The sequence below is a fragment of the Misgurnus anguillicaudatus genome, chromosome 14 (genome assembly GCF_027580225.2).
Source record: "Misgurnus anguillicaudatus chromosome 14, ASM2758022v2, whole genome shotgun sequence".
NCBI lineage: Eukaryota > Metazoa > Chordata > Actinopteri > Cypriniformes > Cobitidae > Misgurnus > Misgurnus anguillicaudatus.
The window spans coordinates 34,280,822-34,526,447 of NC_073350.2; the positions used below are offsets into that span (position 1 = coordinate 34,280,822).

General features: G+C 37.3%; 21 protein-coding genes across 34 annotated transcripts; 14 read left to right on the forward strand and 7 right to left on the reverse strand.

Annotated features, from left to right (window-relative positions):
- Positions 1 to 5,772: 5,772 nt before the first annotated feature.
- On the reverse strand, positions 5,773 to 11,443 carry LOC129428246 (myeloid-associated differentiation marker-like protein 2). The gene has a single exon (XM_073876392.1). It carries the CDS (start codon positions 7,873 to 7,875, stop codon positions 6,961 to 6,963), a length of 915 nt encoding a protein of 304 aa, XP_073732493.1. The 5' UTR covers positions 7,876 to 11,443; the 3' UTR covers positions 5,773 to 6,960.
- A 5,879-nt stretch (positions 11,444 to 17,322) lies between these two features.
- Positions 17,323 to 31,628, reverse strand: aspscr1 (ASPSCR1 tether for SLC2A4, UBX domain containing). The gene is made up of 16 exons (XM_073876394.1): positions 31,484 to 31,628; positions 31,009 to 31,064; positions 30,768 to 30,882; positions 27,773 to 27,873; positions 27,269 to 27,326; positions 26,881 to 26,954; positions 26,317 to 26,809; positions 25,696 to 25,848; positions 24,550 to 24,627; positions 24,386 to 24,452; positions 24,246 to 24,308; positions 24,080 to 24,132; positions 21,116 to 21,167; positions 20,855 to 20,924; positions 17,717 to 17,916; positions 17,323 to 17,473 (listed from the first exon to the last, which is right to left on the reverse strand). The coding sequence occupies exons 1-16, from the start codon at positions 31,571 to 31,573 to the stop codon at positions 17,463 to 17,465; spliced, it is 1,734 nt and encodes a 577-aa protein (XP_073732495.1). The 5' UTR covers positions 31,574 to 31,628; the 3' UTR covers positions 17,323 to 17,462.
- Positions 31,629 to 38,905: 7,277 nt separating this feature from the next.
- notum1b (notum, palmitoleoyl-protein carboxylesterase b) lies at positions 38,906 to 49,573 on the forward strand. Its single transcript, XM_055184121.2, has 11 exons — positions 38,906 to 39,536; positions 42,924 to 42,976; positions 43,047 to 43,142; positions 43,368 to 43,428; positions 43,799 to 43,857; positions 43,995 to 44,097; positions 45,877 to 46,068; positions 46,178 to 46,275; positions 46,363 to 46,510; positions 46,596 to 46,643; positions 47,557 to 49,573. Exons 1-11 carry the CDS (start codon positions 39,262 to 39,264, stop codon positions 47,882 to 47,884), a joined length of 1,461 nt encoding a protein of 486 aa, XP_055040096.2. The 5' UTR covers positions 38,906 to 39,261; the 3' UTR covers positions 47,885 to 49,573.
- Positions 49,574 to 49,624: 51 nt separating this feature from the next.
- tmc6b (transmembrane channel-like 6b) lies at positions 49,625 to 68,624 on the reverse strand. 3 transcript variants are annotated; one of them, XM_073876395.1, is made up of 21 exons: positions 68,472 to 68,624; positions 66,091 to 66,219; positions 65,534 to 65,649; positions 65,151 to 65,294; positions 64,902 to 65,060; positions 63,884 to 63,992; positions 63,707 to 63,791; positions 63,151 to 63,414; positions 62,837 to 63,015; positions 61,187 to 61,331; positions 60,946 to 61,101; positions 60,619 to 60,797; positions 56,878 to 56,968; positions 56,694 to 56,791; positions 53,951 to 54,046; positions 53,463 to 53,538; positions 50,962 to 51,095; positions 50,597 to 50,773; positions 50,440 to 50,518; positions 50,250 to 50,343; positions 49,625 to 50,111 (listed from the first exon to the last, which is right to left on the reverse strand). In XM_073876395.1, the coding sequence occupies exons 2-20, from the start codon at positions 66,135 to 66,137 to the stop codon at positions 50,251 to 50,253; spliced, it is 2,427 nt and encodes an 808-aa protein (XP_073732496.1). In that variant the 5' UTR covers positions 66,138 to 66,219; positions 68,472 to 68,624; the 3' UTR covers positions 49,625 to 50,111; position 50,250. The 3 variants fall into 3 exon arrangements, with proteins under 3 accessions (XP_073732496.1, XP_055040083.2, XP_055040084.2); XM_055184108.2 differs by having other exon boundaries at positions 64,899 to 65,060; XM_055184109.2 differs by lacking the exon at positions 68,472 to 68,624 and adding an exon at positions 68,356 to 68,380 and having other exon boundaries at positions 64,899 to 65,060.
- Positions 68,625 to 68,841: 217 nt separating this feature from the next.
- Positions 68,842 to 74,188, forward strand: LOC141369535 (transmembrane channel-like protein 7). The gene is made up of 6 exons (XM_073876438.1): positions 68,842 to 69,081; positions 69,351 to 69,637; positions 72,323 to 72,427; positions 73,453 to 73,663; positions 73,820 to 73,965; positions 74,040 to 74,188. Exons 2-6 carry the CDS (start codon positions 69,592 to 69,594, stop codon positions 74,186 to 74,188), a joined length of 657 nt encoding a protein of 218 aa, XP_073732539.1. The 5' UTR covers positions 68,842 to 69,081; positions 69,351 to 69,591.
- A 50-nt stretch (positions 74,189 to 74,238) lies between these two features.
- LOC129427561 (transmembrane channel-like protein 7) lies at positions 74,239 to 77,725 on the forward strand. Its single transcript, XM_073876397.1, has 11 exons — positions 74,239 to 74,301; positions 74,402 to 74,541; positions 75,217 to 75,529; positions 75,615 to 75,751; positions 75,835 to 75,913; positions 76,094 to 76,191; positions 76,331 to 76,517; positions 76,609 to 76,760; positions 76,882 to 77,034; positions 77,154 to 77,232; positions 77,388 to 77,725. Exons 2-11 carry the CDS (start codon positions 74,414 to 74,416, stop codon positions 77,457 to 77,459), a joined length of 1,398 nt encoding a protein of 465 aa, XP_073732498.1. The 5' UTR covers positions 74,239 to 74,301; positions 74,402 to 74,413; the 3' UTR covers positions 77,460 to 77,725.
- Positions 77,726 to 82,018: 4,293 nt separating this feature from the next.
- LOC129427559 (transmembrane channel-like protein 7) lies at positions 82,019 to 92,958 on the forward strand. The gene is made up of 15 exons (XM_055184111.2): positions 82,019 to 82,300; positions 85,271 to 85,481; positions 85,634 to 85,779; positions 85,854 to 85,982; positions 86,732 to 86,778; positions 86,885 to 87,024; positions 87,115 to 87,427; positions 88,299 to 88,474; positions 88,558 to 88,636; positions 88,812 to 88,909; positions 89,466 to 89,652; positions 89,743 to 89,873; positions 91,161 to 91,313; positions 91,418 to 91,496; positions 91,670 to 92,958. The coding sequence occupies exons 1-15, from the start codon at positions 82,105 to 82,107 to the stop codon at positions 91,739 to 91,741; spliced, it is 2,157 nt and encodes a 718-aa protein (XP_055040086.2). The 5' UTR covers positions 82,019 to 82,104; the 3' UTR covers positions 91,742 to 92,958.
- Positions 92,959 to 92,990: 32 nt separating this feature from the next.
- LOC129427564 (Fc receptor-like protein 5) lies at positions 92,991 to 99,029 on the forward strand. 3 transcript variants are annotated; one of them, XM_055184124.2, is made up of 10 exons: positions 92,991 to 93,173; positions 93,275 to 93,301; positions 95,001 to 95,255; positions 95,845 to 96,138; positions 96,344 to 96,613; positions 97,757 to 98,059; positions 98,312 to 98,440; positions 98,526 to 98,550; positions 98,638 to 98,724; positions 98,816 to 99,029. In XM_055184124.2, exons 1-10 carry the CDS (start codon positions 93,134 to 93,136, stop codon positions 98,829 to 98,831), a joined length of 1,446 nt encoding a protein of 481 aa, XP_055040099.2. In that variant the 5' UTR covers positions 92,991 to 93,133; the 3' UTR covers positions 98,832 to 99,029. The 3 variants fall into 3 exon arrangements, with proteins under 3 accessions (XP_055040099.2, XP_055040098.2, XP_073732497.1); XM_055184123.2 differs by having other exon boundaries at positions 98,638 to 98,716; XM_073876396.1 differs by having other exon boundaries at positions 95,001 to 95,251; positions 95,856 to 96,138.
- Positions 99,030 to 99,456: 427 nt separating this feature from the next.
- On the forward strand, positions 99,457 to 112,376 carry syngr2b (synaptogyrin 2b). Of its 3 annotated transcripts, none has more exons than XM_055184117.2 (12): positions 99,457 to 100,186; positions 100,260 to 100,286; positions 101,208 to 101,519; positions 101,646 to 101,915; positions 101,992 to 102,261; positions 103,332 to 103,622; positions 104,948 to 105,049; positions 105,182 to 105,206; positions 105,289 to 105,382; positions 105,585 to 105,641; positions 105,777 to 107,058; positions 109,960 to 110,174. In XM_055184117.2, the coding sequence occupies exons 1-11, from the start codon at positions 100,159 to 100,161 to the stop codon at positions 105,846 to 105,848; spliced, it is 1,548 nt and encodes a 515-aa protein (XP_055040092.2). In that variant the 5' UTR covers positions 99,457 to 100,158; the 3' UTR covers positions 105,849 to 107,058; positions 109,960 to 110,174. The 3 variants fall into 3 exon arrangements, with proteins under 3 accessions (XP_055040092.2, XP_055040091.2, XP_073732499.1); XM_055184116.2 differs by having other exon boundaries at positions 99,459 to 100,186; positions 100,257 to 100,286; XM_073876398.1 differs by lacking the exons at positions 99,457 to 100,186; positions 100,260 to 100,286; positions 101,208 to 101,519; ... (5 more) ...; positions 105,289 to 105,382; positions 105,585 to 105,641 and adding exons at positions 111,511 to 111,646; positions 111,727 to 112,376 and having other exon boundaries at positions 106,870 to 107,058; positions 109,960 to 110,197.
- Positions 112,377 to 113,916: 1,540 nt separating this feature from the next.
- tk1 (thymidine kinase 1, soluble) lies at positions 113,917 to 117,935 on the reverse strand. The gene is made up of 7 exons (XM_055184132.2): positions 117,783 to 117,935; positions 117,522 to 117,553; positions 116,827 to 116,940; positions 116,647 to 116,740; positions 115,607 to 115,696; positions 114,676 to 114,795; positions 113,917 to 114,522 (listed from the first exon to the last, which is right to left on the reverse strand). Exons 1-7 carry the CDS (start codon positions 117,846 to 117,848, stop codon positions 114,346 to 114,348), a joined length of 693 nt encoding a protein of 230 aa, XP_055040107.1. The 5' UTR covers positions 117,849 to 117,935; the 3' UTR covers positions 113,917 to 114,345.
- A 298-nt stretch (positions 117,936 to 118,233) lies between these two features.
- afmid (arylformamidase) lies at positions 118,234 to 126,033 on the forward strand. The gene is made up of 11 exons (XM_073876399.1): positions 118,234 to 118,434; positions 119,293 to 119,383; positions 119,469 to 119,570; positions 121,335 to 121,386; positions 121,753 to 121,838; positions 122,830 to 122,902; positions 122,980 to 123,077; positions 123,752 to 123,826; positions 124,939 to 125,072; positions 125,337 to 125,441; positions 125,709 to 126,033. The coding sequence occupies exons 1-11, from the start codon at positions 118,405 to 118,407 to the stop codon at positions 125,736 to 125,738; spliced, it is 876 nt and encodes a 291-aa protein (XP_073732500.1). The 5' UTR covers positions 118,234 to 118,404; the 3' UTR covers positions 125,739 to 126,033.
- A 360-nt stretch (positions 126,034 to 126,393) lies between these two features.
- cant1b (calcium activated nucleotidase 1b) lies at positions 126,394 to 136,291 on the forward strand. Of its 3 annotated transcripts, none has more exons than XM_055184128.2 (4): positions 126,394 to 126,552; positions 132,542 to 133,177; positions 133,497 to 133,700; positions 135,379 to 136,291. In XM_055184128.2, the coding sequence occupies exons 2-4, from the start codon at positions 132,592 to 132,594 to the stop codon at positions 135,747 to 135,749; spliced, it is 1,161 nt and encodes a 386-aa protein (XP_055040103.2). In that variant the 5' UTR covers positions 126,394 to 126,552; positions 132,542 to 132,591; the 3' UTR covers positions 135,750 to 136,291. The 3 variants fall into 3 exon arrangements, with proteins under 3 accessions (XP_055040103.2, XP_055040102.2, XP_055040101.2); XM_055184127.2 differs by lacking the exon at positions 126,394 to 126,552 and adding an exon at positions 129,031 to 129,190; XM_055184126.2 differs by lacking the exon at positions 126,394 to 126,552 and adding an exon at positions 130,324 to 130,465.
- Positions 136,292 to 136,415: 124 nt separating this feature from the next.
- On the reverse strand, positions 136,416 to 145,598 carry ogal (O-GlcNAcase like). Of its 2 annotated transcripts, XM_055184113.2 has the most exons (16): positions 145,379 to 145,597; positions 145,127 to 145,178; positions 144,916 to 145,013; positions 144,489 to 144,619; positions 144,229 to 144,400; positions 144,033 to 144,131; positions 142,673 to 142,951; positions 141,237 to 141,335; positions 140,715 to 140,980; positions 140,399 to 140,573; positions 140,226 to 140,311; positions 140,052 to 140,144; positions 138,705 to 138,775; positions 138,023 to 138,143; positions 137,824 to 137,947; positions 136,416 to 136,636 (listed from the first exon to the last, which is right to left on the reverse strand). In XM_055184113.2, the coding sequence occupies exons 1-16, from the start codon at positions 145,419 to 145,421 to the stop codon at positions 136,500 to 136,502; spliced, it is 2,046 nt and encodes a 681-aa protein (XP_055040088.2). In that variant the 5' UTR covers positions 145,422 to 145,597; the 3' UTR covers positions 136,416 to 136,499. The 2 variants fall into 2 exon arrangements, with proteins under 2 accessions (XP_055040088.2, XP_055040089.2); XM_055184114.2 differs by lacking the exon at positions 142,673 to 142,951 and having other exon boundaries at positions 145,379 to 145,598.
- Positions 145,599 to 147,254: 1,656 nt separating this feature from the next.
- On the reverse strand, positions 147,255 to 156,012 carry LOC129427204 (uncharacterized). Of its 2 annotated transcripts, none has more exons than XM_055183514.2 (13): positions 155,777 to 156,012; positions 154,092 to 154,217; positions 153,849 to 153,998; positions 153,206 to 153,280; positions 151,741 to 152,944; positions 151,614 to 151,664; positions 149,517 to 149,612; positions 148,897 to 149,413; positions 148,606 to 148,779; positions 148,405 to 148,471; positions 148,205 to 148,326; positions 147,943 to 148,094; positions 147,255 to 147,793 (listed from the first exon to the last, which is right to left on the reverse strand). In XM_055183514.2, exons 1-13 carry the CDS (start codon positions 155,861 to 155,863, stop codon positions 147,705 to 147,707), a joined length of 2,910 nt encoding a protein of 969 aa, XP_055039489.2. In that variant the 5' UTR covers positions 155,864 to 156,012; the 3' UTR covers positions 147,255 to 147,704. The 2 variants fall into 2 exon arrangements, with proteins under 2 accessions (XP_055039489.2, XP_055039488.2); XM_055183513.2 differs by having other exon boundaries at positions 148,897 to 149,416.
- Positions 156,013 to 156,109: 97 nt separating this feature from the next.
- On the forward strand, positions 156,110 to 187,603 carry ldb1b (LIM-domain binding 1b). Of its 4 annotated transcripts, XM_073876400.1 has the most exons (14): positions 156,110 to 156,128; positions 157,378 to 157,486; positions 161,075 to 161,182; positions 161,728 to 161,861; positions 178,989 to 179,091; positions 180,815 to 180,859; positions 180,964 to 181,039; positions 181,196 to 181,294; positions 183,059 to 183,235; positions 183,319 to 183,438; positions 183,523 to 183,609; positions 183,697 to 183,820; positions 184,187 to 184,335; positions 185,774 to 187,603. In XM_073876400.1, the coding sequence occupies exons 4-14, from the start codon at positions 161,834 to 161,836 to the stop codon at positions 186,002 to 186,004; spliced, it is 1,239 nt and encodes a 412-aa protein (XP_073732501.1). In that variant the 5' UTR covers positions 156,110 to 156,128; positions 157,378 to 157,486; positions 161,075 to 161,182; positions 161,728 to 161,833; the 3' UTR covers positions 186,005 to 187,603. The 4 variants fall into 4 exon arrangements, with proteins under 4 accessions (XP_073732501.1, XP_073732502.1, XP_073732503.1 ...); XM_073876401.1 differs by lacking the exons at positions 156,110 to 156,128; positions 157,378 to 157,486; positions 161,075 to 161,182; positions 161,728 to 161,861 and adding an exon at positions 169,007 to 169,157; XM_073876402.1 differs by lacking the exons at positions 156,110 to 156,128; positions 157,378 to 157,486; positions 161,075 to 161,182; positions 161,728 to 161,861 and adding an exon at positions 172,076 to 172,376.
- Positions 187,604 to 189,528: 1,925 nt separating this feature from the next.
- On the forward strand, positions 189,529 to 199,688 carry orc2 (origin recognition complex, subunit 2). The gene is made up of 16 exons (XM_055183847.2): positions 189,529 to 189,779; positions 189,969 to 190,118; positions 190,583 to 190,669; positions 190,804 to 190,899; positions 191,095 to 191,126; positions 191,204 to 191,261; positions 192,417 to 192,598; positions 192,699 to 192,797; positions 192,885 to 192,994; positions 193,074 to 193,206; positions 193,312 to 193,408; positions 195,947 to 196,093; positions 196,226 to 196,397; positions 196,632 to 196,693; positions 199,111 to 199,229; positions 199,416 to 199,688. Exons 1-16 carry the CDS (start codon positions 189,701 to 189,703, stop codon positions 199,497 to 199,499), a joined length of 1,707 nt encoding a protein of 568 aa, XP_055039822.2. The 5' UTR covers positions 189,529 to 189,700; the 3' UTR covers positions 199,500 to 199,688.
- On the reverse strand, positions 199,677 to 202,133 carry cfap410 (cilia and flagella associated protein 410). The gene is made up of 7 exons (XM_055183848.2): positions 201,954 to 202,133; positions 201,788 to 201,806; positions 201,353 to 201,399; positions 201,039 to 201,268; positions 200,801 to 200,948; positions 200,618 to 200,714; positions 199,677 to 200,225 (listed from the first exon to the last, which is right to left on the reverse strand). Exons 1-7 carry the CDS (start codon positions 202,094 to 202,096, stop codon positions 200,085 to 200,087), a joined length of 825 nt encoding a protein of 274 aa, XP_055039823.2. The 5' UTR covers positions 202,097 to 202,133; the 3' UTR covers positions 199,677 to 200,084.
- Positions 202,134 to 202,850: 717 nt separating this feature from the next.
- On the forward strand, positions 202,851 to 216,846 carry pfklb (phosphofructokinase, liver b). Its single transcript, XM_073876404.1, has 22 exons — positions 202,851 to 203,065; positions 203,859 to 203,937; positions 204,016 to 204,093; positions 205,359 to 205,548; positions 206,061 to 206,226; positions 206,406 to 206,450; positions 206,546 to 206,654; positions 206,766 to 206,861; positions 206,939 to 207,031; positions 208,553 to 208,678; positions 208,786 to 208,850; positions 208,930 to 208,993; positions 209,095 to 209,241; positions 209,324 to 209,394; positions 212,058 to 212,145; positions 212,228 to 212,380; positions 212,458 to 212,622; positions 212,792 to 212,853; positions 212,957 to 213,068; positions 214,807 to 214,906; positions 215,309 to 215,414; positions 215,958 to 216,846. Exons 1-22 carry the CDS (start codon positions 202,989 to 202,991, stop codon positions 216,103 to 216,105), a joined length of 2,340 nt encoding a protein of 779 aa, XP_073732505.1. The 5' UTR covers positions 202,851 to 202,988; the 3' UTR covers positions 216,106 to 216,846.
- A 908-nt stretch (positions 216,847 to 217,754) lies between these two features.
- rpl37a (ribosomal protein L37a) lies at positions 217,755 to 219,536 on the forward strand. The gene is made up of 4 exons (XM_055184906.2): positions 217,755 to 217,876; positions 218,545 to 218,673; positions 219,195 to 219,277; positions 219,377 to 219,536. The coding sequence occupies exons 1-4, from the start codon at positions 217,874 to 217,876 to the stop codon at positions 219,438 to 219,440; spliced, it is 279 nt and encodes a 92-aa protein (XP_055040881.1). The 5' UTR covers positions 217,755 to 217,873; the 3' UTR covers positions 219,441 to 219,536.
- Positions 219,537 to 222,700: 3,164 nt separating this feature from the next.
- eif4a3 (eukaryotic translation initiation factor 4A3) lies at positions 222,701 to 227,192 on the forward strand. Its single transcript, XM_073876405.1, has 12 exons — positions 222,701 to 222,975; positions 223,241 to 223,313; positions 223,422 to 223,488; positions 223,565 to 223,627; positions 223,716 to 223,848; positions 224,469 to 224,549; positions 224,761 to 224,901; positions 225,157 to 225,296; positions 226,318 to 226,433; positions 226,523 to 226,630; positions 226,718 to 226,845; positions 226,979 to 227,192. The coding sequence occupies exons 1-12, from the start codon at positions 222,822 to 222,824 to the stop codon at positions 226,993 to 226,995; spliced, it is 1,221 nt and encodes a 406-aa protein (XP_073732506.1). The 5' UTR covers positions 222,701 to 222,821; the 3' UTR covers positions 226,996 to 227,192.
- A 6,117-nt stretch (positions 227,193 to 233,309) lies between these two features.
- Positions 233,310 to 241,433, forward strand: opn6a (opsin 6, group member a). Its single transcript, XM_055183245.2, has 6 exons — positions 233,310 to 234,151; positions 235,823 to 236,028; positions 238,032 to 238,131; positions 238,211 to 238,315; positions 239,321 to 239,544; positions 240,453 to 241,433. The coding sequence occupies exons 1-6, from the start codon at positions 233,893 to 233,895 to the stop codon at positions 240,912 to 240,914; spliced, it is 1,356 nt and encodes a 451-aa protein (XP_055039220.2). The 5' UTR covers positions 233,310 to 233,892; the 3' UTR covers positions 240,915 to 241,433.
- The last annotated feature ends 4,193 nt before the right edge of the window (positions 241,434 to 245,626 follow it).

A 245,626-nucleotide genomic window follows, 5' to 3' on the forward strand; every position in this document is an offset into this window, starting at 1 on the left:
ACTGAACCTTTCTAAAAACGTTTTGAATAACGTTCTTAAAACCAAACAATAATGTTCATACATTGTCTAAAAAAACTTCTAAGAACGTTAAAACAATATGATATAAACGTTAGGAAAACGTTTTTAGAACATTAATATAATGGTGAATGGAACGTTTTAAATAACATTCTAATAACCAAACAATAACGTTCATACAATATCTAGAAAACTAGATGTTTTTAACATTTAAAAACGTTTAAACAATGTTTGTCTATATCTGTACAAACGCTAGGAAAATGTTCTTCGAACATTAATATAATAACAGACCGAACCGTTCTAAAACGTTCTGAATAATGTTCTAATAACCAAACAATAACGTTCATACAATGTCTAAAAAAACTGGATGTTTCTAACGTTTAAATTTTTTAAAAAATCTTTGTCTATCTGTATAAACGTTAAAAAATGTTTTTCGAACATTAATATAACAACAGACTGAACCGTTTTAAAACGTTTTGAATAACGTTCTTAAAACCAAACAATAATGTTTATACAACGTCTAAAAAACTGGACGTTTTTACGTTCTAAAAACGTTTAAACAATGTGTTATAAACGTTAGGAAACCATTCTTAGAACATTGATATAATGGCAAATTAAATGTTTTAATAACATTTTTAAAAAACATTCTTAGAACATTAATATAACAACAGACCGGACCGTTCTAAAACGTTTTGAATAACGTTCTAATAACCAAACAATAACGTTCATACAATGTCTAAAAAAACTGGATGTTTTTAACGTTTAAAACGCGTTTAAACAGTCTTTGTCTATCTGTAGTTAGGAAAACGTTCTTCGAACATTAATATAACAACAGACCAAACCGTTTTAAAACATTTGAAAAACGTTCTTAAAACCAAACAATAATGTTTATACAACGTCTAAAAAACTGGACGTTTTAACGTTCTAAAAACGTTTAAACAATGTGTTATAAACGTTAGGAAACCATTCTTAGAACAGTGATATAATGGCAAATGAAATGTTTTAATAACATTTTTAAAAAACCTTCTTAGAACATTAATATAACAACAGACCGGACTGTTCTAAAACGTTTTGAATAACGCTCTAATAACCAAACAATAACGTTCATACAATATCTAAAAAACTGGATGTTTTTAACGTTTAAAAAACGTTTAAACAATGTTTGTCTATCTGTAGTTAGGAAAACGTTCTTCGAACAGTAATATAACAACAGACCGAACCGTTCTAAAACGTTTTGAATAATGTTCTTATAACTAAACAATAATATTTATACAATGTCTAAAAAACTGGATGTTTTTAACGTTTAAAAAACGTTTAAACAATGTTTGTCTATCTGTAGTTAGGAAAACCTTCTTCGAACAGTAATATTACAGACTGAACCGTTTTAAAACATTTGAAAAACTTCTTAAAACCAAACAATAATGTTTATACAACGTCTAAAAAAACTGGATGTTATTAACGTTTAAAAAAACGTTTAAACAATGTTTGTCTATCTGTAGTTACGAAAACGTTTTTCGAACATTGATATGACAGACTGAACCATTTTAAAACATTTGAAAAACGTTCTTAAAACCAAACAATAATGTTTATGCAACGTCTAAAAAACTGGATGTTTTAACGTTCTAAAAACATTTAAACAATGTGATATAAATGTTAGGAAAACGTTCTTAGAACATTGATATAAGCCCTGCTAAAAAACAATAGACACCATCACAGAAATTCTATTGGTTTTATTGGGAATTTTATTGGTTCTAATTTCTTTTGTGTCTTTGTTGGTCTCTAATGGTATGTATTGGTTCTATGTATTGGTTCTAATGGAATATGGCCAAAAACACACTACAGTGTAGTGATTTTAATGGTAAAAGCTAATGGTTCCTATTGGAATTTTAATGGAAACCATTAGAATTTTCTTTAATGGTTTTATTGTTTTTTCAGCTGTGAGTTCTAAAACGTTTAAATAACGTTCTTATTACCAAACAATAACGTTCATACTATTTAAAAAAAAACTGGACGTTTTTAACATTATGTTAAGTTTACAAAACTTAAGTGAAACGTTACGGGAACGTTTTTATTAGCTGGTTCTCGGCTCCTCAGGCTCATTTCTATTTCCTGACAGAAAGTTGAGGCCCTGTCTGCCTCTTTAAATAAGTTCATTAAAGTCCCGCGAGTGGGCCTGCGCGTGCCCGCCGGAGCGTACCGACAGTCAATCGCTTTCTCCCTCAAATCCCCTCAGATTTATTAAAAATACCCAAATACATGAATCACTTCTGTCTGAAAAAGAATCGAGGCAAAGCGTGGACGATTTCTGTCACAGTGATTACACACAGACCCGAGTGTCGAGAGGGACAAATCCACAGATTGACAGCTTTTCTTGCGAGGCTCATTTGGTTCGGAGGAAGCGAGTGTGCGTGTGCGCGCGGGAGAGCGCGCGCGTGTGTGTTTAGCTCATATCTCCTGTAAACCGCCGGATTAAACGCAACGACACAAAGAAGCTAAAGAGCTTGTGACATGTTTTTCTTACAGGTAATGTGGGTCTTAACTCGTTATAGTCAAGGAGGGGTCAAAGGTGCAAACTTGCGTTTGTGCTAAAAATCGAGATGCGTGTGTATTGGATCAACAACGCAACTACTTTATTTAAAGATGAATGCATAATGAGGTTTAAATTAATAATGATTTATTTAACTTGACTGCCATAATTAAAAATACGCATGCTTCATCATAAAACCTGTAACAATTTTTAAACATTTTTTTTTATAAAGAAAAACTGATGGGTTTATTGACTGCATCTCTGCACATCATCTAGTGATCTTGCATGACAGTCTGAATGTTTGAGTGCTCAAGCAAGCGCCTACAGCCGTGTGTCTTGGGCCTTTGATTGACAGCTGTCACTGCTGATCTCACTCACACAGTGACGTTTTCCTGCTGTGAAGACGCAAGCACCAACCATAACATCATCTACACGGCGGTCAGATGAGATGCAGAAAATCTCCACTGATTCTGAAGGAGAATGGAAAGCCCTGAGGGACAGCACATGCGCGCGCACACACACAGCTATGTGGCCTTCAGGGATGATGGGAAATAAAGAACGCCCTGTGGCTTTGTACTGGTTCAGCTCACTGATGGTTTGATCAGTACTGGGCAGGTTTTGTTTTCCCTGTCTTATAAAGTGATTGAATTATGTTTTGATTAACATCTTAACATGCACAAGTTCCTCTATTAATCTAGTATCTGTCGAAAAATATTATCAATTTCACACAGTGCCATGTTGTTATTTTGTGCAAAACTAATTGAATAATTTAGGTCGACTAATGATCTATTTTGATCCACCGTGAATCTCTGGTTGTTAAAGTCTGAATTACTGGACAGATATTTTATGAGCTCAGTATGAAAACCAGAGAATTCAATGGAAAGACAAACAAACAGAGGCAGACCATCACCTGAGACACACGCTAACCTCAGGCAGTCCAAACACTTGTCATCCTGCCATCTGTCTGACAGTTTCACTGAGAACAAAGTGAGAAAAGATTTGAGAGAGAGAAACAGAGAGAGAGAGGGCGAGCGAGCAAGAGAGTGCTGAGCGAAGCAGAAAAATCAACGACAGCCTTAAAAAAATGAGTGTGATTATGTACATCATGGAGTCAGCACTCTGCTTGTGTTATCAGTAAGCACCTTTACAAGAAAACGTGCTGCAGGACGACCACACACACACACACACACACACACACACACACACACACAAAACACACACACAAACACACACACACACACACACACACACACACACACACACACACACTCATGTACGCACACACAGATGTGCACATACACATACATGCACAAACACACAGATTTACACACACACACACACACACACACACAAACACACACAGATTTACACATACACACATTCATGCACGCCCACACAGATTTACACATACACATGCACGCCCAAACAGATTTACACATACACACACATGCACGCCCAAACTGATTTACACATACACACATGCACAAACACACAGATTTACACACACTCATGCACACCCACACAGATTTACACACACTCATGCACGCCCACACAGATTTACACATACACATGCACGCCCAAACAGATTTACACATACACACACATGCACGCCCACACAGATTTACACACACTCATGCACGCGCAGACAGATTTACACATACACACACACACACACACACAGATTTACACATACACACCCTCATGCATGTGCACACACACACACACACGCACGCACGCACGCACACACACACACACACACACACACACACACACACACACACACACACACACACACACACACACACAGATTTACAAATACACAGACAGAGAGACACACACCATCAGTGTAAATCTGATTTCTGGTCTCATTTCGCACGAAATTAAAAAAATAAAATGATATTTTACATAAAGAAGATGAAATCTGTTTCAGGAGCAGTTGTATTGTGCAGTAACTCATAATAAGCTGTTATCAGATTCACATCATCAAACATCTCTATAAAGCACACATGAGAGTGAGTTTTATTTTATTTCATAAAACATTTTTAAAAATATTAAAATTTTACCATGTTTTATGAAAGATTGATGTTTTGATGTTCTGTAACTTAAAGAGACGAATAAGCGCAGTAAACTAAGTGAAACAGCTGGTGAAGATCTGATTCATCTGTTCAGCCCACAGAAGAAATGAAATGAACAGCAGACAGATCGAGCAGAAGAAATAAAAGCTGCCTGGATGATAAACGCTGGAAGAAACACACAAGAAGAGCATCAGATCCTGAAGATGTGCGGATGAAATGCTGAGTTTGCAGCTTTGAGCTTCACTCCTGCAGGAGACTTGAATCTGCTGACGGAGAAGAGCTTCAGATCACAACTGCAGCAGGAGACCTGAACATCACCGCACGTCACCACTTCATTACAAACTCATCACGAGGTAAAGTCTGTGAAGACCTTAGACTATAAATAATCATCATGTGTCCGTCAATTTACAAAAAAACGTATTTAACAAAAATCCACTGTACTGTGATATTACTTCTCCCATCATACAAGTAGACCACAATTAAAGATTAAGATATAAAAATTACAAATATATTAAAATATAATTCACATAAAAACATATACATTTAAAAACATAGGGGCGGTTTTCTAGACAGGGTTTAGGTTAATCCAGGACTAGGCCTTATTCATATTAGGTCATTTAAGACTTTTTTAAACATGCCTTACAAAAAACACCACAGGTGTGCAACTTGAGACAAAACAATGTCACCAATAAATGTTAAAATTAGTCAGGACAAGGTGCTTTAAAATTAAAGCAGCTCAAACTTCCATTTTAGTCTGGGCCCAGAATAATCCCTGGGTGTTTTTTAATGTCAAGGATACTAACAAAGGCTAAACGTAAATGGAACAGGCTAGCAAGTGCATGTCATTGCGTCATTACGTCAAGTAAAAAGGTGTGCTTTCGGCGCTGCACCCATAGGATTGTGGGTGATTTGAGAGCGCGAAGAGCGCAAAGGATACACAAATGCATCCTTTCCTGTATACGGGATATTTTTTTCGAACGAAGGACTCAGTCCTTGGTTGAAATTCCGAGGACCCTCGACATTGGAACAGACCTTCGAAGGATGTCGATGATGTAGCATCCTAAAAATTCTGGCTTTCGAGGATCCATCCTTGACATTGAGAAACACCTCCTGTCTGGGAAAACCACCCCTTAAAGGCACAGTATGTATTTTTCGCCACCAAAGTTAAATAAACATTAACAAAGGTCAAGCTTGATTATGGAGCATGTAATGATGTTAATGAATGAAATAATAAAGTTTTATAACTGTTATGTTATAACATAAGCCAACAGAGTGGCTCGATAGAAACGACAACATACTAACATGCTAGCCCTACTGAAAAAACAAGCTGAAACCAGCCGAAACTGGTTGGCTGGTTTTAGCTGGTTAGGCTGATGTAGCAGGCTGTTTTTTTTTAAGTTTTGGACACTTTTTAGCTTGGCTAAGCTGATTGGCTGGTGTAAGCTGGTTTGAACTGGTCCTCCCAGCCTGGTCAACCCTACTGAAAAATCCAGCCAAAACCAGCATAAGCTGGTAGCTGGTTTTAGCTGGTTTAAGGTGGTTTATGCTGGTCCTCCCAGCCTGACAAAGCTGGTCATGCTGGTGGGCCAGCTGGTATTCCAGCATGACCAGCTAAGTCCAGCTAGACCAGCTTAAAATGTGACCAAAACACACCTAGACCAGCTTGCTACACCAGCAAAACCAGCTTCCTACACCAGCAAAACCAGCTAAAACCAAGCTGGGGACCAGCCAAAACCAGCTCACCAGCCCATGCTGGTCTTAGCTGGATTTTTCAGTAGGGAAGGTGATGGGTCAGCTGGTTTTTGCTGGATATCCCAGTCTTACCAGCTAAAAAAGTGGCAAAAACCCCTCTAAAACCAGCCTGCTACACCTTATGCTGGTTTTAGCTGGTCTTTTCAGTTGGGAGATGCTACAAATAATACTTTGCGTTTTTATAGAGATGCGCTGTTTTGCAATGAGGTGTTTTGGACTGAATGCAGTGCTTTCAAATCATTCTCGTGGTATTTTTTGTCTTGTGCTGATTGGTTTATGCAGCGCTGCATGAATTCAAACACATCTATGATTTCTACAGTAGTAAAAGTGAAAACCAAGCATAACGGGGACATGACATCATTGACAGGCAATAACATTATTGAACATTATTGAAACGTTTTAGTAGAAATGTAAACAAAGTATATAACACAGTCCTAATGACTTCTGGATATAGGTAAAATCACACATTGTGCCTTGAATGGCTTTACCATCATTAAACCAAGTAACCACCAAAATATTGGAGTGAGCTGTCTCATTTCTTACTGGATGAACTGTCAGCCGAGTTATATTTATAAATGAATAATGTTCACCCTACACTCTTGGGTAATGCCGCACAGATCGCATTTTCTGGGACCAGACCAGATCTGCGATGTACAGTGCAAGGTTGATAAAGCACAGGACAGTCACACCGAGCTTGATGTCCCATGAGCACTTGCCCCTGGGGCAGCCCTGGGGTCGGAAAGGTTTTCCATACTTTTTGTCAAAGGAGAAGATGGGCCAAATCACGGCCGCGCTGAGGTACAGCAACACCGCTGCGAATGTGTACACCACCACAAACCGGTCGAAGGGCAGCCGAAGAACGGCGGTACGTCCGGTAACGGTCAGGGCCACCACGAGTACAGTCACGCTGAAGCATACCGCAAACACTGCCACGCAGTAGATGGTCGCCGCATGCCCTGAAAATTCACTCCCGTTGGCGAGCAACCCAAAAATGAGACAACCCGTGAAACTCTGGACCACCTTCAGGATCCCAGACGGTGTCGCCATGTAGCCCACGACATGACCCGGTTTGGCACGTGACAGGAATACCTCCACTCCGTACGCAACGCACGACGCCCAAGAGCACGTGGTCACGGCGATCCGGAAGTTCCTTATCTCACAGTTGTTGTAAGGGCACTCCGGGCTTAGAAAGTAGATGGGATAGATGGTAGATGCCGTGAGGGTGAGCAGGACCGCCAAAGCTGCAAAGGTCACAGTCAGGTTCTCCCAGGACACAGGAAGACAAACGTGAAGACGTGTCACATCCAAAACAAAAATGGCTACCGTAACGGCGAAGCAGGAACACCAGACTGCCATACAGAAAGTCCCATAGGTGGCGCTGTAGCCGGCGCTATGGATCACTAATGAGATGACGGAACAGCCCAGGGTCAGCTGACACAATCGGGCAGCACCTATTGGAGACAGCACTGCAGCCCTGTTTAAGTAAAGTCCACCCGAATTATTCATATCTTGTCGTCTTCCACTTTGTTAAATCAGAAATTGATTTATGAATAAGTTGATCAAAACGCTTGACAGTTGACTTTGTTGCGAACTCATACAACCTTGAGTACTTTCAGAATCACCATATCCGACCGTTTGGGTTATTTTGCCTAAATTCATGCAGATCTACAGGTTTACTCTCACTTGACAACAAAGTGTTTTGAAATGACCATTAACGTTGAAATATGGTTGAAATAATATCAGTTCTTGTTTTAAACAACGTTGATACAACAGTTAATGCTAAACGGTTGCATAAGATGCTTAAAAATCTATGTTGAAATTTGGTTGAAATAATGTCAGTTCTTGTTTCAACGTTGATTCAATTTGCAAAATCAAAAGGTAATTCAACGTTGATTCAACCTTGTCCTTGATGTTGATTCAATGGTGTATCAACGTTGAAATGGCGTCTGGGAAGTCTTTATTTATTACTCGGCCGTTGACTTGAATCTTGAATCTGCTGCTGTTTTTTAATTCGTGGTTCACAATTCTCCTCGGGCTGCTAGGAGTATTTCTGTCTCTAATCGGAGTGCGTGACTCACAATCTGTCACAAACCAAAAATGTCAAAATCACCAGAGAGTCCTCGTCCAATCACAGATGAGTCGGCCCAAAAAAGTGCTCAAGGATGCATTGATAATAGACTAGTTTACTGAAATAACATCCGTTACTTACTCATCCGGTCTCGGATACTTGTAAGATCCAGTCTTAACCAACGATAAACTCCCAGGCTGAATATTGAAGACCAACAATAGTGTCAGAAACATCCAAATGAGCTCGATCTCATGAAACTTAAATCTTAGCGTTGCGCTTCACCTCATCGTTTTCAAGACCATGTGGCCTGATAGCCGAAAGCCGAATGACTTTCTCCTGTCGTGGGGGGCGAGAGTATTTCATGTGGGGTGTGGTAGGAGAGATTCTCAGGGTGGAATGCGTCTCGGGTATGAGCAGATGTCACCTAGACGAGCCTTTGTGAAAATGATGGATACTTGTTTTATATATAGACATACCACACATTCATTCAGGGTTTTTGCTGTGTGGAGTTAAAGAAAGACGTTGACGGTATATATCATCAATAAAATTACTCATAAAACATAACAATAACTTTTCCTCTCTATCGCCATCTCTGTTTGAAACATAAACTGCAGGTTACTTTTACGCTTGTTAAACGCAACTGACATTTCCCGCAAAATCTGACCCAACATCTTTATCAATTTATTAATCATTGTAATAAACGTAATGTTGTAAATTGTGGTAAGAGACAAATTTCAACACTGACTATGTAGTTTTTTTTAACTTTATTTTTAAAGCAACACTATGTAGTTTTTTACCTTTAAATAATGTCTCTAAAATTATTTCAGTGATAGAACAACTTTTAACTGGACAAATTGTACTGTTGCTGCAACCTGAGCAGCCTCCTAGCTGCTACAAGCACAATCTGAAAGTGGCGGTGGAGGGTAGGAAACACAGCCCCGCCCCTCCCCCTGCCTGCAGAAGAGTATCTGATACCAGGCACTGTTGCACTTTTCAACCACATGGGGGAGCTGTAAGTCATTTTTACATGGAAACTACATAGTGTTGCTTTAACCAAAAATTAACGAATGCAGCTTTAAATGATGTCTGACAGAGATTTTAAAGAACATTCTGACTTCAGTTACTTGTCAATCACTGTCAAATCTTTTGAATATTTCTGATTTTGTGTTTACTTACAAATGACAAAACAAGTATTTAATACGAGAGACTGCACAGACAGTGCATTCAGTATCTGTATGTTGCCTGTGAATCAAACTCATGACGTTTGTGCTCCTGACACAATGCTAAACCAGTTGCTACAGGAATATAACTAAACATTAAAGAAAATATATTCACATTGCTTACTAACTTCATCATTTCAGTGTCGTTCATAATCATAGACTTCTATTGTAAAAAAAATGCACTTTTGGATGTGTCTTTGTTTGTTTTTTATAAACTGAGAGATGAGTTATTTCAATTATTGTCTCTAATCATTGTAAGCACAGCTGAAGTCGTATTCAAAAATTAGCAATTCTTAAAAATGCACCAAACAATGGCATGTGTGTGAGTCTGATCAACTTTATGATTGCAAGTGTGTCTTGATTTAAAGTCGCAATGAAATTGAAATGAAAACTGTAATTTGTTTTGTAATATTGTGTTTCTCCGCCCCTCCTCGAAATGATCACTCTTTACTTTCGGTCATATGGTATGACAGGTGGTCAGGGTCTGGATAAAGATTACAGCGATTAGCAACATGACCTAACTTTAAACAATCCAATCAGTTCTCGATGGACGAATTTAAACCTAGCCCTGCCTTTTATTCATTTTAGAAAACATTTCACTTGGATATACATCACCATGGGGAAAATAAGATAATTAATACTTCTGTTTCATGGCGACTTTAAATATCATCATCTTATATAATATGCATGAAACGATTCTATGCAAACTAAGTTATCATCTTAGTGATAGCTCAGATGTCAAAATTTTTGTAGTTTTATATACCCAAGCATTTTGTATTGATTTAAGCATGATTTTTCAGTCAGGTTATTGCTGCTTTGAGTTTTATCTCATTCATTAAGATCTAGGCTATATTTCTTATAAATGGGCAAAAGAATATTAAAGAGCACCTATTGTCCAATTCACGTTTTTACATTTCCTTGGGTGTGTAAGTGTGTATAATACATGTTAACGATATGCAAAATATACAAACCCCAAAGTAAACAATGACGCGCGTTATCATCTCCAAGGAAAATCTCTGTTCTTGGACTAACAAACACGCAGATTGTAGGCAATAGTTTACACAATGGGATTGGTTATGTAATGAAGACCGACATTATCATAATTCCTCCCGCTTGGACTCTGTAATGGTGCTTTTCCATTGCATAGTACCCCACGGTTTGGGTCAGCTTACTTTTGGGAGTTTTTCCATTGGGTGCAGTACGTAGTACACAATATTTTCTTCGTACCACCTCGGTTGGGGTTCCAAGCGACCCGAGCTGATACCAAACGTGGCGCGAAAACACTGTAAAACCGATTGGTCTGAGAGAATCGTCACTACCAGTGTCATCGCTATAATGTAAAAGATTAGCTTTACCTTTATGCTAGCTTGTACTGTCTCAAGCAAAAATGTTGTCATCTGTGCTCTGCTATAAGTTCCCAAACTCCCTTTTAGTGTTAAAAACATCCAAAGGTTGTGAATCAGGAACACCATAACAGTTTTTTTTTCAAACTTGCAGTTTGTGGCGGCACATTCGCGATGAGCACGTCAGCATTATATATGTTTAAATCATAGACTGTAAAAAAGATGGACGACGCCTGTTCGATCTCTTCCATTGGTGAAAAGTGAAGCCGCCAGTGTCCCGATATGGCGCTGACATCTTGGGTCTTGAGTCTGCGCAATAGCGATTTCGGGACCAGTCATGCGCATTAGTGAGCAGGAAGGGAAGGCGCGAAGTCAAAACCCCGCCCTCGCTCTCGTAGAATGCGCATATCACACTATATCACAGCTGTCAATCATGACGTGACACCACCGTTTTTATATCATTAAACACAAACCTATTTAAAAAACAAACATTTGAATTTACATCAGCGTGATAAAAACTACAGTAAATGACAGAAACCAGCTTTGGAAAAAAGATCATTGAAGTGTAATTAATTTTTTTTGTTGGTCTCAAGTCCCATTGAATAACATGGGGAGGCGGGCTTTATGACCTATAATGTCTGGGACCGGTCACTGGGGGGCGATCGAGACGTTTTGGCTTCACTTTTCAGGGCTTGTGCGGCACGCTTGGTTTAAATGCTACTTAAATGACGCTCAGCGGAGCGCGTCGACCGACGCCACGGGCGTTTGTACAGAAACTGTCATGTGAGGTAGTGATAAACGCGATGTGCAAACATCTATTTGTGGTGGTCAATTTTTATTTTGTGGTGGACTGAGAAATAAATGAATGTATGGGAATGTAAAACGACGCTCTCCTCTCACTTGTATGATGTCACAGCAGTAAGCAGCGCAAATATAATGACACGCCTATAATCCCTCCCACTCCGAAGTGATACTAAACTCGATGGAAAAGCTAGACAAGCCAAAGTGAGGTGAGCTGACCTGACCCAAACCAAACTATGGGGTACTAGTGATGGTCGTTTTCGAAGCACTGCTTCATGAGGCTTCGAAACATTTACGAATCTTTTGTTTCGAATCAGTGGTTCGGAGCTTGTTTCAAACTGGCCCAAGTCGAAAATCCGATGGTTCACCACTAGGGGGAGTTGATCACATGACCAGTGTCTAATATGTTTAGGTGAACTCGGGTCAGTTTTACTATGAAAGTTCACAAAACATTTATTCTTCTGACTAATAACACTGCCATTTTGTCTACTTTTTTGTTTATAGACAGATTTAATGACAAAAATGTGCATAATTAAAAGGGTAGTTAGTTTTAATAATTTGTTTGCCCTAAATAAAACTAAAAACACATAATACACTTTTAACTATGTCTTAATTAAGTTAAATAATTTTTTGTAACATATTTTAATAAAAATATGGCTATTATTTTGTACGCCAGCATGTGTGGGTTTCGAACTGCTTCGAAAAACTGAATCAATTTTCGAAGCAATTGGTTCAATTGATTCGAAGGGGGTACTATGCAATGGAAAAGCACCATAAGTTAACTCATGTTTGCATTGTGAGCGAATCTTTCAAACATGGTAAGGAGCGTCAAGTTTCCGGCTGACGTCAGATGTATTCAGACCAATCACAACGTACAGATTTGCTGACCAATCTCAGGGACACAGATTTCAGATTGATTGATTTGGGTATTATTGCTTCTGGTTTTGCATTTAAAGTATGTTGTCCCTAAAAAATGTATATTCTCATAATGAATGTATATTTCCCTCATTTTAAATGATCACCAGGGGTTTAGGAAAATATAAACAGATAATACCTTCTCTGAGAGTTTATATTTTAAGTTTCGCAAATGTCACATCCATTGCTCATTTACATGTCACAAGCCCGTGTGTGGACTGATGTTTCTCAGTTTCATCTCGGTGATTTTTGTGTCTGCACTGCCATCTGGAGAAAATACAAAACCTCAAAAAGAAAATAAAAAATGCATGATCACCACAAGACCACTAGAGGGACCTAAAACCCAATTTATTTATAAACCCAGCACAGTTAAGCCAGTAAAACAAGCATGAGATATCCTTAATAATTATTTTTACTATATAAAAAAGTATAATTGCAATCTGATCTCAATATTTTCTGTTTTAGTGATACAACAATCTTTTTTCTTTCCATGAATTTATGTCTTCTTAAAAATCTATAATAAAAAAATAGTTGAGGTTTTAAACAGTTTGAGGTTTATGAGAAAGTAAAGTTCAAGCTGATCTATATGGGAAGCATGTGCTATAGTTAACATCAGGTCAGGTGGAGGATTCACACATGAACAAAACATTAATAAACATTCATGTGCATGTTACTTTATTTCTTATGATGACGACAAATATTACATAGACTATATTAAAATTATATTTACTATACTATAATCTTAAAAGTCAACATGAAACAGCATTCACAACCTATTTGTATTGTCACTCATTCCTAATAAAACAAGTTAAACAAACAGCAGCACTTTTGGTTTAAATCAGTTTTCAGTTCATTGCCTACAACAGCAGACTACAGCAAACAGAGATCAACATTAATAAACATCACACACGGCCTGTGTGATAAATCAAATCTGTGTCATATGATTAGATATTTGCATCAGTTAACCTTAAGAAAGGTGTTTTGAGTTAATTGTGGTTTCATGATGCCCGTCATAAACTGCTGAAGTCTCTGTCAGACATCTGTGTGAAGGCTAAACAGTCCAGAGTACTTTGGCATGACGATAAATAACAGTATTAACTAGGTTAAACTGTGAACACACAAGCATTAGTTTTCCCAAACCCAGCGCTGTCACCTGTGCAGGGTCCTCTAAACCCTCAGCAGGTGCACCCAGTGTGTGTCCTTCATCAAACAGCCCGCTTCACCTTCAAAGAAACACCACAGCTGGAGGTAATTAGGTCGAATGGGGCTGCCGGGGCAGTTAGTTACGAACTGAAAAATGCCAGCGCTGCCCCCCTCCCTTTGGACACTTTGATGTTGTGTCAGATGGGCAGCAGTGTGTTAGTGTGTGTTTGTGAAATCAAAGCAAAAACTCAACCGAACAGATGCAGGCTCTGACACTAACAGAAAACTTTTACTTTCTTGAATGATAACTAAAACTTCATGTTGAAATCTGGGAACCCTGAACATTAAAGAACAAACCATTAGCAGCAAACGTCTGGTCAAAGACCAAGAATGAATGACGTTCATTTAATCAAACCCTGAAGACTGAGGCCCTGTTTACACTAAAACAGGGTTTTAAAGGGACAGTTCACCTAAAAATGACAATTCTGTCGTCATTTACTTTACTCTTGTTTACATTTCTTTGTTTTGATGGAACATGGAGGAAAAAAATAGAGGAACATTTGTAATCAAACCAATCAGAGGCCCCATTGACTTCCATAGTATTCTTTTTTCCTACTATGGAAGTCAATTAGGCATCTGATCTGTTTGTTAACAAACATCCCTCAAAATAAAGGGCTCGTTATAGTCATGCGTAGGTTCCGCGTCGGTTTTCATTTATACTTTTGCGTCGTCGTCCGCGTCGACGTGCAAACACACGCGCAAACCGCTGGTAGGCAGTATCCACGCTTGTAACCACAGTAGCAGCGCGACCGTCAGAGAAGAAGAAGCCTGGCAAGTTAACCCACAAATGAAGAAAAAACAGCAACTTGTGTATGATTTGAGAAGACCAGCAATGATGGAAGTAAATAAACAGCGACTTTTGTTTCAGTTTGAGTTAAATCACTCCTCAACTTGGCTCATCTTTGTTTTCAACGTCGCAAATGGAAATACCCATGACCAGTTTTTTTTACCTGACGGGAGGGGTTCTGGTGGACCAATCACAGCGCTTGCGGTCCGAGTAGAACTGACGCGTTGTTAAAATGTTTGCAAGGTGCACGTCAGGCTACACAGAGCTACGCACAGGCTACGGATAGCCTACGCCATAGCTACAGCGTAGAACCTACGCACGACTATAAATCAGGTTTAACTTCCTCCATGTTCATCGAAAAAGAAATGTATACAGGCTTGTAACAACATGACAAACAAGTGTCAAGAATAACTCATTGAAGAACAATAGGGTCTTTGCAAGTTTCAGAATGTTTTATCAAACATGGGTACCCGTTACGCATCAGTGACCCCATATTCCTTTTATGGGCACTTTCCCGGAAAAGCACGCCCACACGTCAATCAAAGTGAGAACAAGGACGCTCATTAGCATTGTTTCTTCAAGTAGAAGTCACAGGTATCACTTTACGCGACAGCTTTGTTTTATATCAAGACTCAACAATGGCACAAATGCAAAAGTGTGTTTTTTCATGTAAGTCGAAGAAAGTCTTGTTCAGCTTTCTAAGTAAGCCAGCCAGACTTATGGAAACAATAGATATAGTTGTTTATCTGGGGTAGCGGCAGAGTTTTGGGTCACAGGCAGCAAGTAAAACTGCATCATATGCCTGTTTTATGTTGGTAATCGGGGTGTTTAGGGCCGTTTACTTTATAACTATAACGATAACTATATTTGCGTCCACAACACCGAACGATAACAGTAAATTTATGCTAATTCGCTCACACCCACGGGCAAATAAATTGCCTTTAATATTGCATTTTTCTTCCAATAAAAACTTTTGCAATTGTTTACATGTCACTGAATATGTAAATACGCTGTTCGTGTTGCATTTACACAGTGGTTAACCAGCAGATGTCCTTCGTGGCTTCACACCAGCCGTGTTTGAGGCGTCAAAATCGTGCTTTACTCGCTCCATTCGCGTGTGAAATTCTAGTCATCGAGACATTCACGCGGAAATTGTGTCATGGGAGGGAGGGGCTTCTGCGACTCCGCTCGCGTTCTGTAATCATGAGCAAGCTCCTAATTGGTTAACACGACGCGTTTTTCCGGCAACGTTCAAATTTTTCAACTCGCGCGTTTGCCGCGTCAACGCTCAATTCGCGTAATTTGCATGAACGAGGCGGAATCGCGTCTACCGCGCCACGCTAAACGCCTCATTCTTGCCGCGAGACCTCCAGGGGCACGTAAACGTGGGTTCACACCAGCCGTGTTTGAAGCGTCAAATTCGCGTCTACCGCATCTAGTTTGCTGCTTGAACATCTTGACTTTACTCGCTCCATTCGCGTGTGAAATTCTAGTCATCGAGACATTCACGCGGAAATTGTGTCATGGGAGGGAGGGGCTTCTGCGACTCCGCTCGCGTTCTGTAATCATGAGCAAGCTCCTAATTGGTTAACACAACGTGTTTTTCCGCCAACGTTCAAATTTTTCAACTTGCGCGTTTGCCGCGTCAACGCTCAATTCGCGACATTCGCATGAACAAGACGGAATCGCGTCTACCACACCACGCTAAACGCCTCCTTCGTGCCACGAGACCTCCAGACGCACGTAACCATGGGTTCACACCAGCCGCGTTTGAAGCGTCAAATTCCGCATCTAGTTTGCCGCTTGAACATATTGAGTTTACTCGCTTCATTCGCACGTGAAATTCTAGTCATTGAGACATTCACGTGGAAATTTGTGGCATGGAAGGGGCTTCTGCAACTCCGCTCTCCTGTAATCACGTCACTGCTAGAGCAAGCTCCTGATTGGTTAACGTGGCGCGTTTTTCCACCGAAGTTGAAAATTTTCAACTCTCGCGTTTCCCGCGGCAATGATCAATTCGCGCTGTGAGATGAGGCGGAATCGCATCTACCGCGCCGCGCTAAACACCTCATTCGTGCCGCAAGACCTCCAGATGCGTGTCAATGCGTCTTCACATAGACTTAACATTTAAATCACTCGCGCTTGACGCCTCTATTGCGGCTGGTCTGAATGCAGCATAACTCTAAACAGTGAATCCTTATAGTTAGGGATCCTATTACCTAATAGTTTAGGTAATCTCTTACCTTTTGGCATAGTTAATGTAGTAGAATAGTCAATTTCACAGCAACTGTATCAGCGCTGGATACCTGAGGTAATTTAATGTTATTTTAATGTAATTTTACCTCACCAATGAGCTCCTTCTGCTGGACGCCTGCAGGATTTCATGCTTTTTCAGAAACATTCGCTAGAGCTGATCTGTTTTTTATAAATATGATAAAACTAAAGACCATTCAGAGATATAAAGGATGTAATAAGGCTCTATAGGTACTCAAGATTAACATGAGATGAGCAGAAACAGCATGTTTAATGGGAGCTTTATCAAGCACCAGGTTATACAAAATACGCATCCGACCTTTGTGGAAATGGTTGATTTCTCAAAAAATAAGAAACACTCAATTGGCAATTGACAACATGATTTTAATTGAATGAATTATGGCGAAACCATCAATCTACATCTGTGATGGCACAGTTGTGTCACTACGGTCATCAGCCGGATAATTCCTGCTCTTCTACTGGTTTCCAGATCTGCTTCAGATTTATTTCTTACCTGCATAAAAACATGAAATAGAGATTGAAGTTTAATGTGAAACAGGCCTTAACACATCTGCATGTCAAAAACACATGAACGTAAAGATGGCTAATGAATGAACGAAACCAGATTTTGTGGCCGACATTCACCATAACTAAAAAAGCCATACTGAAGATGTTTACGGTGGAGCAGGTGTTCTCATCAAACCCAGAACAGCTTGTCTGTCTCTCAGCACGTGACCAAAGAGAGAAAAAAACACACCTGATAATTTAAGCCACTTGGGCACTTTGCTGGGGTCGGTTTTTATGGGTTTGGATGCTGAGCTTTGAGAGCCGGAGTCGCCCTCCATCGCCCTCTGCTGGCCGGAGGAACCAGACGATTCAGCTGTTAACACTTCATCTTCAAGAGCATCTTCAGATGAGACGGATGAAGTGACGGGAAGTGGAGAGCGCGGCATACAGCTGTCAGACAGACAGACAGATCAGGTCATGTGTTTGTGTGTGATGGATTGAGAGGAACAGTAAAATCTGTCCATCATTCCTCATATGTACCGTTTAGGAAGTGCATTTGTTTAGCTCCGCTCTCTGACCCCTTTCATGTGACTTCTACAGGTCAAAGGTCATGACAGCAGTTATTAGTGAGTTCATGTGGAGAGTCAGACTTTAATCTTTCAGCAGAGACTTCCTGTACGGCTTTAATCTCGTACGAATTTATCTCCGTCAGGATGGCTGACAAGTCATCCGTCAACAAACTAGCCGGTTAATGAGGACAAGCGGTGAGTTTATTTATTGTGACTGACTGTTGGTCTCATGCTATAGAGATCAAGATAAAAATAGTTTGAAGTTGTGTCTGATGTCTGGTGTCATAACACAAAGCGGTGTAGTTATACAGACACAGACACAACTAGACAAGTGGAAAAATATACACATCTGTAGAGTGTGTGTACCTTCAACTGTTTAGACATCAAACCCAAAAGGAAACAACATCTGCTTTTATGTGTGTGTGTGTGTGTGTGTGTGTGTGCATGCGTGTGTGTGTGTCTGCGCTGGAGGGGTTTCTAGGAAAGCAGTCACTATCTTTAGAGCGGATGTTAAAGGAAACAGCCATCGGAATGTCGCATTGGGACGGAACCTCAAAGGAATTCCAGTGGGGAGAACAACGACTCTCCCAGAAATACACAAATGTGTGTGTGTGTGTGTGTGTGTGTGTGTGCTTTATACTGGAGCAAATGTTAATCATTTCTTTTAAACAGACATTTGTAGCTGTTATATAACATAAGTCATGATGATATATCACACATGATTACCAGTGACAGCACAACCTTTGCATTCTGTGCTAATGCTACTAAACATTAAAAAAAAATTAAAGCCACAATATGTAACATCCAAAAACCACTTGCACAGTGTGATATCTTTATGATGCCGATATACACTAATAATATGTGGCTGATAACTATTCTGAATCGCACAGCCAATATTATTCACAGCTATTTTGTGTATTATCGATCTGAAATCACTGTTAGTTTGAATCGTTTATAACATGCATTTGAAAAAGCAACACTAGTCAAACATAATCATTATAAATATTCTTTATTATCATGAAAATACATAAAAAGGTTTGAAGAACAGCAATATAAATATATCCTTAAGCCATTTCCTGGAGCTGCGTGTTTTTGGTTCTTGGATGTAGCGGCATTTCATCGTAATTCGTAATTCATTGTGAAGCATAGCAAGCATCATCGCCCGATATATCGGTGCATCCCTATATTTAATGCGTTATCCCAAAAGTTCCCAAGGATTATTTTTTTTAATAAATAATCCTTTTCCTCTCTTGTAATTAGCTGTTGTCATTGCAGATTTGCACAAAACTTTAGCGATATAAACGACAAAAGACTTGCAAAAAACACCTAATATGAGCGTAAAACCTTTTTGTTATATATTGGAGTTCTATGCGAAATTGCAGTATTTCCAATGGCCGTATTTTCAATTCACGATGTCAATTTGCGCAATTTAAAGGCGGAGTCCACGATGTTTGAAAAACGCGTTGGAAAAGGAGACGGGCCGACTACCAAAACACACTTTTAGCCAATCAAATCAAATCAAATGCCGGGTTGTGTATGTGTGGGGCGGGTCTATCAACAGAAGGTCCAGATTCTATTGGGGTAGGGGCGTGTTTGTTTAGGTGATTTCAAATACCAACATTGGCTTTCAAACATCATGGACTCCGCCTTTAAAGGGTAATGGAAACATAGCTATTGTAACCCTTTTAGTGACATTGGGCTCTATCATACACCCGGCGCAATGTAGCGCAATGCGCAACTCAAGTGTCTTTTGCTAGTTTCAACGCGGCACAATGATCATTTTCACGTTTAGCCCCACGTTGTTCAAATAGCAAATGCATCTGTGCCTAATTTTGCACCCATGGGCGTTCTGGTCTGAAAACGAGGTGTGTTCAGGCGCATTGTTGGCGCGTTGCAATTTTGAGGCAACTAAAATAGATTACGCAATTGACAAACAAAAACCTGCTCTAAAGTCAATGGTGCAATATTGTTTTTGTTATTTAATGAGCGTGTTAGTAATATGTGCCTATAAACGGGACGACAATGCGGGTTTGCTTAACACACATGGATGCACAGCAGCACAAAACACTTTTAAATATGAAAAATTAAAGGATTAAAATGTAAAAGATTATTATTAAGTCTCTGGGAAATAAATGAGGACCGTAAGGCCATGCGCTTAGATCGTTAAAATAGAGCCCTTAAAGTGTAAAATCTGACTTTTTCCATGTTTAAGTGCTATAATTGGGTCCCCAGTGCTTCTAACAACCTTGATAATGTAAAAAAAGATAACCAGTAACTTAGTTTTTGTAAACCATTCTCTGCAAGCATGTGAAAAAATGATGTCAGAAGGAGATCTTATTAAAATAATACCGCCCCTTAATCTGTACTATCCAAACACGACACTGACATTCATTTGACATTTTTAAAAAAGTCTTGTGAAATGTCCCCTTTAATATCCACGCTATCCTCGGTTTCCAGTTATAGCAACACATGTGGACTAAGCGGAGGTGAGGGTTGTACAGCATCTTACACGCAGCTGTTGTGCCTTGCAGCTAATTCATTACGTCATTTAAACATACAAGTAATAAAACATAAATTCATGACCTCATCCGTGAACATGATAAGTGAATTACATGCGTCTCTGGATGGTGAAAACAACATCTCCAATCATTCCACTCTCCTTCATAACGGCATTAAGCTTCGCCTTTGTTATTGTGTAATAGTGACCTCTAGTGGTGAAAATCCTACATATTGTGGCTTTAACTTTATTCTCCGATTAGCGGGTAACATCAGAAATGCATTGAAATAAGGATGAATAAAAGATGGTAAGATATATTTACCCTGTGATGATCTGGTCTGCCTGTAGGGCGGAGACGCTGTGATCCAGATGATCAGTGTGCAGATAACAGTCTGAACACAATTAAAGGTCACTATCGCCGTGAGCATCAGCCTTCATACCACAACATCATAAAACTACTACTGCTGTCAGATGAATGAGAGTTCACTCTCTCTGTTACCCAGAATGCACTCTGTGCTTCCAGTAAATGAGATTAAGTTGATGTCATTGTTTTGGATAGCAGATGAAAGAGATGGTAACAAACCTGTTCTCACATCTGAGCCAAAGTACACGACAGCAGCAGGGAAAAGACTCGCCTGAGAGAGAGAGAGAGAGAGAGAGAGAGAGAGAGAGAGAGAGAGAGAGAGAAAGACATAAGAGAGGTGTTGGGGGGTTTACTGTAAGTTTGCAATTCACGAGTGCTTCACAATAATTTGTATGATATCAGCCAGGTTTGTGTGGACCTATGTGTTGTAAACCGATATCACCAAATAATAAATCATTGTGCATTTTTATATTTATATACTGATTAATTTTTCTTATAATACCTAGCACCTCATTTTATTCTAATCTTACTGTTTGTGGTTGTTGTGATATTGTAAAATTATTTTCATTAGTTGTTTTAATGGTTGATAAGGAAGAGTGCACAGATAAAGATATTGAATAATGATAATAATGTGTTAATAACATGATCACTTTTACTTCATGGTCACATCACACGTTTTAAACACTGTATGTGTGTCAGTACATATAGGTCAGTTGTATGTCAGGTGTGTTTCTCTCTCTCTGTACTGGATTATAATGGCCAGCTCTGTCCAGATTTCTATTATTAGGACTCTTTGAACAGGAAACAATGTTTTTGAAGGAGCCGAGGGGAGTTTGTCCTTTGAGACCCCTGGTTTAAGACAGAAGAGCACTCGTGTGTGTATGTGGAAAACATTCCTTCCATTACATGATGGAAAGCAACGACACATTCTGATTGTGCTTCTAAAACTCTGTAAAGCCCTGACACACACACACGCACGCACACACGCATTTACACACAGAAGCATGCATGCGCACACATACAGCGGGGAAAACAAGTATGACACATCAGCATTTTCATCAGCAAGGGGATTTCCAAGAGGGCCATTTCCACAAGATGCAACCATCAAGCCAAACACTGAATTCACACAAAGAAACCAGAACACCCAAGCACACAAGCCGAGTCACAACAAGTGAAATGACACAGGGAAGAAGCATTGAACACAAGAAGAGAACAAGGAGCAAAATGGCATAGACAGCCAGGAGATCACCTTAAATCTGTCAGTATTGAAAGAGAAACCCTGACCCCTATCAGTATTAATTAATATCAGCTGCTTTAGTCCTAATTGATGGCCTATAAAGGCTTCTCATTACCCAGGAGGCACACAGGAAAGACTTCATGATGGGTAAAAGCAAAGATCTTTCTTAAGACATTCGTAATCTTATCGTTGAATGGGGGAATGGTTAAAGGCGCATTTCCAGAATGCTGAATGTTCCTGTGAGCACTGTGGGGGTCATCATACAGAAATGGAAAGAGCATCACTTCACCATAAACCAACCACGATCAGGTGCTCCAGGTAAGATCCCTGTCCGAGGACTCCAAAGAATAATCAGGAGAGCCAAGAACCACTCGGGCAGAACTTCAGGAAGACCTTGTATCAGCAGGTACTGTTGTTTCAAAGAAAATTATAAGAAATGCACTGAACCGCCATGGCATCAATGCATGCTCACCACGCAAGACTCCATTGCTGAACAAAAACCATGTTGAGACTTGGTTAAAGTTTGCGAGAGAGCATTTGGAGAAGCCTGTGGATTATTGGGAGACTATAGTATGGTCAGATGAAAGCAAAATTTTACTTTTTGGCAGTCATTCTACACACCATGTTTGGAGAAGAAATGGCACTGCCCACGACCCCTAAGAAAAACATACTAACAGTTAAGTTTGGGTGGAAGCATCATGGTTTGGCGCTGCTTTTCAGCAAGGGGTACTGGCAGACTCCATATAATTGAAGGCAGGATGAATGGATAAATGTACCGGGACATTCTGTATAAAAATCTGCTGCCATCTACCATAAAGCTGAAAATGAAAAGAGGGTGGACAAGACAGCAAGACAATGATCCCAAACACAAGGCCAAGAAAACAATGAAGTGGTTTCAAAGAAAGAAAATCAATTTGTTCAAGAAAATCTATGGACAGAACTAAACATCAAAGTCTTTAGCTTTAAAGATTTGAAGAACATTTGTGTGGAAGAATGGGCCAGAATCACTACTGAGCAATGCAGACAACTGGTCTCTCCATACAAGAGGCGTCTAGAAGCTGTTATCACCAACAAAGGCTTTTCTATGAAGTATTAAATAAAGTGTGTTCAATACTTATTCCCGGTGTCATTTCACTTTATTTATTATGACTCAACTTGTATACTTAAAGAGTAACTTAACCCTAAACCAACTTTTTTTAGTTAATGATCTGTAAGAATGATGCTTTATTGGTGCTGTTCATTCATTTTAGTAAGTTTTTTGACATTTGGATATATAAAGTGTTTCAATACTATAATACATGGTGTAAAACATCTGAGAGCTGCCCTCTTCAGGTTGAACGGTGGGTACTGCAGTTGAATTTTCCTATTGGATGTTGGGTCCAAAAAGTAACTCGTGACGTAAGCAGGTTCAAGCTCACCACGCCCCCGTGTTACGATCTCACCACACACTTGGTACGAGCTTAGTTCATCCCCTCTATCTCTGTTGGGATCTGCCCACTTTTCTTGCCTTTTTCAAATATTGCCAGTGGGTGGAGTCAGGCTCTGACCAGGGGTTAAGTTACGCTTTAAATGTTCTGATTTCTTTGTATGAATTCAATATTTGGCTTGATGGCTACATCTTGTGGAAATGTTGTGTCAATAGCCCACTTAGAAATCCCCTGATAGAACAAAAATAATTTCTAATCACATCTTTCATGTGTTTTGGCATGCGCTCAGTTTTTTACATTGCTGTTGGGTGACTTTATATCACTCCTGAGGTTTGTCATACACAATATATGTAAAAATGGCAATTAAATTAAAAACCGGAGTGGTCTCTTAATTTTTTCTGCGGCTGTATATTGTTTGTCAAACATTTAGGGGAACTTATATACATACAGACAACCACTTACATAAGCCCTTATCACACAGAGATTACGGAAAATACACGGAAAATGTGTGACACAAACCTGGAAGAGTGTGACACTGGGATCATCTAGGATGGTTTTAGGTGGAGCAACAACTAGAAGCAAATACAGACACACACATTATTAAAGTAAATATCTGCATATGTGTGTGTGTGTGTGTGTGTGTGTGTGTGTGTGTGTGTGTGTGTGTGTGTGTGTGTGTACTCACACAGGTAAAACTGCACTTGTGGATCCTGCAGATGAGATTTGATGAAATCTCTCACATCACCAACTGAAGAAAATCACATCAAAATGTTACTAAATATTTTAAATCTAAGTATAAATCTTCATACTGAGCTTGTATCTGACCTGTTTCTAGAGGTCTGAAGAAGCCCTGCAGAACATGGCGGTCTGGAAACTGGATTCTCAACACCACCTGAAGAGACGGCAACAAAACAATCACACCAGAATATCTGAGCAGATCCAATGATAACATATGATGCTCCTGTGCAGAAGATCAGCAGGTGTCTCACCGTTGGATACCTGTCTAACTTCTCCTCCATCTGATTCTCTCGGAGAGATTTAGTCATGAGAGGAGCTTCTTCAAGAGCTCTCCTAACACACATAGAGATAGAAACAGAGAGACAGACACTTAGGTAAGAAACATGCACAACATTTTGTCAATTTGACTGAATTTAATCCGATTGAACTTTATGACAATACAGTTTACATGCACCCTAAACAATTAACAATGCGTGTTGCCATTGCCTGTTTCTGTGACATAAATCATGTGATACATACAGGGTTCCCACCTTAGTTAACTTTAAATTCAAGGACCTTTCAAGGACTTTCCAGGTCCAATACCCTCAAATTCAAGGACTAAATGTGGGGACACATTTCAAGTGAGATCAAGGTTACATCGTGTTTCCTTTTAAGATACATTGTTACAGTTCTCTTTCTAGGGAACTCGCGCTGCGTCACTGCGGTGACACTTTGGGGACGCCTCCAGGGGTACGTACGACTGAATGTGTATATCAAATTCAACCAATGGTGAGGCTTAACGAAAAAACATGGTGACACGGGAGCCAGGAAGTATATCGCTATCTGAAATATTGCCAAAGACGGCGTTACAGGGACGCAGGAAGTATGGCAAGGGAGACGTACCGTCTCATTCCCTTCTCAATGAACAACAGTTACGTACGTAACCCGAGACGTTTTCATGTTTCAAACACAACTATGCATAAAAGCATTTTGGTATGAATCAACATTCACTTACAGAATATATAAGCATTTAAAGCCAACAGTGTAGCACGTGTGCTTAAAATGTTTAGAATTATGATGATATTATCCTACACTGAACAGGGAATAATATGGATTTTTTTCCCAGAAAACTTACATAAAATAGATTCAAGCACTTTCAATGACCTGTATATCTATGTATGTATATTTTCAAAAACTTCCCAGGCCTTGAATTTTTTCCCCAGATTCACAAACTTTCAAGGATTTCGAGGACCCGTGGGAACCCTGGCCATCAATACGAAACAGATTATTTGGTTGCATGTAAACATACTGACTTAAAATGTTTTAAGGTTTTGATTTTAAGTGAAACCTCGAACGAGTTTTAGGATTTAAGAAAAGATCAGGGTAACACTAAATGTGTGTCTCTTGTGTTGTGTTATTCTCCTCTCACTCTTCAGTTGTGCGAATCTCTTCCTCACATCATCCACCGTCACCTCAAAAAACTCATCAGGTAAATCTCCATCATCATGGTGTCGAGCTCCTCCTGAGTCCAGATGAAAGACCAGCGGCTCTCTGTCGACAGGCTGCACAGACTGAATGAACCAGATCAGTTTCAATCATTCATAACAAATATTGTGCATGTGTAAAAGTTGTTAGAGATTTGAAATGAAGTAAGGAGCCCTCAAATCGCCAAATAATATTTTACTTTAAAATGTATTATCATCCATGGGTTAGATAACAGCTGATGTGTGTGCGCGTGCAAGTGTGTGTGTAGAAAAACAGAGCAAACAGAAGACGACTGGTTAATGGATCCGATACGGAGAAAACCACAGTGTGTGTTTGTGTGACGGGATTTTAAAAGTGATGCGTGATTGAATTCAGACACAATAAAAACACACTGTCTGTCTCTGAAAACAAATCAACAGCAGATGCCTCGAGCGAACGAGAAAGAGAGAGACTCTCCAACAGACAGATGCATGAAAGGACAAGAAAGCACAATAAAAAAAACGACAAGAGGAGATGAAAACAAAATATACCACAACAGAAAACCACAAACTTACTTTGACGTCAAGGTTTGGTTTGGGTTTCTTAGCTTTGGGTGGGCTGGCGGATACAGAAGACGTCCATGATGTTGAAGTCTTCATTCCACTCGACCCAGGACCTCCCAGACGATGACCACCTCCAGAAAATGGCACAACTTTACAAGGCGTGGCCGAGTGGGCGGAGCTCTGTTGTTGTTGGGATGTACTCGGTCGCTCATCGTCTGTATGTGTCATTAGTTTGGAATCAGCAGCTGGTTTAGTTTTAGGTCGCACACTTTGCTCTTTGTCAGGCTCCTCGAGTGTCTGCTTCACCTGGGGAATGACCTCAGCAGGTGGAGCTGGGGTTTCGACAGGTACAGGAACAGGTGTGGCCTGCTCAGGCTGATCAGGGAGGGTCAATGGTTCTGATGGAGGAGGAGGTTGTGATTCGGTTGCCTTGGCGACCGCCTCCGGTGGAGTAGCAACAGCATCCTTAAGCTCAGCTGGATCAGGGGTGGCTTTAAGTACATATCTACCGACAAAGACAAAATCTTGGTTAGCATCGTCGTGATCACGTGACATTTATATGACATCACAGCTCACCTTATGATGGCACTTCCTCCTGTGAGACCCAGAGATTTTAGAGTGGTTTTCTTAAGCGCCGCCTCACCACTGATCTGATACGAAAGAAAAGACACTAAATACTCTTTTACATTGTATACATTTTATATACATCATTGATGGACAGAAAGTATCCTCTTTAAATCTGATCACAGAAGACAGACGTGAAACCACATGTGAATGATAATGTGTCTCCTTTGAGCAGTTGTGATTGGATCGACTGACACTGCTTAATTCCAGGTGAGTTTGCAGTGGATTGTGGGGGATTTTCTGTCCACCAGCACACACACACATAAGGAGGGACCAGGAACAGCAAACAGGGTAAATGTTTGGAATAAAACAACATGACGAGAGAGTGAAGGTATCTGACCTCATCCCTCATGTAAACACACACTGGTGTGGGTCCAGACGCCTCCTGTTCAACCATCCTGTCAAGAACAAACACATCTAAATATCTGTCACATTCATAAACAAAAACATGCACCGGACTCACATCTGTAAGCAACAAAACACGTGCGCATAACATTTTACATGTGTGCCTTCTATATACAAAACCAGTATATATTCTGTCTCTACATGCATGCTGTCCATTAGAAATATGGGCGGAGTCTGTGGGCCAGGGGAGGAGTCTCTGGAAACAGTGGGAGTGGTCTGAGTAAATGGGGGGGTGGGAAAAGTTTAAGAACTTGGCAGTGATGTTACAGATCGTAAAAAAGCCAGAAGTGTTCACACGAGCTGGACACATTTTAAAACCACAACGGGGGAGAAGAGGATTTAGTTTGAGAGGAATGTGCCGACACATATTTGTGTACCTACTGCACCAATTCAAATCTACATAAAAGAAAATTAACAGCAACACATGTCCACAACACACCTGGTCTCAGGAAAATTGCTCAGTAGATCCCATAAGGTCTTCCCATTGGAGAAATTTCCCTGAAGACGCGAGCCGTCCTCCAACTGCAGGGCGATTCGGACCTGAATCAGAACACGCACAAAACACAAAATGTTACAACATTCATGAAAACCACTTACACCATGATAAAGAGTTGTATTTATATTAAATTTATAGCAGATGCTTTTATCCAAGGTATACAGTTTTAATAATGTGTGTGTTTTCTGGGTTCGAACCCATGAGCTTTTGCGCCGCTAAAGCAAAAGTTAATGCCCACTATCTAGTTATTATTAATATGAATACATTTTATTTATTGATAATAAGCTAATGTTTAGGAAACTAGTACTCTTATGTAATGGCTTGAAAGTAAATTCTTTAATATATTTCAAACATTCGCTGAACTTTACGACCCTCCAATCTTCAGTAAAGGCAGAATTATTTGATAAAACCCTCCAGTTTGAAATCAGACTTGTAAAAGCATATAAGGGAAGCTGAAGATTAGCCTGTTTCATGTTTGCGTACGATCAAAACCACAAACACACCGCCAACACTTGGACACCAGTCAGAATTTATCCTAATCTGCATGCCTGAAACATGAGCGAGAACGGCCGTTAAATGCTGGCAGGAAGGATGGTGGTTACCCATCATTCTTTACGACCGATCTGGTCATTAATCGCTTTGCGAGAAAACAAGAAGGTTTTCTTTCATCCGCTGTTCCAACTACACAATACATTCCTTTTCTCTTATATTTCAGCGCTATAAACACATTCTTGAGAATCAATAAAATGGTGCAGATGGGAACAAAGCTTCGTCCGCACGTCCTATATGAGCGCCACAGGCCTGATGCGTACAGACAAATGTGTGTCGAGCGTTTAGCAGCGGGTGACCCAGGCGGCACGTGTTGATGACAACAGGCGGCAGAAATCACTGAGTACTGATGAGGAAGTAAATATCACACATTCTTAAGAAGTGTGTTAGATTATTCATCTCCAATGTAAACAACTCTGTGTGTGTGGGGGGGGGGGGGGTTTGAGAGCTAAAGTAAAGCAAAGTTTAATACAGCAAAGCTACTGGTGTGTTTCAGTGACATGATGGACCTCAGATAGGAAGTTTCAGCTTTAAAGCTGTGCCTAAGGTTGGCCCAAGATATTTTTAAAAGCATCTGAATTGACAGATATAACACAAATGTAACCACATTAAATAAGAAACAAATAGAAAATTGGTGAAACCACATAAATATAACATTTTTAAATATACCCTTTCAAAGTACCTAAAATATTTACGTAAGGAATAATTGACGACGGGCCATTGAATTATAAGAAAATAATGCACACCAAGGTGGTAATGCGGCACGACGCGAAGCGGAGTGCCGTTACACCGCAGGTGTGCATTATTTTCAAATAATTCGGAGGACCGGAGTCAACTATTCCGCTTATACCACGGTTACCACAAACATTGCTCTGGTGCCTATTTTTAAGACATTTGAAAAGTTAGGTGTGCGGTTTACAGAAAAATAATCAACACCCATAGAACATTTCTCAGCCAATCAGAATGCAGCATTCAACAGACCCGTGGTATAAATAATTAATAATTTACATAATAATACATAATTAATGTGAATCTGACTCATGGCACTGTTTGAATAAGTTTGTTGAACCAGTGTTAATAATAATAATATTAATAATATATAAAGTTAATAATGATTGGTCATTTTACTGTCTTTGCATTAGCCACTTTTGCACTATCGGGCCTGTGCGAGCCAGGGCTTCAAAGGTGCCTCACGGAGCCAAAAGCCTCCAACCTGATTTGTAAAATCACACGTCAACACATTCCATTATTCCAGATACAAAAATCTGTTGATTTTGCAAAGATTCTAGATGGCCAGATGATGCCAGAGGCGCCAGAAATAAATTAATTTATCATAAATTCAGTGTAGGATTAGTCAATTTTCTTATTTAAACAATCCAGATAATTTACTCACCACCATGTCATCCAAAATATTGATGTCTTTCTTTGTTCAGTCAAGAAGAAATTGTGTTTTTTGAGGGAAAAATTCCAGGATTTTTCTCATATTAATGGACTTTAATGGACCCCAATACTTAACAGTTTTAATGCAGTTTAAATTAGCAATTTTAACGCAGCTTCGAAGGTCGATTCAAAACGAGGCATAAGGGTCTTATCTAGCGAAACGATTGTCATTTTTGGTAAGAAAAATAAAAAATATGCACTTTTAACCCACAACTTATCATCTTCCTCCGTTCGTGTGACGAGCAAGCGCGACCTCACGTAATTGCGTAATGACGTCGAAAGGTCACATGATGTTACATATATGTAATGCATATTTGCGGACCATTTTAAACAATTAACTGACACAAAGACATTAATTAGTATCATCCGACATACAACAACGCCGGAACGGTCCTCTTTTTCCACACTGGGGCGTAGTTTCGCATACGTCTGCCGTGACCTCTTGACGTCATTACGCAATTATGTGAGGTCGCACTGGCTCATCACACAGCTGGAGGAAGAAGAGAAGTTGTGGGTTAAAAGTGCATATTTTCTTGCCAAAAAAAGACAACTGTTTCGCTAGATAAGACCCAAATGCCTCGTTTGTGATCGTTAAGAGTCCTTTGAAGCTGCAATTTTAAACTGCATTAAAACTGTTAGGTATTGGGGTCCATTTAAAGTCCATTAAAATGAAAAAAATCCTGGAATGTTTACTCAAAAAACATAATTTCTTCTCGATTGAACAAAGAAAGACATCAACATTTTGGATTTTTTTTTTTTAAGAAAATGGACTAATCCTTTAAGAAAAATACTGCTACCAACCAACATAATTATGTTTTATAACTTAAAATTTTAAGTTTGAGATTATAAGTCATGAATTTTCTTTGGGGGGCTACACAAGAGTGGGTTTACGTACCACTGTTACTACATTACTCCAAAATATAAACCAACTGGTATAATGATAACATACCAGACTCTCTGTTGCCATCTGATGGCGTGAACATGGCACAATCTCCAATTTGGCATTGTTTGGCAGACTGGCAAACCTCCACTGCAGAGTCAAATCTAGAACAGTCCTCTGAAACCTGTAAACAAACAGACACAATCAACTGTAATGCACACTTTCACAGAAACAATAGTGGTTTATTTCTCTCTGAATATTAATTTATTCGTGTCAATAGATCTATATGTGATAAATATGTTATACTTACTTGAGTCCATATTCATCAGGATTAAAGCCATGTTTCTTGCACACATCCTCAAGAACCTGAAGATTAATACATTCATTTTATTTTTAACTAAACTGATTCATGGTAAACAGTAATGTCTCAGACATCAAAGCTTTGAGGTAATACACAAAACTAATGTACAACTCACACAAACACACACTGAGCCCTATTATAAGCTGAAGCTCAGGAAAGCGCAGTTAATAAGCCGAATGTTGTTTTACGTATCAGCGATGACACTTCACAGAGATATGAATTATGCAATGACATTTAGAAGATTCTCGTAACATGTCTATTTAAAGCAGGTATGGTTATAATGAACATGAAAGCTGTGGTAAGTAATCACTTCTGTTGACTCATCGTGTGTAGTGAAACGCTAAAGCTGTTGTCATGTTAAACACATGCATGTTAGATGTCACTAATACATATGTATGTGTGTGCTAAATAAATTCACCCTCACCTGTAATAACGGTGTGTTTGGAGACACTTTTACTGTTTGTCTTCTGCCGTTTGGAGTTAATACTGACACTGCTGAACCGCTCGCCGCCATGACACTGTGACGTCACGATGTTTATTTGACAAAACTTTATGCATAACGCAGTCTCGACATGACGTCACATGTCAGCGAGATTTTTCTTTATATAAATATAATCATATATTAATATAATATCATATAAAATAAAATAACACATTGTTATACAGTATTTGGATATGTGAGTGATTATTGTTTTGTTTATTTGCTGGCAACGACGAAAAGGGTGTTTTTGAGTTCATTTTTAGCAGAAGTTTATATTACAGTCTATATTTCTCTATGGTTTTTTCTACGTGAAATTTTCAAAACCGTTTAATGTTAACATCGTCACTTTGTGCACATCATAAAAGCAATGTCTTACTTTTTTGACCCATTTATGACGTCCTTGAAGGCCTATATTTTTTATATTGAACTGAAGATTGAAATCAATGTGAAGTCAAACTTTTATGCTCCAAGTCTCATCACAATTATAAGACTTTACTCTGGTTTTCAGATTATCAGTAATTAATTGCTTCATATGTTGATATGTTGATCATACATAATATAATGGTTCTCTGTTAAAGGTGCAGTGTATAAATTTTAGAAGGATATGTTAACAGAAATACAATATAATATGCATAACTATATTTTCAGTGGTGTACACGATGAACGCTATGGGGGTTTTTTTTACTGTAGAATGAGCCATTTCTATCTACATACACCGTGGGTCCCCTTATATAGAATTCGCCATTTTGCACCGCCATGTTTCTACGGTAGCCTTAATTGGACAAACTGCTGTACAGAGTGTGTTTCGTTACTGTTGTCTTTGTGTTTCGTTAATGTTTTTCCTATAGCGGTTACCGTAGCTTCTCTATTCGATTTGAAAGGGAGGGGTGAGCTGCAGACTGAGCCGTTGGATGCAATTCAACTAGACACAACTAGATGCAGCTAAAATCTATACAATCAATGCATATTTAAATATTCTTAAAGGACAATATGTAGTTTTTAAAGTATTTTATTAGTCAGAATCAATGTCATTATTCATAAATATTTCCTCATTGTTGTCAAATGACCTCTGCCAATGATCTGGGCCGGGTTTCCCAAAAGCATCGTAAGGCTAAGTAGATCGTAAAAACGATCGTACGAATCATCTTAGAATCACGGGCCGTTTCCCAAAAGCTTCCTAGCTTAAGTTGCACTTAAAAATCATCATAGATCTACGAGTGGTCTGGAGTAATCGTTAATTCATAAGTGCATCGTAAGACAACAGTGTTACAAGGTCACCTGCAGGACAACCAGCAAATTACACTCCTGCAATGACGATAATGTAATGTTTTAAATGTAGGCTTTATTTATTTATTGGGTTTTCTTTGTTTATTTGTTTAAATTACTTTAATATAATATATTTAAAATTCAAATGAAAAATAAAATTTAAATGACTAAACATAAATGAACAAAGAAGGAAAACGTATTTGGTACAATTTTGGTAATAGTTGGTACTAGCAAATTGATAATTGTTCCTACCAATTTCTGCTATAATTCATCTGGCTACAGTAAAAAAAATTTTTTTGAAAGGTTGGCATCTGATTAAAGAAACCAAATAAATATTTACGGTACAATGCAATAATCCACAATAATAAATAAACATAGATAATAAACAACAAATAATAATATTAATCTAAACTATAATATAAAATGCTGAAAGCATTTTGCAGTGGGACAAGTCCTAACTAAATAAGGAAAAGAATATTTTATTATGAACAATTTTAAAACATTTAAAAAGTCATTGAACAATAATAAAAAATATTATAAAAAATATTAGTGCACATCGGCTAAAGATCATTAGCCTAAACAAGCTTCTGCTACAAATTCGAGTCATTCCATAGGTGACATTTCAGCACAAACGGATAGCGACTCGTAAGTAGCACTTAAAACCCAGCTGCGAGCGATCGTTTCACGTGCATCTTTGGGAAACGCACGTAAATGAACAACGAATGTTCGTTAAGTAGCTTGTAGAAAGCGCTCTTAAGTGCTAAGTTCAATCGTTATCGGGAAACCCAGCCCAGATTTTTCTTTGTAAGCTAGAATTTCTTCTCTTTATTTACATTGAACAGGTAAGCCCAAGAAGGCGTCCATGACGTTTTGCCAAATTAAAAAACTATAATAGCAGAGAAGGACAAACTAGCCTACCGCAATGCGTTTCCACAACACGTTTTCGTTCAGAACACGTGAAGCTGCTGAGACGGACAAGGAGATCAGTGATTACATAACGGCTACCGTAGTTGCAACACGCATTTGGAAAAGCGAGACGCTAGAGAGCACTATTCGTTTGAATGCAAAATACAATTTCTCCACTAGATGGGGGAAAATCCTACTTATTGTCCCTTTAACTCCAAAATATCTTTGCATTATTGACATAAATATTTACTTTTGGGAGGTGAATGAAGGATTTTGAGCACGTTTTTAGATAGTTTATTTTGTAGTGTATTTTGTATGAATTGTTTTTAGAAGAGCACACACTGGTTTGTAAATGTTAAGAATTATTTGAGAAATTTACCAAAGCATCTGTGATAAACAGAACGATTGTGTCTATCAAAGCTTCTGCTCACCACAATATAACCTCAAAACACTTGAGGCATTTTAAACGGTGACATCTGAAAACACTGATCCACATTTAACTCACAATCGAAATTTTTGCAGGACATAAAAATGTGGAAGCTTAATGATCTGCAACTGTTTATAAAGAAAAAGAGTCTTTCAACTCAGACAGACAGACGATGGACAGATGGACAGATATATAAACTCTTCTCAGTGTGTGTAGTTCAACTGAAATCTGACCATCTCTCTACTGAAGATTATAACTGGCACCGTTTGGTCTGATTGGAAAGGGATGCCACTTTGAAATGGCAAAAAACTGAGTTTTAAACAAATGCATGCCAGATCATTCAGATTTGAGCTCTTTTACCCAAGGTGAGTTGTCCACCTGTAGCTGATGATGGTGTCTGTAGTGAAAGCGATCTCTCTCTGGATCTCTTTGATGTCAGAGGATCAAAAGAATCTAAATAAGTGAAGTAGAGGCAACAAGAGGGGATCATGGGGGCGTAGCGGTGGGTGAACGGGATGTTTTGGGTGTCAGAGTAAGAGATGATAAAACCGACTACGTGAACTAATTTCAGATTGCAGATTGAAGAAACACTACACAACAAAATAAACACAGCTCTGGTGTTTCCCAGGGAAAGATTCAGCTGAAGTTTAAGAGTTGTACAGACACAATGAAGAGGTTGTGGTTGTGAATGGTGACCCGGATTTGAATTAAGTGAAGTGTGAGATTTGAAGACAGATCTTTAAAGCTTCTTCTGAATCTTTCTAATCATTGTCCTGATGTTGTAGCCCTCGGGCACCCGGTGTCACGCTGCCATGAGTGCGTCCATCTGTGAGTAATTTAAGTGCATGTTTCTGATAGAACAGGAGGTGTATGTCAAAGAGACTCAATCAGGGACAGATCCTCTGGAGGTGTGTGTCCATTTGTGTGTGTGTGTGTGTGTGTGTGTGTGTGTGTGTGTGTGTGTGTGTGTGTGTGTGTGTGTGTGTGTGTGTGTGTGTGTGTGTGTGTGTGTGTGTGTGTGTGTGTGTGTGTGTGTGTGTGTGTGTGTGTGTGTGTGTGTGTGTGTGTGTGTGTGTGTGTGTGTGTGTGTGTGTGTGTGTGTAGGAGGTGCGGCATCTCTTTGAAGCCCTGTGGAATGAATTCCACCCGACCGGGTGTGACTCCCTCTGTTCGGGCGTCACACAAACTGCAAAGATTGAATTGACAAATGTAACCATTACAAACCAACTAGTGTTAAAACAATTGTGTGTGTGTGATATTGTGTTCATTCTCAATATCATTGAGTGTTGTGAATAAAGATTGTCCAAAGTGCTCATAAAAGGTCACTGTCATATTACACAGACATTATTATTTCTTTTTTGATTTTTAGTTGATTTTTTAGTTTGTGAGAAATATTTATATTGTCTTTTTTGTGTTAAGGATTTGTGTTGTTGTTTATGTGATGGGATGTGTTGTTGTTTTTGTTATTTTTGGGGCATGGGTTGTGTTGTTGTTTGTGTGATGGGTTGTGTGGTTGTTTGTATTATGGGTTGGGTTGTTGTTTGTGTTTTGGTTGTGTGATGGGTTGTGTTGTTGTTTTGTTATTTTTGGGGCATGGGTTGTGTTGTTGTTTGTGTGATGGGTTGTGTTGTTGTTTTTGTTGTTTGTTGTTTGTTTGATGGGTTGTGTTGTTGTTACTGTGATGGGTTGTGTTGTTGTATGTGTCATTGGTTCTTTTTTGGATGTGTGATGGGTTGTGTTGTTGTTGTTTTTGATTGTGTGATGGGTTGTGTTTTTGTTATTTGTTGTTTGATGGGTTGTGTTGTCATTGGTTGTGTTGTTGGATGTGTGATTGGCTGTGTTGTTGTTTGTGTCATTGGTTCTTTTGTTGTTTGTGTGACAGGTTGTGTTGTTGTTTGTGTTATTGGATGCGTGATGGGTTGTGATGTTGTTTTTGTTAGTTGTTGTGTGATGGGTTGTGTTGTTTTTGTGTGATGGGTTGTGTTGTTCTTTGTGTTATTGGTTGTGTTGTTGGATGTGTCATGGGTTGTGTTGTTGTTTGTGTTATTAGATGCGTGATGGGTTGTGATGTTGTTTTTGTTAGTTGTTGTGTGATGGGTTGTGTTGTTTTTGTGTGAGGGGTTGTGTTGTTCTTTGTGTTATTGGTTGTGTTGTTGGATGTGTGATGGGTTGTGTTGTTGTTTGTGTTATTGGATGTGTGATGGGTTGTGTTGTTGTTTGTGTTATTGGTTTGTGTTATTGGATGTGTGATGGGTTGTGTTGTTGTTTGTGTCATTGGTTGTGTTGTTTGATGTGTGATGGGTTGTGTTGTTGTTTGTGTTATTGGTTGTGTTGTTGGATGTGTGATGGGTTGTGTTGTTGTTTGTGTTATTGGTTTGTGTTATTGGATGTGTGATGGGTTGTGTTGTTGTTTGTGTCATTGGTTGTGTTGTTGGATGTGTGATGGGTTGTGTTGTTGTTTGTGTTATTGGTTGTGTTGTTGGATGTGTGATGGGTTGTGTTGTTGTTTGTGTCATTGGTTCTTTTGTTGGATGGGTTGTGTTGTTGTTTGTGTTGTTGGATGTGTGATGAGTTGTGTTGTTGTTTGTGTTATTGGATGCATGATGGGCTGTGGTGTTGTTTTTGTGACAGGTTGTGTGATGAGTTGTGTTGTTGTTTGTGTTATTGGATGCATGATGGGTTGTGATGTTGTTTGTGTGACAGGTTGTGCGATGAGTTGGGTTGTTGTTTGTGTTATTGGTTGTGTGATGAGTTGGGATGTTGTTTTTGTGACAGGTTGTGCAATGAGTTGTGTTGTTGTTTATGTTATTGAATGTGTGATGGGTTGTGATGTTGTTTGTGTGACAGGTTGTGCGATGAGTTGTGTTGTTGTTTATGTTATTGAATGTGTGATGGGTTGTGATGTTGTTTTTGTGACAGGTTGTGCAATGAGTTGTGTTGTTGTTTATGTTATTGAATGTGTGATGGGTTGTGATGTTGTTTGTGTGACAGGTTGTGCGATGAGTTGTGTTGTTGTTTATGTTATTGAATGTGTGATGGGTTGTGATGTTGTTTGTGTGACAGGTTGTGCGATGAGTTGTGTTGTTGTTTGTGTAATTGGATGCGTGATGGGTTGTGTGATGTTGTTTGTGTGACAGGTTGTGCAATGAGTTGTGTTGTTGTTAATGTCATTGGATGCGTGATGGGTTGTGATGATGTTTGTGTGACAGGTTGTGCGATGAGTTGGGTTGTTGTTTGTGTGACAGGTTGTGTGATGAGTTGTGTTGTTGTTTATGTTATTGAATGTGTGATGGGATGTGATGTTGTTTGTGTGACAGGTTGTGCGATGAGTTGTGTTGTTGTTTGTGTAATTGGATGCGTGATGGGTTGTGATGTTGTTTGTGTGACAGGTTGTGTTATGAGTTGTGTTGTTGTTTTTGTTACTGGATGCGTGATGGATTGCAATATTGTTTGTGTGACAGGTTATGTTGTTGTTTGTGTTATTGGATGCGTGATGGGTTGTGATGTTGTTTGTGTTATTGGATGCGTGATGGGTTGTGATGTTGTTTGTGTTATTGGATGCGTGATGGGTTGTGATGTTGTTTTTGTTAGATGTTGTGTGATGGGTTGTGTTGTTTTTGTATGACGGGTTTTGTTGTTCTTTGTGTTATTGGTTGTGTTGTTGGATGTGTCATGGGTTGTGATATTGTTTTTGTTATTTGTTGTGTGATGGGTTGTGTTGTTGATTGTGTGATGGGTTGTGTTGTTGTTGTTTGTGTTATTGGTTGTGTTGTTGGATCGTGTGATTGGTGAAATAACAGCACAAAGTCACAGTTGTGTTCTTATCCGCAGAGGAAATCATATTTCAGACGTGTGTTGTGTTGTGTTGTGTTGTGTTGTGTTGTGTTTGACCTCTCAGAGTAAAGTGAGTTCACTGGCAAACAGAAATCAATCCCATCGATGTTTTCCCACCTTTAAAACGATCCAGTAAGTTTTGTGTTATTTAGGAATCTTCTACACACCACAAACTGCACAACTGTTGATGCATTGAATCATGATCTGATATAAATGCATTTATTTATTTTAATACAGATGTATTCTCACACAGAGATCTTTGTCTATGACATTAATGTCTGCGTGTCAATCTATATTCTTAGCACTTTTCTTTAACTTTTAATCTCGTGGTGTCAGTGTGATTTTAATAGATGAATGAAGTTCATACAGGTGTTTTATAACAGTTATATTTATTCACTCCCTTCACCTTAAACTCATGATCACCACATTAACTATAAATATTTTACTAGCGTCTGACAAACTGTATTTATCTCCAACACCATGTGTTTTATCATTTCTTTTGGTGAAATGTTTAGTCTTTTAAATTTAAACAATAACAGATCTTAATCAACTTTCTTCAAGTTTTATTTATATATAATAAAATATCAATATGCACATTGTTTCATAACAGCTCTATTGCAGTACAATGTCTTCATTGAATCGTTTCCTTTACTAAATCACTAAATGATGTTTTAATAGATGTCTGTAAACATTCAGTGAGCAGCCAAAGGCGACTGTGTGGAAATCAACCAAAAACTTCAGAAGCTGTTAGTAACTTCTCCTCTGTCTATACACCAACACGTTTTAGTTTAATAAAATATATATCTAATAAAACTATATGAATGAAACTGTAACACGATGAAGTTTCTATAATATCCGTCTTGTTTTCCTTTTCTGAGATTTCTACATAAGTTAAAAAATACAATACCAAGATCACAAGTATTAAATCTCAGTACTGACATTAAAACTACATGGAATGAGACTCTGGAGATCAAAGGGACACGCGTGTCACTGAGTCAAGCCCCCTTAGACCAGCCCTCGCTTCTGATTGGCGGACAGGAATTGACCACTCCCCCATCACCAGCCTCCCTTGCTGATTGGCTGACAGGATAGCAATAAAACACCCAAAAAATAAACCCACTAAGAACAGAGACGCTTACAGGCATCTGGACACAGGAGGGGTTTAGACTGAGCTCTTCTTCTGTACCGCTTTGAATCTTTCAGGATTAAAGTTCTCCAGTTTGTGTTCATGAACCTCAGTTGTGGATTTAAAGACTAAACAGAGAGGTTTGTCTAAGATACATTGGAGATGATCAGCAGGGCTCTCCTGGTTCTTCTGCTCTTCGGGTCTGTGGATGGCAGGAGGGTTCGAGGGCACCGGGCTCAGACGCGCCGGCCGGAGACACCCGAGAGTTTTCCTCTGGATTTCACAGCTGTGGAGGGAAACATGGACAGTTTCATGACTCAGGTGAAGAACTTGGCCCAATCTCTCTATCCATGCTCATCTCAGAAACTGGACCAGGAGATGAAGCTTCAGTTCTTGGTGAACTCATCCGTCACCTGTAATGATGGTTCACCCGCTGGGTAAGTGATGGTGTGTTTTAGGTGATCATGGGTGCAGGTCTGTGCTGGTAACTGAAGGGTTGTGGGTTTAAATCTCAGTGTGTTGTGGATGGACACATAAACCTCAGTTTAATATAGAAGACTAAATGAATTCAATTAAAATGTTTTCAATAAATGAAATAAATAAATCTGGGACATTAAAATCCAAATCAAATACACTTTATTGAAGCTGAAGTTGAATCTATTTTTACAACACAATGTATTTGACTTTTTGATGGGAAATTATGTTTGATGGTTCAAATTGTCTGCGTTTCAGATATGCTCATTGATATTATTAAATTACTTTATTGTAAAAAAAATCCCCTTAAAACATCTGTGGAGGTACCGTGCACTGTAAAAAAATATGCATCATTTTTGTCAAACCAACATATATTTTTTATGTTACTTTAACTTAAAAAATGAAGTTAAACCATTTCAACTCAATTTTATAAGTTATGTCTTACTTAAAAATAATTGGTTGAATTTATTTGCAAAACCATGCATTTTCTTTACACCGAGAATGAGATATTATACCATATTCATCATAATATTACTATAGTATTTTTTTATTAGTGTCACTAGGTTTTGTAACAGGTGTCTGCTGTAAAAAAAAATTTACTTAATCACATTTGAACCTGAAGCATGTGCTGATTTATCTTAGTGTCTGAATATGATTTGAACATCCTCTAAAGACTTTGAAGTTTTATAAAGATCTTTATCAATATGAGAAAAAATAGAGATAATTGAGTAAAATCAAGGCAAACAGACACTATTATTGCTCTGAGCCGAGATCACAGTCAGATATTAATTCCTCACATTCCCAGACAAACGGAACAGATATGAATTATCCGTCTGGTGGAGCGCAGCAGAATCCTTGCGGTTACGTTTATCTTGGCATCTTTTAAAACACTTCAGTAAAAACATCAGGTAGGGACGGCACGAGCCGCAGGTGAGATGAATGATGATTAGTTAAATCATCTGTTAGTTAAACAGTTAGTTAAAAGACATGATACATTACAATGACTGTTAAGTTATATATTGATGACATCAGTGATCTGCTTAATCTAAACCTGCTTTCATTATGCATGACTTTTTATGTATAATAAACTATTAACTGTGTTGATGAAATATAGTGAGACATATCAAACAATTCTGAGCAGTCAGATTTTCTCTTATTCAAATTTAACCTCTTAAACATGTTCGTTGTTGACTCTCTATTTATAAGCATCTACTACATTAAATGACAGAGATCCAGAAACGCTGCTAGAGTTTGTTCACATCAAAGGAATTCCAGTGCATTACACACACACACACACACACACACACACACACACACACACACACACACACACACACACACACACACAAATACACACTTGACCGCACAAAAACAAACATAGGACAACCACATATACCCTCATATAGACTTCTGCCCACATCTAAACACCCTCAAACATACACGCACACACAAACATATACACAAACACACACACACATGATCAATGGTCAGAAAATAGTTGTATAAAGATCATGTGTCTGTATTTATAGATGCTCGTCTATAACATTTATTTGTGTTCTCTCAAACTCATGTCTGAATCGATCTGTGTCTGACGCCTGTATTCTGGATCTTTTCTCGATCCGCCTTGATTGGATCTGTGATAAGATGAGAGGACGAGCGTGAGATCTGTATGTTCTCTCTCTTTAGTAGTTAAGTGTACAGACAGCAGTAATATGAACAAATTATAACTTTCTCTAATGGGTCAAAACTACTTCAATTTAAGTGTTTAACTTCTAAAATGCAGCCTGAGGTAATTTAAGGCCGGTTTCCCAGACAGGGGTTAAGCCTAGTCCTAGACTAACTTAAATGTTAGTGTTGTTTTGATGGAAAACCACTTGCTCTGATCTTAAAATATGTCAGTGCAAGTGTTGTGTCTCAAGATGCACACCAGTAGTGTTTATTTATATATAAATTATGCTTTTAAAAATGACGTATTCTAATATAACTAAGACCTAGTCCTTGCTTAAGATAATGCCTGTCCGAGATGTTTTGCAGTTATTAATATAAATATAAAATAAACAACTAAATGTCACCATGCTACAAAACCTGTAAATTACAGCACTGCTCTTTAGTATCCAAAAATACAAAATACAAATAATCTACAAAAATTGGTAAAAAACAATTCAACATCAAAGACAGAGGACAATGCTCCTTTACTGCACCATTTCAACTCAAATAAAGGAAGATCATCTGCAACTTTTTACAAAAACTTAAAACACACGTGACATTTTTTTCTGCTATGTTTTCTAGTTTTGAACGACTTTTCTGTGTGTATTTTAGACACCTAATCCGAAGGTCTCCAGAGAAAATACAATGAAGATTTCTCAAAATAATCTTTAGGTTTTAACCTAAAACAAATTTTAGGAATTCTTTATTCATTTATTCTTTACACCAATCCAGTATTTATGGCTATATTCATGGCGAAAAACCAGTTAATGTTAATCCATACACAGGTAGGTATCTCCAATTCATCTTACAGTACTTGCATGTTTTTGGTCTGTGGGAGGAAACCGGAGTACCCCGGAGAAAACCTGACGCAGGGAGAAAAACCAAACTCTGAAAAACTAATCAATCCAAGACACTTGAATGAACTGAAAAATATTAAAAGATGAAGGCTTGGGTGAAATGCATCGGTGTGCTATTGCCTGATTGCTTTGATTTAATAAAGGCTTTTATATTTTTCAATACATTCAATGTACATTCATCTAAAACGTGTCTGGAAAGCGGTCTGGGTCTTCATTGTTAGGAGCTTTGTACAATAATCTGTTAACAAAAGTCTCTCTTCCGCTCTTAAAGCAGATTGACACTTTACCAGTCATTGAGCAACTACAGTAAATGGGTAAAAGAAATCCTAAAACTAGATCCAACCACATCAGACAGAAGTCCCAAGGTGGTGATCTTAGATTTGCAAAATATATTTTTTAGTCCAGAAAAATTTGAGTAAACATTATGTCCAGCCGAGCGCCTTCAACAACCTGTAAGGTGAATCCATCCACTGTGTTCTTGGATGATTTAAAAGGCTCAATACTTTTAAAGGTTATCATAAAAAAACTGGCATCACCTCAGTGTCCAACTCAATGAGGTCTAACAAGAAAAAAGATCGGTCCATCTGTATAAGACCACATTCATGAGCAGTCGTCTGATTTGCAGGTTGTCATCAGTTGTTGACCATCATCCTCTTTAGACAGATAAGTCAATGACATGACACATATATATTGTGTCCTCACTGTGATGTTCAATGTGATACTTGTTGCTCATTTATCTTATTGTAATTTATAAATCTTCTGTCTTATACTGTATGTGTTCTTCAGTTATTATATAAAAGAGTCACGGGGCAGCCGCAGATGGTTGATATTCTTGGAAGGTGAGTAAATCATCAACATGAGCTCTCTTGAAGATGTTCATGAAGTCTGATAGTGTTTGATGATTTTCAGGGGGATGGTACTGCTTCAGCAAACAAACATGTGACACCAGATATGAGACCATGAGACGTCTAATGAGCTCCAGTAAATGGCCCACGACCAGGACAGGTGAGGCTGAAACTTTAAATATGTAGTTTCTGTAATACACCTTCAAAATATCATACAGATGTCTGGAGTCTGATAAGCAACAACTGTACTTTGCAGCCAAGAGCATGCGGTCATACTAAACCTCAATGTAGTAAACCACTGTGTTTGTGTGTGTGTGCGTGTGTGCGTGTGTGTGTGTGTGTGTGTGTGTGTGTGTGTGTGTGTGTGTGTGTGTGTGTGTTTCAGGTACAGGTATTCTGTCCCCACAGCCTGAGGAGAACCCACACTGGTGGAATGCAAACAGAGTGTAAGATGATACACACAAACATACACAAACGCACACCCTGCTGAAAAAACAGCATACCAGCAAGACCAGCATATGTTGTGTTTTGGTGCTGGTTTGCTAGTGAACACCAGCTAAACCAGCACCAAACCAGCATTAGCACCAGCTAAACCAGCATTAGCACCAGCATCCCATGCTGGTCATATCAGCATATGTTGTGTTTTGGTGCTTGTATGCTGGTGACCACCAGCTAAACCGGCATAGACCAGCATAATTCCCATGCTGGTCCATGCTGGTTTGATGCTGTTTTTTTCAGCAGGGCACATACATACATATGGATGATGTTTGTGTGTTTATGTTTGTCTGTTTCTTTATGTTTGTGTTGTGTCTGCAGGTTTGTACCATACTGCTCCAGTGATGTGTGGAGCGGTGCAACAATGAATACAGAACAGAGTAAAAACCACACAAAGACACGCACACACATCAATATTAAATCTAAAATCTGTGTGTGTGGATAACACGGGTCTCTCTCTCTCTCTCTCTCTCTCTCTCTCTCTCTCTCTCTCTCTCTCTCTCTCTCTCTCGTTCAGATGATTATGTGTTCATGGGGTCTCTGATCATTCAGGAGGTTATAAAAGAGCTTCTAACTAAAGGACTGGAAAATGCCAAAGTTCTTCTGCTGGCAGGGAGCAGGTCTGTGTCTGTCTGTGTGTGCCTGTAAAAAAAACCCCAAATTTACTTATAAATTTCTTTTATGAGGTTAAATCATGTTTTTTTAATGATAGTAATACTGCACTTACTGAAATTTTGTACTGACCAATCAGAATCCAGGACCAGAACAATCATTATTAAATATATATATATATATATATATATATATATATATATATATATATATATATATATATATATATATATATATATATATATATTTAAATATTTTTATTTATGAAAACAAATGATAAACTACCAGCTTCTACTGATTATGCAGGCTAATATTTCTTGTAACTGTTGAAATAAAACATCTGTCGCTACAGCACTTCTTAAGGTCAGCAAGTAGGTTTACTTTTACAGCTCTCACTGACTAGCTGGCCTCCGTTACAGAAACTTAATAAAACAATTATGGAACCTAACCTGTACATGCAAGAATGCATTTCTTCTTTATGCTTTGCACCAGACATGCAAAAATACTTGTTTATAATCATAATATTTAATAGAAAAAATGCAATGCACAATGTACTATCAATAAATAGGCTATATACACTCATCTAAAGGATTATTAGGAACACCATACTAATACTGTGTTTGACCCCCTTTCGCCTTCAGAACTGCCTTAATTCTACATGGCATTGATTCAACAAGCTGCTGAAAGCATTCTTTAGAAATTTTGGCTTATATTGATAAGATAGCATCTTGCAGTTGATGGAGATTTGTGGGATGCACATCCAGGACACGAACCTCCCATTCCACCACATCCCAAAGATGGTTCTCAAACTTTTCCAGCGTGCGTCCCCCCTTGTGTACGGTGAATTCTTTCCCGGCCTCCCCCGAAATAAAATTTATGACAAAAACAGTTCTAAAATGTAATATTTCAATTAAACAAAACATATTAAATTATACCTAGTAGTGCTGTTGGTTAGTTGGCTTATTATTTTTTTGATTTAATTACACAGAATTCATGATAATTTAAAGTATTTTATAAAATGTCATAAAACTGGGGCCCCCTGGCACCATCTCGCAGCCCCCCGTTTGAGAACCACTGCTCTATTGAGTTGAGATCTGGTAACTGTAGGGACCATTTTAGTACAGTGAACTCATTGTCATAAGAAACCAATTTGAAATGATTCAAGCTTTGTGACATGGTGCTTTATCCTGCTGGAAGTAGACATCAGAGGATGAGTACATGGTGGTCATAAAGGGATGGACATGGTCAGAAACAATGCTCAGGTAGGCCGTGGCATTTAAATAATGCCCAATTGGCACTAAGGGGCCTAAAGTGTGCCAAGAAAATATCCCCCACACCATTACACCATGGCATTAATGAGAAATTAATCAGGTGTTCCTAATAATCCTTTAGGTTGATGTATGCCTACTTCAGAATAAGAAAATATGACAGATGTTTGACCTCGTTTTTGCTTTCCTGTGTCATCTTGCGGTGACTATTGGTGCTTGCCGGCATTTAAAAAAATCGGGGCATGGATTAAAAAGGACCGTGACACAACCTAGCGGTGTTGTTATAGGAGCAGAAGCGCTGACAGTAATACTCCATTCCTAATATTACGTTTGTTTGCACTATTGCACCGCAGAGTTTTTAATTATAGATTAAACTATCTTTATTTTAGGACGTTGATGATCATTAATTCAACAACGTCCAACAAAATTAATATTAATACTGGGGGGATAATCCTCCCAGTCCCCCCAGCAAATCGCACCCTGCTGACGTGTATATTTATATCTGTGTATGTGTGACAGTGCTGGTGGTACAGGTGTTTTGTTAAATGTGGACCGTGTAGCAGAGCAGCTGAAGGATCTGGGTCACGGTTCGGTTCAGGTGCGAGGACTGTCAGACTCAGGCTGGTTTCTGGATAATAAACAGTATCGTAACACTGACTGTATTGATACAGTGAGCTGCGCTCCCACAGAAGCCATTCGGAGAGGAATCAGGTGAGACAGACAGAGGAGCCGGGTACACATGATGTATACCTGTGAGATAAAAATTTAAGATTAACAGCATATATATATAAATTGTAAGACTTTATTTTGTGTCATTCAGATACTGGGACAGCGTAGTACCAGAACAATGTCGTCAACTTCATGAAGGTGAAGAGTGGAAGTGTTTCTTCGGCTATAAAGTTTATCCAACTCTGAAGAGTAAGAGATGTCCCAATATATTAACAACCATTATTATATGCATAGGGTGACATAATGACAAGCATGTATATTAATTCTCTTTCTCAGGGCCGGTGTTTGTGGTCCAGTGGTTATTTGATGAAGCTCAGATGATGGTTGATAACATTCATCTGACCGGTCAGCCCGTGCAGGAGGGGCAGTGGAGATACATCCAAAACTTAGGCACTGAACTCAGAAACACTATGAAAAACGTCCCGTAAGTCAATTTAACTCTTAAAGACATGGATTTGCCTTTCATTTCAAATAATTGCTGATTTGTTCCTTAATGTTTTGATTGACAGGGCTATGTTTGCCCCATCATGTTTGTCCCATGAGCTCATCACTAGAAGGTGAGTATGTAAAACAGCATGCAATATGCAATGACCAACATTTATAAACTGTTACGTGACTTCATGCAAATAAAAATGTTTTAAAGGAGAAGTGTGAACTGTGTGAAGATTTTTAAAAATATGTACTGAAAACAAGACAAAAATTCGAAGCAAGAAAGTCCTTTTTTGGGGTGTGCATAGGAAACATTTTTAATATTTAAGTTTTAACTAACATTTAGGCCTATATTTAGTTTAATTTCAATTAACACACTGCCAAAAATAATTTAAAAAAAAATTCTTAGTATTTTTGTGTTGTTTTCAGTAAAAATATCAAAAAATTCTTAAATTAAGATGCTTTTTCTTGATGAACAAAACAATAAGTCTAGTGTTTAGACCAAAAATATCAAATTTAAGTGATTTTTTGCATAAAACAAGCAAAAAAAATCTGCCAGTGGGGTAAGCAAAAAATTTTTTTAAAAACATTTTTCTCAAACACTACATTCAAGATTTTTTTTGCTTGTTTTATGCACAAAATCACTTAAATTTGATATTTTTGGTCTAAAGACTAGACTTATTTTCTTGGGTCATTTTGCTCATCAAGAAAAAGCATCTTAATTTAAGAATCTTTAGATATTTGTACTGAAAACAAGACAAAAATACTAAGTAAGAAAGTTTTTTTTTGCAGTGCAATAAACAGAAGTACTTTTATAGAAATACCTTTCCTAAAACTAAAATAAAAATAAATATTAGTTGAATATAGCAATATTAAAAATGGCAATAGCGCCAACATTTGTGGAAAATCATCTGAGTATTACTGAAAACATATAGTTTATTGTACTGTATAGTTACAATATATTTTTAAACCACAGCGATAATGAATTCATACACTTCTAGTCATATAATAATTAGTGATATATGAATTGTGTGTTTCTAGTTACTGGATGGACATCCAGGTGAAGGGGACGTCCCTCCCGCGAGCACTACAATGCTGGGACCGCAGTCTACAGAGCAGCCTCCGTAACCACGGCAACAGCAGCAGCAGCACTCGAGCTCCGCCCAGGGGCTGTCCCCTGCATCTGATTGACAGCTGTCCGTGGCCTCACTGCAACCCCTCGTGCCCCACGATCAGAGATCAGATGACGGGACAGGAGATGAGCGTTATTCAGTTTCTCACCCATCTGGGCTTTGACGTACAGCGCATGGCACAGCAGCAGGGCCTGGAGCCCAACAAACTACTGGGCATGCTCAGTAACGGCACCTGAGATAGAGAGCGAGGGAGAGAAAGAGAGAGACACAGAAAACAACAAACTGACCCAGTGAATGTCGGGAGTCTTTATCAGGAAAATACACGTCACCATACCATGTTAAAGGGTTAATTCAGCCCAAAATGACTTACAGAGGTCGGGAAGGTTTTCTAAAGATATTTTTTATTCTAGCTAAACTCACTTGTCATCAATAATAATGCAGGTGCCATGGGTTCTTTTTGCGGGTTTTGTGACGTCGGCGCCCTCTGCTGGTCATCTGATGAATTACAGCAAAATCAAAACGAACTCCGGACAGGTGCACAAAACTCAAATCAGCTCATGATAACAAAGCACTTTTTACCTGAACAGTCACTAAAGTGCAAACAGAAGAAATGCTGGATTCATATGGATTCAACAGACTTGTTTTTACGAACATTATAATGTGATTATTAAGTAAGATGACTGGATATATTATCCAGTAGAGACATTAAAGCTGCTCAGATCAGAGAATATTTGTGACTCTTGTTGAGAACTTGCTGAGTTCATATTTCACCCCACAACCAAAGTAAAATATTTAAGGAATAATTGACGATAGGCCGTTGAATTATTTGAAAGAAAGCAGCGGTGTGCATTATTTTCATTTATACTATGGGCCTGTTGAATGCTTTACTCTGTTTGGTTGAGAAATGTTCCACAGGTGTTGATTATTTTTCTGTAAAAGGCACACCTAACCCTGTCAAATGTCGAAAAAAAATAACCACCAGAGCAATGTTTGTGGTATAAGAGGAATAATTGACTTTGGTCCTTTGAATTATTAAAAAAAATAATGCACACCCACCCATTATTTTCAAATAATTCAAAGGACCGGATCCATAACAATTAATCACGATTAATCTATAGCTTATAAAATTTTGTTTACATATATGTGTGTGAACTGTGTATAATAATTATGTATATATAAATATACACACATGCATGTATAATTTTAAGAAAAAAAAAACATATATAAATATATAAATGTATATAAATTATACATAAATATACAAATGTATATACACCTGTAAACATTTTTTTTGAATATACATGCATGTGTGTGCATTTGTTTATACAGAGTTATTATACACAGTTCACACACATATATGATGTAAAGTAAAACTTTTGTTCTGCTATAGATTAATCACGATGCATCCCTACCACGGAGATTGCTCTGGTGGTTATTTTAAGACATTTGACAGGTCAGGTGTGCAGTTACCGGTATTGAAAATTAATTTACACCCTTTCTCAACCAATCAGAATAAAGCATTCAAGAGCCCTGTGGTATAAATATATATACTTTACATAGTTAAGTTTATTGTTAGGATCATATTGATATTATTTTCAGGACAGTTAAGTGAAATATGCCTTGATTTTACACTAAATATTTTTCCTTTGGTTCTTAAGGAGTGATATATGACCCCATCAATTCTTCAAGGTCTTCATTTGCATTTATAAAAAGATTTGTATATGTTCAAACAAGGGACAAACATAAGCTACATTATATTTATTTTATGTAAATCATATTTATGATGTGATTATGGAAACAGTGATTGGGTGTAAAGTGTACATATCTTTGAAACTTTGCCATTTTTTTGCATGCTTTCATAAAATATATAAAAATATATTGATATTATAATCAAAGCAAAAACGTCTTTGTACTTAAATCTACTTGTACTTAAATGTACTTAAAACTGATGTTTGATATTAAAACTGGAGGCAAGATTTATTGTAAAAAAGTTTATTAAAATGAGTCCAGTAAAAAGTCCAGTTAGCTAAAGAGTATTAAATATTCCCTTTGTTCACAGTAAAATTTAAACGGCAAGATACAACATCGTAAATTTTCACAGATTTACTAATTAACCAACCTACCATACCAATATCTGGGTAACCTTTCTTAACCACTGGTTGACCCTGATCATTCTCTTAAGAATATACAGTAAATCTATATTGTTATGTACAGTATATATAGTATGTTGTGAGGTGTCAATCACGTCGTCATCACCATCTTCTCTAGATGTCTGTATGTTCATGTAGATCATCACTGAATGAACTGTGACTCTTATATCTGCATGCTTAGCATACGATACATCTCTCTGTCCCTCTGTGTGATCCCGTCATATCCACAGTTTTCCTGCCATTTCCAGTTTGTTTTTAGATTTTGAGCAGAAATCTTCAGTTCATGACGGTCTCGTTCATCACATGGATAGTTCTGAAATGACACGAGCAACAGGGTCCAAAATAACCCTCATCAATCACAAACATCAATTCATGTCATAAATACTGATAAAAAACAAATGTTTTATTCGAGTGTAATATGCAGAATGGGTGAATCATTGCAGATGTGTACCTCAGTGATCTCTCTCACGGCGTGGTGAGACAGTACGTCTCCGTTCGTGAATGTCCTGCAGTCGTGTGATGAGAAACTTTTTATCTTCTCCCTCCTGAACACAGAAACAATGTCACGACAGGAAATTAATGTCATGATAGATCTAGGATCAGACCTTAGTGATTCGATCAGTGTGTGTTTTGTGTCTTACATTTTCGATTTGCTCCTGCAGTAATTCAATGACCTTTCTCTGCCCGTCAACCACCTGACTGTGGAAGTAAATCACTATCCTATAAAAAAGAAAGCAAACACTCACTCACTAAATCTTCATTTGAAAAGATAGAGAGAGTGAGAGACAGGATACTCACAGGAAGATGCCAGCCAACATGAAGAGAAAGAGCGGGTTTTCCACCAGGTATGTGTGTACCCAGGTGAGCCAGGCCAGATTTTTGTTCGATTCGGCCAAGTTTTTAACCCAAATTTTTCCTGCCTGAAACATGGTCTTCAAACCCCGAAATGGACCGCAGTTGTTGGACGGTTGTATCCTAACACACAGAGAACACAGTCAGGAGGAAATTATTCGAACAGAAGGAGGAAACTGCTTATGAATCAAACTAAATGGGGGGACTGAACATACATTATGTACAATATAAAAGTCATTACATCTATGCAAAGTCCCCATAAAACATGTAAACACAACATGTGTGTGTGTGTGTGCACGTTTAACACTCACGTCCACATAGTGTATGTGACACACACAGCAGCACTGAGGAATGATGGGAAACACAGCAGTGTGATGAAGATAGTGGTCATCTGACAGGCACGCCAGGGCTTCCCAGACGCCTGACAGTTCATCATCAGACTGACCTACAGACACACATCAGACATCATCACTCGTATCAGACTAGGGTTGCAAAATTCTGGAATTTTCAAGGCCGGAAACTTTTCATGGGTATTAACTCATTCCCCGCCAGCCTTTTTTAAAAAAGTTGACTGCCAGCATTTTTTTACAAAAAGTTTCACAAATGCCTTCCAGGGAAAAAAATTCTATCAATATATATAAACATACAAATATATCAAATGAAAGAACAGACCCTCTGCTTTTAAACAAACAAACAAAACGAGAAAAAAACATTTACTCCCATCTTCATTTGTTTTCTTTTTATATCCTCTTAAATATGGGTAGGTTTCTTAAAAAAGACCAAGTTTTGAGTAAAAAGCTGAACTATTTGCATTTTGTAAAGGAATTTTGTTAGAAATCAGATTCAGAGCGAGAATTAAAACATAAACGGAGTTTAAAATTAATTAAATGAGTTTTTGCTTCAGTTTTTTATAAATTGGGCCATCTAGTGGATAATAGCGGAATTACAGATTACTGTAAAAGCTCAACAGGAAAGCGTCATTGGCAGAAAAAATTTCTCTTAAAGGAATAGTCTACTCATTTTCAATATTAAAATATGTTATTACCTTAACTAAGAATTGTTGATACATCCCTCTATCATCTGTGTGCGTGCACGTAAGCGCTGGAATGCGCAGCGACGCTTCGATAGCATTTAGCTTAGCCCCATCCATTCAATGGTACCATCCAGAGACAAAGTTAGAAGTGACCAAACACATCAACGCCCCTCCCATTCAAGACGAGCAGCCACACGAGCAAGTTTGGTGGTACAAAATAAAACGCGGCGCCTTTCCAAGCGGATCCAAAAGAGGAACTATATTCCACGGCGCAACAGCACCTCTGGGAGTACTTGGACTCGCCTGAAAAGTCCGCTCCCCTTCTCACTCTCATAATGGGAGAGGGAGGGTGTTACTGCGCCGAGTCGAAGTACTCACAAAAGCGCTACTACGCCACAAAATACAGTTCCTCTTTTAAATCCGCTTAGAAAAGCGCTACGTTTTATTTTGTACCACCAAACTTGCTGTGTTGATGTGTTTGGTCACTTCTAACTTTATCTCTAAATGGTACCATTGAATGAATGGGGCTAAGCTAAATGCTATCGAAGCGTCGCAGCGCGCTCCAGCGCTTACGTGCACGCACACAGATGATAGAGGGATATATCAACAATTCTTGGTTGGGGTAATAGCATATTTTAATATTGAAAATGACTAGACTATTCCTTTAATTGACAAGATAACTTGTCAACGGCAGGGAAAGAGATAACGGGAATATATGGGAATTAACACAAATCAATGGGAATAAAATGGGAATTTAAAAAAGTTACAAAGTTGCCTATAGACAAGTTTCCCGGGCAGGCTGCCATTAGCCTTTCACTTCCGGTTAGAGAGTTTGTTTTCGCCACGAGTTGTTGCAACCGCCAACAGCACAAAATGTCCCGGAGCCGTGTCGGCGTGTAACACCATCCATAGTTTACTTTTTCTGCACGCTAACCAAAGACAGTAAAAGACGCTAACCGGAAGTCGTTGGCAGAGTAAGAGGCTAATGGCGGGCAGCATATTTCACCGTGGAAACTTGTCTATAGACCGTTTCATTGGGCGCACGTGTGGTGGCGCGATAAGCGTCTGGTCCGAGCTTTACTTCCGGTTTCTGTTTGTTTAATGGTCTGACTAGTTGCTAAACTGAACTCTTAAAAAATACCTCGTCGAAAATAACAAAAGTTTTGCGTTCCTATGTAATCTACGTGTTGTTTATTTTTCTTGTTATATAAATAAACTACTTTAAAAGGACTTTGTTGTTATTTATTCTTCGCAGAGTTTACCGGAAGTTACGTGATGACCACGAAAGCCGCTTGTTTATGTTGTTACTGCTGAAACCGTCTATAACAGGGACCTTAAACGTAGAAGACTTAATGCAATTTCACCACAGAAGTCACACTTGCTGCATTTGAACAGTTTACCTAGCAAACACAAAAATGTGTTTATATAGTAGCTAGCTAGTATCCAGTAAATCAGATATCTACATGTAAGCTAGCACTATTATAATAACTATAATCATGTTTATTATGCTTTTCTGTTCCTTAATGAACAAATCAAGTAAAGTATTACTAACAATAAAATCAGATAAAATTTGTATTTACCTGCTTATGACCAAACAAAATATTTATTTATGTTTGTATAGTTTAAATAAATTTCCATAAATTCCAATTAAATTACCAATTTGGATATTATAAAAATTCCCCAGATTAGGCTCCCATGTAAAGTTTCCAGAAATTTACCGAACATTTTTTGCCCCTTTACAACCGTATATCAGACACACACAAACATAAACACACATACATTTTTAATGTAGAAGAGCAGCAGTAGTTTAATAATCTGAACGGCTGGCAGGAGAGGAGAGAACAGGACACCCAACCTGAAGACAAACACACACACAAACACATTTATCACAGTTACATTACGAGTTAATACACAAATCATTGAGAACCATACATGAATTCTTATCTAATCATCCGTAAACAGATACTTTAGCTATTGTCAGGAGAAACACAATACACATCAGATGTTTACGGCTGTATTACTTCCCAGATCATGTTTTGAGAAAAACAGAGAGAGACTTTCTGTATTAATTACACTTGTTTAGATTTAATGACATCTGTTTGTTTTGTAGTAAGATGAACCGCCTCTGATAAGAGCGACTCTCTGATTCATACAGTAAACTATACTGAGACTTCATCACACAAATATTCAAATGTTAAGAGATGAATGCTCGAATAAACATTACTGTGTAGGATCTTATTATCAAAATGAGATTATTACGAGATTACCAGGCAAGAGTTTGTCCATAGATGAGCTCAAGAACATTCCTGGCGATATCAAACACGGGCTTCCTTTTCCTCTTTAAAGCTTTCTGGGAAAACAACCTGAGACACAGAGAGAGAGAGAGAGAGAGAAAATAAGTTTACATGAGTTTACATACACAAAATAAGCAGATCTATGAAAAATCTGTTTATTATAGAAATATGCTTCATGCAATTACATGCAAATCAATAAATCATCTACACAGAAAACTGCATTTACACAGACAAGATCTGGACATCACCGCCTATAGTCATTCAAAAGGCCAATGTGAAATTGGTCAGAAGCTTTACCGTCGTACGTCTTTTAATGTCTGCTGAAATGTCTGCTTTGTAATTTTTAGTTTTAGTTTCTCAGTTAACAGCATGAGTTGAGAGCAGACTGCGTTACTTTGGCCATGTACACAATGCATTTAACTGTACAACCGCATTCTACAACCAAATTAATGCAGGTAGTGACAACCGCATTTACAGAAACTCTGCATAGTGTGTACATAACCCAACTGAATAACTAGTTGTTGATTAAGTATTTAAACATGCATCAAGGACATGACAGGACTCTCTTCTGAAAAAAATTTAATTCCTAAAAGAGAAAAATCTTCAGTGCAGAAAATGTCAGAGCGTTTGCTGATTAGTGTTGCCTGATCTTGCACGAAAAATCCAATAATACAACAAAAAAATCCAATAATAAACCAAAATAAATCCAAAAACTTTACCGCAAAAATCATTGGGACCGGCAGCTTCTCACTTTAATAACACCAAAAACTTCATTACTTCATGAGCTAAAAGCGCCACAACATTATGCAAGTACAAAAAAGAGGAGGACCTGGCAACACTGCAAGACTCATGAATGAGTACGCCACACAACACCAAGACGTAAAACATAATGCTTTAATATTATTTTGGTCAAAGCTGTGATGTGAATGATAACCACGGGAGACGGCAGAACGTTGCTACGATTACCAGGGTGTCAATCATCACAATTTCAGGTGTGAGTCTTGTTCTGTACACAAGTGTTGTGATCATTTAGGGCATTCACACTTGCATTTAAATGCGATTGTCACTCTTGAAAGTTGTATAGGATCTTTGCGTTTCCATTATGTTTTAACAAGCAGAGACATGCGCCCATGAACAAATCTGCAAGTTTACATGTAACGTGAAATCGGTGTAATGGGCAGAAATCTTCCTGTGCCGATGAGCCGTTTATTAGTTTATACTTTATTTAGTTATTATATATTATATAGTTATTATATATTGTATATTTTCTAAATTTTTATGTATATATGATACCTGTAATTTAAAATTGATGGCTAATATAGATCCTATACTTCAAAGCAAACCTTTTCTTCCTTCTTGGACAACCAACCAATCACAGTGTTCAAACGATTGTGTCACACGTAGCAACGGGGTCAATCCCGCCTCCTCACTAAGATAAAAGTTTTTGTCTTTTCCTTACTCCGAGTTGCTCTCAGATCAGTCCCGAACCGCTCTTAAGCTAAGACTCCTACGTAAGAGTTTTTAAGCTAAATTAAGAGTTTTCTGAGAGGACTCTTAGAATCTTTAAGAATACGGGCCCACATTTTTTGTTGTAGGCACCATAAAATGTAATTGTGTGCAAGTGGAACCTGTTGTATACAAACATGGACAATTACACTGTATCATGCTTATGAAAAATATTTGGTTATTATATTTATTGGTTTTCCCTAACCCAGAATAGCTGCAAGAAAGACAAACCAAAGCTCGGGTCTTAGGAGGATAAAGACATTTTCAAATTCAAACATACCCGGGAATGTCACATAACCAGCTTTCTGGACAACGCCCAGGGGATTTCAAACTTTTTTGTTGAACTTTCCACAAATTATTTTCTTGAAGTACCCCTGAGATTTTAAGTAAATATTTCAATAATTTAATTGTATATTTAACTTCTAATTATTTTCATCCATTTAAAGTTTTTATTAGTAGTATTTTACATAGTTATTGTTATTATTACCTTCATCTGGAAATCTTTTGTTAGCAAAAATCTACTTTTTTATTTTTTTATTTAGATTTTTTAATTTTAAAATCATTTATTTGCATCTTAAGACTTCATTGTGAATAAGTAATGAAATGTTTCTCATCAACTCACGACTCACAAGTCTGGGAAACTGTTTACACCTGGTATTAAAATGTGTTTTGTTTGATCGGATAGCAAGTGGACGACGCTAAAGACGGGTGTAAACGGGGTGCAAAACATTGAGCTCGTCCACTTTCGACCACATTCAGAGGTAGTCGAAAACGTGTTTAACCGGATTGCTTTTGAGGCGTAGACGCTCACATGGTCGAATGTGTTTGAGCAGCCACAAAACACCACCTGCCCATTTATCTAATGTGATGTTCCGAACACAATGTTTTAACATAGGACATGATCTGAAGGCTTTCATTGATAAAACTGAAGCGGCTCTCCACCTTTTTCATTAAGGTTTCATTTTGTGAACATGTGAAAGTTGCACGAGCTTAGTTCATCTATTGCTCTGAAATATCAGAAAACATTGTGCAACATGACATGTGTCAGTTTAAAGCCATTGATTATTTCTCCCGCTCGCGTTTAAAGGAAACCAGACGGACTCCCCCATAGACCATCCCCTCAGAAAAGTGGACAAAAGAGACGGATTAAAATACCAGGTGTAAACAGATTCTGTGTGTACATGAGGTTTGTTTGCTGAATGTCTCTCACCTCCACAGAAACTCTCCAAAAAAGGTGTCGAGCAGGGTGAAGATGAAGTCCATCAGTAGGAAACGGTACAACTCCTGTCCTACAAAACTCTCCCAACACTGACAAACACACACATACAAAACATCAGTAACACACACAGCACCAGCATCACTGCAAACATCTCTAAAACATCTGCAGGTCTCACCTCTAAATTCAACTCCTTAGGTTTTGATGCCACCTGGCCCAACCAATGATAACACAGCACACCCAACACACTCGCTTTCAATAGCAGATTCCTGTGAGACACAGCAAAGAGAACTTAATCAGTAACACTTGAATACTTAAATTAATGAGAAGTAAATTATTAAGGAACACACAGACTTTTTAGCTTATTCACCATATCCCCCAGAGTTAGATAAGTCCATAAATACCCTTCATAACTCTGTCTGACGCATCCACCGCTAGCTTAGCTTAGCACAAAGACTGGAAGTAAATGGCTCCAGCTAGCATATTGCTCGCAATAGGTGACAAAATAACACTAACATTTTCCTATTTATATGTTGTGATTTGTATAGCCCAAGTAGTACACTTCGCCTTTTGAAAATATAGTTCCCAGTATGTATACGGTTAAAAGATGGCTGTGTCTCATATAAACTTGTTATTTGTACACACTGTGACTATACAAATCACAACATATGAATAGGAACATGTTGGTGTTTTTTGTCACCTATTGGGAGCAGTATGCTAACTGGAGCCATTTACTTTCAGTCTTTGTGCTAAGCTAGGCTAGCGGTGTGTGCGTCAGTCAGAGTTACGGCATGCACAAAGATGAAAAAAGTATGTGGACTTATCTAACTCTGGGGGATATGATGAATAAGCAAAAATTCTAAAAAGTCTGCCTTTAAGTTCCTTTAAGTATAATCTATATTCCTAGATTAAAGGCTCTTAAATGAGCTTCGCTCCCATATTGGCACAGATTTACGATTAAACTGACATTTCATTACAACTGCCACTAGGGGCGAACTCTGACAGTCGTGTCCGAATGTAGTGTGCAATGGAAAGCCGGTTTAGTCATATATCTTTAAAATAGGGATGCTCCGATCGATCGGCCAGAGATCGGTATCGGCCGATAACGGCATTAAATGACTCGATCGGTCCTCGTTAAATTTGCCGATCTCGTGAACCGATCTTTCTGTTTACTTTTGTCATCATATGGCTCCTCAATGCGGCTGCAGTTAGAGACCATTTTTACGCAGTGAGAGCATTTTTATAACCCGTGGCTCATGAGCGACATGCATATTTGCATTTCTCTCTTTGCCTTTACAGAGATATGTGTATTTTCTATGAGGGCGCGGTCCGGTCCTAACAGCGCGACCCGCCTCACATCCCCATCAAACAGCGTATACAACACATATCTATCGCGGACAATTGCATCCTCATGTCAAAAGTTTATTATTTGCATGCGTTTTAAAGTTTTGAGCGTTTAAACTTAAATTTTCCTCACAGCCTCTCTCTTCTGCATACACCCGCCGCGCGCACACACAGCAGCCTGTCATCAGTGCACGTGAACAGAGCGATCTCTGTCAAGTCTTAAAGCTACAGTAACCTAATTCATCTCTCAATAAAATCACTCTCTGCTCTTCACTAAAGATCTGTTGTACTTCATACGAATGCGTGTATATTTAATTCATACAGTAAAGACTGTTAACAGGGAGCTACACTGCGACCTAAATGGTCGCATATGCGACCTTTTGAACTGCCGTTGCGACCCTAATTTTTAATGGGTCGCAAATGTGCTACCTAATGTTTTAGACAATATGCTATGATTTACTATGAGCATTTATTAAAACATAAATGTGGATTTTAAGAATACGTTTTCGTGCTCTGAGCCATCAACACGTTGGCTTCATTTTGCGTGAAAGCACGTCGTGTCTCTCCCCATCAGTGTGCGTTTGCGTGCTGTGCTCAGCTGTTTCTCAATGAATTGGGTGCGACGCAAGCGCAGTACGTGTCTTCCATGTTTCTGAACTTGAGCAGAGGTCTTTCTTCACTGAGGACGCGGGACCCGTATGGTTCCGGGTTTATATTTTAAATGGTCGGTCGGGTCCGGTTAGGTCCTAGTTAAATTACTTTGGGTCCCAAGTCTGATTAATATTGAGTTTATAACCCGAGTCAATCGGAAAACGGCCATGAGCGCTACCACGCTAAAGCTCGAGTGCAGTTTAGCGTGCCTTCGGTTTCTATGGCGATGGTTCTTGTTACGACCGCGCGCTGCGTTTTCTTTCTCACATGTTTTTAATAATCTTATTATTAATAAACCATATCTTTTCTAAAACCATATCCATATTAACTTTGCACAGATTGTAGCAAAAAAGCAGTGCTAATGTCAAGCCCATTGACAACAAGTAGATTTGAAAATAAAATAAGTGGAATAATATTATTGAAATAATAAGTGGATTAAGCTTTTTAAATCGGCAAGAGAGAAATAGAAAGATAGAGCAGAAGCAGTAAAAGTGCCTATTTAATAGAAATTATTACCATTATAACATCAGTCATAACATCAGTCACATTTATAATCTATAGACCTCCACTGTCTATTAATATACTATACATAGTATTGTATTATATTGAGTATGATAAAAGGGGTCTAATTGCTTCATATATCAGTGCAAAAACAGTAAGTGTTTTCGTGGTGCTTTGACAAACAGTGTCAGTTTGTTAATGGCAAAGAAAGTTTGGGGTGGTTAGATTGATGAAATATAATGTGAAATTAATATTAATTTTCAATAAATCAAAGTATTGTGTTGTGTCACACATTATTAGTTCTTCGTCACATGTATAGTAGACCATTATTTGTCAGTGGGTAATGATTGCCCTTTTTACCGGTTACCACCACCAAGTAAATTTCAGATCTGTGGGAAACACTGACTGCAACGTTTAAGAAAACAAGGCGGCATGTGGTTTAAAAGATGGCAAGTAAAATAAAAAGCATATCTGTATGCAATACAGTTTCATTATTGTTCATTATTAACCAGAGCGCCTAAATATTACTTGAAAAAAATATGTGCGACCAAATCATATTTTGCGCCAGTAACTGAAAAAGTTGGTAGCGCAAGTGCCACCAGTGGAAAAGGTTAGTGTAGTTCCCTGGTTAACTGTTTTATTTTCATTAGTTTTTACAGACATAAGCCTTTTTAAAGGCATATTAAATTTCCCTTTGCAGAAGAAATATTTGTTGTGCTCATTTATTTGATTCTCTATTAAAACAATAATATACCTTATTACTGCAAGTAATATAACAAAGGCAACATCTGTGGTATTACTTTATCTAGAAAAAATGTTAAAGTTACAGTCATCAAAGAGCTTGCATATCAGCTTGAAAAATCGGTATCGGCATTGGTATCGGCCGATCACGAAGACAACAAATCGGTGATCGGTATCGGCCTGCAAAAATCCTGATCGGAGCATCCCTACTTTAAAATATTAAAAAAGAAAACATGAAGTGCAATTTTAGTCATTAGGAAAAGACTGACTATGTTGTGAATACTTAAAAAAAACTATTTATGAAAGTTAAACAGTTATAAACAAAACAAGTTTAAGAGCTCTGCAATACAGTTAGTGCTACACAAAAAAAAGTGCTGATTATTTACACTTGCACTTTTTTGGCAACGTTCATAGTTTAACTATTAACATTTGGCTTTTGCAATGTTAGACTGCAATTGTTTTAAAAAAAATAAAATAAATAATATAAAGTATAATTTCAGTAATTAAAAGGCAAAATGTGTGCATCTTTTTGGAAAATGTATGTTTTTTAAATATATGAATATATGACCAAAAAATAACAAAAACAACTTATGTTATAACATAAAAAGGTAAAAACAGGGGTAAACACACTATTTTTTTTAATCTGGCCCTTGAAGAAGAGTAGTATGACACACAGGATTACCTGCTAATGGAGATATAATTGAGCACACTGGGAGAATCATATTCCTCCATCCAGGCCACAGCGTTGAAGAATCCCGGCAGGAAGAAATTGATGCTCGATACAACGACAGGAAGAGCCAACAGTCTCGCTTCTTTCAGTAACAAATCATCAGTTGAGTTTAACTGAGCACGAATCAGCTCCTGAGTGAGACAACATGACATTAAGAGATGAGAGAAAAAAGATGACTGCTGCAGGTGAAGCCAGTAAATATGAAACAACACCCGTTATTATCATGTGTCTACATCGTATTTTGAGTGACAGAAGTGTTTGTGTGTGTGTGGGTGGTACCTTGTGTATATATACAGAGAAGTAATACACTGCTAGAACACACGCCAGTATGCTTCCTAAACACATAATCCACGCCAACATATGAATAAAAAGCCGGCACAATCGCTGAAAAGCAGAAACCTCCAACTCCTGACGATTCGCCTCCGCCAACAACTCCTGTAAAAACACACACATATCATACACAATAAACACACACGCACACGACATGATACGTACACAACACACACGCAAGCGTCCTTACTTTGAGCTGAGTGCCGATGTTTTCACTTTGAAGTCGAACTGAAGATTTCTTGCTCACTTTAAAATCCCAGGAGCTAAAAAGCTTGATGGCCAACAGTCCTTTAGATTTATCAATACGAAAACTCTGCCCGAATGACTTTGACATACTGAAGGATTAAAACACAGACAGAACATCAGCAGAATTTCACTCATATTTTGAGATATATAATACGACTGCAGTATATCCAGAATTCAGCAGCATGTGTTCTTACATAAATACATGTAATACTTCACATGTGTGCTTTATAGATTAAATTGACTTCTTGTTCAGTTGCGTATTGTTTTTTAAACTCTCATACTAACATACAAAGCTATGCATGGAAAAGCCCCTTCTTAAATCTGTGTCTTAGGTCAATCTGTATACGCCTTCTCATTTCCTTCAGTCTCTTCAGCAGCCTCCCTGTAAATTAAAATCTTTGGGGCAGAGTTTAGTCTGTTGCTGCATCCAGGTTATGCAATGCACTTCCTCTTAATGTTAGAATGCTTCCACATTAGCCAGTGTACAATCTAAAAATTGCAATATGACCAAAATGTTATTTCACTAAATAATTCATTTTATATCATAATAACGATATGTAGTTTTCTTTTTTTTTACTAAGATTTTTATGTTATTCAAAACTTGAATGCCATATAATTTGTATAATTCCCACAAAAATGTATACAAGCATAAAAAAAGAAGTTTAAAAAACAAACAGTCTGTGAAGTAAGGATAATAAACAATAATGTAAAAATATGTCTTGTTAAAAGGTAGATAAGGTTAGGTAACTTTTCCTCTAAGACCAAAGTTAGGGTTAGGGGGCGTGCACACAGAGGCGTTTATGCCGGTAGCCGACGTATGTTTTCAAGTGTTTTCAATGGAAGCGCTGGCTTTTCAAAAACGGCAGCACCTGGCGGGTTTTGTCCGCGATGAGTGCCGAAAGTTGAAACATTTTCAATTGGGTGAAACGCTCAGCTCGTCAATGTAACTTCTTACTCACCAATCCAATCACAGTGGAGAAAAGGCGGGACAAATATTAAAACAACCAACCGGTGCGTTGTTCAACAACTGATATTCAAAGCAGAAGTATCATAGCAACAATATGCTTAGCTGAAAAGAGCGACCAGAGTTGGCGTCTGCCTGGGATTTTCAGCCGCGTTTAAATGCTTTGGTGTATACGCCCCCTTACAAATTGCGTTTTCTTTTTTATCTGTTTACTTTCTCTTAAGACCTAAATGGACGTTATAAGGATACTTGCAAAGATGGAAATTTTGATGCATGTGGGTATTTAAGCCAATAAAGAGCAGCAGATGCGCAGCTTGCGCGCTCCTCTTACACAGAAACAGTGTGCACATTTAGGCTAGTTGTTTGTGTTTCAACGGTTTAGAATCACTTGTTTTAAAACTGCGGTGCTTAAATACGTCTACAAACGTTATGTCTTACGCGTAACATCGATAGAAATTATAGTCCAAAATCTCTAGTCCTGGTTTATCATACCCACTGGTTTATCACCTACCTTAGACTAAATTAAATAAAATGTTTACCCACAGACAGAATTGACATAAATATCAACAAGAAAAGACATGTGTGAAAATGTGATCCTGGGCTTCATGATATCACATATGAGGGACTCACGTGTAGACGAGGATGATGCAGGTAATGAAGAACGCCATACCGATGGTAAAGAAATAAACCAGAGGCATGTTATATGATAAGGACGTCCTGTTGTCTGACTGATTGACAGATGCAGAGCCATTGTTCAGTGTGTAGTTACTATAGTAACCATAATACAGCAGAGACTCTGAGAAATAACCCTGACAGACAAAGAAACAGACCGAATTAATCATGTGACAAATGCAGCACAACCATCTTAAAGTCCATATGAGCAACTTGGACCAATGCATTAAACCAACTGATGTGTAATCTTGTAATTTAAAAATGAGAATTACAGCCCCTGTGAGGACTTCAAGACCCCAGGTGCTCCTCACGGCTCTGTCCTGGGCCCGTCCCTGATGCGTCACAGCCTGAGGAACAACCAGAAGCAAACCCGTGACCAGGAACAGAAAGAAGTTGAAGAAAAGGAGAGTTCTGAGAAAGACAAAGTATGAGAGAACGCCCGTCCCAAAACGACCGCTAACACGCTTTAAAGCCGTCTGCCATAACTGCAGCGATGACAGAAAAGACAACCAGCTGTACCAGCCGTGTTTCACCGCCTGAGAGAGTGACAGAAAGAGAGACAACCTTTACTGGGTGAGTTTAATCATAACATTAACTTGAAACAGCTGAGACTGTTTTATATTATGCTTCCACATAAACAGCCAATTGGAACACAGTATTCCAGCCAGGGTGCTCTGGTTGTTGTCTAGACGTTTTGGCAAATGTAGTTGCTCATCTTGGCTTTCCAGGTAATTTACATACTGTGCACAAAATACATACAGCACCCTACCTGCTTACTTTCATGAGTGTCTCACAATGATGATGTCATTATGCATGATGGGGACTTACAATGATAATGTAATACTTGAGCTGGCTACAGCAGGGGATTTGACTCGTAGACAGTGAGTGCGCTGCTTTATTCATCGCCAACATCCTGAAAAACACAGCATATCAGAACACAACTGTACACATCATAATATAATAAACACACGATCAAAGACAGGTGTGATTATATTGTGTGTTTACCTGAGCTCTTTCTTTTCAGCTAGACACAAAGGCATCGCTTTCAACATACGAACGCGATCACTAACAGGTAGATTCTGCAGATTATTCACCAAACGGTCCCTCTTATTCTCTACACACACACACACACACACACACACACACACACACACACACACACAACACGTGTACCAGATGAGTATGCGACCAAAAATGTTCAATCAAAACTTTCTAAATTAAATCTTACCGGCGTTTTAAATACATAGCACCCAAAAACATTACATTTAGCAAACACTTTTACACAAACTGAATTTTAAAAATGAAGAAAACTACAGAGTAGAGGTCCTCATGGGTCCACGGATCCGAAACCCGAAGCTCTATAATATTAATATTAATATTAGCGGCCTCTGATAATTTAAAATTAATGTGTTTTGCAGAACGGACCCGAGAAGACCCGAACTCTCTCGTGTGTGTGCATCGAGTCCTTTTCCAAACCCTCCTCTGTTTGCCAAGAGTGCTTGTGACATTGTGGGGCTGACGGTAGGTTAATTTTCGTTAAGCCAGACCTGTCAATCAATTTTAAATGCACATTTAAGCAGTTACCATGGTGTCGTCGTCAGATAACAAATGAAAACGAATGGAGTAGCGGACCAAATTGGTTGCGAGGCCACCTGGGTTTTTGGTGCATGTGGGGCTGCAGACTGCACACACGTCGGTGCCGTTTACATTCGGGTCCCAAAAAATTGCAACTGGGTCGGCTCGGACTCGGGTCTAATTTTCTTGGGTTTGTCTCAGGTCGGGACTTTCTTTAAAAAAAAAAAAGAAGTATTTATTCACGTCGGGTTCGGGGTAAAAAGTAATGTGGGTCATTTCGGGTCGGGGAACATTTCTTTGAACCCTAGAAGAACTCTAGTACAGAGCAATTATGATCAAATGAATCCTCATTGAATAAAAACAACAGATTTGCATTTTTATCCCAAAACATGCAATCTAGGTAGTTTTAATGACATAGCCCTTGTTTTTAAAGATTCAGTTTTACCTCCTTCGTCAAAACCGGCTCCGTCTGATTCCACACGATAGCCACGGATGCTGGGACGTGCAGATCGAGGAAGGTGCTGGATAGAGGGTCTGCTCTGCCTGCGTCTGCGCAGCTGCATTGTGCGGCTATAATATTGAGAGATGATCGCCCCACGACTGCGACCTGCAGAGACGGTAAGAAAGAGAAGATGATCACATTTCATGTTCTACTTTAACTGAGAAAACACAGAAATGTTTATAAACACAAACACACCGATGGTTCGACTGGGCATAGAGGAGAGAACTCTGAGCGTGTCAGACGACCAGCGTTCTCCTATCAAGTTATCCGTCGGCTGCTCTCCATCGCCGTATTCGTCAGTTGGACTATACGGCGGATCTTCTAGACCTACGAAATCATCTGAGAAAAACAAACAGATTCAAGTGATATATTCAAGATTAGCGGATAGCTGATGTACATCACAAACATATATGACAAGCCTTAATCCTATTGGCTGGCTTTACGTTATATCCAAGATTCAGTGTACCAGGAAACACAGTGCTGTGATTGGTCAGTTTATGTGTCAGTCAGGCTCTCTTATCATGTCATAATAAACAGAAATGTGGGCCAGACTTTATGATGATAATAAGTGTTCTGACCTTCGTCCTCCAGGTAAAGTGGGTTCATCTCTATGACATCAGCGTTAAGTTCATGACTCTGTTCTCTGATCAGCTGACAGAATGAATCGTGAACCCCATCTTCATCAGCTGGACTCCTGCCACACACAAACAAACACACACACACACACACATACACAAACAAAACATTAACTCAACATTTATTCAAGTGTAAAATACGACCTGAATCTTTCTTTGTGAAATTTATTCAAACTTTATCAATCACTCTATATGCATAACAAGGGTTAAATACAAACCATATTAGACCTCAACACAATGTGGCATTTTACAATCAAATGACCAACAAAATGGAAATGAGTCAGCAATGACATCAGAATTACCATGATCACATGAACAGAGAAAGACTTATTGTGCATTGATCCAAAACAGACAGATAGACAGACAGATGTGAGGACAGACAGACCCTTGCATTAGTGTAAAAGAGCCTTTAAAATCTAAAAACACAACACATACAGACACAGAACTCACACACCACTTCATAGTGAGAGTAAACTGAGTAAAACACAAATGTCACTTACTCTATATCAATGGCATGATCAGAGTAATAATGTTCTTCTGTGGCCATGATCTTCTGTCAGGAATCACGGACACTCCAGAGAAATCTGCTGTTTGATCCGAACAGAACTCATGCTGCTGTTCTCACACACCTGACATACACAGAGAAAGAATTTTAGCTCTTTCATGTCACAACCTGTATGTTATTTCACTCACACACACAGTTATATGGAAATCTAAAGGTGTGTCAGTCAGACAGCTGTGGGCTTTTCTCTCTCTAACAAAGCCCTTTAGCACACAAAAAATCAAATAACCAGTTCATGGCACTCACTTTCAGAGAAAATGGGCGTGTATGAGTAAACACATTATCACAACACTTTAATACGCATTTTAATTAAAAAGGTTTTAAAATAAACAAAGGGAGTTTACAGCAGGTTTACATGTACATAAACACATGTAATTAATTATGCAAACAAAGAAAACAATTCAAACTACACTGATCACTTTAGAACAACAGAAAACAAACGGCAAGAAATGGAAAACACAGCACAAAGAATACAAAACAGAAAATACGGAGCGGACAGAGCGGGCGACCCAAAGCGTACAGTGTGGGGGACCTGGAGCGGACACATAAGAAAACACGACACAAAGAATACAAAACAGAAAATATGGAGGGGACGACATGTAGCAGACAACATTGAGCAATATGGAGTGGACAGAGAGGGCCACATGGAGCGGACGACATGTAGCAGACAACATTGAGCAATATGGAGTGGACAGAGAGGGCCACATGGAGCGGACGACATGTCGCAGACAACATTGGGCGAGATGGAGCGTACAGAGCGGGCAACACGCAGCGTACAGAGCAAGCGACCTGGAGCGAACAGAGCGGGGGACCCGGAGCGGATAGAGCAACGGGGGGAACAACCTGGAGCGGACAGATCGGGCGACCCAGGGGGAACAGAGCGGACAGCCCGGGGCGGACAGAGCGGGCGACCCGGAGCGGACAGAGCAAGCAACAAAGACCGGAAGACAATAGAGACAGAGTAGAACTGATTTAGAGCTGTTGAGATCAGTGGGTGGTGGTTAATCTTCCTGTACTGGCAGACTGATGACATCATAAGCAGTTGTCTGTGGTCAAAAGGCATTTCAAAATCCTTCCAATAAAGATCTTGCGTTTGAGAGTTTCACATATAGTTTTAAAAGCACATTATCAGTCAGTCCCAAAGTCGATCGCTGTTTGTTTAACTGCATTACTGTAAGTGCAGATCAGCAGTTCATGGCATTACTGACAGCCACAAACAAACTTCATCACTTATGAAACACAAACACAATTGAAAACTGACTATTAGGAAGACTAAGACTTTACAGATAAATAAAAGAACCTGAACAGTGTTTGGATTAATTTCACGCAGGTGCCAATGTCGAAAAGTCTGAGTGTGTGTTTGTGTATCTATCTAATCATGGGAATATTCTGACTGACATCCTGTTTATTATTCCCAAAGCTGTAGTGATGGGATTCGACCCCGTAGGGGGTAACATTTGAAACACATCCAAGAAGGGAAAGATTTAAATGAAAAACTAAAGACACAAGAGAATAAGGGCAAACAAATTGAAGTTCAGAGATCAGATTTCACACAATCCAGCACATCTGGAACCAGGACAACACTAAAAGTAAAACCATACAGCACTCCATAGAGTTTTCCACAGTGACGGACTTTTTCCATCCGCAATACAGGATGGATAATAAGACCAGAAGAGATTTTTACATAACCATAAACAATTCAACGGAAACCATTCTTTTTTTGCATGCATCCATGCGCGTGTGTGTGCACTTCAATGCACATTTCCTTCAGAACAATGCTGTTCATGTTCAACACCACAGCCCATACAGATGACAACATGATACAAATATCTGCTGTCAGATCCACTGCAACTAAAACAAGCGTGTGCTCATATCTCAGATATTATCATTATAATTCGCTGTCTCGCTCGAATGGCAGAAATTCTTAGTAAACACCTGACACTGATCTCTGTATTGCCGTATCTGATTTAGAGTCAAATCACTGAGTTTGGCTAGAAGACACAAACAAAAAAGTACCATAGTAACTTACTACCATAGAGGTTTCTACAAAACCAAAGCTATTTCTGCGATATGTCAATAATCGTTAATCGTTTAGTACCATGGTATGCATCAAAGTACTGAACATCACTGCGATTAGACACAACTCTGATGTTTAGACTTTCAGTCTTTCACACCTAACGTTACTGAAGTCTAACTCACACACCTGATTCTCTCTTGATTTGAGGTATAAAGTATAAATTCTTCTCCTGTATCGTTGTAAAGTCGATCGATACTTTGCTCAGCAGTAAACAAATATATATATCGAGAGATGTTACCCACCGTACGCGTGCGCTCGTCTCACAACCACAGCACTGTGTGACAACACGAAGCGAAAAGTGTTGACTGAATCATTTCTGTGAATCGTTCCAACGGTTCAGTTTAAAAAACTATTTCATGAAGTGATTCACGGATACGTTTAATTGTCAAATATAGCCCTCGCAACATTCGTATTTTTTATTAACAAATTCATTAACAATGTGAATATTTTATGATTAAATTACATATTGTGTCGAGTGCTGTTATGTTTTTGTCCTTCCGTTGCTTGCTTCCTATTTCAGAGATAGAGTGATTCATTCACTTTATGAATCGGCTCATTTGAACTACGTAAAATAACTGCTACTAAAGAGTGATTCGTTCGCGATTGGTACAAAGTCTATCTTGCTTTAGTTTCCGGTGGTGCGTGAAAGATTTATAATCTTACTCGAAAGCACAAATAAATTACTTAATGATGTCAAGTTAAAGTGTAAATGATAAGTGAAGACAATTTAAGCCGTTCCGTGTAATTGGAAAAAAGTGTGTTGAGTAATCTTAAAAGTGGTACGATCCGATTCACTGTTGGGGGGTCTTTTGAATCTTCGCCAACAGCTGAGATTCTGTTCACGAATCAGACGTGAGTTACTGAAGTCTACAATAGTTCAACATTTATCATTTTAAAAAATGTAGGTGTGAACCAAACAGATGTAGGCTACTCGCTTTTTGGCAGGAAGCTGTTGTGTGTTTTATACACATGTAGTCCTGTATTAGACTTTATATTAGACAACAGTGCAGTTTGTGTGTGTGTTTAGATTGTTTGTGAAGGTTTTGTATTCTGAATGTCCTTCTTACGTCAGAAAGCTGTGTGGTCTTCATTGTTACTCATTTCTCTGTTATATGTTGCAGAAATGCAGAGGAGGAGGAAGTTAACTGTTCACCCATGTAACACTTCAGAGAGAGAGAGAGAGAGAGAGAGAGAGAGAGAGAGAGAGAGATGTGCCATGATAAGTTTGCGTCCAAATACACTTTGAGGTTTTGCACTTGACCACTTGACTACTTGCATGATGTATTTCCTGTGTTCAGCCCAAGTGTTCTAGTGGGCGTTAAGTAGCGTTGTAGTCAAGACCACCTAAACCGAGACCAAGTCATGACCAAGACCAAGACAGGCCGAGACCTAGTCAAGACCAAGACAGGTGCAAGTCACTGCATTAAAACACATATGATAAAATGTGGAATATGCAAATGCGTAGGCACTTCTTGGCCGTTCTTGAGAACTACAACACTAGCGTGAAGATCCCAGGCGTGCATGTAGAATAATTCATCCAATGGGACACTTAGCAAGTGTAAAAATGCCAATCAAGCTGGAAGCAATTTGCATCAAAACATATTCTGTTTTTATTTAGGTTACTTAAAAAAAAAAAAAAAAAAAAAATATATATATATATATATATATATATATATATATATATATATATATATATATATATATATATATATATATATATATATTAGGGCTGTCAAAAAATTAATCGCGATTAATCGCATCCAAAATAATAACATATGTGTGTGTACTGTGTGTAAATATTATGTATATATAAAAACACACAGAATAATATATATATTTAAGACAAATTGGTAATATTTTTATATAGAATATTTATATTTCTATATTATATAAATGTATATACAGTATATAAATGCAAATATTTCATAAATATATACATGAATGTGTGTGTATTTATACATACATAATATTTACACACAGTACACACACATATGTTATGTAAACACAAACTTTTATTTTAGATGCGATTAATCGCGATTAATCTTTTGACAGCCCTAATATATATATATATTGAAAACACAAACACTCTGAAATTAACATTTGCTAAACTTAAAGGGGTCATAGCGTGAAAATGACTTTTTTATGTTTTCCATGTGCTATAATTGTGTCCCCAGTATCAACCTAGAAAATGTGAAGAAGCTCAACCTAGTAACTTAGTTTTGGTAAACCATTCTCTGTAAGAAAAAAATAGATTGTTTGGATTTCGCCAGACTTAAATTGAGAATGACTCCTTAATTCCAATTCAATTCTTGAATTTGAATTGATGTCAAAAACAGGATCTAGAATTACAATGCGAATTTGAATTAAAGGAAGCAGAATTGCAATTCAATAGAAATTCAAAGAAATTCATATACATATTATACAGTAAGTGAAGTGTTTCAGTATATGTCAGATATGATTGCATTACATATTCTATAAATTATATTAGTTTGAACTACTTGTACAGATTACATTAAAAGGAAGTGTTTTCTAGTCACATAACAAATAATAAAGTTTGGATTTTTTTTGTAATTGTAATTTTGTGGAACACGATGAAACATGACTTCATTTCCCAGAATGCTTAACTTTAACCAAGTATTTAAAAACAATTTCCCAAAGTAACTTTCCTAACACTGAATGTATGTGAGATTCTTTCTGTTGTGTGACTGTGGAATTTCTTTGAATTGCCATGAATTTAATTCCACTTTCTGTCATTCGAATTCAAATTCAACTTCCTGTAGGGCGGAGTCAATTCAATTCAAATTCCAATTCATGAATTGAATGGAGGCCAATTCTGAAATTCTGAATTGTGCACAAGCCTGATTTAAAGATTATTATCTACACTTATCTGAAACTTTCAGAAGCAGAATTCTTTGCACCTGTAAAAAATCTTCATTTTGTGCATGCAGCTTTATTAAAGTTCATGTTTAGTCCCTGAATAAACTACACAATTAATGTTGTTTCTAATTTTGTGATAAAAGCAGATGTTTTTATCATAACAATACATAACAAGCGTTTGCACAAATGAAATGTGCAACACTTTCTGTATTACTTCCAAAATATGTAATATCCATTTATTAATTACAATTAATAGTTTCCACGAAATCTCAAGAGGTTTTGGCAAAAGTCTCATGATTTACATTCAGAACATGATGCATGATGGGATGCGCTTGGCCTTTAATACCACTAAGCGGTATTTAATATGTGGATTTAGTGTGGGTTAAAGGCGCTGCACTTTGCCAGTTTTAAGTCCCTTATCCTCTTAACACCATTTTTATAAAGTCTATGTTTACACCAAACAACTGCACAGTGTTCACATTAAGATGGTGCAAATACTAGGCCTAATAATAGTACCATTTTAAAGGTGACATTTCACGAGACTTATTTTTAGCTGTAAAATAAACCTTTGGTGTCCTCATAATATCTATGTGAAGTTCTAGCTCAAAATACCCCACAGATCATTTATTATAGCATGTTAAAATGTCCACTTTGTAGGTGTGGAAAAAATTTGGCATTTTTGGGTGTGTCCTTTTAAATGCTCTCTCTCTCTCTCTCTCTCTCTCACACACTCACTCTCTCTCTCTCTCTCTCTCTCTCTCTCTCTCTCTCTGCACTAAATCACAGTGATGTGTTTGTATAGTGAAGAATAAGTGGCACTATTATTATAATAAGATCCCCTTCTGACATCACAAGGGGAGCCAAATTTCAATTACCTTTTTTTCACATGCTTGCAGAGAATGGTTTACCAAAACAAGTTACTGGGTTGATCTTTTTCACATTTTCTAGGTTGATAGAAGCACTGGAGACCCAATTATAGCACTTAAACATAAAAAAGTCAGATTTCATGATATGTCCCTTTTAAAACCTATAAGCATTAATGAGTCAGTCTGCATTGGGAACTAACATCAGTTGGTCCAAATCTCAAAACATCATCTGCACTTCACATATTTACAAGGCAGTGTGTAAACATGTTATTCGTGATGTTGGGAAGTATGTGACAACCACTTGGTGGTTCCTGACTTCCTGACATGTCTTCTTCTGTGTAACTGTACAGTTTGTGTGTCCCGTATTTGTCGTGTGTGTTGTGTTTGTGTTCTTTTATTGACAGACATGATGGAGGAAAAAGACGGGATATCGAACATGCAGATGCCTTTATCAGGTACAGTAATGGTATTGAACAGTAAAAGTTAACAGTAAGATTTGTATGCAGATTTGTTTATTACAAGAAACTCATGTGTGTGTAATGTTGTGAAAGTTGTTGGTGATGATAAAATCTTTGATGACTCATGATCATCGGCGTCATTGATTCATTGATATCATGGTTCATTGTGTGATAAGATGTGCATCTGTTTCCTCTGATTATTAAAGTTACAACAAATTTTGTGTTTTGTCCTTCTTCAGAGTTGTGATGTCACAATTCATCATTGTAGTCCAACCTAAACTCTTGCTTGCTTATGTTATTATTTAATACTTTCATTTGAAAAACCCTTCATTTTTTTGTAAAGTGTGTATTTGTAATTGTATGTCAGACACATCTCTGTACCGTATACCATTATACACCAAACCGTAAAAACACTTTTTACTATGCTATTATATACATCCAGGAAGTGAAAGGAAAGATCATGACCAGTGTTGGGGGTAACGCATTACAAGTAAAGTGCATTACGTAATAATATTACTTTTCTGAAGTAACGAGTAAAGTAACGCATTACTTTTTAAATGTACACATTTATTTTTTAGTTACTTTTTTAGTTTAATTAATTTGATTAAAAAAATTATGTGAATTAAACTGAACGTAGTCATTATGCACTTTATGCGTACACGCCTGTGTGGGAACATGGTTTGAGTCAGAAACTGAGATGGCAGACCAGAGTTCGACATTTTTGTGATAAAATATGCAATTTCTGAATGCAGAACTTTTCAGTCATAAAAAACAACTGCTAGGCCTGAAAGAGATCAAGCCTCAGACAAGAAAAAGTAACGCAAAAGTAACTAAAAACTAACGTAAGCATTACTTTCCATGAAAAGTAACTAAGTAATGTAATCAGTTACTTTTTTGGGAGTAACTTTATATTGTAATGCATTACTTTTAAAAGTAACTTTCCCCAACACTGATCCTGACACATATGTATAGTAAATAAAAGCAACTTTTTACGAATAATTAATGTTTTTAAATCTGCACAGATGAGAGCAGCAGATCGGTTCTGTCCGATGACTCGTGTGAGATAGATGACCACCCAGAGATAGATGAAGAGTTACCCGGCTCACAGGCACGTCTAGGACAGCATCAGAAACCAGACATACAGATCGCAGATGTTCAAAATGAGCGTCTCCTGATGAACAGCGCACCGCTCAAAGCTCTGCCAGTGTGTATGCAGGACAAAAAAGAAGCCAGGTGTGTCTGATATAAAAATCATTCCGATTACTGCCAGGAGATGATCTTTTGTTATAGTTCTGGAGATGAATGGCATAAAAAATGTAATCATTCTGACCTGGGAACAGCTTCAAAGTCCCAAAACATTTAAACTTTTCCACTACTTGTCACACACAGGAAAGAACGCCAGGAGAGGCACAAGATTGGCTCCTGGGAATCGTGGAGGCGGAGCCGGCTTATCGCATGGAGGCGCTTTAAGGAGCACGTCAGCAGCGCTTTGACAATACTGTTGCCATGGAGACACGCCCTGCGCATAATTGAAGGTGACTGTAGGTGTGCCTAAGTTAAGTGATGGTGATGACCCAGATGTGTTAACTTTATTTTGTTTCATCCACAGGTCAGTTTGGTGTCGGGATTAAAGCCTACTTTGGGTTTCTGCGGTACCTGTTGGGTTTGAATCTGCTGTATTGTGCCATTATCAGTGGATCTGTGCTGACCCCAACGCTGCTGTACAGAAATAAACATGAGAATGAGCGAGGGTCTTGAGTTTTTGACACTAGAGAGTACTAATGCAAACTTTATGTCTATACAGACCTGTTCTCTTTCTTTTAGAGAATGAAGGCCCATCATTTGATTTAGAAGAAATTTTCATCGGATCAGTGAGTTTATGCCAGTCTTATATCTTCCTGAATATATATCTGTGATCTTTCAAAATTGCACATCTGAAGATCGCTTCACTGCGTTATTTCTGCGTTTTAGGGTTTTCTGGAAATGACGCCAGTATTTCATAGTTTCTACATCAGTGGGTCTCTAAATTTTGATTGTTTAAATACTCCGATTCTTTTTTTACTCGGCATGGGGTCCATCTTCTTCCTCAGCATCGTCGTGATGGTCCGCAGGTCAGATCATTTTTATTATTATTTCTATATTACCAAATATTAAATTCATACAAAGAAATCAGAACATTTAAGTATACAAGTTGAGTCATAATAAATAAAGTGAAATGACACAGGGAATAAGTATTAAACACATGAAGAGAACAAGGTGGAAAATGGCACAGAAAGCCAGGAGATCACCTGAAATCTGTCAGGATTGAGAGTGAAACCCTGCCCCCAAATACTTACTGTATTTCCCCTGCTGCATATCATTTTTTATTCGATTTGCCAATCTAAGTCAAATTCCCTGAATTTTCCCTTACTTTCACTGACTAAAAAACAGAATTTCCATGATCCATGTCTGGGATGATATGATCCTGGATAATGTAGTGTACACCTTGAGTTTATGAAAATGTAGCTTGAAATAAATACACAGTGCCAATACACAGATGTTTAAATTATAGTCAGTAGAGGCTTAGACCCCGGAAATGGTATTCCTTATGTCACAAGTTAACAAGCAGATTATATCTTGATAAATGGAAACTAAAATTTAAAGCAATGAACAAAAAATTCTTTAAATGTCTGGAAAAGACCTTTTAAAATTCCATGATATTCCAAAAATTCCATGACCCGTGGAAACCCTTGATTTGTGATTATTGTCTTCATTCAAGAAGATGTTTCTTCGTTGATGTTTTTCAGAACTGTTGTGGGCTACAAACAATTATGGCTGACTAGAAATCGCATCAGTTCCAATGCGAGTTTAAAGGTTTTCTCTGGATGGGATTTCTGCATCCAGAAAGAAGAAGCAGCCATACTAAAATGCACATTTATCAAGAACGACCTGAAGTTGGATCTTACAGAGCAAAAGTCTCGTGATGAAGTCGAGGGGCGAAGTTTACAAGCTTGGGTTTGGCTTATTTTCCTGCGGATCATTATCAACATCCTGGTGCTGGTTCTTCTGGCCAGTTCCTTTATTCTGATTTATTATTCCATCCATTTATCACAGAATCAGGTATAAAATTAATGCTTAAGGACCTTTTAAAAGTTTCCCAAAGAACTAAATGGTAGGATTGTCAGATTGTCTCTCTTTCTCTCAGGATTCAACCCTGATTTTGGAGTATCTTCCTCCCATCACCATGATGAGCATGAATTATGTGTTACCCCCCATCTTTAAAAAGATCTCAAAGTTTGAGCATTATTTGCCCGCCACTCAGCTGAATATCACTCTGATCAGGTGAGACAGTTTGTGCCCTTCGACCTTTCAAGTGTGCCCCATGCATGTTAACTGCGAGTACTAATGGAAAACTCTGTGTGCAGGAGTATTTTCCTGAAACTGGCATCTTTGGGCATCTATCTGTTCGTCCTCATAACGGCAACAAAACGTCCAGAAGACCAGGTTTGTTCTCTACTGTAACTCGACATCAGCTCTTCAATCACATGATATTAATACCATCAAAAAGAGATCTCTATGACTGTATGCCGATTTACCAAAAGATCCAATTTAAAGTAGGAGAAACACCTAGGAACTACCTGTTTGCTTGTATGTTTATACTCTGTGTATGTTTGTTTATTTTAGTGTAAGGAGAACGCGTTTGGGAAGGAGATGTACAAACTCATTCTGTTCAACCTTATCGAGGGTTTCGTCGGCACGTTTTGCTTGACCTTCCCGAGAACGTGAGATCTTTTGACTATTCATAGCTAAACTTCATAGCAGGTCAAAAACAGTTACACCAGATAACAGGGCAATCAAATGACCATAAATTAAAAGAAAACTTAGAGACCATGTGCATTAACTCTCTGTGTCCGTCTGTAGGTTACTGGTGGAACGGTGCTCATCTTCGAATCTCCTGAAGAAGTTAAACAAGCCAGAGTTTGATATTACCTCAAATGTTTTAGATCTGGTGAACAGTCAGACGGTCACGTGGGTCGGTGTGTTTTACTGTCCTCTACTCCCCGCGCTCAGCGCTTTCCGTCTTCTGCTGCTCTTCTATCTCAAAAAGGTTTGACGAATGTTTGGGTTCACATCAGAATCTGATCCACATTATAAAACACATCAACATTATTCTCTCTGTCTCGTTCTCTGTCTCTCAGTTCACATTAACGCGATGTTGCCGTCAGGAGGACGATCAGGACGACCAGAACAAGAGAATGTTCAGGACGACCAGTTTATCGGTTCTGTTTCATTTTACACTGTGTTTGGGTCTCATCATGTCGCTCGGCACTCTGGGTGTCAACATCTCCATGTACAAATGCTAACACAATGATATTGTTTGACCTGCATGACCTGTATAATGCCAATACATGTCACTTATAATATATCCATATGAATGATTTTAACTCTGTGGACTGTGTGTTTCATCTAAGGTTTAATTCTGGTGACTGCGGTCCGTTTAAAGGCAGCAATACCATATTTAATGTGACGAATGTGTGTATAAAGACGCTGCCCGGTCCCGTTCAGATCACCATCAGATACGTCTCATCTGAAGCCTTCGCGTATGCTCTGATACTGGCTGAAGTGTAAGTGTGTGTCCATAGAAAATCAATCTTTACATACACAGATCAGACTTCATCGCCCAATAATGTATGCAGCTCAACATGTTTGACCATATGTTGTTATCCTGACCTGTGCTTCACAGTGTTATACTGATGTCATCCATGTCACGTGCACGAGCGAATTGTAAAGCCATCGAGAACCTGAAGGACATGATGGTGATGGTGAGTGATGAAAAATCTTATTATTTTTCTTTTCTTCATCATTTTTACAGTCAACAAAACTCTCCTCTCAACTGTACTGTTATTTCCAAAAATAAAATGGCTGTAAATGTTTACAATTTTGTCTGAATGTGGACTGTTTGTTTTTACTCTTACAGTGCAGTTATGATAAGCAATTCCTGGTGAAGAAATACGCAGAGATCAAGAGACGACAAAAGAAAACACGCTAACAGTACGGCATGAAAAGACTGTTCTCAGATGATGTGACATGACAGGATGTAAAGGATATATGAATGCTGATCATGCGTGTCAACATTTGCGACTTTAAGTGTTAAAAAAACGCAGTGTATTACTTCTGTTTTTTCCTCTCTCACACTTAAACTTTCAAAGCCTTTGTCAGTATTATACACCAACTATTTCAATCATTTTGTTAAGCACCATTTGTCATTCTACTGTTATTTTTTTAATAAAGCATCTCTTACTATATTCAGACATGACTGCAATGTCAACATGAACACAAACACAAGCACACACACACACACACACGAGCACACACACACACGAGCACACACACACACACACGAGCACACACACACACACACGAACACACACACACACACACGAACACACACACGAACACACACACGCACACACACACACACGAACACACACACACGAACACACACACACACGTGTTTGTGTCTTAATACACAATACACTCTAAAAACAAATGGTGCTAAATAGCACTAAAAAAGGTTCTTGGCTCGTAATCATAGGGAACCATTTTAGTGCCATATAGCACATAGCACCTGTGTAGAACCATTTTGTGCTATGTAGAACCATTTGTGGTGCTATAGTGGTGCTATAACCCCGTATGGTTCTTCATAGGTGCTTTATAAGTGCTATATAGCCCCAAAAATGGTTCCCTATGATTACGAGCCAAGAACCACTTTTAGTGCTATTTAGCAACAATGTTTTTTAGAGTGCATCATGTTGTAGATGTGTGAAGAGCTATATGAGGAAGCGTTTATTTCCTCTTTGTGTCATAATTGGGGTATATTTTTACTACAGGAACCCTTTGATGACACACTTTATTTTACATCTTCCACCTCCTGTTTATTTACTGCATGTCTCTTATGTGTTTTAGTTTTGGTTGGACTTATTATATTTTTCAACTGATCATTCTGACTCTGAATTGTGATTGGATGAGCTGTGTTTATGACTGTGAACTCTATATTACTGTGCCAGGTTTCTTAGCATCCATTCTGGGTTAATTCAAAGACGCTTTAGGGCGGCCATGTTTCATCTAGTTGAATGGAGATAGACAAATATTTGTAAAATCACATACATATTTCTGACCAACAATTAAACTTGATATCAACTATCAACTATCGTAAATATCAAAATTACCCATGATTTACTCACCCTGAAGCAATCCGAAAAACATTATGTCCATCATCTTTCAGGCGAACACATTTGGAGTTATTTTAGTAAATGTCTTTGCTCTTCCAAGCTTTATAATGGGAGAAAACAGGGATCAGGGAACAACTTCTGACTTTAAATCCCAAAAAAAGTGCATTTATCTATTACAGAAGTAATTCACATGACTCCAAGTGGTTAATAGATGTCTAATCGATGCAATTTTGTAAGAAAAAAATCCATATTTCAAATTTTATATACTATAATAAAGAGTTTCTGGTATTATCTTGGACTTCAGGATACAGACATCTGACTTCTTCAATACAGAGTTAGAAATAATTAATGTGCACTTTTTAAAAGACAGCAAATTAGTGACAAATCTAATCAGCCAGCATTAACATGGCCATGCAAATCATTTATTTGTTTTTCTGAAATCATTAAGCTGTAGGGTACAATGGCTTGACATTAAGCATTGACATGTGGTTATCCTATATAACTGCTTAAATGTCCTAATATAACTAAGGCCTAGTCCTAGATTAATCTAAACCCCATCTGGGAAACCGCTTTTAAGGAGTTTAACCAAATCCTCATTCAAAAGAACCCCGTTTTTCTCTCTCATCAACTGGCAATCACTTAAAGTTGTCATAAAACTGAAGTAGCGATAGTGTTATTTTCCCTGTGGTGACGTATATCTGGGTGAAACGGCTTCTGAAATAAAAAAGGTAGGGCTGGACTTGAATAAATCATTTGTAAAAATACCACAATATTCCCCCAAAAATTACAGTATTTCATTTCAATTTCTATCGGCTTTAGGTCAAATGAAAACACGCAAGGAAACTATACATTTTAACATGTTTTTCCGTTCAATCCAATGAATTATTGTCCTTTTAAGGTGTTTCTTTGACCTTTTTCAGGAATGCGCAAATCTCCTCCCCTTTCTTGACAATCTCTCTTTATATATAGATTTACTTCCCACTTTCAAAATGAATTAGATCAGAAAGTTTATATTTACCTTAAACTCAATTTGGAACTTTATCTCTAATTATTATTTATTACCCTATTGCTGAAATACCATATAATTTATTTAAATTTCATAAGCAAAACACCATACAATTTATTTAAATTTCATAAGCAAGCATTAATTTTGCATGGTCATTAAATTTCTCCTCACCTGTACTTCATTTGGAACAATTGAGATCTTTTATAAAAATAAGTTCTTGTTTTAGGACAACTGGTTTAAAAAAAATCGTAACTGTTTCCCAACTCCTTAACGCATGCAGAAGATTTTATACTAAATTATGCAGAATTTTTTATCTATTCCAGTAACCCCCAGTAAATTTTCTTGCTATGGATGCCATCCCTAAGGGAGCTATTAAGAGGCTGTTAAATCATTGAACACGTTGTTAGTTTATTTAGACCCTTTTGAAACCCCAATAGAAAAACTGTGCTTTTTGTCACGCCCATAATACCAGAATTTTAAAATCAGATTTAACAATTCCATATGTGGTATGGAATTACAGAAACCATTACAGAAACCATTACAAAAAATTCTAATGGTTTCCATTAAAATAACCAATAGGAACCATTAGCTTTTACCATTAAAACCACTACACTGTAGTGTGTTTTGGGCCATATTCCATTAGAACCAATAAAATTACCAATAAAACCAATAGAATTTCTGTGATGGTGTCTATTGTTTTTTTATCAGGGTTGAAAAGGTATGGACGCTGACCCTTAATATTTAATAACTAACAAGGTGAGGAAAGTATCATTTAAATTTAAATTGTTATAGGTTTTATCCAGCCAAAGTATACTTAAAAAGTCTTAAAGTGGATATACACAATCATTTGGGATTGATTTCTGTAAATATATTAACAATAACCCACTGTTGAATTTTAAAGATGTATTGTTGGGTTTATTACAAACAAAACAAGATAAAATTATATAATTAATATTTTATTGTTAGCTAAGTATCATATTCATTGCAATAAATGTATTTATTATCCCTGCTAAAAAAACAAACATTACAGAAATAAGGTTTTCATTAAAGTACCAATAGGAACCATTAGCTTTTACCATTAAAACCACTACACTGTAGTGTGTTTTGGGCCATTCCATTAGAACCAATACAATTCCCAATAAAACCATTACAATTTTCTGTAATGGTTTTATTGTTTTTTTCAGCAGGGATTTTTGAAAAGAAAATCTAAATATACATCAAAGATCTTATATCTTCCAAAATACCAAAGCTATATTAAGACATTAAACTAGGGCTGATAAATCGCATGCGATAGTCATGCGCATCTCGTCAGACAATCACATGCGATTTAACTGTTTTTGTAAAAATATTCTTGCGTACTCTTTACTTTGTATTTTCATTTATTTTTCTCATTATTGTTATCCCTACTGAAAATTTCGGCATAAGAAAATGGATGTGTACGTGAGAGCGTGAGAATTGGGTCAATTGCGTGAGTCTCACGCTGAATGCCTGAGGATTAATCTATCGAGTGCTGTTGGGTTTTTTCTTGCTTGTTTGCAACGTCAGACACAGAATGATTCATTCACTTTATGAATCGGTTCATTTGATCCATTTAAAATAACGGCTAAAGAGTGATTCGTTTGCGATTTGTATGAACTGCTTTTCCGGTGGTGCGTGAAAGACTTATAATCTTACGCAAATAGACAAATACTGTACATAATGCTGTTATACATACAACTATAAAGGACACGTGAATGCAAAAGACTCAACAGCCGTTCCGTGTGTAACTAGTAACGAAAGTGTGGAGTAATTTAAAAAAAGTGGTACGATCCGATTCACTGTTGGGGTTCGTTTGAATCTTCGCCCGCAGCCGAGATTCATTTCACGATTCAGACGATTCTTGTTCGTGAAGTCTAAAATAGTTTTCCATTTCAACCGCCGGTGTCTTTTAGGTATTAAAAAAAGTGTTTAGTTTGTGGCTGTTTGACATGAGGCTATTGTGTGTTTTATACACATGAAGTCCTGTATTAGACTTTACTAGACAACAGTGCAGTTTCTGTATGTGTTCAGATTGTACATTTGTGAAGGTTTTGTATTCTGAATGTCATTCATACGTCAGAAAGCTCTGTGGTCTTCATTGTTACTCATTTGTATGTTATTATGTTGCAGAAATTATTATGTTATTTTTGTATGCTATTATGTTGCAGAGAGAGAGAGAGAGAGAGAGAGAGAGAGAGAGAGAGAGAGAGAGAGAGAGAGAGAGATGCATATTAAATCCTCTCTACTATCCTCTTTACAGCTGTGTTCACATAATACTACTAATATCGTGATAAGACCTCTAAGCATCACTTAGTCAAAACTCAACTGAACTTCCAAAAAAGTCAAAATCTCAAAACATCATGTTGGCATTCATCTGCACTTCACATTTGTACATCCATCTCAAGACGGTGTGTTAACATCTTATTCATGATGTTGAGATGTATGTGACACCCACTTGGTTTTCATCACATGACTTCCTGATGCGTCGTCTTCTCAGAAACACACAGTCAAGTGCACCATTACTGTTTGTGTGTCCGGTATTTGTCAGAGGTTGTGTGTGTTATGTTTGTGCTCTTTTACTGACAGACATGATGGATGAAGAACATGAGATAGCCTTTCAGAGACTTGTATCAGGTACAGTAACAGTATTAAACAATAAAGTAATTGCAGATTTAGTTTATACCAGGAACTTGCATGTGTGTGTGTGTGTGTGTGTGTGTGTGTGTGTGTGTGTGTGTGTGTGTGTAATGTTGTGAAAGTTGTGGTGATGATGTTGTGAATAATTTAAAATGTGCATCAGTTTCATCTGATTATTTCAGTTATAACCAAGGCTGGCAATGGCAATAATTCATGTGGGATGCTAGTGATTTTACATGACTTCTTAGATGGGTTTAAAATAACTAATAACATTACAGTTTTTATGTTTCCTTTGGTTTTGAGTATTTAAGTCACACAAACTTTAAACAATAAATTTGATCTCAGGTTAAAGAAACATTTTGTAGAGTGTGAAATTTTGAATATTTAATAAATGGATTTTTTAAATAAAAGAAAAAAACTGACATGCATAGATATCAGTCATACAGCACCACTGTGACTGTGAAGTGTCATGTAACAAGATGCATTATAATATAATAGTTGCAATAAAAAAAAACTCATAATGGGAGTCATTTTTAAATGCTATTCCTTTTCAATTCTAACCAGTTTAAGTTAAATTCACTCCCAGTACTCTGTCATCGTCCCCTCATTTCCAGCACTAGTTTTTAACAGATTTTTTGTTTTGTTCTTCTTCAATGTTGTGATGTCACCATTCATCATTTTAGTCCAACATAAACTCTTGCTTGCTCATGTTTTTATCCAATACTTTCATTTAAAAAACTCTTAGTTTTTTGTAAAGTGTGTATTTGTAATTGTGTGTCATACACATCTCTGTACCGCATCATTAAACACCAAAACAGTATAAACAATTTTTACTGTGCTTAGGGTTGCAAAGGGACAGAAAGATTCTGGTAAAGTTCCAGTAAGTTTCTGGAAACTTTCCATGGGAACTTAATCTGAGGAATTTTGGAAATATTCCAAATTGGAAACTTAAAGGGATAGTTCGGCCAGGAATGATGTTGAACCCATGATTTGGTCGCCCCGGGGCCGTCCGAGATGCATGTGTCCATCATTTTTCAGACGAACACATTTTCAGTTATTTTGGACGAGTCTTATATCTTCCAGCTGCTAAACAGTAAAGTTACAGGGTTTACATCCTTCAAGTCCAAAAAATTTCTTCCCCAAAGAAATCCAAACGGCTCCAGGATGATAAACAATGGTCTTCTGAGGGTAATCCGCGCCGTGTTGTTGTAGAAATATCCATATTTAAAACTTGATAAACGTAAAATAAAAAAATAACTAGCTTCCGGCAGCGCTGCCATCTTAGACTCCTCTGTATTCAGGAGAGAGAATTAGCGTAGTGTACACACTTTTCTTATTGACGTATGACAAATGTGGAGAGCGGGGGCACAGAGCAGCAGCAGAGAAACCTCCTTAAACTGCGTACGCTCTCATCTTGAATGCGGACACGACTGGGATGGCGGCATTGCCGGAAGCGAGTTATTTTCGTTAATAAATTTACCCTCACAGGGCCTTTGTTTATCATTGTAGAGCCGTTTGGACTTATTTTGTGAAGGATGGATGCACATTTTTTTAACTTGAAGGATGTGGACGCTGTAACTTTACATTTAATTAAAGGTGTAGCGGAGGATTTTCTGGAATTTTAGAAAAGAACCGCCTTCATCACTTTTTTTAAAAAATGTAATTGCGCAACACTCGTGATTGACAACTAGGAGGACCAACAGTCTTGATGATCCACCCGGAAAAAGAAAATCCTCCACAATACCTTTAACTGAAAGATCCAAAACACTTTCCAAAATAACTGAAAACGTGCTCGTCTGAAAAACGATGGACACATGCATCTCGGACAGCCCGGGGGTGAGCAAACCATGGGCTCAATATAATTCTTGGGCGAACTATTCCTTTAACGAGACTTTATGGGAATTAATTGGAATTTTGGGAAAATTTGTATAAATTATATTATATACAAACATAAATAAATATTTTGTTTGCTCATAAGCAGACGTGCATGCAAGGTAAAACAAATAAAAACAAATACTTTTAAAAAAAGGAAAAACTTTTTTTTTTACTTTTTATTCATCAAAGAATCCTGATACTTTCGCTCATCAAGCGCAAAATTTATTTGATCAAAAAATCAACTGAAATTCAACTGAAACTGTATTAAATCTTGTTGTTTTAAACAAAATTATGCTTAAAATTAAGATTTTATAGGCAACTCCATTCCCGTTAATTCCCATATATTCCCATTAATTCCCATATATTCCCATTAATTCCCATATATTCCCATATATTCCCATTAATTCCCATTGAAAGTTTACAGAATAGTAAATTCTCACAATATTGGAGATGGTCCTTACTGCAGAACACGACATCCAGGGGGGAGGTTGGATCTAGATCTAACTCCTCCCCCTTTATTTACTTTGCTCCGCCAAATGAACTAGTACATTTGCGTGGTTGCAGCCTGCAGCAGTCTGTCCAATAATGGCAGACAGGAAACAAGGAGCTGGCTGAAGTTCAGGAAGTAGTGCAGCAGGGCATAAAGCCTATTAGTTGCAACCTGTGGTCCTAATTACTTGTAGTACCCAAAATGTTTTACTCCAAAATATTATAGCAAAAAAGTTTGCTTTTCCATCAAAGAATAGCTTAATTTATTTACGACTCAATGCGGAAATGGTAACGCCACAACAATGACATGTCTTGTGGTAAAACTGCCGACCAATGAAAATGCAGTGAGAAGCGATATCTGGACCTGGATCCAGCCCCGCCCCCTGGATCTGAATCCAACCCCGCCTCCTGGAACTTGATCCAACTCCGCCCCTTGGATGTCATGTTCTGCAGTGAGGCGCTACTGGAATATTGCAACCCTAACTGTCTATTATATACATCCAGGAAGTTGAAGTGAAAGGTTTCTACAGATCCTGACACATACAGTATGTACAGTAAATGAAAGCGACTTTATGAATGATTATTGTTTTCATTTCTGCACAGATGAGAGCAGGAGCTCGGTTTTTTCCGATGACTCGTATGAGTATTATCACACCGAGATATTTGGACTGTTACCCAGCTCACAGGCACGTCTAGGACAGCAACAGAAACCAGACATACAGATCACAGATGTTCAAAATGAGCGTCTCCTGATGGACATCAGCGTACCGCTCAAAGCTCTGCCAGTGTCTATGCAGGAAAAGAGAGACGTCAGGTGTGTCTGATATAAAAATTATTACTGATTACTGCCAGGAGATGATCTTTTGTTATAGTTCTGGAGATGTATGGCATATAAAAATGTCATCATTCTGACCTGGGAACAGCTTCAAAGTCCCAAAACATTTTTCCACTACTTGTCTCACACAGGAATAAACGCCAGGGGAGGCACAAGATTGGCTCCTGGGAATCGTGGAGGCGGAGCCGGCTTATTGCATGGAGGCGCTTTAAGGAGCACGTCAGCAACGCTTTGACAATACTGTTGCCATGGAGACAAACGCTACGCATGATTAAAGGTGACTGTAGATGTGCTTAGGTTAAGTGATGGTGATGACCCAGATGTGTTAACTGAATTTTGTTTAATCCACAGGTCAGTTTGGTGTCGGGATCAAAGCCTACTTTGAGTTTCTGCGGTACCTGTTAGGTTTGAATCTGCTGTATTGCGTCATTATCGGCGGATCTGTGCTGACCCCAACGCTGATATACAGAGATAAACATGGTGAGAAAGGGGGAGGGTCTTGAGTTTTTGACACTAGAGCAGGGTTCCCCAGATCTTGCCCTGGAGGGCCGGATCACTGCAGGGTTTGGGTCCAACCCTGATCAAACTTACCCACCTGTGATTGTCTAGTGAACATGGATATGTGTAAAGGCTAGATGTGTTACGGCGGAGTCTCTAACGTCATCATCTGGCGGCCATCTTACCACAGGCAGCTCGCTCACTCATAGCATTGAGTTGTAATGGTGCAGGTACTTGTAAATGACCATAACTTGCTTAATTTTCTACCAATTTTCAAACGGTTTGGTTACTTACAAACATTATTAACATGGCTATAATTCTGAATGCTTTAACATGTTTCATGATTTTTTTTGTATAAGTATGCAGTGTCATAGGTACATCTTTGACGTTTATAACAAACCAAACCTTCGGTAGAAAATTAAGCAAGTTATGGTCATTTAAATGTACACGCACCATTAAAACTCAATGCTATGAGTGAGCGAGGTGGCTGTGGTAAGATGGCCGCCAAAATGCGGACATTCCACTCAACTGGCCAGCAGCGCGGGCGAGACATCTAGCCTTTATACATATCTATGATCATGAAGACCTTGATTAGCTTGCTCAGGTGTGTTTGATCGGGGTTGGAGCTAGGCTCTGCGGTGCTCGGTCCTCCAGGATAAGATTTGGGGAACCCTGCATTAGAGAGTATTAATGCAAACTTTGTCTATACAGAACTGTTCTCTTTCTTTTAGAGATTTTGAAGGTTTCATTTGATGTTAAAGACATTTTCATCGGATCAGTGAGTTGGTTTATTTGGTCTTACCTTTCTAAATAAATATCTGTGATCTTCCAGAATTACACACGTATAGTATTGATACGCTTCTCTGTGTGGTTTCTGGTTTTAGGGTTTTCTGAATATGACGCCAGTATTTCATAGTTTCTACACCAGTGGGTCTCTTAATTTTGATTGTTTAAATACCCCGATTCTTTTTTTATTCTGCATGGCATCCATCTTCTTGTTCAGCATCGTCGTGATGGTCCGCAGGTCAGATCATTTCTTGTGTATATCATTTTTCATTTAATTTGTGATTAACGGCTTCATTCCAAAAGATGTTTCTTCTTTGATGTTTTTCAGAACTGTTGTTGGCTACAAACAAGTATGGCTGACTGGAAATCGCCTTGGTTCCACTGCGAGTTTTAAGGTTTTCTGCGGATGGGATTTCTGCATTCAGAACGAAGACGCAGCCAAACTAAAACACATGTTTATTGACAACGACCTGAAGATGGATCTCGAAGAGCAAAAGTCTCTTGAGAAACTCAAGGAGCGAAATATCCGAGCATGGGTTTTGGTTATTTTTTTGCGGATCGTTCTCAACATCCTGGTGCTGGTTCTTCTGATCAGTTCCTTTGGTCTAATTTATTATTCCATCCATTTTTCACAGAAGCGGGTAAGGAAATGAATGCTTTTAAAAGTTTCCTAAAGAACTCAATTGTAGTATTGTCAGATCTCTCTCGTCAGTTTTTCTTTATCTCAGAATTCATCCTGTAAGGGAAAACCACCAATTGGCCCAATGTTGGAAAAAAAATCGACTTTAGTGCAAAGTGCAGACAGTAACCAACCAGGGGTTCAGGCAAGCGCCGTCTGGCCAAAAATAGTAAATAATATAACTATATAACAACCTAATTAAAGCAGGGACAATGACCAAGGGTTATGACTACCACTTTAATAGCCCACATACTACAGAACATAACCCCGATTGTAGATTTTTGGATATATTGTAATTTACACAAGTCAATAATTCAGAGTAATGCAGAATAAATCCAAACATAATGATTTATTAGCCAGCCAGGTAAGGAGTAGGGATGGGCAGTAATTTGTGTCAGTAAAGCGGTTCCTTAATTAGAAGTAAATCACCATCAGCTGCTTTCAGATGGAGCGGAATTTACTACACAAAGCCATCATACGAAAGCATTGAATACCTGACAAAAGGACGAAACACTGTAATGGCGTATGAGATCAGGCTACAGAATAAAAATACATGATGCTGTGTCCAAAGACACAATCCCGTAGAACCTTTTGCAAACTTTCCTTAACTATCCAGATAGATCAAAGCATTGTAATAATGATAGGAATTTGGTAGTGATTGGGTCTTGTAAATGTAACAGTTCATGGGTGAGTCTTAAGGGTAAGTGGATAAGGAGAGGGGGAGATGAGTAATCTTGGTGAGGTGTGAGTTTCTGCACAGTGGGGTGGTTGTCCTGGAGGTAGATGTGAACTCTTTGAGATGTTGATTCTCATAGGAATTTAATGTTTTTTAGGAAACGGATACCCCTGGATCCAGCAATTGGGTGTCAGTCTTAAAATCCCTGATTTTGGAGTATCTTCCTCCCATCACCATGATGACCGTGAATTGCCTGTTACCGCACATCTTTAATAAGATCTCAGAGTTTGAGCATTACTTGCCCGCCACTCAGCTGAATGTGACTCTGATCAGGTCAGACAGATTGTGCCCTTTGACCTCTGAAGTGTATCCCATGCGTGTTTACTGTGAGTACTAATGGAAAACTCTGTGTGCAGGAGTATTTTCCTAAAGCTGGCATCTTTGGGCATCTATCTGTTCTTTCTTATAAGGGAACCAAAATATCAAGGAGACAAGGTTTGTTCTCTACTGTAACCCAACATCAGCTCCACAAATCCCATCAAAAAGAGATCACAATGACTATGTGCCTATTTACCAAGAGACACGGAAGGAGAAACACGTGAGAACTCAATTACCTGTTTGCTTGTATGTGTCAATCATTTTATACTCTGTGTATGTTTGTTTATTTCAGTGTAAGGAGAATGCGTTTGGGAAGGAGATGTACAAACTCATCATGTTCAACTTTCTTGAGGGTTTCGTCAGCACGTTTTGCTTGACCTTCCCGAGAACGTGAGTGTCAGGACTTTCAAATGAACGAACCCAAGCGCAGACGATGTAGAAAACACAAAAGACTTTATTTACAAAACAACAAAACAAAAAACCCACGATGGGGCAAAACCAACATAGAATAGGATAAACAAAACACTGACAGGACTAGACTGTACTATAAAAATTTCAAACTGGACTAAACTAGACTGAAACAATGAACTGGATATAACTGGATCTTACGGTACAGGAACAAAGCAGTACACAAATGTAGACAGAACAATGGGCACAAGGACTTTAAATAGGGGAGAAATAATGAGGGGGACAGGTGACAATGATAATTAGTAAAATACCCCCTCCCCCCCCAAAATTACCTACCATGTTTCGCGGAACACCTAGATCCTGTGATGATTTTAGTCCTTTGCAAATCGGAATCTCTGTAATTTTGAGAAGATTGTATAATCATACAAATCGAGGATGGCTTGAGGCAATTTTCAGTTTTGGGTGAACTATCCCTTTAAGCTGGATCTACTATCTAGCAGACATCACCTTGGCACTAACTCTCTGTGTCCATCTGTAGGTTACTGGTGGAACGGTTCCCATCTTCGAATCTACTGAAGAAGCTAAACAAGCCAGAGTTTGATATTACCTCAAATGTTTTAGATCTGGTGAACAGTCAGACGGTCACGTGGGTCGGTGTGTTTTACTGTCCTCTGCTCCCCGTGCTCAGTGCTTTCCGTCTTCTGCTGCTCTTCTATCTCAAAAAGGTTTGATGAATGTTTGGGTTCACATCAGAATCTGATCCACATTATAAAACACATCAACATAATTTCTCTGTCTCGTTTTCTGTCTCTCAGTTCACATTGACACGGTGTTGCCTTCGGACCAAGAGAATGTTCAGGACGTCCAGTTTATCGGTTCTGTTTCATTTCACACTGTGTTTGGGTCTCATCATGTCGCTCGTCACTCTGGGTGTCAACATTTACAGGTACAAATGCTAACACGATGATATTGTTTGACGTGGATGACCTACACTCAACTAAATGATTATTAGGAACACCTGTTCAATTTCTCATTAATGCAGTTATCCAATCAAACAATCACATGGCATTTAGGGGTGTGGTTTTGGTCAAGACAATCTCCTGAACTCCAAACTGAATGTCAGAATGGGAAAGAAATGTGATTTAAGCAATTTTGAGTGTGGCATGATTGTTGGTGCCAGACGGGTCGGTCTGAGTATTTTACAATCTGCTCAGTTACTGGGATTTTCATGCACAACCATTTCTAGGGTTTACAAAAATGGTGTGAAAAGGGAAAAACATCCAGTATGCGGCAGTCCTGTGGGTGAAAATGCCTTGTTGATGCTAGAGGTCAGAGGAGAATGGGCCGACTGATTTAAGAAGAGCAACTTTGATTGAAATAACCACTCGTTAAAACCGAGGTATGCAGCAAAGCATTTGTGAAGCCACAACACGCACAACCCTGAGGCGGATGGGCTACAACAGCAGAAGACCCCACCGGGTACCACTCATCTCCACTACAAATAGATAAAGAGGCTACAATTTGCACCAGCTCACCAAAATTGGACATTTGTAGACTGAAAAAAAAATTGCCTGGTCTGATGAGTCTCGATTTCTGTTGAGACATTCAGATGGTAGAGTTCAAATTTGGCATAAACAGAATGAGAACATGGATCCATCATGCCTTGTTACCACTGTGGAGACTGGTGGTGTAATGGTGTGTGTGTGGGGGGGTGTTTTATTGGCACATTTTAGGCTTCGGCATCGTTTAAATGCCACGGCCTACCTGAGCATTGTTTCTGACCATGTCCATCCCTTAATGACCACCATGTACCCATCCTCTGATGGCTACTTCCAGCAGGATAATGCACCATGTCACAAAGCTCGAATCATTTCAAATCAGTTTCTTGAACATGACAATGAGTTCACTGTACTAAAATGGCCCCCACAGTAACCAGATCTCAACCCAATAGAGCATCTTTGGGATGTGGTGGAACGGGAGCTTCGTGCCCTGGATGTGCATCCCACAAATCTCCATCAACTGCAAGATGCTATCCTATCAATATAAGCCAACATTTCTAAAGAATGCTTTCAGCACCTTGTAGAATTAAGGCAGTTCTGAAGGGGGTCCAATACAGTATTAGTATGGTGTTCCTAATAATCCTTTAAGTGAGTGTATATAATGCCAATACATGTTACTAATAATATATCCATATGATTGATTTTAACTCTGTGAACTTTGTGTTTCATCTAAGGTTTAATCCTGGTGGCTGCGGTCCGTTTGAAGGCAACAATACCATGTTTAATGTGACGGATGTGTGTATTAAGACACTCCCCGGTCCCGTTCAGAGCACCATCAGATACGTCTCATCCGAAGCCTTTGCGTATGCTCTGATACTGGCTGAAATGTAAGTGTGTGTCCATAGAAAATCAATCTTAAACTTTATAAGCATCTTTGCATGCACAATACACAGATTAGACCAATAATGTGCCTCACACCTGTGCTTCACAGTGTCATATTGACTTCATACATGTCACGTGCACGAGCGAATCATAAAGCCATCGAGGGATTGAAGGACATGTTGGTGATGGTGAGTGATGAAAACTCTTATTTTCATTTACAGTAAACAATACCGAATCATCTCCTGTCTACTGTACTTTATGTGTTTTCCCAAAATAAAATGATATTTTGATTGTAAAATGTTTATTGTTTTGTCTGAATGTGGATTGTTTGTAGTTGATCTGTTTGTCTTTTCTCTTACAGTGCAGTTCTGATAAGCGTTTCCTGGTGAAGGAACACACTACCATCCAGAGACGACAAAAGAGAAGACCCTAACAAACACATGTACATTACTGCATGAAAAGACTGTTCTCGGATCAGACTTTAGCGGTGTGACATCAGAGGATGTAAAGTCACAAATTGTTTCAATGCGTGTTGACATTTGTGACTATATTAAGTGTTAAAGTCCCGCTGTGGGGAAAATCAAGTGTTTATTTTTATTTATATGTCTATGTGATGTTTTTAATGTTTTCAGTCAAGCAAATTCATGCAAATTCAACACCATTGCTGAGTATTTTCTAAAACTGGAATTTAATTCCTGAGATTTAAAATCGCCTGTGTTTCCAACGTCACAGACATATGACCAATCATATCAACATTGAACGTGCGGATCAAGTGGCAACCTTTCGGTTTCTATCGTGGAGGCATTACGGATGGGATTTAAACTGCAATTCATCGACTGACCACTAGAGCTGGCTCCAATCTGGGAATAGACCTCCATGTTAAAATGCCCAACTTTACAGCAGAAAATAATATGTTTACAGCCTGGTAAAAAAGTGTTTTTGGTCTATATTGCTAATTTTGCCCTTCATAACAACTGTGAGGGGGTGAATGTTACTCATTCGTTTCAATTATATTAAGCCTTAAAGTTCTGCATAATTAAGGGCGTGGCCACTTGAGTGACGGGTGAACTGCCAATCTTGTCATTACCGTTGAGCTAGACGGGTGGTTTTAGCAACCAGTCACATCATCTTCACCCATGTCCCGCCTCTTTACCCATTTTCGGTTATCCGGGAGTGATGTCCCTGTTTTTTATATATATTATATTTATTATTATGTATGGATGCTGGAACTTAGCAGTTATGTGTCTGAAACTGCTGAGTGTAGCATCTATGTTTTGTATATCTATGGTGTTAGGTGGTGCAAAAGAGTAGAGGCGGGGACTAATTCGCATATTCATAGATATGCATATACTAAATGAGGCAAGGGTGTAGAGTCACATTCAAGCAGTTTTAAAGCAAGAAGAAATTACTGTCACATGTCAAACTTTTCTATATGAAGCTATTAAGACGCTCAAAGATGCATTTCAAATGACTACAGGGAGACAGCAGTGTGTTAATGTTCTCTCTGTTATTTTCCTCTGTCACACTTACGCTTTCAAAGCCATTGTCAGTAGTATACAACAACAATTTGAATCATTTTGTTAAGCTACATTTGTTATGTTTTCATTTTTAGTGTATTTAAAAAAAAATAAAGTGTTTTTTTCTATAATGTACATCTCCATGATTCAGTCATGACTGCAGCTTTAACTTGAAGCGTGTTTATCTATGATGGACACACACGCCGACACAGAGCTGTAACTCTCTGATACACACACACACACACACACATATGTTTATGTCTTAATATACAACAGTGTAGAGTCATGTTGTAGATGTGTGAAGAGCTATGGGAGGAAGCGTTTATTTCCTCTTCGTGTTATACTTGGGTGAGTTATTCATATTTTTACAACGGTAACCTTTCGATGATAAACTTTATTCTATATCTTCCACCTCCTGTATTTTACTGCGTGTCTCTTATGTGTTTCAGTTTTGGTTGGACTTGTGACAGAAATTGGTATGTCAATATATTCTTCTTTCAATTGATTATTTTAAATTCTGATTGGATGAGCCGTGTTTCACTCTGTTTAAAATAAAATAAAGTCACACCTATTACTGTGAACTCTATATTACTGCGCCAAGTTGCTTGGCATCTATTTTCTGGGTTCATTTAACCAAAGGTACACACTAGGCGGCCATGTTTGCAACGTCATCTACTTGAATGGGGAAAGACAGATATCTCTGAAATTGTGTGTTAGAATCATAATTAAACAACATATTTCTGACCAACAATTAAACCTGAGGTCAGCTGTACCGTAACTTTAGTTTATTAAGCTGAAATTGCACCAAAATCACTTTTTCCGCAGTGGTTTCAGCTACTGCGCATGCGCACAGATTAGGTGCAGTGTTAGGGGTAACGCATTACAAGTAACCCGCATTACGTAATAATATTACTTTTCTGAAGTAACAAGTAAAGTAACACATTACTTTTAAAGTTTACACATTAATAAGTTACTTTTTTAAAAAGTAATGCAAGTTACTTTTTTTAGTTTAATTAATTAGGTTAAAAAAATATGTATTGAATTAAACTAAATGTAGTCACATTATGCACTTTATGCCTGTGTGGGAACAGTTTGAGAAACTGGGATGGCAGGCCAGAGCTCGACATTTTTGTGATGAAATATGCAATTTCTGAATGCAGAACTTTTTAGTCATAGAAAACATAAGCAAAGCCTGAAAGAGATCAAGCCTCTGACAAAAAATACACAAAAGTAACTAAAAAGTAACGTAAGCATTACTTTCCATGAAAAGTAACTAAGTAAAGCAATTAGTTATTTTTTAAAAGTAACTTAATATTGTAATGCATTACTTTTAAAAGTAACTTTCCCCAACACAGATTAGGTGTGTTCGACTTCATGTGACGATCGATGGCTGACTTGAAGCAGTGCATGCCGGTCAGAAAGTTTTTCCGACTTGAGCTGGCACTGAAAGTATTTGACAATGTTTGGGCATACGGTATAATCAGCAACTAAAACATTCAATATAAAGCATTTATGGTTGTAAATTTTTATTAAAATGTTTGTTTATTTGATTCACTTTATTTGCGATTTTTTTGCGAACAGCAAACCTCGCCGATCGGTCTGCACAGCGCCGCATAAACTCAAACGCACCAATTGTCAAGCGCCTCATGTGACTGTACAGAGCTCCGCCCCCAGAGAATCATCAGTCTTGATTTATTGACGATTGGTTATTTTACCAGGAAGGCGGGACTTCCATCACCAGAGCGGCCATATTAAGCGTTAGATCGTCCCCTATGCATAGTAATAGCTGTGCTCAATCTTGTTATATCCAATATCTGTGATTTAACCCAATATTGTTTCTTTTTTACTCAACGCTGGGTTGAAACTAAACCCAGACAATTTGTCTGCCAACATTGAACATTTAAACTGAAGTTTGTTTGTGGATGTGGTGTTGCCAAAAGATTTGTGCTCCGTGGATAAATGCACTACATATAAACAACAGGGTTGGGACAAAAATGGACCAGCAATTGGATTAAATGAATCCAGAAAATGCTAATTTTGGGGTTTAAACAAGCCAGCATAGGTTAAATCACAATCGAGCAGGTTGGGTACGTTTGTCCCTTTTTGACACAACGCTGGCTTGAAAATAACCCAGCACTTTTTAGAGCCCAAGTTTATTTCAGTCTCTGTGTGCAGGTGGATCTGACTTTCAACCGGTTCTGTCTGGGCCTAACAGGGCCTATCTGAAATCTCGAGTCCAGTTTGAATGTCAGGTTTCAGGTTTATCTTCACCTCCGACTTATGAACTCAGAAAGGATGATGGACGTCTGATCACCACAGACGTCAACACCGTGCTCAAATTTACGGTCACAGAGGAATCAGAGGGCAAATATTACTGCAGACTAAACCCAGGAGGACAAACCAGCAACACTTTACAGTTACAAGTAGTGAGTAAGTGAAAAGAGATATTATACTGAAATCAATAACTGTTACTAACTCATCTCCAGGGTGTGATTTTTTGGGGGAGATTTTTTTGCTTGTTTTATGCACAAAATCACTTAAGTGTGATATTTTTGGTGTAAAAACTAGACTTATTATCTTAAGTCATTTTGCTCATCAAGAAAAAACATCTTGATTTAAGAATTTTTTATATTTTTGCTGAAAACAAGACAAAAATACTAAGAATTTTTTTCTGGAAAATCATTTTTTGAAGTGTATATCCCTATAAAATGTATTATTTTGTCCCATGTTTTATTTCAACATTTATACAAGAAATAGTGAAATACCCATAATTTATTTTCATAAATAAAAATATTTGAAAAACCCCCCTCCGTTTTTTCACAAATCGCACGCTGTTAATCTCTCACAAAATCTTAAAGAGCAAAGAAAGTGTCAAAGATGTTAAACTGCTTTTGACTTTTTTGATAATAATGTTTCATAATGGTAGTCGAAACTCTATTATAAAATGTAGTTTTTACTTGGAGGAGATTTATTGAACAATAATAAATACAGTAAATCAATGCTGTTTTATCAATGTTAGTCCCTGTTCAGGGTGTAAGCTTGAGCTCGGAGCCGGATCCGGCCGTCATCTATGAGGGAGGAAGCCTCGTCCTGCGCTGTCTCGTCAAAAAAGGATCATATCTGTCCTTCCGGTGGTACCATAACAAACAGGAAGTGACCTCACAATCGAAACTCTACCAGCTGTCAGAAAACACACTAACAGTGGAGAGGGCAGGTGAACAGCATGCTGGGATATATTCATGCATGGCCAGTAACCAAATAGATGATTCTCCAAGATTCTCCAGCAGTCAAAATCTCAATGTCTATGTGGAACGTAAGAATTGATCAGATACTGCCATTTTAAATCGACACCGCAACATCACAATAAAGATGTCTTTACTGAGATATATTTTATTAAAACTTTTAATAGTTACATTTGTTAAATTCTTGATAGATGTCCTGCATTTTCAACATCAGTTTAAATATGTCACTTTACACATATAAGTAGGATGATAATAATTGGGTTTTTTGATTTCCAGAATACATCTCAGCACCCAGACTGACGTTCACAGTCTTTTCTAATGGCTCTGATTTGATTGCAAATATAAGCTGTCGTCTGGACCGTGGAAGTCCTCCGGTGATATTTCACATGTTATTGAATGGTGTAGAGATGTTTGAGAAGCAGGTTTCTTCACTGGAGACCTGGTTTCTTCTGCCCGTCTCTGTGGGTCTGAAAATGGGAGCTGCTCAATGCAAAGCCAAGAAAGAAATCCAGCAGCTCATCTCTGATCCGGTCAATCTGGAAGTGGGTGAGTGACAGCAATGGATTTTATACTCTGTCTTTGCTGTAAATGTGACAAAGTGAAAAGGTCCATTTCCATGTACATCCAGTGAAGATCATTTATTAGTTTCAGTAATGAATATCTAACTTATGTCTCAAACAAAACTGTAAATATATGAAAAACCTGGAAATTACGTTTTAAATATATGCAACATATTTTGTAAAAAGTAAAGCTTAATTAAATATATATTTTTATTTTTATTTTAAAATACATTTATTTTTAATCTTTATATATGTAATCCTGAGACTGCTCTCAGTCATCGAAGCCCTAAGGCAGGCAAGAGCAGCCTCCAAATCTTCTGTGTTGATCTTATTGGATCTATCTGCCGCTTTTGACATAGTCAATCACCATGTCCTACTGTCGACCCTCATGGCTATGGGTGTCTCTGACAAAGCGCTTCTATGGTTCAAGTCGTATCTCTCAAGTAGTTCATTTCAGGGGTCCAGGAGAGGTGACGTCTCCGAACCCCAATGTTTCAATACCGGGGTGCCTCAAGGATCTGTGCTTGGACCGCTGCTCTTTTCGCTATACATGACATCCCTGGGTGGCTTTTCCTACCACTGCTATGCGGACGACACTCAACTCCACTTATCTTCCACCCTGATGATGATCCAACAGTTTCTGCCCGCATCTCAGCATGCCTGAGGAACATCTCACTCTGGATGAAGGACCACCATCTCCAGCTTAACCTTGCGAAGACAGAACTGCGTGTCATATCATCTGAACCAAAGACTCAGCACAACTTTTCCATTCAGCTAGGTTCCTTGACCATCACGCCTTCATCTATGATTTGAATCTACTTGTTATTTATTTAGCTTGTTATCAAAAATAAACTCTAAAAGGACTGTGTTGTTACTGATTCACAGTTTACCGGAAGTTATGTTTGTTCCACAGAAATCGTTTGTTTATGTTGTTGCGCTGAAACGTCTATATACACCATATCCTTCTTTTTCATATCTTCATATTTTCATATCATATCTTTCAAAAGCATCGGTTTACTGCAACTTGCATTCTAAATGTGGTGAACTCCATGATGATTGTAGTTTGGAGCTGGTGTTTTTAAAAGTTCTTGTCAAACAAACTAACCTACATGTATTGTCTTTGTATTAGTTCCAGTAGGTGGCACTGTGCAGGTTGTGGTCACTTACCTCCATGATGTTACGGCAGTAGTGACAGCCGCCCGTCTGAAATGTGTCCCGAGCAGAGGAACGTTTCCATCATTCTCCTGGACTTTAAACCACACGTCCCTCCCATCAGTAGGTGAATTTCATGGTCTCGGTCAACACGGTCAGATCCTGGTCATCACAGACATCACTGCGGCGAGCTCTGGGTATTACAGATGTGCGGTGAAGGACAGTTTTGACAACAACTCAACTTGGGTGGAAAGTTCAGGAATTCTAATACAGAACACAGGTGAGGTGAATCGTTTGAAGTTATAATAAAATAACAAAATTATTTGTTCAACTTTTGATCACAGTGATGCTTGGTCAACCATTTTATTTTCCATATAGAAATCAATTGAAAGCATTGAACTCTAATGTAAATGTGACACTTACACATTTAATGGAAAAGTACACAGCTAGGACAACACAAAATAAGCATGTACTGTCTTATAGAAATGCTCTTCCACAGTAATCTCATGATGGTTTGATATATTTTTAACAGATTTGGTGGTGATGCCCATGGAAGTCATGGCGTTTGTTTTTTGTGGGTTCTTGTTGATGGTGATAATTGGGGGAACGTTTTGTGTCCTGTGGAACATCAACCGTAGAATCGAGAAATCCCACAATAACCGTGAGTTCTCTCTGTAGATGTTATTGTGTTTTTATAAGTGTCTCATGTCGTTTTCATCACATTCTGTTCTTTCTTCTTATGTCAGAAGTCAATCAATCTGGGACAATAATGTAAGTAACATAACATCTTTAGTCAAATTTAAATGTATTTCATGTCCTGCTCTCCTGTAAATAATGTTCCTCAATGTCTCCTCACAGAGATCCAGGAGTTACAGGAGCTGTTGATTCCCATGAAACTCAAAGTATAGAAATGAAAACAGTCGTCATGGAGTTTGAGGTCTGGAGGTCTTCTTGAATGTGTTGATTTATTCATAGTCATTGAAAATGAAATGAACTCAGTATCTCAGTATGAAAACATGTGGCTCTTCTCCTCCAGAGTGATTCCTGACTGAGGTGAACAGATCCTGGTGCTGAAGATCACAGCTGGACCAGACCAGATCAGACCAGACCTCTTCACAATAATCACTACTCTGCTGTGGTGTTTTATTCAGCAGCATGATTTAAAATCCTCAGATTCACTCTGTTAAAGGGAGTTGTGTTATTGTTATTTTGTGGCTTTTGTATAGCAATAAATATACTTCTAACAAATGTTTCTGACAAAATAATTGTTTTCATTCAGAGCAAAAACCAAAAATACAGATTTGTGTTGTAATGGGTTTTTACTGAGGACCTAATGAAGGTCATAATATGAGATTTTCGTCATTAGATTCTTAAAATGATATTTCAACCAGCAGTGTGGCAGTATCCCAAAAATACACCGGTAACTTGGGATCTTGAGGTTTCATCTGGTTTCTGGGGGTCTCATCAGGTCTCTGGAGGTCTCATGAGTGTCTGGTGGACTCATCAGGTCTGAGGGTCTCATCAGTTCTGGGGGTCTCATCATGTCTCTGGGAGTCTCATTTAGTCTGGAGGTCTCATCAGGTCTCTTGAGGTCTCATCAGTGTCTGGTGGACTCATCAGGTCTGAGGGTCTCATCAGTTCTGAGGGTTCTCATCAGGTCTCTGAGAGTCTTATTCAGTCCGGGGGTCTCATCAGGTCTCTTGAGGTCTCATCAGTGTCTGGTGGACTCATCAGGTCTGAGGGTCTCATCAGTTCTCTGGGTCTCATCGGGTCTCTGGGAGTCGTATTCAGTCTGAGGGACTCATCAGGTTGCTGGGGCTCTCATTGGGTCTCTGGGATCTCATTTAGTCTGAGGGTCTCTGAGGGATTTATGGGGTCTCTGTGGGTTTTGGGGGGTTTCATCAAGTTGGGGTCTCATTGGTCTCTGTGAATCTCATTTTTGCTTTGGAGGTCTCTGAGGGTTTCATCAGGTTTCTAAACTGCAAGCCAAAAGAACACAACCTGTTTTTCCTCAAAGAGCAGAACATACTGAAGTTATAATACACATCAATGACATGTACTGCAGGTGCCACAACATGAACACAATATATAAACTTATAATTTGATACATACTCCAGTACTTCTGGAGTTGTGTTGTTGGCATTGTTGTCAATGAATTTGCCTTATCTGTCTTTAACATATTGATTTTTAGGAGTCTGTTTAGGGTGGGGCCTATCAGCTGTGTTTAGAGAAAGAAGTTTGTTTCTGAAGGTCACAGAAACATTCGTTCTTGAATTGCATTATATCTGTTTTCAATCTTTGTGTTATTATTTCACTCCACTCTTCAGTTTTTTGCACACTGGATGTCCTGATCAAACCCTGTGGAGATCTTCAGTCAGGATGGAAGTGATGCATTTATTTCTCATTGGTAAAAAGAAGTCTACTGCATAACTGGTGGATATTTGTGAACGCTTTAAATGATGTATATCTTTTCCCAGCAGGTATTTCTGTCTGGTCTACACTGGCAGGTAACTTTCTATTGTTTACCGTCATCTTGGACTGCATAAAAAACTACAATTACAATAATATAATACAATAAATACTGCGATATATTCAAGTGTATTTACAAAATATGTATGAGACCAAAAATACTTCAAACATAAAATGTATTTAAATGTCACTGCATTAGATAACAATATGTGTGTAGATAAATGTGAATATAGCTTTTCTAACAACTAACTCAACTGTTGCCATAATGATTTTTAATGTGTGTAGATCATCACATTATTAAATCTAGACAATATTTGACCACCATAAAGTTCATAAATACTTTTTGTAAATACACTGTATTGTATTTTCTTATCATTTCAACTAACAAACTTATTTTTGTAAAATGTTTTGCTGTAAAAGTGAGCTTGTGTGACGTCTACTTTAATTTTCTGTCATATAATGCAAAGACATTTTGACATCTGACTAGGCTGCATCCAAAATAACCTACTTCCATACTATAAAGTAGACAAAAAGCAGTATGTCTGGATTCATAGTATAACAAAAACAGTAGGCGAAAAGTACCCGGAAGACTTAATACATCCGGCAAGATCCTGAAGTGTTAATTTGATGGACCCTTTACTATAGAGGAGTTATCCAATAAAGAAGAAGAAAAAGAGATGTTGTTTAATTCAAAATTGTTCAAAAGCAGTAACACTGCTCTATTCCAATGCAAATACATCAATTAAACAGCTGTCCTTTGTGGTTGAATTGCACTGGTTTAATGTCATACCGGTTAACAACTAACTTGTTGTTATGATGACATATGTCATGTGATGTATTAATATTCATATACATTCATACTATCCACATTCATACTGTAGCTACTGTTTTAACATTCAATGAATAGATACTTCTTCTCTGTGCTACCTTGATGTTGATTGTGGATTTTTCTCCCACAGGTGCTTTTGATATCAACACACTTGAGAAACCTCAACTTTCTGGTCCTTCCCGCGCATTGAATGGTTCAGTTGTGGACTATGTCTGTGAAATGCTCTGGATACCCCCAGATGTGTCCGTCCTCCTCACACTTTATTTGGAGAGAAACATGAATAAGGCCATCGGTGAGCACACTGTGAATTTTGGAGAAAATGCCACATTTCCTCAGGTTATTTCGATGGCCCATGATGGTCACCTCATCTGTGAAGCCAGCGGAAACAACAACACACTGATAGGAAAAACATTCAGTAACAGCCTGGAACTCAAAGTCATTTGTGAGTAATGTGACACAAGCATAAAACATTTATATTATCTGAGCCAGATGAGTTTTTAAAACATAAATACATAACAATAATGAATGAGATTTTTCCTCTTGGAAATGTATATGTTGTGTCCTTCAGCTCCAGTGGATGGAGCATCAATCACGTTTCATCCGTCCACTGATGATCTGTGGGAAGGACAGAGTTTGACCCTTTATTGTAACATCACAAAAGGGACACACGTCTCTTATGATTGGCTGGTAAATGGAAAATCAGTTCACACAGGATCCAGTCTGACCATTCAGTCTCTCTCTGTCCAACACACGGGCAATTATCAGTGTGTCGCATCAAACCAAGTGAATGACAAAATGGTCTTTAACTCCAGCAGTGATGTCTATGTGCAGGTCAAAGGTCAGAGTACTTGTTTATTAAAATCAAATCTGTTACTAATCACATGACATTTAATCATTTTGTTGGTTCTTTCTAGAATACATCTCAAAGCCTGAAATCTCAATGGATGTGATGAAGATTGGGGTCGGCATCTTCATCATCGTCAAATGTCGGTCTGATAAAGGAACTCAACCCAAAACATTCAGTCTGTTTAATGACACAAAAGTTATCAACACAAAAACCACAGAAGGACTTCAGGTTGATTTTAATGTGTCCATTGAGCTGAATCGAGACATGGGCTGGGTGCGATGTAACGCCAGTAACGACGGCAACTGGATGCTGAGTGAACCAATCAGTCTGACTGTAGGTAAGTACTGTATGTAGTTAAATTTAAATTCCCCTTCTAGTCAATAATTGTATTCCTTAAAACTTATCTTTGAGCATAAGTAAAGTTTTTCCTGTGACATGGCCTAAAAAAGATTGAATTTAACTCTACACCCTTGCCTCATTAAGTATACGCAGTTCTATGAATATGCAAATTAGTCCCCGCCTCTACTCAATCACACCAGCATAGATTTATAAGTACATAGATGCCGCATTCGGCAGTTCAATACACGTATAAAGTGTAGATGTGTTACGGCGGAGTCTCTAACGTCATCACCTGGCGGCCATCTTACCACAGGCGGCTCGCTCACTCGTAGCATTGTGTTTTGGTGATGCATGTACTTTTAAATGACTATAACTTGCTTAATTTTCTACCAATTGTCAAAGGGTTTGGTTTCTTACAAACGTTATTAACGTGGCTATAATTCTGGATGCTTTAGCATGTTTCATGAAAAAAAAAATTATTATAAGTATGCAGTGTCATAGGTACATCTTTGACGTTTATAACAAACCAAACCTTTTTGAAAATTGTGGCATTTAAAAGTACATGTAGCATTAAGGCTTAATGCTACTAGTAAGCGAGCTGCCGCCAAATGTGTAAGATGGCCTCCAAATGCGGACGTTCCACTCAATTGGCGAGCAGGGCAGGCGAGACATCTAGACTTTATACATATCTATGGTTCAATACACATAGCTGATGGTTTCACAATGCATACGTGAGTTGTGCGTTTGCAGCACACATTTTTTTCTACACTGTTCAACTGTGTTGATGTGATGCGTGTTTGTGACATAGAAAGCTTTAAAGTTTTATGGAGAAAATACTCAGTAATGGTGTTGAATGATTTACACATGTTTTGTTTTAAAGCATATTAAAAACACCACATAGACATATAAACAACAATAAAAACTTTTTCAACACTGACTTTAACAACATTCATAAGCCTCACCCACACAATATTGTGATCAATCAAACAATTCAGATGACAGTACAAATCATTTACTTGAAGAATTGGAAATCATGACACCAAGATAAAAGTGTTTGGTATGTTTTAGAATCTGTAGGGGGCGCTGTGATGGTGACGCCCTTCAAACACATAGGACGTGACTTTGAGGTGTTTGGTCTGGTGCTGCGCTGTAAGGTGGAGCGAGGAACATTTCCACATTACGATTGGTATCTGAATAACAGCAGACTGATGGACAAAGGACGTTTTTATGCTGTCGTTCGGGGTGATCTCGTTCTGAACGTGGGAGCAGAAACTTCTGGTATCTATCACTGTGAAGCTTCAGACAGATTTGACAACAGCACCAGAGTCAGCAGTCCAAAGATGCTGATCAGTAAAGAGGGTAATCTCGATCTGAATCCTGCATTTACAGTCAACATGAAATGGTGCTGGCAACCCATTTTACTTCCTAATTTGTTTTAATAATAGGACTTGATTGGATATTTGAACTGAATTCTGACAAAAAATATATCTCATGTTTAATGTACCCTCAAGCCATTCTATGTGTATATGGTTTCTTCTTTCAGCCAAACACAGTTGGTGTTATGTTAAGTATATTCTGGCTCTTTTCAGACTTATAATGGCATCCAAAAAAAGCTCCAAAAACTGCATCCATCCTTAAAAAACTTACCCATAAAGTTATTAACTGACTTCTGATGGGTTTTGGTACCGTTGCATCAGACTCTCATGAAAACAAAACAACCATAGTTTCGAAAGTTTGAAATAGGCTATAAATGTTTCCTTATGAAAACCTATCGCTTTCCATTTAATGGGGACATTTTCACTTTTTAAGATGTCAAATAAATATTTGGTGTCCCCAGAGTACGTATGTGAAGTTTTAGCTCATAATACCATATAGATAGTTAATTATAGCCGGTTAAAATTACCACTTTGTAGATATGAGCAAAATTGTGCCGTTTTGTGGGTGTGTCCTTTAAAATGCAAATGAGCTGCTGAAATGCAAACACTGATCACCATAATGGTGTAATTGAAACTTAGTTGTGCTCTCTCTCTGCACTAAATGGCAGTGCTGTGGTTTGATATTATTGTAACAAGATCCCCTACTGACATCACAAGGGGAGCCAAATTTCAGTGACCAATTTTTTCACATGCTTGCAGAAAATGGTTTACCAAAATTGATCTTTATTACTTTATCTAGGTTGAAAGAAGCACTGAGGACCCAATTATAGCACTTAAACATGGAAAAAGTCAGATTTTCATAATATGTTCTTTTTAAAAGAAATTTTATATCTGCATAGATTTGTTTATGATGGATGGATGTTTTTTAAAGATCACTAAATCCAATATAAAGTTGAAAGGGCTCTTAAAAGTGTGCTGCCTGTGACATCATAGCTTAGCTGTTATTAGGATTATGGGGAAAGCTAACAGATAATAAATGAGTAAATGAATTATGTGTCAGAAGATAAGATAAATTGTTTTAGAGGCCTGCAAGTACATTTTGATAAAAGATAAGAAAGTCAAACCGTTTTGTGCACACACCATTAATGTGTATTTAGATAAATGTTAAATGGGTCCATTTCCATCTCACGTTGACTTCAAAAGCATTCGTTTGTATGTTTATGAATGAATGAATGAATGAGTCAGAAGACAACGGTTCTGTTTTATTTCTGTTTCATAACATGAATTTGTCCTCATCTTCTTTTGCAGTGTTAAACCGAGTCTCTACTTCAGTGGTGGTGGTGGTTTTCAGCAGTTTCATCCTAATTATTATTGCAGTAACTGCATGCTGTATTTATGGAGTAGTCTTGCGTGAGTTTATCATTGACATTAAGCATTAGTATTAAAATGCAAATAGTCTTTGTTTGTTATGTGTTATGAATTCATCACTTTATGGCAGCAGATGACCTGTGTCATTCAAATGTGTCAAATTTATCTCCTCAGGGAGAAGATATCCAATAACATATCAGTGAGTTGTTTTTGTTGTATAAATTCATGAGCATGAATGTAACACAAGATGTAGGATCATACTGAACTCTCTGTTTTTGAAGGCTGCATAAACGATATGGAGAAACAAAAGTCACATCTAAACAGAAAGATGAAGATGAGGAGGATAATGATGAAGATGAGGAAGATGATTATCTAGTAAGGATGATTGTAAATAAACCTCATGTGCTGCCTAGGTGTCTAAGTTTAAAAGCAGCTTAACATTCATTTCTCATTGGCTAATAATGTTTTAATAGTTTTTGAGGATGCACCTATGACATCTAATAATGTTGTCTAGTTAAGCATTATAGGTTTTGGAAAAATAGTTGTTTTTTGTAATTTGTTCTGTTCTTGTGTTTAGATGATGATGGATTATGAAGAAGATCTCATTCACACTGACAGATTGTATGACTCTGAGGTACTCTAACTTTCATTTCTACAGAAATTAATACAAAAATTCTAATCCATCATTAATACAGAATGACCAAACATATTGAATTAACTTCACAATGGATTAATATTAAGTTTTAAAACATTTTGTTTTGTTTGACAGGAGGACGAGCAGTCTATAGATGAATCCGTTCTGTATGAAGAAGCTGTTTCAAAATCATTCAGATCAATTTAAATTGAATTTTTTTATCACTTTTCACAATGTTGCATTAATGCAAAGCTGCTTTAGATGAGCAAAGAAAACACAGAAAACAAATTATGAGCTACAAAATACACACAGAATAGAAGACAAATACGAATATTGTAAGCTATGATTGATTGTAATCTACTAAAGTCATTTAGTCAATTAATATGATAGATGACATGTATTATATTAAACCAGACATGACTTTTATCTTGCATGGAAATTGTCTGAGCTAACAGCCATCAGTAATTTTCATTAATATGAAGTCTTTAAGTTTTTTCATTCAGTATTCATGTCATGCTCAAACAAAGATTTGATTCAAACTGAGACAATAGACAAACACTCTGTGACCGGTCAACAACGAGTCTACTGTCAGATTCAAATCAATGAGCCAGATTCAAATTTAGCATGGGTGTGTGTTTGTCTCTTGTGTTTGCTTGTGTGTAGATATTCATGTGGTTTTAGGAAGGAAAAATTATAAACAAACAACGTTTTAACAACTTTAATTTTAATTCTTAAATAAATGAACAAATATATCAATTCTGTGAATTTGTTTGAGTAGAATCATTTTGAGTGTATTTGATAATCTGTTTAAATTATTTCTGTATATTTATTCATTTGTGTATATTTAATCTTCATCACTTCGCATTACAAATCTGCAATTTTCAATATTTGTAGTGGATTTTAATTTGTCAGCGTAGGGATGTCCGATTCATTTAGGGAGTGGTTTTGGACGGTTCATTCAAATGAACCAATTCAAATTCATCGCTTGATTTCAAACTACAACCTGCACGCCTACGTTTTATTATTTTTGTAAATTAATATTTTAGTTACCTTTACAGTGCACTACTTATTAAATGACTTATGTTTTGGATTAAGTTACACAGATTTTCACCTAAAATTTAGACTCAATCGAAATACAAATCGGTTTAACCGAACAAATATAAGGAATCGGTTCAAATGAATCATTATTCAGGGAATCGGACATCGCTCCCCCCTCTCTCGGTAAACAGTCTCAGTGTTGTGTGTGGGTGTCGTGTCGTGTTTTCAGCTGTCGTGCGTTTGTGTGTTTTTGTGTAACAAGCACATGCACACACAGATGGAGTCGAACACTGTTTACGGAGCTTCTCTGGCCGGATCGGGATTTGATCTCGTTAAATTCATCAAACAACCTCAAACTATCACGCGATTCTTCAGCTGGGTAAGTGACATGTGTCAATCAACCGATCAAATATTCGCTTTTAAAACTCGCTGCGGCTATAATGCTGTTTTTAAACGTCTTGCTTGTTAAACCGGTTACCTTTAAATAACTTAATGTGGTTTTCCACACCTGTTTATACAGAGTTTTCTCTTGGTTTTATTATAGTAAAGTTAACGTCGTTACTGTTCAAGTGTAGAAGCGAATATCTGGTAATAAAGTTCAGTGTCACTTCCAGGACAGAAGTCAAAGCTGTCTGCCTGTCTGTCTGTCGTCTATGTAAATTAATGAAACTGAACCAGTTAGTCTTATATTATAAAACATATTCACTCATCTCTATATTATAACAGTTACTGTAAGGAGTAATTGACGACGGGCCATTGCATTATTTGAAAATAATGCACACCCACGACGAGTAACCACCTTGGGTGTGCATTATTTTCAAATAATGCAATGGCCCGTCGTCAATTACTCCTTACAGTAACTGTTATAGAGATGAGTGAATATGTTTTATAATATAATTCAAATGACTGAAGTCAATTATTCCTATTATACCACACTTACCACAGACATTGTGCTCTGGTGATTATTTTAAGACATTTGACAGGTCAGGTGTGAGGTTATGGAAAATAATCAACACCTGTGGAACTCAACCAATCAGAATAAAGCATTCAACAATATAATGTGATATAAAACATTGTTAATCTCATGCGGTTTCAATACAAATTTTAAAGTTGCACAAGCTGAATATGAATGGAAAGTTAAAAAATATTATTCATTCTTGAAGGGACTTTCCACAAACAGTGAAATGAAAGCATAAATACTGACACTTATGATTCATGTCTTGTTGATCTTGATGTGCTGTGTTTATATGAAACCTCTGCTGTTAAATCTACATGATAAAGTTGTTTGTGTCAGTGTTGTGCAAGTGTTATTGATGTATAAATCAGTAGTGTGTGTTTGTATTCACATGAGGACAAAATGTCTTCACCCTTCAGTTACAGTGTTGACATGTAAAGCCGACAGATGGCTGCTGGTAACACGAGAGGCCTGCGACCCCCGGCACACATTTACTGTCGTATCAGTTTATTTGACGTTGATTTTAACGTTGGATTTGTCTGTTAGTTTCAGGTGCATGATCTCCTGTAGGACACATTTGCATGAAACACGTCAGCAGAAAGTTGTGGTTGTCACCTCTTCCTCTTGTGTTCTTTTAATGTTTCCATCTTCGTCTCTTAAGCCTTCGCATGCTTGCACTTGATTTAATCTCAACTATTTATACTTTGTTCATGATTAAGTGTGATTTTATATACGGATATCAGTTAAATCTAGACTCATTTGTCACATTAACAACATGAAACTCAAATGGATTCATGTATGCTGTTAATGGTATATTAAGTGGGCTTGTTTCTTAACTATTAGTGGCGAACAGCAATTTTACTGTTGGTTATAGTTAAAGGAATAATTCACCCCAAAATTAAAATTAGCCCATATTTTACTCAGGATTAGCCTTGGATGGTGCCCAATTTTGAAGGCTTTATAAAGCCCATCCATCCATACGATTATTAAGTGTCTTTTGAGGTTAAGTGATGGGTTTGAAATATAAATACTTCCTTAAAAACCCACATCGCTTCACCTCAGAAACATTTAACCCTGGAGAACCCAAGAAGATTTTGGGTAGCAGCAATTAACCAAATTTGACCCCATGGGTTCTCCAAGGTTAATAATTGTATGGATAGATGGATACGGTTTTTGGACTTTTCAAAATTGGAAATGATCCAATCCCATTATAAAGCTGAAATGATTTAATATAACTGCAAATGTGTTTGCTGAAAGAAGTCATATCCACCTTATTTATGACATAAATGTGGGTGCCGCCATCTTTGAGCTCCTTTGTGTTAGACTCCTGTGAGCCACTGAAGCTAATGGTAGTCGAGTCTGAAAACAATCGCATTAAATTTCTACAAAACATTTGTTTTAACCATAATACACGCACAAGAGCCAAATGTGTATGTGGCGCACGTGAACCCATGATCTTTATCCACACATCCATCCAGAAAAACCTTTCATATAAACTGACAGTGAACAATAAATACAATTATTGTTTAAAAACAACTAATATTATGCTGATAAAAATATGCTGATTTAGCTGGTTTATTTATTCTGCTACTATATATTATTAGAAAAATGAGTTTACAGTACAGATTATATACACAACATAAACCTTACTGTTATTAGTTAATGTTTATAATAGTAAACACAAATGTGTTTGCACGTACTTTTGATATGTTTTAAATGAAAAAGCAAATAATTTTAAAACAAGCAAGCAAATCATTTCATAAGCTCATGTCTCCATCTATTGAGTAAGAAGCGATGTAATAATATATAAAATGAAAACAATACTGAATAAATGTAATAGTTTAATATGTTTATTATGGTTTGTTCAAATAACTTGCAATGTGTTAAATGAGAAAGATGCTGCTCACTGTCGGATGGCGTGAAGCTTGATGTGTCGCCATAAAAACTCAAACAATTAAAATTGCAGTTTAAAAAATATCACACCAGAGGGACAGTTTCATTTCATCTTCCCACTGGTTTATTCATTGCAGGTGTAGTAAATATTTACCAAAATTGTTTTTAATCATGTTTTATGCGTTCTTCCACAACACTGTTTTCTACCGGCCGGCTATTGAAATGCAAAAAAGTGAAATACGTCACATAACTTACTTCTGCGTTCGAAAATAAGGGGGTTGACCTAAGGATGGGTAAAGTATCGACACAATTCTTTTAAAATTAGTTGGTTAGTAAACTACATACTAAATTCAGTAGTATTTAAACTTTGTAGACTTTAGTAAAGTTATTTATTCACTGTGTTTGATGGATGTTTCTCTTCTCTGTGTACAGGTGTTCGCCATCGTGGTATTTGCCTCAATAACAGCTGAAGGTTACGTGAACTCCGCCACTGAGCAGATCGCAAAGTGTGTCTTCAACAAGAGCGATGGTGTCTGTCATTACGGAGTGGGCATCGGGGTCATCGCCTTCATGGCGAGTGCAGCTTTCTTATTGGCCGACGCTGCACTGCCTATGATGAGCAACGCCCAGGAGAGAAAATACGTTGTGATGGCTGATCTGGGATTTTCAGGTTGGACTGTTTTCTGTGTGTCAAAACTTTTTTTGGATCTTATGTTATCCTGTTGTGATCTATTCAGACATAGACAGAAGTCCCTTTGGGAAGTTGCACCACTAGGCGGCCATGTTTGCAGTGCTCTCGGGGAGTTATTTCAGTCATGAAAAACTCAAATCTGTAGTACTTAAATAGGGAAAGACAAATCACAATTAAAATATTTCTGACCAACAATAACATCAACTGTACTAAAAGTTGAAAAGGTGAAATTGAGCTAAAATACCTTTATTCAAAGTCGATTCAGTTGCTGCACATGCGCACAGGTCAACAAGCGTCTCGCCCACGCTGCTGGCTAATTGAGTGAAACGTCCGCATTTGGCGGCCATCTTACCACAGGCAGCTCGCTCACTCATAGGATTGAGTTTTAATGGTGCATGTACTTTTAAATGACCGTAACTTGCTTAATTTTCTACCGATTTTCAAACGGTAGCGATATAGCTATATATAGCAGAAAGCGATATACTTCCTGACTCCTGCATCACCCTGTTTTTGTCGTTAAGCCTCACCATTGGTTGAATTTGATATACACATTAAGACGCACTTACCACTGGAGGCGTCCCCAAAGTGTCACCGCAGTGACGCAGCACGAGTTCCCTCAAAAGGGAACTGTAACAATGTATCTTTAAAGGTAACACGATGTAACCTTGCTCTCACTTGAAATGTATCCCCACATTTAGTCCTTGAATTTGAGGGTATTGGACCTGAAAGTTCTTGAAAGGTCCTTGAATTTGAAGTTAACTAAAGTATGGGAACCATGCACATAGAAAAAGGTACAGTTTTGAAAATACCTGTTTGTGTGTGGACAAGGTCTTTATCGATTGATGATTGGTTGTTTTAACTAGAAGGCGAGATTTTCATCACCAGAGTGGCCATATTGAGCATTGCATTGTCCTCTATTCATAGTAGTAGCAGACAGTGCACAATTTTGTTATATCTAATATCTTTGTTTTTTTTAATCAAAAAGTCTCTTTTGCCGTTAGGAATTCCCCAAATCTCAGGTCGAAACATCTCCAAAACTTTCCCAGGGGTTGTTTAGTTTTATTTTGGTATTTTCAAAATACACAAATAAGAGGAAGTGGAACAGAAGCACACAAAGTCATGACGTGACCCGTGTTTGTTTGTACAGTATTCATGTGCTTTAGGAGGTCAGAAGATCAGACGCTGTAAAACTCAACATTTATTTAATACATGAAGTTTAATGAGCGTATGTGAATTGAGAGATTGAGTTGTTTAGCTGATCAATGGCATCACTGTGACTGTGTATTTTTCAGGTTCCTGGACGTTTCTGTGGTTCGTATGTTTCTGTCTGACTGCAGATCAGTGGTCAAAGACCGTCGATACACAGGGCATCCCGACGGACGCGGTTCACGCCGTCATCGCCTTCTCATTCTTCTCCATCGGCTCATGGGGTGTGTGAGATCTTAGACACAAAATAATTTTTTTCTTCCAAGTCTAAGCTTGTTGAATCACCCCTTGTCTGTTTTTTAGGGTGCATTGACTTATTTCGCTCTGGCGAGATATCGTCAGGGTGTCAGTGACGTGACCCAGAACTATCCCGAGCCGTCCCCCGATCAATCCACGCCCTACCCGACCACATACGCTCCCTCCACGTATCCATCCTTCCAAAACAGCAGTCAAGACGTCTTCCAGCAACCGCCTTTCGTACCAAACAACGAACCAGACGGCCAGAGCAACTATCAACCACCCACCTACTGACAGGAAATGGAAAACAGGAAATCCATGTCACGTAACACATGATGTAGGCGGAGCCTCAACAGACAGCCAATAGTAGTGTTTACTGCTAAAGATACTTGTACAGTTTTGCTAAATGTGAAATCAGATTTGCACTTAAGAGATTGAAAATGAAGAATTCAGTGCCTAACTACTGACGGGTCTACGGATCAGACGGTGCAATGTTTGTGTTTCCTGGCTGAAATGACAGCGATGTTTTGTGTTTTCAGTAGGAATGTGGTGTGTTGGACAGAAACAGACGAACACTTTGTGTTCATGACAATGACCCAGTTAATGAACGACCACAGAAGAACACTGTATGAGATTCACAAATGTGCTACAGCTATCAGATTTGGCTTATCAGCTTCTGAAAATGGAGAGAAATAAAAGCAGTTTTGGTTGTGAATGAGGTCGGTGTGTTTATGTGAAATTACCAGAGCAACTTTCATATCCGTTTCAGTCGTATTTTACAGAAGGTTTCGTTTGTCTGGAAAACATTTGTGATAGTAACACGGATGAGTTACAGTGGAAATACTGAGCCACATCAAGTTATCTGTGGGACGGCTTTCTAAAAATTCATGACTCTGTTTCTGCACAACTCTCATTTAACATTGCATTGAAAAACTTGCAGCACTTAAAGGTCCAGTGTGTAAATTTAAGGAGGATCTATTGAGAGAAATGCAATATAATATATTTTTTAGTTATGTAAAGATCTTACACAATAAACCTTATGTTTTTATTGCCTTAAAATGAGCCGTTTCGATCTACATACACCTTGGGTCCCCTCACATGGAAGTCGCCATTTTGGCACCGTCATGTTTCTACGGTAGCCCTAAGTGGACAAACTGCTCTACAGAACGTTTTATTGGTGTCTCGGACGATGACATGTTTGTCCTATAGTTTTGTCCATATATTTGTCCGGTAGCTTACAATAGAGTGAGTTTTTAAAGGAAGGGGTGAGCTGTGGACTGAGCTGTTAGTTTGCCATTCTCAATTTCACCATTAGATCCCGCTAAAATCTACATACTGCACCTTTAACAAACAAAATATTTACATCTAGAGATGCACTGATATGAAACATTTCCACCAATACCGATAGCCAATGCCTAAAAATTTTATTTTCTGACTGTTATTCATTCATATAATGACCATTAATATTGAACATTAAACTACTGATGCTTCTTTACATTTTCTATACACAGAGATCAAATTCATTGCATTTTCCTATTGTGTTTTGATTGACAGGATATATCGGTCATGACTATCGGCTGTTTTTAACTATAAGACCGATACCAATTTTTGGCTAATAAAACGGTGCATTTCTATTTACATTGTTTCATTCAAATGTGACATTGTCTGTGAAATTTAATTATATTGAGATTTTGAGCATTCAAGTTTGATTTTAACTATTTATTTCAATATGATTTTAAGCTTTTGACACGATCTTACTCAGTCAATATAAAAGACATTAAGATTATACATTAGTCAACATTTGAAGTGGATCAAAACCTTTCCTAAAAGTGGTCTATGATGAACGTTTTTGAGTCACTTTAAATGTTGACAAGTATATTTTCACAAAATGTTAATTTTTTTATGTAACTTAGGACTATTTGATGTAGAAAATAGCTGTGCTTTTACAGGCAGGGTCACACATCTGTTTATTCTGGGTCATTTTTTACTTTAATGAACTCTTTAGCTGATCAGATATTTATCATTTGGCTTATTGTTTACAGTGGCATAATTTATGAATGTTTAAATATTAATAATTTTTTAGATTTTACACATTTGTTCTTTTTAGGTTATGGTTTTTATGTTTGTTTAAACTGATTGAGATGATGTCTGCTGGCTAATAAAAGTGAAAAATCATTCAATTCTGACTAAATACCAGATGGAGAAATGTTATTTTACAGCTAATATGAGTGGATATAAAGGATAAGACTGGTCAGTAATGTTAGGTTATAATTTACTAAATCTGTTTTTGTATCCTATGTTAATCCACATGTCACCTTTCTGAAGAAATGTTTTTCCATTGTACATACGCACATGCTGGATTTGTCATAACAAACAAAAACTTTACAAGTTTATTGAAAAGTACATTGATCCTAACACATCAAATGTGTTCCTTGGCAGTGTTTTACAACATCAGCTGGTTGTTTTGTCAGACTAATATAAATAGTTTAAAATCATTTAAAATGAACACAGAAATAAAACAAACCTATTTCAATCACCATTCGAAATAAAAAAACATGCAGACATAATGCTGGACCCATTAAAAACTAAGATGTTATTATATACAACCAGGTGCACCATAATGATTTCCATCTATACGGCTCACAGTAACATTAATATTTTTACTACAGTATCCATGAGTATTTTCATAGATGAAGTGAGGTAAAGAGTTTGCGTGGAGCGCTTCGGTCCAGCTGTTTTTGTGTCAGGTGTGGTGGCGTCTCTTCTCTCTGAGGATCACAGTTCTCCTTATTGACCACGAGACCGCCGTAACACTGCCGACACACGGCATGATACTTATCAGCGCCGCCGATCACCTCCACCTGAGGAAGTGAAAGAAACATGCCACCAAAAACAACAGATGTCACGAGGGGGGAATTTCACTTCTTTATACAGAAACAAACTTTTTTGGCTCCGTGTATATTGTCAACAAGGTCCATGTATATCATTTATCTCGAAGATTTTTCTTCTCGTACCTCTTTCTCTGCTCCAAGTCTCTTGGTATACGCAGCTTCTTTATAGCACTCCATGCAGACGGCGTTTAATTTGACAACACTCTCAGCCAATGGAACCAGATTCAGAATGTTTCCAAATGGCTGTAGAAAGACAGGAGGTCAAAGGTCATCAATAATCTCAGTGGAAAGAGTCACAAACACATCTTGCAAATGTTCTGTGATCACTCTCACGCTGTAAAAAAATTTGCTGTAATTATGCAGCTGGTTGCCAGTAACTTACTGTAAAGATAAAGACTGAAAATATTTTATGTTAATTTAACTTTTAACAAACTGTTGCCAGTAAATAACATAAATGTAAAATCTACAGTAAGTTACTGGCAGCTAGTCGCCAGTAATACTGTAATTTCTACAGATTTTTTTACAGTACATAAAGAGGACCTAGTAACATTGCCATAACATTTACGGAAAGCGTTGTGTATAAACAGAGACAGAAACAATGCTGTGAGGGGTGTGCTTTTAAAATTAGGGTTTCACACACTTCTTTATAATGTTATCATAAACATAAATGCACATGCATGGTTTCTCAAGAGAGAAATCATAAAAAAGCGAACTTCAGATGCTGCAGAGAAAAAAAACCTACCAACCACAGGACTTTGAACACGTCATGTCTGTGTGTGAATGCACGCACAGATTCCAGAAAATCATTGACAAATCCCAGACGCATTTTCTGTAATGTCTGTGTGAAAAGGGCTCCTGATGCTTACCAAGTTATCTTGCTATTGTTAGCCACACTTCAATAATATGTACCCTAACATTAATGTGGCCTAGGTTTACTTTAAACAAGAATAAATATTTGACGTGTTGTGTGAACTATGCATTACTGCAATTCAAGAGACAGTTTTAAAACACAATGTTGAGAAGTTCATGGTGATAAACTCAGTAATGTTGGTACCTTTCTCTGGAAAGTTCCATCCAGAGCCGCTACGATGATGGTTTTGCCCATGTTGGCCATCTCTTCACAGAACTCAACTGTGTCTGAAAACTGAAACAACAGCAGCGGAGTTATTAAACCATTAAAACTAAACATGAAATATAATGCTTGAACACAAAACATCATGACTGAAACTAAAACCAGATAATGTAAAGCCACTTTTTATTTATTAGGTGAATATTGCTATTGTATATACAGAACATTTATGGATGCAATTTCCACCACAGGGGAAAAAATCATGCTCTGGTAAATCATAATTATGAGATAAAAGTTCGAAATTATTAGATAAAAGTCACAAAACTCAAAATTATGACTTTAAAGGGGACATTTCACAAGGCTTTAAGATGTCAAATAAATCTGTGCTGTCCCCAGAGTACGTATGTGAAGTTCTAGGTCAAAATACCATAAAGATAATTTATTATAATGTGTTAAAATTGAATGTCCTGGTTTTGCGTGTCCTTTTAAATGCAAATGAGTTGATCTCGGCACTAAATGGCAGTGCTGTGGTTGGATACTGCAGATTAAGTGGAGGTATTATCTCCTTTTGACATCACAAGGGGAGCCAAATTTCAATGAGCTATTTTCACATGCTTGCAAAGCATGGTTTACCAAAACTAAGTTACTGGGGTTGTTAGTTTTCACATTTTCTAGGTAGATAGAAGCACTGGGGACCCAATTATAGCACTTAAAGATGGAAAAAGTCAGATTTTCATGATGTGTTCTTTAAAAAAAAGAAATCACAATTATGAAATAAAAGTTGAAATTATGACTTTTATTATGATTTACCAGAGCATGATTTTTTAATTCATAATTAAAAGATAAATCGAAATGATGAGATAAAAGGTTGAAATTAGTCATAATGACTTAATTATCTAATAATGATGACTCGACTTACCATTTACCAGAGCATTTTTTTTCCATGTAGTGGAAATGGGCTTCCACTGAACATATAAGATAAAGATATATTATAAAATATCTTTAATAAAAAATGATAAACATACAAACTGGCCCTCATCGATGCCGATGACGCAGGCCTGCATTGCCAGCGTCCTGACGTCACTCAGGCGGTTCGCTGGCACCGCCTCCATCATGCTCCTACAACAGATGCCACACAACCATCAGACAATAACACTTTTTTAAAACATGATTTAATGGTAAAGTGGGGTTAAGTGTAGTCTTACAGGTCGTGTGTGGCCATCCCCGAATCTGAGTATCTCGTGTCTTTTGCGTATTTAATGAGCAAACAGGAATATTGCGCGACCTGGAAGCGTCTGACGCGACGCATCAGTTCAGTGCTGCAAACACACAGAAACACAATTCAGCTCACAGTTTGATATCATACAGTAAATGTCTTGCATGAGGATGTTTATATTACTGTGTTTCTTAACAATGTGTTCAAACGGACCGTCAAACTAAAACAATGTGACTATTGTTAACTTAGATCACCCAGACACTACCCTGCACAACAATAACATTTATATTTATGCGTCTTATTTGTTATTTAACTGAGCAGAACTAACATTAGTTGACATTACTTGGAACAGGATAGAAAAACATTAAAGTAATTGAGCGGAAACGGTTGCTAAATAAAGAGAATTAACATTTACACACGAAGCATTTTATTCTCCAAGACACTAACGTAATTCGTTTTTAGCAGATTAGGAGGGTTAAATTACCAGATCTGTTCTTACATTATTTACTATTATAGAAAGTTACATATTTTATGTTGTAACGTTATTTGTCTGCATTGTAATTGAGACTTTTGCGCGCAAACTGCATTTGGCGCCATCAGCTGAACCAAACAGGGATTTGACAACTTCAGATTTAACTTTTCTATCATAACATATGATCTATCAGATGATTTATTTATCCTCACCTTTTTCCTGAAAACATCGGTCCAAAAATAACCTGAGAACAAAGAGAGGACAAAGATTTAACTTTACAGCAATCCTGATTGCATCACAAATACTTTAACGTTACATGAAACTTTACAAACTTTACAAGAGAAAAAGTAAAAACTGCATTTTTGCTTTTATAACATTTTAAGTTAAACAAATCTGAACATCATAAATGTACTGAACAATAGCTAGTTGAATCGTGCCACATTAAATTGTTATAAAACTATTTATTTACTCACCTGTATTTGTCCCCTCACCCTTCGTGGTGAATTTGGCAAAATCCGAGCCACATCTAAACAATCCATATCTTTTATTAATAATATTACTGTTTAAAACACAGCTCTGTCTCACAATGACACTTGAATGTCCCGCCACAGCCGGTTTGTCCATTTATTTGACCTGCTTCATGACGTCACTCAAAGGACCAATGAGAAAGCCGAATCTGGGCAGCCCTGTTTGCGCACTGATCTACAAATGGTGTCGGCCATCATTATCCAGTGATTTGATCGGGCTTCGTAAATCCAGTGTGTTTGTAAATCATCCCTGACGTCACACAATGAACATGCGTAATGTAGTGCCGGGCGGGAATGTAAGAGAGATTAATAGATTTATAAAAATTAAAATAAAATGTTTGCTGCTTGCTTACAGTTACGTTTTTTTCCAACCGTGTTTATGTGCAATTATCAACACTATAGTTTATGACACTATATGAATATAAAGACATATGGACAGTACAGCCCACTTCCACTTTTGTTAATTTGCAAACTTAATGGTTGACTTTGTGTGAACACGAGCTTGTGTTTACTCGGTTTCAGCTGGTTCAAAGGTCTCGTTTTAGTTTTTGACCAGCAGAAGATCAACATGACCGAATGGAAGAATATGAGGAGAGATGTGAGTGTTTTATTGACAGTCAATGTCATTGATCAAATACACATGAAGTGAATTAGTTTGTTGTTTAACGTGTATGCTTGTTTTTGTCTTTTATTTAACTTGTTCTGTTTACAGTTGACAGTCAGATCAGCAATGAGTTTAGAAAGAGATGTTAAAATCTCTCGTCACTCTCTGGAAATGACAAATGCATTGTGGTATATATTTTCTTATACAGTATGCTCTGGATGTGCTTTTTGACAAAAGTAAAAGGTCATCTAGGCCGTCCAAATGTACATACTGTGTAAAGATACTAAATACTGCAGAAATATTAACATAGTAGCCTTTGTATCTGCATATGTGCTGTAAGTGTGAAATGTTGCCAAAAGAGGGCACTGTGTGTTTTAAGTCTTGTGTGTCAAAGACTGTAGTTATTAAGACGCCGCAATACTGAAGAAAAGTGCAACGCTCGGTACAATGATCTGCCGCGCTCGCTCTAGCGTCTGACGCTCCGCCTTCCAGTAACAAGAGCCAATCATCAGTACTTAAAGACTGACGTTTATCTGAGGGAGGTGCTCCGCGATAAGTGCGCCAGCTTTTGCGCATGTGCAGTAGTTGTAAGCTAGAATAATGCTTTTTAAACAGAAAAGTGAGTTTAAGAAACAAAGTCTATGGTACCGTTAACATCAGGCTTGACTGTTGGTCGAAAATATGCTGTTTTATTGCGACCCTCAACGATTTTAAATATATATGCTTTCCCCCATTGAAGTAAATGGTCTTGAATAACCGCACAGAGTGCGGAGACTTTCCGTAAGAGGACTTTGGTAGCGTTCTGGGTAAATCATGTCTGAAACACACAAACACATACTTGTGTTTTAATAGGAGCTGGAGTATCAGTATTCACCGAGCCGCTGGTCACACAGGATGTCCGCCGATGATGTCATCAAAGCTCATGTGGCCGCTTTAAAGTCAGGTGTGTTTACTGTCATCCATGCGTAAAGTGCACAGCCTATCTTTCTCTAATACAGCGTGTGTATGTGTTTTGTGGGTGTATTTAGGTACAGAGAAGGCTCAAGCTGTCACTCAGACTTTGCTGGATGTCCCATATGGTGATGGAGAGGAAGAGAAACTGGATGTTTATGTTCCCAACATCTCATCTCCAGATGTGAATCTACAGACAAAATGAGGAATCTGGATTTATATAACCCATGTCTGTTCTAACACTGATGTCAGCATTTTTACGAGTTAGATCATATAATGTCTAGTGTAAAGGCTGTATGCTGAACTTGATGATAGGGTGATTGATTGAACATTGAGGTGAGACATTATCATTAATCCTGAATGTATGATAGATGTAGATTAGTAGATTTGGACCCTGTCTAAGGCTAAAGTCTTATAATCTAATAATGAGATTAGGAGCATTAACGTTTGATTTCACATTGATTTCAATCTTTGACATGACTTTACTGGGGTTGCAAAATTCCAAGAATTTTCCAGGCTGGAAACTTTTCTTGGGAATTAACGGGAATATGTGTGAATTAACAGGAATTAATTAGCCTGGGTTTCCCCGTGCTGCCTTGCGCGCAAATTTATTCACGCTGCAAGTCTAGCATGGAAACTATGGACCTATTTTCCCCCTGAAATAGGGAACCAATCACAGAATGAGGAGGGGGCAGCAAGATGATGAAGACGTCTACTCTAAAAACAAATGGTGCTATATAGCACCAAAAGTGGTTCTTTGCTAGAATTACCATTTTTAGTGCCAAATAGCACCAGTGAAGCACCCGTGTAGAACCATATAGTACTATGTAGAACCATATGTGGTGCTATTTGGTTCTTTACAGGTGCTTCACCGGTGCTATATGGCACTAAAAATGGTTCTTCTATGATTACGACCAAAGAACCACTTTTGGTGCTATATAGCACCGTTTGTTTTTAGAGTGTATGCGACACACCGATTGGCTATGAGCTACATACAAGATGCATTTGATAGACATTTGTAGCGCCCAATAAACAGCATAGGGAACCAATCACAGAACGGGGAGGAGGAAGCAAGACGATGACGACGTCTACAGACGCATTTGATAGACATTTTTAGCGCCCAATATACGGCTCTGGGCATTCGTAAACCACGCCTCAAATACGAGAAAATGAACATGTGGCTTCCAGACCACATCTCATTCCCTATGAGACTGGTCCAGGCTAGGAATTAATAGGAATAACCTGGGAATTTGAAAAAAAAGTTGCCTTTAACAGGGAACCTAAATTTAGTTTAAAAAATCTTGCAGCATAATTTTGTTTAAACCAACAAAATTTAATGCAATTTCATTTGAATTTCTACCCTGCACATTCATACTGCATTCATCCCCTGCATGTACTTGCATTCTTACATTTTGGATTTTTGATCAAATAAATCTACAGCTTGATGATCAAGTATAATGATTCTTAAAAAAATGGCAGGCCTATTACCTTGCATGAATGTCTGCTTGGGATCAAATAAAATGTTTATTTATGTTTGTATATGATATAGTTTATATAAATTTCCAAATAATTCCCATAAATTCTTGTAAATTCCCATTAAATTTCCAATTTGGAATATTTCCAAAGTTCTGATGGAAAGTTTCCGGAAATTTATTGGAAACTTTCCGCCCCTTTTCAACCCTACACCTTACTTTAAATGTTGTTTACTTTATGTAGGATGATTTTATATAGAAAACTGTTAATCACAAAAATTACGGTCACATGTCTGGCTCATTATGCAAAAAACGTTTTGTATTACTTTGGCAATTTACTTTGCAATTTTTTTACATTTCTATAATAATGAGATGTTCGGAGAGGTTTTTTATGATAAATATAAAGCTCTATAGGTCTCCAGAAGTCATTTTGTGTTGGTGCCATTGAACTGTTAATGATATCAAATGTTTCAGATGTTCCACTGCTGATCTACTTTCATGGTGGCTACTGGAAGTTTCTCAGGTGAATTTTCAATCTCTCGTCTGTGTTTGTTTCATGTCAGGATCATTTGCATGTGGTTTTCAAATCAAGTATCAGTGTCAGAGCTTTGAAAGCAGTGATATCTTTGACTCAGGGGTTGTTCTGAGTTCTTTATCTAAATAAGTTGTTGATCTGTGCTGTAGCAGAAGAGCATTGCGTTAGCAGCACAAAGGTCACGCATACCATCACATGTATAAATTACTAATATGTTAGTCACACTGAGGGTTACATCATGAGGGTTATGTTGAACTGTTTTAATAGTTACTAAACTGTTTAGTTAGTTTTGCACGATCTGTTCTGGTCTTTGTTGTATCTCTTGTGTAACCACACACATGTTTTTATTCACAGCAAGAATGAATCTGGGTTCATGGCCGTCCCATTGGTCCAGAAAGGTGTGGTGGTGGTTGCCGTGGATTACAGTATCGCTCCTAAAGGTACAGTTGGATGTTTGTTTACAAAGACAGCATTTTGGGGTCCTTAAAATGCAAACCTTTAAGATGGGTTTTAAAGTGCATGTTTTCATGCTCCAAATAAATTACAGGAATGCAAATCTGTGATAACGGTGAGGTCATGCACATTTGTTAATTGAGTCTATAGACTTACCTGCATAAACAATAAATATACTGAGTTTATTAATGCTTCTCCAACAAAAATTTCAAAGTTATGCCACTTTATAGTTCAGGGTCATAAAACTTACTTCATCCAAAACTGCTCAATGTTTTTATTCAACATTTTGTGCATTTACAATACATATTTACATTAAAATGCAAGGAGGTGCATACAGCAAGTTAAATGTGCCAAAGAATGCATTGAATTTTTTTTTAAATTATTCTGTGATATCTACATAGAACAGGCACGGGCAACTTTGGTCCTGAAGGGCCGGTGTCCTGCAGAGTTTAGCTCCAACCATAATTAAACACACCTGAAGTAGCCAATTAAGGTCTTACTAGGCATACTGCAGTAGCTCTGTGTGTGTGTAAACAGATCTTATGTTTGAGTCTGTATCAGATAATCTGTTTTCCAGCAGTCTTTTGCATGCATGAGGTTTTCATAAGAAGTAGGAAACAATCGCGTTTGAGGCTCAGATATGTCAATAACATGTACACAACTCGTATTATTCATCTATACCTACATAGATACAGTTTTACATTCTACTGCACCTTTAAACAATAAAATAATGAAATTAAAGGATATGAAAAGAAAACATACAATAGTAAGGGCTTAAACAAAATCATTATAAAATGCACAGAACAGAAGTTTTGACTGCTTTGAAAATGTGAAAATGTTAGAAAACACAAAGGATAAACAGTTTCAGAATTTTACAACATCATTGTCATGTAAACCTGGCCGTCATTGGACTGTCAGTGTTTTTAGTTAAAAAAAGCATCAGGATTTCTGAAGGGGTCTGTGTTTGTTTCTGTTCAGGAAATATGGATTTGATGGTGTCACAGGTGCGGAGAAGCGTTGTGTCTGTTCTTCAGCAGTATTCACATATCAGGTAGTCCATATTACTGTTTTGTGTGTCATTTGTGCTACTATATCTGTGTTGATATACATCTCTCTCTCTCATTACAGTGGACTTTACCTGTGTGGTCATTCTGCAGGAGCTCACCTGGCTGCTATGGTTCTGTCCACTGACTGGTCCCAGTATGACATATCGCCCCAAATCAAAGGTGTTTACATGTAAATCCTGTTTTATTTATCATTGTGTTTTCATCTACAGGTGTTTTGACACTCAAGTTCACGCAGGTGTTCAAGCAGAGTAATCACGGGTGTAAATCATCACATTGACTATGATCATATACTATGAATATCTTTATGTAAATTGTATATCTATGTCTTCTTGCTTCAAACAATAATAAGCTCAGTTTTGTTTGAAAAGTGTGCTTGCGCCAGTATCTTTCTTCACAATAAGTGAGAGTTTGATTTGTATCTATTTGATCAATTAACCGCTCCCTATCTACTATATAGTGCAATATAGTTGGCGTCTGCCATTTGGTTGTAGTATCTGAAACCTGAGTAAACAACTTCATTCCCTACATTCGTTCACTACTTTTTACCCATAATGCAGTCTGACTTTAAGGGGAAAATTTGATGTACACTCGGTCACTCAATATTTCCTATGATACAATGGGAGACGAACGCGTAAATGAAATCAACTAAAGGATACTGACAGTAAACACCACAAATATACGTTTATACACTTTTGTTAGTTTTTGTTGTTAGTTATTTTCTACTATTTTCAGTTCAGTTCTTCCTTATATAGTGGACTCAGATGTCATTCACTATATAGGGAGCGGTGTCGGACACAGAATCTTGACTCTTTTGTTTCTTATTTATTTTTCAGGTGTGTTTCTCGTCAGTGGTATTTATGACCTACAGCCGATTCTGTCTACCTACGTGAATGAGCCGCTGAAGATGACAGAGTCAGTGTTTTATCTCTTCACACACACAAACACTGAGCACACGAAGACTAAAAATATGTCTGACAACAATACAATAAATCCTGCCATGATTCAGTTTTATTTTATTACATAAAGGGGCGGTTTCCCGGACAGGGATTAGACTAGTCCTAAACTAAACTAAATGTAAGAGCTGTCCAAACTGAAAACAACTTGCACCGACATATTTAAAAATACATCAGTGCCCTTTGTTTTGCCTCAAAAAGCATACAAGTAATGTTTTTAGTAAGGCATGTTTGTTAAATCAAGTTAAATTTCCTAAACTAAGGCCTAGTCCTGGTTTAAGCTAATCTCTGTCCGGGAAACCACCCCATATAGTTTAATTTAATACAGCAAATACTTATATATGAAACACATCTTTATTATAACTAAGAATAGCTCATGAATTGTACTTGGAGTAAGACAGAAATACATAATACTTCACATATTTACAATAGTAGTTAAAATCGATAATGAAACTTTATAATGTAAATAGGGCTGGGAAAAGATTAATCACGATATACAAAATATAAGTAATTTTTGGCGTAATATATGAGTGTGTGCAATTATTAAGTACAAATAAATACACACACATTCATGTATGTATTTAAGAAACATTTGTGTGTGTGTGTGTGTGTGTGTGTGTGTGTGTATATATGTATGTATGTATGTGTATATGTATATGTATATATGTATATGTATATATGTATATATATATTTATATATTTATTTATTTATAAATTAAAAAATATATAAAAAATCTGACATGAATATATGTATGTGTGTGTGTGGTTAAATATACAAAATAATTACACACAGCACACACTCATATATTATGCAAAATAACTTTTATTTTGTATACGATTAATCGCGATTAATCTTTTCCCAGCCCTAAATGTAAAGTTTCTTCTTTTTTATTTCATGTGCATGTTTTATTTTTCGTAAATGCAATGCAAATTACAAAATATAAATACTAGTAAAAATATAAAACAACTCAATTTACATGTACAAAAGGGAGTAGGAAGAAGTAAAACTTATGTACTCCTACCCCTTTATATGTTAATACCATGCATTATGTGTTGTGTTATTGTTGCAGAGGAAGTGGCTTTAAGGAACAGTCCCAGTCAGCTGGTGCCGCGGATCAGCGTCTCTTCATGTGATATAGTGATCGCTGTAGCGCAGAACGACTCGCCGGAGTTTCGGAAACAGTCCGAGGAATATTATAAGGTAAGATGTTATGAACTGGAGAAATATTTCAAGACATATCAGCATCTACACAACAAACCTCTTTTGTTACAATCAATGAATTCACATTATCATATTGTGTCTTGCTATCATAAACATTAAGTAAGTGATACACTTGCAGAAAATGATTCACATTTGTTCATTTATCAGATGCTTTTATCCTTGAAGGAAATCATTATTAGTATAACATGCTGGAGTTGTTGATGATGTTATTAATGTTTTGTGTTTACTGTGCGTTTTGTGTAGCTTTTGTTATCCGGCGGATTTAAAGTCTCTTTTGAAGACGTTCCCAACACAGATCACTTTAACATCATAGAGCAGCTCGTGGATGAGAATTACCATCTCACAAAGGTTAGCTGGTCATGTTATACAAAACAACCACAGGTTATTACAGTCCCTAATGAAAAAAACAGCTAAGTTTGGTTTAAGCTAGTCCTCCCAGTTTGGCAACATAAGTCAAACTGGTTGGTCCGCTGGTCTTCCAGCCTGACCAGTTAAGTACAGCTTGCTACACCAGCTAAACCAGGCTGGGAGATCAGCTAAAATCAGGTCAGCTGTTTTTATTTCAGAAGGGTTAGCCTTATCATTAACTAGTTTTCCATTTCTTATCTTCTAAAGCTCCTGCTAAAGATGATGGGGAAAAGCTGATACACATCTAATTACCCACAATGCACTGCTGTGGCACAGACCTGTGAGTTTACTCTGCACAACTTCAGTCTTTCAGTCCATCAAGACACGTTTAATATTTTGGTCACTGAATCAATGAAGAATCGTCAGTTTTGATTTCATGTGGACTTTATACCAAACCATATGTGTAACATTAATGTTAATCCACACATCTGCTGTGTAACTGTATTAAAGATCACACTAGGAATGAAGAAGTGTTTGTGTTTTATGATTGTATGTGATATATTGTCAGTTTAATAAAATACTGATATATGAATGTTGTTTTGAGTAATGTTATTTATTTGTATTTGTTTATGTCAGAGGCTGGTACAAGAGCAGAAATGTGTTTGTCCATTAACACAATACAGTCTCTGTATCATGAAGTGAAACACAAGTAGTAATACAAAAACAGAGTAAACTCGTTTTTTTATTAGTGCATAATTTCCAGATCATTTTAGTAGCCGTCAATTTTTAAAAACTTGTGGGAAATATTTATCTCATGAATTTTAATCATTTGACGCAGACGTTGCTTGGTAATCTGGCAGTTGTATAACCTAATTAATATTCATAAAGCACAAGAAGCGCTCACTTAGCGATGTATTCATTCAGCCAATCAGCTATACGTGCTGGGTGAACGTGGCATTACCTCATTAATATTCATTAGGCGGCATCTTTTGCCGTAGGCGGGGCCGTGGTTGGAGTGCGGTTTGTTGGCACCGGGCGGCCACAGCGGGATGGCTCGAGGATAAAATAACACCGGACCGGCCAGAAATTCACCCGTAATCGGAGAAACACGGTGAGTTTGACTTTATTATATCATATAATCACAGAAAACACTGCTGATACAAGACTCTTGTTTTAACAGTGAGGTTTATGAAGCTGTCGTGTTAACTGTGCGTCAGTATCATCATCGAATCTTCCAGAATAACTGTGACAAACGCGTATAAACCGTAATAAAATCCTGACTTTGTGGTTGTTTGTTGTCAGTGGAGGGAGTGAATTGTAAATAATGCAGCTCGTGTGTCACAGCAGCGCATGCGTACATTAGGACGCTTCCGGTCATTCAAAAACTTCTCATGACAAATTTTATATCACATAACTATAACACACTGTCTCACTTGGTTGCTTTTTGTAGAGATCCAAGCCCTTTAGTTTCTAAAAACGTTTATTACAAATATGTTTTCTACTTTTCATCTTTGACGGGTTAGTTTTATTATGTTAAGCAATTACATGTAAATACAATATTATATTGAAATTTTGTTTTCATAAAAAACAGATTACAAAAATAATTCCCAAGACATTAGATAACATACATAAAATACATTCTGTGAAAAGATAATCTTTAATTTAATATAAGGCTGAAAAACGATGCATCGCAACTAATCATTTGCAGAATAAAATTTTTGTATAATAATTATGTATACATACACGCATGTATATATTTAGGAAATATTTACATGTGTATATACATTTTTATATTTAAATATAATTTATATTATATAAAAATATTTTTGGACGTTTCTCGGACTGGGATTAGACTAGTCCTAGACTAAAATAAATGTAAGAGCTGTCCAAACTAAAAGCAACTTTCACTGACATGTCTTAAAATACATCAGTGCCCTTTGTTTTGCCTAAAAAAGTAACACACAAGTAATGATTTTATTAAGGCATGCTTGTTAAAACTAGTTATATTTCCTAATTGGGTGATTCTCACGAAACCATTGAAACACCACGGCACTAATGATTTTAGCTTTAAAATGTGTAATATAGTAACATTAAAAAGCATCAGAATTAACACAATACTGTGTTCTACCTTGCACAATGTGTGATTTCAACATAAGAATTTATAATTGTCAGTTTATCTCATTTTCTGCTGAAATTCTCATTACCGCAATGTGTCCGGCTGTGTTTGAACATGCGTTATGTTGTAATTTAATCAAATTAACACAAAAATATTAAGAAAAAAAAATAAATGGATGTTTTGCTAGACTACTTTAGATGACAGAAAAAATATTTACTGAATATTCATGTATAATAATAATGAAGTAAAATTAGGAAAATGATGTGTCCATGCCTGATGTTCTCATCCTCCGCAACACTTTTTGAGAACAGTTTTAGCACACATACAGAATTTTAATAAAGTTTGTTTTTGAGTGACCAAGCACATGGACCAGTTACTTCAAGATGGCTACCAGGTAAGATCATTTTTTTACAGTTAATTTGAAATATTGTCTTGTCAGAATGCTTACACGACATTTTGATTATCATTACCGCAACAGATGCTTATTAAATGTTAATTTAATGAATAGAAGCAAAATACTTTGATTTTAAATGCATGTTTAGAATCTCCAAATTATGTTCTTTCAGGTTTGTCATGTCATTTTGAAAATATGTCAGTGTTGATGTTTTCTGACTGTTGCGGTAATGAGATTTTTTTGGACAAATTTTTAAAATTATGTTACAAAAAGTGTTAAATGATAAGTAAAAGTTTTTAAATTAATGTTCCCATTTACTCCAGACTTTGTTTTTCAATGTCTGGTAAGAAAAAAAAGTAAATTTAAGCAATTTGTACATTTTCATGCTGGACTTTTTAAAACCAAGTTTTCGTGAGAATCACCCAATTAAACTAAGGCCTAGTCCTGGTTTAAGATAATCCCTGTCCGGGAAACCCTCCCTTAATCTATTAATTTTTTGTTTATTTGTGTGTGTGTGTGTGTGTGTGTGTGTGTGTGTGTGTGTGTGTGTGTGTGTGTGTGTGTGTGTGTGTGTGTGTGTTTGTTTGTTGTGTGTGTATATACAAATGATTAGTCACGATTAATTGTTATGCAGCACTAATATTGACTGAGTATGATTTTGTCAATGTTTGAATCAAACTTTGAAGCTCCAAATCTCTTTATTAGATTATGATACTTTAATCTGGATTTCACAGGTTCACATATAATGAAAAAATAAATAATAATTGGAAAAATTATAAGATAAGATAAGATACAAAGGCTTCAAAGTGGAACTCTGCCCTGTATTGATCATTCACTCAGGTATAAGAGAACAAAATGTTTCCCAGTCATTTCCATTTAAACAAATCATTGTCCTCTTCATGAGCCACACAGAGACCTACCTTTAGATAAACACACAGTGAACGGGCTGTGAAAAGAGCGAATCTTTTACAGATCTTAAGTTTTATGTATTTCAGGCCAGAATAAAGAGCCTCACCTGTCACCTCCGACACAATGTCAAAGCTCAGGCCATCATTGGGTTAATGTGTGTTGTTCATGTAGGTAAAGGTTCGTTCTGTTGCGTTATTTGCCTCGTCACTGTTGCGAGGTTCAGTGATCTCAAGAGACACTGACGGCTTGCACGGGGAGAGTCGCAACATAAAACCTCACAGTATTACAGTGAAATAACGTCAGAAAGAGACATGAGGGAGAGAAGAAAAGGTGAGAATGAGTTGTGTTCTGTTTGTTGTTTTATTATTAATGAAGTCACGACTGTCAGTGTGTGTTTGTGTTTTTGTAGAGTAAAATCTGAGGTTGAATTATCTGTCATAATGTTTAATACTGATCAGAACATAAAACTTGGTTCTGTATGAATATTATAGAAATTAAATTAAGCTATTAGTAAACTAAAAAAATCAATACATTTATTATAACTAAATATAACACATTTCAAACTGTCTTACAAACATGAGAGGTTTCAATAAATGTGAGGATAAACCAGTTCTTTCTCAGACTGACACATATAAATATTTGTATTTAAACTTATATCAAATAAACATATATGCACTGCAAAAATGACTTTTTTACTTAGTATTTTTGTCTTGTTTTCAGTACAAATATCTATAAATTCTTAAATTAAGATGTATTTTCTTGATGAGCAAATTTACCCAAGAAAAAAATATAATATTTAAGTGAATGTTTGCTATGATTGTGTCTGACATTGATAGCAGCTGAAGATCAGCGTTGGGTTTTTGTGATGATGATTGCAGAGATTTATGTCATGTATATGAAGTCATGCTGTGGTGTGTAATGACTTGTGTAGTAATGTATTGTACGGATCATTAACTAGTCATGTTGAGCACTAAAGTCTTTGTCAGGTGTCACGGGTGAGCTGTTTCTCTGTGTGGTTGTGTTTAATTAGCATCTGTTAAGTTGTAGTGAAAGTCCCTTAGGAAAGTCGCGCAACTAGTCGGCCATGTTTGAACCGCCTCCGGGCAGATATTTCAGTTGTGCAAGACTTATCTAATTAAATGTGGACAGGTATCTCTAAAATCACAGTTAAGCAACATATTTCAAGTGCTTAATCTTGGTATATTTAACATCTTTCAAGTAGTGTAGTGTAAATGTTTCACATATTAAATGTCTTTATTTTAAAGACATTGCACAGGTTAGTAGTTTTACTGGGGCTACATTTCCAGATTTTCTTCTCCTTTCTACCGATTGTCTTTTAAATCGATTTTTCACTCTTGTTTGCACAAAAAAGGTGTAATCTTACAGTTGAATAGTCTTTGTCTGGAGTCTTTAGATGGGATTAAGATTCTTTATGTGAATGAGGAGATTAGCTGGGGTACAGAGTTCAGTGCAAAGTCATGCATCTACTACACAAAACTGGTTTGATGTTTCTTCTGCTGTCAAGCTCCAGCAAATCTGATTCATATGTTCTGGCTCAGTCCTTCATTGGAGAAATCTTTTTGAAACCTGATCATTTATTATTAGGTAAATATGAACTGAATGCTTTTACTACAGTTTTTGTCACATTACACACTTCAATTCAGATGGATTCGAAAGTCTCTGTCATTCTGATAGCTAATATTTGATTAATATGTAACATCTTATATTGACTTAGATTTGTTTCTGTGGGAGAATTGGTTTTGTTTAACTTGTTTGATTTGATTTGTATTTCTTTTATCTAGTTTATATAAGCACAAATGCGGTCACTAAAACAAATAAATGTAATACAAAAACTAATACTAATACAAATATGTTAATACTAATACACTTTTCAAACAAAGCTTTTGACAAAAAAGTTTCTTAGGTTGGAAATTATACATGAACAATTGTAAATAACAGCACTGACACATCAATGACACTCTGTTTGTAATAGTGTCTGAATGATGTAACATTTAAAGTGTTTATTAAAGAGCATTATATACAGGTTGAGGTGGCAAATATCCTAAATCAGATTTGTCTGGAAGGGAGCATTTAGTGTCCTATAGATCAGTGGTTCTCAAACTTTTTCTGCGTGCGGCCCCCCTTGTGTAGGGTGCATTCCTTCGCGGCCCCCCAAAGAAAATTTATGACAAAAAAATGTTCTAAAATGTAACATTTTAATTAAACAAAAAACATATGAAGTTATACAAAGTATTGCTGTTGGTTAGTAGCTTTATTTTTTTTTTAGGTTTAATTACACAGAATTCATGATAAATGAATGCATTTTATAAAATGTCATAAAACTGGGGCCCCCCTGGCACCATCTCGCGGCCCCCAGTTTGAGAACCGCTGCTATAGATAATGTGATGATCTACACCTGAGGAGAACTGATGTCATATACAGATGAATATAAGATCAGGATTGAAGCTGCATAACAATGCACAACTTATAATTTACAGAATAAAAGTCTTTGTTTACATTTATGTGTGTCTACTGTGTTATATATATATATGAGACACACACATGCATGTATAATTTTAAGAAAAAAAATGATGTATAAAATATTTTTATATAATACAAATTATATGTAAGTATAAAAATGTATATACAGTACACATGTAAATATTTTTTAAATATATACATGCGTGTATATTTATATATACAGAATTACTATACAAAAACTTTTATTCTGAAAATGATTAGTTGTGATTAATCGCTATTCAGCTTTATATTTAAGATTATATTTTCACAGAATGTATTTTTTGTATGTATGTCTTGGGAATAATTTTTGTAGTCTGTCCTTTATGAAAACAAAATTTTCAATATAATATTGTATTTATATGTAATAGCTAAACATAATAATAAACAATAAAACCAATCCGTCAAAGATGGTAGAAAAGTAGAAAACATACATTACTTATAGTAATAAAAGTATAATAATGTATAATAATTATATATATATATATATATATGCACTTGCATGTATATATTAAAGAAATATTTATTTTTATATATAAATATATATACTTAATTTTTATTATACATGTGTGTGTATTTATACATAATTATTATACACAGTACACCCACATATATGATGTAAACAAAAACTTTTATTCTGCAATTGGTTAGTTGCGATTAATCGTTATGTAGCCCTACTCCGAATGTACATGTCAGAGTTTAATATTAATGGACTGATATGAGTGATGCAGTTTTGCTATCTACAAAAACAGCACATCTGATATTTAATGATGGCTGAAATGTAACACTTATATCAAATAGTAGTTAATAAAAATGTAAATCTACACAGACAAGTTTGCCATGTTTATATGCATATATAACTATCTGGGTCTTTCACAAACATTTAAGTGTCATTTTAAATAATGATGTCTGTTTTAAACAGGTTTTTCATTGAATGGTGTGTTGACACTGAAAGTCGAGCTGTTTTCATAACACTACATTAACACTTCAATTATAGCTTTTTCAACTGCAATAGAAGAACGTATTTTACCCAAAAAATAAACTCCAAAAATGACACATTTCACCTTCAGGATGGGAAGTTGATCACTAGAGACTTTGTATGACTGTATATAATGTGTTTTTTAGATTAAAGTTTTTAAATCCATCTTCTTTCTGTGTCAACAGTGAGCCGTGACTCCCTGAACTCCAAACAGGATCCTGTTCATGGTGCCTCCATGTTTCCCTCCATCAGCAGCACCGTATCCGACCCCCGCTTCCGCTTCAGATGGCGGGCCATTATAATCGTGTCCCTTCTGACCCTGGGTCTGCTCGTATTCCTGCACCAAACACTAACGGACTCCGGCGAACACATCGTGGACAGCAGATCCTGGCGTTCCGGTCGGGATGTGTCCGGCGTGATGGCGGCCGCTGAGTCAATGGGGTCACTGTACAATGACACGTACCCGCTCAGCCCACCGGAAAACACGGCAGAGGGGATCCGTTACCGGATCGGAGTCATAGCGGACCTGGACACGAACTCGCGCAGCACGAAGAACAACACGTGGTTTAGTTACCTGAAGCGAGGTCACCTGCTGGTGTCTGACAGTGGGGACCGGGTGTCTGTGGAGTGGGATGCAGACAGAGTCGTCCTGGAAAGCCATCTGTCGGACAAGGGGCGGGGAATGGAGCTGTCCGAGCTGGTGGTTTTTAACGGGCACCTGTACAGCGTTGACGACCGGACGGGTGTAGTGTACCGTATAGAGGATAACCGGGCTGTGCCGTGGGTCATACTAGCAGATGGAGATGGAAGCGTATCTAAAGGTAAATACAAATATTTTCAGTGGTGTATAAAGACTTTACATAATGAACTGTATTGTTTTTATTACCTTAGAAATAAGTCGTTTTTATCTACATAACAGCGAGTCGTCTTACATGGAAGTTGCTGTCATTTTTCTACAGTAGCTCTAAATGTACAAACTGCTCCACAGAGCGTTTTGTTACTAAGTTGTCTCAGATGATGACATGTTAGTACCGTAGCTTCGAAAGGAAGGGGTGCTATTTGTCACCTCACCACTAGACGTCGCTAAAATTTACACACTGCACCTTTAATAAGATTTGATCTTTGATTTATTCATCGCAGGCTTTAAAGCTGAATGGTTGGCTGTAAAAGACGAGCGACTTTATGTCGGTGGACTCGGTAAGGAGTGGACGACCATCACGGGCGAGTTCGTCAACAACGATCCCGAGTGGGTGAAGGTGATTGGTTTCCATGGAGACGTGGAGCATGTGAACTGGGTGCCACATTATAATGCACTCAAAAGAGCAGCAGAAATTACACCACCAGGTGAGTCAAAAATCATGTCAAAAATTGCCTACTTCTATACTACATAGTAGGTAAAAATCAGTATGTAAAGTTTGTAGTATTCGAAAAACAGTAGCCGGATGACAGTTAGATTTCGATTGGCAGTTTACTCTCCCATGAGGCCACGTAAACTGAGGAGGCGCCAAATTCAAAAAAGATAAAAATTGCTAATCTATGAACCCGGCAGCACTTTACAATATTTAGATACCAAATACAGAAAAACAATAAAGCAGAAGCTACTTCATCTAAGTTCGTCTGTACTGTCACTTTGCATGATTTCGGATGTGGCACGGATTAATTTTACAGCTGACCATGTGGGAGGGGCCACTGAAGTTCACAGCTGTGTGCTGATTGGTCATTTGGCTTAAGCCTGATTTATAGTCGTGCGTAACCTCTACGCCGTAGGTTATTCGTAGCCTGTGCGTAGCTCTGCGTAGCCTGACGTGCACCTCACAAAATTTTTAACTAGGCGTCAGATCTACGCAGACCACAAGCACTGTGATTGGTTCACCAGAACCCCTTCCGTCAGGTAAAAAAACTGCGTCATAGGTATTTCCGTTTGCGACTGTGAAAACAAAGATGAGCCAAGTTGAGGAGTGAAGAAAAGTCGCTGTTTATTTACTTCCATCATTGCTGGTCTTCTCAAATCATACACAACAAGTTGCTGCTTTTTCTTCGTTTGTGGGTTAACTTGTCAAGCTGCTTCTTCTTTGACGGTCACGCTGCTACTGTGGTTACACGCGTGGATACTGCCTACCAGCGGTCTGCGCGTGTGTTTGCACGTCGACGCGGACGACGACGCAAAAGTATAAATGAAAACCGACGCGGAACCTACGCCGTAGGACCTACGCACAACTATAACGAGCCCTTTACTGTGACAGTACATTTACAGTACATAAATAAATTGCGCTATTCTGGTATTGGGCGCCTTAAACGTTTTGGGTTAATTCGAGTGTGAAATTCAGACACGAAAACATTTGCTGACTCCTTCACAAAGATCAAAGTATGAAGATGCAGCGACGATGATTTTGTCCTGCATTGTTGTTTAGTATTTCTGCCTTGGCTCGCTAAGTCGTAATCACATCATTACTAGAGCAAGCTCCTGATTGGCTAAAGCCCCATTCAGACAGCCAGCGACCAGCAGTAGCAAAGCGACTCGATCTCATTCATTTCAATGGAAACCGGGCGACTTCTGGCGACACGAGCGAAAGTGACCGTTGGCGACTGTATGGGCGCGAGAAAGTTAAGAAAAGTTTAACTTTATGCAAATGTCGAGCGAATTTCGGGAGCGATTACCAATGAGAACGAAGCAGTGGAGTTTACGTCATCCTTCTCTCGTCAGTTACTGGTGTTGATGGTACTCATTTGTTTATGACAAGCAGATTTAGAAACGCCTCATTGAAAGAGACGGGCGACACACAGCGATAACGTTGTTGGCTGTCAGAACGAGGGGTAACACGGTGCGAATATTTGCCAACGTTCCAATTTTAAACTCGGGCAATTCAATCGAATCACACGTTAGCAGCTGCATTGATTTAACATGTAAATCACTCGCACTTGACGTTTTCTTCGCGTTTGGTGTGAACACACCATAACAGTATTATGTAGATTCAGTACAATTTTGTCCTGAAAATTTATGTCGTTCTCATTTTTGTCTCAGGGTATCTCATCCACGAGTCGGCGGCCTGGAGCGAACGCCTACAACGCTGGTTCTTTCTCCCACGCCGTGCCAGTTCAGAGCGATATGATGAGACGGCGGACGAGCGCCGTGGCACAAATCTCATGCTGAGAAGCTCGTCTGACTTCAGTCAGATCTCAGTGTCACGCGTGGGCCCTTTAAATCTCACCCTGGGATTCTCTTCCTTTAAATTCATCCCAGACACAGATGACCAGATTATAGTAGCGCTGAAATCAGAGGAGGACGCGGGTCACATCGCCACCTACATCACCGCGTTCACACTGGACGGTCGCGTTCTACTGGCCGACACTAAAATCGGAGACGTCAAATATGAGGGTCTAGAGTTCATTTAGACGGATGGTGAATATTTGACGGACATTAGCAGAGATGGATTTTCTTAACGCACTGTCAGATGATCGGATCAAATTCTTATCATCATTGTGGCTGTTGTTCAGGTGTCAGACCTGAGCAGGCACCTGTTACCCATAATGCCATGGGTATAAAGAGACTAATAATGGAGAGTATATTAACATAGACTGAACATTAACTGTGTGCTATATGTAGATGGATGTCTGTCTCAATGTGAGACACATGAAAGATTTTACAGCAGGATCTCAGGGAATTAAATCAGAAGCAACTAGATGCAATAATAGTTTGTCTCTAAACACGTGCATTGACAAATGCAGTAAGTGTCTTAATTTAACAGAAAAAAACAGTGTAAAACCTTAAAACATATTTATGCTACTTTTGCTGTTTGATTTGTGTTTTATAGTTTATGAACTACTCTGAATCATTTTATTATTTAATTTCTGTTATTAATGAACAGATTATACTGTATGTCTAAGGCATGCATATTAAAAATTGAATATGCAAATAAACATTTAATATTTAAGAAGTGTTAATATCTCACAGATATTTTTTATTTAAGAGTTAAATAAAATATTTAACATCTAAATCAGTTTTTACAATCACAATCGTTAGGATTTAAACAAAGATCAAAAACTCAAAAGTAATTAATATTTTTTTCTATTTGAAATAAGACTTTAATCAGATGTTTTATTGTGTAAATGTTAGCTGGTGGGGATCCTGAAGATCTCATGATGTCATAGTTTAGTTCCCATGACGACCAGATTTGCCGGAAGTCCTTCGAATCGGAGCACCTGGAAGAAATTCAATGTCTTGAGGAAGTCCATCATCCTTCTGTCATTGGACCTGAACTCAATATAAACGCCTTTAGAACCTGTGAAACATTCAGAGAGAAACAGTAATATTTACAAATAAATAATAGCTGCGTTTCCATTAAAGATTTGCACAAAAAAATAGCGTTAGGTTGACAAAAAACTTGAGAAATGACGCCGTTTCCATTAACTGATGTTATGTGAATAAAACATAATTTTGCAAAAAAATAAATTTCTTTGGCCAAATATATTTTTAAATATATGATAAATACATTTCGTAGAAAGTATAGCTTAATTAAATTTATTTTTTAATTTGAAAATATATTTCGTTTTAACCTTTATATATTAACATATATTTTAAATTTTATTTCAGTGGCAAAAAATGCTTTTCTTATTTTACAACCCATAAGACAATATAAAAAGACGAGAAGTTGTAGTTTAAAATTGAATTTTTTTTTTGTCAAAAATGACAATCTTTTTGCTAGATAAGACCCTTATGCCTCGTTTGGGATCGTTTATAGTCCTTTGAAAAACTCCTTTGAAAAAAACTGTTAAGTGTTGAGCTAAGTGTCTAGTGTTGGTTTCCATCAAAGTCCATTAAAATGAGAAAAATCCTCAAAAAAAAAATGTTTTCTCGACTGAACAAAGAAAGACATCAACACCTTGGATGACATGGTGGTGAGTAAATTATCTGGATTTTTCTTTTAAGAAAATGGAATCTTCCTGTAATGCTTTAAAATATATTTATTTTTTAAATAGATTTCAAAATATACAAAAAAATCTATTGGTGAAAAATACATTTTTGTAAATATTTCAAAATATGTTTCAGTAAATATATTTTTGGCCAATTGTGTATATTTAAAAATATATGTACAATTTAAAAAATATATATATATATAGTTTTTGCCATATTGGACGATACAGGGAGCAAAGCATACAAAGCAGTCGACTGCCTAATTGCTCTGGCGGTATTTTGATGTCATTCGCTTGTTGGTTCTTGTGATGCCACATGAAGTCGAACACAACTCTTCTGTCTTGTCCTCCAACCAAAAATACAGCACATCATGTGACTTTATGCGAAATTGCTGTGTTTCCATTGGGTGCATTTTCAGTTCACTATATCAATTTGCACAGTTTGAAAGGTAATAGAAACACAGCTAGTTTCGTTATTTCCTACTAAAATCTTTTGCCGTTTCTGAAAACCAACACTCAATGAGGTCCTATTGGTACTGGGTGTTGTTAAACTCACCACTCTCTCTCAGCGATGACAGCACTTGTTCAATCAGACGCTTAGTTGCTGTGGGGTCGGGAACTTTCGGGTGGATCTGAACGGTCATGACTGATGGGTAATCAGACAGCATCGCCTCTGGATACTTGAGGAACAGAAAGAAAAGTTAAAGTCATGCAGTAGGTCATGTATGATATGTGCCAGCTTGAGTCTTCTGTACCTGAGCTTTAGTCATTGCAGTTTTAGCATCAGAGAGGGCAAAGACATAACCACAGATACCAGATGAATCCTCCAGGATCAGACTGCAGTTTTGAGTGGGGTGGACGTCACCCTGCACCAGCCTGACAAAACAACACACAACACTACTGATGCACCGTACATCATACATACAATATTACACTAGCTGCATTTCTATTAAAGCTTTTCCATTAACTAATGTCATGTGATTAAAATGTAATTTTGTTGTCTCATGTGTTTGATTTCATACAGCGACACACAGACTTGAGGATGACATCAGAATACTGTGAGAGCTGGAAAGCATATAGAGCAGTCGACGCCTGAATCAATCTCGTGGTATTTTGATATCATGCACTTGTTGGTTCTTTTTGCGATATATATATATATATATATGGGAGGTTATGTGACATTGACATGTTTCTATTGGGGGCATTTTGATGGAAATGCAGCTATTGTCAATCTGATCTGGCTAATATTAAAAGCAAACATATATACTGTAGATATATTTCTCCCCCCAATAAAATATATGTTTGGGTCATTTTCTCAGGTAATAAAGTACTAAACATCTGTTCTTCTGTATATCTGATTTCACTTATAAAAATACTAGAATGTAATGATGTGTTCTCAATGTTATCTTATAATGAACAGGGTCAAGATCTTCTCACCTGTCTCCAATCAGCTCCACAGTCTGTTGTGTCTCAGTATTCATCTCTTTAAAAAGCTTCATCACCTCCGGCTAAAACACAAACACACAACCCATTATTATGAATGACTCTGTGTGTGTGTGTGTCTGTCTGTCTGTATGCGTGCATGTGCGTGTGTGCATGCGTGCGTCTGTGTGTGTGACTGTATCTGTGTGTGTGTGTCTGCATACGTGCATCTGTCTGCGTGCTTGCGTCCTGTGTCTGTGTCTGCGTGCGTCTGTGTGTGTTTCTGCGTGCTTGCGTCTGCATACATGCGTCTGTGTGTGTCTTTGTGCGTCTGTGTGTGTCTGCATGCTTGTGTCCGTGTGTGTGTCTGCGTGCTTGCGTCTGCATACATTCGTCTGTGTGTGTCTGCGTGCATCTGTGTGTGTCTGCATGCTTGCGTCTGTGTGTGTGTCTGCGTGCTTGTGTCTGTGTGTGTCTGCGTGCATCAGTGTGAGTCTGCATCTGTGTGTATTTGTGTGCATGCATGCGTGCGTATCTGTGTGTTTGTGTCTGCGTGCTTGCGTCTGGGTGTGTGTCTTTATGCATGTGTCTGCGTGCTTGTGTCTGTGTGTGTTGGTCTGCGTGCTTGCGTCTGCATACATGTGTCTGTGTGTGTCTGTGTGTGTCTGCGTGCGTCTGTGTGTGTGTGTGTGCATGCGTGCGTCTGTGTGTGTTTGCATGCATCTGTGTGTGTCTGCGTGCTTGCGTCTGTGTGTGTGTCTGCGTGCTTGTGTCTGTGTGTGTCTGCGTGCATCTGTGTGTGTCTGCATCTGTGTGTATTTGTGTGCATGTATGCGTGCGTCTGTGTTTGTGTGTCTGCCTGCTTGCGTCTCCATACATGTGTCTGTGTGTGTCTGTGTGTGTCTGCGTGCGTCTGTGTGTGTTTGTGTGCATGCGTGCGTCTGTGTGTGTTTGCATGCATGTGTCTGCGTGCTTGTGTCTGTGTGTGTCTGCGTGCTTGCGTCTGCATACATGTGTCTGTGTGTGTCTGCGTGCATCTGTGTGTGTGTCTGCATCTGTGTGTGTGCATGTATGCGTGCGTCTGTGTTTGTGTGTCTGCCTGCTTGCGTCTCCATACATGTGTCTGTGTGTGTCTGCGTGTGTCTGTGTGTGTTTGCATGCATGTGTCTGCGTGCTTGTGTCTGTGTGTGTCTGCATGCTTGCGTCTGCATACATGTGTCTGTGTGTGTCTGCGTGCATCTGTGTGTGTCTGCATCTGTGTGTGTGCATGTATGCGTGCGTCTGTGTTTGTGTGTCTGCGTGCTTGCGTCTCCATACATGCGTCTGTGTGTGGATGCGTGAGTGTGTGTGTCTGTGTGTTACCTGATCTTCAGCAGTATTTGGGCGGATGGTGTACATGCGTGTTGCAGGAGGAATGCGAAACAGATCTCTGTTACCATGACACGGCAGCATCCTCTAAAAAACACACAAGGAACATTGCAGAGGTCACTGGTCCCAGGTCAGTGTTTTATGATGAAATGTGATATATTATCATACCTGGAATTCTCCAGAAAGACCCCCTCTGAAACCCCACGGCTCTGGGTTATCATTTATAATCATAGCTGGGTGCGGAGTTCCACCTCCTAAACACCAATAGGACAAAAAATAGTTGTATGACTAGACAGAAACAAAAGATAAGAATTCAGTTCAGTATAAGATAATTGATGTACCGAGTGTTTTGACGAAGGCTCTGGCCAGTAAAACTCCACTCTTGATGTCACAGATGTAGTTGTAGAGGTCATAGAGGATCAGTCTGTTGGGGACGTTTGACAATCTGTTGAACATCTGAACTACAGCAGCACACATTTCATCAAACCTCACAGCTCTCTGTCGCCACTCTTTAACCTGCCATCACAACATAAACACTCAAATATACTCACAAAACAGACCTCCAAACTACACGCTTTAATCCGGACCATTTTCATTTCATTTTTACAAAATTCCCAGATATATCATGACTATGTGACTGTGATGTTTGACTCTGACCCTTTCACATTCAGTTGTGATGTCACCGGTCGTAGCAGCATCGCTGTTGTCCCGAAGCCAATGGAGTTCCTTTAGCATGGTGACTGCGGTCGGGCCGTGTTCGTACGGCAGGTAGAAGAGCTCTGACAGCAGGTTAAGATCCTCCAGCGTCAGGGGTTCGGCCGTGTACAGCGGGTTGTCTTTGGGTCCGGGAACGTAGCCGTCCGTCTGCATCGGTTCTTCTTCAGACGCTTCTCGTTTAGAGCGACCGCTGCGACTTCGAGAGCCTGCATAAGCAGTTACATGCATACAGAATTATTGTCATCTCTGTCAATGTTGTTTTAAAAATATGTACAAAAACATATACATACAATCTGAAATAAAAAGACTAGAGATTGAAATTAAAGACAAGATTTTTAGGTTAAGAAACAAATCTGAAAATTGACAGTAAAAACTGAAGACTTAATTTGCAGATGATAGACACTGAGATAGGAAACTTGTCATGGTCAAGACGCAGAAGACACACAAAAGTTTTATTCTTACCATCAGGTTGATCAGCTTTGCCAAACTCAACCAGCCATTCTGTGAGCGCAAGCCGCAAAGCATCATGGGGGATGTAGTCTGAACCTTGATCTTCACCATCTGTGAACCAATAACAAATGAAGAGATGAGAGGTTCGGTCATTTCCCTCTAAATGGCAATGAAAAGATCATCAGTCAGTTATTGAATGCCTTATTTTAACTAAAAGTCACTTTAGTCATTTTATTGGTATTTAAAGGGGTCATAGCGTGAAAATCTGACTTTCCATGTTTAACTCTTTCCCCGCCATTGACAAGTTATCACGTCAATTAAGAGAAAAAAATTCCCTGCCAATGACGCTTCCCTGACGAGTTTTTATGGCAATCCATATTTCCACTACTTTCCACTAGGTGTCGCTCTTGCCCAACTTATAAAAACAGAGAAAACTCTGTGTTTGTTTTGATCATCGTTCTGAATCTGATCTCTAACAAAAGTTATTTGCAAAAATGCAATTATCTCAGCTTTTTGCTAAAAATTTGGTATTTTTGAAGAAACCTACCCATATTTAGGAGGTGATTGAAAGAGAACAAATGAAGATAAGATAAAACTTCTCTTTTTTTGTTTTTGTTTATTTGTTTAAAAGCAGAGAGTCTGTTCTTTCATTTGATATATTGTATGTTTACATATTTATAGAAGACCCAGTAACTTTCAGATTTCCCATTTTGTGACGTAGGCAACGAGTCTTATTACAATAATACCGCCCCTTAATTTGCACTATACAACCACAGCACTGCCATTTAGTGCATAGAGAGAGAAAATAATTGACAGCACAACTGAGTTTTCAATTTTAACAAACCACCATTATGGCGATCAGTGTTTGCATTTTTAAAGGACACACCCAAAATGGCGCATTTTTGCTAGCACCTACAAAGTGGCGATTATAACATGTTATAATAAATTATCTGTGGGGTATTTTGAGCTAAAACTTTACATAAACAATCTAGGGACACCAAAGACTTATTTTACATCTTTAAAAAAATCCCATAATATGACCCCTTTAACACATTTGACTTTTGCTGCAAAACCCTCTAAGTGCATGTTAAACTTTTGGGCAAAAATCTCCACTTCTAAGAAAGTCTCCAGTCACTCTTTACTGTCCTTTCTGAAAAAAGTAAAATGCTTAGATATCCTAATATATTTGGTAAACCTACTTTAACCGGGTAAGAAAATTGCACATATACGCGCGCCATCATGCATCGAATTCTTCATTTGTCCACTTTGCTGAAAAATCCACGTGGCGTTTAACGGACTCTGCCATAAAAGTAAAAGTATTTGATAAACGTATAATAAGTGCCCAAAGCATTCGGTCAATATCATTTTCTTATTTTTGACAGAGGTGGTATTAAGAGGCTTTTGCATAATAAACCGCTGTTATGATGATGTAGATATCATTTCTTTACCCATAGAAACATCTTTCTGTCCAGAGCTGGACTTGCACCAGGTTGCCAGTGTGTGAACCGCAACGAAATTGGGCTCAAATTCACAGTTGGGGTTAGTGAGAACTCCTCTGAGTTTAGGGATGAGCTCTGTGGGACGATTCTTGAAGGGTCCGAGGAAAAGTCTCTGTGGGTCGTAATCATTAGCGTGAATGTTGTCCCAAATCACTGGAGGTCTCCTGAGAACAGCAGATACCTCCTCTATAGATGCCACACTGATGTCATTTGACACCACCTTTGGCCCTGAAGGAGGAAAGTGAAAATAAATATGAAACAATGAACAGAAGAATTGAACAGTTGGATTTTGGATCGCACCATTAAAATCCTCAGAAGTGAAACGACACGTATGAACTTTGTGCTTGTCATCACCAATACGTATGTTCACCAATAAACATTTGAAGCTATAATGGGTTATATATTGAAATTTAATTGAAGAGACTCAAAGGTTCAAGGTGACTATCATGCCATAACCATAGACTGTAAAAAAAAATGGACGTAGTGACTGACGTCACCGATAGGTTTGTGAAGAGCTTTTTTTAAGCCAATAGTAGGCGGTACCTGCAGCCAGCATCTTGGCAGCGCGTCACTCGCGAATAACTGAAAACGGGTAAAGGGGCGGGACATGGGTGAAGCTAAAGTGGCTGGTTGCCTTTAATTCAATTCAATTTTATTTATATAGCGCTTTTCACAATTGTTAATTTAAACTGAACCCACAGTTGTCATGAAGAGCAAAATAAGCTATAAAGACCCAAATTACTGTAAACATATTATTTTCTTTTGTAAAGTTGGGCATTTTAAAGGTGCAGTGTGTAAATTTTAACGACATCTAGTGGTGAGGTTGCGAATTGCAACCAACGGCTTAGTCCACTGCTCATCCCTTGCTTTAGAGAAGCTATGGTAGCTGCCACCAGACAAACACGTCATCGTCGGAGACAACTTACTAAAAATATTGTCTGTTAAGGGCTTCTGGCGGCACAAAATGGCGACTTCCATTGAAGGGGACCCTTGGTGTATGTAGATAAAAAGGTCTTGTTCTAAAGTAATAAACACTTAACGGTTCATTATGAAAGGTCTTTATACACCCCTGATAATATAGTTTTGTATATTATTTTGCATTTCTGTCAAAAGATCCTTCTAAAAATTACACACTGCACATTTAACATGGGAATTGACTTTAACTATGTGAATTGACTCCCTTTTGAAGCCTCTACTGGCAAGTGGATGAATTGCAGTTTAAGTCACTTCCATGTTGGCTTCATCCGAGAGATCGGAAGGTCACCCCTCGGTCATAGCGTTTAATATGTCTGTTATTAGATAATGTCACCTGTCCAGAGGACATCAATGCCCGGATTGAGTTTCTCTCCAACTGTGTTTAAATACTTGGACAGCTGGACACTCGGGGTGCAGAACGCAGCACAGTAATCTGACAAACATAAAATACACAAACACAATGTTTAGAAATGATCTGATGATGAGAGTTGATTTGTGTAATGGAGAATGTTAAGAGTAACATGACGTACCGGTGGGACAGAAGAGGAAGACCTGCGGTTCCTTCAGATGCTGAAACACTTCATTGGTGACGGACACTTGGGCGTCAGCGAATGAGCCGAACGCTTCTTTATCCGCGGGACACATTTCAGTCTCAATGTCATCAAACAACAGCGCGAACGAGCGACAGCCGAATTCACTCACCTGATCGTAAAAAACACACACGATTGATGTGTTCTGATTTACAGCACTTAAATCTGACTTATGTAGGATAGATGCTAAGATTTGACACCTGGCTCAGTTTTCTCTTTAGTGCTGACACTTCTTTAGGGTTTGAGAAGGTGATGTCCAGACCCGGAGAAATGGCATAGATAAACTCAACATTACACTCTTTAGCAGCTGAGATGAGAGTAATGAGTTGATCTGTAAAACAGAATAAAGGAGTTATGAAAAGTTAGTATGTAAAAATGAAAACTCTTGTCATCAATATGAATATATTTTAATAATCAAACAGATTTGGGGCACCATTCACTTCCATAGTAATATGGAAGTCAATGGTGCCCCAGATCTGCTTGGTTACAAATATTCAGCAGAACAAAGAAATGTATATAAGTTTGGAACAATCTGAGGGTGAGTAAATACTTTATCGATAAATTATCACTTTAATGAGGCCATTACTGAAAGTTTAAGACTATTTTACAGTTTCCAACACATTTCACCTGCTTCCTCCAGAGAATAAAGATCTCTCCAGTACATTCGGTGCTTATAATCGTCTTTTGGGGCGTACAGGTAAGTGTTCAATCCCCATTTCTGCTCCCTATATACATCAACAAACATGCAGTATAAAAGTAAGATAAAGATCAGCACAGATCAGATAACACATGATGATATATGATAATCAGCTGTCACAGCAAACTCAAGTTTATTTACCTTCTGAAGAGCTCTTTTCTCTGGTTCATAGTCCACGGCCGTCCATAAAACCCTAAAAAAAACACAAAGGTCATCACTTCATAGGAAGAAAAAATCAACTGTGATGCTTTACCATTATATTCATGCATTACAATGAAAATACACATGAAGCACTGTAATAACAATACACTAAATTTCTCTCTCTCTCTCGGTATATTGATGACAGTAATATCTAATATAGATAAATCATGATGATTATTTTAGTGAACTTACCCTCGACCACTCCACTCAGAAAGATCTTGGATTTCTCTGACATGATTCCTGCAGATTTCCCAGCCGATCAAATGATCAATATAATCTGTTTTATCCCCTCACTGTGTCGATGACATTCATCTAACACACTTTCTTTGCTGTCTGGTCTGGATTAACGTTTATGTTTATAATCTCTCCACTTCCTTATTGTGCTCGTGCTCACGCCGCGCATGCGTACATCACTCCTGTCAAAGAAGGCCACGCCCACATGATCGCTGAATCAGTGGAACTTCACGAGTGAGGTATGAATATTTTAATAAAATATAACATTGAGACAAATAAAAAAGATATAATTTTAATTTCATGTTCAGTTCATGTCAAATGCGTATAGACAAGCGCTTCAAAATAGCTGAATGTCATTGACGAAATACACAGCATGTGTCTGCAGTATAAGCTTCTGATTTCACTTTTTTGTGCCATTTCAATGAATTTGAGCCATGATCCACTAAATGTCATTATATCTATAAAGTCATCATATTATTTTTATTTAATATAATGCACATTAAACCCATACGGCAAAAAAATATTTGGCCAAAATATTTTTTTAATAAATGGGAAAAACATTTTGTAGAAAGTAAAGCTTAATTAAATATATTTTTTTAAATGAAAATATATTTAGTTTTAACCTTTATATATTAACATATATTTCAAAATGTATTTCAAGGCAACAAATTAATTTCTAATTTTATAACCCATGCGGCAAAAATATATTTTCCTGTCCAAAATAGCAAAGTTTGTATAAAATGTATACGTTTGTGCAAGTATGTATAAAATATAAAATTATAAGTATATTTTTGCAGTAAAAAATATTTATTTTTAATCTTTTAAAATCGGTTATGTTTACAGGTTTGTAACATTTTAAGTTTTTCTTCCAATGTGAAGTGAAAATAAATTCTTTAAAATATATTTATTTTTAAAATATATTTCAAAATATACAAAAAATGGCCAAAAATATATGTGCTCAAATATATTTTGAAATATGTTTACAAAAATTATTTTTCACCAATATATTTTTTGGCCATTTTTTGTATATTTTGAATTTTATTTTAAAAACAAATATAATTGAAAGCATTTATATTCATGGCGCATAAAGAAAAACTTAGAAACATAAGAGGTTTGAAAATATTAAAATATATTTTCAACTGCAAAAATATACTATATACAATTTTATATTTTACTTTACAAACTTTGAGATTTTGGCCAGTAATAATTAATTTTTTGCTGTATGGGTTGTAAAATTAGAAAGGTATTTGTTGCTCCTGAATTACATTTTGAAATACATGTTAATATATGCTGGTTAAATTCAGCTTTACTTTCTACAAAAATGTATTTAGAATATTTAAAACATATCTTTTTTTGCTGTATGGGATCTTTTGTGTTAAAAAAAATAGATACTTGTACAGTTTAAGAAGAACAGGGTAAGAAAGTAAAATTTTTGGGTGAACTATTACTTTAACATTTGTAAATTATTGAGTTGCTATGAAGAGATTTTAAAGTGTAACTTTATGCTAAGATTGTCTTTTAATAAATATTCAACATTAAAAGTTTTAATAGACACTAAATGTCCTGTACAAAATATAAGTACATGAGAGATTTTACAGTCTGTAAATGTTTGACTGACTTTATAAAAAATTCAAAAGGTTAGTTCACTTAACCCATCTTTTATGTTTTACAGAACAAAGTTATACGAGTTTGTAACAACATGATGGGTTATAAAAATCATTTCTCTACAGATTTAAGGGCACAAATCCACCTGTGTGCAGTTTGACACCATCAACCAATCATTTGAGCAAAATTAAGCAAAGTCGTCTAAAATCATAGTTATAACAAAAGACACTTCAGGTATTAATGCATTTTTATTCAGGTAAAACATTGCCATTTCAACCAAGACAGAACAATACATTTTTGGTATTATTTAAAAAAAGAAAAACAAACAAACAAACAAACAAACCTCTGGCTATATACTGTATATATTTAAACCACTCAACATTTACATTAGTAGCATTTCATTCATATGTACAGTCATTCTTAAAAGATCTTCAAAAGAAAGTTGAAGTCTAAATCAGTTTAATGAATTGAAGTGCAAGTGGAGAAGAACTCCGTCAATAATATCTGACCACAAACTTAAATTTCTGTCAAAACCAAAACCAACATGAAAGTGCCACAAATATCTCTTCCAACGGAAGCTGGTTCATCTGAGCTGGTTACCCATCCTAGACTGTTAACTTCATCAGATATATTTTGCTCTGAGGTAAAGGTGAGTCTCAATCTTCATCTCTTCTTGCTGTTACCTCCTTGTTCCTCTCTGAGCCTGTCTCAGTAACGTGTCAAAATCCACAGAATCACTGGACGTCAACTCATCGTCCTTCCTCGAATCTAAAGGACACAACAGGATATTAAAGTCAGACAGAACCAGCGTGGTCTTTTGCATTGCCTATATACTAACTTTAACCTTTATGAAGGAAAATGACCAGAAGTTGTTGACCAGAAAATAAATATATCTTCATCATAAACAAACAACCAACCTAAATCCGCATAGTCTGACTTGCAAAACTGTCGCCGTCCGCCGAAGCAGATGTCAAACGGACGTTCGTCCGCACGCCTCAGTTTGCTTCCATTCTCGATGGCTGCAAAAGCGTCGTCTGCATTATAATAAGTGACGAAGCCATAGTTATCTCTAGAAACACAAGACAGAAGAAGCCTGAATAAATAACGTCTACATTTGCTTAAGATAAAGAAATTATAACTCAAGATGATTTTTCACAGCTGCTGTCTGGGTTCTCTTACCTGTGACTCCTGAGGTGAATCGTGCAATCCTCAACTTCTCCGAAGAGAGAAAATCTATCTTTGAGGTCAGATGGTAACATACTTCTTCGGATTCCACCTACGTACACCACCCTGCGTTCCTCCTAAAGATTAGACAGAGTCTTCATCAGACATTATACAAGACACGGTCTATACAGAGAGATAAATGTTTGGACACCTACGATAGCTTTTTGTTGACAGATTTTACGAGCTTCTTCGTTTCTATTGTGCCGGTTCATCTTCCTCGGTCTAGAAATGTGAGAAACATTTGATATAGATTCACAAACATCCATGACACAAGAACACAGACTCTTTAATTTAAATCAAATTACAATATTTAAAAAGAACTGGACTCGATCCATTAAGATTGTATTCATACTCACTTGTGCCATCTGCCACGTTTCTCATTCCAGTCCCGTTCAGGTGAGCGTGAACCGGAACGAGAGTGACATAAAGATCGTGATCTAGTAAGATGGCGTCCACGCTTGCGAGGAGGAGAGCGAGAAGGTGATCGTGAGCTCGAGCGTGAGGAGGAACTGCTGCCAGAATGCCTATATCTAAAAATGAACAAATAACAGAAAAGAATCAATACTTTTACAGCACATCTGATCGTTACATTTTTATCTTGATTATCTACCTTTACTTATGTTCACTAGGTGACTGCTTTTATTTACCTTTTTTTGGGTGGGGAGCGAGACCTGGAACGAGAAGATGATGAGGACGAAGAACAAGAGGAGCAAGATGACCCCGAACTGGAGTTTGAGCGGCGGTATCTGTAACCCCGCCTCCTTGTCCTGCCTCGCTCCTTTGGGGTGGGAGACCTTGAGGAAAACCGCAACGATTCAAACGCATCCGTCCTGCAGGGGGAGCTGTCTGGAGACAGCAGCACTGAGCTGGACAGATGATCCGTTTTTGGTAAGCGCTTGTCTGAATGTGACGTCCTGCTACTTTGAATCAAAGCGTCTGTTGTCCCGCAGTAATCATGATCTATAAACGCTTGAGCTGGGTTGAGTGCGGGTGTGAAGGACGGGAATGGGGGTTTTGAATGCGCTTTACTGGGTGGCAGAGGGCGAGGTTCAATAATCTGAATGGTTTTACTTGGAGACGCTTTTTTAGATTCATGTTTTGTCCCTTTGACCGGTAACAAAGGCTTCCAGGTCTGATGTGGAGGTGTCGCTGGTGGCGTTAGTCCTACTGAAAAAAATTTAATTGTATGTCAACAATTTTTCTTTCTTACAGACATGGCAGCACTTTACAACAACCAGTAGAGATTTTATTCAAACACAGGTCTCACCTTCAGTACTGCAGAGGTCTGTCAGCCGGCAAGGCTGTGAACATCGATCCTGACGCTCATCTGTGGAAACTTCTGATATCATCTGACCTTCACAAGCTGTAGAGAGAAGAAACAAAGATTGATTGAGGATCCACATAAACATTACCGGCTCTACGGGAGACATTTAAACACTGACATTCCTGTCAGGTACTTAAAGGGATAGCAAGAAATGAAAAATACTTCATATGTGAAAAACGTTCATATGTTAGGAAATGTCCTGGCTTTTTCAGGCTTTATGGAAAACAGGGTCCACGACTAAACCCCCAAAAAAGTGCCTCCATCCTTCACAGAAGTAATCCGGGCAGCTCCGGGTGGTTAATAAAGGCCTTCTGACTGTGCATTCAAACCAGACGCGGATGAATTGCTTGATTCGCGTGTAGTTGGACGCTTGAAATGTTTAAGTTAACTCGCTTCAATTTGTCGACTTGAGCTAGCTTGTAGTCTCAATATGTGTATTTTTACAACTTACCAAATTGGTTAATACGTCGCGAATATCCGTCAAAGTTCAGATTTTTCAACTACGTCCATCAAACATTCTAAATGCTCAATTCATGCCACATCATTAGCACGAATTGCACTGCAGGATGTCTATCACATCTTTGCATTGACTTAAAGGTGTGGTGCATGATCTCTGAAAGCCAATGTTGACATTTGAAATCACCTAAACAAACACGCTCCCAATAGACTCTGGAACTTCTTTTGATATACCCGCCCCACACATACGCAACCCAGGCAACGACATCGTTTGGTGTGTTTTGGTACTCATCTGTAAGTTTTTTTTCTCTTTTCAAAAATCATGCACCCCGCCTTTAACATGTAAATCACTCGCGCTTAAAGGATTAGTCAATTTTCTTTAAAAAATCCAGATAATTTACTCACCACCATGTCATCCAAAATGTTGATGTCTGTCTTTCTTAAGTCGAGAGGAAATTGTGTTTTTTTGAGGGAAGCATTCCAGGATTTTACTCATTTTGATGGACTTTAATGGACCCCAACACGTAGCAGTTTTGATGCAGTTTAGAATTGCAGTTTTAACGGAGTTTCAGGGAACTCTGAACGGTCCCAGGCGAGGCATGGGGGTCTTATCTAGCGAAACGATTGTCATTTTTGACAAGAAGAATAAAAAATATGCACTTTTAGATCCACAGCTTCTCGTCTATCTCCAGCGCGACCTCACGCAATGACGTATCGAAACTAAGCCCCAGTGTTTACAAGTGTGGAGAAAGAGGACCGTTCCGACGTAGTTGTATGTGGAATGATACTAATTAATGTCTTTGTGTCAGTTTATTGTTTAAAATCCTCCGCAAATGTGCGTTTCATATATGTAACACGTGACCTTTCGACGTCATTACGCAATTGTGTGAGGTCGCGCTGGCGCGTCACAGGAAGTTGTGGTTTAAAAGTGCATATTTTTTTGTTTTCTTGTCAAAAATGACAATCGTTTCGCTAGATAAGACCCTTATGCCTCGTTTGGGATCGTTTAGAGTCCTTTGAAACTCCGTTGAAGCTGCAATTTTAAACTGCATTAAAACTGTTACGTGTTGGGGTCCATTAAAATGAGAAAATCCTGAAATGCTTTCCCCAAATACCACAATTTCTTCGACTGAACAAACATTTTGCATGACATGGTAGTGAGTAAATCATCTGGATTTTTCTTCAAGAAAATGGACGCACCATGAGGTTTATCGATGTGATTTGACACGAGATAATGCGCATTGGTCGCTAACAGAAGCTAGTTATTATAGTTTATAACATTTAACATATGATTATTTTCTTACAAAATTGCATTGATTACCATCAGAAGGCCTTTATCATTTAATCCTCAAGCTGTGTGGATTACTTCTGTGAAGGACGGATGTACTTTATTGGGTTTAAAAGTCATAGAAACTGTTTTCTACAACTATAAAGCTTTGAATAGCCACAACATTTAGTAAAACAACTCAAATTGGGTTTGTCTGAAAGATACATTTATATCTCTGATGGCTTGAGGGTGAGTAAATCATGGGGTCATTTTCATTTTTCACTAAACAATCGCTTGAAACTTTCTGTAATCTTTACCTTGTGTTTCAAACTGCTCCAGGAGGCTGGTCAAATCTGTGGCTTCAATTCCTGCAGAACACAACACAACATAAAAACACACACCTACAAAACACTGTATGATGGCAAATATTTATTATGTCCTTACCGATTTCTGTCTGGTTCTGTTGTTCTTCACTATGCCCATCTGTGATGTTCGTGGGTCTCTTCTGATCTGATGCTTCTCTCTGAGGTGAACCTGGGGTTGATGTTTCAGGTTTGATGGGTTTGAACTCTGAAGCTGGTCCAGCTTCTTCACAGGAAGAAGAATTCAACAGTTCTGATGTTTCGCGTGTTGCCAAATGAGTTTCAGCAGAAGGTGCAGTAGTGGGATCTGGCTCGAGTTGTGTGGATTTCAAAGGCACTATGGTGGGATTTGGTGGATCAACACAAATGTGTTTGTTTGAAGATTTTTTTCCTGCTATTTTGGCCTTTACAACATCTCTGCGGGATGAACTTGTGATTTCATCTGACCTGAATGAAGCTCTCTTAGAGTTTATGGCATCTGTTTGTAATGTTTTAAGATTCAGCCGTGGGGCTTTAAAATCTGGCAGGATGGGTGGAAGTTCCCTGGGAACGTTGGGAATCGAGGGCCATTTTGTTCGATGGTCCAGCCTCCTCTCGTCTTCAGGAAGTTGTTTGTTTTGTCTGAGGAGACGGTACTGCTGTAGACTGAGGGATCTGGGCTTTTGAGGTGATGGGATGTCACACATTTGATCAGTTTTAGAGGATAATGTTTCTGAGTCAACACATTCAGGGCTGTAGTGTTTATCCGGAATGTCTTCCAAAGATGGAGATTCGGGCAAATCAGTTTCGGACTTCTCATCTTCAGGTGGAATCTCATAAACCAAAGTTAAATGCACCGCAAAACTGACTCTCTTCTTTGTACGTCTTACATCGTTGTTTTTAACTAAAGCACTGCGTTGTGGCATCTTACTACTATCTTTGTGCAAAGACGTGACATCGTTTTCTTCTGATCCAGAGTCTTTTCCTGAGAGTTGGTCTGGAATGTTCTCTTCATGTTCCTCGTAACCTTCTACATCAACAAACACCTCCTCATCCTCTGAGGACACATGGACATCGGTGTTCCTGCCGTCTTTTTCCAGATGAGTCCTGAGACAGTACGGGTGCATGTGTCTCACTAAATCTAAAAGAAATTCAAGTTCATCTTGATGGAACATCGGGTCCGATTCCATCCGGAAGGTTCTCACAGAGTGGCTCTTGGACTTTTTAAGATTCCTCTCACCATCACCAGGATGTGATGTCACAATCTGGTGACGGGGCCTGAGCTGTCTGTCTGAAATGACAACGTCCTGGTGGAAAACATCAGGAAAAATCCAAGTTAGTCCTTAAAAGTAAAACGGAAATGTGCTTGAGATAAAATTAATCACACATTATCATTTATTTTCAGAGCCGTTTGAGATTAAAAATGCTTCAGACATGTTCTCAACAGAATTTAACACACTTTTTTCATTGGGTGTAACAGTGATCTGTTGGGTGGAGCTCTGTGGATTTGAAACAGGAAGTTCACACGTTCATCTGCTCAGTAATGGGATAAAACAAAGGAAACTTACTTTTCCTGACTTTGAATTTGGTGGTTGTGAGATGTTGAGCCCTTGAAAAGCTCCTGTTCGCTCTGGAAACAACAGCTGTCACATAAAAGACATAACAACATAACATCTGAAGTCTTATGAATATGAACCAGCCAATTCTGTTTAAACCTGTTGAGTTTAAAGTCCCCATAAACTAGAAGTCGCTATTGACTTCCATGTCGTAATGTAGTTCCGAAACGAAAAATCCCATGAGAAAAATAGTGGGTGTGGCTTGTGTTTTCCACTGTAAATTGATTGGATATAGAAAAGTAGGTGTTTCATTTAGTAATGGAACTCGCAGCAGACTGACACAGTTGGAGGGGGCAGGGTTAACAGATGCTCCGCCCCAGCTGTCTAGTTGACGTTATCAGTGGATGATCGCCACTTGAGGGTGGAAGTACATTTTCAGATTTAAATTAACGTTATTGAGGGGTCGGGCACATACTTTTTTATTTTAAATAATTACTTACACGGATAAATTGTTTATAATAAACACTGCATTATTTCATTAAACAAATAAGAATTGTCAGTTTTATTTTCATGAGGACTTTAAAGAGAAATAATTTGTGCACTTATAATAAACTTTGTCTTTTTACTGTCAGACAGAAAGGAGCAGTAAACTTACCGTGCTGCCTCGACCCGCTTGAGCTGAAAAAATCTCAGAATCTGGCAACGTGTCAAACGGTGACAAGGTCTCAACATCGACACTGTCCAGAATCTCCGTCAGAGCAGAAAGCAACGATGCTTCGCTTTCCGCATCCATTCGACTACACATCTGAGAAAACACAATGAAGACACATCATACACATTAGCACTGTATTTATGAATCAATCGTTTATTATGATGATCCAGTCAAGATGTGAAATACCTCCCCAGGAGAACCTTTCTCCTGAAAGATGGACAGAATGGAAGGTTCCAGACCTCCATGGAGGACATCTGACGTCTTTCCAACATCCAGCTCAAAGATAGGAATATCGTTTTTCCCATATTCTACCTGTGAATACAAGACAAGCACAAAACCATACACACAAAAATCAGCCCATGAACTCAACACAAATGCTAAAGTGCTGTCATGATAATACATCACGATGATGAGTTAACCATAACCTGACATACAGTTCCTTATTACCACAGCTACACATTCATAACTGACAACAGTTTGTTGTGTGATGGTGCGTTCACACCAGACGCGGATGAAGCGTTAAGTGCAAGTGATTTACATGTTAATTCAATGCAAAGACACGGTTAGACATTTTGTGGCGCAAATTTTATGCGCAAATGAAGTGATTAAGTAAAAAAATAAATAATAGTAAAATTCAATTAAATTGAGTTAATTCAAAATGTTCACAGGGAATAGCGCATTTTTTCTGCTTCATACGCGTCTGGTGTGAACGCACCATAAGAGGACATCATGCTTTTATTACATTTTATTGAAAATACTGTTGCATACTCAAAACTATAACTCATCACAGTTTGTATGGGTAATAGTTAAATTTATTCAGAAAAATACAATGTTACTACAATAAAACGACGGTTAACTGATCATCCTTCTCTACAAAACGACTCACTTAAAGTCTAAAGGAAATCCCTTATTGATATATTTTACTTTACAATTACTACACGTGTCCTAAAATGACAAATACTTTTAAATATATTTGAGACCATGTAATGGCTTACAGAAATATAAAAGGAGTTAGTATTTGACATTTAAACAGGACACTGGGGTGGGACCTATGGGAGGGACACACCTGAGTATTTAAAATAATACTATATCTGCTCAAAATATGTAATATTTTGTTTCATGAGGTTTTTAATAAGTCTCGTTTTGAGTAAAGAAGAACAAGAACATGTGTTTTATTATAAATTCAACAAATGCACGCGTGTGCGTGAGACACGTCAGCGACATTTGAACTGGACAGCAGGAAACACGAGCGTGACGACACGATTCAGTTACACATTCATTCATTCATTCACTCACTCACTCACTCACTCACTCACTCACTCACTCACTCACTCATTCAATCACGTAAGTTGTTAAGAGTTAAAATCGGCATAATCTGACCAAATACAAGCAAATGACTAACATTTTATACATTCACCTTTAACGGCGTTTAACACCGAGTAGGATCTACATAATAATTTATTTTACCATCGCAATTACTTTATTCAAAACAACTTATATGTATGCATTAGTAATTTACGTATACACGTTGTTTTTATTTAATGTTTAATAAAAGTTAATACGCACACATGTTCTAGTCGTTTCACGTGCCGGTTAATGGCCATGTAAATCACGTGAAATCGGTTATTAGGCAACACACTTAAAACAGCACCTGTTCACCGACGACCATCTAACTACTCGTTTTAGAGTTGTTGAAACTATAGAAATGAATAATTTGTCTCGATTTAAAATGTATTTATAACTCAACATCCGCCTTTAGCACGCGCACACATCCACGTGTTCACTAGCTGTGTGTCTATTCTGCACATTCTCATAATCACAGCATTTCCACGTAAACATCGGCACATACAGAAAAGTAAAATATATTAGACCTGCGCATCCGGAGACGCGTCTGGTGCGGTATTTCCCGTAAAATCACACATTAAATCCTTCAGTTTAACGCCACGCGGCGCCGCCATTTTGGATCGAAGAGAAGAGCTGCGCACGAGGCGCCGGTTGGGTCACGTGATTTGCGATTCCCGGGAAAATGACAGCTCGACATACTTGGAAAAATGACCAATGTTACTTACTGTTGCTAGACAAAAACGTAAAGTTGCCGATTCAGTTTTATTCCACACTGCTTTACAATGAAGTTTAACTTGCAGTTATTTTACATTAGCTATATGTATGTGTATGTTATTTCAGTGAGGGATTCGAGTGACATCTAGTGGTCCATTTAATGAGGTAAGGCAGGTCAGTTATCCTATAAATAACTTTAACCGTTGGTAGTACTCGGTCAAGTCAGTTTTCATTGTATTAAAGGTGCCAAAGAATGCATTGTAATAATCTGTTAAATTGTTTTCTGATATCTACACAGAACGTTTGTGGCTTTATTAAGTGCAAAAATGATTCAGAGTCAGTTTAACATGTCCATTTACAACCCTAGGATTTGCCTTTACAATGAAATGGTCTATTATAACCTTATTTGAAGGGGTCATGAATAATAATGTTGAGCTCTGCTCTGATTGGATGTTTCTCCTTCAGTAGCTCTTTGAGTGTGTAAACAGATCTTATGTTTGAGTCTGTATCAGATTTTGAGGAATAATCAATTGTTTGGAGATTGTTAATGGACGTTTCTGAGTGATAAGTTTGTGTTTTCAGTATGGACCTGCAAAACGTAACTGTAACGTCAATAGTAGAACTTCAGACTAAACGCTAGCATATTGCATTAACTAGCATATAGCACTAACTCAGAAGTCACAACCTTGTTTTAAGCATTGTAACAACAGTGTACTTAATTTAATGTGTAATTTAATGTAACATCTCGACTGTAACGTCACAGTCGTTGTTATTGTTATGTTGAGATTGGTCTGTTTTCCAGCGATCTTTTGCATGCCCAAGGTTTACATAAGAAAGAGGAAAAATCGCTCATGATATGTTATTACCATGTACAGAACTCTATTATTCATCTATGCCTATAAATACAGTTTTACGTTCTAACGTTTTACGTAAACCATTCTCTGCAAGCACGTGAAAACATGGATAAGTGAAATTTGGCTCCCCTTGTGATGTCAGAAGGGGATCTAATTATAATAATACCGCCCATTAATCTGCACTATCCAACCACAGCACTGCCATTTAGTGCAGAGATAAAGAGAGAGAGAGAGAGAGAGAAAATAATTGATAGCACAATTTAATTCAATTTCAACAAACCAATATTATTGCGATTAGTGTTTGCATTTCAGCTCATTTGCATGTTAAAGGACACACCCTAAACCGCACATATTTGCTTATACCTATAAAGTGTCGATTTTAACATGTTAAAATAAATTATTTATATGATGTTTTGAGCTAAAGCTTCACATATGTATCTTATATATTGTTAGCAATTCTGCATTAGTATGTTAAAATTGTCAGTATATCTTGAGCAAAGTGTGTTTTTTTCATGTGTGTGTTTGTCTGTGTGACTGTATTTACACTCAATGGGTTATAGAGAACGACAGTGAACACTCAGGAACCCTGACCTTTAACCTGATACCACAGCATACCCATCATCTGACCCCAGAACAGTCTGAAGCTGAGAGCATACTGAAGTGTAACAGGTGATCAGGAGGCATATGTGTGTTGTGTTGTGTTGTGTTGTGTTGTGTTGTTTTGTCTTTCTCACTCACTGTGACTGTTCGAACCTAAAGAAGAAGTAAGTAAGGAATAATTGACGACAGGCCATTGAATTATTTGGGATGGTAAATCATCTGTAAATACTGTGTGTTGTAATATTGATAAGGAACAGATTACATAATGAAGAAGTGAAAGGATTCAAACATGACCAAAAGTCAATCACCAAACTGTCCTACCAAACTTTATGAGCTCATATCTCCTGTATCTCATTATTAATTTATTACCCTGCAAATCTCTTAAATATCTTTCATTGGTAAATAAAAACCAATCACAGCTTTCTTAACTAAATTAGTTTAGAGATTAACATGAATCAGTAGCATCATTTAATATAACTCTGTACATGACATCACAGTACAGTGTGTTTCTCAGATCAAATTGACTTGTGTGTAGTGTGCCTGTCTGTGTGTGTAATTTGGCACTATGATCACAGAATTGCCACATTGCCATGGTGACAGTGCCCTCTGTGAATGACCCCCCCCCCCTCATATCTGTCTCTCTCTCTCTCTCTCTCTCTCTCTCTCTCTCTCTCTCTCTCTCTCTCTCTCTCTCTCTCTGCTGTAATGAGTTCTATTCCACTGTCTCTCACTCACAGATTTTCTCTGTTTGTGTTTTAAAGTTTGTGTCAACCAACCACTATGCTTGACAAATTTTACTTAATATATTAAATAGCCCACTAAACACACACACACATCTTCATCTCTCTGTTCTCTCTGCCCTCCTCCCTTCATCTGTCTGTTCTTCTCCATTTGTCTCTGTTCTCTTCGTCTCTGTTCTCCTCTCTCTGTTCTCCTCTTTCTGTTCTCCTCTTTCTGTTCTCCTCTCTCTGTTCTCCTTTGTTCTCCTTTCTCTGTTCTCTTCCCTGGTCTCCTACCTTCGTCATTGTTCTCCTATTTTTGTTCTCTTTGTCTATGTTCTCCTCCCTCTGTTCTCCTCCCTTCTTCTCTCTTTTCCTCCCTCTTTTCTCCTCCCTTCATATCTGTTCTCCTCTCTCGGTTCTCCCCTCTTCACCTCTGTTCTCCTCTCTCTGTTCTCCTCTCTTCACCTCTGTTCTCCTCTCTCTGTTCTCCTCCCTTTGTATCTGTTCTCCTCTCTCTGTTCTCCTCCCTGCGTCTCTGTTCTCCTCTCTCTGTTCTCCTCCCTTCGTCTCTGTTCTCCTCTCTCTGTTCTCCTCCCTTCGTCTCTGTTCTCCTCTGTTGGTTCTCCTCCCTTTGTCTCTGTTCTCCTCTCTCTGTTCTCCTCCCTTCGTCTTTGTTCTCCCCTCTCTCCTCCCTTCGTCTCTGTTCTCCTCTCTTGGTTCTCCTCCCTTCGTATCTGTTCTCCTCTCTTTGTTCTCCTCTCTCTGTTCTCCTCTCTTTACCTCTGTTCTCCTCTTTCTGTTCTCCTCCCTGTGTCTCTGTTCTCCTCTCTCTGTTCTCCTCTCTCTGTTCTCCTCTCTCTGTTCTCTTCGTCTCTGTTCTCTTCGTCTCTGTTCTCTTCGTCTCTGTTCTCCTCTCTCTGTTCTCCTTTGTTCTCCTTTCTCTGTTCTCTTCCCTGGTCTCCTACCTTCGTCTTTGTTCTACTCTTTTTGTTCTCTTTGTCTTTGTTCTCCTCTATTTGTCTATGTTCTCCTCCCTCTGTTCTCCTCCCTTCTTCTCTCTTTTCCTCCCTCTGTTGTCCTCCCTTCATATCTGTTCTCCTCTCTCGGTTCTCCTCCCTTTGTCTCTGTTCTCCTCTCTTCAACTCTGTGCTCCTCTCTCTGTTCTCCTCTCTTCACCTCTGTTCTCCTCTCTCTGTTCTCCTCTCTTCACCTCTGTTCTCCTCTCTCTGTTCTCCTCCCTTCGTCCCTGTTCTTCTCTCTCTCTTCTCCCTTTGTCTCTGTTCTCCTGTCTCTCTTCTCCTCCCTTTGTCTCTGTTCTCCTCTCTCTGTTCTCCTCTCTTCGTCTCTGTTCTCCCCTCTCTCCTCCCTTCGTCTCTGTTCTCCTCTCTTTGTTCTCCTCTCTCTGTTCTCCTCTCTTCATCTCTGTTCTCCTTTCTCTGTTCCCCTCTCTTTACCTCTGTTCTACTCCCTCCGTCTCTGTTCTCCTCTTTCTGTTTTCCTCCCTGTGTCTCTGTTCTCCTCTCTCTGTTTTCTTTCTCTCTGTTCTCCTTTCTCTGTTCTCCTCTCTTTGCTCCTTTTACTTTATCTCTCTGTTCTCCCTTTGTCTCTCTATTCTGTCTGTTCTTCTCCCTTCGTCTCTGTTCTCCTTTTGCTGTTCCCCTCCCTTTGTCTCTCTATGTTTTCCTCCCTTGTTCCGTCTGCTCTCCTCCTTTCGTCTGTCTGTTCTGTTCTCCTCCCTTTGTCTCTCTCCTCCTCTCTCTGTTCTCCTCTCTTTGTCTCTGTTCTCCTCTCTTCGTCTCTGTTCTCCTCTCTTCGTCTCTGTTCTCCTCTCTTCGTCTCTGTCCTCCTCTCTCTGTTCTCCTCCCTTTGTCTCTGTTCTCCTTTCTCTGCTCTTCTTACTTTGTCTCTCTATTCTCTCTGTTCTCCTCTCTTCGTCTCTGTTCTCCTCCCTTCGTCTTTGTTCTCCTCTCTCTGTTCTCCTCTCTTTGTCTCTGTTCACCTCCCTCTGTTCTCTTCCCTTTGTCTCTGTTCTCCTTTCCCTGCTCTCCTTACTTTGTCTCTCTATTATCTCTGTTCTCCTCTCTTCGTCTCTGTTCTCCTCCCTTCGTCTTTGTTCTCCTCTCTCTGTTCTCCTCTCTCTGTTCTCCTCCCTTTGTCTCTCTCCTCCTCTCTCTGTTCTCCTCCCTTTGTCTCTGTTCTCCTTTCTCTGCTCTTCTTACTTTGTCTCTCTATTCTCTCTGTTCTCCTCTCTTCGTCATTGTTCTCCTCCCTTCGTCTTTGTTCTCCTCTCTCTGTTCTCCTCCTTTCATCTATCTTCTTCTTCTTCTCGCTTCATTTCTCTGTTCTCCTCCCTTTGTTTCTGTACTCCTCCTTTCGTCTGTGCCTTTCTGCGTTCTTTGCGTTTCTGTTCTCTCTTCGTCTCTCCATTCTCCTGTCTTCGTTTTTGTTCTCCTCTCTCTGTTCTCCTTTCGTTGTCTTTCTGTTCTCTCTTCGTCTCTCCGTTCTCCTCCATTCATCTCTCTCTGTTCTCCCGTCATGTCTTTATTCTCTCTGCTCTCCTCCCTTTGTATCTGTTCTCCTCTCTCTGTTCTCCTCCCTCCATCTCATAATTTCCAACTCATTTAATATCAAATTCCACATTTTTCCATGAGCAAAATATTTGCTTTCTACTTTATACTATATGTTACAAATGGAAAAATTTGTGTCTATTTATATTTCATCAAAGAAATTTTAAGAGAATCATTTGAGATAAAAGTGTCACGCTGACATCAGGATTTACAGTAGATGTTTAATGGGGACATTTGCTTGTGAAACAGTCATGACCTCTTTGATGACTGTCTAGACATGTTTGTGAGGTTTCATATGAAACTGATGATCAATTGAGTTATAAATGACAGTGAGCACCTTTAGTGATTTTATCTTCTTGTCTTGAAAGGTTTCTTTTGCTGTGATTGAGGGAGAGATGGATGAGAGAGCAGGAGATCCCCGACCACCTGTGATGTTGTCAATGTTGAAGGAGGAACCCGAACTGAAATAAAAACCTGTAAGTAACGCGAGAACAAGATTCATTATAATCTACAAAGATTCAGATTCTAGAGAGTTTGGGGTTTGTTGCTAATGCTCACAGTGCAGTACTCATTAAAAATAAACGTAATGTCACATTAGGCAACAGGAGTACTGTACTGTATCACAGAGTATTGATAATTATGTTGATTGACACGTTTACACAGTATGTTTATGTAATGGAACAGAAGACTCTTTAACTCGACACACCATCTTAACGGTGGTTAACACGGTGAGACGCCTGTCAAACATGTGTTCATATAGAAAAAACAACACAAGAAGTCATCCTTTGTGATCAGACTCTCTTACTAGGTTTTATAACCGAGTCTGTGTCTCTCTCTCTCTCTCTCTCTCTCCTCTCTGTGCTGCTATCTGCACACTAATGAGAGAGTGAACTGCAGCTCACCACGTCTCACTCTCTCTCTCTCTCTGCTCTCATTCCTTTGTGCTTGTTCTTTTTTTAACCTTTCGCTCTCACTCTCTCTCTCCTCCTTCTTACTGCGTGTGTGTGTGTGTGAAAAACAGACGCCCATGTGAGCAGCAGCGGTGGTCCCGAGCGTCAGCGCCAGAGAAATCTCAACGGCACCATTCCAGCGTTCTGCTGCGGATCAGGCGACGGGCATGTGAGAAGATGTCCGTGGGAGGCTGCGCGTGTCCCGGTAAGGTCGCCGTGACTACCGCCCGTTGCCGAGAGAGACCGAGCGAGTTGTTGGAAGCGCGTCCGTGCCGCCCGAGGGCTCTCTTGCAGTGACATATGGAAAGGACAGCAGGTTTAGATGGAAACATGGCCGCTTGTGTTTTGACGTTTGAAGTGCAGGATGAAAGCGTCTGATAGGGAAAATGGAGGAGTTTGGCCGTGCTTTTAATTTGCCCAAACAGCTGGTTCGCATCGGTGACATTTACAGCCGAGGTTTTGCGTCGCCTTGTTGTGGTTGATTATTACGTGGCCTAAATTTCTAACAGGCTGAGAGGGAAATGAAGGTTTCTGTAACAGGAGATCAGATGTGGAGAAGGGACAAATCTAAAGAGATCCAGGAGTTTTGTGAAGTGAGATGATTAGAGGCTAAAGGTCATGTTCGGTTTAAAAGTCGACCCCTGCTGTCTGCTGGCGTGTGATGGTCAAACGCAAATCTAGCATCAAAAGATTTTTCTGTTACATCTCAGATGAGCATGCGAGGGGTTTCCTGATCCCTGACCAGAGATGCTTAAGAGTTAAAGATTAGGATATAAAGTATGTTGTTGTAGAAGGACATAATAAACAACACAGTGATAAAGAAGCTAAAGAAATTGTGTGTGTGTGTGTTTCTCGGTACACTCGACCATCATGAATCTTACTGTAATGTTAATATAGATCAACAAGTGCTCACATCACAGCATCTGTCTGTACAGGAGATATGGACACAACTCTTTATTCATATATTTAGTTAACTAATTGTACTTTAATAAAAGGCTAATAAAGGTTGTTAAAAGTTTTTAGAAAAAGTTTGTTCATGCACTTAAAGAAATTATAAGCTATTCAGATCCTAATACTGGATGCATTCAGTGCTGTTAATCCCACATTTGATCTGAGCCACATGAGACTGTAGCTGCGTTTCCATTACATATTTGCGCAAAACTTATGTGATATTTTCTAAATGATTATAAAAAAGTTTTGTGAAAGGATGGCGTTTTCATTAACCAATGATATGAGACTAAAACTTAGTTTTTTCTTTCGCAATAAGTCATTACAACCCAGCTGGCATTTCAACGGTAAATCAACATTGAAATGCCGGTTGGGTTGGAATGACTTATCGCGAGAGGACAAGGTTTAATCAACGTTGAATCAGCGTTGCCAAGTCATTTGCTTTTTGGCGGAGTTCAGGTTTGGGCTACTTTTAAACTGTTTCCGCGAGTTGATTTTAAAACGATAAAAGGCTATTGCTGATTGGTTATTGGGCCATGAATAGTCATTGGCATGCTTTTGGGCTAGTTTTGAATGTCCATTGGGCTGGTTTTGATACACAAATCTGGCAACCCTGCGTTGAATTACCTTTTGATTTTGCAAATAGAATCAACGTTGAACAAACATTATTTCAACGTTGATTTTTAAGCATTTTATTAGCTGTTTGCAACCGTTTAGCATTAACAATTGAAACAAGAACTGACATTATTTCAACCATATTTCAACGTTGAACGTCGGTCATATGCCTGCTGGGAAACATCATGTTGGCTGATGTTGGTAGGTTTATAAATATCACACCCACCGCACTAGGCATTATTTTTAACCAAAGGAGACATATTAAATATCCAAACATTAATAAGAAGGAAATCCCTCTTATACTTATGAGCGGCAATGTATGAGGTGTTTCTTGGAGGTATAAGTACATTATTTATGTAAAAGAGATGTAGGAGTGTTTTCCAAACATTATAGGCAAAGAAAGCCTCTTATGCTTGGGGGCAGACACGTATTGAGGTGTTTCTTGGAGGTTTTAGTACATCTTCCAATAATGATCTTGACTTTTGTAGAGTCAAGAGTTTCCATTGGAGTTTTGCGAAATACACCTTTTCTGAATTGCCTGAAAAACCACCTCGTGTGAGCGTAAAAACTTTTTTGCAATATATGGATGTTTTTGCAAAATTGCTGTGTTTCCATTTGCATTTTGAAGGGTAATGGAAACAGCTACTGTTACACCTTTACAGACGTGATCTGTGTGGATAAAGAGTGACATGAAGGTTTGGGATGATCTCTCCGTTACCTTCTCTTTATCTTTTTTAATGAAGGGCTGTCACTCTGATAGTTGTTTAATTTTTAGTTTTAGGATTACTTGTCAAAAATATGAGCAATATTGCATATAACAAAAATTTAAGTCTTTGGCATTTTAGTTTATCGCCTATATCCTCTCCCCTTCCACCACCTGTCATAAATAAAATCTGATAGATAAAATCAGTTCTTTGCTCTTTGGTTTATCTCCAGATAAATATCATGTTTGAGTCAGAATATATGATGGGATTTATTTACCTCTTCTAAAGTTTGACTTCCTCCTTTAGATGATTCTGTACGTACAGCTTTATGGAGCATAAAATTAATTCACAGTCACACCCGCTGCAGAATCAACCCTCATGAATCACTGTGTTATTTTAGATGTTAGCTGTAAATCTAAAGTAATTCAGCAGCCATCAGTCAAGCAGGAATCATACATTCAGTTGCTTTATAGTTGCTTCAGTGGTGGTTTGATGGAGAAACCTGAGCCGTGCGCCGATGGATTTATTGATTTGGTTAAGGATTCTGAGTGATTTGTGGGTTTGTCGCTTTACAGGTTGTTGAGTTTATATTTTGTTATTCAGTAGAAAGTAAAGTTTGGTGTTTATTGGGGATTGTTGCTGGGTTTGTATTTCACAAGAAATAAATATAAACCTGTGGATGACCTGAATGAAAGGATGATGTGAGTCCGATATATAAATCTGTGATGCACAGGCATATGTGATGTTTTTACATCCAGATGAAATGTAAGCTCACACTTCAAGCCAAAAGGTCCTTTTTGATTTTCCAAAAAAATCAGACACATATTTATTTAAGTACTGTAGTCCAAACACAGATCTGTGTCCTATATGTGATGCAAAATTCTGATTTGAGCCACGTTCACCTGTATAACTAGAAATGCACACCTTTAAACATCTTATTTTTCCTGCACCATTTTTATCTGTCTCTCTTTCTGTCTCTGCATGAGAGAACAAACCTCTCAACATACAGACTGAATGTCACATGGTCTCCTTGATTGGAGGAAAATCACTTAAAGCAGAGCACTGGAAACATGGCAACAGCCATAGCCAGCAGTTACACAACCGCAGAGAGAGAGAGACAGACAGACAGACAGAGAGAGAGAGAGAGAAAGGAGGAGGATCGGTGAGGATGTTTGTGTGTTGAAGCAGGAATGAAGGAGGGGAGGTCGCTGAGCATTACTGTGTGTCTGAGTGTTTCATAGTCAGACTGATCTGTCATTGGTCAGACTGTTTCTGCTCATCAGACCTGCTGTCTCCTGCTCACCACACCACAGATCTGGAACAAAATGGCTTCCTGTGCAGAGAACACAGCATCATCAGGGCAATGTGACGTACCCATCAGCCATCACACACCCCAGTAAATGAGCAATAAAACCCCTCAACCGTCAGTACTGTGTGTGTGTTTGTTGTGCTGCTCACAGATAGATCTTGTGAACAGCTTTATTATGTGATGTTGAGCTCACGTAATCATTTGTTGTTGGCGGAGACATTTCTTTGAAGTATTTAGAGATTTAAAACAGTTGTGCATGAAGGATGGTCGTGTTGTTGTAAATAGTTATTTAGGAAATATAACCGAATAGTACTGGAATGTATCTGTTACATGATACTTCATAGTTTTGTGATTTATTTTCCTCCGTGCTTTTTGTTAGTTTATGATATTTAAAGGAAGATTTGGTATTCATTTTCTGAAATGAATGCACCTGAGCACTTCCAGCATTATGAATGTGACATTTTCAGACAAAATTAAAATATAATTTCTCAGAAAATGTATTTATTATCAGTTCATCTAATTTTCCTAAACTCCTGCACTGTAAAAAGACAGAAGTTGGATTAACTTAAAAAAATGACTTAAATTGGTAACACCCAATAAATTTAAGTTTATTCAACTTAAAAATTTTACTTTAGTTTTATTTTACGTGAAAATCTTTTGTGTTTAAGCTCAACAAGGTTGAGTAAATGAGCACAGAATTTTCATTATTGGGTGAACTATGCCATTAAGCCTGTCTTAGAGGTGCAGTGTGTAATTTTTAGAAGGATATTTTGACAGAAATGCAATATAATATACAAAACTATATTATCAGAGATGTATAAAGACCTTTCATAATGAACCGTTATGTGTTTATTACCTTAGAATGAGACGTTTTTATCTACATACACCGAGGGTCCCCTTACATGGAAGTCGCCATTTTGGACCGCCATGTTTCTACAGAAGCCCTTAAAGGACAATTTTTTTACTAAGTTGTCTCCGACGATGACATGTATGTCCTGTGGTGGCTACAGTAGCTTTTCTATGTGTCTCAAAAGCAAGGGGTGAGCAGTGGACTGAGCCGTTGGTTGCAATTCACAACCTCAACACCAGATGCCGCTAAAATTTATACACTGCACCTTTAATAATACCTGACTTGTATTATTATATTATGAAAAAAACTTTTTAAGTTGATCCAACTTTTCACTTTTTACAGTGCAATAATATAGTCCAGACATCAGAAAAATATCAGTCTATGCACTGCAAAAAATGATTTTTAGGAAAAAAAATCTTAGTATTTTTGTCTTGTTTTTAGTAAAAATATCTAAAAATTCTTAAATTAAGATGCTTTTTCTTGATAAGCAAATTAATGACCCAAGAAAATAAGTCTAGTTCTTAGACCAAAAATATCAAATTTAAGTGATTTTGTGCATAAAACAAGCAAAAAATGGCAATGAGGTAAACAAATATTTCTTGAATTTAGTGTTTAAGTAAAAATTTCAAGATTTTTTGCTTACCCCATTGACTTATTTTCTTGGGTCGTTTTGTTATCAAGAAAAATCATCTTAATTTAAGAATTTAAATACTAAGAATTTTTTTCTTGAAAATCAATTTTTACAGTGTACTCATGTTGTCTATTTTAGGTGAGGGAAATATACGCGTGTTATGGATGTGACAAAAAAGACATACGTTTTTGTAAAACAACATACTTTGTAGGAATTCTGTAAATTAAAATGCATAAACTAAAAGCAATTATACTCAATAAATAGAGAAGGAGCGACTCTTCAAAGAACAAATAATATTTATTTCATTTTAAGTTTACTGTGCGCAGATTATAAATGTGACATTTCTGAAGCTACACTTTACCAAACTATGGAAATTTAGAGAAAAATGTTTGATAACTTAAACAGAGCCCTTGTTACTTAACCCACCAAATATTGTTATATCAGTATGGTTAATAAATAATATTTTGCTAAATGCCTAAATTTAAAATATCTGATCTGCTGCCATAAACGTTCAGCCTAATAAACCCACAGCTGTCTGCTATATTAATAATAACCAAGCAACAGTATTGACATTTTTTTTAAATAAAAAAAATATATATATATATATGCATAAATATTTATAAGATGATAACTTAACGCTGCTCGCTAAATTAACCAAGCAATCAAAGAGGTGTAGCTATGTGTGTCATTTAATGTTTTGCATACTGTTTCATATACTATTGTTTTAATACACAATCTGTTACTATTCCACTCCAAGCTTTCATTCATAAAGCAAATAAATATGAGCCCTGCCAGCATCTCACCATAAGGTGACATCTGAAAGCAGACAGCCTGACAGCTCTTGTTTACTGCATCTAAAAAGATCACAATGTCTGCTGTGATGGGTGAATCTGTCACCTGAGACCTCTTCTGTCCGTCTCTGGATCTCAGTCTGAATGCTGTGATCAGCGCTTTACAGCTGCATTGATTTACAGCTTAGCGCAACAGAAATGCGCCAGCCCCGTGGGAGACCTGTCAATCATTCCAATGCCACACCCACCTCTTTGTGTCACGGGTGGGAGGAGGGGTTAACCGGTCAGAGCTGTGAATTCACCTCCATTCTGTGGTTTGGGCCGCTTCTGTTCATTATATCTGTGAATTAAAGTGCGAAGCTCTGTGTGTCCGTTTCTCTGAAGTCACAGTGAATTATGGGTCGTGTCTTCAGCGGTCACCGAAGTGCAAAAATGGCCGAATTTAAACGATAATGCTTATTTATGGATAATAAGAGCACATGGATCTTTAACCAGAAATGCTGCTTGCATAATATATATACAGAGTACATTTTTATTTCATTTCAGTGTTTAATGTCGTGGAAAACCTAAAACCTAAATCTTTTTAACATTTATTTTCTGAAATGAAAGTAATACAATGAAAAAATGACTTTCTTAGTAATATATTAATGTTTTATATTTATAGAAAATGTGCATTTATACTGCAAAAAAATACTTTCTTTTTTTGTCTTTTTTTAGTACAAATATCTACAAATCTTAAATCGAGATGTATTTTCTCGATGAGCAAATTAACCTAAGAAAATAAGTTTTAGACAAAAAATAAACACAATTTAAGTAAATTTGTGCTTAAAACGTGCAAAAAATGGCAAAATTAGATAAAAGTTCAAGATTTTTTTCTCACCCCATTGGCAGATTTTTTTTGTTTTAAGCACAAATTCACTAACATTTTTATGTTTTTTTATTGTCTAAAAAACTAAACTTGTTTTTTTTTTAGGGTTTTTGCTCATTTTCAAAATGCATCTTAATTTAAGATTTTTTAGATATTGGTACTGAAAAAAGACAAAAATACTATAAGAAAATTAATTTTTGCAGTATAAATGCACATTTTTTATAAATATAAAACATTAATATATTAGTTAATACAAAGTTTCTCAGCTTAGCTTTTATTTTCTATGCAAAGTTAAAAAAATATTACATTGGCTAGAAATGTAATTTTTTGATGTAACCTACGAAATAAAAAAATAATTTTTAGTAACCACAAATGACTGGAAAGTCATGAAAACATTCAAATTCAATGCTTTAAAGATGCATTTATATTTGCATATACTAAAACATTCAGTGGTTTAGATGAGAGCTGCTATGGTGTGTGGTTTGCTTTGGGGCAGTTTTTTTTTTTTTTGAGGGGGTAGGGAGTCTTGCATTAGTGGGTGTTATCATTGCCGTGACAGATGTAAACCTCTTGACTTCCTGTTGACTGGGGAACACAGAGGGGTTAGATAGTCCTCAACCTTCCCCCATCCCTTTAACTACACCCCTCAGACAACAGCCTGGCCACCAAAGATACCCGACAGACAGACAGACAGACAGACAGACCGACCGAGTTGTGCTCCTATCTGCTCCTCTGTACACAGCATAAGAAAAGTGTCAACATGACAGATGAACTAGATGCAATGGGTGAGAATGAGGACATGTTTTTGCTCTTAACATTTTAGTTTTATCAAGCATTTGATATAAATATCACTGTTGCTTATTGCTAAGCGAACATTACTGCCTAACATATTTGCTTTGTGTGTTGTGATGAGAAACAGCTCTGCGTGAAGTTAAAAACAGTTTTAGTGCAACGTGAAGTAGATAACCAGCGACTGCAGTTTAATGGCCACTGTAAACTGTTCTAGGGTCAGCTGAAATTCATTTGTCCAGCGGGTGGACTGTAGATAAGACATTCATGTCATGTCTCCCTGACAGCTAAAAGCTGAAGACTGAGCCTGACTTTGACCTCGACACACATGAGAAGATTAACCTCTGTGTAGCGTTACAATGGCACGATCCCTGAACCTCACCACGGTAACACTGACAGCGTTTCCATGGTGATGGGATGAAAGGGTACTTCAAACCATAGGGCAAACCATAAACATGCGGACACGTGTTAGGATTTCATTCGATTTCCTAAAACATCGCTGGTTAACACATACGGTAAGGCAATAGATTTTCATTACACAGAAAATGGCCCTAAGCTTTCAAAAAGTACACATTTGCACCTAAAAAAATTATATTAGTACCTCAAATGGTACCAAATATATAGCTATCTGTACCTAAATAGTTCATATTAGGAGCTTTTTAAAGGGCACTGCCTCAGTGTCAGCTGGTATAACATGCAGCGATGAATACGATGTGTGTTGGTTGATGTGTTGAGTTTTAGGGTGAGTGCATGTAATCTGAAGAAACTCTCTAGGGACACGAGACAGCGCTGAAACGTATGCAATAATTTGCGAATGCATTCACATTTGTTTTGACAGCGAGATGTGGATCTGCATTGTTTTTCACTCCATAACGTACAAATTGATCTGTCATCGTCATTGATCCGTCGCCTGTACTTTAAGTAGCTTACCATCGACCCGGGGCACAATTGATTATTTGAAATTCCCAGCTGTATAATTGTCACTTATCGGCTAGTTGTCAGTCAAAGAGCATCAGACTATGAAGTGAACTGATGCGATTGAGATGTGCACGTGTAATTAAATCATTGATTTGTTTTGACAAGTCTGACGATGCTAATCACAATATACACAGGACGTGTGCAGTCATTTGTATTACACAAATTGCAACTTCAGTGTATTTTTACGATGTTATTTTGCTAATTGAGTCTACAAGTTAATAATGTGTATGCTTGAGTTTTGCTGGCATTTGTAAACACACCATGCACCTCAGTTTTACATCAAAACCTGTAAATTGATAGTAATGTGAGATGAACGTGGCAATGAGAATTTGTTGGTGGTGATTTATTTGCTCATTGGTTAAGTGATAACAGAGGGAGATGTGAAAAGTGCTTAGCAAACAAAGCTAACAGCACTGGGGGAGGGAGACAGACAGAATCCATCTTACAGAGAGAGAGAGAGAGAGAGAGAGAGAGAGAAAGAAAGAGAGAGAAAGACACAGAGTCAACAATTTTCACACCAATAAAGCAGAAGGATAGATTTGAATGAATGTATGGACAGATAGACAGAGAGAGATAAAGGGATAGATAGAGAAAGGGCAGACAGACAGACAGTCGGATGGAGGATGGATGGATGGATAGATGGCTGGATAGATAGACAGAGAGAGATGGACAGATAAACACAAAGAGGGATGGACAGATAGACAGACAGAGAGAGAGAGATAAACAGAGAGAGAGAGAGGGATAGACAGACAGTCAGAGGTATGGATGGATAGACCGAGAGAGAGAGATAAACAGATAGATAGTGAGAGGGATAGACAGACAATCAAAGGTATCCATGGATAGACCGAGCGAGAGATAAACAGATGGATAGAAAGAGAGAGGGATAGACAGACAGTCAGAGGTATGGATTGATAGACCGAGAGAGATAAACAGATAGATAGAAAGAGGGATAGACAGACAGTCAAAGGTATGCATGGATAGACCGAGCGAGAGATAAACAGATAGATAGAAAGAGAGAGGGATAGACAGACAGTCAGAGGTATGGATGGAAAGACCGAGAGAGATAAACAGATAGATAGAGAGAGGGATAGACAGACAGTCAAAGGTATGCATGGATAGACCGAGCGAGAGATAAACAGATAGATAGATAGAGAGAGGGATAGACAGACAGTCAGAGGTATGGATGGATAGACCGAGAGAGATAAACAGATAGATAGTGAGAGGGATAGACAGACAGTCAAAGGTATCCATGGATAGACCGAGAGAGAGATAAACAGATAGATAGAAAGAGAGAGGGATAGCATGGATAGACCGAGCGAGAGATAAACAGATAGATAGAAAGAGAGAGAGAGGAATAGACAGACAGTCAGAGGTATGGATGGATAGACCGAGAGAAAGAGATGGACAGAGATAGAGAGGGATGGACAGGTAAACACAAAGAGGGATGGACAGACAGACAGACAGACAGACAGTCAGATGGATTGATAAAGGAAAGAGAGAGATGGACAGACAGAGAAAGGGATGGGCAGATATAGAAAGAGGTACACAGATTGACAGAGAGAGGGATTGTCAGATGGATGGATAGAGATTGATGGAAAGATAGACAGAGAAAGACATACAGACAGATAGATGGATGGATGGATAGACAGACAGACAGTCAGAGGGATGGACAGGGAAAGAGAGAAATAGACAGATGGACACACACAGAGAGAAAGAGACGCAGACAGACAGATACATACATGAATGGATGGATGGATAGAGAGAGGGATGGCAAATAGACAGAGAGAGAAATAGGCAGGTAGACAGACAGACGGGTGGGTGGATAAATGAATGGATAGGTGGATGTTTATAAGCTCATAAACGAGAGAGAGAGAGAGAGAGAGAGAGAGAGAGAGGGAGAGAGAGAGAGACTGAAGGATGTGTAGGGAGGTGAAAGAGCAGAGGGAGAGAGAGAGATAGTGAGCGAGCGAGCGAGCAGGCAAGCGAGCGTCACCGGGCCCGTGCGCGTCTATTGTTCGCTCAGCGCGTGAACACAAAGACTCTCGAGGCGGGTTCATCGAGCACGAGCGCCGCGGGACCTTCAGCTCGAGGCCTCGCGCGAGTCAAACCGGCACATTTCACGCGATTATTCACCGTTTCCTCATGATTTTGCAACGATTCTCGTGATCATTCGCGTCCCGGGATTCCCATAAAACCCGTGAGGAGTCACTCGAGTCTCCGGTACGTCAGTGTTTCAGGTAAAGCTCTGGGGGTTTATCGGGCTATTTAACGTTATTTTAACGTAACGAAATGTTTTTATTCATGTTAGTTGTTGCTTTTGATTAGATTGCATTTAAATATGTTATTCGATAATGTTTTGGTGTTCGTTCTGACGGTTCATTTCGGTGTTTTATCGCGCCGTTAGCATTAGCATAAAGCCTCGGGCCCTCATGAAAGGCTTTTATTTATGCAGATTTATGTTTATTTACATCTGCAATGTGCAGTTTCACTACAGCTTTGAGTTCTAAAGGTTTTTTGATGAGATGGGTCCGCAAATGTGTTTTATTTGTGAATGTATGTGTGTGATTGTGTAGTGTAAACAGACGGATGTGTTCATATGACTCACTGTTCAACTCTCTGATTCATCATTAAATCCTCTTTATTTTACAACGAAACGCTTTAATTTAAACTTTTTAATTAAACAGCAAACACCACAATGTTTATTACAATAATAAACTATATAAAACTATTAAGATAATTGCATGCGTTTTCCTAATAAACATTTGGTGTTATGTTTACATTTACCTTTTCACCTCTTGTTTGTTTATTTATTTGATCATAAAGCCAAACCCATTTAAACTCTTTTTATTGCATAAATGCATAAATAATATTTAACATCTTGTCCTGCTGCATTAATCCCATAGCTCTGTGGTAGATCATTGCGTTAGCAGTGCAAAAGTTTGTGGGTTTAATCCCAGGGAACACGCATAATGATAAAATTAATACTTTATATTGTGCTTTGAATAAATGTAATCATTACATTAAACACTTTATTTTTATTAATCTGATTACATGAGTAATGTTAAAGTGAATGGTGCTTTACTCCTTATATCTGATGTTTTAATATTGTTATACATACACTGTAAAGTATTGCTGTATCAGCATCTATTAGACACACATCGACTCCGTGAAGCATCTCCTGTGTTTTTTCTTGTTAATTTCGTCAGTAATTTCCATTTGCTGGAAACCCATCAGCATTTTAGCGAGTCTCTGTGGTGTTGTGGTGAAACGGTCATTAGGAGATCATCATGTAGCTCTTTTCACATGTGATGCACCATTAGCCGGTTATTTCAGCCATAAAACCTCACACACATCACGACTGTAGTTTGTCCTCGTGTGTGTGTGTAACGTGTATTATATTTGTGTGTCACAGCTGTAATGATGTCTTCCTATATGCACTCAACTTATCATGTGACACAATCTGAAGGGAATTAGATTATCATCATCATCACATTTGAGTCTGAAGTAATGTGTGTACATCAAGAGGGTGGTGCTGATGTTTTGAAAGCAATTTACTGCTCAGGAAGTTTGAGTTAGTTTGATTTGATTTTTTTAAACTCATTAAACCAGCAGACTCCTAATGGGGCCACCTGAAGATGTAGCAGACGTTTAACGGTTTAGTCGGTGTGTAAATAAGTCGAGAAAACTTACAAATGTGTTTAGTCTGTTTATGAATCAGTGTTGTTTCTCTTGGTGTTACTGATCAGTGAAGCGTGATACTGATGTGTAGTATTAAGTCTTGTACTGTTGTCCAAAGGTTGTTTGACTGTGTCAATGGACAGGACTAACCTGTGTCCAGTGTCGTCCCTGGTGAATATTTAATGGTTGAAAGTCTGTGTTATGAATGTTTAATGAAGACCGTGCTCTGATGCTTGGACACTTCTGTATGAATTTATATTAATCCTCAGTTCAGGTTTCCCTCTTGAGAATTATTGTAGTGTCATTCAGAAATCCACTGATTTTAGATTTTACTCTTGAGGTGTAGATGGATGGGGTATACGGTTAGCTGGTCAATAAACCCGACCCTAACTTGAAGCAGAAGGTTTTTATTACCATGAATGGATTAGGGATGGGCATTTTTCAAAAATATTATATTCAAATAATAAAAACGTATATTTTGTCGATGTCCGATGAAAACCACGTATGTCCATTTTGCAGATTTTTAGATTTTTCAACGGATTGAATGTCCAGGTTCATTTCCGTATACAGTATGCTTCACATATCTAAATGGCCAATGAAAAGTTGTGAAATCATGTCATCTGATTTTCACGTATATCCATTTGGTGTCAAAGCTGTCAATCACGCCGCATATCTCCCGCCCTGTGGAAGCATTTCGCCGGTCTCGTGAAGTTTCATCGAAGCTCAGGACTGGATAGCCGAATAAACACAACCTGGTGAGACGATTCACGCGTTTACATGCGTACTTTTCCCCTGCAGATCGGATCACAGATCGGAGTACACCACCCCCTTCAATACGATCCAAATTTGCATCCGATCGTCCTCAACCGTATTGATTAAGGTGTTTACATGAAGGCTTTTCAATACAATCGAGCCATCAATATGATTACAAACGGATTATTTGGTTGCATGTAAACGTACCTACTGACTTTCCTTCATCGAGGTAAACGTTTCCCCCCTGACGCCAGACGTACATCTAGGAGTGACAACATTACGGTAGGACTGTGCAAACAAAGTATCTGTCTAGCATTACCATGTCAGTGTATTGATTCATTGTCCCTTCATAGTTTGCAAGAGACAGTTAATAAATGTATAATTAATATTAAATAAACTAAGCGTATATAATAAACCAAGAGGTAGGCTATTTAATAAACTGAGCGTATTCATCTGTCAATATGAAACGCGACTTGCCCATTCTAATTAATGATTGGAAGAACGCGTATCGACCACCGTTACTGTAAACTAAGCACGTATGTCCATTTGTGGATTATATTATTACACTGGCAAGAATATGGTTGCATGTAAAGATGTCGTACCAAGTATGACAACGCTACATTCAACTGCTTTTGAAATACAATGTTTTTTTCACTTCCTGAAAAATAACCGTTTTGGACATACGTGAGTTTCATCGGGCAGCGACGATTTTTATAAATAAATTTTATTAAGATTTCTTTTTAAATTTTCACAAGACATAGGGCTGCTCGATTATTTTTGGAAAAATCATAATCCCGATGATTTAATAACTGTAAAAACATGCATTTATGCAAACATACACACAAACATTTTACTCAATTCAATGCATTGTTGTTGCAGAAGACACGTGTCAGAAATACCTTATAAACACATTGGTCCAGAGGAACTCCATTCATATTTAACACACGAGGGATAGTTATGCTTTAGGTAGCTTGAAATGCATATAATTTTACCAACATAAACGGGATTATTACCTAGTGATCTGACTTTGGACGTGCAAGAAAGAGAGAGAGAGAGAGAGAGATAGGCGCCACAATGCAGTTGATTATATTTTAAACCCGAGGGATCAGCTCGCTTGAAACACATAAAACTGAAAACATAAAGGATTACTAGTTTGTGTTCAGACTTCAGACAGATGTGAGAGAGAAGCGCAGCTGCTTATGACACGCTGGATTTATACCTCAAAACGAAATGACAGAAACTGAATGCGGCACACTAAACAATCTACCTCGAATATCTTGTTTTTGCAATCGAAATGTGCAAAAATCGAAATTGTAAATCAAAAAATGTTTAATTGCACGGCCCTAACAACACATAAATATTTGAATATTTGACTAGTCGTGCACATCCCTAGAATGAAATAATTTTCATTAATGACCCGCTGACATCATCCTGCTTATTATGACTACTTGCCAAATAAATGGATATAAATATTGATAAATGTTATTTTGTGGCATAAAAAGAGAGTTCAGTCATAAGAGACATGCAATAAACTAGCATTATAGAAATAATGTGTCTGGATTCTGGAACGACAGTTTACAGTTGAGGACTCAGAAACTTAATTAAAACTTATGACGGAAGAATGATTTGAGGTGTAAATCGGACATCTTGTCATGATAGGAATTGATATCGCCTGCGATTTGATGTTTGATGATACTTTTGGGAATTATGTGATACTATTTTGATATGATTCCCATTGTATATTGATCGATTTATAGATATTAAAACACCATCAGACAGCAAACGCAACGATTTCTGCGTCTGTCTTTTCGTTACTACCACCACTTTATTGTTGCATCAAAATCTGATGCACCAGCACACAGTATTTCTAGTAATCAAAAATGAATGGAAATTCGTATACTTGATGTTACATGTGGAGTGTGTCAAAATAAAAATCCCTTTAATCAATAATTTATGTGTGACATCGATACATTGAACAAAATTGTAACATATGATGCATCGATCTATATTGTTGTATTTTTACACCCATAGGATTTACAATTCGTGATTTTGGAAATGCGTTAGGTGGTGCAATTCATATCAACCAGCTGTTTGTTATGGCCCACTAACCTTTTTTATATTGTTGGTGTTTGAAGTTTACAGTCAGGTTTCAGATTCAACAGTATTTATTTAATGATGCGGTGTGGTTTCTGTCCATTAGCATCATTCATATTGAACAAATGCTTCATTGTCTGAAGCTGCAGTCTGGTCATGTTTCACTGCCGTTTATAAATGCAATGGATAAGGATGTAAATGTTTGCTTTAGCGTTCAGAAACGATCATAACAATTACTCCTAGTTTAGTTTTTGTATTATATTGATATCAATATTGGAAAAGTTGTTTTGTTCAGGAAAGCGAGTATTGAATTACGTTTTACTGTGAATAAGTATGAAATATGTTTGTTTCATCGTATTGACTAAATGTTCTCGTCAACTTCATTCTTGTGTTTGGGTTATGAAATAAGAGACTCGTCGCTTGTGTTGTCACATTTTATGATGCGTGACGTTGACAGCTCACAGATTTATTTGCGAGACAAGTCATATGGTCATTATGAGGCGGAGCTGTTCCCGTGACAACAGGGGTCATGACCTCATTGTGGCTGAATGCATCATTGTATAGATGTGTTTAATTGGTGGGATGGAGAGGGGTGTGTCTGACCCCCCGCACCCCCTGCCTTGAGTGTGTAAAATATTCACTGTACTGCTCCGCCCCATCCTACAGTTATGTTAATGAACTGTATGTCACTTAAAGGAATGGTTCACTTCAAATTGAATTATTAACTAAGTGTATAAGACTTTATTTCTTCAGCCAAACACATTTAGAGCTATATGAAGTAATATGGTTCTTCAGAACCTTAAAATTCACGCGAATTAAAGTAATTCACAAGACTCAACTGGGTTAATTTTTTTTTTTTTTAAGTGAAACGATACGTTTGTGAGAGAAAATATATTTTGATTGTAGTAAGCATTTGAATGTAAACACATCTAGATTAAAAATGGTGACACGCCGGCTCCATGTCAGTAGGTGAGATGATCATTGGTTCTCGTGAGTCGTGACTAGTTGTCATAAGCATCACAAAACATGCAAGATCCAATAATTGTCTCAGGGATGCCATCCCCGGATACACCGCAGGATATTTCTTATCACACTGTGCGTCATGGGTCGTTTAAACTTGGGTACGACAAGCATGTAGACTAGGGATGCACCGAATATTCGGCCACCGAAAATTTTATCAACAAAACAATACGGCCGAAATGTCGAAACTTCTGTAGCTCTAAAAAAAATTATAATATATTTAATTTATACAATAAAGACAGTGTTATGATTCATTTAATTTGATTTCTGTACCTAATGCTAATTTCAGACCTTATGTACAACTTTGTTCTTTTTTATAAATGTTTGCAATTTCTTTATTTGTTGTTAGATTTTTCCCACTCCCTTTTTGCTGATCTGAAAAAAAATCCGATCTGTGCCTCAAAAATTGTGAAAAAGTGATCCGAACCGTAAGTTTTGTGATCCGTCTCACACCCCTAGTAAAGTTAGTACACAGCGATAGCCATAAATGCAATTGTAATAATAATTGGCATAATAATTTCTTTCGGTTTTCGGCCTTGGTTTCCTCGGTTTCGGCCAAGAATTTTCATTTCGGTGCATCCCTAACGTAGACTGTACGATGATGACCCCTAATGAATCTGAAGCTGCGATGGCTGCGACACACGTTAGCGCAACATCATTAGCATGCACTAGTTGTAAACAAATCCCATATGTAGGTTGTAGCAGCAAACACACAGTGCATCGATTATAGCCATCAGAAAACTATCGTAGGCTATCTTTGTGAAAACGTCCATCTTTGAATCTTACTGTACGACATAGGAACACGATTGTTTTACGATGGTGTTGACAGCCAAAAATCGTGCAGTGTATCCCCGGCTTAAGGAGAGTAAATTATAAAGTAGTTTTCAATTTTCCGTAAACTATTCTTTTAACAGAAGAATTGTTTGGTGGTAATATATGTCATTGTTTAGTCAACATTGATTTCTATCATCATATTGCCATTGCTATCATTTTATTTAAGCAGTGTTGTGATTCAGAAGTCGATCGCTGTGTAGGCTACTTTAGGAGTTATTTTCCTACATTTAAAGTGCTGTTAGTCTCTCTACTTTGTGCCATACCTATAAAACCACTAAAACATGATAGATAACCTCATTTACTGTAGATTCTTGAGTGAAATATTGTGTTACTGAACCTGTGGATATAAATGCAGTCTAAAAACTTAATGTGACTTTATTAAATGCATCTGAAAGATAAACCATAAAAATGAGTGTAAAGTGCAGATTACAACTAACTCGTTCTCTCTTTCTCTCTCTCTCTCCATTCAGGCTGTTCCTCCAAGTCTTTCAAGCTGTACTCCCCAAAGGAACCGCCCAACGGCAGTGCTTTCCCCCCCTTCCACCCCGGCACCATGCTGGACAGAGACGTGGGGTCAGTGATTTTATCAACACTTTGGCCTGTGCTTTCATTTTTCCCATATATTTCGTTACTGTTGCGTATTTTGTTAGTATTCTTTTCTTTTGCTCCGGTCTGTGTGTAAATATGACGGTATCTGACTAATGTTCCTGTAGATCGGCTGGTACGGTCACAGGTTTGATTTCCAGGAAACACACATGCTAACCATAACCCCATTCACACAGCACTTTGGTCCCAGAAAACTTTCGTAAAATTGGTAGAGAGACGCGTCCCGTAAAGAAGACCTAGTAACATTGCCATAACATTATAAAAAGGGCTAAATTGTAACTGGAATGTACTGTATTCTGACAAAAGCATCAATAAATGTTGATTGTATCCTCATCCAGGACCCAAAACTAGATCACAGCCAGTTGCATAAACATTCAGGCAACCTACATCTTTTCAATTGTTCAAATATTTATTTTTCGACTTTGAGATCTTTTTAGACAGAGATTACGTAAAATACACACGAGTCCATGATTTTTTTTCTGGTGTCGGTTGATTGTTGGTTCATTCACACTAGGGCTGTCACAATGATAAAATAACCGTCTCATCGCGATTGTTTGAAATCATCGCAATAATTTCAGATCACCGCAATGATTGCACATCTTAAAAAAAACACTAGGGGGAGCTGCAGCACATGTATAAATGAGACCGTATCAGGTGACGCACCTTAACTGAGAGTGTAATGTGAATTTTCAGTTTTTTAAAGATATATTTATTAAATAATTACTTATAAATATGTGTGTTAATATTTACTGCCAGAAGATTTAATTTAAATGACATTATTTCATGAACAAAAAATGTATGAGAATTAAATGTCAAAACTATAAAACAATTAACCATCATAGTCGTCAAAGCCCTAAGCAATTAATCGTCATAACCATCACAATTTGTTAGACTATTAACCAGTAGCCAAATTTCATAATCGTGACAGCCCTAATTCACACTGCTAATGATTTTCCGAAATCTTTCCAGGATCTTTGTGGTATGTGTGTGAGCATTATTTTAAAGTCCTGCACTTGGTATTTTTTTCCCACAGTCTAAAGATTGTTAATTATCTGTGATTTCTCTCTCAATAAACCATGAAAGTACATTTTAATTTATGACAAGATCATGAGGAGCGTGTGATGCGCTGTTCTGTCATGCTGGTGGATGAGCTCGGCTTTAGTCCAGTTTGCCGACATTTCTCCTCATGAATGTTGATCTGCGTTTGTCTCAAAGAGCTGAACTATAACTTATTGTTGCGATAAAATGCGCGTCCTCACTATGCCACTCTGTCTCTTGTTCACACAGAAAGCTTTCCGTGAATGTTACGGCAATATTACTACTGCTGTGTGAATGGAGTTTATGTTGTCTTGGACAGTAGAGAGGTTTCTCTAACATAACAGGAACATGAGATGATCGTATACAGGAATGATCTTCTCTCTAGTGCTCAAACCGAGCTTTCAGTCGACAGCTTCACACATCACGCTCTGATTGGACCGAATCCAGGAAGTGGGTTGGGCTTCCGTTGTTTAGAGATAGAAGTGTGTTTTAGATCCACTGTGACACACTGATAAACAGAAGAAAATGACTCTCTTCCTGTCTATAACAGCCCTTACTCTCATTCAGTGACTGTACATGTGTTTGTTTTATGACATCATGAGGACTAAAGTGAGGTGTGACGTGATTGTTTTGCTTGTGTCTGTCTGTGCAGCCCGACGCCCATGTATCCCCCCACATACCTGGAGCCAGGAATTGGGTGAGACATTTACACAGTGTTACTTTAACTCGAGTGCTGTCATATTGAGTTTAAATAGCACCAGTATGAATCTGATGGATTAACACGCACCATCTCTGTTTCAGGAGACACACGCCGTATGGAAACCAGACAGACTACAGGATATTTGAACTCAACAAGCGACTTCAGAACTGGACTGAGGTGCGTCTGATGTTCTCAGTCTTGACTAACAGCACTTTATATTTGAATAATTGATGCTTCTCATAAGTCTGATCTCTATACTGCTGGCACAGAATCAAATGATGATGACGGACATCTGATGTCAGACTACTGATTTTTATTTTCTCTCTCTCTGAGGAGTGTGATAATCTGTGGTGGGATGCTTTCACTACTGAATTCTTTGAAGATGACGCTATGCTGACCATCACATTTTGTCTGGAGGACGGTCCGAAACGATACAGTAAGCATCACGCGGTGGTCCCGTACACACTGCATATTAATTTGGTTGTCACTTCACCTTTTAATGCTTAATCCTGTTCTACACACACACACACCGTTCAGTAATTTATGGGACTGACAAACGCATTCTACAACCAAATTAACTCCCGTAAAATGTAGGTAGTGACAACCGCATTTACAGAAACTCTGCAAAGTGTGTACATAACCCAGCTGAACAACTAGTAGGGCTGGGCAAAAAAAAAAATCGATTAATTTTTTTTACCTGGTTGATTCAAAATCGATTCTCAAAGGCCACAAATCGATTTTTTTTTTATAACCTGATCCTGTTTGATCAAGGAATGCGACTGTTCTGACTTTTTTCAGCATACATATTTCATCTTGCATCAAAATTGTATTGTATTTAACACAGTTGTATGCATTTGAAAATTAGGGATGGGTTCTGTTTTAATGTACCCAAGTGTACCTAAAATACAAGAGTTTAATATACAGCTTTGTAGCTCTTAATTTCTTTTTATTAAAGGTATTGTGGAGGATTTTCTGGGTGGATCATCCAGACTATTGGTCCTCCTAGTTGTCAATCAGGAGTGTTGCGCAATTGCATTTTTTTTTAAAGTGGAGAAGGCGGTTCTTTTCTCAAATTTGAGAAAATCCTCCGCTACACCTTTAATTACCCACTTGTAAGCTTATGTTCACTGTTCTTTTTGTATAAAAATAGTATTTGTATTTAATCTATATTCATTGAGTCGAATCGAGCATAAAAATTGATCCGAGAATCGAAAGGAGAATCGATTTGATAGCTTGTGAATCGAAATCGAATCGATCCGGAACATCTGAATTGATACCCAGCCCTAACAACTAGTAGTTAATAAAGTGTTTAAACGTGCATCACGGACATGACAGGTCTCTCTTCTGAAAAAATAAATGCCTAGAAGGGGAAAAAGTCTTCTGTATGCGTGGTGCAGAAAATAACAGAGGCACGAGCGTTTGCTGACTAGTGTTGCCAGATCCTGCACTAAAAACAGCGAACAAGAAAAAAACAATAATTAACTGAAATAAATCCAAATGCTTTACCTCAAAGATCAAAATATTGGGACTGGCAGCTTCACACTTTACTAACACCAAAAACTTGATCGTTTCATGAGCCAAAAGCCTTAACAGTTATGCGCCCAAACGGTATACAAGTACAAAAATGACGAGGACCTGGCAACACTGCAATACAACCCCCTGTGGAGCAGCCTCAAAAATGCGTGCAATGCACAACGCCAAGACGGAGGTTTATTGCAAAACATAATGCTGTTAAATTATTTTGGTCAAAGCTGTGAGTGATAAGCACCAGTGATGCACGGGTCAACAACCCGCACCCGACTGTCGTTTTCAACTAACCCGCCCGCAACTCGGACCGCAAAAATCAAAAATAAATATTGTACCCGACCCGCTCTCTTGCCCGCATTTTTTAAAAGTAGTAATTGTTTAAAATAATTAATTGGCATCTTTATTTCAATCGACTCGGCCGAACACAACCCGAATATCATTACAAATATTTTTGGATGACTCGTTACTGCATGCGTGACGGCAGAACGTTGCTATGGTTATCTCTGGGTCAATCATCACATTTTCGTGAGTGAGTCTTGTTCCGTGCAGACATGAAACGAACATTTAGGCGATTCACTCCAGCATTTAAATGCGGTTGTCACTCCCGAAAGTTTTGCAGGGTTTTGTTTTGTTCACTCTTCAGCGCTGATGAATATTTTGTCGTCTATTTACACGATCGGCCGAACGCTAATTCCTCGTTACTTCAGGAGCGTGTTTGAGGGCGGAGCCACTGAGCTTTACTACATCCTCAAGCACCCTAAAGAGTCTTTCCACAACAACTTTGTGTCTCTGGACTGTGATCAATGTACGATGGTCACACAGAACGGCAAACCCATGTTCACACAGGTGTGTATTTCTTTAAGAAGAACCACAGTGATGTTCTGGGACCAGGTGTGTGTGTAATGTTCTCCTCGGTCTGCTGTTTTCAGGTGTGCGTGGAGGGTCGTCTGTATCTGGAGTTTATGTTTGATGATATGATGAGGATAAAGACGTGGCACTTCAGCATCAGACAGCACAGAGAACTCATTCCTCGCAGCATCCTGGCCATGCACGTCAGTTCCTCTTCCTTTCTCACTCTCAAAGTGTTGGTTTGGTTGTACGTCCTTCCTTATAAATGTGTGTTGTTTGTGTCTCACGCCCAGGACCCACAGATGTTGGACCAGCTGTCCAAAAACATCACCAGATGTGGCCTCTCCAACTCCACCCTCAACTACCTCCGATTGCGTGCAGATTCATTCCTGTGCAGAACATTCAGGGTGTTGGTAGATTTGTCTTGACCTCTTTGTCTTTTCTCTCTATGCCTTCAGTTGTGTGTTATCCTGGAGCCCATGCAGGAGCTGATGTCCAGACACAAGACGTACAGTCTGAGTCCCAGAGACTGCCTGAAGACGTGTCTCTTTCAGAAGTGGCAGAGGATGGTCGCTCCTCCCGGTCAGCACTTACTATCTTGTGTTCTGCTTTCATCTACAACCCGATCTGCTGACTCTGTAACTGTCTTTTAGAATCAGCTAAAAAACCATCTCTTACGCCATTACCTCACCTCCTTATATAAGACTTACTATCTTTTCTTTTCATTTTATTATTGACCTCTATCTATACATTTTTACAAAAAAAAGAAAACTAACCCATGGCTATGTATATATGCATAATATGTACATATATTTATCTATTCCTGTTCTTGTATTGCTATAATTGCTTCTATTGTTTACCTCATTTGTAAATCGCTTTGGACAAAAGCGTCTGCTAAATGTAAATTTAAAGTGTAGCTCGACTCATCTGTCTCGCGTCTCTCCGCAGCTGAACCGGCCAGACAGGCACCAAGCAAACGACGAAAGCGCAAGATGTCGGGCGGGAGCACGATGAGCGCGGGCGGTGGCACCAATAACAACAGTAACAGCAAGAAGAAGAGTCCTGCAAACAGCTTCCCACTGTCCAGTCAGGTCCCTGTAAGTAACCAATCAAATCACTGCACTGGTTTAGTATTTACTCATTTGCCGCCAGCCTTTTTTGAAAAGTTTTCCGCCAGCATTTTTTGTGATTTTCCAAAAAAACACTTCCAGGAAAACTTTCTTCTTTAAATATATAAACATACAAATATATCAAATGAAAGAACAGACCCTCTGCTTTCAAACAAACAATAAACAAAATGGGAAAAACCGTTTCATCTTATCTATATATATATTTTCTCTGCTTATAACCTCTTAAATATGGGTAGATTTCTTCAAAAATTAAAAATAAATTGCAAAAAAAGCTGAAATAATTGCTTTTTTGTAAAGGAATATTGTTAGAGATCAAAACGATTATCAAAACGTAAATGCTGTGTAAAATGAATAAATACTTTTTGCTTCAGTTTTTTTATAAATTACGGATAAACGCGGATTTTTTTATGCAAATGTTTTCTCTTAAATGACGAGATATCTCGTCAATGGCGGGAAAAGAGTTATGGGTAGAATTGCAAAGGGGCGGAAAGTTTCCGGTAAATTTCCATAAGAACTTAATCTGGAGAATTTTGGAAATATTCCAAATTGGTAACCTAACAGCAATTTATTGGAATTATTTGGAAATTTTGGGTAATTGGAATCCTGACGCTCATCAAGCCATGGATTTATTTGATCAAAAAGCTTTAGAAATAATTTAAATCTGGGGATGTTGCCTCAATGGTCCTTTAGTAAGCAATGTGCATTCAACTAAGTAATGTGCAGGGTACACATTTAACTGAAATTGCATTAAATCTTGTTTTAAACAAAATTATTAAAAGATTTAAGTTCCCTGTTATAGGCAACTCTGCAATTTGTTTTTTCAAATTCCTGGTTTATTCCTGTTAACATGGTTCCCACGTGTCCTTGAAATCCTTGAAAGTTTGGAAAGTTTTTGAAAATATACATACATAGATACAGGTCATTAAAAGTGCTTGAATCTTTTTTATGCAAGAAGAAAAAAAAATCCATATTATTCCCTGTGTAGTGTAGGATAATATAATATAATTCTAGACTTTTAAGCACACATGCTAAATTGTTCACTTTAAATGTTTATATCTTCTGTATATGAATGTTGATTCATACCAAAATGCTTTTTTGCATCGTTGTGTATGACACAGGAAAACGTATCGGGTTACGTATGTAACTGTTGTTCCCTGAGAAGGGAACGAGACGCTGCGTCTGCCTTGCCATACTTCCTGCGTCCCTGTAACACCCTCTTTGGCAATATTTCAGATAGCGATATACTTCCTGGCTCCCGCATCACCCTGTCTTTGTGGTTAAGCCTCACCATTGGTTGAATTTGATATATAGATTCAGACGCACTTACCCCTGGAGGTGTCCCCAAAGTGTGCTTTCCTAAAAAGACGTATTGATGGTTTTATAAGTGTTCTTCCTCTCTGTACAGGATGTGATGGTGGTAGGCGAGCCTACTCTGATGGGGGGAGAGTTCGGTGACGAAGACGAGCGGCTGATAACGCGGCTGGAGAACACGCAGTTTGACGCCGCCAACGGCATCGACGACGAGGACAGCTTTAACAACTCGCCCGCGCTGGGTGCCAACAGCCCCTGGAACAACAAGCCTCCGTCCAGCCAGGAGGGGAAGAACGACAACCCCACCTCACAGGCGTCTCAGTGAGACTCAGGGCTGCGGGGCGGGTGAGGCTGGGGAGAGCCAATGGGAGCGTTGGGAGTCAGATGGGAAGAAAGAAGAGTTGGTTCATCTATGTGCAGAACGGCACCCAGCGCTGGTCTTCCTGTGTTGGCAGGAAATAAACACAGAGGACCAGAGATGAGAGCCAGAACAGTTTACACACAAACACACACAGACAGACAGACAGACAGAGGACTCACAGAGTTTCTTATCAAGCGCTCATGGTTTTATTCTTGTTGTTTTATGGGGTTGAACCTCCTCTGAGGAGCATGTAGATATAGTTCATTAAGTTAAGATGGAACGGAGAAACCCTTCGCTGGAAGAAACTGACCGTGTAAAGCGTCAACATGTCAAACAGGCAACAGATGAATCTCTAAAACTTGTCAAGAACACGTCCAGGTCAAATAATTTTTCTTTTTCCGATTATTTTCATTACTGTAGTACAGTTTTTCCTTTTATAATTTAAAACATTTTATTGACAAACACACGCTACAATAATGTATAAATGGATACTTTATTACAAAAAAAACTGAGAATTGGGCAAGGTATTGTCATTAAAATAATGATAGTCCCTAAAATAGACATTTTGTTTTTGTTTTGAAGTATGTTCACGTGTTCTTCACAGATCTTAGAGATTCACATGCAGATTTATTTCTGGTCTGGCATGAGTTCAGGTCTTCCTCTGACGAATGTTTGAAACTGTGAGCGCGTCACGTTTAATAGCCTGGATCCGTTCTTCTTTCAAGTTGACATTTTGGAGAATTTTATCCGTGTTTTATACCAGCCTCGATTTCCCTAGAATGTTTTTATTTCATTTCTCTTTTTTTACCGACAACGAAAGCTGCGAACCAAGGAGAAACGGGACCACCGAGGTCCTAATAGATTCAACCCTCAGATTCTATTGGTTTGTATTATTTTTTAAAGAGAGTCATTTAGTGTGGGCTTTTGATTCATTTCTGTGTATTTGTGCTTGTATATTTAAGGTAGTAGCAGAGTTCTGTAAAACTGTATTGAGATGTATTCCTCTTTAGAGTCACATAAAGCCATTCTGATCTAATGTGTAAAAACAGGAAAAGGTGAAAGATTAAACACACGAGCTTCGTCTCTTCCCCGTTATTCATATTATTTCCATTTGTGTAAAACTGAATGAGATCAAGGGCACAATCTCTGTTGTTTGTTTGGATTTCAGATCCATTTCGTACACAAAAGAGATGCTTTAAATGTGTTTGACATCTTATGTTTCTGGGTTGTTTATCAGTCTCTCTTACATACACATGAAGGTTTGCTTTTATTTTGTAAAGAGATGCCAGTTATGCATAACTAAATGTGTTTCTTTAACAAGTTGGCTGTTTTTCTATCACTCAATACTGCTGAAATCTAACTCGGTTGTTTTTACTCTTTCACTTTTTTTCTTTTCTCTGCTGGATGAGTTTGAATTAAAGCTCTGCACTTGTAATTGAAACAAACTGGTGACTTTAACCTTGTAGATGCCCCTGACTTTGATAGAGCTTTGTTTTTTTTCCTTATTTCTGCCCTTGATTAAATTAATGTATGGAATCAATAAAATATGAATTTTCACTTTAATTGTTTCTGTGTAATTCACTTAAAACTATCTTGCGATTTGTAAACAAGCAAATGTAAAATTGCAATAACTTGGTTACACAAAAAAGAAACGAGCATTGATATCTGTGTGAATAAATGTTCAGATGTTTTAGTAAAATATACTAACAGTGTGATGAAGAAACACATGCTGTCTAGATTAAGTTCAGATCAGATTATCAGATTGACGTTAAAACTCAGTTGTATTCTGACCTCAGGGGCTTTCAGACCGACAGTTGTGGTTTGTATCACAGATTTATCTCTGTTTTTGTGTTTGTGGATCAGATTTAAAGATGAGGCTTCTGAGTTGAAGCTCCAGGCAAAGTTTGACCGACCATCTGTTGTGACATAAGAGCAGATAAATGAGAGCAGAACTGCAGATATCAGATTATTAACATTACATCTCACCCACCAGATATACCCAGCAGGTTTAAGTTTAAACACAAAAAGCCTGCATAAGATAAAACTATCATACAATCAGGTCACAGATGGGTTTAACCAAAATATGGCAGTAGATTATGATGTTTGATAGTTTTTTGTTTATAATATTTTTCTATCTGGGCTGTGAACAAAAATAAAACACAAGTAAATATTTCAGCAATCTGAATCTGGTAAATTTATTTATTTGGAAGATGCTTTCATCCAAAGAAATTTTCATTGGATGAATGTTTTAATGCATGATGTTTGTCACTGGTTTATCCAATATATGCCAAAAATAAATTTCTTTGGCCAAAAATATGTTTTAAATATATGCTAAATACATTTTGTAGAAAGTAAAGCTTAAATGTATGGTATTCTTGAATTTGAAAATATATTTAGTTTTAACCTTCATATATTAATTATATACTAGTCAACATTTGAAGTGGATCAAAAACATTCATCAAATTTTTCCTAAAACAAGAACGGGTATTGGATATTGGTTTTAAGAAAACTTTTAGGAAAGGTTTTGATCTACTTCAAATGTTGACTAGTGTATATCAAAATGAATTTCAGAGGCAACAAATACATTTCTAATTTTACAATGGCAAAAATATCTTTATCCTGGCCAAAATATAAAAGTTTGTATAAAATGTATAAAATATAAAAGTATAAGATATTTTTGCAGTTAAAAAATAAAAAACATTTAATTTTAATCTTTTCAAACTTGTCATGTTTAACCCAAAGTTTTTCTTCCAATACTTCGTGAATATAAATATTTCAAAATATAAAAAATGCCCAAAAAATATATTAGTAAAAAAAATTCTAAATATATTTCAAAATACATTTATTTTTTTGGCATTTTTGTATATTTTGAAATATATGTAAAATTATATTTGAAAATATATTTTTGCCGTATGGGATTTGATGATGTTTGTTAATAAAGATCTGCTACCGCAGACAGCAAAACTCAGTTTTATTTCATATTTCTTTAATCTGACTGAAAGTGTGAAAGGGTCAACTTTATCTTTCTGTCCAGTGACATTTAAAAACGACTCGGCTGGATTGAAATATTATTAAATGACATTTCTGTATCAGTCTGACAGGAAATCTTTAGGCTATTTAAAGGATTTAAAGTTAAACAGCTCATAAAAAATAAAAGCTGTTTTAAATCTCTTTTCTGACATCCAGAGCTTCAACAAAACTTTTGTATTTATGATTTTTATTTAAAAAAAAAAAAAAACATTAAACAAGATAAACAGCTAAATGTGGAAAATAATTTAATCGCCTGTGTGCCAGAATGAGAAACATTTTTTAAAAATTACTTAAGCAGCAGATTGCATCTCAATGTATTTTATAAAACTCATATTTAAAAATAAATTTCTGTACAATATTATGCTTTGGACCATAAACGAGACTTCAACATCTCGCGAGGGATTGTGGGAGATGTCGTTTTCAGGCAAATACTCGTTCTGATTGGTCGGAGCGTGTCACGTGATTATCATGTCACGCATGTGGCTTTTCTATGGCGCGGGATGGAGAGATACACATGAAGTTTTCACAGTTCAGCAAAACGAAGCTTTATGATGAAAACACATGTAAATAAACACATCTGTGTTATATATATGAACATTTATAATCTCAGTTTGATTTCCGAGCTGCAGCATGACGCAAAAACAGAGTTTAGAGGTTCGGTTCGTGTCTGATGACGATGTTTTGGATCATATTGTTGAGAAGCAGCAAGGTAAAAGTTATTATTACATTCATTACATGCATATGGCTTTTCGCTTTTATTTGGTAAACTAGCAGTCATGAACACAAACGATGATTTTGACATAATAAACTCTGGTGGTAAAGTACAGTTACGTTAAGATACCATCATTAAACACGTTATGGATCTTCAGTAATGAATACGTCACACACGTTGTTTCAGATGTTAAAGCAGCTCATGGGAGTGTACAGACCCTGGTCACACTGAAGACCCCTCAGAAGTCAAAGGCATCTGCTGAAGAAGAAGAAGAGGAGGAGGAGGATGAAGATGCATTAAATGAGCAGAAATATGTGGAAGCGCTCTGTACACAAGGTCAAGATCTCGGGCTGCATAACGATTAATCGCAACTAATCGTTTGCAGAATAAAAGTTTTTATTTACATCATATATATGAGTGTATTGTGTATAATAATTATGCATATATAAATCCACACACATCCATGTATCATTTTAAGAAGAAAATAGATGTGTATATATATTAAGTATTTATGAATGAAGAGTTTCGTTGCAAAACGAGATAACCACCGTTTTTTTAATTGTTCAGAAATCTCATTTTTTGGTTGTGCATTCCAATTAATTTCAATGCAATTATATATATAAATATTTTTTAATATAAACTTTCATCTATGCGTTTTATAATTATTATACACAACACACACACAGACTTGCTGGATTTGTGTGGGTCTTTGTGTAACTGATGTAAAGTATGATGTTAATATAAGCTGTGTTGCAATTATGACTTCATACTGGTTGTGTTCTTTACTGGTTGTTTAACAGATGAGAGTGAAAACGGAGCGACGGCCGCTGGATCGTCCGTCTTTACCTTTCAGACCATCAAACGAGGCAATAAGATGTCACAGATGGGTGAGACGTCTCTATCACACACACACACACACACACACACACACACACACTGTTTGTGTTTGGATGCATCATTAACTTGTAACATGTTTTAATGTGTAGTTTTGTATAGATCATTGGTGTTTGTCTTTGTTTAGCCTCTGAATGGGCTCGAACGCCTGGGAAAAGTGTGACTTTCTGCACATCTGAGGACACAAATGAGGAATCTACGAGTCCGACTCACGCCGCAAAAAGTTTGTTTTTCTTCTCTTTATTATTTTGTTCCTGTAGCTCAGTGGTACAGCATTGCGTTAGCAGTGCAAAAGATTGTGGGTTCGATCCCACACGATGATAAAATGTATAGCTTGTGATACACTGTAATTTGCTTTGAATAAAAGCGTCTGACAAATGCATAAATGTAAGATTGACTCTTTATGTTCTCGCTACAGAATCAGGAAATCAAAACAAGACTCCTCAGAAGGTGAAGTGAGGTTTTATTAAACTACTATATGAATCGAATCATGCACTTGTGTTTTACACTGTTTACTGTGTTTACAGGGAAAGAAAGTGCAGTTCATCTCAACAACACCACACCGACTGCGAAAACGACTGTCAGGTTTGACTTTTAATTTTCACTTAAAATCATTAGCTGATCTAATGTGTAAATTCATGGCCATTTCTCTTTCTGTAACCTGAAACTTTAATGTTGATTTTATTCATTGGGAACTGAAGTGGATGGTGAGGAGGGTTTTATACCAGAACAGAGTTAGATCTCATTGGCTATGTTTACATGCAAAAAATTTTGTCAATCCTACTGAATTTAATCCGATTGAAGTTTATGACAGAACAGTTTATATGCACACTAAACATTGCAATCTGGTTAAAATGTTTGTTTACATGTACATTTTATATAATCCACACCAAACGTATGCGCACAGCCAGGGTTGCCAGATTTGCATATCAAAACCATCCCAATGGACATTTTAAAGTGCCCAAAATGACTATTCACAGCCCAAATACCAATAACTTATAAACAAAATTATTTTATCTTTAACACGCAGAAAAAAAATACACTTTCTGAAACAGTATAAACTTTAAACACAAATCTGAACTCAAAAAAGCAGAGGACTTGGCAACGCAGCGCACAGCATCTCTCGTCAAGTTCACGCTTTATCTCAAGCTAAATGTAAAAAATCAAAGTTGAGCTTGAGAAAGTTGTTCTTAAGAAGTTTTCAGATATAGGCAAAGAAAACCTTTTCGAAAGACATGAACAACGTTGAATGTACATCGTGTGACCTTTATCTTAATAATGTGTGTTGCCATTGCCTTGCTATTGCATGTTTCTGTGACGTGAATCATGTTATGTGTAAATAACACTAGTAAAAATAAGACGTCAACTTAGGTATTTTTGGTTCCGAGTGAGAAAATACTACTATTCACGCGTTAACATGCATACTTTTCTCCTGATGATCACAGATCGGAGTACATTACCCCTTTCAATACGATCTCAATCGTATTTATTAAGGCGTTTACATGAAGGCTTTTCAATCCGATTGAGGCAGCAATACGATTATAAAGAGATTTTTTGGTTGCAAGTTTTTTTTTTATATAGATCGAAGCCTTAATATCTGTTTGGTTGACATTAGGTGAAACATTTTGAGATGCACTGCTTTTTTCAAATATGCACACAGATAAAGTGCAAATAGTTTAATCAGGAATGTGCATTAGGGAAAAAATCCTTTATTTCCTGTCACATGTTCTTGTCGTTCAGCACCTGCACTGCGCTCAGATAGTGAAAGTGATTTTTCACCGTCAAACTCTGAGGAAGATGAAGCCGAAGAACTGGAGGCAAAACAAGACGTCCAGCCCAAAACGCCCAGCAAAAGCACTGCGGGCACATCAGCTAATGCCCTTTATAAAACACCCGGGAAAAAGGGCAAGAAAATACCCGAGGTGAACATTTCATCAAGTGACTTTTGCATTAACTTGTACACTGATGGAGAAAGTCAAAGTATTGAAGTATTTATTAGTTTTCATATGTGTTCATCTGCAGTCTGATCTGGTTGGTGAATATTTCGAAGCTCACAGCAGCTCTAAAGTGCTCACGTCTGATCGGACCCTTCAGAAACTCCAGACGCCCAAACTGGACCGGGTCAGTAAACATGGTGGTCTTCAGATTGTAGATGTTGATTTAGGAGTTTGTCTGGAGCGTAACAAAGGTGTTTGTATGTGTTTGTAGGAAACTCTGCTCAGCCTCTTGGATCAAAAGCCTCAGTGTTTCGCAGAAGAAATTAAAGAGTTAAATGAGAAGCACGAGGAGAACTTTAACAGATGGATGCTGCAGTTACAGTTGAGTCGATGTGTGTTGTTTTCTCAGAATTATGAGGGAGATTTTTGTAATCGTTTATGTCTGTTTTCTGTGTTTCAGCATGGGCTTTAATATCTTAATCTTTGGTTTGGGCTCAAAGAAGCTTTTGCTGGAGAAGTTTCGCACCACTATGCTGTCAGACTCGGATCATCTGGTGGTCAACGGCTTTTTTCCCAGCATGACACTTAAATCGGTCAGTTTGAAGTTTTGTTAAGTCGTTCTGTTTCAAACACATGTTATGATCTGATTCATGTCTGATCTTGTGCTGTGACATCATATAATCTGTGTTATTTGCTAGATATTAAACTGTATTACTGGAGATATCCTGGAGCATGATGGGACGTTTCGTAACCCGAGCGACCAGATCGACTTCATTGTGAAAACTCTTAAAGAAGGTAGCGCTCGTATTTGACTGGTGATGTGTTTGTGTTGAATATAAAATACGTGCCCACCAAAAAGCTGATAAATCTGTTATCATTTCATTTGATTGGCTCATTTAATATATGGAGATGTTACCATATAGAGGTGCTAATAATAAACTATAGACAAATTCTTAAAAGGTCATTTTGTGTCAGCTCAACCAGAGGCAATTTTTTTATGTTCCTTTTCCAGAGCAAGAAATACCTAAAGCTCCAAAATGTAAGACTTTTGTAATAAAATAACCAAAAAATATTTGCATACATCTCTGTACGGTGAAAACAACATCTCCCATCATTCCACTCTCTTTCATGACGTCATTCAGCTTCGCCTTTGTTATTGTGAAATAGCGACATCTGGTGGTGAACATTTTAAATATTGTGCCTTTAAAGCTCCCGTTCTTTCTATCACGTTGTATTTTTCACACAATTGACTTATCTGTATAGTGCTGTTTTCACTGTCCTAAAAACGAGCTGATGTCTTTCATGTCCTATGAAGTCTCTCCTTCAGAAATACGTAACAAGTTCTGATTGTGTAGTTTGTTTAGTGTGTTTTGACTCGATAGCAGCCTAGCTTGCCGTTAGCTTAGCTGGCGACTGACGTATTTCTGTGGGCGGAGTTTAGTCAAAAAACTGTTCTAGTGACGTCATTAAAGCAGGAAGTAGAGAACTGTCATCCAAAGCAGCTGTTTGCTGTAGGTTTTGAAAGGCGAAATCAAAGAAAATTTATCGCCTGCCAGTGAACTTTGAGCTTTATCATTTTACAGGTATTATTTATGCTATTATAGCAACATTACACACTAACTAAAGTTTGAAAATGGGATCAGAACGAATGGGACCTTTAGATGATTAAGAAAGCAAAAATATTAAATGACATGTATGAATATTTACTTAGTAGTCCACTGTTTTGTAGAGTGGGTCAAAATGATGACAAAAAGATGGCAACAGGCCGGGCCTAGGGGGGCATTGCCCCCACCAGATTTTCTTTCTGCCCCCAAAAATCTCCAGCCAACCATGAAAAAATGTGTCTTTTTACACAAATTACCTTGTTGGCAAACGCTATTTATATTAGCTCGCACCCACAAATGTCTGCAACATTATTAAGACACAGAATATGAATGATGTATTTTCTGTTTGAGAGGAAGACAAATAAAGTAAAACCTTCAGATCTATTTTATATATATTTACCGTATTTTCCAGACTATCAGTCGCTCCGGAGTATAACTCGCATCAGTCAAAAAATGCATCATGAAGAGGAAAAAAACATATATGTCGGACTGGACTCTAAGTCGCATTTATTTAGAAAATTATTATTCTTTTTGGGGGCATTTTGGTTTAAGTCTTTCTCTGTTGTCTTTAAGTTAACAGTTTTTTTCAGGGGTGTGCTACAGGAGCAACATATAGCGTCCTCTCGTGGCTGTAGACGGTAATGTTTTCTTTTGGTTCATGTTAGTCAGTATGAATTAATTTTGACATATAAGTCGCAGGACCAGCCAAACTACCCTAAAGTGCGACTTATAGTCCGGAAAATACGGTTGTTATATTTGTTTATTATTTTATATATATTTTACATTAAGCTGCCCACCCAAAATGTCTGATTGCCTAGCACCAGGCCTGGATGGCAGCATCATTATTTTATTTTAACACGGAGATCGGCAGATGTATTAGTAGGTTAGTTCTTTTGCATTACAAGTCAATAGTAAAAGTTTAAAACATTTTTTGTTTTCTTTTTGCAAAGTTTGCATTCCTGTAACTTCAGCAGAATCTAAGGGATTTTCTTCCATACTTTCTTTGTCTTTTGGTATCTTCATTTATAAGGGCTAATCTGTTAAAGTCACAGACATATGGGGATCTCAGTGTGGCTCCATGTGCAAATTGTCGAATTGAACCAATTTTCAATGTTTGAAAACCGAACGTGGGTCTGTTTGTATAAAGCTGATGTTAAAGTAAACTTTGAATTACTACTCAAGATCTGAATTCTAGTTCTGAAATTGGATAAAACTGATAATGCTGTTAAAGGGGACAGAGAATGAAAAACCATTTTTACTTTGTCTTTGTTGAATAATGGTAGTCTACCCACATTCATGAACATACAAAAAGTGCTAGACATGCTAAACATCTCAGTCTCATAGAAATTCCTCTTTTAGAAATGTCAGCCAGAAAACGTCCCAATCTGAAAAACTGATGCTTATGACATCACAGGCATCTAACTGCCCCTCCACTTTAAAATAATTGGCTACATTTTTTGAGTGGCAGCAAAGTCAGCCAATCAGCAATGACATTGCAAGTTAAGCCAGTAGGGGGAGCCAGATAGGTGCAAAACCACTTGTTTAAAATCCCCCACCCTAATAGAGCTATCTGAGAGAGGTTTTTAGGAAGCTTCTGAGTCATTACAGACCCAAACAAAAACATTTTTGTCTACATGTCACATCACAGAACAAGGATAAATACCCCGTTCAATCATTCTATGTCCCCTTTAATGTTTTAGTGAATGTGGTTGTCATTTTACCTCTCTAGACCCGGACAATCACGTTTTTCTCATAATCAATAACATCGATGGAGCTATGCTGAGGGGTGACAGGAACCAGCAGGCACTGGGACAGCTGGCATCCATTCCCAACATGCACCTGGTGGCCTCCATCGACCACATAAACGCTCCACTCAGTAAGTCAGCTGGTCATGTTCGGTAAAACTGAAGTTGATCATGAATCTATCTCAGTCTCAGTGTAGTTTCTGATTTGATTGTAATGAGTGTTTTTGAGGTTGTGTGTATCTGTTGGCTGTGATGTTTCTCAGTTTGGGATCAAGCGAAGATGAGTTTGTTTAACTGGCTGTGGTATGAGACCACCACATATCTGCCCTACACTGAAGAGACCTCATATGAAAATTCACTACTCGTGCAGCAGACGGGAGCGCTCGCGCTGAGCTCACTGACACATGTGCTGCGCAGCCTCACACCTAACGCCAGGTAACACAGACATACACATCAACAAACACACATTTGTACAGCTATGATTGTGGGGATAATCCCTACCCCCTTATCCTTACCCCATTTAAACCCTAACCCTTAAAAGTCTTAACCCAAATTGAAATAAAAAGTCACCATTATACATATTTGTGCCCTTGTAAACCACATATACCAGAATACATTCATAGTTTATTATAGTAAATGTTTATAAGGTCTCGTGTGTGTCTCATATAGGGGGATCTTCAGATTACTGGCAGAGTTTCAGTTGGAGAACAAAGATAATCCTGCATATACAGGTGAGATACTGATCGATAGCTGTCGGGATATAGGAATGTGATGATGAGGCTGTGTTAAAATGAAAGCCACAATATATAAGATTTATATCACATTATGTGATATAGATAACTCGTCAATTAAGAGAAAACGCTTCCCTGCCAATGACGAGAATTTCTGGCTTTCCGCAATACCGCTATTATCCACCAAGTGGCACACTTCTGCAACTTAAACAACCCGGAAGTAACGCCTCACGTGAAAGAGAAAGAACTCTGTGTATGTTTTAAAGATCGCTCTGCATCTGATCTCTATCAAAAGTCCTTCACGAAAATTGATTTATCTCAGCTTTTTGCACCTATTGTCCGATTCACGAGTTATAGTCTTCAATGTAAATCTCTTTTCTTGGACTACAACAAACACACAGATTGTAGGCAACAGTTTACTTCCTGGGATTGGTGATGTAGTAAAGGCCAACATTATCATAATTCCTCTCGCTTCTGACTCACAGCCTTTAAAGGGGTGGTTTAACCATTTCATGCATTCTGACTCATTAACACAGTTTAAGAGTTGTAGTCCTCGTGCTAAACATAAGCAAAGTGTCAAAAAAGCAATTGAGCTTGTAACAGAGTATTTCTGAGCCAAACTCACTCCTCCTTTTTCCTACAAGTTTTGGAAAGTTTTTTTCAAATGGGGGTATCCATTACGACTGATTGACCCCATATTCCTTTTATGGGCCTTTACCCCCAGAAAAGCACGCCTGCCCTGCACGTCAAGTGAGAGCGCAAACGCGCATTAGCATTGCTCTGTCGCGTAGAAGTCACTGGTATCATTGCACAGCACGCGACAACTTTGTTTTAGCAAGATAGTTCAACAAAAAAAGTGTGTTTTTGGATGTAAGGAGAAAAAAAACTTATTTATCTTTCCATGTCGTAAGACAACACTGGATGCAGTTCGTTTTTCCCGGACAGCAACGTAATTGCGAATAAGTTTGTTTGTTCCCTGGCTGCATTTCGGAGAGGACTGCTTACAAACAAGGCTCAGTTTGACGCCGGATTTTCCACTTTTTTACAACTATTGGAGCGGTCAAAACTTTAAAAGACCCCGTTTAGGAGTCACAACCACAGGTGTAAGTAATTCAAAATCTCACATGTTTTGTTTGCAATCGCGCATACGTGCATGTAATGTAAACAACACCAACAACAGCACTTTGTACTGCATTTACAACATTTACACCTTTTAAAACAGGCAAATGCAGTTAAAAACTGGATTATGTTGCTTTTTTTATTAAAATAGCGGATAAACAAACAAGGATTAATTACCTGATAAAGACGTCCTGCTGTAATCGTTGCTGCTATTGTTCCTGTTCGTCCATTACTGACTAAGTATCCGATTCTGGATCAAATGTATAATATAAGGCTGGTTATTTAAAAAACGTTTTTTAAAGTTTGATTTCCATCTATGTCGGCTGTAAATCCAAAAGTAGTATCCGAAGCTGCGTGTACTCGTAACTCCTCAGCTCCGCCTACCGCACGCCTTCAAGTGTTCGACCTTTTACGCCAAAAATTGGAAAGGCTGTTTTTCTTTTATAAATCTGACTAAACGAAAGACTCTTTGGACATATGAATGATGAAATACTACTCTATATATAAGCAAGATTAACATTAGATTGGCAAAAACGTCTTGTGTTATGTCAGCTTTAAGTTAACTCCTGTCAGTATTGCATTGTGAGCGAATCTTTCAAACATGGTAAAGAGTGTCACATTTCCCGCTGACGTCAGAGGTATTCTGACCAATCACAACGTACAGATTAGCTGGCCAATCAGAGACACACATCTGCTTTTTAAATCTGTGCGTTTCAAGAAGAGAGTGAAATCCGGAGCTACAAAAATGTACCGTATGTGGAAAATAATGTGTTTTTTAACCATAAACCACACAAACACATTGTATTATACCAAATACACAAAATAAGATTGTTTTTAGCAATGAAATGGGTGCACTTTAAGCCTTTTGTTATTGTATTATTGTGTAGTAGCGACATCTAGTGGGAAAATCCTCCATATTGTGGCTTTAATTCTCGTAACACAAGGTTCCCATCTCTAATCCAAATATCAAACTACCTGACTTTTACCGACTTAAAAGCTGAATTTTCGTAGATGCCATTAGCCTGATAATGTAGTGTACACTGTGATTTTATAAAAAATGTATCTGTTTAGGTTATAGTTTGATATTCCAGAAATTCCCTGACCTGTGGGAACACAATATGCAGTATTCTGAAATATGCTTAAAGATATTTCTAAAATGATGTCTTAAGTTATTCATATTCAGCAAAATCTGTTGTTGTTTATATTCAATAATATGCTGCAGAAATCTGAATGTGTATATTTTCATCAATTTATGATTCATTTGTGTAATTTCTTGACTGTTTCTGTTGTCTATCCAGGTTTGTCGTTCCAGGATTTTTACCAGCGCTGTCGTGAATCTTTCCTGGTCAACAGTGACATCACGCTGCGCACACAACTCACCGAATTCAAAGATCACAAACTGATTCGAACCAAGAAGGTCAGAATTCATCTACTGCCCCATATATTAAAACACATCAAATGTTTGATTAATTAATTATTGCGTTTTAATTTTTAATAATTCTCACTGTTTGTATTATTTCTATGTTCATGTACAACTCCTTTGAAACAATGTAAGGGTGTAAAAAAGTGTTATATAATAAATTTTGATTGATTTGTATTGCAGGGTGCAGACGGGGTTGAATATCTGCTCATCCCTGTTGATAACGGGACTCTCACAGATTTCCTGGAGAGGAACGATGGAGACTGAGATCTTCACATTCATCCTCCGTGTCTTATAGATGATTAGATGTTGTTCTTCACATGGACAAAACTTAAACTAACTATAAACAGCACTTAACCACTCATGTCCTGTTGACTTGATGTACATGAACCTGTAAAAGCAATATACACATATTTTGTATGAAAATGATGGAAAACCAATAAATATTTTTGTGCATCTGAGTTTATTACATATAAAAATACAAGCTCATAAATAAACACATGAAAGTAAACGTCATTATGTTGATATTTAAAGAACAGAAATATTAGTTTGAACAGAAGGCAACATGGTAACAATCTCAAGCAAGACTATTCAAATTAATTTAACATGTGAAGCTCATTTATAATTTGAAATCAATCTGGATGATATTTAAAGGGTTTGTTGTTTTAAATGAGTCTGGAGTGAGATCTTAAATGTTTCAGAATTACTATACAGAGTTATTATTGTGTGTTAACTTGAATATTTCTTTATTAACTAGTATAAAAATATTTAGAGATTTATCACTAAAAACTGTAGTTTAGATGATTTTTTGCTTGGTCATATGTAACTGATACAAAGGTGGAGATGAGTGTTTTATGAGCAGATTGGTGATTTCTGGCGCTCTCTCTGTCGACTGTGTGATCTCAGTTTGCTCTCGGTGACGGATTGAACGATCTTCAGCTCATCGACGTCTAGATCCTTCAGAAGAAGCAGAACGGCCTCCAAAGTGTGACTCTGCCAACAAACCAAACCTAACCATTCACATGACTGTCAACAAGAAGATTAAAGCTAGCATTTTATTATTGTGTAAAATAATCAAGGTTTCTGGCACCAAATTGCAAATTCATTTCCTTTGACTGTGTCACCACCATCCTAACCTGCTTTTTTAGTTAGATTTTTTGGCCATTTTTTCCTTTATTTAACAAAGGACAGGAAAGTAGCTGCTTTTTGGCTCATGATCCAGATTAACATCAAAAAGCAACTCAACACAATACCAAATATTAATCTTAGCAGTATCAATATTACAATAAATATGAAATCATTTTGAAAATGTCTAACAGCATTCACCATTAAACAGATTCATTTATCTTTATAAATCTGTGTGAATGTCTTGTGGGCTTCAGTACCTTTCTCCTCGATGTTTCTCCAGCCTCGCGAGGTGATGACAGCGATGTGAATTTGTCTAAAGGCAACAGTTTCATTCCCAGCTGAGCACGAATTTTACTGAACATCAAACAAAACATCAGCAGAGACTCAGTTTATTGATCATTCATTGGATGTGAGAAATCCTGAAAATTAACAAATCTTACTTGGTTTCCTCCATGCTGTAATTAAGAGGGTCGGTCTCCGAGTCTGCTTCTGTAAGGCCATTGGTGGAGCTGAAGGGGGCAGGGCCTGGAGGTGTGTTAAGCTCCTCCCCTTCTTTCAATGCCAATGCAAGCTCCTCCTCTGTGACCACTGGCAAGAAATAAATCTCTGTATATAGTTTGCACAATATGTACATTTACTGCACACATCACATGCATGTTCAATTTCAGCTTAACTCACCCCGGTTGTCGAGTTTGTGCAGTCCGGGCAGGTTTCGGAGGACGGTCAGACGGTATCTGATCAGGTCAGAACCACAGCACGGGTTCTCTGCTAACCACAGAACCTTTAAACGACTCAAATCCTTCAGGTACTTCAGTTCTGACAGACTCTGAATGTTGTTACGTCTCAAATACAGCTCACTGAGATGCCGACATGAGGATATGTGCTCCAGAGATGAGATTTTATTAGCACTAACACAATAAAGAGAGAGAGAGTTTGGGTCATTCCAGATACATGATCATTATATTCAGTATTAAGAAAAGACATAAACAAACCTCAGTGTGAGAACCTCAACATTGGGTATTTCCAAAAATATAGATATCTGTAAAAAAAAACATCCATCACATTGTAATAATAATAATAATACCTAACTTTAGCAGTACCATACTACAGTGATGTATCAGGTATCTTTAAATGCTGCCTAGGTAGGGAGCTCACTAGATTTTGTGAGAATGCCAACACACACATTTTAGGTGGTAGACCATGTTTTGGGCATTACTATGATGGTAATACCATGATATTCTTCTAATTTTCATTGTTTAACTTAGCAGGCTAATATCATGAAAACTGAATATGGTAATCATTATCACTATTAATCTGATATAACCACTATATTACTGATTAATATTATGCTATAGTGTCTGTATATCATTTGAGGAAATAAGGCGTATTTTTTTCATCATTAATGGAAGAAAAGCTTCAAAACTCACATCTGATAGATTACAGCCCCTGAAAAACACAAGAAATATCACAGTTACTCAACAGATATCTTAAATCAAATCCATACAGAATAATAACACAAGCACGTGATTTGTAATGTTAGTTGAATGATGTTCAGCTAACAGGCTAACAGCTAATAAACAGCAAAAAACTCACCAGCAGTTTAATTTCTTCACACTTTCAAGATCTGAAGCTTTAGCTCGAGCCAGCACGAGTTTACGCGTTAATTTCATGTCGCCGATATTAAAGTTATTGTCTTGAATTTCGTCACTATTGATCTCATGAGCTCCGGTAAACATGACGTTTCCGCTGGACGCCAGCCACTGCGCATGCGCAACACTCCATTTCTATGACAACAGCGCGGGCCCACACGCTCAATTCAAGATATGACCAGCAGAGTGCGACATATTAATAAACACCACAAACAATCATAAAATGAGTTAATAAATAAAACACTGTGATATGTAACAAAATTTCCGAAGTAACATGATCTCCTGGACTTATTAACCGTAGATATTCTAGAAGTAATTTAACGTGCTTTACAAGTATGAATAGGAACTAGACGTGGAAGACATACACCTATTTTAATGACAAAATATTAGCAGTATGTAAATATAAATGATAGAGTTTAATATTATTTCAAAACTTTATACTTGGCACACACGCACGCGCGCGCGCACACAAGATAGTTTAGTAGCTCAAATGCACATTTGGTGTGTGAAGATTAGAGTTAAAAAAAAAATGTGAGTTGGTCACAGACTTTAACTCTTATCAGCCCTTACATGTTTACAGTGACTCAAACCATTAACCTAAAAAGTCCAATGCATTGATGGGTTTGGGTTATCTTACACCTGTTGTTGACTTTAGAGTGAAAAAACACTCATAATGGAGGTTACATAATTTTAACCCTGTACCTGATTTTATATTAATTAAGATATTCTTCTAATAAAGTAGATAGCTTTAAAAGTTTTAAACAAAAAATTAAACCGCAGAAATACATCTTGTAACTCTCGGCTGCTCTGCTGCCAGAGAACAAACACAGTGGGCGGATCTGAACGTGCGCGCGTGTCAGTTTGTGCGCGCGGCCGAGAGAGAGCGCAGAAAAGAAAGCTCAACAGGAATCGGTGTGCAACCGCTGCATCCTACTGAAAGTCATTTTTCGTTTTTAACAGGTTTATATCTGCCGTCATCATGCACGTGGATTTTGAGAAGCTGCGGATGAGCGGCGCGGGAAAAGCCATCGCTGTCCTGACGAGCGGCGGGGACGCGCAGGGTGAGATTAAAATACGTTCACATGAAGTTGAGTCAGCAACATTCAGTCTGCTGTGATAACGTTTATTTATTCTCTGACTGATTCACCGTTGTCTGATTCTTAGACCAGTCAGATGTTTACTCTGTCTGCATACTTGTGAGATTTTGGTAAAATAAGACGCGAACGCATCCACCACCAAAGGCATTCCGAAAGCATTTTAAACGTGACTAGGATGGACAAATGAATAACGTTACACGCGCACACGAATACCCAACGTGTTGTCTATTTATTTAGGGAGTTCACTGAATCTTTGGACACAGTTTTTGTTTTATTAACTTGCATGTAAAGGAATTCTGTCATGATTTCAATGATTTACAGCTGCACATCCAGCGAAGAGATTTTAATACGTCACTAATCTGTGTCCCAATTTACTTTACTATGCCCTAAAAGTGTGCACTGTTTTTTGTATGGGAAAGTACATACATTTAAGTGCATAGCAAAAAGGTATGCAAGTACATGGACATACTTCTAATTATGTAGGATGGATATATTCAAATTGGGACGCAGGGTTTACTGACTCATTCCCAGAAGGCTTTGTGGTTTCTGGAGCGTGAGCAGGGCATGCATGAGTGTTATGTAACCTTTGTGTCCATGCACATCACGAGTGATCCTGATTTATTTGCTCATGAAATCTGCATGTTAATGAATTGGAACTTGTGCATGAGTGTAGTTGTGTTAGCATTGATTTTATTATCTCACATTAAGATTGCTTTTTGCAGTGACTCACAATGACATGTGCATGTGTTTCTGCAGGGTATGAATGCAGCTGTGCGTGCTGTAACGCGCATGGGCATATATGTGGGTGCAAAAGTTTACCTCATTTATGAGGTAGGAGATGTTGCTGAACATGCACTTGAGTCTGTGTATGGTTTTGTGATGCTGTATAACTGATGGATGTTTTATGAGGGTTATCAAGGACTGGTGGATGGAGGCGACAACATCAAACTTGCCAACTGGCAGAGCGTCACCAATATCATTCAGCTCGTAAGTGTACGACACGCTTGCAGACAGTTACTGATGTTTGTGAGCGGATTGTCGCTGATAGTATCTGAACACTGGATTGAGATTAAGCAGCTGTATTTAAAGAGCAAATTCAACCTGATATGATTTGACAGATTTAAAGGCTCATGATAATCTCACAGATCTCTGAGCATATGAGACATTGTATACTTCTCTCAGTACTGTACACCAGTCAGTGGTCTCCAGTTGCCCACCAAAGCACATTTTATGAATAGCCACAATTTTAATATTTATTTATTATAGTTTTTTATTAGTAGCTTGGCTTCTTTAAATTATGTTAGCATTTTAAACAATGATAAAACATTGTCCACTATCCTTTGTGGTAGCCCTACTCATAAAAAGGTGGGAGACCCTGTTGTTTAACTCATTCCCTGGCCATTTTCTTTGGCCATTTTTGAGAAGTTGCCCACCACAGGCTTCACAAAATGCCTTCCAGGAAAATTTTCTTCTAAAAATATATAAACATACAAATATATCAAATGAAAGGACGGACCCTCTGCTTTTAAACAAACAGTAAACAAACAAACAAAACAGGAATAAAAGTTTCATCCTATCTACATTTTTTCTCTGCTTATAAACTCTTAAATATGGGTATTTTTTTTTAAATATATTTTTTTAGCAAAAAGCAGAAATAATTGCATTTTTGTGAAGGACATTTGTTATCAAAACTAAGGGTGTCACCGAAAATGTAATTGAATCAAGGATTTGGAGAATCGTGACACCCATAATCAAAACATACACGGAGTTTAAAATTAGTAAATAATTTTTTTGCTTCAGTTTTTATTTATATTTTGTAAGTGTGTCATCTGTTGGATAATCGCGGTATTACAGATTAACATAAAACCTCATCAGGAACACTTTTTTAATGCAAATATTTTTTCTTAACTCTTTCCCCGCCAGCGTTTTTAAAAAAAGTTGCCAGCCAGCGCCAGCATTTTTCATGATTTTCACAAAAGTTTAATAAAAAAACTGTATGTAAACATAAAGTAGTATGTTTGTTACTATGTGGCTTTAGTTCAGCAGCTGTCCGGTGAGCATCCCAGAAATATTTGTATCTTAATCCTGTTTTATTTAACTTTATTTAAAAACGAAAAGGATATGATGTTAGTAAACTCCATCACACTGGAAATGAAGCATTGCATTATTTGCATATGTATGTTTTCTGTATACAGCACTTTGACAGAGATATTTTTGAACACATACATTATGTGCCATGTGATGTTTATCAGGGTGGCACCATTATTGGCAGTGCCCGCTGTAAAGCCTTCACCACACGAGAAGGTCGACTGGCGGCTGCGTTTCATCTGCTTCAGCGTGGCATCACCAATCTGTGTGTCTGCGGAGGAGACGGCAGTCTGACCGGAGCAAACATCTTCCGCACGGAGTGGAGCGATCTGCTGGGCGAGCTGGTGAAACAAGGTAAAAAACCTGAAACGGGTGAATGATATTTGAGGGGAATTGACCGTAGAGATGTTCCTGTGTTCGATTGATGCTGAAAAGCTGTGCATAAAACATACAAATAGTTTAAATATTGTCATTATGTTTTCATTTGGAACTCATTTATGCTTTAAAATCTGATCGTCTGCTTTAAACATTTACATCATTTTGAGCTGCTCTGTACACAAAGCGTCTCTCTCTGTTGTGTGCTTACACATTTATCCTTCACTTTTATGAGACAGGCAGCATCAATAGACCTCTGTTTACTCTAAAAGACACTGCCAAGATCGTCCTGCGTCTGGAGCAGCAGTGAAAACATTAACATAACGTGAAGAAACAGATGTCCTCAGTTCACACACATAACTCGCTCTCACACGGTTTCAATCTGTTGTAATAGAATTCATGAAATGGCCCAAACCTTCAGATGTATTTCACCTTAAAGAAAACAAAGTCACGAGTGTAGAGAAACATGTGAAGTTGTGTTTGTGTTTCAGGGAGAATCACAGACTCTTTAGCTCAGCAGCACAAACATCTGAACATCGTGGGTCTCGTGGGCTCCATCGATAATGATTTCTGTGGCACTGACATGACAATCGGAGCCGATTCTGCTCTTCATCGAATCATGGAGGTTATTGATGCCATCACCACCACTGCGCAAAGGTCAATACACACACACACACACACACAGGGAGAGAATTGACATGAATTTTTACATGCTTTTGTTAAAATGTTTTTGTTCATTAATGACCTATACATACAAACAACACGTGTCTGTGTAAAAATGACACGTGTGTGATTTGTGGCTGCTTGCTAACTTGATGAATCTTTCTTCTTCTCAGCCATCAAAGAACATTTGTGCTGGAGGTAATGGGACGACACTGTGGGTACGTTTTGTTTGCTAATGTTCTTCTGGTCTGATGTTCTTTTGGTTTGATGTTCTGCTGGTTCTGATCTGTCTGATGTTCTGCTGGTTCTTCAGGTATCTAGCAGTGGTTTCTGCTTTAGCGTCTGGTGCCGACTGGCTCTTTATTCCAGAAGATCCACCAGAGGACGGTTGGGAGGACCACATGTGTGCTCGACTGGGGGAGGTGAGATGATCTCACGTTTCTGCTCATGGCATCTGTCAGTCAAGCTGCTGGAGATAAACATCAATGATGTAAAACACATCTGTCAATCACTCGTGTGTGTGTGTTTGACAGAGTCGCAGTAAAGGTTCCCGTCTGAATATCGTCATCATCGCAGAAGGCGCCATCGACAAACACGGGCAGCTCATCTCATCAAACTATGTGAAAGATGTAAGAGTTGTTGATTAAACATTAGATGATGTTTGTTCTGTCATGTCTTTGGTTATTGTTTATCTCTCTCTTTCTAGCTGGTGGTTAAGAGGTTGGGTTATGACACACGTGTTACTGTCTTGGGTCACGTTCAGAGAGGTGGAACCCCATCAGCGTTTGACAGAGTTCTGGTGAGTGTGGAGATGATCTTCATCACAAGACTTAAAAAGTATTTTATTTTGAATCATTTTGTAGTCTATAATTTTATCACTTTTAAGTAAAAGTTTTCCTGTGACAGTAATTTCTTTATGCTTTAAAACAGCTTGAATATAACTCTACACACCCTTGCCTCATTAAGTCTACGTGGATCTATACATATGCAAATTAGTCCCCGCCTCCAGTCAATTGCCCAGCTCATGTGGCGGCTGACGTGAAACAGTGCATGCCGGTTAGAAATTTTGTCCGACGTGAGCTGGCGCCACTGGCATGTGACTTGGCAGATGGCTTTAAAGTACCGCAAGAGCGATTTGAGAACAGCCTGTGCATGTAGTTCTGATGACGACACAGCTCTTCGTTATTGGTCGCCTCACTAATGACAAAGATCACGTGCGTTTCATGTTTAATCCAACCTTCTGTTCCACTAATAAACATTAAAAACATATGTTTTTATAACAGTCAAAACTCCTTAATATAACCTTAATATGTTATATTGTGCCATGTAAAAGAAAATAAGTGAAATATGAAACTCTGTAGGTATTTTAATAATCTAGGCTTATGTTTCCTGTTATTTTCGGGCATACAGTATAAACGGCAACCAAAATATTCAATATAAAGAGTTTCTGGTTGCAACTTTTATTAAAAGATTTGTTTTTTGACAAATTCATCATCTTATTCACTTCATTCGCAATTAAAAAATGGCATAAATGTCACTTTGGCTCTGTCTTCAGCTCCTCCCTCGACTGCTGATCTGTCTGCGCAGCGCCGCATGAACTCGAACACACCTTATGTGATTTAGTCCCCGCCTCCACTCTTTAACACCACCACAAACCATAGATATATTTGTAAATAGATGCTACATTCAGCAGTTTCATAACTGCTATGTTCGGTTTGTGTCGTAGGAAAACGGGCGATTTCAACCTGCTGTTTTGGAAAATTTTATGGAGAAAATACTCTCTCTCGTGTTAAATGATGAATCTGCACGTGGTTTATTAAAAACCACACATAGACCTTATAAACAACATTTAAAACTTTCACCTCAGGGGGACTTTAAATCGATTTTGTGTGTTTGTTGATCCACGTGAACATGCCCCATTGACCTCTATTCATTTTGTCTATAGGACAAATGAATGGAAAATATGTAAAGTTGAGTTTTAAGAAATGCCCAAGTTGCCCAAAGGGCAAACAAACAACTTTTACTTTGATAACCCCATAGTACATGTTACTGCATAAAAGTTCATTGTACTCAACATTTCCAGGTCAACCTTCTGGCAATTAGACTAAAAATCGAATTTTTTCGAAATTGTTCATGTGTTAGGTGGCACCCCTAAATCTAAAATGGAATTCCTCAAATCTTTGCAAAAGTCATTTTTATGTTATTTGGAACAAAATGCAATGCCAGCCAAATTGATATTTTGAAATTAAAATTTCCCATTCAAATTTGATGCACCCTATTGTACAGTAAACATTACAGTCAGTTGTTTGTCTGTGTGTAGAGCAGTAAGATGGGCGTCGAGGCCGTGGTGGCGTTGCTTGAAGCGACTCCTGAGACTTCTGCATGTGTGATCGGTCTTTCAGGGAATCATGCCATGCGTCTGCCGCTGATGGAGTGTGTCAATATGGTGAGAGACACACAATTGATCATCATACACACACACACACACAATGTGACTTGTGTGAGACCGATTCAGAATCAATGATTTAATGTGATTGTATGTTGTTGGTTTAGACTAAAGAGGTTCAGAAAGCCATGAATGAGAAGAGATTTGAAGAGGCCATACAGCTGCGGGGAAAGTGAGTCCTCAATCTGATGCTTTCTTTCTTTATGTGAAGGAATTTTTGTGATTCATTTTCAATCATTGTTTTATTTCAGGAGTTTTGAGAATAACTGGAACACATACAAGCTTTTAGCTCACCAGAAACCAGCGCAGTCACAGGTGCCAAAATTTAAGCCTTGATCTATTAAAGTGAAAGTCAAAATCATTTTTAATTGATTCATTTTGTGGATCTTTTATTTTCTGCTGATGTTTTTCTTCAGAGTAATCATTCGATGGCGGTTCTGAACGTTGGCGCTCCGGCCGCGGGCATGAACGCCGCTGTGAGGTCAGCCGTCAGGGTGGGACTCGCTCAGGGTCACCGAGTTTACATGATTCATGATGGGTTCGAGGGTCTGGCCAATAGCGCGGTAAGAAACACACACGCACATCTAATGTGATGTTCTCATCTGAGATGAGTACAGGAAGTGACACGTCTGTTTCTGTGTGCAGTTGGCTGAGGTTCACTGGCACGATGTTGCAGGATGGACGGGACAGGGCGGCTCGCTGTTGGGCACCAAACGGTCAGTTCTGTCTTTCTGTGTGTGTTTCTGTGTTTGGTGACACTTGATGCTCTTTGTTCTCGCCGTGTAGACAGACACTTAAAACAAGAGCATACGTACTACAATAAACAAATGTATAAAGGGCTGTTCCAATTATAACGATAACTATAACATTAACCGGACAATAATGATAACTTTATGCTAATTGGCTTGCGAGGCACAGTACACAGTACAAATCATTTACCTTCAATGGCATTGACTAATATTGCATATTTCCTTAAATAAAAACATTTGTAATTGTTCACATCTCATTAACTCTTTCCCCGCCAGCATTTTTCATGATTTTCACAAAAGTTTAATGCCTTCCAGAAAATGTTCTTCTTTAAATATATAAACAAACAATATATCAAATGAAAGAACAGACCCTCTGCTTTCAAACAAAACAACCGTTTTATCTTACCTTCATTAGTTTTATCACCTCTCAAATATGGATAGGTTTCTGCAAACACAGCAGAAATTTTGAGCACAAAGCTGAGATAAATCCATTTTTTAATAGAGATCAGATGCAGAGCGATCTTTAAAACATACATGGAGTTCTTTCTCTTTCAGGTGAGGTGCTACTTCCATGTTGTATAAGTTGCAGAAGTGCGCCACCTAGTGGATAATAGCGGTATTGGGGAAAGCCGGAAATTCTCGTCTTAATTGGCAAGTTATCTCGTCATTGGCGGCAAAAGAGTTAAATGTATAAATGTGCTGTTCTTGTTGCATTAGCAGTGTCTATAACCAGCAGATGTCCTTAACACACCGCATTTTGCGTATTTATAAACAATTAATCTAGTTTGTGTAATCTAATATTTTACCTTTTGGTTTAATAGTCAGTGTTGTAGAATAAAAACATGAAGGGGCGGTTTCCCAGACAGGGATTAGTCTAGTCCTAGACTAAAATAAAATAAATGTAAGTGGTGTCCAGACTGAAAACAACTTGAACTGACATATCTTAAAGGAATAGTCTACTCATTTTCAATATTACAATATGTTATTACCTTAACTAAGAATTGTTGATGCATCCCTCTATCATCTGTGTGCGTGCACGTAAGCGCTGGAGCGCGCTGCGACGCTTCGATAGCATTTAGCTTAGCCCCATTCATTCAATGCTACCATTTAGAGATAAAGTTAGAAGTGACCAAACACATCAACGTTTTTCCTATTTAAGACGAGTAGTTATACGAGCAAGTTTGGTGGTACAAAATAAAACGTAGCGCTTTTCTAAGCGGATTTAAAAGAGGAGCTATATTTTAATGCGTAATAGCACTTTTGGGAGTACTTCGACTCGGCGCAGTAACACCCTCCCTCTCCCATTATGAGAGTGAGAAGGGGAGCGGACTTTTCAGGCGAGTCCAAGTACTCCCAAAAGTGCTATTACGCCATAAAATATAGTTCCTCTTTTAAATCCGCTTAGAAAAGCGCTACGTTTTATTTTGTACCACCAAACTTGCTCGTATAACTACTCGTCTTAAATAGGAAAAACGTTGATGTGTTTGGTCACTTCTAACTTTGTCTCTAAATGGTACCATTGAATGAATGACATTCTGACATTGCTTTTGAGCCTTCTTAATAACTCTTTTAACATCAATCAGATCCCGAACTTTATCTCTCTTAATAATTATTTTAACATCAAGTAAGTCCTGCGGTCTATTTTCTATCATTTCTGAATGCTTTAAAAACGAAACTCAAAAGTGAAAGAAGACGCATCTTTGCTTTATGGATTTGGGACGGTACACCTCACAGAAAACGTGCAGATAAAGAAAACTGCACGTGCAGAAAACATGCATTTTAGATGTTTAATGACCATTTCAGCATTGGATTCGCTAGACGAGAGCTTAATGTTCTTATTTTTATGAAAAGCTCTGACTCATCTAGATAGCGCGGGTCACTTGCTGCGTCTCAATTCATCCAGCTGTGGGTCAAACAGAAATTGCGTGTTGCGTTAATCGCGCGTTAATAAAATTAGTGCCGTTAAAATTAATTTGCGTTAACGCGTTATTAACGCGTTTATTTTGACAGCCCTAAAAAAAAACTGAAGCAAAATCTAATTTAATTAATTTTAAACTCTGTGTATGTTTTCTGAATTTGATCTCTAACAAAATTCCTTTACAAAAATGCAATTATTTCAGCTTTTTGCTCAAAATTTAGTATTTTTTAAGAAACCTACCCATATTTAAGAGGTTATAAAAAGAGAACAAATGAAAAAATTTTCCTGTTTTGTTTGTTTGTTTGAAAGCAGATGGTCTGTTCTTTCATTTATATATTTATAGAAAAAAAAATTTCTTGGAAGGCATTTTGTGAAACTTCAAATCACAAAAAATGGTGGCGGCAATTTAAAAAAAAGCCAGCTGGGAATGAGTTAAAGTCACTTTGTTTTTGATTTTATTTGTACACACGTGTCCTGTCGAACTATTGTATAAACGCTATATTGCTCACTCCCGTAGTCATGTGACTGTCTCTTGTACTCGACCTCAGGTCTCATTCCTTTGGCTTAATCATAGTCGTGCTGATTTCAAGCTATATTACACTTCTACTTGAGCGATATTGCTTTGTTCTGCATTTTCTACCACAAAGTTATTATTAGATTCATTTTCAGCTTTAGTCTTTTTGATCCACTTTCTGATCTGTTTGTGTTTCAGAACTCTTCCAAACACGTGCATGGAGAAGATTGTGGAGAATATTAGCAAGTACAACATTCAGTCTCTACTTGTGATCGGTGGATTTGAGGTACAGATAAATCTTTATTTTTAAGTCATGTTTGCATGTGTGTGTGTGTGTTTATGTTGATGTTGTTTTTATCTTCATGCAGGCGTATGAAGGAGTCCTGCAGTTGGTTGAGGCTCGTGGACACTATGATGAGCTCTGTATTCCCATGTGTGTGATGCCAGCTACTATCAGCAACAACGTGCCAGGGACGGACTTCAGTCTGGGCGCAGACACCGCTGTCAACGCTGCCATGGAGGTGAGACCCAACACAGTTATGTGAGAATCAAAACTGATCTGTGATCAACACAATGAGCTTTACTTGTATTTTCCTAGAGCTGTGATAAAATTAAACAGTCTGCATCCGGAACCAAGCGCCGCGTCTTCATCGTGGAAACCATGGGAGGATATTGTGGTTACCTGGCAACCACCACAGGCATCGCTGTGGGCGCGGATGCTGTGTACATCTTTGAGGAACCGTTCAGTATCCATGAACTGGAGGTGCGTTCATTAAATAATGTCTAACAGTTTATCGCATTTAGTTTTACTTGAGCTTTGTATACGTGAAGTTCTGCTCTCATCGAATACTAAAACAATTGCAAGAAAATGTGAATGACATTGAAATTCAATGACATGAAAATATCACATCTGATTTATATTAACATCACAGACAAACGTGGAGCATCTAACAGACAAGATGAAGAACGATATTCAGCGTGGTCTCGTGTTGAGGTGACATTACCCACAATCCCACAGTCTGTGATCCATAATGTTTAGTTTTTGTAAATATTCTTGTGCTTTGTTCAGTAAATGAATAACTGGTTGTTCTCTGTAGGAATGAGAAATGTCACCAACACTACACCACAGATTTTATTCATAACCTCTACTCAGCTGAGGGGAAGGGCATCTTTGACTGCAGGGTCAATGTTCTGGGTCACCTGCAGCAGGTGAGTGTTTATGTGCAATGGCAGAGCTTTAATTGTTTTAATGGGATGGCCAAGGCTACTTTAGGAGGTCCATAGTCCATGAAAGAAAACGATGTGTAACCATGTATCAAAAAAGCTTGAATGAATCTTATGATCGCTGATTAGGCCTACTTCACATGACCACACATAAGATAAATATTTCTAACTGCCTGCATTACTAGATGTAAACATTTTAAACCTTTCTACTGTATTTCTCACATCTGATTTACTGTCTGGTGTTGGATATAGTTGTAAAAAGAAATGCCAATCTTAAACTTTATCCAGTCCACAAGCCAGGTACTATTAAAGGAATAGTTCACCCAAAAAGAACAATTCTGTCATCATTTTCTCACCCTTATGTTATATTTTTTTATTAAACATAAAAAAGATATTTTGATAAATGATGGTAAGCACACAGTTAATGGGACCCATTGAATTCTGTCATATTTTTCCTACTATGGAAGTCAATGGTTACAATCAGCTGTGTGCTTACCATCATTTATCAAAATATGAAGAGTTTCGTTGCAAAACGAGATAAATCCATTTTTTAACATTTTTGTCAAAACATGTTTATTATTATGTTATCATGTTATTATTTTGTTTTATGGTGCTACTTAGCTGTATTTTTTAAGTTATGAAGGTTTAAATCAAAACAAACCAACTGCAGTTGCATTGAAATTAATTGGAATGCACAACCAAAAAACAAGATTTCTGAACAATTAAAAAAAACGGTGATTATCTCGTTTTGCAACGAAACTCTTCATGTATTTTTTGTGAAACTTAACTCTTACATGTTTACAACAATATGATGATGAGTAAAACGATGACAGAATTTTCTTTTTTGTGTGAACTATCCCTTTAAAGAAGTAAAATATCTAATGTTAACTGCATTAATTCAGTAAAAGTTGTTCAGGAAATCTAAACTCCATGATAAATCTTAAACTTACTTCAAATTAAAAGTAAATATGGATTAATCTTTTTTACAAAGATTCAACAGTTTTCTTTTCGTCTTTTGATATTTAATTAACTTTAATGACAGAGACTTCAATAGGTTAGGCTTATTATAAGACTAATGCAATAAAATGTTTATTCGTTTAAGATGTACAGTAACCAAATGTTTACTCTCACAATCACTAAGACAGCTATTTTGACATATGAGCATTTGTCCGTTTAAGCCAAAAAGACGCGAACATAAAGTCCTTAAAGCTCTGTCTGTGCACACGTGATATTGGTGGGAATGATGTGCGTCACGCTTTCAAGTTCAAGGTGACGATCTAGTCCAACTAATAATCATACAGTAGCCTATAAAGATCACTTTAAGAATCAAAATATGGTGACTATACATACTTCCAGTTGTTTGTTTACGTGATTTCAAATGTCAACATTGGCTTTCAGAGATCATGCACTCCGCCTTTAATATCCTTAATGTTTGTTTTTAACAAATGTGCTGTGCTGCCGCATATTGAAAATAAACACGGCAATTAATAGGAAGTGAAAGTAGCACATTAAATTTGGGGTGGTCAGTCCCATGTTAGTGGGGTCCAGAGTCACCCCGGACACCCCTCTGGGTCTGCCGCTGATCATGTGACCAGAACATGCATTCATGTGTCGTTTTGGAAAAGTTTCACTTTATAACATTAACCTTTTGAAAAAGCTGTTATAAACAGGATACTTTCATAGTTTACGATGTTTCTGTTTTTCATTTTTATTGTTTGTTTAGGGTGGGGTCCCAACACCTTTTGACAGGAACTTTGGCACTAAACTGGGAGTGAAATCTGTTTTGTGGCTGACAGAGAAGATGAAAGAGACTTATAGACAGGGTAAGAGATCGCATTAAAGGGTCTACATTTCTGCGATAACAACCTGCTGACTGTACAATATCCCACCTTTTACACGGCTATTTACCTCTTAAATAAGAAAAGCGGTAAATATCAGAGAATTTGTTTCTCCAGGCCTGAGTAAAAGTTTAAGGTAAATAAAATAAAGTCTTCAGTTTCTGTCCGCAAAACAGCACCTCCATCAAAAGTGAGATGATATTGACCATATGAGGATTTTGCATCTGAACTCTACATGTAATGTTTTATCATCCAGAGATTACACCGTTAAATTTGAATGTCTGATTTGTAAAAAAGTTCCAATCCGTCAGTCATTCTGAATAAATCATTATTAAAGAAGTGTGAATCAAGGTGATATTTCCAAATCTGTGTGCTTGTCAATTTCAGGACGTGTGTTTGCGAATGCTCCTGACACAGCCTGTGTGATCGGGATGAAGAAGAAAGTGATGTCCTTCAGTCCTGTCACAGAGCTTAAAACACACACAGACTTTGAGTAAGTGTCACATATCTTACCTCATGAATATTCAGCATGTAATTAATTTTTATGATTTTTTTGTCACATACAACGAGCAGTAAAATGTAATTCTGACTCAGATGACGTTACATGTTTTCCTCAGTAAATAAGATGCAAAAGTAGAAGAAGAATGTTTCATAATCAAAATCACATGCAAACTATTTATAATACTTCTGTAGTGTGCAGTATGAGAATTTTCTGTATCCATTCATTTGCCGAAATCTGCCATATACAAGTAGCGCACGGTGATCTAATCTGATTTGATCAGACCGTCAAAAATTGAAACATTTACAAAAAATAAGATTAATAATGTAAGTAACTGTTTAAATATAGAGAAGCATGTGTATTTCAGGGGTGATTATAACCAGACACTACACAACAAATTAAATAAAATAAAATGTAATGAAATGAGATCATTTGACCATGAATCATAATACACTATAAAACATTTATCATTGCATGCAGCTACATTTATGCTGGTGTTTTATTCATCACTGAATGTTGTTTGTGTGCTCTTCACAGACACAGGATGCCAAAGGAACAGTGGTGGCTGAACCTGCGGCCCATGCTGAAGATGTTGGCCAAATATCAGACCAGCTTTGATGAGTATGTGACTGGAGAGATTGAACATGTGACTCGTCGAACCCTCAGCATTGAAACTGGATTTTAAAATCTGCAGTCTGTCTGTGTCCACATGAGGTCACTAGTGTTAACAAACATCTCTTTCAAATTAACCCCGAATACCTCCGAGTCCTGTTGCTAACTGCACCATTGGTGTTTTATTGTCACAATAAATAACACACGTTATTAACAGAACAATAATAATCCCATCAGTGTTTATTCATTCTCAATGTGACAATTTTCCTTACGTTCATAAATAATAAAAATGTGAGATGATGTGTTGATGTATTAGTGCTTCCATCTCTCTTGCCTTTGTCGTGTATTTATTAGTACTGCTCTGCTGTAATAGTAAAAGATCTTTATATCATAGTGAATATATGTTGTCCTATATTTTAATAATTGTGCACCAGTGAAGTTTCAAGAAACCGTATTAAAGTGCACAAGGACAGAAAGCGAAGGAATGGTTTAATTTGAGGTTAATGCTGAATGATTTCTAACAAGTTTCTAATGTCTTTGATTTATTGGTTATCGATTGAATCTGTTCATGGCACAAGATGTTACATTATTTCTGTTTAAATTCTTCAATGTTTGTTTCCTCATTCCTGAAGACTTTTTACTTTAGTGTTAAGCTAAAGTCAGTATTTTTCTCTGAATCCAGACTGACCTTTAGAAATGCTGCCAATATTTAACTCTGAATCATCTTTACTGAGTATTACTTTTTCAGATTGCTTGTATAATATTCAAGGATGTGTTTTAGAGAAACCTAACCAAATAAATATGATTAAATAAATGTGATGTTTTATGCTGATTATTGGATTAACAAAGCAAAAAAAAAAATTTTTATCAGTGGTTTATTTGATATATTTGCAGAAATGTTGTCAATTTTGAAACCTTATTAAAGAAGTTTACAACTATTCTGGACTCTTATTGACTTCATTGTTCAGTCCAAGTCATCCATTTATAAAATATGGCACAATTGTATTTTTCTTCACATAACTACTCTGAAACATTTAAACCAAATGCCTTCTGTTCAAAAATGTTTTTAAGATCATAAAAACATGACAGTCCAGCGACTTTTGAAGAGTACTGTATATACTGTATGCTTTGACGTTAACTCTAACCCTTCAAAAATAATAGCATAAATAATATATACAATATTATTTTATTATATAATTTAAAACAAAAACAAATAGGTATTTTTATATGTAAATAGCATGTACAGTGTCATATATCATATAATAGAAACAATTCACATGCCTCAACAAGAAGGAACAAGAAGAAGAGAAAAAAAACGAGAAAAAGAAAACAACAACAAGAGAGTACATAGATATACATTTTAGAAATAGATATACATTATATTATACCATTCCAAAGGATATTACAATGCAATCTGAATACAGATAATATACTTTATACACCATTTATAATATTTTACTTTTAATATTATGTGAAAATGTTAAAGGAGGAGCATATATGAATCACTTTGATTGCTTTACTATTTTTAGATTTTGACATCATATCTACAAACATGTTTATCTACTTTTCAAGCACCATATAAAGAGATTTGCCTTTTGTAAACTTACATTTATGGATGTGAGATTAACAAAGAAATAAAATCAAATTTATAATGAACTCAACATCTTTTAAAGAGTGACTCTTAATAAAATACCCAAAATCACATGTTTGTAGGATAACAATCTCATCGGTTCTCATTCACAGTTGGTCCTCCGCTATCCCACAATGCTTCAGTGTCTGCGCTGGTAAATCGCGCATGCGCAGTTGTTCGGTCTCTTTGGATCCGCACCTCTTTTACCGAAATGGTGAGTGTTTGTAGGCCAGAGATGAATCTTCAAACATCAGACTGATTTCATTGAAAAATCTCACTCTTTTCACTGTTTAATCTTTAATAAAGTGAACAAAACATCATCGATGTGTTAGTTGTCCGTTTGAATGACGAGAACGTCTTGCATATCATTTGATGATCAGTGTTTCTGTTACGTCTGAAGTCTCTGCAGATCCCTCGAATGTCATTATAATAATATTTTAAAGCGATATTTAACTCCGTTATGGGTTTAGATTAGAATAGCGTGCATTGTTAAAGTTATGTCTGTGTTACATGAACGTTGGTTTTGATAATGAATTTAGATGTAAAGGTTTTAATCGTTACAGTTTTAAGTTCTGAAATATTATGCCGGTTGTCTGAATAGATTGACATTAATCTGTAAGTGTGTAGTCGGATATAATAGTAAACATTAAACATGTATTTCCTTTAAGTTCCTTTGCTGTGTTTCTAAATCTTTCATTGAATGAGTCTTGTTTCAGATCTTCAGTTGTTTTAATTTAATATCTGTAAAATAACATTATACTGTCTACAAGTGTACTGTTGTTATAGATGCATAATTATAAACAGCTTTGTGTTTTGCTTTCGTGGTGTTGGATGTATTTGAGAGTTTTTAGGTTTTATTGAAATGTCTATGTTTCCCATCAGGCCAAGCGCACTAAGAAGGTGGGAATCGTGGGAAAGTATGGCACCCGTTATGGTGCTTCCCTCAGGAAGATGGTGAAGAAAATTGAGATCAGTCAACACGCCAAATATACCTGCTCCTTCTGTGGCAAGGTGAGAAACATTGAGACTTTACATCAGATTCTCATTAAATATGCTGTGTGGATTATGTACCCGAGTTTTTGTTGTCACTGGAAACATGGAAATATCCTGTCATCTACAGCACTAATAAGTGTCATGGATATTTGTAACTTAATTTTTTTTTTAGTGCTTGTTTATGATAAACATTGACACAGACCAGTGTGAAACATGTTTGCTGTTTAATGATGGTCTTACTGGAGACAATATTCACGTAGTTCAAATTTATTAATTGAATATCTTATATACACCCGAAAATCATCTGAGATCATTTAAAAGTCTTAATCCTGGGATACACTGCAGGATTGTTGCACTCCTAGAAGACCTTATCACATTGTGCGACAACTTGTGTACGACAAGAATGTAGACTGTACGATGATGATACCTATTTTCGTGCAGTGTATCCCGGCCTTTAAACATTGTTTTTAATCCTATTGTATGTAAACTGTTCATTTGTGTTTTCTTCATCTTGCTAATAATGTTTTTGTTTGCTCCAGACTAAGATGAAGAGAAGGGCTGTTGGTATCTGGCATTGTGGATCTTGCATGAAAACTGTAGCTGGAGGTGCCTGGACATACAAGTAAGAATGAGTTTCTTAATTTAAATCTTTCACAGATGTTTGTCAACAGCACGCGTGTGGTGATGATGATAATGATGTAATATTTTGTGTGTTCTGCAGCACAACATCAGCAGTTACAGTGAAATCTGCCATCAAGAGACTGAAGGAGTTGAAGGATCAGTAAACAGGACGTGTTTTTGTACAGATCATCACCTCGTCTCGGACTGTTTTCTTTCTGTGGCTCGCTGAACAACAACAATAAATGAGTCTTGACCGGGAATTTGCTTCTGTTTTATTTCACAACTTAGGAAATGTTTTAAATTGAAACAATCCTCGTCTATAGAGTCATTTAAAAAAAAATCTACATTTTACATGACCATTCACACACACTGGGGCATGTGCATAAAAGTGTAAAATAAATTTTTACTCTAATTATAACTTGCCTTTAGCGCGTGTATGCGAGCCTAGGGGTGTACAATATTTCCTCAAATTTATATCTGGATCATTAGCTGATTATGGATGGTGTTTTGATCCTTCAAAATGTATTAGTGAAAGTCTTATTGGTCTAGCTGACAAAGTTTTTAAAAATTAATAGTTTGACCTGAAAGTATGAATTTATTTTCATTGTTACTTAAGGTTAATATGGGCTACAATTTAAAAGTTTTATTGAATCACCTTTAGAAAACTATGATGTTATATCTGATGTTATAGGAATGTTTTCTTCAGAGGGAAACAACATCACACACCAAATCTAGTTGAAAGGTTGAACAATTGATATATTTGTTCAGAAACACTAGAGGGCCTTATGGTTTCATTGGATTTTCTGATTGGCTTGTTGATGTGTTATTTAAACCATAAAGTGTAAATATAAATTGATGTTGAAGGTAAAATTTTCAATTTAATTTGCTTTATTGGCATGATTGTAAACAATACAGTATTGCCAAAGCTTGGAATATAGGTCAAATAAAAACAACATAAAGAGGATATAAAAGAATAAAATAATATTGATGTAACAAATAAATGGTGTAACAAATTAGAACATTTGTTAACAGATATTCGCAGTCAAATGAGGGAAAGATTTATACATTAAGACAAAGTCTTGTATGTCTAACAAGTGAAACTAATAATTTTTTAACTTATTAGTTACAACTAATCATAATCAACATAACATTTGTTGTATGGATTTAGTTGGTAATATGTGGGTCAACAGAAGGTTCAAAAACTTGGAAAGCGCCTTTCTCCCTGCAACTCAAAACTGTATCATAAAATCTTTGTATTTCTCAGCTGATCTGTTGTCAGAAGTTAAGTTTAAAACTTCGCTTCTGTGAATGTTTCCAGAAAGATCTTTGTAGAAAAGATCTAGTAAAAGTAAAAGTATTTTTTCTGTATGCCATAATAATCCCATACTGTCCACTTCTGTTTCCAGTGTGATCTCAACATGTTTAACAGATTGCTTTATTATTTATACACACATATCACACTTACTGTAAGACATTTAAACATATAACAATTAAGAATTTATGTTCAATCCTATAGTGGGTGGGTACCAAATATTAGACACTTTCATTGACCTAATAATTTAATGGGGCAGTTTTTAGAACATGGTTTAGATTAATCCAGGACTAGGCCATAGTTATATTAGGACTTTTTTGTAGTTTTTACAAACAAACTTTACAAAAAGCAATGCTGGTGTGCATCTGGAGATAAAACAATGGCACTGATATATTTTAGGAATGTGTTAGTGTAAGATGTTTTTAAATGAAGGCAACTCAAACATGCATTTTAATCTAACCTTGTCTGGGAAACCGCCCCTAAAATCTATTTTAATTTCTATACAGAAAAATGGCCCATGATGTATTGTTGATAAAGATAATCAATGTTGATAATTGATATGAAGGAGAGGGATAAAGGTCTTAGATTTTTGTTGCAGTATTTGAAGGATACAGGATAAGGAAAAGGGTAGATTGGTCCTGAACCACAGCAGCAGGTGGTGCTAATGCACCTAAAAGTTGTTTGCCAACAGCCATTAAAGCAACACTATTTAGTTTTTTTACCTTTAAATAATGTCTCTAAAATTATTTCAGTGATAGAACATCTCTTAACTGGACACATTGTACTGTTGCTGCAACCTGAGCAGCCTCCTAGCTGCTACAAGCACATTCTGAAAGTGGCGGTGGAGGGTAGGAAACACAGCCCCCACAATCAATGTCTTTATTCATAAATATGTCCTCATTGGTGCCAAATTACCTCTGGCAATGATCTGACTTTTCTATGTGAGCTTTGAATTTCTTTTCTTTGTTTATAGTTAAGTCCAAGAAGGCTTCCATATTCAAAAACTATAAGCAGAGAGGGAGAAAAAGGACGAACCTATCGCAACAACAGGATTTCATCAGAACTCATGAACCAGCTGAAACGGACAAGGAGATCAGTGATTACATATGGGCTACCGTAGTTGCAAAACACATTTGGAAAAGCGAGGTGCTAGAGAGCACTAGTTGTTTGAATGCAAAATACTATTTCACCACTAGATGGGGGAAAATCCTACTTATTGTCCCTTTAAAACTCAAGAAGAAGAAATGACATAACAATTGTTTTTTGTCTATTATAAATGCGCTGTCACCAATCAAAAAGTCATGCTCCACAGTCCAGTTCAGCAGGATACGGAAATGCACCTTTAAGTGAGTTTGCCAAACACCAAAGAAAAGAATAAAGAAAAGAAGAAGAAGTGACATAAACACCAGATTGGTAATTGTGACAAATGTAGTTATGTGGAGACGGTTGAACATGTATTATTAAAATGTGCAAGAGAAAGATTATAATGGATAGTTCACTTTAAAATGAAAATTCTGTCATCATTTACTCATCCTCATGTTGTTCTAAACCTGTATGAATGAAAGAAGATATTTTGAGAAATGATGGTAAACACACAGCAGATAGTGAACATTGACTTCCATAGTAGGAAAAAATATTGTGATAAATGATGGTAAGTACACAGTTGACAGTACTCATTAAATTCCACCATATTTTTTTATTCCTACTATAGAAGTCAATAGACACTGCTGTGTGTTTATCATCATTTTTAAAAAGATCTTATTTTGTGTTCATCAAAAAAAAAAAAATGTCATACAGGTTTAAAACAACATGAGGATGAGTAAATGATGACAGAATTTTCATTTTTGTGTGAACTATCCCTGTTATTTTAAGATTTAAGAGCTCTGGAAATTATTGGAAAAAACTGGACGATTTTTCCAACCATGCATTATTAGGTAATGGCCCAAGGCTATTTAAAATCTAAGTATTTAATTTCTTAAAATATTAAAAGAATATAGGTCAATACTAGCATCATGTGATCCCCACTCCAACCCAGTAGGTGGCGGGAATGCGCCTTTTAAAATGGGTTTGCCAACCGCCATTAAACTCGAATAGAAGAAGAAGAAGAAGTGACATCACAGATCGTCTCGTGCATTGTGCGTCACAGGTGCGACACACGCGGCGTTCTTCCGTTTGGCCTGCAGACGCGCTTACATATTTTTACTCGCGTTTTGTATTAAAATCGCTCGCAATAATGTCCGCGGCCGTCGTTCCCGTGAGGAAGAGGATCATGAAGGAGGAAGATATGACGAAAATCGAGTTTGAGACGAGTGAAGAGGTCGATGTGACGCCAACGTTTGATACGATGGGCCTGAGGGAAGATTTACTACGCGGGATCTATGCGTACGGTACGAATGCTTCATAACCCTTCATAAGTACTTTATTCAACACCTGTAATCACTATTAAATGTGTTTTTAACTTCTGAGAGGAGATGTGGATTATAAAGTGTGTTATAATGAGGTGTAGGGGGCGTGTTATAAACTATATCATTAACTTGATACAAAAACAACAAAAGAGTGAGAGACCCACAACAGTACAGTAAAACGTCTCTGTCTCTCTCTCTCTCTCTCTCTCTCTAAATCTAAATCTAAATGTAATGTTTGTGATCTCAGGTTTTGAGAAACCATCAGCCATCCAGCAGCGAGCCATTAAACAGATCATAAAGGGAAGAGATGTCATCGCCCAGTAAGTAGATATCTGTATAATACCGTGATATTATCACGATAATCGTATGTGTGTGATGTGTTTCAGTAGTGACACTTGTATAATATCTAATCTTTGTGTTTTCCTCAGGTCACAGTCTGGTACTGGTAAAACAGCCACATTCTGTGTATCCGTTCTGCAGTGTTTGGACATTCAGGTACGTCATTGATTTTTCACTTACTTGTAATTTCATGTTTATTTTTTGTATTTTATAATTCCTTTTTGCACACAAGGTTCGTGAGACCCAAGCTCTGATTTTGGCTCCGACTCGAGAGTTAGCAGGACAGATTCAGAAGGTAAAACAGAGATTCATTTATACTGGTTTATTATGGTATTCGCTCTTGTCCCGCTGTGATCAGTGATGTCATTTCCTGTCTTCTGCAGGTTCTTCTGGCGTTGGGTGACTACATGAACGTTCAGTGTCATGCTTGTATCGGAGGAACAAATGTGGGTGAAGATATCAGAAAACTGGACTACGGGCAGCATGTGGTGGCTGGGACCCCTGGAAGAGTGTTTGGTAAGTCTGCATTTTATGTCAAATAAAGAGGACGTATCATGAAAATCAGACTTTTTCATGTTTAAGTGCTATAATTGGGTCTCCGGTGCTTTTATCAACATAGAAAATGTGAAAAAGATCAACCCAGTAACTTAGTTTTGGTAAACCTTTATCTGCAAGCATGTAAAAAAATAGCTCTTTGAAATTTGGCTCCCCCTGTGATGTCATAAGGGGATCTTATAATGATAATACCACCCCTTAATCTGCACTATCCAACCACAGCACTGACATTTAGTGCAGATAGAGAGAGAGAAATTAATTGACAGCACAATCATTATGGCGATCAGTGTTTGCATTTCATCAGCTCATTTGCATTAAAAACGGCACATTTTTGCTCACACATATAAAGTGTCGATTTTTAACATGTTTTAATAAATGATCTATATGGTATTATGAGCTAAAACTTTACATGCATACTCTGGGGAAACCAAAGATTTATTTGACAGTCTTGTGAAATATCCTCTTTTAACTGTCAGATCTAACCTTCACATTCAAACCCCAAGACTGCTTGTTACCTTTCTTTTTTTTAAGTGCACACAAGGTCTTTATGTACATAAATCTTGATTGTCTCTCTCTTTCAGATATGATCCGCAGGAGGAGTCTGAGAACACGAGCTATCAAGATGCTGGTTCTGGATGAAGCCGACGAAATGCTCAACAAAGGTGTGTAAACTAATGCAAATAAAATGTGTGCTTGCCTATGCAGAACACGAAGCAGTCTTGTCATTATGAGTGTTTGTTGTTATGATAAAACCTGTTTCACTTAGATGGAATCTGTTTATTTACATGTCAGTTAGATGTCCGTCAGGAGATTTTCTGCTATTATGACAACATGAGTGCGCATAATGAACGATTTCTTTTCTTGCTTTGTCAGGTTTTAAGGAGCAGATTTATGACGTGTACAGATATCTCCCTCCGGCCACTCAGGTGTGTTTGATCAGTGCCACGCTCCCCCACGAAATCCTGGAAATGACCAACAAATTCATGACAGATCCCATCCGTATCCTGGTCAAACGTGAGGAGCAGCTTAATTTTTTCTCTGTTAGACCAGCATGTGATGCAGTAATTGAGTGATTTTATCCTCATGTTAAAATTAGTGTAATTCACTGTTTGCACAAAGCATTTTACAACCACTTTGAATCATGTGATAAATATGAAAAAAATTAAGTTTGAAGCCTGTGTTTTAGTTGTGTTATGGCTGTTAGTTTAGTGTTTAGCTGTGATTGGTCACAGTTGTTGTCATGTGTTGAACTGTTTCTTGTGCTCGGCAGTGATGAGTTGACTCTGGAAGGCATCAAGCAGTTTTTCGTGGCTGTTGAGCGAGAGGAGTGGAAGTTTGACACGTTGTGCGACCTCTACGATACGCTGACCATCACACAAGCCGTCATCTTCTGCAACACCAAACGCAAGGTAAGTCTCTTTAAACCACAGACTAACCTTAACCAACCATAAGCGTCCGGATTAGTGAAGTTAATCTAGATTTATTTTTAGCTCTGATGGTCTAAAGGGGAATCCTTAATCAGGGAAACCTCTGAACACGTTCGAGCGAACTGACAGCAGGATTCCCACGGGTCCTTGAAATCCTTGAAAGTTTGTGAATCTGGGGAAATAAATCAAGGCCCTGTGAAGTTTTTGAAAATATACATACATAGATACAGGTCATTGGAAGTGCTTCAATTTATTTTATGCAAGAAGTTTTCTGGAAAAAATCCATATCATTCCCTGTGTAGTGTAGGATAATATCATAAAAATTCTAGACTTTTTTAGCACACGTGCTAAACTGTTCACTTTAAATATTTATATCTTCTGTATGCAAATGTTGATTCATACCAAAATGCTTTTTTGCATAGTTGTGTTTGACCCATAAAAACGTCTCTGGTTACGTATGTAACTGTTGTTCACTGAGAAGGGAACGAGACGCTGCGTCTTCCTTGTCATACCTCATACGTCCCTGTAACGCCGTCTTTGGCACTATTTCAGATAGTGATATACTTCCTGACTCCCGCATCACCCTGTTTTTGTTGTTAAGCTTCACCATTGGTTGAATTTGATATACACATTCAGATGCATCTGCAGGCGTCTCCAAAGTGTCATCGCAGTGACGCAGCACGAGTTACCTTGAAAGGGAACCGTAACAATGTATCTTAAAAGTTAACACAATGTAACCTGGATCTCACTTATAATGTGTCCACATTTAGTCCTTGAATTTGAGGGTATTGGACCTGGAAAGTCCTTGAAAGCTCCTTGAATTTGAAGTTAACTAAAGTGTGGGAACCCTTGACAGCCCATTGTGCTTGCTGTGTATATTTGCTAAATGTTGTACATGTGCTAAAACACGTTTGTGGTATCTGACAGGATCAATGAGATGTTAAGCAGTGCTTAAGTGTGTGTGTGTGTGTGTGTGTGTAATGTGTGAACTGTTGTGTTTCAGGTGGACTGGCTGACAGAGAAGATGAGGGAAGCAAACTTTACGGTGTCGTCCATGCACGGAGACATGCCACAGAAAGAGAGAGAGTCTATCATGAAGGAGTTCAGATCTGGAGCCAGGTAAACATCTCAGCTCTGTCTGTGTGTGTGTTTGTGTGGTTATAGGCTGGAATCTATTGTTAATGCTATGTGTGTGTGTTTGTGTGTAGTCGAGTGCTGATCTCCACAGATGTTTGGGCCAGAGGTCTGGATGTTCCTCAGGTTTCGCTCATCATCAACTATGATTTGCCCAACAACAGAGAGTTGTACATCCACAGGTACAGACACCTCCTTATCCAGCCCTGACACGCAGGACCCGTTTTAATTGAGTTTATGGTGTTGATGGATTTCTCGTCTCTTGTCAGGATTGGTCGATCGGGACGTTACGGCAGGAAGGGTGTGGCCATCAACTTTGTGAAAAATGATGACATTCGTATCCTGCGAGATATTGAGCAGTACTACTCCACACAGATCGATGAGATGCCCATGAACGGTGAGTCTGAATATCAATACCTTATTTTTTTAAGAAATGTATATTATATTGTTTTATATATAAAGTTTATGAAACGTTGACATCTGAGTTTTGTGATGTGATTGTTTATGTTTGAATGAATTTTATTTTGCAGTTGCTGATCTGATCTGAGATGTTGGATGTAACTTCTAATAACAGTTTTTATTTTCATTTGGATCTTATTTTTCACCTCTTGTTATTTTCTTTTATTTACTCTGACATTTTATGTAGTTGAGCGAATCATTTGCTCATATTAATGGATATTGTGTTTGAGTAGCAGCTGTTTCATGTGCTTTGGATTTTGTAAATAAAGAATCTTTGTCACTGTCTTTGGTCTTACGTGTGTTTTATGCTGTTTTCTTGAAATAAATGAACACTATATTTAGTAAGGTAAAATTTAAATTCAATTTGGGAGATTTCATTTTTTTTCTAATGTACATGAATATTTTAATAACTGTACTTGAAATTTGTAAAATTCTTTAAACTTCTTTAAACCTTTATGTTGTGATGTTTGATATTTCATGTGTCAATGTACAGAAGATCTTGCGAGGTGCATGAGGTTAAGCAGTGTTCGAGTGATGTCAAAGATTTTGGGGGTCCCCAAGCCAAGCCCCACAGCATTATAGGGTCACTGGGATTTCACAAAGTAGGGTGTGATCCTGGATCAAGGTTTTAATCAAAGAAACCCCAACCTACCCTTAACTCAAACCCTAACAATTTGTTACCCCTTAAATGACTTTGAATTAATAGTTTGAAAAAAGTAATCCTAAAGATTCTTACCGTCAACAAGGGGAAAATAATCCACATTGACTCAAATAACATGAGGTGCACATGAGAGTTTACATTTCAGACACAACTCTTTGGTTAGTTTATTGTAAAATTGGGACAAATCATGGACAGTGTTGCTCTATGACAGCACAGCATGAGGGAGGACCCACATAATTTATGTTTTTGTGCTCAATAGGGGATCCCTCAATGTTTATAGGAGGTCTGGGACCACCCCCCTTAATTCAAACACTCAGTTTAAGTTTATGTATCTATAGCAGGGGTCTCCAACCTTTTTGTGAGCAAGGGCTACCAAAATTGATACTATTTTTTGATATAGTCTACTCAAAACTTTTTCTATTATATATTTTACTTGTTTATGTTTTATTAAAACATTTAATTGTTTAAAGTGTTAATATGCATCAAATAAGCCAAGGTAATATAAAAAATATGTAAGAAATAAATATCAAAGTTGAAACTATTAATAGAATGTGGTTTGTCGGGAAACTCATAGACCTTTTGCGGGCAACCTGATGCACCTTGTTTAAGATCACTGATCTATAGTGAGTCTCGTGACGTCACAGGAGAGAACATTTTAGTTTATTGTCTCAAAGCAAATGTGCTCTCATTGTCTGCTCTTTAAAATAAATCACTGGAGCTGCGTATCATGCTTAATTTACTATAATGTGAAGGATTTCTAGAGCTCAGTCATCTTTATGAGATTATTTACAGCTGATAACAAATTTACAGAGATATCAGCATCCATCTGGATTTAACTTAAAATTCATCACAGTGTCTGTGATTACTTAACTTTTTCGTTTAGTTATCAATCATCTCATAAAATCCTTATAAATGTTCATCTTGTCAGAATTTATTGTCTATTAAACATTCTTCTAAATTGTATTACTTCTGTCCATGTGAGAAACTATTTTGTCGATTTTTTTTCATAAGTTTTAAAGTTAACAGGTTTACGATTCTTAGATGTAGTGAATTTTAAACATCTTACTTTATTTAGACTTTATTTTCACCATGAATAAAGCCTTAGAAGCTGGCATGGCGTTTAAAAGAAATAAAGTAAGTTATTGTCTTACTGCTCTTTATATTATACACAAATTCTACATTAAAGACTGTAAAGATAAAGTAACTTGTATGTTTGAATGGTACAAAGTTGAGACGTGATCCCTGATTTACTGGTTTCTAGAGTGTTCTGGGACACTGAACGTTCAGTCGATGTAAGTTTATGAAATATTTTGAGATGTTTGATTGTCCACAAAGGGAAACTGATCTGATCTGTACTTTGTGCTGGGTTTGATGGAGTTTCTGTTAAAGATGTTGATCTTTGTTTTTGTGGAAATACACATTTGTAGAGTAATGTGTTGAGACAACTATATTAATACGAGATGTTCTTCTTAACACAGTGCAGGTTCGTCATATTTCTTTTCTTGTGATGTCACTGTTATCTTTGTATAAGGGGACATTCTGTGAAATGACACTGTGTGTAACAGGTTCTTCTCAGGATGTTCTGGACAAAAGTGTGATGATGTTGGCAGACGTGCAGCAGGATTATACAGGTGATGCTTTATACTGTGACTGTTACCTTGTTTTACTAAATGATTCTCTTGACACTCGGGCACAAATGAAATAATGGAGATTTTGGCCATGTGACAGCAAACAGGCGGTGACTTTAGATGAGCTGTATCCTTGGATACACAAACCCTGCTGCTCTCTGAATTCATTTGAATGTTTTAACATTGAGATCAGTGTCTTGAATGAACTAAACATAACATCCTGTTTGTTTTTATGCTTTATTAATATTTCAGATAGAGAATCAAAGCAGCAACACTTATTGCTCACACAAAAGTATCCACACACTTGTCTCATCCTGCACACGCGTGTGCTACAGGTATCTTTCACTCTAACATATGAATGTGCCTTATATGTTTGAATGTGATGTAAATTATATATTTCACAATGGAGAGGCAATTGTGTCGGTCTGTGTGATAAAAACGGATGAATTACAGGTCAGTAAGTTTAATTAGAGTGAACAATGGGATGTGGAAATTAAACTTTTTTTCATTATGGCAATAATGTGAGTGCACAGGAATGAGCTTACAGGATAATGAAGATGTTATACAGCCCGAGGTCTCCTTTATTCATGTCCAGTGTTGCACGGCCGGATATTAGCTGCCAAATGTTATCCATTATCATCTTATCACAGACATTCAGAGAGGACACACGTACCATCTAAACCTTCTGATTCATACAACACAGTTTCATCTCTGTCAGAGCTTTGTTAGTGATTCTTTAATTTAGCATTCAGCATCATTACAGCCTCTTAAAAAACATTACCTACTGAAAAAACAGCTAATACCAGCATAAGCTGGTGAGCTGGTTTTAGCTGGTCTCCCAGCTTGGTATTAGCTGGTTTTGCAGATGAAGCAAGCTGGTCTAGCTGTGTTTAGGTCACGTTTTAAGATGGTCTAGTTGATCAGATGATCAGCTTAAACCTGTTTTTTCAGTAGGGTTGAATTGTTGTGCTGTTACAATCTGACAGCAGTACTAAATAGATTTAATGTTTACATTTTAAGTTACTATGTTAAAATGTACTGTAGTAAAATAAAATTCACAATCGATTAAAGAGCACCTATTTTCCGATTCACAATTTTACATTTCCTTTGGTGTGTAACTGTATTAGTTTATGTTAACGAAATGCAAAAGGTACAAACCCCAAAGTAAACGATGACGTGAGTTATCTTCTTCAAAGTACATTTCTTTTCTTGGATTACAACAAACACATGGATTGTAGGGAACAGTTTACTTCCTGGGATTGGTTGCGTAATGAAGACCGACATTATCAGAATTCCTCCCGCTTTGTCTCACAGCCTGTAGGTTAATTCCTGTCAGTATTGCATTGTGAGCAAGTCTTTCAAACATGGTAAAGAGCGTCACATTTCCAGCTGACGGCAGAGGTATTCAGACCAATCACAACGTACAGATAAGCTGGCCAATAAGGGACACAGAGCTTTTCAAATCCGTGCGTTTCAGGAAGAAAAGCTATAAAAATGTACTTTATCTGGAGAATAATGTGTTTTTAACCATAAACCATACAAACACATTATATTATACTAAATACTAGGGCTGTCAATAGATTAAAAAAATTAATCTAGATTAATCGCATGATTTCATGAGTTAACTGCGATTAATCGCAAATTAATCGCACATTTTTATCCATTCTAAATTTACCCTAATTTAACACTTTTCAGGTTTTTAATATTCTAATCATATATACATATATAGATGCTTTATGCAAATGTATGTTAACAACAGCCTGTTTACATTTTAACAGAATCACCAGCCATTGTTTTGTACATGAATTTTCCCTTCAGAAGATTTTTCCCTCTCCATCTCTGTCCGCTGCTGCATCACTTGTGACCCGCGCCGGCAAGCCGAGTCGGAATCAGCAAACTTAAAAAAAATAGTCGTTCATATTTTGACATTCTCTATTAAAACATAGAACAATGCATGATTTGTTGAAATATAACAAAATATAAAAAAATCTAAGTGATCTAATATAATGTTACACATCAGATAGTTTTACCCAACAGTTAACCAAACATTTACTTAAGACATAACAGATTTTAGATCCTACCTGCGTGAATTCTTATCAAAACAGATATTTGTAAAACTGTAATTTTGTGTAGATGTCTATATATCCGGGTCGCGCACTCGCGCGTCTGTGTGCACGCGCTTCAGATATCAGTCAGTCAGTGTGAGGGGATCGCTTTTGAGTCTTGTCGCTCTTAATAACTCTTTAACATTAATCAGGTACCGAACTTTTTCTCTCTTAATGACTATTTTAACATCAAGCAAGTCCTGCAGTCCACCCTCCAAGTCATGCACAAAAGCGAAACCAAAATGAATTGAGACGCATCTTTGTATTAGATTAAGCATTAGGAGAACGGTAACGTTACACCTCTCAGACGTATAAATAAAGACCATATCAGATGTCCAACGAGCATTTAGAGCATTGGATTTGGTAGACGATTTGCTTAATGTTCTTATTTCTATGAAAACCTTTTACTCATTTAGAGAGAGTCACATTTGTCTGCGTCTCTGTTCATTCAACTATGGGCTGGATCCGCCTGAAGGGTCAAACAGAAATTGTGCGTTGCGTTAATCTCCGTTAACAAAATTAGTGGCGTTAAAATGAATTTGCGTTAACGCGTTATTAACGCGTTAATTTTGACAGCCCTACTAAATACACAAAATAATGTTATTTTTAAGCAATGAAATAGGTGCTCTTTAATCAAATTGGGATTAAAATGTGTTGCATAAATTCATACATTTCTTTATAAAGCACTGAAGCAACATCTGAAGTGAGTCATAACTCTTCGTCTCTCTCATTAAAACTGCTTCTATTTAAAGTGTCTATAAACAAAAGAGTTTAACAAGTGCTCCTGTAGAGAGAGAAAGCACTCAGCTCTGGCTTACAAATGAACAAATCAAATGAAACAAAAGACAAACATCAGAGCATTATTCATGATTGTTGGAAACGCTCCTGATTTTTATATGTAAGGCAGTCATGCAGTCAACAACCTGAAACATTTCCAAAATCAGCTGAGAAAAATGTACAAAATAACATCTGTAATGCTGCAGAAATAAACTTATCATAGAAGTCAATCATAAAGTGTGTTTGCATCAATGCATCATGGGTTTAACCAGCATCACTTATCTGCAAAAATTACAAACCTATATATGAAACCTTGTTTATGGAAATGGCAATTTTATTTATATAGCACTATTACTACAACCCAAGAGTGCTTCAACCACAATTAAAAGTCTTATCGAACAGAATAGTCTACTCATTTTCAATATTAAAATATGTTATTACCTTAACTAAGAATTGTTGATACATCCCTCTATCATCTGTGTGTGTGCACGTAAGCACTGGAGCACGCTGCGACGCTTCGATAGCATTTAGCTTAGCCCCATTCATTCAATGGTACCATTTAGAGATAAAGTTAGAAGTGACCAAACACATCAACGTTTTTCCTATTTGGGACGAGTGGTTATACGAGCAAGTTTGGTGGTACAAAATAAAACGTAGCGCTTTTCTAAGCGGATTTAAAAGAGGAACTATATTTTATGGCGTAATAGCACTTTTGTGAGTACTTGGACTCAGCGCAGTAACACCCTCCCTCTCCCATTATGAGAGTGAGAAGGGGAGCGGACTTTTCAGGCGAGTCGAAGTACTCCCAAAAGTGCCACCACGCCACAAAATAAAGCTCCTCCCCCAAATCCACCTAGAAAAGCGCTACGTTTTATTCTGTTCCACCAAACTCGCTCGTATAACTACTCGTCTTAAATAGGAAAAACGCCGATGTGTCTGGTCACCTCCAACTCTATCCCTGATTGGCACCACCGAATGAACGGGGCCAAGCCAAATGCCATCGAAGCGTCACAGCGCGCCCCAGCGCCCACGTGCACGCACACAGACGACAGAGGGAAGTATCAACAATTCTTAGTTAAGGTAATAACATATTTTAATATTGAAAATGAGTAGACTATTCCTTTAACAAAGGTCCACAGATGAAGCCGTTCTAATAAAAATGGACCGATCATTCCAGAGTAAAATCTGATTTAAAGGAGGCATAAACTATAGGTAATGCATGAATTGTTGGTAAGGTTTGTGACTGAATGTGTCCAGCAGAGATTATCCTGAACCCTTCTGCTCTTAACTCAGTAAGTCTGATCCTATTAACCAGAAAAGACTTCCACTGACCGCTCACGGTCACGATCAGAGCTTCAACATCATATCTGCTGAAGTTTATAGCTGCCTGTTTATTATCACTTCTGATCACTGCACATTAAACACACCATACAAAAGAGATACAAATATTTATGAAATTAACAAAGTAAATTTGCAAAAATGCATTCATGTTGTTACCCGATCACCACTGAGCCTTGACCTCCGGTTTAGCACCCTGGACAGCAGCTCAATTAAACTCAATAGCACTGAATATTAAACTAAATTCAACTTCTGTCACACCTAAACCGGTTTGATTTACACTCTTTCAGTGAAACACACGAGGAGATTTTCAATATAATGACTTCTGTCTGTCTGTCTGCCTGTCTGTCTGTCTTACGTCCAGCTATCTTTAGCTGATATAAAATCATTGTTATGATATTTTATTTTTTGTTCTTTATTTGTGTTGAAGTTGAAGTTTAACGACACGTTTGTCTCGTGTGTGGCAGGATTATCAGATGATTATCAGATTGGATATTTTTAACGGGGATTTACGCGCAGGGGGAGACGCGAGGCGTCGCTTTTATCGAAGCTGCACGCGGGGTTTGACTCATTGTGCGCGTGTAAGCGGAGACGCGCGCAGTATGTCTGTGAGGAGCGCGCTTCAGGTACAGGTGAATATTCCCTGGAGGAATAATAACTTGAGTCTGATGAACAACGATCAGCCTCTGTCCGACCAGGGAGAGACCATCATCGGGGTTTATCTGCTGATTCTGGGTCAGTCTCTCTTAACTTTCATTACATTTAGCTGAAATGCAACATTATTATACGCTTGTTCTAGATTTATAGTAAGCCTGTGGGATATTTTAATAGGTTTATTTTAATGTAAAATATCTGAAATCAAGCTACACTGATTGGTCAATAGTTAAATACAGTTGTGTATCTCATATAAATGTAGTTTCAGTTTGTTTATTGTGCTTTAAAATGATGTATTATGCATTAGTCTATATACGTTCATACTGCTTATATTACAGTAATTTATATATGAATAAATATAACCACAGTTATTATACAGTGCATATACCAACAACATAGTTGTACATCATAGATTTACTTTAACACACATTTTAACAAATGATGAACACTCAATGTTATATTATAGTGCATTGTGCTCTTTATTAATAGTCTTCTTAATTAATTAAAGTCTTTACTGTTATTACTTATTGAAAAAGGTTTGTATATTTTACTGAAGCAGTTGAGAACATACTGTATGGATTACAGAGCTCAGATTTGGAGTTCTTATGAGGAAATCCTGTCTGTCTGTCTGTCTCTGTCAGGAGTCATTAGATAGAGTTATAGGGCTGTTGAATGCTTTATTCTGATTGGTTGAATTTCACAGGTATGCATTATGTTTCGATAAATGCACAAATGTCTTAAAATAACCACCAGAGCAATGATTGTAGTAATTGTGGCATAAGAGGAATAATTAACTCTGCTCCTTTACATTATTTGAAAATAATGCACACCCACTGTGGTAATGCGGCACAACACAAAGTGGAGACGCATTATTTTATAAAAAATAAAATATTGCAATGGCTCATTGTCAATTATTTCTAACGCAATCAGGAGATCGATTCTAATAAACTCCCATTTATTTCTTACTTTAATACATTCATTTCATTGTGGTGGTGCCATGGTGATACTACAGTAATACTAAAAGTTGATACAACTTAAAAAAACATAGTCAATGTCAATGTTGTTCAAATTAAGTTAAATCTACTTAAAATTGCTGAACAGGCAATGAAGTCAAACTCTCCAATTTTGTCTATTGAAAAAAAGACCACCTTGCAAAGCAAAGATATCAAGTAAAACAACACACAGAGACCTCGACACTTAACACATAAGTCTCAATAATGGTGACAGTAATCAAATCTCATGAAGTGAAAAGACGAGCTCTTAACTTCAACACAAAAATAAAAAACAATGAGCTGCATTAAATAAAGACAACAAACAGCACAACAACACTCATATAACAGTAGCAGTTCATTTATGAATGCTGCAATGCATGATGGGTAAACGTTTCAAATCCAAAGATTTAAATAAACTAAAATAAATTGATTCAATTCAAAATTTCTTGGTGAATGAGAGAAATCACGCAATTTGTGCATTGAACTAAAACACTCGAGTAATCGAGGGAAGGTTTATGTTAAGTCACTTATTTATTTACATTATTTTTTAGGTTGAAACAGAATGAGGGTTAACAGCAGTACCTTGGTTCTTCAAATAATACCGTGATAATACCATACTGTACTATAAGTTCTTGCTTAATGTGTTTGCATCTCTTAATATAGATCATCAGTGACAGAATAACTTCTTTATGTAAAATCTTAATGTCTCAGATTGATATCTGAAGCACACAGTGAAGTATGTATGTTTGTGTTTCTGCAGGTTGGTTGTCGTGGTTTGGAAACAGTATTGTGATCTTCGTCCTCTTCAAACAGAGATTATCTCTACAACCCACAGACTATCTGACTCTTAATCTCGCCATATCTGATGCCAGCATCTCTATCTTTGGATATTCCAGAGGAATCCTGGAAATCTTCAACATTTTCAGGGATAATGGATATCTCATCACATCAGTGTGGACGTGTCAGGTACAGAAAAAGAGCTTTTGGGTCCAACACTGCTTTACTTTAAAAACACTCGTGTCAAAAAATAAAGGTGCATAAAAAGGTTCACAGTGATGCCATAAAAGAAACATGTTTGTTCCTTCAGTCAAAGGTTTCTTTACAAAACATTTCTTTCATACATTTTTAGAATTCAAAGAATTTTGTTCACTACAAAGAACCTTTATAAACAGGCATGTTCTCTAGACAGCATTCAGCGAAATATAGCCTATAGTTTATCTATGGTGTGGTAAACAACAGTGTTTGGTGTAACTACTAGGTAATAATTAGTTACTGTTATTTAATAAATTTTTCCTTAAAAAGTAAGGGATTACTTTATTTTCAGTAACTGCTGATGTAATTGAAGTAAATACTGTCCATGGACTGTAGATCAATGATATATAATACAATAGTGGATTTAACATCAACATTAAAGTCTATGTTTTTATGTATCCTTCTCCCTTTAAATACTTTGGATTGTGAGTTAATAAGATTAATGGTAACACTCAATTCTCACTATTAATTAGTTGGTTATTAGCATTATTATTACTGAGATATTGGCTGTTTATTAATACTTAAAAAAGCACAAAAATAATGCCTGATTCTGCAAAACCTTATTAACCCAATTCCTACCAATATAAACTTAACAACTACTTTACACAGCAAAATCACCAGTGTTAAATCAACACTGTTACTCATATAAACACCAGCAGTGTTGATTTAACACTGGTGATTTTGCAAGTAAGCAGTAATTAGCAGTATATTGATGCAAAAGTAGTTAATAGTTAGTTATAGTGAGAGTTTAAAAAGTGTGACCAGAATAATTCATATATTTTTATATGATTTATTCGAGTCGTTTCAATCTTTGTATCTTTTACTAAATGTGATTTAGAAAGTAATTAGTAATAATTCTTTAAATACTTTTTGGAGAAAGTAATTTGTACATTTTTATCATTATTACTCAGAAAAAGATATTGGATTTTCATTTATCATTCGGCCAGCAGAGATTGTCATGGGGTTTAATGTGTTTACTTGTTTGACCAAAAGCTATTACAGAAATACACATTTTGCTTTATAGAATTATACAACTTCTGAATAACTTTGGTTTAAAATACTTTTAAAACCAGTGTTTATTACAAAGCACTGCTCGAGTAAAACAGTGTTGATGATTCAGAAGCTCCTCACAGTACAGAAATAAATGTCTATATATAAATAAAAGCTACAAGCTTGAGAGTTTGTTCTGTTTCCAGATGATGATAATGGATGAGAAATCATGTTATTCTGGCTTCATGTTAACATCAGTAATGAGGATGATGTTAAATCCATTAAGATCTTCAGACATGTTGGACTAAAGCTGTTGAAATGTGAATGTGATTGAAAGCAGCAGGTGTAGATGGATGTGTTATTAACTGTGTGTGTGTGTGTGTGTGTGTGTGTGTGTGTGTGTGTGTGTGTGACACTCCAACAATAACCCAGAAACAATTCATTCTCACACTACATCACTGACCTAGATCAAGCTTTTATAAAAAATCATTAACTCATTTTATAATTGCCTGGATCCGTTCAGAAAGTAAAAGCTATTGATGTATGTGTAAATGGATGTTGTGTAGTTTAGGACCATTATATTGTTGTCATTCACATTTTCATCTGTATCCATTCATCAAAGCTCATTAAATCCAGCGCTCTTTTCTTCTGACTGAGAGTCTTTGGCAGTTCAATGGTTATAGGTGTAAAAAGCCCTCTGAAAGTCACCGAGAGCTCACAGATGACCTTTCTGAATTTAAACTTGTTATTTGTCTGACACTTTAAATGTTTGAGATGTGAAGTTTATATTTAAGTATTTGGCTGGTGCATTTATCCAAAGTGAATATTTCTTGTGATGCTTACTTATACTTCATATGCTGCTTGCAGTTATATTTAAGATTGTATAAATGTATTTCATACACTAAGTTTTGCTTTCTTGTGTGTTATTTTTTTGTCATGCATTGCAGGTGGATGGATTCTTTACTCTTGTTTTCGGTCTGGGCAGCATCAACACGCTCACTGTTATCAGCATCACCAGATACATCAAGGGCTGCCACCCAAATAAAGGTAAATAACAGCTTTACATTCATTCCTACAATTTTTGAATTGAATCATGTACTGATACGAGACTCTGATCTGTCCACAGCTCACTGTATAACCAACACTGTAGTGATCATGTCTGTTATTTTCATCTGGATTGGAGCGTTGTTCTGGTCCGGTGCACCCATCCTCGGCTGGGGAAGCTACACAGGTCAGAATTAATCCTGTCATCACTTAAACACATACAGCTCACATTACACACGTAATAATAACAATAGCCAACAATTAGCAGCAATGCCAACTTTGGTGGGTAGAGAAAATTTTGTATTGAAAGAGAAAAAAAAAATTTTTGGAAGAGAAAAATGTTTTATATGAGAAAAAAATAGAAAGAGGGAAAAAATTGAAAAAGAAAAAAATGAATGTGCCTAAATGTTTGAAAGAGAAAAATGAATTGAAGGAGAATAAAATTTATTTGAAAGAAAAGTTTTTGAATGAGAAAAAAATGAAAGAGAAAAAAGTAGGAGGAAAAAACTTAAAAAGAAAAAAACATGTTTTGTAAAGAGAAAACATTTTTTGAAAGAGAAAAAAATTAAAGGAGAAAAAAAAGAAAAAAAAAATTTTGAAAGAGAAAAAAAAATTAAAAATGAAAAAAATTTGAAGGAGAAACATTTTTATTTAAAAGAAAAAACATGTTGAAAGAGAAAAAAATGAATGTGCCATATTTTTGACATTTTGAAATTTCAAAGTAGAAAAATTTATTAAAGGGAAAAAAATTTGAAGGAGAAAAAAACATTTTTGAAGGAGAAAAAAAAATTAAAAAGAAAAAAAAAATTTTAAGAGAAAGAAAATTGAAGGAAATTGAAGATGAAAAAAATTAGAAAGAGAAAAAAATTGAAGGAGAAAAAACAGTTTTTGAAAGAGAAAAAAATTGTGAGAACACAATGGAGAAAAAAACATTTAAAAAGAAAAAAATGTTTTTGAAAGAGAAAAATTGTTTTGAAAGAGAAAAAAATTGAAGGAGAAAAAATTTGAAGGAGAAAAAAATTGAAAGAGGAAAAAATGTATTTAAAAGAAAAAAACATTTTGAAAGAGAAAAGAATGAATGTGCCTATCTGTTTAACATTTTTAATATTGACAAAATGTCTCACTTTCACTTATTTCTTATTTCATTGGTCATGAAGATAATTGAGTATCTGTCTCTCTCTCTGTCTGACAGATCGAGGTTATGGCACGTGTGAGATCGACTGGGTTAAAGCTAACTACTCCACCATACACAAGTCCTACATCATCTCCATTCTCATCTTCTGTTTCTTTATGCCTGTCCTCATCATGCTCTTCTCCTACATCTCCATTATTAACACTGTCAAACGGGGAAACGCCATGTCTGCAGAGGGCGACCTGACCGACCGACAGCGAAAAATCGAGAGAGACGTCACAGTTGTGAGTAAATATAAAAAATGGCCATTAAATACTGAAATATATTCTGAAATGTTTACAAAAAGTATTTTTCAACAATATATTTTGGCCACTTTTTAAAAAAATATATATTTAAAAAATAAATACATTTTAAAGCATTTTTATTCATTTTGCAATGGAAGAAAAACTTGTTACAAAACAATATACATAACAGGCTTGAAAACATTAAAATTAAATATATTTTTAACTGCAAATTTTATACTTACATTTTATACAAACTTTTATATTTTGGCCAGGAAAATTTTATTTTTGCCATATGGGTTGTAAAATAAGAAATGTATTTGTTGCCCCTGGCCTGAAATATTTTTTGAAATATATGAATATATGAAGGTTAAAACTAAATATATGTAAATTCAAAAATATATTTAATGAAGCTTTACTTTTTACAAAATGTATTTCCCATATATTTAAAACATATTTTTGGCCAAATAAATTTATTTTTAATCCAGCAAACACAGACTGTTTCCCCAACATTAGTTTTCCGCTTTTTGTTTTTTGTAACCAAAAACAAATTTATAGGTTTTTGCAACCACAAAACAACGTTTCCATAACGTTGCAGGGTGGTTATTTTTAAAATAACCTAAAAATAATGTTTCCCTTAACGTTATTCTAACTTTAGAGGAACAATAAACTAACCTAAAAAACTTTCCTAGCTAACCAAAAACAAACCTTGGAAAATAACGTTATGGAAACCAAAAACCCTTTGAGAACAAAAAACTAATGTTAGGGGAACGTTTTGGAAAACAAAAATTATTATCTAGGAAGTTTTAAATGCTTTAATGACGTCACTCACTGAGAGTTTTACACTTCTTTTGTCCTAATGTTGTTCATTTGTAACCTAATCTGTTTTTTCGGTTCTGTTTGATTCTCAGGTTTCTATTGTGATCTGCACCGCGTTTATTCTTGCCTGGTCTCCATACGCCGTGGTGTCCATGTGGTCCGCGTGGGGTTTTCACGTGCCGAATCTCACGAGCATCTTCACGCGACTCTTCGCTAAGTCCGCGAGCTTCTATAACCCGCTCATTTATTTCGGCCTGAGCTCGAAGTTTCGCAGGGATGTGCGTGTGCTGTTACCCTGCAGGGGTGACGGTAAAGATAACGTCAAACTCAAACGCGTCAAAAAGATCAAAGGGAGGGCGGACGCGTCACCTGTGGACCTGCGCGAAGAGAACCAGCAGAAGCACGAGATGAAGTACCGACCGGAGCGAGAGCCGCTGAACCCCGCGCCCAGCCCGGACTCCGGTGTGGGGAGTCACCCTGAAAGTCCTCCTAACAACCAACACGAGCTCTGTACAGACGAACACGAACCCGAGTCTGAATGCGTCAGACTGTAGATCAGAAGGAAATTATTCATTTTTTTAAACATTTGAATATTAGGATTTTTAAATGTTTTGTAAATGATGAATGTGAATATTGTTCTCAACTGTCCATGTCAATATTATTAGTGTTTTGTTTCAATCACACCTTTTCATCACATCATAAACAAACATGAAGTGTCCAAACACAATCTACAACATACTGAACAAATATGACTGTGTGTTAAAAAAAACAATAAATGTTCTACATTCTGCTTAATGTTTAATGTTAATGTTGTGACTATTTTGTGTTTGCAGTTCATCAAACAAATAAGAGTTAAATAAAATATCAATGTGTAAATCTTTGTCGTTATTGTGTTAAAATGATGTTATAGCAGATTGATGTCTGAACCTTAAACAATAACCCTTAAAAAACAGCAAGAGAAAATGTTGATTCATATCAATATGATGTTTTTTTCTTTCTTTTAAATTTATTCTTGAAAAAAATTTCTCTTGAAAAAAATTTCTTTTCTCTTTTTCAAAATACTTTTTTTCTTTTTTTCAAAATATTTTTTTCTTTCAAAATATTTTTCTTTCAATTTTTTTCTTTTCAAAATTCTTCTCTTTCATTTTTTCCCTCTTTCAATATATATATTTTTTCTTTCAAAATAATTTTTTAAAACATTTTTTTCTCTTTCAAAAGTTTTCCTCTTTGATTTTTTTCTTTTAATATTTATTTTTCTTTCTTTCAAAATATTTTTTCTTTCAAATTTTTCTCTTTCAATATAATTTTTTCTGTATTTCAAATGTTTTGTTCTTTCAAATTTTGTTTCCTCTTTCAATATAATGTTTTTTTTTTCTTTTAAAATTATTTTTTCTTAAAAACTTTTCTTCTCTTTCAAAAATGTTTCTCTTTCAAATGTTTCTCTTTCTATATCATTATTTCTCTATTTCAATTTTTTTCTACCAAGCCCCTAAGGTGACATTGGAGTAAAACATATATAAAGTTTAGTTTCATGTGCTCACGTGAAACCTTCATGTGCATAATTTTTTTTAAAAGCTAAAGTTTCACATGCGCATGCAAAACTATGTCTCCTTAGGGGCTCCTTATTTTTCCTCTTTCAATATGTTTTTTCTTTCTTTCAAAATTATTTTTTATTAAAAAAAAAGTTTCTTTTTCAAAAATGTTTCTCTTTCAATTTGTTTCTTTCAAAAAAATTTCTCTTTGAAAACTATTTTTCTCATTGAATATTTTTCTATTTCAAAATTATTTTTTCCTTCAAAATTTTTTCTCTTTTTTACTCTTTCAATGTAACAAGCCCCTGGTCTTTATTTATGTGTAGTTTGTGTTTTTCTTCTCCCTGTAGTGGCTCTCCATTTGGAAGGGGGTGGATACCAATTATCTGAAACCTATTTAAGAGCTGTTGTGGCACATTACAGAGAGAGCTACTTATTTGTTTGGAAACCCTTTGATTGTTGACATTTCTTTTGGTTTTGTTTTACTTTTGTTCAGGACAGTGAGTTTGACTTTGTTTAGTTAAACTAGTTTAGATGAAGTGTGGGTAAGTGAGCTGACCTGGAAGACTTTTTCCTGTGTTTGTCATTTTCTCTATCGGGAGTTAGGAAAGTTTTTACTCAGGAGATCCTGTAGTTTAGACTAGTTAGCTTATGTCCTGAACTTATGTATTTAGTTTTGCTTTGTCTTTAGCACCATTATATTTTCTATTAGTTTGTTTTGGTTTAACTCTTTTGTTTTGCCAAGTGACTTGTTTGTTTTCTATTTTTTGACTGGCTTAATGTGTTGGTCCCTGAATTGGGTCATAGAATTGTTTTCTTTAAATTTTTTTATTCAAATTTTTTTCTCTTTCAATATTTTTTTCTCTCTTTCAAAATAAATTTCTTTTTCAAGGTTTTTTCTCTTTTACAGAGCCCCTAAGGGGTCATGGAGCAAAAATTAAATAAAGTTTAGTTTCGCGTGCAAAAAAAATGAAAGAGGAAAAATTAGAAATAGAAAAATAATTTGAAGAGAAAAAAATTAAGATAATTTTTTAAAGAGATTTTTTGAAAGAGATTAATTTTTCATGTGTGGTCTTTTGAAGAGAAAAAAATTGAATGAAAAAAATGAATAAAAAAAATTGAAAGAGAAAAAATGTTGAAAGAGAAAGAGAAAAAAATTGAAAGAGAAAAGAATGAAAGAGAAAAAAAATTGAAATGGGAAAAAAATTGAAAGATAAAAAAATTTGAAAGAGAAAAAATTTGAAAGAAAAAAATAATTTGAAATGAATTAAATATTGAGTTTAGTTTTGGGCGCTCACGTGAAACTATCGCGAAAGTTTCACGTGAGCACCCAAGTTTTCTTGTGAGCGCGCGAAACTAAACTTTAAAAAAATTCTGCACATGAAGGTTTCCTTAGTTATTTGATATTTAAGGTAGTGCTGGGCCAAGATTAATCGCGATTAATCACGTACAAAATAAAAGTGATTTTTGGCATAATATATGAGTGTGTGCTGTGTGTAATTATTATGTATATATAAACACACACACATTCATGTATGTATTTAAGAAATATTTACATGTGAATATATGTTTATTTAGATTTTTGTATATTCTATATTATATATAAATAAAAAATTCTATATAAATTAAAAAATTCTGAAATGAAAATTTGTTTGTGTGTGGTTAAAAAACATCATAATTACACACAGTACACACATATATTATACAAAAAAAACTTTTATTTTGTATGCAATTAATCATTATTAATCTTTGCCCAGCACTAATTTTAGGGTGTCTGGTGGTTTGCTGATATTTTTGTGATTCACTGAATTATTTCACTTTTAATTCTAACATATTTACATTTTCTTTTCATGCACACAGCAATTCTATAAAATATTCTCAACATACTGTTGACTGTGTTTGTGGTGTGTTTCATTTCAGTGAGTCAGATCATTTCACTCAGTTCAATCAACTCACAATTTAAAACTGTGTTTTTCCAGATGACTCTAGGAACCTTGCATACGAATCACAACAAAAAACACCAGAAAACAAAACAATATGAAATACAACATATTCTTTTATTATTGTATTATATTGATAAATGTCCATCTGGGAAAAAAAAGAATACAACAGGAAATAAAGAACAAACTGTAATATATCAATAATAAAATATATACAAGAGGAGTATAGCATTTATTAACACAATCTTTTCAAACTCTCTATACAACCGAATGGTTAAAAGTTCAGTGACAGTTTATACAGGCAATATCCAGACTGCAAATTTCCCATTATGACATCATCATCCCATCCGTCCAATCACAAGTGAAGTGACTGCATGCAGGTCAAGATCCACCCTCTTAATTTCCCTTAAATTTTTCCAGCTGACTCTAAGAGCAGACGACACGCACGCGTCTAACGTCTCGTTTGTGTGGACTTTTACTAAAGCATTTCAATCGACTGGTAACCAAATCAATTCTCTGTCAATCACATCAGCTATACAGGTCCCATCTCTGACCAGCAGGTGGCGCTAACTACACTCTCCTGCACAACAAGGATCACAAATATTGGTTAATCTTCACTGTTAGCTTTGCAGATTAATATACACCGTATTCTGTACTCATAAATAGATTGTTGATCAATACTTTAAAACTATACAATTTAGATTCTCTTATATATCTAAAATTAATACGCACCGAATCGAACAAAATCTGAAAATATATTTACTTGTACGAAAACACAAACGCTCACTCAAGCAACCGCACGCACACACACTGTTCTTTACTAACTTCCCAAACCAGTTCCCTGTGCACGAGTTTAAAATCAAACTTGCTTTGAATGTAAAGAAATCGTTCAAACAAACAATGTTCAACATCCCAGCACCCAGACAGCAAATAACTCCAGGCCGGATCTGCACCAGATCTGCTGATTTCGGCATGAATCCGGCCCAGAGTCGTTTGCTGTCTGGGCATCTTTTACTCACAGTTCAAAATCCAGTACTGCAAAACATGACTTTCTTACTTAGTATTGTTGTCTTGTTTTCAGTACAAATATAAAAAAAATTATCAAATCAAGATGTATTTTCACTGCAAAAAATGATTTTCAAGAAAAACTTTTTTTAGTATTTTTGTCTTGTTTTTATTAAAAATATCTAAAAATTCTTAAATTAAGATGCTTTTTCTTGATGAGCAAAATGACCCAAGAAAACAAGTCCAGTTTCTCAACCAAAAATATCAAATTTAAGTGATTTTGTGCATAAAACAAGCAAAACAAATCTGCCAAATGGGTTAAGAAAAAAAATCTTGGACATTTTTCTTAAACACTAAACTCAACACTGCTTGTTTTATGCACAAAATCCCTTAAATTTGATAGTTTTGCTTTTAAAACTAAACTTATTTTCTTGGGTCGTTTTGCTCATCAAGAAAAAGCATCCCAACCCAAACATTTTTAGATATCTTTTTACAGAAAACAAGACAAAAATACCAAGAAACGTCCTTCTTGAAAATCATTTTTTGCAGTGTTCTTGTTAATTTGTGCATAAAACAAGCAAAACAAATCTGCCAATAGGGTAAGAAAAAAATCTTGGCCTTTTTTCTTAAACACTAAATTCAAGAAAAATTAAAGGAAAAATATGCTTACACCATTGGCAGATTTTTTTTGTTTGTTTAAGCACAAATTCACTTAAATTGTATATTTTTTTTGTCTAAAAACTAGATTTATTTTCTTAGGTAATTTTGCTCATCAAGTAAAAACATCAG

Coding starts and splice junctions, on each gene's coding strand:
- LOC129428246 (XM_073876392.1), bottom strand. CDS start 7,875: ATGAATAATTCGGGTGGACTTTACTTAAACAGGGCTGCAGTGCTGTCT.
- aspscr1 (XM_073876394.1), bottom strand. CDS start 31,573: ATGGCGGCGAGCGGTTCAGCAGTGTCAGTATTAACTCCAAACGGCAGA. Junction 20,925..21,115: donor TGGCTCAGATGTGAGAACAG/GTTTGTTACCAT, acceptor AATTGTGTTCAG/ACTGTTATCTGCACACTGAT. Junction 17,917..20,854: donor GCAGACCAGATCATCACAGG/GTAAATATATCT, acceptor TCTGTCTGACAG/CTGTATGCCGCGCTCTCCAC.
- notum1b (XM_055184121.2), top strand. CDS start 39,262: ATGATCAGCAGGGCTCTCCTGGTTCTTCTGCTCTTCGGGTCTGTGGAT. Junction 44,098..45,876: donor CTTCTGCTGGCAGGGAGCAG/GTCTGTGTCTGT, acceptor TATGTGTGACAG/TGCTGGTGGTACAGGTGTTT. Junction 46,511..46,595: donor AACACTATGAAAAACGTCCC/GTAAGTCAATTT, acceptor TTTGATTGACAG/GGCTATGTTTGCCCCATCAT.
- tmc6b (XM_055184108.2), bottom strand. CDS start 66,137: ATGGCCACAGAAGAACATTATTACTCTGATCATGCCATTGATATAGA. Junction 65,061..65,150: donor TATGCCCAGTCGAACCATCG/GTGTGTTTGTGT, acceptor CCGTCTCTGCAG/GTCGCAGTCGTGGGGCGATC. Junction 61,102..61,186: donor ACATCGGCACTCAGCTCAAA/GTAAGGACGCTT, acceptor GTGTTTTTACAG/GAGTTGTTGGCGGAGGCGAA.
- LOC141369535 (XM_073876438.1), top strand. CDS start 69,592: ATGACCAAGACCAAGACAGGCCGAGACCTAGTCAAGACCAAGACAG. Junction 69,638..72,322: donor CCTAGTCAAGACCAAGACAG/GTGCAAGTCACT, acceptor GTAACTGTACAG/TTTGTGTGTCCCGTATTTGT. Junction 73,664..73,819: donor CAGGACAAAAAAGAAGCCAG/GTGTGTCTGATA, acceptor TGTCACACACAG/GAAAGAACGCCAGGAGAGGC.
- LOC129427561 (XM_073876397.1), top strand. CDS start 74,414: ATGACGCCAGTATTTCATAGTTTCTACATCAGTGGGTCTCTAAATTTT. Junction 74,542..75,216: donor ATCGTCGTGATGGTCCGCAG/GTCAGATCATTT, acceptor GATGTTTTTCAG/AACTGTTGTGGGCTACAAAC. Junction 77,233..77,387: donor TGAAGGACATGATGGTGATG/GTGAGTGATGAA, acceptor TTACTCTTACAG/TGCAGTTATGATAAGCAATT.
- LOC129427559 (XM_055184111.2), top strand. CDS start 82,105: ATGTATGTGACACCCACTTGGTTTTCATCACATGACTTCCTGATGCGT. Junction 87,428..88,298: donor TCCATTTTTCACAGAAGCGG/GTAAGGAAATGA, acceptor AATGTTTTTTAG/GAAACGGATACCCCTGGATC. Junction 89,653..89,742: donor TGCTCTTCTATCTCAAAAAG/GTTTGATGAATG, acceptor TCTGTCTCTCAG/TTCACATTGACACGGTGTTG.
- LOC129427564 (XM_055184124.2), top strand. CDS start 93,134: ATGGGAGGAAGCGTTTATTTCCTCTTCGTGTTATACTTGG. Junction 93,174..93,274: donor CCTCTTCGTGTTATACTTGG/GTGAGTTATTCA, acceptor TATGTGTTTCAG/TTTTGGTTGGACTTGTGACA. Junction 98,060..98,311: donor AATTCTAATACAGAACACAG/GTGAGGTGAATC, acceptor TATTTTTAACAG/ATTTGGTGGTGATGCCCATG.
- syngr2b (XM_055184116.2), top strand. CDS start 100,159: ATGGAAGTGATGCATTTATTTCTCATTG. Junction 102,262..103,331: donor ACCAATCAGTCTGACTGTAG/GTAAGTACTGTA, acceptor GGTATGTTTTAG/AATCTGTAGGGGGCGCTGTG. Junction 105,383..105,584: donor ATGAGGAAGATGATTATCTA/GTAAGGATGATT, acceptor TCTTGTGTTTAG/ATGATGATGGATTATGAAGA.
- tk1 (XM_055184132.2), bottom strand. CDS start 117,848: ATGGATTGTTTAGATGTGGCTCGGATTTTGCCAAATTCACCACGAAGG. Junction 116,741..116,826: donor GGGATGGCCACACACGACCT/GTAAGACTACAC, acceptor CATCTGTTGTAG/GAGCATGATGGAGGCGGTGC. Junction 114,523..114,675: donor GACTTGGAGCAGAGAAAGAG/GTACGAGAAGAA, acceptor TCACTTCCTCAG/GTGGAGGTGATCGGCGGCGC.
- afmid (XM_073876399.1), top strand. CDS start 118,405: ATGACCGAATGGAAGAATATGAGGAGAGAT. Junction 121,387..121,752: donor GGCTACTGGAAGTTTCTCAG/GTGAATTTTCAA, acceptor TTTTATTCACAG/CAAGAATGAATCTGGGTTCA. Junction 125,442..125,708: donor AGAATTACCATCTCACAAAG/GTTAGCTGGTCA, acceptor TATCTTCTAAAG/CTCCTGCTAAAGATGATGGG.
- cant1b (XM_055184126.2), top strand. CDS start 130,339: ATGCATCTACTACACAAAACTGGTTTGATGTTTCTTCTGCTGTCAAGC. Junction 133,178..133,496: donor AGATGGAAGCGTATCTAAAG/GTAAATACAAAT, acceptor TATTCATCGCAG/GCTTTAAAGCTGAATGGTTG. Junction 133,701..135,378: donor AGCAGAAATTACACCACCAG/GTGAGTCAAAAA, acceptor TTTTTGTCTCAG/GGTATCTCATCCACGAGTCG.
- ogal (XM_055184113.2), bottom strand. CDS start 145,421: ATGTCAGAGAAATCCAAGATCTTTCTGAGTGGAGTGGTCGAGG. Junction 141,336..142,672: donor ACAGAAAGATGTTTCTATGG/GTAAAGAAATGA, acceptor ATTGGTTCACAG/ATGGTGAAGATCAAGGTTCA. Junction 137,948..138,022: donor CTGCAATGACTAAAGCTCAG/GTACAGAAGACT, acceptor CTGTTCCTCAAG/TATCCAGAGGCGATGCTGTC.
- LOC129427204 (XM_055183513.2), bottom strand. CDS start 155,863: ATGGCGGCGCCGCGTGGCGTTAAACTGAAGGATTTAATGTGTGATTTT. Junction 153,281..153,848: donor AAGCGGGTCGAGGCAGCACG/GTAAGTTTACTG, acceptor TTTATGTGACAG/CTGTTGTTTCCAGAGCGAAC. Junction 148,327..148,404: donor TCTGTCAACAAAAAGCTATC/GTAGGTGTCCAA, acceptor TCTAATCTTTAG/GAGGAACGCAGGGTGGTGTA.
- ldb1b (XM_073876400.1), top strand. CDS start 161,834: ATGTCCGTGGGAGGCTGCGCGTGTCCCG. Junction 183,821..184,186: donor GAGGATGGTCGCTCCTCCCG/GTCAGCACTTAC, acceptor GTCTCTCCGCAG/CTGAACCGGCCAGACAGGCA. Junction 184,336..185,773: donor CACTGTCCAGTCAGGTCCCT/GTAAGTAACCAA, acceptor CTCTCTGTACAG/GATGTGATGGTGGTAGGCGA.
- orc2 (XM_055183847.2), top strand. CDS start 189,701: ATGACGCAAAAACAGAGTTTAGAGGTTCGGTTCGTGTCTGATGACGAT. Junction 189,780..189,968: donor TATTGTTGAGAAGCAGCAAG/GTAAAAGTTATT, acceptor ACGTTGTTTCAG/ATGTTAAAGCAGCTCATGGG. Junction 191,127..191,203: donor AAAACAAGACTCCTCAGAAG/GTGAAGTGAGGT, acceptor CTGTGTTTACAG/GGAAAGAAAGTGCAGTTCAT.
- cfap410 (XM_055183848.2), bottom strand. CDS start 202,096: ATGTTTACCGGAGCTCATGAGATCAATAGTGACGAAATTCAAGACAAT. Junction 200,949..201,038: donor GCACAAACTCGACAACCGGG/GTGAGTTAAGCT, acceptor ATTTCTTGCCAG/TGGTCACAGAGGAGGAGCTT. Junction 200,226..200,617: donor GAGAAACATCGAGGAGAAAG/GTACTGAAGCCC, acceptor GTTTGTTGGCAG/AGTCACACTTTGGAGGCCGT.
- pfklb (XM_073876404.1), top strand. CDS start 202,989: ATGCACGTGGATTTTGAGAAGCTGCGGATGAGCGGCGCGGGAAAAGCC. Junction 208,679..208,785: donor TGATGGAGTGTGTCAATATG/GTGAGAGACACA, acceptor TTGTTGGTTTAG/ACTAAAGAGGTTCAGAAAGC. Junction 212,146..212,227: donor TTGTGATCGGTGGATTTGAG/GTACAGATAAAT, acceptor ATCTTCATGCAG/GCGTATGAAGGAGTCCTGCA.
- rpl37a (XM_055184906.2), top strand. Junction 218,674..219,194: donor CCTGCTCCTTCTGTGGCAAG/GTGAGAAACATT, acceptor TGTTTGCTCCAG/ACTAAGATGAAGAGAAGGGC. Junction 219,278..219,376: donor GGAGGTGCCTGGACATACAA/GTAAGAATGAGT, acceptor TGTGTTCTGCAG/CACAACATCAGCAGTTACAG.
- eif4a3 (XM_073876405.1), top strand. CDS start 222,822: ATGTCCGCGGCCGTCGTTCCCGTGAGGAAGAGGATCATGAAGGAGGAA. Junction 223,489..223,564: donor TGCAGTGTTTGGACATTCAG/GTACGTCATTGA, acceptor TTTGCACACAAG/GTTCGTGAGACCCAAGCTCT. Junction 223,628..223,715: donor TAGCAGGACAGATTCAGAAG/GTAAAACAGAGA, acceptor TGTCTTCTGCAG/GTTCTTCTGGCGTTGGGTGA.
- opn6a (XM_055183245.2), top strand. CDS start 233,893: ATGATTATCAGATTGGATATTTTTAACGGGGATTTACGCGCAGGGGGA. Junction 234,152..235,822: donor GGTTTATCTGCTGATTCTGG/GTCAGTCTCTCT, acceptor GTGTTTCTGCAG/GTTGGTTGTCGTGGTTTGGA. Junction 239,545..240,452: donor TCGAGAGAGACGTCACAGTT/GTGAGTAAATAT, acceptor TTTGATTCTCAG/GTTTCTATTGTGATCTGCAC.